The following is a 288358-nucleotide window of genomic DNA, read 5'->3' on the forward strand; positions in this document are numbered from 1 at the left end:
TAATCCAGTGACATCTTTTCATCAAACAGGGCTCTGACTTCTGTTCTTAGAGAAGGGCTACTAGCCCAAGAAGACCAAGATTCACCGGCCAAAAACTCTCTCATCAGAGCAACCAAGAAAGAAATGAAATGTGCAGAAGCCCTTTCTATAATTTGTGGGTTCTTCTCCATAGAATTGGATCCTAAAAAGCATTTTCCACCTAGCCCACAAAAGACAGTCAAATTTGCCTCTTTACAGTATATAGCACCTTTATTTATCCCTGAGAGCTCTGACATCCCTAGAGATCAGCATCATCTTTGTAATTTACGGCAAGAATGTCTTCAAACAACATTTCTTACTAATAAATGTCAGTTCAAATCTTGCATAATAATCTGGTTTCGTCCCCATAAAAGCAGAAGCACATTTGGCAAAATGGGCAGGATTATAATGGAATTTTAAGCTTCTGACAAATAAATCCACATCCAACTTTCACTGTGACTGGATTTAGACAGTGGATGTTCTTATAATGTCCAACACTTCATGAAGCACTCAGTGCAACTACATGTTAAAAAAACATCCCTTTTCAAAGTTCAGAACAAAGTGCTAAAAACTGAATTTTCTTTTAAAAGTTAACTGAAAATCTAAATGACGGTTTTAAAATTAAATTTGTTACAGGATGTTGTGAAGTTTGTTTTCATTTGGTATCTTTAGAAGAGAAACTGCTCATTTTCAATGCTCACTTGGAGACACATGCTTACATACAAAAGCAATCCTGCTATCTTCAGTAGAAAAATTCACACAAAGTCAAGACAATTAAGGTCGAGTCTATTAATCCAAAAATGGACTGCTGATGGACAGAACTGAAAGCTGAAGAGGAGGAGGTAGCAATGTTATGCTTAAAAAAATAAATCAAGATGTGACTACCAGACTAGAGAGCAATTGCCTCTAAAAGTGAATACCTCTTTCAGCAAAACAGAAAAGAAAGCCAAAAGACACACATCTCACTCACCTCAGATAATCCCATAAATTTTGGATTAAATTGCGTGTTTTAACTGTTCCTTTTAATGCCTCACAGCTGTTATTCTGTCCCAGTAACTGACGAACAGCTAAAAATTGCTGCTTGAAGTTGTGGGTGTATATAAGTTCATTAAAAGCTGCATGTATCAGGTTATGAAGATCACAGTCCAAAGTTCAGAAACGGAAATGGTACAAGCTACATTTTAGAGCACACATTCCCATTCAAAAATACTTCTGAAGATAGAAGTGATCTGGGGCAAAAACCAGCAATGTTTTTAAAACACAGCATTACACAAACAGCTAAGTATATTTGTTTCTTTCAATACTTCTGTTAACACAGATATGTCAAATTGGTTTGGACTTCCATTTTTACAATTGGCAGTTAATACTTCCTAGGTATTTTATAGTTACAAAAAGAACAATTTTTTCCCCCACCTGAAATATTCAATCTTACTTTTACTGACAGTAGAACAATTCAGACTGCCTGAAAGCAGACCAAATGCACTAGATTAATACAGTGTACTTTAAAGTAATACATTTTGTACTTTAAAGTAATACATTTTGTATAGAATGACATTTTAGCACAATGTCATTTGGACCAGGTGTTTTTCTTTGTGGAAGTAGCTTATTACAGAGGAAATTGAGGCAACCTACTTATTATTTTTAATTAATGTTTTGGGAGACAATTATTGTTTTTGAAGGGGTTTTAATTATTCATAATAGTTTCCAAACCCTTATTACAGCTCAGAAAAATAACATAATTTCACCAGTGATAAAAATTACTTTCAGTCTCATTTCATTTCACTAAGCAGGTACCAAGGGAAATGGACACTTAAACATGCCTGCAGACTGGTCTAGCATAGGGCTTTCTTGAAATTAAACTAGCTATTGACAAATAGCTCACTTTTGAACACAGATTTTCAATTCAGCATCTCAAAATACTTGAAAAGGCAGGTAAAACCACACTGTCCCCATTTAAAAACCACAGACAGAGGATTATTTAGGGATACTGTCATTAAACCAGACCCATAGGAAAAAAATGGAAACTACCAAAGATACGACTCATCTTCAGGTCCATGCCACAGCCATTGCCTCAGCCACCTACACAGCTACAAAAATACCCACATCTCCAGTGTCACCTCTAAGAGCTCTTACATTCTTCAGGTGTTCTCAAACAGCTTCTGTAGATATTCTTCACTGCAACGCTGCACAGCATTAACAAAATCTGTTCTAGTACTGACAAAATAATCTGAAGGATTCTATAGAAACTTCCAATGCTCTAAAGGCTTTTTTGACATTTTTAATGGTCATCTTTGCATTCTGTAAGCTAGCAATCATAGCTGCCACGCCTCCTCCATTATGTTTCATACGATCATTTCCGCTTCACCACTATGCACCTTCTTACTCCAATTTTGGTTCTCTCACTTCATCAACTCAAAAGGCTCTTCCTAAAATAACAGGTTAGTAATGGTGTATTACCATATGAAACAATGCATGATTATAGTTTCTATGTTTAACTACATAAATAACAGAGAAAAAAAAGTGCTTAAAACATTTGCATCCACTTTGATTTCAGCCAGTAAAATCAAACTGTTCTCTAAATATATGAATAATACTGAATATGTACTTTATCTCATTCATTTGTTTCCAATGACCTTGTAAATAATTAGAATACTTTCCCCCTGCTTTTTGCAGGTAAACATGCCTCTACTCAAATGGAAGTTATCAACAGTTAACATCATCTTTCACTTGTCAGAACTATTACACAGCACTACAACTAACTACCAATAGCTTCCCCTAGTACTTTCTGCATGATTTCTGAAAAGTTAGTTCAAACATTGGCAGTCTTCCCTGAAAATATTATGCTGTTTAAAAAGTTTTGGATTTCGGTGGTTTGTGTTTTTTTTTATTAAAAATGCTGAACATAAAAGTATCTGTCCTTAAAGCAACAGCTTAAAATATCTAAGCGCTGCTGATTTTGCTGAGTAAACCAGTGGAAACCAAAAGTTCATTTTAAAAAATACAGATATGTTGTTCTAAATATAAAATTGAAAGCAAAATGAAACTGCATGAGACCTTGACATTCCCAAGGAACAGGTTTCTCACCCATGTGCATCCAGAGATTTTAGCTTTCGCACAGTTAACAATTATGTTTTAAAACATGTTAGTAAAATTGTGCCATGTACTTCCATCCCTTAAGATACCTATTTTGCCCAGAGTAACGCCACCCTAAAGAACCTATGCAAGTACTACAGGCCGGTACAAGTAAAATCATTCCCTAATATGACTGCAGCTGAACATGGGAAGAATTCAGCCCAGTGAAGATCCTGCTTTGCAGCGACCGTTACACTGATTCGCATTTAACAGTTAGACACCAGCCCTAAAAGGTAACTGTGATTAATCATATGAAGAAAACACCAGTGAGAGCAGGTCTGCCTGGACAACTGTAATTTTCTTTCTGTAAACTCTTGCAGGGTCCCTTCAGAAATGGCAGGGATTATATAAGTCTAGAACTTTTGAGAAACTGAATGAGAACTCCATAGACGAAAGTGTACTGTGAAAGAGTCTGCACCATCATCATTCTCTGCTGCCTCAACTTGTCCAGCACTCGTGGGATGTCCAGCATCTGGAGGAAGAGAATAAACCATTACAAGTGACTGGTGAGCAAGGAGACTGGCTTGTACTTTCTCAGCAGGAGGTTCAGAGCAGTACTAGTGATCTAGCGGCAGAATCAGATGCTCTAATTTCAGCTCTGATAATTCATTGCCTGTGCCTGCAGTATGGACTGCACTACACCACTGACCATGCCTACCTCCTCATCTGTGAAAGATGCATAACGTTAAACTTGCCTGTCTCATGGGGTATGGGTCTTCACACTTCTAATGGCTGCAAAAGTCTGTCACAGTGTTACTACAGGGATGCACAACAAAACAATGTTTGTTGAGTCTCAGCTGGCATACTCTATTATTAATAAACACTTTACAGCTGTTCACTTCTCGCTAAAAGCTGATAGGAACAGGTTTTATTCTATTAAACTATCGCTTTGCCCTCTCTTGAGGCTGATACTGCAAATACACTCACTTAGGAACAAAATATTTAATAACAAGCACAGAAACTGGCTGCAAAGCATGTTCTTGAATATTATCCACTAAAACTAAAGCATGAAGTACAAGTGGTAAAGTCAGGGTGAAATCCTGAAATATGCTTAGTAGCCTAAAGCACACCTTGTTCCACTCAGTGACTCAATATCTTATGGAGTCAAGAATCCAAATGAGCATTCCAGTACCCAGTGTGTAAGTGGGCAACTCTAGAAGATTATTAACTTCTGTTGAATTGCCAAGAGCTCTATCAACCATAGTTGTAAGGGCTCTTCCAAAGGACACATCTTGAGAAAACTCAGATGAACAGCCATAAAATGTTTATTAGGCAGGTTATTTACTCTTCCACTACCTAACATTATTTAAAGCAAGAGAAAGAAAAAGAGATCACCTCATTGTGTTCCAAGCAAGCGATCATGATCTCTGACAGTATGACAACTCCTGTTCGTCCTACACCTGCACTGCAGTGTACCAGTACAGGAGGATTAGAGTTTTTAGGATCCGCAGTGCTGTTCGTATGGCGCCGCACTGACTGTATCTCTTCCAAGTATGCTAGTAAGTTCAACAAGATAAGAATAATAAATTTAGGAGATGAAGCCACATAACCCATGCTGTTCTGCTGTACGACCCCCAGAAAGTAGTAAATTAACATATGACATCCCACAGAAAAATGATGCACTGACATCACAAGTCATATCCCAACCAAAGCAACACAGATCAATAAAGATCATCTAATTTTCATAAGGCTTTCTTTGCCTTGTTCCCCTACTCCCCACCAAAGGCGGCTCATGGTCATCTTGCTACTGCTGAAACATACTCAAATGTGTAGTATGTGATGCAATTATGTTTTAATCTATATGAACTTTTAGTAAATTATATATTCGGCTTTAGACATAAACAGTCACTTTTTAACAAATTGGCAGGTATATTCCTGCCGAAAATGTAATTCAGTATCTCTTGCTGGTGTGAAGAAACCTTTTACAGCAGAATGCTTGGCATATTTATCAAAAGCTAATTCACGTATAGCAGCTATTTTAGGAGGCATTAAAAAAACCACAACCAAACAAACCCAAAACAAAGCTATTAAATTCAACTTACAGAGAAATCCCTTTAAATCCTCTGGACAGCCATGCTCTGGCCAGTCAGTATACTGCAGATGCCAAACTGTTCTCTCCTGTCCTGTGAGAAGATGTTTAATCTTCAAACCCGTAGTCGCATAGCAGCCTGAGTCTGTACGGAATCGTGTGGTAATCTTAAATCTTCCATATGTTACAGTGTTGTGTCTTGAACCAAGACGCGGCCAGTATCTGAAGCTTTTTTCTCGCCCACTTTCCTTAAAAGTAAAACACTTGCTGACCAAGAAGCATAAGAATACTCATACAACTAATGGTTCTGTAACAACTATATCTCTCCTCTATTAGGTACTACTACAGTGTTACGATTTCTCACTGAGTAAACCAAATTTCCAGTGGAAAGCGTTTGCAAATTTACATCTTTCTGCCAAGGAAAGCAAGACAGAATAGCAAAGGGGTCACTACAAATTTATCTTTCATTGGTCTTTTCGTCGGAGCAAAGATCCCCTTCTTCTAACAGATCATAACAAAATCATTGCAGAATTTCTGGGAGAAACCTGACTCAGTTTATACTCACTTCCTCTGCCGTCACCATAGCTATGATGGCAATCCCTTGTTCCCAGATCATCTGCCAGAAATCCTGACACGTATTCTGCAAAGGGCCCTGCGTAGCAATGTAATCCCACTCTATGCCACCAACAGAGATCTGTAAAAAGACAAGACATTAGATTAGTGATTACTGAAACTTTCTTTCCCCAATTCTTATGTCAAGGATTTGAAGATGTAAAAACTGAAAAGACAGCAACACTGCAGAAGTAGGAGCCCATTGTGAGCTATATCTACCTCCCATTTTTTAGCTGCATCTTGTCAGAAGAGATGCAGAAGAGATACAATGTTTAAAACTGTATAAGCACATAGCTAAATAAATGCATTTTACATCATAAGCATAATATAAAAGTGAATAAATAAAATCGTACTTCTCTTTTATGAATGTAAGGTATTCTAGCCAATTTGAGTTTAGAAAAGCTTTCATACCCTGGTGCTGTAAATGATATTATATATATGCACTAAAAATTCAGAATTAGCTAATGTTTCCTCAAAAAATATTATCTTACTTGTTTGAGAAGGGTCAGAAGAGTTACTCAACATTTATGAATGAGCTGAAGTATAGAAACTATGGTACCATGTCAGTGTACAAACAGATTTATTAAAAAAAAAGACAGCAACACAACTACAGCTGCTGCTTTGATGATCTCAACTCTTTTCAGAGAAAGCATGAAGCTAATTGTAGTTGCACTGTAAGTAGGTAAATGAAAATGAACAAACTGCCTTGAAGGTTCTTGAGGTCACCCTGTAACTTCTTCACTTTTTTAAACAGAGTTGAAAGAGCTAAGGCTGGAGAAAGGGGGCAACTGAAGATTATGAAAGAGCAGATTTCCCCCTAGCTCCATCTGTTCCTTTAACCATCCAAAAAAGCTTACGCTAGGAGCTAGCTTACTGCCTGTTGTGGATCTAGTCTAAGAGTACAGAAGAGGAAGAAATAATAAGGATTGACACTGCAGTTCAAAAATATCAAAATCATTGCAAAGGATCCCAATTTGTTATAAAGCTATATGCCTTCTTAATTCTAGGAAGAATGGACATGCCATTCTGTAAGCACCAGTCCACAGAGAGATGAGAGAGAGAGAGAAAGAAGACAGTCATTCAATACAGAAGGGAAATGCAGAAGACCTCTCCAATAATTAACCCTCCATTATTTTAGGTAATGAGGCAAAACAGGTTCCTCCTCTCCCCAAAGAATCCTCTGCAGAAGAAAGGAAAGAGAGAGAGATGGAGGGATTCTCATTCATCTGACCAAACCAAAATTGACAGCCAAATCCATACTTAGTTACCACACAAACTGGAAAATACTTCTCCAACAGTAGTTCTCTCACCTTGATATGAGATGCATTGATGTAACCCGTGTTATTTTCTTTGGTTGGGACTAGCTCTACTCTGGTATCATCATAAGGAAGGACATCCTGGAACCGGTTTCTTTCAGCATTTTCAGGAAGCCGAGCTATTGAGCACTCACCATCTATAAGTCTTTTTTTCTGAATGCGTTCATATTCAGTAAACACCATCCCCTGCTCTAACCGTTGTTCCAGAAATTTACACTGAAAAATAGAACACAGATAACCATACAAAGTCACGTTCTAAGGAGAGTTTATTTTAACAGAGAATTCACAAAGTATAAAATGTATGTATTTTCCTCTGACATAATTTTTCAATGCTTTTCCAGCTATTAATGTTTTCACACACATGCCAGAATAAATTAGAAGCAACCCTAACCAGCAGAAATTTTGTTCAAATGAAAACTAAGCAGCCTGTTACACTTCATTAGGTCACAAAGACTGTGGATACCACTGATGAAAGAAAAATTATGTCATAGTTTCTATAAAGACAACCCAGTTGGGGAAATAAATATTTGACCAAACCAGGTAATTATGCTATACTACAAAAATCCTCAAATACCGTTGAACAAGAAATACTCATTAATCCTCCTGCTCCATATAGCACATTAGATTACATCATTTGCAAAGGTCTCCTTTAACCTTGTAATCCAAAAAAAATTAAGCCAACTTTGTCATTTGGATGGAGAAAAATTCTAAAAATGTAAAACAAAACACTTGCCTTGGTCAATGAGCTAATAATTCACTACCAGTATTCCATTTTCTTAGACTGAAGATACTAAACTTTGCATACAGCAGCAAAGCCTTTTAGAACCTCTGGCTGCAGCTGAGGTATAAACCCAGGATTTTTTCTACTAGTATAATTCAACCTGTTTTATTTAATAAGCTGCTGCTTGTCCCCCCCACCCCCCCGCGATTTATTCTTTCAAAACCAAGTTCCTTCTAAATCATAAGACACTTCTGGAATTTCAGCATAACTTTGCCAACAATAATTAGAGGAATAATATGTAAGATTTCAGCCAGAAAATTTCATCTATGTCACATGTCCCCAGCCTCTCACAGCAACTGCTCCATGGTATCAGGTCAGAAAAGTGTCTTGTATCAAATAACCGCAACGCCAAATGTTGCAGAGGAAAGGGTAAAACCTCAATCATATGCAATTTGCACAACAATACATCAACTGTACAAACTCCTTTATTATCTTTAGTCTAAATTCCCTCATAATAACATAATGCTGAGCAATGAAGCAGGCATTGAAAAAACTTCAAAGTCGCCTTCTAAAAAAATTTGCAGCCTGGACTGGAAATACAGGAAAAGATGATGGCTGTAAGTAAGAGGAAATAACCAACACAGGTACTAAATGTAGAACTGTATCTCAATAACACAATGTTAATTTTTGTCCCTTAGCATCTACAAGGAGTGTATATATAGTTCAAAAAGAACTTCAACTGTGTTGAAATGGAACAGTCAAATCTCCCTCCTATGGGTCTCACTCCAGGCCTTCAAAATCCAAGACTGAATTTCTGTGGTGTGACTTGCAATTAATTTTCTTGGCCTGTTCCTTAAAACTGCAGCTGGTGAAAGCAGGATCGTTCCTTTAGGTTCTAATCCCTGCCCAGTGACTGTCAACACATTGAGCTAGAGGGGGTCTGCAGCTGAGGATGCCCAGCCATGCTCAGAACCAGATCCTAAGAGACCACCGATCACAGAATGTACAATAATCATCGTAGACCTCGGTGTATCGAGTTGCTCCCTGGTCAGATGTGTGATGACAACACTGTTCTACATAGCCTTCACAGGCTTGATACTGACTGTATTTCACTTTCCTGTACCTGTTTAATGATAGACGAGGCAGGCTGAAGTATATTTACTGATGTTGTTTACCCTGACACAAGCAGATGGAGTCTTATATTTCTCCAAGAATGATTCTCAAATTGTAGAACCTGATGTCCTCTCAGTGATCTGAGATCTTTTACTGAATTTAAAATTTCTTCAGATCACATAAGTTCCATCTATATTTTCAGGGATCCAACTGAGGTAAACAGATAAATACAATCTGCACAAGCTGTACCCTGGCAATACAATTTAACTACAAAATTTATTGTAAAAAATTGTATTAATTACTACTAATTACAACTAAGTTCAATCTCACACGTGGAATTTTAATTTTCATACATTTTCAGTCTGGAAACCCCCAAAATTAAGAGGGAAAACAGAAAGACTTGGCACAAAAAATGCATTAGTAGATACCAGTTAATTTGTTTCCTTTATGTTCAAAGGGTAAACTACTACCTGAATCACTGTCATCTAAAATATTAAAGAAAAATCTGAGTTATGCCCATACTTCTAGCAATGACTTATCAATCAGAAGTCTCATTCTTCATTTTGTTTCTATTCTCAGTATTTAAGTTACTTTGAACCTGAAGCATTTTAAAGTCAACACAAAGCACCATGCGTATGTATCACATTTTGAAAAATAACTAGTGTAAAAGAGAAATCAAGCACTAAAAAACTTCAACCTACCCGTTCATCATTAGTTGCTCTTGTTGATTCTTCCTTCCCCTCATCTGGCAGAGGCATTCTAGTCAAAGCCAGTCCATTTAGGGCAGCTAGCTTTAGAGGCCCTATTTTTTTTGCATCATTTTTATTCTTTTTCATACCCTGCAAAAGAAAGCTAAAACTTGTAAATATTCTTAAATACCTGACGAAGTTATAAACCAGAAACCAGATGAGTTCAATTAAGCAAAGGATACTTCTTTGACCCCTTCTGCAAACAGCTTTGACCTTTTTTTTTTTTTTGATAAACACTGCAGTGAGAGATTAGGGTGGTGGGACTACATTCCTCCAAGGACACAACACAAGTCTGTCTTCATTCCAGACAGGTTAATGAAACTGCATGAGAATGACAAATATTGTTCCCTCAAAGATCATAACTGAGGGTGTGAGGTGACAACTCTGGATAATTAATATTCTTGGACAGAACTGAAATCACTTCCCAACCCTAAAAACACATAAAACTTATTCCTTACTAGACTATCCAGTTTACAGGACATTTCTTCCCTAAAAGCAGGCATAACAATGAGCATATATCTTTCAGATATTTGGATACAGTTAAATGTTTGTTTAAGTTTGCAACAAACTGCACGTACAAAAGATGAACACAGAACTGCAGACAGATATGAGCCCTGAACCAGGCCCTGAATCTAAATTATTGAAGTTACCATTTGTTATTTGAGAAAAATACTAAAGGGGAATTTTTATGAAGGAATAAATTCAAATTATTCTTTCAATAAATGTAAGAAAAAACTTCATCATTCCTGTAGCTGCTAAGTTTGTGAACAAAAATACACTGAAAATGTGAGTGTATATGCTATTTGAATGATAATCAATGCTTTCAAAAGATAAATGGTGGTAAGGAATAGGAAGACAAAGCTAAGAGGATGAGACCACATTTAAAAGTGAAGTGAACACAAACACAAGAGTAGGAGTTCATTGAAAAGCAAAATATGCAAACACTGCTAGGGCCCAGCTTTGTTACCAGTAAATTCATGTCAGTATGGAATACAGAAAGGTAATATTCTTGATTATGCAATGGCACTCTTAAATGTTACTGAGCTAGACAGCATTTTACTGAACACTTTCAGTGAAAAAGTTTTAATATCTATTTAATTTCAAAAGTTGATTTGAACATTTATATAGCTATCAGCAGGAAAAGTCTGAGTATGATTTTGGTAGACATGTCAGGTCTGAAAATGTATCTTTTAGAGATCAAAGTGACTATCCAAATGTGAACACAAGGAGAAAGGTATCACCTTTTTTCCCTATATCCACATAACAAACAGGAGGAAGGAGATTCAGAAAAACATGTACAATTATAAAAAGAGCTGAAGCTGATGAAGATTCATTTCATTGTGTTCAGCTACATGTATAGCAAGTCTAACAGACAAAAAATTGTGAGAGTGGTAACTATTTACATAAACAGCTTTTGCATAGGTTAGCTTTTGCAGCATCAGCTGTAACAGTTACTAGAGCAGAAATTATATAGTAGTTCCACTGCAGTTCAATTTGTGCAGAAAACTATTTGACACTAACTCAGGCAGGCAAAATTAAAACCAACCAATTTTAATAGGCAAAATAATATTAAAATGTTCTTCCTCCATTAAAAACTGAAATATGTCACAGACTACATGAAACTGAACAAAAGTTTAAAACAAAATAAGTGGTAAGGACCTCCAGTGAAATTGAACAGTCCCACACAGACCTTGATGTTTCTATGAGGTGGGAATTACAGGGAAGGTGTAGAAACTTGCAGTTGTTCACTATTTATGGCTTCATAAGAGTGGAGTAGGAGGGAGAGACATGGCAAGCAAGAAGTACCTTTAGTGGGATAAAAACAGCTTGAAGAGAAGGCAAAAGGAAAGGATATGAAAAGGGGAAGGGATGGAGGAAAGAAGAGAATACAAGGAAAGAATTTATTGTGTAATGCGTCAGGTCTCCCTCTTAGGTCAGAAAAAGAAAGCAAACGGATCAAAAAAAGTAAACCTTCAGCTAAATCCAATTTTTCTGTGAGAGGAAAATTAGAAAACTGGTAATGGAATAGAAAAAGTTGCTCCTGTTCCAGATAAGGATAGGTAGGGCAGAATTTGGGATTTAGAACTGACTTTAAATTCACTCATTCTACAGTTGCCAGCCAGGTTAGGTGTATTGGATGGATGGGGGCTGCAGAGCTGGATTTGTGTGGGAGGACTATAAAACAGAACTCAGACATGGCAGAGAACTGGATAAAAGATAGCTAAGCAAAGTTAATCAAGGAAAACAGAAAAATAAAGGTAACTTTTAATTCACGTTTTCAAAGCACCTCAGGTTGATTTAAAAAACCCCAAACCTCAAACAAAACCCCCACAAACTCCTGCTACAGAACAACCTGAAACAAGAGGAATAGTATCCACTTACACCTAGCGGGGGAAGGCCTTCCACAATATTCTTCTTCCCAGACAAAAGATCCGACACAGGTCTCTTCTTTACTGAATCTTTCCTTACTCTGTATCTCCCTGATGTTGTAAGGTCAGATTCCGACATAGATGGAGTAAGCAGTCCTTCCCCTCTTCTCTGTACCTGGCTTTCTACTAGTAAATGAACAGGGCTCATATCTTTCATTCTCTTTTCTGTCTCTGTAATATGTAATTTAGGTTCAAGAATATGCAAAGGGCCAGCAGATGAAGCAACAGAGCTATAAGGGTAGTTCAGTACTGAATCATGAGAATAACCACCCATAACGGATGAAAGTTGGGTTTGATCTTCAGGGAGAGGAGAAAGACTTGTACTAGCCTTGTTTTCTTCTTCAAATTCTTCTTCTTCCTCACTACTGTGAATCAGCATAGTGGCATCTGAAAGAGTTTTCTTATGATCACAGTTCACGCTTTCTTCTTGCTCACTTTCTTTTTGCTTTGTTCTCTCCACCAGAATGTTGGGCTGTGACCCTTCTGAGATAACTCTTGGAAGAGCCACATCTGCTGCAGAAGCTGACATGGTCCTCTCTTTAATTCTTATTCCTTCAAAGCTGGGAGTCAAGCCTGCTATTTCAATACTGTTCCTCTTCTGCAGCTGAGCATGGCGTGCCGATGTTAGAGGTTCACTGACTTCCTGAAGAGAATGTGCCACAGGCAGGCTGTCTTCCTGAAATGTCTGGACAGAGTGGTGCACTCTCCTTGTGATAAGATCTGGATTGCTGCTGCTAATGTAGATATGTCGTGAAAGGTCTGGAGTACTATTTGCAGGTCTTGGGTATGGGTATGGGGGAGGTGGTCGATAGACTTGGGTCTTCATTATATTTGGTGCTGGATAGTCCTGAGCCTGGAGCTGCACATTTGTCAACTCAGGCACACTGACTGCCCCAACAACTGGGCGCTTTTCAGCCGGATAGGGATAGGGCGATTGGCTATGAAAACTGTAGTTCAGGTTAAATGGGTAATGGTTAGATTGTGGGGAAGCAAAGTGAGCATGTTCTCGTATTTCAGGTTGACTGTAAACTAAGGCATCAGGCCTGCTGTAAGCATATGAATTGCTGATGTTAAGATTTCTCATTGAATGACTCTGCCTATCTGTGTGCACCATTCCCCTGTTGAGCTGTCTCATCACAGTTTCATAGTCTGGTGTGGGGCGATAAGAAGGTGGTATTAATGCACTATGTCTATGTGATGGGACATAATCAGTTCTTAGGACATCGCTTCCAGTAATGCTTGGGTTAGAGGACATGGGGGACGGCTGCAAGTAATGCTGTGGATTGTTCAAGGAGTTTGTGCTATGTGCACTATAGACACTACCATTGCGGATCCGACCACTGTAGTCATGAGGGGCTCTATCCAAGCTAGTCTGAGAGTGACAGTAGTATCCATTCTGATTGCTCACAAAGAGGTTATCTGAAAGTAAAGTTTAAGAACAATCTTTATGTCTAAGATATCAAACACAGATACCCTTATTAAGACATAGTTAACCAATGTTTGAGAACTTTCAAAATCTCCGTTATTCTTAGCTATGTATTGAAATGGGAAGGAAAAATCACCCACCACCCCAGCTTTTTTGTTCTTGATACCCAACGTATGTATACCAGAATAACCTATTAAGTTCATTTAGATGATGCTAATTCCAATTGGAAAACGTCTCAGTTTAAGAACGGCTTTCTTCTGTTTGGGATAGGTTTGCTAAGTTTCAGTCCAAGTGAAACAAAATTCATATCAATCTTAAACCACACTAATTGAAAGAAAGAATTTCTACACCAGGGTTTGGACTAATCTAATGAGACCAGTTTAAACAGCAAGGAAAAAGAAGCAAACAAAAAAGCACCAAAAACCTAAAAGCACCCCCACAACAACCAAACAAAAAAACCCTCACTCTTCTTCTCCCCCCCAACCATAAATAGGTATAGTACCTTAAAATAAATAAGTAATTGAATATCAAATTAACTTTTCCCCAGAAATTCTGGAGACTGTTTAAACCACCACCATATATTGCTTGCATATTAACATATGCCCACTCTGATGGGTAAAGAAAATGATCTAACATCTGATATACATTTAATAATTTAACCATTACTTCATTGGAGGTACAATTTGTGAAGGTCCAGAAGAGAACAATTCAGTTATTGCTTTAGATGCTTTTCATGATTTAACTCTTCAGGTTCACCAAAATAATTGCCACACTTACAATAATGAATTTGCAGACAATCAAACACTCTTTTCTTTGTGAAAAAAATTGTTCAAAAATAAGACGTGCAGTAACAAGTATCCAGCAATAATTCCAACACTATCCTGGAAAGAATTCAACTACATTCGACTTCATATACCTGTACCTTCATGAATACTTGTGCACCTCTGTTTAGACAGAAAATGTGCTTATTCCCTTACCAGTGAGTTTTTAGAGTATTTTTTTATCCAGCTGACTTGTAGGACTGGATGGTCACTATCAAAACTGAGTCAACTTTGCAAAAGATTAGATTACGCCCTTCAGGGCAGCAACTTTGTTAATTAAAGACACAATGTGTAACAATTAAAAAAAAAAAAAAAGGAGAGAAAGGAGCCACAACTCCACTATAAACCACGTAGATTAGGAGTGTGCATTCCTTGAGAATTCTAATTAGGGTTTGCTTAGTTTTTTTTCTTTACTTTTTTTTTTCATGTATATACCAATTCCATAACTTGCAGGCTTCCTTAGCCTTTGAATTCTCCACCACCTTGTAGTCTAGTGAACTCTGAGAGAAACTTCTCCTTCCTGCATCCTGGGTTTCATAATTTTGTATTTATTTTTTTAATTGTCTGAATTGTCTGGGGGCTCAGTTACTCTTTGTAGCTATTAAGATCAATGTTGACAAGGGTCTCACAATGCCATAATGTACCAGTCTGGTACATGAATCAAAAAAATGACGATCAGCTTAAACTCACAAAAGGCACCCCAGTATTTGCTGTATATGATATCATAACTAACTTTGCTCATATCCCACAGGAGAGAATATGGAGGAGAAGCAGCTGAGGGAACTAGGGTTGTTTAACCCGGAGAAAATGAGGTTCAGGGGAGATGGTATCATTCACTTCAACTACCTGAAAGGAGGTTGTAGTGAGGTGGGGGCTGGTCTCTTCTCCCAAGTAACAAGGACAAAAGTAAATGGACACAAGTTGCACCAGGGAAGGTTTAGATTGGATATTAGGAAAAATTGCTTCACCAAAAGGGTTGTCAAGCATTGGAACAGGCTTCCCAGGGAAGTGGCTGAGTCACCATCCCTGGAGCTATTTAAAAGACATGTAGATGTGGCGCTTAGGGGCATGGTTTAGTGGTGGACTTGTAAGTGCTAGGTTAATGGCTGGACTTGATCTTAAAGGTCTTTTCCAATCTAAATGATTCTATTTCACATTAGCCTATATGCCTAGAGTAGCACCAAGCACTTCAATGAGTGTTGTAGTACAAACCTATCCCATGTTCACCCTATGAATTTATTCAGCTCTAGCTGAAGTTGCTATAAATTAAAATTATAGCTTTTACCTTCTGAAGCTGTGTAGTGTGGTCTTGGATTTAAAGAACTTACCTTGGGATGATGCATATGGTTCAGTATAATGACCATTGTAATGCAGCTGAGGTGGTGGAGGCATCATATAAGGCTGAGGCTTGGGCTAAGAAAGCAAGCATCTTATTGTTAGTTAAAAACTAGTGATTTATTTTAAAAATAAGTCTTGAAGATTTTTTTATATATAATGTATAATATGATATATAAAATATATAATGTGTAATACACACACACACACACATACAAAGCCTTAGTCTTAAACTATTTCTCTAAATCTGCAATGTAAGTGTCTGCTGTGAGGTCATACAAGAAATAATAAAAAAGAAGGAAACAAAACCAAAACCTCACATCAGCAACCCAAGACTGTATCTTGCCATCTGACACCTAGGAGAGACTCCTAGATGAGTCTCCTAGAGAAAGAGCAACCAAACTGAAAATAGAAGTGTTTAAAATATTTTTCACTGCAATTATTTTAATTCCATTACTCAAATATTACGTTTCTGATATTCATTCAGGTATTACCATTTCTGCAAGTCAGAAACAGTTCCTCACATACCAGACTCATCTTTTTCACTGCTCCTTTTATTTCACTGAAGGAAACTAATGTCTGATTCAAAGTCAATTGAAATCCATAAAAATGCAAATATAAAACTATTTGTTCTCCTTACCATAGACATTCTGGACGAAGACCGCCTTCTAACAGGATTCACTGTAACAGGCTGGGTTTGCCTACAGAAGAAATGTTATGGTGAGAAATGATTCTTAACACCACCAAGATCAATTTAAAATCTTGGAAAGTGCTCCCTAGTTAAAAATCACTTTAAATCTCTTGGAGCCAAGCCTTGTGTTAAATAGTCCTCCCCAACAGTTGTGGAAGGAAAAAGCTCTGTGCATAAACCACCATTGCAGAAAATATGAGCTGAATCACAAAACCAGGATCAAAATATCTCAGTTATTTCTGAGTTATTTCTTATTTCTGCCTTCTTTCTATGAGGCATAAAAAGGAGATGTCCCTGAAACACTGCAGCAGGGCGGAAAAAGCAGCAGAGTAACCAGGGACTAGTTACTGATTTGAACCCCATATAAAATCTCATACTGTAAGTTACCTGTTCTACAAGACCAGACATAAAATTGTTTACAGAATTTCATGTTACAGATGTTACAGGAACTGGAAAGCACGACTATACTGCATGAGTATTCATATGTTCTAACATTCAAGCTAACAGTAGCAAATTTTCATAAGATGTTGGATTGCCTCCAGGAGGTAAGGTTCAGAAACCTTAAGCTTCTTTTTCACCACCCTACTCTGCACCTGTACTCTGTCAAAAACCTGTACTCTGTGTCAAAAAACATCAGAATAATACAAATGCAGGAACTGCCAGATTTCAGAAAGAAAGATGATTTTTCAGCTCACCCTTTGGGAAGTGAAGGACGAGAAAGGATTGGAAAGCGTGGAAGGGAAAGAATGAGGGAAGGTTTCTGAGAGCCCTCCTCAGGTGGAGAGTCCAGGGAGTCTCTAAAGACAAGGTATGTACAGATAAAGAAAAAAAACAACCTGAACTTAATACAGGCATGCATAAGACAGTTTTCAGCAGCAGGACCAGATGACAGGGAATCTTAGAGTAATCAGAAAGGTTTTTTTGAGGACTTCACCTATTAATAAAACCATGTTGTGGTGAAAGGGTTAAAACAAGTAATCCTAGAGACTGGCATTCAATACACAACTACAGAAGTGACATTACTCAGACAGCAACGCAGAAGTCCCACAAATGCACTAATTCTACCAATATTTCTTACTCCTCTCAAAAGGCAGACAGATTTACAAGCTTAGAAGTATGAGGCCTACTTTATTCCAAATTAATCTTATTCTTTTAAAATAAATTAGCATTAAACACACTAGCGAGACATCTGTGGTACAAAATATTCCATTATCTTTCCACTGGCCTCAGCAAATTTTTTGACCAGCCCCTTCATAGCTATCTTCCTGTGTACAAGAAAGAGGAACAGAACATTTGGGAATCATGTTTTTTTACGACAGACTATTCAATGGGTCTAGTTCTCTATTCTTTGACTGGAGTAACTTAACTGAAGGAAAGTTGTAGCGGTGGAGTAGCTCAAATTCCAGCCCTTGATTTACAAGTTGGAGACCAGCCCATTTAAATCTAATTTGATGAATTGTATTAAATTTACTCTGCACTGGTGCTACTTGAGCTATACAGATGCCACGGATATCCAAAGGACCACATACCTCTCAGCTGTCAATCCAGCACATTTCAGGAGTGCTTCACATACACTTCCCGCCCTTTTAAAGGCCTCTAGAGTGTCCTTTCAGAGCAGTTCACCCAAACCCAGGCCAAAATCCCAGTGACTCCAGGAGCTCACAAATATTCTAGCAATAGTAGCCCCCAAAGCAACTGAAGTCTGTCACAACACTGAGATCCAACAGCAGGGGCCAAACACTATTACTTTTGGTAAGATTTCAGTGTTTAATATTGTCCTCCGTTCTAAGGCAGAACATATTTAAGAAACTAGTGATAAGTATTCTTCTCAAAAAAGATTAAGAAAAAAACCCCGTCATTAATTACTACCATCCAAAAAAGGATAGTAAAGACATTACAGAGGTTATAAAAGATTTCACCTCCCAGTGGAACTTTCAAGGGCATCAAGAGTTCTGCTAACGTATTCTACTTACAGGCTGCATTTATTTAGTCTGTAAAATTTGTGTCTAGCCACACACATCCTCCACACATATTTTGCTGTTTCCATATCTTCCTGCCAGAAAACAAAACCAAAATGTGCATATTAGGCCAAAATGCATACCCTTCACTTACTTTCAGACAAGCCATTGAAATGTTAAAGATCAAATTAGCATTGACTGACTTTGTTTTAATCCAACGTCATTACTGTCACCAGGTTTTCCCTAAAACTGTATTTTGTGGGCCTGGACATGCACTCTAGTCTAACAATTTTATTAGATTTATGAAAGTTGAAAGTAGAAGCCTTGTGTTGAAGACACTCTTATCAGCTATAACACTAACACAATTTACAGTATATATATATATCGTGCCATAAGATTGTCAACAGCTGCCTTCTTGACAAAGGCAACTGGTAAATGCTACATATAATTAATTCTGCAAGGAATGCTGTGGCCCATTCCAGCAAAGCTCTAAGACCATGTTTATCTTTAAATGCCACTGCTTAAAGGCCACCTAGACTTTAGCAAAGCTTTTGACACCGTTTCCCGCAGAAACAGTTTTCCCTGGAGAAACTGGCTGCTCATGGCTTGGATGGGCATATGCTTCATTGGGTAAAATCTGGCTAGATGGCTGGGCCCAAAGAGTTGTGGTGAATGGAGCTAAATCCAATTGGTGGCTGGTCACAAGTGGTGTTCCCCGGGGATCAGTATTAGAGCCTGTTCTCTTTAATATCTTTATTAACAATCTGGACAAGTGGATTGAGTGCACCCTCAGTAAGTTTGCAGACAACACCAAGTTGTTAGGCCAGAGTGTTGATCTGCTTGAAAGAGGAAGGCTCTACAGAGGGATATGGACAGGCCGGATGGATGGGCCAAGGCCAATGGTATAAGACCCAACAAGGCCAAGCTCTAGGTACTGCATTTGGGTCACAACAACCCCATGCAATGCTACATGCTTAGGGAAGAGTGGCTGGAAAGATGCCTGGTGGAAAAGGACCTGGGGGTATTGGTTGACAGCTGACTGAATATGAGCCAGCAGTGTGCCCAAGTGGCCAAGAAGGCCAACAGCATCCTAGCATATATCAGAAATGGTGTGGCCAGCGGTACTAGGGAAGTGATTGTACCTCTGTACTCAGCACTGGTGAGGCTGCACCTTGAGTACTGCGTTCAGTTTAGGCCCCTTACTACAGGAGGCTTTGAGGTTCTGGAGCGTGTTCAGAGAAGGGCAACAAAGCTGGTGAAGGGTCTAAAGAACAAGTCTTATGAGGAATGGCTGAGAGAACTGGGGTTGTTTAGACTGCAGAAAAGGAGGCTGAGGGGAAACCTTACCGGTCTCTATAACTATCTGAAAGGAGATTGTATCAAGGTGGGGGTCAGTCTCTTCTCCCAAATAACAGGTACAGGACAAGAGGAAATGGCCTCAAGTTGCACCAGGGGAGGTTTAAATTGGATATTAGGAAAAATTTCTTCACCAAAAGGGTTATCAAGCATTGGAACAGGCTCCCCAGGGGACTAGTTGAGTCACCATCCCTGGAGGTATTTAAAAGATGTGTAGTTGCAGTGCCGAGGGACATGGTTTAGCGGTAACTTGGCAGTGTTAGGTTACTGGATGAACTTGATGATCTTAAAGGTCTCTTCCAACCAAAATGATTCTATGATTCTACGATTTAAAGGTAAAAAAAACATGCTAGAAATTTCACTGGATTAAAATGTTTGTGAGCACCTGAACCAAACTTGTCAATGTACTCACCATAAAAGGTCAGATTTTTAACGCCTTCTCATAGAAAGCTAGCCAGAGACAGTATTATTACTTTTGACATACAGTTCAAAGTTTCGAGTTAAATTAGCAGTCTTAATTTGTGTTTTTATTTACTGATGCCTTAGTTATAAAGTAAAAGTAAAAATCTACTCACAGTTTGGAATTGGATTGTCTCTTCTTTGTTCGCCAGCTCTAATGCGAAAAAAGATTTGTTGTGGGACATGTTGGCAATATCATGCCACCTGCAGACAAAAGGGATAGAACAAGGCTGGCAAGCTCTGATTTTCAAACCACAGAAAATGCAACTGAAGAACAGAACCACCACGAAGAACATGAATAAAGGACTGAAGACAAATATAAAGTTCATCAATCTATCTGAACAGGTTCATCACTTCCATGTCCATTAAATGACTGCTGAAAGGAAAATACGTATGCAACTAACTCTTTTGAAGATGTGCAACATGTATAGTAATAAGTTTATTACTTGTCTTTCACTTGAAATTCTTTCAAGGGCTATTTTGATTTTTCAAAAAAATCAGATTTGGTCAAAACTAGTTCTCAGTAAATTAAAATGTCCTGACTGCTTGAAAGCAAACCATACATTCTAGGGGAAAAAAAAAATCTACATTAAACAAAGCCTTTAAAGAATTATTATACATATTTTCTAGAACTCTCTTGCATATTGACAGATGAGAAAAAGTTAGATTGCAATACCATTATTTATTCAACAACTTCTTAAATATAAATGTAGTGACCCATTAATATTATGTTATAGTAAATAAAGCTTATAGCATTGATTTATTAAAACAATATTCTGCAGTGCATAAACACAGCGAAAAAGCATGATCTACATACAGGACTCTCTAAAGGTATTTATACAACTTCAATTTTCATTATATAGATGTGGCTGATAGCATTTTCTATAGCTACTCACCATCACATGCATGAGGCAGACAAACATTAGTGTCCCCATTTTGATGTAGAAAAAAGATCCCTCAAATTTAAGGCCTTGGTTCACAGGCACTTATGGATGCAATTATGAAATTACTTGAACCAATCTGAAGCATAACCCTGTAAATTGTATCAGTGGGTCATTTGTCTATGCTTTTTTTGCCACCCAAATACCATGATATACTTATCTCCGGTAGAACTGCCCATAGTTATACAACAAATAAGCAACAGAGCAGAAAACTAGATGCTGGAATTGGAATATGAATACTTTATGATGCTCCCCGATGTGCAAATTTTTTCTTATGTTTACACAAGACACTTGTTCACAATACTTTGGGAAATTATGTGAAATGCACGGAGAAAGCTTTATTTCTCTCCCCTGTATGCTTGGAATGTCAGAGAGCGGAGCTATTGTTGCTTCATTCTGCAAGAAAGCAGAGTAGGGCACTTCTACCATTCTAAAGGAACTTGGCATCAGCTCTCCTATCCAGCAGCGGAGTTAGAGATTTTTGTGATGGACAGTTAACAGAACTTAAGTTATAAATTCTATTAAACAAAACCACTAACAGGAAGAAGCAGAGTTGCTACTTTCTCTAACCCCAGAAATTCACCACAAGTTCCAGTAACTGCTGGACCACAGGATTTCAAGATTCTGTTCATGTTCAGGCAAAAATTCAATTCTAGAAGATTGAAGTTCACTAAAAATAAAGCCTTTCTTGCTCTAGAGATACCTACAGATTATTAAGACTCATTAAAAAAATTAAAATATTGATATGTATTTTTTAAAATTTATTCCAAATTCTGTCCCAAGATGCCCAAGCAACCCTTCTTGAAGTCAGTGGGAACCAGGTCATTTCACATGAGACTGGATTTTAACTGTTAGGTAAGATACAGACACGCCTATGTCTACAATTTACCTATCAGAATGTTAAATAATAAACTAAACCAATGTATGAATCCAAATAATGAAACAAATGTTATCATGTGACTCTCCTCTATTTCTTTTACAAATACTATGTGAGCAGAAGTTCTGGATAATTTTACAATTGAAAATTTCTAAGTAAATTGATGTGTCCATCTCAGGACTTCGGATCTTCTATGTGCAGAGAATTGCACCTCTTTGACTCAGTACTTGTTTTGCAATGGAACATATATTCTATGTTTATCTCTTAGAACTGATCTGGCTTAAAGACATTCACCCTGCAGTCAATACATTGAAAAATTCCCATGAACTTCAGTATTGATTGTAGCATGACGACTACAAAACTATGTTCTGGTTTATCAAATGATTAAATACACATCATATCTAAGAGTCATTCATGTTAGTGAGGAACACACAAAGTGTGAAGTGCACCAAGGTATTTTAAGAAATAACAATACTAACCTAAATACAACAGGAGGACGACCATTTTTGTGTTTCACAAAGATACCATCAAGACATGCTCCAATGAATATGTCACTTCCTTGGCTGTCCTGTAAGAAGTTGCAAAATAATATGCAAAACCAGAAAAAAGTCTTTGAAAGTAAAGTTACACGAGAAGCAACTACTTTTACAGTTCTGGGGGAGAAAAGGGGTCGTGTGGTTTTTGGCTTTTTTGTATTTTTGGCAGGAGGTAACCCTTTTTACATAGGGAAAAAAAGCAACTGAGACAAAGATCAAAGCCCTGCTTACTTTTGCAGGATAGGTCTCTTCACCATAGCCCTCCATTCTCTCTACTTCTTGCATATATAACATTTCCGCATCAGGAGGAGTAAGGCCTCTACAAATGAAAACAATGATCAGCTAGTACTGTCAATAAGAAAAAATCATCTTTGTTTTACTCTGACTGACACTGTCAAAGCTTGAAAAGCACCCCCAAGGCATCCAGGCAACCATCAGATCATGCTATTTCCATCTGTACCAATGGCTGATGTATTTGTCTCAGCCTTTATGCTTTGATTCTACTAACTTCTTTGTCTCGGGCATCTCTAGGTGTAAATAGCAACAAAGACCAGTGACAATTATCATCTCTGATCATGGCAGACAATTATCACATTCTTCTGCAAATCCATCGTTGTCAGCATACTTTCTCACTTTATCAGAATGATTCTTCCAGCACACATGTTAAAGACCTGAATTTATCCTATTGCAGTATACATGTTGAGGACCACTATGCAGTTTGATGCTTCACATTTCAGGAAAGAGAGTCTCATTTTCTAAATGCTGACAGTTTTAACTGTAATGGTTTGAAAACATGAGAAAGACAAGATCTGTAGGTAAAGGTAATATTTTTTTAAATTAGATCAACTGGCAAAGACAGTTTTCTCACAGACTTGCAGTAGTGCCACTAAAAGCTTGTATTTCCCTACCTACCTACCTCAGTCAATCTCATAAAAGACATTAACTCTACCTGCAAAATCCTGTCATGCTGAATCTTATGTCTCTCAATACTTTTTCAATCATCAATCTCTCTGTTTCTTTACTTTTTCCTAATGTCGTGCAGATTGTTTTCTTTGCTGAACCTTAACCCTGCAATCTTGTTACAAAAGCATTTCAAAGATAAATAGATTTGAAATTTTCAAACTGACGTTTTAAAGTAATACATGAAAAAATGAGTAGTAATCACATAGTCACAAACATTTTTTCACTGACGAACTGACAACAGAGAAAACTTTCCTTTGTCTTGAACTACTGCATCTTAGCTACCTTTACTTAAGATCATAAGCATTCTGGCACAGTAACTGTCTCTACACTTCTAGCGCCCTCAGTATCTGTCAGTGTTGTTTATCAAGAAATATCCTTACTGAAGCCACAACTTCATATGAACAAGTTCCAGAAACATCATACAGGTGAAGGCACCCTATTTAATTGTGTCCTGTATTCCTAATTTTCAAGCAGAATCCTTTAATTTATTATTCTGTTCTCTTTTCACTTTCATTCAGCAAAAGTTCTTGTAATTTTAATGCAGATTTATCAGGGAAAAACTCATTTAAATGGCAGGTGAAATTAGTCCAACTGTCTTCTGAGATTCCCAACTTCCTGAGCTACTGAAGCAATCACATCAAAATTAAGCAGTAAAGAGATTTAGAAATGTTACCTGTACTTCTGATGTAGCAAGGCAACTTTCTGTGTTGCTTCTTCCAATATTTTTTCTTCTTGCAGCCAACCCTTAAGGTAAGACACCATTTATAGAATAAAATACCAAAAATTCTACAAATTAAATGGTTATAGTTTCTTTACACAGGTGAATCGAAGCTCCACTCTAGTCTTGTAGCTTATATGCTGTAATATGCACACAAATAAAACCAAAAAGCACAAGTGGTTTTACTCACTTTCCCGTCTCCATCCTAACTTTCTTTTCAGTGTAATATACAATAGAATTGAAAAGATCATGCAACATCTTTGCTCCTGTGTAACATAAGGCATCATATCTCACTCCAGTCTCAAAGAAAACCTTTATTGAATTTGACAATCTAGGGAGCAGTAAGCTAGATGAATCATTCAGTTTTTAATAATGATTTGCAATCTAAAGAAAGTTTTAAATTTAAATTTATCAATTTAAGAATTTAAGTTTATCAATTTAAAGTAAGTACTTACCACTGGAAACAAAGCAAATCTTTGTAGAAACTCCTGAGATTCATACTGATCATAGTCTCCAAAATCAGCTAAAAAATAAAAAATTTCTTGGATTCAAACATTTGTAACAAAATAATTCAATACCCGATTAATTGCAGCAGGATCTCCAAGTAGCAAATCTCCATCCTATTGAACTACGATCTGAAAGTAAAACAATGGAACAAACTAACCAGTAATGTTTATGAAGAGGAAAAGTAAAAACATATCCCATCTTTTTACTTTGTTCAGAAAAATCTCTAACACTCCTTGTGGATAGGAAAGGAGAAGAAATGATGAAACAATCGGAGTGCTGCTCCAAGTTCCTCAGTTCCTTGGGGTTTTATTTGTTTGTTTTTTTAAGCACAGAACAGTTGAGTTTGGAAGGGGCCACTGCAGATCTAGCCCTAAGCAGGGTCAGCTACAGCAGATTGTCTCAGAGCCTTCTCCGGTCAAGTTTTTAACACAGAGGATGGAGACTTTACAACTTCTCCAGACAACCCATTCCAGTGTCTCACCACCCTCACAACAGAAAACTTCTACTATGTTTAAATGAAATTTCCTGTATTTCAATTTGTGCCCATTGCCTGAGAAGAGTCTGGCTCCATCTTCTTCACTCCTTCATGCCAGATACTTAATTACTTGCAGTTTAGAGCTGGCAGACTGCTCCAACTTGCAGCTGTACTCAAACACTGCACAGACAGAGAAGCTGGAGCACCCTTCTGCTCTCAAGCCTTCTACAGCTCCCTGCGCATGCAGAAAAAGTGGAACCTAGAAGCCTTCCCAGACTCAGAGATGTGCTCAGAAGGGACTTAATAACAGTTTTGATTTTACATCATGCCAAAGGGCATCCCAAGGAATTTGCCTCTTTTTCTATTTCCAGGAAAAAAACAGCCAACGTTTCAAACAAGAAATAAACTAGTCTAAATTGGAAAAGTTATGTATCCGTCTCACAGGAGAAAGTGAGGAACAGCAGTCTGTACGGAATGGCTGTTCCTAAAAATATAAACAGAATCCCCAAGTATACAGATCCTATTTACATTACCACAGATTCTCATCCATAATGGTATAACTTTGGAGACATTTATGAACCAACCTTGTATTAAGCATTAACAATTAATATGCAAGTTATTTATGATGAAAGGGGAGAACTTCTTGCAACACGCTACACCAACACAGCACTTCAGATAAAGCACTGTTTACAATTCTTGAAACCAGTTCACTCGAAACAGTGAACAACTGCTTCTGTTCGTTCACCAGCTAAAATTAACTAACCTACCTGGTATAAGCTACATCAGTCATTGGAGCACAATAATTGAGAACCTGCGTTTTTTCCAAGTTGTTTTTTCACTGTGTTATCAACACATTCAGTTTCTTTCTTATACAAGACTGAAAAAGGAATGTGAAAGCTAAAAGGATAAGTATTTTCCATCTGGAAAGAGGATTATATTGAAAGATTTCTATAAACAACTTGCTGAGCAGAGATACTTACACTGCCCAAAGATATGAAAATAACAAAGCAAGATTTTGTCAGTTGAAGACCATTAAATCCTGGCTTGGATTAAACAGATTCACTGTTATATAAACAAGGTACTAGTATAATTCACCCTACTCCACTGCTAACCACATTTTCTAAAAACATCATCATTGCCTTTAACATGATACTACCAACACATATAATTAAAAAAGACCAAAAAAAACTTAAGTGGTATGTACTGCCAATGATTTTAAGACCCTTTCAATTTTGGCAGATTTACAATTGCTGTTAGATATACTGGAGTGGCATTAACAGTGAAGCTATATACAAACACATTAAACAAAGTTGTTGCCATTAAAAACTTTTATTTTGAGATATTTAAGACTGAACAAGCATGTTAGCAGGGAACACCAGATATGATCAGTGCAGACAGACCGGTGGTTCTCTGGTGTATACTCTATCCCATCTATTCCCATTTAGGAAAAATAAAGTAGCCATTTTCATGTAGGTATCACAGAAATGGGTCATCGGGAGCAATTTGAACACAGGAATTGTTAACAGTCTTGAATACTAACTGGAAATAATCTTAGGTGTTAGGATATTTGGGAGAAAAGGTAGAGATACAAATATTACTGTACATTCAAATCTGCTTGTTTATTAAAACATGTCTCTTTCTCTTGTTACCATGTCAGAACAAAGAGTCTTCATTAACAGAAACAGATGAAGGGTCTATCGATGTAAGCAGGCAACTAAAGCCTTTGCCCCTAAGGGAACTCCGATGTCTGATTCAAACTTAACTCCTGAAAATATGTGTTAGATACACCTCTGAGGACTGCACAGAAATACCAGCAAGTTCAGGGCCACTGATCCCACCGTTCCCCCTCCTCAGCCCATATGCCAAAGTTCTAAGGAGCAAATCGTTCATAACTTACTGAATTGGATCTTCCAGTGATAAATAGAAAACATGCAATATAAAATACATCACCAAAGTTTCTAATGCAACATTAGCTCATTGGCATAATTGCCTTACTTACCCTGAACAGCTAAACCAGCCAGATGTATTGCTTGTTCCAGGGTGCAAGGAATGTTGCCCTCCAAGATATCTTTCTTTAATTGCAAATAATACTGATACCTACATAGGAAAAAAGAAAATGCTAACATGGACTTCTTAATTTAAACAGAGTGCAGATGAATATGCCTGCATTTCCCATTCCTCTCTGCATTCCCCAGTTTGTGTGGGGGGTACTCTTCCTTATCATTCGGACCCACTATTTCATGTCCAGCTGAATCTTAAAAGTGTCCAATGTCAGGGAATCCACCAATATAATTTGCTTAAACATGCTCAATCTCATTTATGTTGGAAAGGCATGAAAAAAATCCACAGATTTCTGAAACTAATCCAGACTCTCACTATCATACATCAAAGCAAGCACCATCCTCTAGGGCTTGAGTATAAGGCTGGCACATAAATTCCTGCTTTCTACACAGCAGCACAGTGCAAAATTGCTGTTAAAGCTCCAGCATAAACATCATATTTTAAAAATCATTTCCAGAGAAGAATATTCAAGGTTTTTCAGGCAATTGGCTATTCAATCGACACCATGACATTTATCTTACTCTAATGCATCCTAGTACACCAACACACAGACTCCCAACCAAAAATGTATAAACAAAAAAAAAAGAAAAGAGAAAGACCACTAGAATGACTTTTTAAGCCAGTAAAATTGCTGACAAAAAGCCCAAAACTTTAGAGTTTTCAGAAAGAAAATAATGTTATAGAAATTACACATAAAACATAAACTAAAGCTGCCAGGCATTGAGCAATATATTACAACACCAGTGTCTGCACCCAGAGGCTTATCTCCCTGAAAACCTTCTACACTACAATTAGTGGACAAGGTGTCTGGCAAGGTATTTTAGTACCAGAGTATATAAAGACAGTTTCATGTAACCAGAGAATAAATTAAGCTGGAAAGTAATCATCTGGTTCAACTCCCTGCTCAAAGCAGGCCCAACTTGAAGTTACCAGCTTAAACGGGCTAATCAATGCAAGCGCTTACTTTTGAAAAAGACAAATAAATGTTTGTAATCCAGTTACTGGTTTTGTACTCATTAGCCTGTTGAAAATAATAATTAAATCAGAACAACTATACACGTTAAGACACTAGAAACCAATGTATAGGCCCATAGGAATAACTGGCCAGTATGTATGCTCAAATTTACTTTTTCCCTGCAGTCAGCACCACTTATATGATGTTCCCCAGATTCACAGTAGAAATGGATATATGATATCAAAGCTAACATCCATCTTCATTGTCCGGTGATACACAAAAAAATCACAAGCTGAAGCTTAGCCTGTAGTTTGCCAATGTATTGTACTGAAAGTACAGAAAGTACTGAAAGCAAAATAAGGGAAAGCATGGCTCAATAAAATCTGCATGTGCTTTGTGCAGGATGGATGTCCCCAAAAGCAACATAAGGCTCTTCAAAATAAAAAAGGGAGACAAACATGAAGGGACTAAAACAAAAGTCTGACCATGCAAGTATGCCTATTACTGAAAACAGGTTTGAATAGATTCATAAGATCACCAAAAAGGTAGCTGTTTGCTTAGTTTATCACATATTTTAAATATTCGAAAGTAAAGTAATAATATCCATTTCTATAGAGGTGGGGAGAGGAAAGTAGACAATTTTTAAATAAACCATACATTTCAGAATGCTGAAAGCAAAATTATAGACACACGTATGAAGTTTACCTGGTAATCTCCTGCTGAAGCTGAGAAACAGTAGGCACATAGAACACTACTCCAAAATACACAGTTGGCTCCAAGGCATATTTGTCCAGCTGCTTTTTCAGAGGCTTGTCCAAATCTACCCATCTGCGCTGATTCTGCTTATTATAATACCACAGACTGAAGTATGTAATCTGAAAAAAGAGTCATTTCAATGATGAAGAAAGTTAATATTGCAATATTAGACAAAATATATTGTATGAAAATCTTGCTATGTAGAAATAAAAGTTTTAAAACACTGACTAAGGCTATGGGTTATTGAAAACTTAGAGAAGTGGAGAGACATTTAATATCAAAAGCAGACATTACTTCCAGGTGAGCAATCCATGTTAAGGTCCCCCACCTATAACATTACCAAACCTACTCTTTATTTCTAAACAGTCCCTTACCCTGTTGTGGCAACTCACAGATGTTAGTAGTAAGCATTTATGTGTGACAGGAAAACTAAAGGAACTGAGGAAGGTAAACAGAAAATGACATTGGACAGTGGGAGAGCAAAGCATGGCTTCTCTGGGGAACTGGCAGACAGGCTGGGATGCTGAAGGACAAAAGAGCACAGGACAGCTGGTCAGTCAAAGACAAGCTCATTAAAGCACATGTAAGGCTCATCCCACGAGCAAGAACATGACCAGGTACAGCAGCAAGCTACCTTGCCCGAGCAGGCAACTCTTGACCAAGCCAAAACACAAAACACAGTATGTACTGGAACCGATTGCCTGGGAGCCTGAGAGATGTCCATCCCTGGAATGTCAAAATCTCACTGGACAACATCTTGAGCAACACAATGTAATCATTAGATCTCCTCTGAGGAGGAGTGTGGACCAGAATATTTTTCTATCACTTCACAGTATAGTTCTAAATCCACACTGCAGAGCCACTCATTCAAATTTCTCCACTATGTTTAAACTGATTAAAATCTGCTCCTGCAGTACATATTTCATTCAGTTCTGGACCACAAAACAGATGTGGACTGGAAAATATTCACGTCATTATAGCAAAACTAGAAATCATAATCACAAGTTTTTTAATTGAGGGAGGGAGATAAGGGAATGCTACGAATTACCAATTACATCTGTAGGCATTTACATGGAAATTCTCCAAGTCCTTGCTACATACACATTACTATATGTAGAAATGGTAGAAATACCAACACCTTTAACCCACACTTTATATATTTTCAGATATTTTTAACTTACACAAAGCTATTAAGGATGAAGTTTTATAAAACAATTCATCATAATGATTTTTTTACATCAATTATTTCTGTGAATTAGACTTGGAAAAATTATCTACCCAGCAAAGTTTTTTCTGTTGTTTTGTTGTTTTCTCAGAAGCTCTAGCATTTTGATGCTTTGCAACATAGATTGACTTTCACTAAGGAGCAACAGCTGGTAGTAGAGAAAGACCACTTTAGTACTTTCCTGTGAAAACTCACCCATATACACATCTGAAAATTCATATAGCTACACCTTCTTAGTTTATAGTCTAAACAGGATGAAGAGTCTACTCTCATGGGATTTTGGCTATCCCTCACAGCTCTGACAGGCTGACTATACATATAACAACTACGACATGGGCAGATATGCTACATCCCAAACTTCAAGGACAGTGGTGAAATCAATACTCCATATTAGCACAGATCATTAAGTAATTTTGAGCACAAAAGTCAAGGTGTAGCATTAAATTAATAAAACCATCTATTCCATGAAAGCATTTTCTCTGGGAAATTAGAAAACTGGAAAATTAGAGGCAATTTAAGATATAATGTTCCTTTAACATTGCATACTGACAAAATGTACTTCTTTGCCCCTCTCTAAATTAGCATCAACACAGTTTTTAGTAATTGTTGGTGGGTTTTGGTGGGTTTTTTTCCCCAATGTTTTAAAAAAAAATCCTCTGAATTAAGATTACTGTTAGCATGTAATTGCAAAATCAGTATTCAGAAGATAAAAAAAAATTTAGGATGAAGTCTGACCATTTAACCTTAATTAAGATCCATTCTGCAAACTCTAAGACAACTGGTCCTACTTGATAAAAAGGCAGGTTGTAATACAAAAAATGAATTAGAACTGCTCATAGAAGAAAAAAACAGTTATTCGGTGTAGTGGAAGACATCTGGAGAAAAGGCAGAATGCTGACAGATACAAAATAGTTTCATGGTTGGGAAAGTTTAAAAATCACCATAGAGAAATAGACTGTATTCCCACATCAGAAACAGAGTTCTCTTGTAAATCAAATCCTACAAACCAAATTTTTCACAGGTGGACACTATGGTTTTAACTTCTGAACTCTGAAAATCAAGAGTAAAATTTAAGAAGTCATAAATACTTCCAGTTTCAAGAGGACAGAAGGAATATGGCTCTGAATACAAATACTATGAACAACACTGTTTTCTAAATTTCTCAGTCCAGGCGCACAAAGCTTGCAGATACCTTAGACAGCATTTGCTTTTATTTCTGTGGTTCAATCCCCCAACCATAAGATATAGCATGTGGCAACCTCTGGCATACCACAAGGATATTGAGAAGACGGTATCTTAAGATTCCATCAAATGTTAGGAATTACAACAGTAGTATGACACAAACTCCATTAAGAAAGAAATATTATGTTATCCTCCCCCTCTACTCTGCCCTGGTGAGGCCACATCTGGAGTACTGTGTCCAGTTCTGGGCTCCCCAGTTCAAGAAGGACAGGGAACTGCTGGAGAAGGTCCAGCAAAGGGCTACAAAGATGATTAGGAGACTGGAACATCTTTCTTACGAAGAAAGACTGAGGGAATAGGGTCTTTTTAGTCTGGGGATAAGAAGACTGAGGGGGGATCTTATCAATGCTTAGAAACTTAAAGGGAGGGTGCCAGGAGGATGGGGCCAGTCTTTTCGGTGGTGCCCAGTGATAGGACAAGAGATAACGGGCACAAACTTGAGTATAGGAAGTTCCATCTTAACATGAGGAGGAACTTTACTTTGATGGTGTCAGAGCACTGGAACAGGCTGCCCAGAGAGGTGTTGGAGTCTCTGACTCTGGAGACATTCAAAACCCGCCTGGATGCCATCTTGTGCAACCTGCTCTAGCTCTACCAGCTAACGACTATATGATCTCCAGAGGTCTCTTCCAACCCCTATCATTCTGTGATTCACTGCAACATCACACACTGAAAAGGATAAAAATGTATCGAATGACTACTCCTCAATCCTGCCTGCAGACTGAATGAGGAAAGGAATGCACGTAAAAAGTTTTATTTCTCTTTCATTACAAGACTGTTAACACCATGCGCACAGTCACAGGGGCCAAAGTCAGACTGTGATGCTGACATCCTGTAACTTCCAAGTGTTATAAATGTAATATATACATTTTGCAAGATGGTAAGTAAACTAGAGGACCAAAAAATAAAAATGTAACAGTTAAATTGAACGATATGCCATGAACTACTTTATTTCACTTGCTAGGAAGAGCTCAAAAAAGAAAGCCTACTGTGCTGGCCCAGCCCCTCTGCCCAACAGCCCTGGACTGAGCGCGATCTGAAACATCGAACCACAACCTTCTGGGTGAGAGCAGAGGCCAAGGCAGAGACTGAGACCTACGGGTAACAGCTACAGAACCACAGAAGCACACCAACAAAGTTGAAGACTTCTATAAAAGATTCCACACAAACACTTTTGGAAAACAACTAAAAATGTATACAAAAATTTCTGAGCACCTGTTTGAATAACTTTCATCTGCAGTCTTGGTGTATTTAAGCCTCAAAGAAGCACAGATGTATAACAGACAGGTAAGGAGAAAAACAGCACAAACTTCTGTTAACACCACCACTGTTTCAAACTCTCTGATGTAAGATACTCCTGGTTCTACACCCTGTAGTCTAAACTGCATCTATAGCCTATTTTTAAGGCATGATGATAGCTGCACTGGTCTGTTTCTTTAAAACACTAACCACTTTTTCTTGCCTATGCACAGAACCGAATAGTTAGTGGCACAACAGACCTAGAAAAATGTTTCCATTTTTAAAATATTCTCTGGAATCCAGCATATCTTTAAACAAGGTTTTTATGCTGTGGTATTTTCCCTTACAAACTCCTCCAATCTGGACTATCAAAAATAAAATGAAAGCCAAGTAAAATACTATGGACCAAAGCCTGCCTTCTGACTTGTATATAAACCTTTCACTTGACTTCAAGAGCAGAATTTGATCCTGTGAGTTTTCAGAGGAGATTATGCACCCTGGAATATTCACACTCATTAAAATAGAACCCATTTTTATTCATTGCTAAAACATTTTATTATTAGAAGCTCAGGACAACACCCAATTCTAAAAAGAATGTCATGACATAATTCCTAAAACATGTTAAGCTGTTAAGCTTAACACTACTTTGAGGTTCATTTATTTTAGTGACTTATTCATGACCCAACCGCTTTGAAGAATAGAAATAAAAAGAAAATATAATTTCTGCACTGACTTTCTACCTAGCTGCCTTCTGTCTCTAGGGACAAGAATAGTAAGCATTTTTGCATAAAAGTTCAAGAGATATCAAGAACACAAAAGTACCAAAAGCCCAACACGGTATTACAGCTCACAAGTTGGTGGGAGTGGGCTGACTTCATCTATGAAGTCAACCAGACTTCCTAAACTAAGCACAGGAGCTTCGTCAGGTATAAATGTGACAAAACTACATTACTGTAGGTGACTAGATTATACCTTTTGGCATGGTGTACGATGAGAGCTAGAGAAGTGTGGCTGATCAGTCTTTAGAAGAGACTAAAGTAAAATCTCACTGTGGACTTCAATTGCCTAAGAGCTGGCTATAGACAAGACAGAGCCAGACTCTTCTTGGAAGTGCTCACTACAACTATGAGAAACAGTGGGCACAAGCTGCAACATGGGAAGTTCCAACTAGATCAGGAAAAAAACTTCACAACAAGACTAGCCACACATTGGAACAGTTAGCCCAAAAAGGTGTCGAATCTCCATCCTTGGAGGCACTCAAACTCACCCAGGCAATGCCTAAGCCACTTGATCCAAGCTGGCCTTCCTCAGTAAAGTCTGGGATCATGCAACCCTGAGATGTCCCTTCCAACTCAAACTATTATGTGATTCTATGTCATTAGAACTGGTGCTGACAAAGAGAAACAGCTTACTGAGAAATTCTTGGATGTAAATGAAATAACTTTTTTTAAAAAAAAAAGTTATCTTTTACAAACCCATTTAAAACTGAGCTTTAAATCTTGACATTCTCATCAGTTTCCACATCTATTGAGCATACTTTGCTGTTCCTCATGTTTTGTAATTTGAAATGGAATCAATGAGATAGCCCTTCTTCCCTGTACCAACTGCCTGCAACTAGTTAGCTACAACTAACTGCTGCATTTCATTTTTTTTTCCTTAATATGGATCAGCCTCATCCCTAACATAATTCCACTTTGGCTCTAATCTAAACATCATTAGCATATATCAGTTATTCTGGTTAGCAGTATAAAAAAAAATGTTTTAATATAGAATCTCAGGGTCTATTTTGGTCACGGTTTACACTATCCAGAAAAGAAATACAAATGACAAATGTATATACCAGGTATTAAATATGCATAATCTTCTCACTTGAGCTTAACAGCACCTATTATGATCCTCAAACTTGACTGTGACTTCTGTTTTCTGGCAATCCAATATAAAGAAAAAGTTATGTTCCCTAGGACTTTGAGACAACACTATTACGGACATTTGGGGGGTGGAGGGAGGGATAAAAAAAATAATAAAAAAAAATTCATTCTCTATAAACCTTCGGACTAAAGGAAAAAAAACAACCCAAACACTCTTTGTGGATGGAAGCAGGGAGGAAAATAGACTTTAGCACACATTCCTCTGAGGCATAGCAGTGTTCAAAATTTACTTCAAACTTAGGTATTTAATTATATATTTCCCAGCTAATTTTCATATCCTGTATTATAAATCTTATAGCATATCTCACAGGTGACAAACAGACTGGAAATGAGAATTGTTTTCTAATTGTTAATACAGTGCCTTCTAATTAATGCAATCTGCTACCTGCCTCAAGGGTACACTGACCTAAGGAATCACCATCCTAAGATGTGAGGCAAAAAGTTAAAAAAAAAGAAAATAGTAACAGGGTTTATGATAGAATGCAATCTAAATATATTTTCAGGCTTTTCCTCTTTTACACTGGTACATACAAATAAAACAAGCCATAAGCCTTTCCTGAACAGTGCTGAAAACTTCTCATCATTGAAGGATAAGCACTACAGTTGGACTTATAAAATCCCAGCTAGCCCAAGGGCTCCACTGCGTCTAGCTTTATTATATGCTTGGATACAAAACAGTTCCTGCCATCAGGATATCACAGTTTATTTAAACTGCATGCAGAACTGGGTCAATAATCTTGTACTATGCATGACCACCAATTACAAATTGAAAGCTTTACCCAACACCCGATATTAAGAACTACAGAAGGACACAAGAGACCCTGAAAATTCTCCAGAAACTCCACCCTTATCACAGCAGAAAACCTCCTCCACAAATCTTCCCAATCTCTAGGGGAGAAAGGATTTGGAGCAGCCTGGACTGGCCAGCGTACAAAATCCAAGACTTCCTGGAAGGGGTGGAGAAAGAAACCTGCGAGCCTTGCCACGTACCAGCCACTGAGTGGAAAGTTGCACCCCTCTGCATACTACCATGACCAATTCGTCTTGCAGAAAAAGATGCTGGCTAGCGTCATAAAAATCCCACCCTTTAAGCTACTCACTTTAGGGTACTTTTGCTTATACTATTCTTGTTGTTCTAGTACTGACAAGATCTTCAACTGTAGCTGCAGGAGGGAGCGTTTAGGAGCTATATGAATGCAGAGAGAAGTCAGTCTTAAGTCTTAGTTCTTTCATAAAGTAAATATTTTTTTCCAATACACCCCCCACAGTTATTTTCTAACTACTCCAATATCGGTTTCACAAATGCTATTTAAACAAAGCAATTGCCAACTACAGCTTAAAGCAAAACAGAAGGGAAAAGAAATAAACAAACAAAATCAATATTTTGCAAGGTAATCTGACATATTCTAATTTATTAAAATTAAAACATTGCACAAATCACAATACACCGTGTTATATACCCTTCAGTTATCTTGAATAAACAGTCTTCTGATAGGCAAGGCAGATTCTACTCTTCAGTACATTAGACAAAGGTAAACTGGCTAATTTACAAGCTAAAGAGCAATACCTTCATAGGGCATAGAAGACATTATATCCCATCAAGACAGATTTTAACCTCTTGCAGAAACAGGTCAGTTATTAATCAACATGACCAGGAAATGTAGAAACATACTTTTTTTTTTTTTTTTTTATTGTGTTACTTTTTCCCCACCACTGACCAAGGCTCCAAGAAGGATGGACTCACATATCTGCTTTTGACTCGCACCTTACACAGTACTGATAATAAAAGAAGTACCATGTTCCCATTCATCAGAGGCTTAAATTCTCATTGCTTTACAATAGGGAAAAGTAAAATTTCAAAGTAGTCTAAAATACAAAACAATAAACTAATGTCTTTGCTTCAGAAACAAAGAAAACCTGTCAAAATAAGTATAAAACTATACAGCAATTCACAGGCATTGTGACAGTGAAAAAATACTGTGGTATATTCAAATTCTGACTTAACATTATAAAAAAGCTAAAGAAGTCAGGGGCTAGGCTTCCTAATTGCCACTATTGGTTTCATGCAAAAACTTTAATTTTGTGCTGTTCAGTGTAGTAAGACTGAGTGCAAATACTATACCTGAATGTATAGCTTTTTTTCCTTCAGAAAAAGGAAGAACTACAATAATTGCACTCAGGCAATTACTGATTTCTGGCTGAGTGCTCTGTCCTTCAATTTATCTTGGCTCCTAAATTACAATTACAGCACACATAATTAATACATGTTTTAGATGAAGTTTGTTTTTCAATAAAGTAGCATCTTTTAAATCAATTAGATTACACACTGAAGGTCTGCATTTTTATACATGTTCCTCCATGACAATTTTTCCTTTCCTAATTTCAATGAAAATTTGATTCAGAGAGGTGACCATAGCAGTTCAACTATGAGCACTCCTTCTCTTATTTCTCCAAGCATTAGCTAAAATTTTGTCAGACTTTGATACAAGGCATAAACATGTTAGTGACCTCTCTGTCATGACTTGGCCCACCTTTATTTGCCAGCCATTATGTTTACTGATACATATATATGTCAGAATATTTATGGTTGCACTCGGCCTTATTTTACAAACATTGTTTATGTATGCAAAACACACATTTAAGAAACCACCACACTGAATTAAAGGTATTTTGTGTTTTCTCCAAAGAAGAGATGATATTTAGAATTCAGAGTAAAGTTTTACAGCATAGTTCAAGCATTTCTGAAGCACTGTTTCGCAACTTCAAAGTTATTCAGGAGCCAGATAACCTCGATTCCTTCTTTCCTATTCATGTCCAAAACAAACACAGGAACTTGCATATGCACAATACATACTCTCCACAGAAGTTCCCTACCATTAGGTCTTGTACTTGGGCCCAAATCTCTACCGCATATCTGCAGTTAAGTCAGGCTCAGCTCGTACACAGTAGCAGAATTTGCCCCTTCTTTTTGGTTTAGAAGTTTTATTAGAAAGCAGAAATAAAAGAAGGTCCAGCAAGAGAGGTAAATCAGGCGTAACATCTCCTGCCAAACATCCTACAGATATCTAACTGTATTAACATTTAAAAAAACACACTTCTATATTTTTCGAGTATTTGATTTGTATATTCATGCCCTAGATGTAAGATGAGCAGAGTTGGAGATACTTTTTAAGGCAGTTAGCAATCAGAGCTCTGAGTAGTTTTTCAAAACTTGTCATTCCAGAATAGTTTTCTGCAACAAATACAGCATTTTGCATAAATCAAGTTTGGTTATAGTTCTCTCACAGGATAAAAGACAGGCTGCGCTACAAAAGGTAAGTAACTTATGTTCCCTGTTCCCTTTGGCTTCTTTCCCCAGTTCCTCAGTTTAAGAGAGCTGGATTACATACCCATTTGCTGATGAGTCACATTCTGGGAATACCAGAAGATATTCTTCTTAGTTTAATGCATTCATTTCACTTTTCTGTAAAGTCTACCATTCAGTAAAAAAATAAAATTGTCAACATACTTAAGACTTCCTAAACCCTAACTATGTGTCCATGCTAGTATACAACTTGGAAATTGAGAAGTACTACTTGGAAAACCAAAAGAAAACCAATGGTTAGCCCCACAAAGCATAATTTAAAGACTACTCATTTACATAAAGATCTGTTAAAACAAGTATCTTAAAAGATGGAACAGCATTAAAAATAAGCCGTTCAATTCACTGTCCAAATTCAGTAATTGCAGACTATACCAGAGAGAAAGAGACATTTACAAATTTTACCATTCAATGTGTAAAAAGGTAAAGATGCCCCTCATAACTCCTGCAATGAGCTGCTTTAAAGGTGAGTGGGAACTGCGTGTCATAACTGCATAGCCCATAGACAGTAACCCAAAACTGATGCCTCGGTTTTCATAACTGCATTGTCTCAGTATTCAAATAAACAGTCATACTTTCACATTTAACACTTTGAATTCACACTCACACTTTAAGGATGCTCAGTGCATTAACAATATGCAACATCTTATAGAAAGTACTTAGCATTTTACAGTTTCAAGGACTAATGTTGTTTTTGCAGACTTAAGCAAAGTGCTGAGCAAATTTTTCTTTCTGAAAAGTTTCTACCAAGCAAGCAGTCAGGAATGACCCAGTATCTGCTTCGCAAATCTGACTATTTAAAGGCAGAACAACATTTTTTGAACGCAAGCTCTGGAAAGTATTTTATATTGCTACTTTCCATTCCCTTTTATTACAACACATTTTCCTGCCAAAATAATCCATGCAAGAATGCATGACTGAAGGAATCTGCTCAGAGTTCAATAGTGTACTGTCAACTCCCTTAGTCTGATATATGACTCTTAATTGAGGCAATTGCCATCTTTTTTTTTAAAAAAAAAACAGATTTTTAGGAGTAGCTCCAAAGAAAGGTTACGAAGAATAGCTGTAAAAAAATGCATCTCCAACGCTCTGTGACTAGTTCAATAAAAGCTAGCAGTCATCATTCAGGAAGACAAAGCCTTTGCATTTAGCAAACCAAATATAGTAAAAATTCTTTACCTTCTCTTGACTTAGCAGTGACATCTGAAAGCGCATAGATAAAATTGACAAACTCCATTTACATGATAACTGAATTCTAAATATATTATATCTGATGCGTAAACACTAAGGCTATGAGTGTAGCTAGATTCTCCCCTTGCTAGAAGGAGAAAGATTAAAAAAAAACATACTGTTGCACAGAATTGCATTTTTCCAAAATAGCTGTACACTAAAAAAAATATTTGGAGAATCTACAAGAATGCATATTGGGATTGAAAACAACCACAGTAAACAAACACTTAGAGATTAATTGATTCACACCTATTTCATTTATTTATTATTCTCCAAACAGAAAAAGAATTATTTCTGACAATGACTGACTGTATATAGCATTTCCTACTGAGAAATCCTACAGTAATGCATGCTGCGTACAGTAATAAATGTTTGCAGGATTGAGTCCTAAATTTATTTGGTCAATATTTGAGCAAATTTATAAGCAGTTGACGTTGCTTGACAATGAAAATATAACATTTCAAAAAATCATAGTTATTAGACAAAAATTATTTTCACAATTACTCTTATTTTGGTTACCCAAGTCTAGGGTTTTCATTCTGTATTTGAATCCCATAATCAAAACACCACTATATGGCAGACCACATAATAGAGTAAAAGCATCTTTTCCAGAACAATGTCAGAACACTAAACTTGTAATAAAAGTTTCCCTTCTCCTGCCCCCCAAAAATGCAATGTGCTGTTAGTTTAATGACGACAAAATCAATTCAACCTTTTGAGACTCTTGTGGGAAATGTCAGTTTACACAGGATCCATAGCATTCAACTACTAAAATTATAAAACAATGACATTCCTTCATATGTTGGTAATCATGTAGATTTCTATAAACATTGTGCAGCTCAGCATTTCAGCAGTAATTCACTCAATATAGGAGATGTACGAATAATCATTGTGTTGGAGAAGAGCAAATTTCAGTTGCAAAATATGAATTAAGGATTTTTTAAGGAAAAAGGCAGGTTACACAGATATACACAGACTCAACTAGTGCAAGCCATGTTTCCTCATGAGGCCAGCACTCAATCTAAATGACTATATGCCTGCTCCAAGACAGTATCTGCAAGCATGTTTGTGGTATTTGAACAAGCAATACAAATAGTTGGTCATTGGTACACTTATCACATTTTTTGCTCTAGGTTCTTTTCACAGCACTAATCCATCAGAAAGAAATACATGCACACAAATAACACTCTCTTGCATATACTAAGCTAAAAGTTGTCTCAAGTCTCACAGTAATTCTTAACCACATTGCTTAGGCAGAATTTTTTTTTTTGCGTGTGCCGTTTTTTTTTAAACAGCATTTTCAGCATTGTGAAGTTTAGAACAGTCACTTCGTTTATTGCTCTAAGCTCCTCTTCACTGCCGCTTCTCACATGTCCTCCCCTTTGGACATTACCTAGCTCTGCAACTTAAGTTTGCAACTGTTTTGGACCAATTCGATTCATCATTAACAACGAACAGAACGTGAAGAAACAAGGGGAACACAGGATAGCTGCTCCAGTAAATAAACTGATTGCCCCAAATTGTAAGGAGTCTCCACATACATCATCTAGCACCAGAGACAAAAATCATGCCTTCACTGGACAGTTTGCTTACCTCCCGCAATTCAAGCCTCTGAGCCACCGCTTCCAGACTTTCCTGGCCTGTGCTTTCCACCGACAGTGTGAACTCCACAAATTCATTGTTGAGCAGCTGGATACGAGCCACCAAGCAACTCTTGCTTGATACTGTATAACGTCGAGTTCGTTTCAATTTTAACCCAAAAGGTAGAGGCATCTTCTTTTTCCCACACAGATGGTTACTGATAAAAAGCTACTACCACTGGGACCTTGAGAGGGGACAAGTAGCTATCTCCTCTCAAAAGGTAAGGAGCTGTAAAGTCTCCAGAGATCAACCAGCAGCAGCAGTATCCATTAAAGACAAGCAAGGTTTCCACTGAGAGACAAGTAGAAAGGGCATCCACTGGAATCCTAGCAAGGAGCAAAAGAGAATAAATACGAGAATCAGAAATGCTTTGTCTGAAAGAGGAATGGAAACATGGGAAAAATAACATGTATATTTTTTCTAAAGCTAAATAATCAGTCTACTTTTCCAAAATGCAGAGCTGTTATGCATTCAAATAATGAAATAAGCACCAGAATTTCTGGTTTTTCCACAGTTGATACAAGGCTTTGGCAGGATGATTATTTTTTTTTAAATTCGCAGGTGAATAATGAGTTGTCATCAAATGCAGCTGCTGTGCCTTAAAATAAGTATTTCTAAACTGAATCAGTATTTAAATGAAATACCTCTACAAAGTCCAAGTTGCCTAAGGTATTTCTAATACTGAACAAAGACATTTTCTTTACACGCAAAACCAGTGATCTGGCTTGTTTTTCAGAGCGGCATGCAGCCTCAGCTGCTATCTGTCGGATTAAACACAAAACCAAGCCCCATAAACGATTAAGGGGGGGGGGGGAAAGGCAGGAAGAGAGGCATTAAAGCTCACACCTTAGCCATTTCCTACCAGACAATTAAAATCCAATTCCTCTAATTATCCCTGAATTACAGCTAACTGTAACATTATTTCTGATGTCAAACTGTCGGACAATGTTTCAGGTTATACTCTGCCCCACCAAAAATGCACGCGAGCTCTGAGAACCATTTATTTTTCTATTTTCTCCTTGAAAAACATACTTATTCCCAGTCTAAAGGGCGCTACTCATTTCCCCACCTTTGGCAAACACCTTTGCGCCTCGTCTCCTGTCGACTCCCCAACATACAAGCGTTGCCTTCCTCCTCTCAAGTGTTTCCTCACCACACGCACCCTAACCTGTGAAATTCCTCATTCTTACTAGCGCTAGTTTTCAGCAGCACGTGCAAAAGAAAAAAATCTCTAAATACAAGAGGAGGAGGGAGGGGGGGTGTTCTATAGAAGTAGGGGTGTTGAGGGCAGTCGTTACAGCCAGGCCGGGCACTGGGGTTACCACTGAAGTGAGAAGCGCTTCACACACTCGAGACAGTACCACCTTCGCCTCTGGAGAAGGAGGGGCGGCTGTACCGCCTCCCTCACAGCGATGTGAGCGCCGGGCCGGGGCGCGGGCGGGCCAACGGCCGCCAGGCGCGGGGCGCGAGCGCCTGCTCGCGCCCCGCGCCTGGCGGCCGTTGGCCCGCCCGCGCCCCGGCCGTTGGCCCGCGCCGGGCCTGAGGGAAGGCCGAGCCACCCCCGAGGGAGGGGGTGGAAAGCTATGCTTCTTCCTCTCATTGTTAGCTGCTGTTTGGCCCGGGGAAGCTCTGCCTGGGACCTCTAGTGGCAGCGCCGCACCGCCTGAAAAGAAAACAAAACAAAACAAAAACCACAACAAAACAACAAAACAACCACCCTCCTCCTCTTCTTTTCGGGCTGGTATGTTATTAGTAGCACAGTTTGAAAGGCGTGATTTGATTTCTGAAAAGTCTCGAGAGTTATCAAACGGGAATAACGTGAGGATATCCATTTATTTGGGGGTGGAGGGAAATCGGAAGAAGGAGCGCACCGTTTTTTAAACCTGTTCTTAGCGCACCTGTTTTTAAACTCAAAGGTATAGCTATAAACAAATAGACAGCAGCATACTACTTGCACATTTATATACATACCTAGAATTTTAATGTTATTCTACACAACCACACAGTCTTCTGGTTGAAAATCTCTTATCAGACTCCCTACTCCCTTGAAAACAGCACGGCAAACAAGAAACAAGCGGAAAAACACTAAAAGCCTAAAATGGGGAGAAAGAGGAGGCAGCATGGCATTTTTCCCCGATGACATCTTTGCAACCCTACTCCAGGGAATGACCATAAGCATACTTCATGACCACGTTTCTCATATTCTGGAAGCAGTTCTACCATTCTACACAATACCCATCCTCAACAGATAACCACCAAAAATCTTATTCGAATCAAAAAAACCCCGACCCAAACACTAATTTATTTTTGGGTGCAGCAGTGGAATAAATAACAACTGATAGCAACAGGTTTCCCTGAAAAACTTAGGGATATGCGGGGACTCCTCACTTTATTACTCTCTCTGCACTTTGATCCTCCAAATCCTGCCTCCCTGGAGCAGCATGCAGGGAATGCTCTACAGACAGAACCTTTTAGTTTCCTGCCCACTGCCAGCAGAATCTCGCACTGGGTTTATTCCTGGCAGAGAAACTTTTGGCTGACTGACCTCAGCTCACGTCCCTGGGGCCTGTTTTCCAACACATTCTGTGCACAGTTACACACTTTCTTCGGTGCTACAGCAATGAGAAAAAACAACTTACTCATCTTTTTGAGAGCTGCAGTCAGAAGTGCAGTGCTGTTTTAATCCCAGTTATTACGCAGTACCAATATGGAACACATTCAAACTTCTATGCCCCCATCAGGCTGTTAGAAAAGTAGTCTAAGGGCATGGAAAAAAAATAATGAAAAAAATCACTAACCAGAGGCTGACCTGACAGGTGAAATTCCCAAACCATCTAATGCTGATATGAGGCAATCTCAGACTTTCAATTATTTCACTATGCAGACAGGTAGCAATGCAAGCAAAGAAAGGAAGTTTAGAGCAGAATCTTCAGAACATGCCAGGAGCACTCTTCAGGTTATGATCTGTGTTTGCATTTATTGCTCTACTGAACATTTACTCTAAATGATTTCATTTTAACTTGGTACATGTCTGACATAATCTTCATTACTTCTGAAAAACATTTACAACAAGGAAAACTTAAGTAATCAACTTCCAGTCCATATCACAAAAGATCCAACTCCAAAAAAAATTTTCCTGTCATTTAATTAACATTGTAGAATAAAGGCAAGTTTGATGAATAATACTGAGGTATCACTCAGTAACTTACACTGCTAGCCATGTGTACTTCTTGCAAACACAGCTGCGCTGCTTTTATTCAGCAGCTGTGCATTCTGCAATGCTAAGTGCTCTCATATTTGCCTTCTGCATTACTTGAAATTCAGACACATCTGCATTGTTATAAAGCTACTTTAGCAAAAAAGAACTACATGCTGCCAGGAGTTACAAATCCAATTGACAGCCTCTACAATAATAAGACTTTATTTAGCAAGCCTGGAATTTTCACACAACAGCTAGAAATGTCTTTAAGTGGCCAAACTTTGTACATTTATATTTCAACACAAATGTCTAGTTTCAAAAATGTTGTATCAGAATTTCAGCAACATGGCTGTGACTGACACATGATTATTGAGCACTGTGGTATCTTTCTCCTTTACCTACACCTCCCACTCCCCCCTCAATAATTTGCATTTTACTTTACAAAGACCTTCTAAACAGCCTGCATGAATGACATCACACAAAATAAAACTGCAATATATAATGCTGAAAAAGCCTTCCTATTATTTCAAATGCTTAAAATACATATATTTATTTTAGAAATATTTGGGGAGCCAAAAAAACCCCAGAATACTCCACCCTCCCCTTGTTTTACTGGTTAATCTTTGACATGACTCTTGGACTGAACAAGCAGCAATAAGTGCGTATCTCAAACCTCCCCTACCTCCAGATGCACAGTGCTACAGCCTTTACTTTTCAAAAAGTAAATGCTTGAAACTCCTCAGCCTTAGGGAGCACAGCAGAGAACATCATCCACTATTATTTTCACGGTGCCTGATGTTTTCCCCTTACCTTTTGCAGCGATCCAAAGACACCCAGTCTCCTTTCACATATGTGTAGGCAAAAAAACCCCACAGCACTCCAAGACTCTTTCTCCCGGAGCCATCTCATCGGTATTCCTCAGGAACTGACTTACTGTGTTCCTCTTCTCCGAAACAGCTGCTATCTCGGCTAACCCACCTTCTTTCAGATCACTCATAGTGAAAACATTCCTCACTTCCTGTCTCAAAAAACTTGCTCTGGATATCATTCCACTGGGTAAAGAGCTGGGGGTGGAAGAAAATATTACAACAAAATAAAACCTGTGCCAGCCAGCTTTTCAGGCAGCCTCTTTCATGTGACGCTGCGCTGCATGAGCACAAACTGCGTTCTCGGGAATATTTTCAAATCGCTCGTCTCTGTGTGCCTCTGTGTGTGTGCATTTAATTTCTTTTCCTGGAGGCGTTCCCCTCGCTCTATCCATGCGGAAGGATACGCTGAAAGAATTAAAGCGAAGGCCCGTATGCTTGTAGCCCATTACCTCAGAGAGTTGGAATGCCTGGCAGGGAGAATGTCAGCAATGAACAGCTGCTTCTCTGGCTACACGGGCATTACAGAAATAGGGGTTACAACAAATAGCAGGCAATCCTTGCTTTTTTTAATCATATGATCATTTATTTTAAGCCTTTCCAATTAAGGCAAATCTCTTACCAAAAAATCTGTTGGTCTTATTTTCATGCAGCTTGGAAATATTTTCAAGGTTTAATCTGCGTGTTCCATACCAAATGACCTATGCACATACATTTATGTCTGCAGCTAAAAGCAAAAGTCATTGAATAGCTTCAGCTGTTGGTAATATACACAGCAAGAAAATGCAGATTAAAGACTGATCTTTCAGCCCTTGCCTGGACTTAAAACTCCCAAAGGTGTCAGTAGAAATTATGCCCTTAATAACAACTGTCTTAGCAAGCATTAAATGCATATCAGTTAAGCAATATTGTGTTTAACCAATGCAAACATCATATAAGGGGATGCACTCCAGTCTCACAAATATATGGAAATGTCTCTGTGTGTGTGTGTGTGCACACACGTGCGTGTGAAATCAGCAACTGTTGCATACAATGTGGAATTTTATGGCTCTTCACATTGGGTGAGCCAGGCAAAAGTATATACAAACTTGAAACAGGTCAGGGATGAGGAAAAAGGTAAAGTGAGTATGTGAACACTGACTCATGACTAAAACTTAGAAAGTGTTTTGGTAATGTAAAGCGCACAAACACGCTACTGTCTGAGCAGGTCCAACCTGCAGATCTGCTATGCAAATAGCATGTTACTCAGGAGGGCACTAATCTCCACTGGAATATGTAGGTAATTTTGTACTATGATGAATTCTTCTGAGTTATTTCTCTTAGACACAACGGGCTTTCCTCTGATCAAGGGAATAGCTCTTTTTCCCTCCCCCATACATCAGCCATAGTTAGGATGAGCAGTCCATAAGCCAAGGAAAGAACTCATTCAGGGGAATTTTACATCGAGTAAAATAAACTGACTTTGAAATAAACTAAGTGGATACACTTTTTTAATGCTATCTGCTAAAGGCCAGAACTATGGTTAGTTGACAGAGAAAACTGACCAATACAATGCATGACAAATCCAAGCCATGAAAATCCAGGGTAACAGAGGCAACCCTCCCTATTTTTAAGCAATTCACACTGGAAACAAGGTCTCATTTCTCTTATCTGTCACATTTCCTATTCTAAATCTCGATCACACCCATTTCCTGCCTGATTCCCTGCCTAGAAGTTGCATTTATTAGAGTCTTCTTACTTTCCATAGTTACTCCTTACTTTCTCTCTTTGCACTTATATTAAAGACAACACATCATCTTAAAAGACACAAGTAAGACATTGTCAATATGCTCCTCTGCAGCTTGCATTTTCTCTTTTTGAAGCTCATCAGACTTCTTCCTGAATTATTTTTTTTCTTCTGTTTCCTATAAGCCCAGTTTGTATCCTAACTTGGTGTTTTTCTGCACTTACTCCATTTTGCCCTAGCTCATTTTGTGCCTCATCAGCTCTCCATTACCTGCTTCACTCCAACTATCAACTGTAATAAATAGAACAAAGAGACAAAGGCATCCATGAACATGTAATGAACTCTGATAAAGATACACCAATAAGACATAGAGTGATTGCCTCAGGGCGCTATACAGTGCTTTGGCTTCTCCCCTTTAACCTCTGGTCAACACTCACGACATGCCTGGGTAGAAACACCCGCACCTTTTACTCTACTTTTTACTCTCTTTTTGAAGATTATGGGAGGAAAAGACTAATATGCTACAGCTGAAGGTTGCAGCCCTTGTTCTCTAAGTACAGAGAAAAGTGGCTGCCTGTTGGGTTGAATACTTCCTGCCCATATTGAAACAGGGATAAACCTCCTTTGTTCATATTGACATCTTCCCTTCTGGAACAGCTTTGATTCTTTTTCCATCCTGGTCCAAATGCATGATTGCAGTTGAGTATATCAGCCAACAGGGTGAAGGTTGACACAAGTATTCACCTTGTTCCGATTCTGGGAACTCTGTCCAGCATCAGGTCTTTGCACTGATTAATGGTAAGACACAAAGTTGGAAGCGAGCCAAATAGGAAGCAGAATCAGTCACCCTTCAGGCAGGAAAGCAGTATGCATGTATATACTCCTCAGCCTAGTCCAGAGTTAGCCATTTTTGATGAAAAACACAGGCAGGATAATCCAGAAACTACTAGTTAAAGGGCATTCCCAGGATGCTGAAACAACAAAGAGGTCACGTGGAAAAGTATCTTGATTTACTCACTAGCCATGTGAAATAGTGACTCCATGAACTGAAAAGTCAGAAGACCTCTGATTCTACATGTGACTCAAAGCTGTTCTTTGAACAAATTCACTTCATTCATCACTTCTATGTTTTGGTTCTGTCTGAAACCTCCCTGTTTTTTTCATTGTTCCATCTCTTATTTGTGAAAAAGCAAGTGATAGCTTCATTACATATTTCTTGATGGTATTGGAGAGAATGGAAGGTGCTAAAAGAATGAGCATACAATATGTCTATTACATGCTTGAAGCCTGAAATTTCACATTTGCAAGATTCATTTTTATTTATAAGGCACTGTAAAATGTTGAACCATGTTCTGTTAAGTAACTAATTAAGTTATAGAATTTTCCTAGAAGAAAACAGGCAGTTTACCTACACGTAACACAGTGTTGAACTTGAAGCAATGAGCTCCTGTTGTTATTCACAAAGGATACATTTTTTTAAAACACAGTATTTCTTTCTAAGGTAAATCAGTTGGTCATGAAATTAACTATATTCCTATTTCTGTCCTACAACAATTATTTTTCTTGTTCCAATTATAAAGTAATACAACTTATTTGAAATCTTAAAAGAGCAAAATGTGTCTCTTGAAGGTTAAAATGGAATGTTGTAATTAAACTGTTACTAGTTGTATCTTACTGTAACACCAGCGTATTATAAGTAGTCAGGCAGAAAGCTCAGATCATTAGCAATAATTAGTCTAGGCTATCTCTGTATGATGTTTGGTTTATATTAGGAGCAGCGATGCAGGAAGAGCTTAATACATCTGTTAACTACAATGCCTGGAGTTTATTTTACCCAGTGGCATTACTTGTAAAAGACCCTTTATCTGTAGGCTGGGCTTTCTAGAGCGTTACTACTCACTAAATCAGCTGACGTGAAGCCAGGAGACTGGTGCAGAAGATAAACGGTGTGGCTCAAACATGACATCCACATAGTTCTTCCTCCCTCTGCAACTGATGCCTTGTAGCAATAAGACTAGTAGATGCAGCAACCTCTTTGTAAGAAAAACAAGACAAAAAACCCCAAACAAGTTGTTTTAAAGCTTCTTATGCAGTACTTTAAGCAGTCTAATGTGGAGTCACACAACTAAAATTTAATAGTATAATACTTTTATTACTTTTTAAATACTTTCTATTGCTTTGATACTTCGTGTATTCCCATACCATAATATGTTTTGTTTTTAACAAATAGATATTTAAATCTTCAATTTTTGTACTTTATGATAAAGAGCACTAATAGTAAAATAACCTTGTCATTAATCTTATGGTATTCATACTTACCTTAAGCCATGTGGCAGGGCTTTATAAACCAGTTTTATAAAAAACAGGAATGAAGAGGCAACTTAAAAAAGCTGAATGTGACCCTTGACTAATTAAGAGCAGACCCTCTGACACGCAACTATTTAGAAATACGCTAAAAGATACGTTTCTATTCTTTATTCTAGGGCTGGACTCCCGAGAGCGTCGTGGCTGCCCGCCGCTTGCCGAGCAGGACCAGCCGCAGCCAGGGCGCTCAGCGGCAGTTTGCGGTGAGGGGCGGCCCAGCCTCCCCGCCCGCCGGCCTCCCTGATGGGGCTGCCCGCTCCCTCCTCTCCGCCGCCACCGCCTCAGGGGTACGCCGTGCCGCGCTGGGGCCTGTGCCCGCTGCGGGCCAGGCGGGGCCCGCCGGCGGCGGGGACGGTACGGAAGTATCGCCGCCGCCCGGCAGGGGGCGCCGCAGGCGGAGGCCGCGCACTCTCCGTCGCGGCGCTCCCGAGGCGGCGCGGCCTACGGCGGGAGCGGAGCCGGGAGCCCGCGGTGGGAGGGGAGAGGGGACACGGCGCGGCGCGCCGGGAAGGGACCGGGGCGGCGCCAACATGGAGATCGGCACCGAGATCAGCCGCAAGATCCGGGTGAGAGAGAAGCAGCCGGGTCGTTCCCTCGCCACCCGCGGCAAGGGCCTGACCCTGCTTGTGAAGAGCAGGCCCTGCCGGTGGCTGGGGCGCTGGATTTCCTCCGGCCTCCCTTCAGACGCGGAGGTGGCCGGGGCGCTGCGGACCCTGCACGACGAGCCCCGTTCCGCCAGCGGAGGGAAGCGGGGGGGTGAAGCCCCAGCCGGGCGGGGGTTACCGGGAGCTCCCGGCGGCGGGCGGCCTTCGGCTTCGTGACTCCCCGGGGAGGGACAAGAGCAGGAGAGTCGCTGTTTTGGGAAGCGGAGTCGGGGTCCCACCGTACCCGGAGGGCAGCTGCCGGCTCTGCCCCTGAGCTGGAGTTCTCGCTCTGCAACGGCCCGCCTGGGATGCGGGCCCGGAACCGGGAGCTGCTCGGGAGAGGGAGCAGCCGTAGCCGGGCGTTCTGGTGTGACCCCCCCCCCGGTACCGATAGGTCTCGTCAGCTGCCCCCACTCAGCAGTCACAGTTTAAAAATCCTGGCAGGTTTTTTTTTGGTGTTTTTTTTTTGTTTGGTTTTTTTTTTTTTTTCCTTGCTGAGCCAGGCATGACCTTTTATCAGACCATCGGGGATTCATTTTCGTTGCAACTTATGAGCCCGGATAGTCGTTGCTTAATAAAGGACGGCTGGGACTTGGAGGTTGTGAGGTAGCCCCAGAAACTGGTCTATAGCAAATATGGTAGAGTGCGTGAGATGTCTGGTGTTTTTTGTTATTCTGCTGTCAGTCCCTCACTGTTACAACGTTTATATTGCGAGCAGTGGAGAATAGAAAAAGTAACTCACATGTTCAAATAGGTAATGGGAAAAGCTTTGCTAAGCCTCCCACCACTTTGCAGTTAAAAATACTCTGTTGCTCCATCCCTTAAATGCTATTTCATTATTTTTTAGGGTGCTATAAAAGGAAAGTTGCAGGAGCTGGGGGCTTATGTTGGTAAGTTTCATCATGTGTTTAGCAATCTTCTTTAGGTTTGTTGTTGTTAGATAGGAAACAACCAGCTAGTTAATGGAACAGCGTATTTACTTATGTTACTTGTATTTACTTGTGTTACTTGTGTTACTGCGTACAGAAGCCTTAAGCTTGAGATGAATTATCTGAAGTGCTGGACTAGTATGAAAGGAAAAGACTTACTTCACAAAATATGTATAGTCCAAGTGTAAGAGGAGGCAGTATGTGGACATCGAAAAGGAAATAACTAAGAAGGCTAACAGTCTCTCCCTTTCAAGGAGAAATGGTGGCAAGGGAATTGAAAGGAAAACAAACAAAAAAATGATGTGTCTGTGAATACTTAAGGATGTTTTTGAAGCACAAGGGGAAACATTATATAAAAAAAAAAAAAGATCCTTGCAAATATAGCGGTGGTTACCTGTGAGCACTCTGAGATGGAGTTAGTCTTCCTTAGGCATCTTTTCAACAACCTTTTGAATTCAGGGTGAGACATTTGTCAAAATTAGGAGAAAGGATATTACTGTAAGACAGAGAGAGGCTGACAGTTTTAGGAGGTGGAAAGACCGTGTGAGAAACATGTAGGCCAAATCTGCAAAATGTAAGAGCTTGACTCTTAAGGAAAAAGCTAAGAGCTACGTTAAGCTAATATTGATGAAACATGTAATTGAGTCTTAGAGGCACGGTGAGATTTTGTTTTGGATTGTGAGGAGAGAGAGATGAGCAGTATGAATGTCTGGTTTTTTGTTTTGTTTTGTTTTGTTTTGTTTTTCTAAATCCAGGATTAAATGGATATTGCACTTAAGAACACCGGTTTTTAACAGCAGTAAAAGTTGATAACACAGTGTTCTGTTGGAAGCAGAATACCTCAGTCCTGCAACTGCCTTGTTGTTATCTGTGATAATTCTTGGATTTCAGGTGAAGGAAAGGAATTATGAGAATAGCTCAGGGATCTCTTGAGTTGCAGGACCTAGTTCAAAGTTTGTAGTTTGATCTTGAATTTGTGTTATTTCCTATTTAAAGGGGGCCATTGTGTTTATGGAATCAAAATGTATTGACTGAGTAGAAGGGAGTTACCTACAAGCTGACATTCTGAACTCAGCAGGCGTCAAGGAACAGTGTTCAGAATTTTTTCATTGTAAGGTCGTCTTTTTTCACCGTCTCGGAAGTTGTCTTTTTCAGTAACTCATTTTTTTTATTTTTTTTTTACTATCATTCCAGGTTTCAGTTTCTCAGTCCTTGAGGTTTTGTCTGCTTTCTCCTGCATTTCTGAAAAAAAAATCTTTCTTACCTCTAATACCAAGGTGGTGGTAGAATACTGTTAAACTTTGATTCCAACTATGGCTCATTATTCTTTGTTTGTTTTTCTATTCTTTCTATTTCCTGTATTCAGAAGGCAATTCCCAAAACCATACAATGTCTGCACTTTATTCTCAGTCAGCTTCTGAACTTCTTTGAATAACAGTATTCTTTATTGCCAAGTCTGACTTCCCTTGGCCTATTTTTGTTTTTAAACCACTCTTTCCAAATTTCTGTCATTTTTCAGGTTTCTTTTCTTGACCAGAGTATTTTGGACAACTTTTCAAGTAATGTTTTTCAAAAGCTTTCTATTTCTTCTTTTTGGTAACTGGTAAAAATCGTTTCTCCCTCATTCTAGCCTCTCTGAGCAAGAATGATGCTTTTGTTTCTTTCTGTAACTGCTAGTTCTTTTCTTTCAAAAAGTCTTCTACAACAAGACGTGTTGAGACTTACTTGTTATGTAGAACTTACAAAGGGAAAATGTCTATCTGTGAAGCAAAATAAAGATAGTTAAATATTCAACTATTACAATTTTCAAAAGGCTGTGGTTTTGCATACAATTTAAGTTGGTGTAAGCCAACGCAGTCATAGAGAGCAGCAGTTGCTTCCCTCCCTCCCTCCCTCTATCATACCATTACAGGTAATTGTGCTAACTTCTGTTTTGATCTATACTTAAAGTATCTTCTTTACTTTATCATAGATGGAACCACCTGAGAAGCTGATCATGTTTAAAAGTAGCTTGGCCAAAAAAATAAAGTTTATTCTAAGTTCCTAGATCTGGGTATCTATCCCATCTTGTGCGACTTGTGGTTTACATTTAAAAAACAAAACAAGTTAGGTTTTAGGCTGGGGACATGTTATGTTGGAACACTTGAATAGTAATAGTGGAGTGCAGGTGCAATGTATGCGTGTTAGTTTTGTAGTCTAGGGTACAGATGAATTATTTACAGGGTACATAGACACAGAAAAAAGGCAATTCCTTTGATTTGTATTTTGATTTCTAGTTAAGATTTTTCATTTTTTAGGTCTTTTTAATGCTGTGTACAGACTTAATGAAATGAGTACATCTGTATTAGTGCCTTGGTTCAAATTTATAATTTGAAGTGCATTTCCCAACAATCTTCACTTACTATTGTTATGTTCATGTAATGGAGTGGTATTGGAGAGCATGAGGCATTTGATTAAACTAAATTGAAATTTGTGCTCAAGAAGCATACCTAATGCCCTTGAACAACAAATGCACCACTCAGTCCTTCAGAGTAGACCAGAGCTAGGCCAAAGTAAAAAGCTGAATACCAAACTCCCCAAACCCTTAATGTATTAATGTCAGATTCTGAGCACCTTCCTGTCCATTCTGATGAGTGGGTGTACCCTGTGTGAGCAGTCTGGCAAGGGAATGGGTTTCTCACTGTGTATGAAATTGTATACATTAGGGAATTAGAGAATCAACCTCTCAGGGTTGCCGTTTTGGTGTTGGTTGGAAAATCTTGATGGAAAATCTAGAAGTTAATACAGTTTTTATTTGTTTAATGTGTAATTCAGAAAGGGATATTTATCTGTTTGGTGTTTGTTGCTAAAGGAAATTTGACATGGATACAGTGCTATACTCGGCAATATTTGAAGTGATGAAAATTGTAGATGGTTGTTAGTGTTCAAGTAAAAGGCAGCAGGGTGGCTTTCTCTTATCTTGTCTCTTCTGTATGTTATTTACTCACTTTTAAAATATTTTGATCTTCAGCATATGCTCTTGTGAAGTTGGTGATTTTTTATTTCTCACTCATAGCTGAAACTTGTCTTGAACCTCAGAGGAAATGGAAGTCTTGTTAATTTGCTTACCTAATCCTCTGCCTGCAGAGTCTTTATAGTAAAACTGGGAAAAATTCTGGTTACATGTTTAAAGATGTTTGCCATGTCTTTTATGATTTATTATACTTTAAAATAACATATTTCTCTTTGTATTAGATGAAGAGCTCCCTGATTATATTATGGTTATGGTGGCCAATAAGAAGAGTCAGGAGCAGATGACAGAAGACCTTTCCCTTTTCCTTGGAAACAACACTGTCAGGTTTACTGTCTGGTATGTTTGTAAGCTACTTGTCATGCTTCTTACCAGTCATCAGGACTGTTTTTTTATAAGTGAAACATGAGAATTTAAGAAGTTGCTTATCTCCCCATCGTGTAATTTACATTAAACAAAACTTTTACTTTGCAGGTCCAATAAGTAAATTATTTTTAGTCTGTCAAAAGTTAGGCTATTGCAGTGATAATTAAGTGGCAAAGGACTGGAAGGCTTATATTCTTTGTTTGCTCGTAAGTCCAGTCAAATTTTTGAATGAAGTGTGACATGCTCAGGTAATTTGACTTTAAAAAATTATTGCTGCAAAGCTCACTGTGACCATGAGAGCATTTCACACTGTTCTGCATGACATCCTTGTCTCTAAATTGGAGAGACATGGATTTGATGGATGGACCACTCAGTGGATAAGCAACTGGCTGATCAATGGCTTGATGTCCAAGTGGAGACCAGTGATGAGTGGCATTCCTCAGGGGCCGATATTGGGACTGGTGCTGTTTAACATCTTTGTCGGTAACATGCACAGTGGGATTGAGTGCACCCTCAGCAAGTTTGCCGATGACACCAAGCTGTGTGGAGCAGTCAACACTCTGGAGGGAAGGGATGCCATCCAGAGAGACCTGGACAGGCTTGAGAGGTGGGTCTGTGCCAACCTCATGAAGTTCAACAAGGCTGAGTGGAAGGTCCTGCATGCAGGTCGGGGCAATCCCATGCACAAATACAGGCTGGGCAGAGAATGGATTGAGAGCAGCCCTGAGGAGAAGGACTTGGGGGTGTTGGTTGATGAGAAGTTCAACATGAGTCAGCATTGTGCGCTTGCAGCCCAGAAAGCCAACCGCATCCTGAGCTGCATCAAAAGAGTCGTGCCCAGCAGGTCAAGGGAAGTGATTCTGCCCCTCTACTCTGCTCTGGAGCACCCAACATAAGAAGGACATGGACCTGTTGGAGTGAATCCAGAGGATCTGGATGAAGATGATGGGAGGGCTGGAGGACCTCTCCTGTGAAGACAGTCTGAGACAGTTGGTGTTGTTCGGCCTGGAGAAGAGAAGGCTCCAGGGAGACTTTATAGTGGCCTTCCAGTACTTAAAGAGGGCCTACAGAAAAGATGGAGAGGGATTCTCTATCAGGGGGTGTAGGGATAAGACAAGGGCTAATGGTTTTAAACTGAAAGAGGTTAGATTTAGATTAGATATTAGGAAGAATTTTTTTTACTGTGAGGGTGGTGAGACACTGGAACAGGTTGCCCAGGGAAGTTGTGGAGGCTGCATCCCTGGAGGTCAGGTTGGATGGGGCTTTGACTAACCTGGTCTTACGGAATGTGTCCCTGCCCGTGACAGGGGGTTGGAACTAGATGATCTTTCGGGTCCTTTCCGACCCAAACCATTCTATGATTCCCTGTAGTTGTAAAACAGTTCTTCAAAGACAAACTTTGCTTTTATGCTAATAGTGCTTCAGTTTACCGTTGTGCATGGGTATTACTATATCAGGACAGATGAGCAGTGGATCTAATTCTGTATACTGTCTTTGATGAGGCTTAGCACCAAATGCTTAGGTATTCCCACCTCTCAGACTGTTTATTTATTACCACCACTCAGCTCTACAAAACAACAGTAGAACCCAAGAATTATTGTGAGCAGGACAGATTAGCAACAGATGAACTGTTTTCTAAGCTCCTGACAGTGTGGATTGATTTATGCTATGCTGCGTGACAGCCTTAGCCATTGTATTTCTCATGCATTTTCTAATACTGAATTTGATTTACAGTATAAACCTTTAATTAACTCCATGTTTTAGAGTATCTGAACAGATACTTCACTCCAGAGACTTTTCTTGCTTTTAGAGTTGTGTATATTTTCAAGTTAATGTTATTTCTAAGTCTCTAACCTAATTTAGTTTTAAGGAACATTGTTTTGTTTTGTATAGATTACAGAAATGCTACCTTTTTTTTTTCTTTTTCAGTTTGCTTCCTTTGAAATTTTTGTATTGACTGGTTACATTCGCTTCCAGTATTTCTTCTATGTGATTAGTCAAGTTCCTCTTTATTTGGTTAGGAGCTTTTATGCTATTGAATAGCAGAGAGAAACATTTTAGAAGTTGGGTATGTTATAACCATAAACATAGACAAAAAGTGAAAGTTAGTTCCAGCTATTACAATTCACTGTATTAACTATTTAAAACGGTGGATTTCCATGTTTCACTGTTACTTCAATGGATATAATTTGAGTTTGTTTTCAAAGTTTTCAATTTTTTCCTGATGTTTGTCAAAAATATAAGAAAGGAGGGCAATTAAGCATGTACCCCTTTTTAAAAAAAGTACACAGGCTTTTATGTTCTTTGTTCCCTCTTGTGGCCTGCCTAGGCAAAGCTTTGGGGTTTCACTGTATCAGTAAGTCATGGAGTTGTCTTTCTTATAGTGGTTTTAGGAATCAGTTAGACGAATTAGTGATGTTTACAAATTGATGAGGATAACTCCAGTACTAGGGTTTTGACTGAATCCTGATATACAATAAGAAATAACACAATAATATGTAGCAGAAAACACTTTTATGGCTTTCTAAATGAAATTAAAACTTTATTGAAAAAAAAATAGAGATGTAGAGAAAGCAAATTTCAGCAGGGAAGAGAAATAAAGATTATTTTTATTTATACATTTAGAACTGGATATCAACTGTATGTAGATATTATATCTCCTGTTGGTTTTCACAACTGCTTAAATTCCAATTGTAACGAGACTTTTAATCTCAATTCAGTATCCATATTTGCTTATAAATACAAATTCATTGTCAGAGTGCTTTGTCAGGTAATGAGGTAGGTATTGATTAAAAGAATGATGGAAAAAATGACATGATGAAAACTATGCAATAAGCTGTAAGAGGACTGGTGGAAAAAGCTTAAATAACACTGTAGTTGGGAATTCTATATGCTTTTATTTCTTCTAAAGGCAACCCAGAGTGTTTACATTCTTAAACATTGGGTCTCTGGCTAAATACAATACTCAGCAAGGTCTGCCTTCCTTGGTTTGTCTCTGTAACTTGTAATTCAGGGTCATCTGGCAAAAGTTTCACAGCAATTCTGTGGCAGACCTGGCAATCCTGCTGGTTGGCCAAGACTTCTTACTCTGAACCAAGTATCAGGTCACAGTTATCTGGAGGTCAGTGTGGGAACTGATACGGATCAGCAGAGTTCAGTTGACAAAACTTTTAAGAGTGTTCTAGTGAAAACTCAAAGGAAGTGAGTGTAAGCCTGCCTTAGACTCACATGGAGTCTTACTTTTCCCAGTTTTCAATATGTTTTTTTTTTCCTTTACTTCTTTCTAATACTCAGTCTAAATTATGGAGATGCCCATGGTCAGGTTTGAATTCCAAGTAGGATGTGCATTTAAGTGTTGGGATTTTTTCTTTTTTTTTTCTTTTTTCTTTTTTTTTTTGTTCTCACTGTAATGTGTGTTTATTTTTAAACAGCCTTATTATTTCATAGCCTTTTGATTTTCTGTGCCTTTTTCACAGGCAAACAGCAAATTTGGTACCTTGCTGAAATATTTTTGCTCACCAACATTTATCAAAGAATATTATTGGTATATACAAAGCATGCTGGAAGAATCCTGAGTATTTTAAATGCTGCAAATTGTATATTGTTTAGGTTTTATTTAGAAATGATATTTAACTCTGCTGTGTAATTAAAGTCTCATATACGAAATAAAATTTTCAGCTGTACTTTAGGCTTCTAACTTAAGGGTTTTTTTTAATCACTCCTTTTGAAGACACTTAACTCATACCATGGATTGTAGTGAAAGAGTGGAAAGTACTGACTTAAATTATGTAAACCAACTAAATGCCAAAAGTAGATGATGTGATGAATACGCTTCCTGCACGTATGAAGACTTACTGGAGGCAAGATACTTAAAGCCTCCCTTTTGAGGTTAAACATACATCCGTTGATGGAAAGGAGGGGAAAGGCAATTTGTTTCTGAAATATGATTATTCTTAATGTAAGTTAAAGTTCTTTTATTTCTCCTTTTTCTCTTTTGCTTCCTTCCCTGTCCCCCCTCTATTTCAGGCTCCATGGTGTTTTGGATAAGCTGCGATCTGTGACTACTGGTAAGTAAGAAAATTAGTTTGAATGAAAGTAGGTTTTATCTTTTCTGTATAGTGTTGCGTGTCTAATGAATTTCAAAAAAGAGCTTAGCTGAGTGTTTTTTTAGTTTTCAGTTTATATAGTCTTTTGGGTCCTGACTCTTTAGAAAGTTGCTTTATATTTTGAGATAGAGAATTTATTTCTGAGTCCAGAACTTATTTCTGGGTTTTTCTTGTTGGTGTTTTCATCTGAAACAGCTTTCAGGTTGTTGTGTTTTCAGATCTGCGTAATGTCTTGTTTGCAGTCTCTTAGCTACATTTGCTCCAAAATCTGTATTGCTGTGGTTTGATGTAAAAACGAAAGGTACTTGTCTCCGCAGAACCAACTAGTGTAAAGTCTTCAGAATCTAATATCTTTGAGAGCAACCTTCCTTCCAGCAAAAGCAGTTCATGTGCAAATGATGAGAGGAGGCGTGAGGATATCTTGCCACCCCTTGCAGTTTCCAGCACTCGGACTGAAAGAAATGACTCAAGAGTTTCAACAAGCTCACAGGAGCAAAGGAACACTGCTTCACGGTAAAGCATCTGCTTACTTACTAACACACATTCTGACATTAGTAGTTGTGTGACTGTAGTAGCCATTCTGAAGAGCAGAGGTACTTGGAAAGATCAAAGTGGTTTTGAAGAGTAAAGCATCGTTACAATTTGTTGCATAAAAAACTCTAAATCAGGAATTTAGTTCCATTTCTTTAAGCAACAGATTAATTAATCAAACCTAAAAATAGCAATCAGTGTGTTAGATTTGTATAAACAATAATACCTTAATGCTTCTTCCCTGCTGGCTTTGTTTAAAAGACAGTTCTCATTTTCCAGAACTTTATTTGCAGATGAGTTAATAGTTGGCAATTTCTTATTTTATCAGGCAGTCTTGTGAAGATGGTTCTGCATCCCGCTTAACATCTACAGTCAAGCCTTTGAGGGAATTGTCACCTTCTGAAGCTGTAATTGACATTAAACCTGAACCAGATGATCTAATTGATGAAGATCTGAACTTCGTGCAGGAGAATCCTTTGTCACGGAAGAAACCTATTGTAACTGTAACTTATGGCTCTTCTCGTCCTTCTGCTGAAATCTACCGACCACCAGCTAGCAGAAGTGCAGATGGCAATACACATGTGCACAGATTGTCACAACAGGGCAACTTACAGGGGAGCCGGCAGTTAGACACACAAAGCTGCAGGTCTTTGGAAACAGGCCAGCTGTGCAATCCAGAAGTGTTTGGCAGCTTAGCAGAAAGTTACAGACCCACTTCCAAACTTAGTGCCGATAAAGTAGGCAGCGAGGTTAGTACGATCTAAACTATTGCAATATTTTACACTTGCTAGGAACCTAAAGAACGAGGTACACTTCTGGTAAAATCTTGACCTTAGAGAAATTGAAGGGCTTCTGTCACTGATACCAATAAGTTTGGGACTTCATTCTTTGGGTTCACTGATAAAAAGAGATTGCATAGTTTAACGTCATTGCCTGGCAAGTTGCTGCATCTCAGAGTTAATTAGCTTGTACATCTTTATGCCATATTGAGTTGGACTGATAGGTTAGTACATTGTCATGATGCACGTGATGAATCAGAAATAATAATTTTGATCTCTGGATCATTGGAACAGCATGGTCTTATGTAAGTGCTATGTAAATCTCCAGCTTTACACAGTTCTGTAAATCAGTGTTTTTGGGATGCTGTTTATTTATACCTATGCTAGATATACATTAGTCTCTAAAGCCTGGATATGTTGATTATTAGGACTGTTATGATTACAGTCTTTAGAACCATAGCATTTAAGAACTCTTTGGGACGGGTGTTGTACAAGGACAAACTAAAAGATGATTGCTGCCCTACATACTTTGGAGGCCAGGCAGGGCGATAGTCCTAGCCAATAGTTTTGACGCTATCCATATGAATCAGTTAAGAGCCCTTTGTGAGAGGAATGAAGGTGCTTATGGCTGCTAATGTTGTAATGAAGCAGGAATTTTACATACCTTGTAGTATCTGTGCATCTGTGTTTGTTACTGCTTATATAGTTCTCTGACTTTGCTACTACTTAGTTCTGTATAAAGGACAACAAATTTTATTCGGAAATCTATAATGCATAAAGATATGTGCTGATGTCTTTGTTTTTTAAGATGGGGAAGTGAGAACATAGTGATTTGTTTAAGGCTGTACATAAGTCATTGATGAATGACAGTCACATCTCTCCTTGGAAATGTTAGAAAAAGGTCTTGTGATAATTTTCTTCTATTACTATTTCATGAATAATGTCCAGAAGAGGGCTATTTCAGGAATGTTTCTTAGAACTCTGGACCTTTGCTGTATTCTGTCTTCTCTTAGACAAGTTCTTCTGCTTTGGGAAGTTTTACCTTTAAAAAGGTCATTGGGTTTCTTACTGTATGAATCTTCTGTATCAGAGCAGTCCAGGTCCCTCCCTTAGGGTATTTCTCCTTGGAGGATATGGGATAAAGGATACTGTGTACAAACCTGCCATTCAGATGCCTCATTGTGTTCCTGTGTAGTTCAGTGCTGAGTGATGGTTCCTACAGGAATTCTTGATGTGTGCTTTCTCCTATACTTTCACACAGCCTAGTATTTAAATTTGTCACTACCACGTGCACTGTGGTGGTGATGGGTGGCTGTGTCAGTACAAGGACCTTGCACTGTCTGAACTGGACCATGGTGGCTCTGCATAGCTATTAGCGTCCTGTGGAATATGTCAGTTTGCTAGAAATTAATGCTTACACTAATCTGAAATTCGAGTTGATACAGCGAAGTCATTCATACTGATTTCGTTTGTCTCTATCAGACTATCAATAGGTGCATCTTGAAGGGTAGTATGAATTTATTTGGAAAGCCCTGCTTTTTCCATAGATGTTGGATAAATTGTCTGTACTTTGGACTTTTTTCTTCTCATTTTCTAAATGTTACTTACAGTTCCATTTTTAATGAAATATATGTCTGATTTTCATATTCTGTAGTGCTGTCACTTGTTTCTGCAGACAGTGCAGTAGTTCTAGATTCATGCAAGTTGAATGGAAGTTCTCCATCTTCTGGCTATAGTTAGAATTGCAATGTTTTCTTTGCTGGCTCATTAATACATGTTTTATGCTAAATGAATTATTTTGGCTGCTCTGTTTGTTGTAGGAAGAAAGCTCCAGGAAGAGACGGTTGCCTGTTGTAAGCTCAGTAGTCAAAGTGAAAAAGTTCTGTAATGATGGGGAAGACGAGGAGGAGGAGGAAGACTATGGATCACGAACAGGAAGCATCTCCAGCAGTGTGTCTGTACCTGCAAAGCCAGAAAGAAGGTACTTAAGATCTCAGTGATTCTGTGTGGTTTCCAGAAAGAATTTAATGAATAAAATCTTTGAAAGTGGAAGTTGGGAAAAACTGTTTGCAGTTTTGAAAATTAACAGACAAAATTCAATAAGCACTTTTGTATTTTTTGTACTATCTCAGCTCTATGGTGAGATGTCTCTTTATACCACCCTTTTTCCTCTGATTTTGTAACCTGTTTTTAGTATTGTGCATAAGCTGCAACAGAATGTGAGGGGCAGAGGAAATGATAGCAGAGTTTGTGCCTTTCAGATACAGCATGGTTTTACAGCAAATTAAGCTGAGAGGCAAAATCACACCTCGGGACTTCCATTTTTGAGGACATTTTGTAGATCCCCATCCACTCAGACAATAGATTAAGAAGCTGAAAACAAATATGGATGAAGTGATTTTAGCTGATGATTTCTATCAATAATATGCATAACTGCAAGAACCTGTTGAAATATGTGTTTAATGTGGTTACAGTTGCTGTTGCAATTCAAGTACTATTAATTTTTTTTTATCTCCCTTAGACCTTCATTGCCACCTTCAAAACAGGCCAATAAGAATTTAATACTGAAAGCAATTTCTGAAGCACAGGAATCAGTTACGAAAACAACCAATTATTCCACTGGTAATTAACATTATTTTTGTTTGTGCTAAGCTATAATATTTCCAAGCCCTGTTTTATAATTCCAAGCTAAACATAGCACTTAGAGATAAAACAGAATGTTAAATACTGCATGTCAGTGATACATTTAAGGAATTTTCCATGTCCTGTGAACATTTCATAATTCATCACTGAAGATTAACGTAAGCATAAACACAGGAGGAAAGAGTTATTTAAAACATATTAATCAACATAGTAAGTCTGTAAAGTGTATAGTTACAATATGGAATTGCCAGAAATATTCTGAAGTTGATAGTTGTCAAGGGGAAAGTGTTCAGAATTAGGCAGCTACTAGTTTGAGCTATTTGGTTGATCTTTCTTCCTTTCTGCCCTCTCCTTCTGCCTGAGAGGGAAGGAGAAAAAAGCCAAACAGCAAAAAATCAAAATGCACTGCATATAGGTAATAGAAGTGCAAAATAATGAGCAACATACTGATTGATATATTAGTTTATATTGTTTTTAAACAATGAGGCTGCAATTTTAGTTCAGTGGTTTTAGGTATCGAGTTGCAGTTAATACAGCAACTGAGCAGTTGCCTGTGTGTAGGCATTCAGCTCTCCTAGTTAGGAGAGATTTCTGCTGAAGAAGGGCAAATCCAGCTGTTGTCCCATGTGCTTTCATTTCATTGGGTGTTAATAAACCTAGTGTTGTCAGCAGGAAGCATTGCATATTGCCAGGGAAGGACCATTCACTAAACTACCTAAACCATGACTTTTATGCCATTTGGAACAAGACTGAAAGCTATTCAAAATCTCTTGACTGCTCTCTCTCTCAAAACCTGCAAACTCACTATAAGAAACATATATCTTCCTTCCACATTAGCATTTACAAAATGGTCTTTGTGAACATCTTCCCTGTTTTCTTGTCATTACTTGTATTTGCAAGGTTGCACAGGTGCTGATAAATAGATCTAAAGGTATGAGATGGGTATGGAGTTTTCTGTGTTCAAAGGCTCTTGAGTTGGATGAGATATCCATGCATGTTAGAAGTTGGATGTAGAGTAAGCTGGCTTTAAAACAGAATAAATTGTATGGATGACTAATAAAGATCGTTGCCAAGCTTAGAACTGAAGATAAATTAACTAAGAATAGTTCTAGTAAACTATTGAATTGCTTGACTACATACGAAATATTTTTCATACAGTGAATGAACTTCTAAAATAAAATTATGCTTCTTCATTAATAGCAAATAACATAACTTCCTCCCAAGCATTAAGAGCTCGCCTTCATTCTAGATGGTAAGCAGAATGAGCAGTTTGTTAAGAAAACAGGTAGGAGCACCGATACTCTTATGTTCTGATGCCAGTTATCCAGCAAGGAGTGTTTATGGTGGAAAAAGCAGCAAGACAGGGAACAGTACTTTCAGGTGATGCAAGAAGCTCTTTCCTGTGTACATAGCAATATGGCAGAAAATAAAACATAGCCAGAAAATTTTAAAATTCATTAAAACTATTGATTTTTAATAGTGCTGATCTTGCAGTTTGACTTACCAACATGATCAAAAAGCACCGCTTTGTGGTTTAATACAGAGGTGATTTGTGAATTTTATCTGAAGTATCATGCAGGTTCTTCCACTTTAGAGGTAATATTTAATGTATTTTTTAAGTATTTTGAATGGAATATGGAAATAAGCTAATTTGAAACACATAGGTAAAACAAAATGGTAAGATTGTAAATGATAAATCCATTACTGAGTGGTACCTTTTAGTTCCATGTGTCAGAAGTTGGGTGCTCATGTGATACTCAGCCAAGGAAGAATATGCTTAGCTTTTCACAACCAGTTCTGATGGTCTTAGCAGAAGCCAAGTAAAGAAGTCAGCCTGTAGTCCTGCTACTCCCAAATTCCATGCTACAACTACCTGAAAGGAGGTTGTAGCTAGGTGGATTCTGGTTTCTTTTCCCAAGTAGAAAGTGATAGGACAAGAGGAAATGGCCTTAAGTTGCACCAGGGGAGGTTTAGATTGGATATTAGGAAAAATTTCTTCACTGAAAGGGTTGTCAAGCATTGGAACAGGCTGCCCAGGGAAGTTGTTGAGTCACCATCCCTGGAGGTGCATAAAAGACCTGTGGATGTGGTGCTTAGGAACATGGTTTAGTGGTGGCTTTGGCAGTGTTAGGTTGATGGTTGGACTTGATGATCTTCAAGGTCTTTTCCAACCTAAATGATTCTATGATTCTACTGTCATCAAGTTTTATATTCTATTTGCAAGCACCTTAGCATAGGGTAGCTGGCACCATACAAAAAGAACACATTGGTAATCCATGATTGTTTATATGAAAGGTGGAATGAAAAGTTAGTTCAATACCATAAGAAGTGGATGAATGAATACTTGGCTGATGTCACTCTAATGCTTCTCATGCTGTTTCATCTTACAAGTAGGTGTTCTCACATGCCACTCATAGAATGCTCTATGCCCATGCACGAATGTACTTTCACACTAAGGATTTTACAGGTAGCCTAAGATGCTTCTTGTGGAGACAGCTGCTTGGGATTTTTTTTTGTGTGTGTCAGAATTTATTAGTGTTATTTTAGCACCGTATGTAAAAATAGTACTGTTGTGTGATTGGGTTGTATGTAATGATTTACCATTGTTTCTTTATTTAAAGTTCCACAGAAACAGACTGTTCCAGTTGCACCAAGAACTCGAATTAGCCCAGAAGAATCCCAGTTAGAAGTAATACATGCGCAAAACAGACCGCCTGCTCTGAGTTCACAGCTTCAAGTAGAAGAGCCAAAGGAGCAGACAGTTGAAGGAATTCAAGGTCATCTGATAATAGTCTTTAAAAATTTATACCAGGGAATGTCATTTTACAACAGGCTAAGCAGAGAAAAGAAATGCTTTAATTTTTAACTCAGCATCATAAGTTACATGTGGAAATGCCCTGAAAACCAAGAAGCTTTCTAAAGCATGGCTGTGTAAGATAGATACGTACACGTGAACACACCCACACAGTGGTATAGCGTTCTCGAATATCACTGAAGAATAATTGTGCTAAGCAAATGTATCCATTTACAGTGGGATAACTTCTCTTTTCCCCATGTTTTGCATTTTTTTCCTTAGTGTCTTGTAGGAGTAATTCTCTCATGAAGCTTATGTGCAAGAGTTAAGATACTCTACATTTGAAATAGTTCTGCAGCATATGAAGTATTAAAAGATTATTTCTGACATTGTTACCACACAAATAGTTCTAATGTGTTTGTTTTTTTTTTTTTGTGTAAATATTGGAGTACTACATCTGCTGTTACAGGACAGCTGATACCAGGATAACTGTGTGAACAGTTACTTTTGTAACAGTTACTTCTGTAGTTGCATTTACTTCTGTTATGAAACTCCTGAAGGAAAATGGCATAACATTTAAAGGCAGTTGAAGTATCTTCAGCATGATTTTGTTACAAAGAGAGAAGCATGTGTGTGTCTGTGTTAGTTACAAGGAACCATAGAAGTAAGGCGGTGGAAAAACGCTTCTGTAAGAAGAAGTTAGTGTAGTCTTTCTAAGTGTTTAGATATTTAGATTATTGAGTAAAATTTGGTTTGAGTAAGATCTTTGTTACATCAGCTCATGTTCATTGTTATGTAATGGTAATCAACTATTTTTTCAGTCTCCTATTCCTCATGTAGAGGTATTTGGAAACTTTCTGCCAAGATAAAATAGTTGAAATTGTATCTGTAAAGTATGTAAGAGGGAGCTTTATCAGTCTTTGAATTAATGTACAGAAAATAGTTATGCTAAATATTTTTGCTCTTGTGCCATTGAAATGGAAATGACAGCTTGCTTAAGAAACCTACAGAAAGCAAAATGAAATTTTTCAAACCAGAAGTCAAATGTGGAATAGTGCTACTCTGATTTCTTTCACTGCTTTTAAGAAGACCGTAACGTAGTCCCTTGTAGTTAGCTGCTTTCCTGTGACTGTTCTCTGAATAGTCAACACCTTTACAAATGAAGAGGAAGAACTTGGCCTTTGTAAGTTGCCATACTGAGCAATGATTATGGGAAAGATTATGGGAAAGACAATGATTATGGGAAAGAGTCTTTCAGTATTTAGATTTTGCCATGCCATCTGGCTGGAGAAAACTTGTTACTATTTCAGAAACAATGAGAAAGGGTTTCATAACAATGAAAATTACTTTTTTTTGTTAGAAGTGTGGAGATTTTTGTTGTTTTTTTTTTTAATCAAAGGAATTAGAAGAGTATGCTTCAGTTCTTTAATCTATAGTTTCATTTTGACATGCAGTAAAATATGCTTCTAATTACTGGTTGTTTTTTTTTAGGAGCTGAACAAAAGGAGCTCTCTTCTCGGCTCCAGATTGATCCTGTGGCTGAAGATACTTTGCAAGTGACTCAAGGTTAAGTCTTGTGATCTTTAATTTTCAAATTGAGCACTACTGGTCAGTGAATGTTAAAATATAACTTCCTTTTAAATTAATTACACTGATTTCTAGTACTTTCTAATTTCTGCATCTCTAAGGAATAAAAGCATTACATCAGTAATTGTTCAAAGCCTGAGAGATTCTGGGGGTGAGTGGCCCTCCATCAATGCTGTTTCAGCACAGCCATTCCAGTAACAAAGTTTCCTGGTCTGGCCTAATATGGCCTATGGATCCTGTTGATCCATTTCTGTGGCGTTAGCAAGTAAAAATGTTTTCTGGAAGCTACTAGTAAGACATGAAAAGAAAATATAATAAGCTTATTGGCCATTTAAATTTATATTAAAAAATATGCTATAAATTAAAAGTACAACTACAACCTTATTTTTCTCTTTTCTGTGTAATTTTTCTCCCAATTCAGATTACTATGATGCAGAATCTATGGTGCACACGGATACTAGGTCATTTATCCTGAAGAAGCCCAAGTTGTCTGAGGAAATAGTGCCGCAGAATCAGCAATTGGGAAAGAGGGCCACAGAGGCAATACGAGTACTCTCAGGACGTCTAATACAGACACGGTAAAAAGTTTCTTTTAGGACTGTTATTAGTCAGAATGCTGGTCTGTGGTTTAGATGGAATCATTCAGTTATACTTGTGCTTGTCAGTCCAGTCAGGATCTGTGAAATCATGGAAAATGGACTGACACTGAATAGCAGAGGAAAAAAAGCAGGGACAAAAAAACCCTCCCAGAATTCTTTCTAAATGTAAAATAACTCCAAGGGTCAACCGTAGCTTGAGCATGTCTTTGATTTGCAAGAAAGAAGAAGAAACTGAAAATTACTGCTCTTTTTTTGTCATAGCTGTTCAGATTTCTGAAATCTTAGTTAAGTAATAATTTTGCTTAAGTTGCCTTTAGCTTTATACCTATTTCACCCTGAGATTACATTTCTTAAGAAATGTCTTTTAAGGCAGTGTTGAGTATGGTGAATCCTGAGCTCTCAGTGCTGGAGATGAACCAGCACATTCTGCATGCAGGTCACTCAGTACCCATAAGCCAGCAAACAGTTAAGTCGCATGTGGGGCAAGTGATTTAAGGCTCCTTACTGGTGAGTTTGGCCAAGAGAAGTTTAAAGTTCATGCGTGCTTCAAATGATGAGTTGTGGATGCTTTTTCATTTCTCCCAAGGAGCAATGGCCAGTGCACAGTCATTTTCCTAACTTTAACGTTAGAGGCATTGATATTTCCTGCTACCAAATAGTTTTATGTATCTTACCTGTTAGAGTTAAAAACCACTCTGAACGATGTGATGTACTTCATCACTGTGGGCTGCTGTGTTTGAGAAACTGCTAATGTTTCCTTTCCGTGAGTGGCTTTGAACAGGCTGTGTTGATTAAAAATAAAACCAACAATGAAGAAACAAACCCAAAAGGATAACCTTGCAGTGTCACAATTGAAAATTGTGACTGTGCTACAGGAGTGTGGTAACTTTTTGCATGTTTTTAACGTGGTGTTTTTTTCTCTTCTGAAAAGCATTCTACACATGCTTAGTTGCTTTTAGCCTAATTTCAGAGAAGCAAGGTTTGTCAAAGATGAGAACTCCATAGTGCATTTCCAAATATTTAGAATCACATGCCATGCGGGAAATCCCCTGGGTGAAATGGGTGGTACAGTGGAAGACTGGAGAAAACAGATGCATCCCCTGTTTTTATACTCCTTTTATCCACATTGGCTACTGTCAGATACAGGATACTAGGCTACACTGATCTTTCAATCAGGCTAAGCATCAAAGTGTGTAGTGTCAGTGTTTTAGTTCTTTCTTCCTAGTCCTAAAAGCTTTTACACCCACTGTTTCATAATGCGCTGTTCAGTATTTCTGAGGAGACACCCGTTTCGTGTGTTAAAAGGGTCGTGATTCCAAGAATGGTATTTACCCTCGCTTTTTTTTGTCTCAAAACCGTAAATTCCTCAAAAGATTAATTGCTTTCCTTTAACTGTGTCTGTAAATGAGCTTTCAGATCTATCTGTTGAGCAGAATGCAACAAACTGAAACATACCCACCAAATTCTCTGCTATATGCCGTTGAAAGCTGTGTTTCTTATTAGTGCTTTAGGGAGACTAGAAGGCAAACTTAATTGGAGTAATTATAGTAGTATTAAAAGGTTTGTAACGGTGTGACTCTCCATAGATTAACTTGTACTACTTCTAGTTACTAGTGCAGCTCACTTTTACTCAAACCTCTTGAGTCAGAAAATCTATTTTTACTACATTTCTTTGTTTGATAGAGACCAGCTTGCACAGCCAGAGAAACCTGCTAGTCCCAAGTTCATCGTGACGCTGGATGGTGTGCCCAGTCCACCAGGATACCTTTCTGATCAAGAAGAGGAAGATATGTGTATAGCTGAAGGATTAAAGCCGGTTGCCCAAAATATGTGTGCTGGCAGAGGATTAAAAGGCCTTCGAGCACAGCAGATGCAAATTGTAACCAGGCAGCTAGAGAGCTGTGATGGTAATTCTGCTTACCAAGAAGATCTAACATTAATGCGTTGGTTTGGTTGTAGATAGAACATTTGGATATATCATTGTTAAGAAATCAAAGTGGTGGTGTTTATTCTTCAAATTAGAACATTCTTTAGGCAAATGAAATGTGGTATTTCAGTGGAGCCATATCTTTAGAAGCCATTATCTTGGTAAACCAGAGCAATGTGGCACATAGGTAATTCTCCGCACGTCTCAGTATTGGTAAAATTTAGGTTTTTTCTTTTTGAAAAACAGTAGTTTTTTCAGGAGATTTTATGATGAATGTTTTGCCGTGCCTTGAACTTTAAAAAACACATCAGGTGGTATTGATGTTTCTGTCTAGCTTCGTGATACCAAAAGGAGCCTGTTAAATGTAAGGTGTTGGCAGAGTCAAGTTGCTAGAATCTCTGAAAGTAGACCTTAAACAGTGTGTGATTTTACTAAAAGGTTTGTATATTCAGGATACCTTTTGAATAATATGGGAAATTGCTTGCTGAAGCATATTTTTGAATTGTTTAGAATGTTGACATGGTGATGAAAAATATAGAGGATATTATTTTGTCATGGACCTGTTGACTACTTCCCTAAAGGTCATGCTTGGATTAATTAATTTATTTTTTCTTAGTTTTCTTATAAAAATAAAGACCTTTATTTTCCATAGTAGCAGTGCATCCAAATTTTCTGAACTAAGTAAAGAATAGTATTTGAAGCTGTACAGAGAACTCTTAAATTCCATGGATCCAGCTGTAAATGTGCAGTGCAATTATGAGAACACCATGGGGGAAAAGTGAAAGATCTTTTAAGTCCATGTCCTCTCAGGCCCCCTGGCAGAAGTACTACACATATCAGGCAGTCTTAAAGAAGAAAGCAGTGTGTTATATCCATTGGCACATTTTTACTAGTACAGTGAAATACACATTAGAGTACTACCCTTACAAATCTGTGCTTTTACTTGCGTAGTCTCTTTCATAGTCCTGACTAAAGCTATTTTGTACAGGAGAGTGTTGCTGGTACAGTTTTCTCTCTGTTAGGGATTCTTATGTGATTAGCTGCGTTAGCCAGTAGTAGCACGGGTGTGACTGAAGTTCACACAGAACCAGATCAGTATGGAAGTGATATGTATGAGCAATGGGGTTTACAGTAGGATAGCATTACTGGGCTTCCGTGCAGTGCAAGGAGAAGGAATAAATGAGGCTGAGGATGGAATGACGCTGGAGCAAGCGTGTCACTAGTAAGATCAGAGCGGTAAGCTTTGGACAGCCAAAGGTTTAGGCAGATTTGGGAAAATGACACAACAGTGAAGGTACATGCTTAATTGCCTGAGTTTGCAGAAAGGTTAGATAGGTGAAAGTCAAGGTCCCAGGTTAGTCCCAGGTTCCTGTAAGAGTAGTGAAGGTATTGAATGTTTCAGCTTGGAATTTCTTAAAGTAGTTTTTGGATTGGAGTCTGGGTTCAGGTAACTGAAGTGAATGTGGTGTCTCTCTGAGCAAATTACATGAAAGTGGTTCTTTTTTGGTGTGTCCCCCCCATGCTAATAAATCATAACTGATTAGTGTAAAAATTGATTTTTTTACTTTATCTCTTGAAATAATTTTCTAGGGCCAAAAATATCTTTGAGAAAGGAAGTATAGCTATTATTAATGTGGTTCAGCAGAACAATCGTAACTAAGGTTCAGTTAAAGAATCTTCGTCTTGTCTGATCAAGATCTGGTCTGTTTGACTTTAACACCTTAGTTTAGATTTGTGAAGAAAATTAATTTATTTTGCTTGCAAACAGTGCAAGTTTGATCTTTTATCACTGAAAGGCAGCTGTCAGTCCAGTATTATGACTTCTCTCACTTTGCAGTTTTGGAAATTTTCTTCAGGTAATATGATTGTACATAAATTTTTACTGTCATGACTTTATTTTTTTTTAATAGTAGAGGCTTATCAAGAATTAGGTTAAAAGGAGAGAGAGAATAGGAAATACTGTGAATTTCAATTATGCTATATTGCGTACGCCAAGTCGCATGAAGGTCCCAACTTGTTTTTTGTTTTTTGTTTTTTTTTTCTTTCCTTCACAGTGGATATGGAACAATTAAATGTGCTGCAAAAACAAGAGAAGGTGCTTGAGCGATGCAAGTACTGGCCTGCCTGTAAAAATGGAGACGAATGTGTGTACCATCACCCCACACTACCTTGCAAGTGAGTAGTGCAAAGCTCATACTTGACATGTTATTGTTATTTTTATTGCGGTGCTACAGATTTCCCTTCTGTTAGTAAATATTCCAAGGCAGTGTAAGTCTGTTAGGGTAGGATCTGAGCTAAATTATCACACTGTAATTTCTTCTGTTTTCCTCTCATCTATCATGTGTCAGAATACAGTGATGGTTTTAATAAGCAGAGTCACAGTTGTGCTTGTGCAGAAGAAGGCTTAGTTTCGTATACAGGCTGGTGGGTTGGTGTTGCTTAGAGTTGTAGGAAATGGTGTCCTCTTAAAATAGGAGGCACTGTTCTGCTAGCTGTCAAAATGCTTTTGAACATGTTAGGGTATCATTACATAGTAATGCAGTCAATTTTCTTTTAATTTTTTTTTTTATTTGAAAGCAAAGGCTAACTCTTGAATGTGCACAGTGCCTTTTTGACTCCTCTTCCAAAAGCAGCAACTTGAGATAAGTGTTATCGAACTGGGTAGCTTCATTTACTCAGGCATTTGAATTTTCTTTTAAAATCTGACACAACTAAATTCAAAATAAAGCTTTCTCTTCAGTGCAGAGAATGAATGTTACTTAGGGAATTCTCTGCCCCTCTGTGCAAAGGTCGGAATTCACAGTCAGTGCCTTTGCTGCTCTGCACTGCACACTAAGAATAACACGACTTCACTTGCAAGAAGTAGCTTGCTACTAAACTCTGCCGAGTGTGAGGTAGTTCAGTTATTTATTGAATGTGAAAAGTGTCCACAGGGAGAATGAAGACAGATCTGTTCATGTACAACTGGTGCACTACACCCGCATGCCCTGCTTTGGAAATAACTCCCTCTTGGAGTTCTGGCATTCTGTGATAGTCTGGCTTTCGTGCGCAACAGCTGCTTGGGGATTTTGCTCTGAGTATGGGCTTATGACTCAATTTCTTTTCCCTCAGAGTTTTTCCTAACTGCAAATTTGCTGATAAATGCTTGTTCATCCATCCAAACTGTAAATACGATGCAAAGTGCACTAAGCCCGACTGTCCTTACACTCATGCCAGTCGACGAACCCCCCATTCATCTCCTAAACCAGGTGAGCACCTCTTGTTTTTCTGAGCTTTAAATGAAAGTGCTGAAGGGAAAATGGTATTTTTGGAAGCAGAAACTGACAGTGGTGAAAAAATAATTTTTTGCTTTATTTGACTTTAATTTTATGTCAGCTCTTAATGCTGGATGAAAAATAATAATACAGTGTTACTGCAAAAACTATTTTCAGAAATATCCCTGAATGATTTTATGCAAGAGTCCACATGAAACCTGTGCAAGGCCAAAGTGGTGACTTGCACAAGGAGTCCCTTCTCCTGAAGGCATTAGCCAGTATTGCAGTTTTACTCAATTTTGTTTCTTAAATTGGATACATGTTTTACCAAGAGCTTATGACACAAATTGAAAACAGAGATTTCTGTCTTTGTATGAATGTTTTTTTCTTTAATGACACTATAGGAGTTAAATTTATGTAATGATGAGATAGATGACTTTCAGGGATGAGGTTACCCAGTGAAGGTGATAGCTGTGTTTGGATTATGGGTTGGTATTGCTGAGCCTTTGAACGGTGCCAAGGTGGAGGGCCTTTACTCCACTGAAGTTATGATCTTTTGGAAGTGGTTTAGCCCTTTACTCACAGTATGATGCAGTTTCGTTACTTTGCCAGAAGGCAGAGGACGATGTGCTGACCTCCTCTATCATTTCCAGCAGCTCCTCCGTATTCTTCAAAGGTGCACTGCCTGCGCTTTTCAGTGTGCTTGGCTTAAACTCCAACAGACTTGCTGCTGTCTAATTTTAACATCTGAATTTCTCTGTCCACTGGAATCTCTGCTTAATTTGTTGGAAGCATTGCCATGACGGTGGTACCTTCTGTCCTGAAATGGTGAAGAACCCAGACTGATGATTACCTGATAGTCTTGTTTTATCCCAGGATGAGATCCTCTTAGTGCATTGTGATATGCTTCGTGTGTTTCTTGCAGAACTTTGGTGTATTATAAAATGCAATTTCTTGCAGAAGGATTGATATATTTAAGTTTGTGTGGAACTGTATTAAAAGAGCAATTTATTGTGATCCAGACTCACTTCCTGTTCTTTTCTGTTATTAGCACCACTACCCACACTGTCTATATCCTCCAGTAGCCCGCTGTGCAAGTTTTTTCCTGCTTGTAAGAAAATGGAATGTCCATTTTACCACCCAAAAGTAAGTTTCTACTGTCTCTTCCCTTCCTTTCTAGATATACACTTCAAATGTGTTACTTTGGGTCAGGAAACTTCACTGGCATTTCACACTTTCTGCTTTTACTTTTCACATTTTAATTTTAGCTCATAAACAGAATATGCAAAAGCAGTGACTTAAAGAATTTTGAGAATTATATTTTTAAATAGTATTTTTCCTACCAGATGCTTCTGGGGAGTTTCAAACAGGCAGACAGCCACAGCACTTGTCAAAAATCTGCCCAGCCAGGATGCTGGGGGCAGAGGAGGACACCTTGTAGCCTATATGGAAGGCATGCGTTTTCAACTCTTGGCTCTTCCTTCAGATGTGCCCAATATACAAGAACTTTAGAGATTACCCAGTTACCCTAAAGTATGTTAATGTAATTTATAGAGTACACAAGTTTATAACTCACATACTTCTATGGAATTATGTCCCTGCATATTCTTATGCCACTAAGTTTAGTGCTTTTTCAAGCCCCAACAATGCCGAAACTTGCTGGGTCCCCAGGACTCTGTTACTGGATATTATTAGCCAGATACGGGGGCTTCTCCTCTGCCCTTCAGACGGTGCTGTGTCATGCTCCTCACTTGTACGCACACATCAATTGAAACTGAACTCTCTAAACCCTGAAAAGCAAAAGAACTACCACCTGTCAGTGCATTGGCAGTTTGGGGGCATCTAATTAATACTTTTGAAAAAGGATTTCCTTCTGTCTTTGGGTTGAACTGATTGCACTACTCTCGGTAGCTGTTGATTTGGTTACCTATCAGATATGTCATACAGTAACCCAGATTTGTGTGTAACACATTCAAGGTTAGCTTGTGCAGCAGTTCAGGCAGCCAACTCTGAGTAGCCTCTTCTGAAACGCTTTCATTTTTAGCATTGTAGATTCAATACCCAGTGTACAAGACCAGACTGCACTTTTTACCATCCGACTATTGCTGTACCTCCCCGCCATGCCTTGAAATGGACTCGGACTCAAACCAGGTGAGATGCTTTTTATTTTATTTTTCTTGGTTAGGTTTAGAGTGTATGTTGTGACTTACATCACCAGTGTAATTTTACTCGCAGGAGTAATGTGTGTGTGATGAACAATGAAGATTGTATGAAGAAAGATATCTGCCATAGGCATCCTTCTTTTAAAGAGAACTCTATACTGTTTGTTTTTTGTAGTATAAACATTAGTTAATGTGGTGCAACACTGAAAAACAAGTGCCTTGCAGCTAGGATATGGCCGAGTCGCTGGAATCCTGACTGGGACATGTTTACTGAATTTTATTTGAACAAAGCTGAAAATCCAACATCAGCTCTTCTTTACTGTTGTTCTATCTATCTTGTGTCCAGGTTGTCTTTTCCACAAAATGTTAAGCTGTTTCTCTGAGTGTTTCTGGCAGAACAGCTCCTTCCTGTCATCCATCCACAATTTCATAAACTAGTAGCAAAATTCCCAAAGCCGTGCTCTTCAAAGACAGTCAAATCACGGGAGCCTTTCCCTCCCACTGCTCTCATCTGCAAAGGTCTCAGTCACTCCCAGGGTAGGAAGCAAATCAGTTCTCAAATGCCCTTCACAGAGGGGTAGGATTCTTACTGATGTGAATTGTTTTTCTCTTTCCCCTCAGTGAATGATTGTGGTATAACCTGGGACTGAACTTTGCCTCCTTCGGACAGTAGCAGAAAAGAAGCTTGACTACCAGGGGCACAGGATGTTAGAAAAATTCATGCATTTTGAACTTTTAATATACATTGTTTTCATAAAATGAGGTTGATTGCATACTTGAAATGTCTCTAATTTTTCAAGTTTGTAAGTTTGAGCAATTTTACATTTTTTTTACACTGTAAGAAGAAAATGTCTGTGTAAGAAAAGTTTTACTTTTAAGTCCATTAAAAACTTTCAAAGCACAGTTGGTGTTCTGTTTGGGTCATGTTTCTTGCTTAAGATGGGGTAAGAAGTAAGTATACCATCAGAAGGTTGTAGAAAGCTCATTCCTGTATTGGGATCATAGTAGTACTATTTTGTTTGGTACAATCCCTACAACTGAACCCATGTCCTAGCAAATAGTGACTGAACCTTGCATTCGCTCCCAAGGAAAAAGAGAGTAAGTGCTTTGTGTTTTGTGTGGTTTTTTTCATGTAACAGTCATTGTAGCTCTGATACTTTCTCAAAAGGGGAAAAAACAAAGACAAGGGAAGAAAAATGCTTCATAAGCCAGAAAAATTGAACAATTAATGATACTGTGCTCAATTTAAAAAGCCAATGAAATTAAATACCACTTCACTTGAAAATAAATGGTTTCGGATGTCTCTGTACCAGGAAGATAGAAAGTACCTCTTAGAATCTCTGTCTGAAGAATCCTTTTTTCCTTCACTACACCTGACTTCTGGGCATACTTTGTAATTGTCTCATTTGAGAAAAGCTCCTGTGAGTTACATTGCGAAACCAGGAGGTGACCATCAATACCTGTAAGTGGTATTATAATGACGAAACGTGTTGAGCAGTAACATAAATGCACTTTTTTATTAAATCTTTCGTAGCTTTTGGGGTACTACATTTTCACAAAAATATACAAAAGAATTTCTTTTTACAAATATTTACATTCAATATCAGAAAACAATGTTAGCTACATATTTTAAACTTAAATTTGACAAATATAGTCTTGAATGTGGAAACTTAACACTCCAGGGAAGTATTTCATAATTCTTTTTGTGAAATAAAGTACTCAAAGTTCATATTCAAATTTAAAAAAATCTTAATTAATGCAAAAATCTGACATTTAATTTTTTTATATATATATATATACTTTAAATAAACATACAACATTGTTACAGGGATTAGATGTTCATGGTGGAAACCAAAATGGAGTACACTTAAAACCATGATCCTTATTACAGTAATACATGACCATACCTTTGGACTAGTTTAAAATACCTTTCTTTTTTTTCAATTTTTCTTTTTTTTTTTTTTTTTTTTTTTTGTTAAAGCAAGAGGGATTATCTGACACACTCCATAATGAAACACAATAAATCTGAACAGACAACTGGATTTTAAGCTTAAAGAACTACAGTCAAATATTTTCCTAAGGTGACCTGCCAGGGGAGCAGAGGAGAGGACGGGCTCTTGCCTTGCACGGAGCAATGCTGAAACAGAGTTCCAGATGAAAGACGGCAAATTTTATTAATTTTTCTACAGAATTTTTCCAATGCCTTCATTAGCTGCCCCTTTCAGAAATAGCTGCCACTATGAAGCTATTTTCCTTTTCAGCGTGAGATGAGGAGATAATAATTTGTAAGGGCAGCAGAAAACTAATGCTACCTCCATTGCGGAATTTCAGCAGCCTTGATGCTGTATAACCTACTGTACGATGCTCAGCATAAGGCAAGCTGCTGCTTGTTCTCTGCTAAAAAAAAAAAAAGTGAATAAACCAAGCCACAGAGCTAAACATGGATGTTTTTTTAAAGGGAATGGTTCTAATACATTTACTTAGATTGTTACGTTACTTTAAGTGATCATTGTGGTCTTGAGTATATTCTTATGTGAAATTTTACATTAAAAATGCATTAACTTTCTTCACAAATTAGTAATGCAGCTTTTCCATTACTTAATATAATATGCTGTATACCCATAACTGAACTAAAAAGCATAAACGAAGTTTATAATTACCAGATACTGCTTTAAAAAAAAAAAAAAGAAGCTATTTTGCACCTAAAAACACAACACCATGATAAGTAGTAGCAAGTAAAGGAAAAACAGACCAGAAATGGGCAAAGTACTACCCAACAGCACCAACATTTCACAAAAGTACAGAAAACCGTATTATTTTCTTTCATGCAATTTGTGCCTGTGTTCATGCTTGGAGTTTCTTTAGAAAGTATATTGATTAAATTCCCAAAGAATACAGTATAAAGCATGTGCTGGGGGCGATAGATGTAGAAAAAATCATGGAGTTATGGAAGTACCATTTACAGCTCCAGAGCCGAACATCACATACTCAGATTTTAAGTAATGATGAGCTGGAAAAAGCTATTTGACTGCTTTGCTTCTTGGGAAGAATAAATACCCTATTTTTTACCTGCTGGGCATGGAAAGATTCCCCCCTTTGCAACTAAGTTAATAGAAAATTCATTTCCAGCAAGGTGATGCTTTCTATTGTGAGTCACCACAGTAAAAGTAAAGCTGTGGTTAAAGCTGCTGACCTCTCACAGCCACTGCATTTGAAATATATATTTATTTGGGGGTTGGAAGGGGGGGAGTTGGGTTAAGGGCTCCTGTGGGAAGAAAAAAAAAAAAAGGAGTAATGGCAAAACCTAATGAATGAATAATTGGAGGATATTACATGAAAAACAACTACTCTTTTTTTTTTTTTTTTTTTTTTTACGCACCAAAAAGGCTTATAATGCTGCAGAGGACTGAAACTAAAATAGCCCTTCTACCTCCCTTTTTCAGAACCCACCAATGCAATACTTGTTTCAATAATCTAAATTTTTTCCCTGTTAAGCGCTCGTCTCCTGCCTCAGCCCCACCACGACCAGCTGGAGATGGCGCTCGCTTTATGGAAGCTGCAGTTACATGCAGTGATGGGACAGCAGCATTTGTCCCCTGCCAAAGAAAAATTCAGCTTATGAAAAACTGGTAAAGCACGAACAATCTTAATCCTCTAGTTTAAAACACCTGCTCTGTTGGGCCCACTTAATAGTTAAGCAGGTACAACTAGCTTGCTTGGGAGAATGTAGAACGGTGTGAATCAGACACCTCTTTACATCACTGGAATGAGCATGACAATAATTTTGGGAATACCTTTAAAAAAAAAAAAAGGTTGAGTTTTTTTGGTTTCAGTTTGGGTGTTTTTTGTTTTGGTTTTTAGATAAGCTCTCACATGACATCTGTGCCCAAACTGAGCAGGATACGTACTCCTAAGGGCAAAAATCACTCTGTAGGGTCTTAAAGTTATCCCACAACAAGCAACAGAAACTCAGGGAACTCATATTTTGACTTTTGGAAGAGAAATCTAAACCCACCGAGTGACAGGAACTGCCCCTCACTGTCCCAAACTCCACTGTCCTCTAGCAGCTGGAAAAGCATCAGAGTTTTATTTGTGCGCAGATTTTATGTTTCTTACAAAGAGTTGCTACAGGTGAAAGTCCAGTTCAGTCATCTAAGCGGCACCTGTAATGAGTTTGGATTTTTTTTACATTAAGTTTACCTTAAGTCAATTTTTTCCTTATTTTGTATTGTTTTATTACAGGATAAAAATCATGAACTGTTTACTAATTTATTTCTACTCATGTATTCATAGGCCTGCGTTACATTCACATTCCCTGACTTACTGTACCTGTCTTTGGAGGCCTAAGGCAAGGAACCACCCAAGGAAAATTCAGCTCACATATGATCTGAATTGCCCCCTGCAGATATCCGTCTCCATCACACCTCGAGTTAGACCGAACAAATACCATCTGTAGCTTTAACATCTGTCATCTTAAATGTTGTGCACATCTGGGAACAGACCCAAGAACCGGTGAATAATGTTTCAAAAGGGAAGAAATTAAAGTGGCAGTAATTGATTGAGTTTGGTTATAACGAGTCTTCTAAAGTATAGTATTTCTTTGGCTTAGTATTGTTTAAAGAGCGCATTTAAGCCCAGTTGCACAGGAAACTAAAATATGGATACATCACAAGAGGCCTATAGAACAATCCATGTTTGGTTTAGGTGGGAAAGATGAGTAGCATTTTAAAATATATCCTTAAACTCTCTTACCTGAGCTCTCAGTTTTTATATTTACAGTATGTTCTTTGTTACCAACATGCGTGTGCTGCAGCAGCGGCTCATCTGTGTTCACTGCTGCACTTCAGCACAAAATAGTTGTCCTGAAGGTACAGAAGTGGAAAGAGCAATGAATGGGAGCAGCTACATTTTCCCCAAAACAGAGCAAAGAAAGCCACCTGCAGCCTTGCCTTGAGCTGGCTCCTGCTCTCCAGCCCTTAGACGCCACAACCAACCACTGGGTATTTCCCATTTGAACCAAGATGTTTGCCAGAAAGTGATAGGACCCCGCACCCACCACCACCCATGTTGGTTCTGTGGTCCTGCCTTTGCCTGTTTACGAGCGTTCTGTCCCGTTTTCCTTTCTCCTTTTCTCTGGGTTTATATTTACTGGTTTCCTGTTACTCTCTCCATCCTATGCTCCATAATTTCAAAAAGAAGTGGAAATTATGAGAATTGCCTATTGTCACTGTGCTCAGACCTTACACTTTTTTTTGTTGTTGTTTTGTTTTACACTGTGGGGGAGGGGGAAGAGAACACATGTTCCATGACTTTTTTTTTTTTCCCTTTTTCTTTCCCCAAAGAAAAAGTGAATTGGTTGGCTTGCTGGTTTAACAATTAAACAAAAAAAAAAGAGATCAAGGTTACAACTGGTATGCTGTTGGTAATCTGAGAAGGGGATGGTAAGTGGTTACCAGTTTTAGCATCAAGTAGGCTGGAGAAATCAACCCCCCAAAGCTACCTACTAATTTGTAATTACTTAAAAGTGATTTTGGCAAGGAAACCTATTGTGGCTTTAATGCATATTATATACTTAAAAGTATTCTTTTTTTTCTGAAATAAGATATGCAGGGATTAAGTCTGTAGTCAAAGTTAATTGAAGAGCAGAAGCTGAAGACACCCAAAGAGACGGGCTTGGTCTAACCCCACCATGGTGACTGGTGTACAGAACACATTGCAGGCTTTGGCAAGCTCACAGATCTGTCCATGTGAGCGAAAAATCGAATGGTGCTATAAACTTTAGGAAAACAGAGCAGATTACAAGGAAGCATAAGAAAACCATGAGAAGAGAAGAGTATGCAAACGCAATACAGCGACTGATGTAAAATCACTGATGTGGCAATTTATTTTGTGACTTGCAATCTTCCCTTTTGGTAGAGCCTACAGGATTGTCCTTTGTCTAAAACACTGCAAGATGACATTTGTCTATAGCGTACGCTAATAGAATTTTTTTAAAAAAAATCTTGAAAGATTAAGGCTTGTCACATCTGTGACACTGATGATAATGAAAAAGGGAAACATACGTCACCTTGCCCATGTAAGAATTGTATTTGAAACCAAGATCCTTCGGTTGTCACACTACTGCACCGTGCACAGCAAGTCCAATAAGGGACTCCGAATGCACCTGTCAGAGTGAAATCCAGGTGCAAGTGGAGACTGAGCACTGTTGGGTGCAACCCAGAAAGCAGGGGAGGTGCGGCACAGGCAGGCACTCGGGGCTTGTTGGAAGAGGGGCAGTTTGCTTGGCAAACCTGCAAGTCAAATAGTGGGGCTGAGGCAGCAGCCGAGAGAAGTGGATCACAGTTTTAAACTAAGCCACTCCCGAAGGCTACCAAACTCCTGCTCTTGGTACTGAAGGCCTTTGTTTTGACCCGATTTCCAGATCCAGGAGATAGTTTGTCTACAATGTGTCTGCCTTCTGATGGTGCAATGCCAGGTCAGCATTAACCTGGCTTGTATGAATTTCCAAATTATTCTGAAATGGATCTTGTTAATATTGAAACCCTGATATTGAGCAAAGTCAGACATTACTCTGAACGTGTGCTTTCCTTCAGCTGTCAACAAGTGACAAAGTAGCCTTAATTTTCTGAAATGCTTTCTTTATCTTTAGTTTTATACCATCTTGTGCCTTCCCTATCAAAACCAGAAAGTCATATATGATGACTGCCTCCTTAAGAATAAAAAAATGAAGATTTCAAGTCTGAATGATTCAATACATTTGGCTAATTGGTTCTCCCTCACCTAATCTCAACTGTGTTGCCCAGTTCCTGCACTATGGCAATTTTCAGTTCTAAATGTGTTTAATTTCTGTTTGCTCCTAGGAGCTGGATTTTCCTTCTCTCATTCTCTTTTTTCTAAGCACACTTCAGTAGCTTTCAAGGGCACATTTATTTTTTCAAGTGAAACGTCATTTTGCTTCTATTGAATCAGTTCTCTAGTTTATTTCTTTCATTACAAAAAAGTATTGCTGACTTTAAAGATCCCAAAGATGTATGTTTGCTGCTAGCCAGAAAAAGTTAGAAGGACAATTAAGCTCCAGAATGAAATCACCCGCTATGAGTGATTAAATTATACGAAGAACTTTCGTCTCCCCTTCCTTGGTGCTGTATCATCACAGAAAAGGTTTTCTCCAGCTTCAGACAGAGCCCTCCTGCCCACATTTCTTCCCTCTGATGCTTCCACACGAAAGGCTGTCACTCGTCCCTCCACATTCCAGCTTCTTCCCTGGCCTGTCCTATGGGTTTATGACATCCTCTGGCTTTTCTGCTGAGCAACCAGTCCCGAGCTCCTGCTGCCTACCGAAACAGGCAGGCTGCTCCCGTACACACATCTGCCAGCACGGGTGGCAATAATTAGCATGTTACTACAGTAGCATTTAATGTAAACAGCAAATGAGGCACAGTAACAAGCACCATCACAAAGACCAAAAAGCCCACAAAACCCTGCCATCTTTAGCCATGCCCACAGCCAGCTGTTCTCATCAGCGGAGAATCACAGCTTGTCCTGCAAAATATGGTCCAAATGGTTCTCAGGGAGAAAGCTGCAGCTGAGGCTCTGCCCACTCCTCTCCTCAGCACTCACAACCGTCCCCAGCTGGCCAACCCCACGTTTCCCGGCAAACCACTGAGCCGTTTGCCAGGGAAAATACTGGCTACCAATACTGGCTGCAACAGGAGGTACAAGGCTGGTAGTTTTGTTTTTAAAGAGCTCCTCAGCTTCCAGCTCCCATCCCAGCCCTTTAGAGTGGCGGTGAGGTTTGGAAGGGAGTGAAGAAGCAGAGAGATGGGGAGGCTCAGACTTTTTGCACTGCGGCTACCAGCCCCACGCCGCCGAGGGCAGCCCTGCTGCAGTTCGCCCGCCAGCTTCTCCCTGGTACTTCACCGCTGGCGTGGCACTTGAGATTCCTCAGGGCAAAAGCACCAATGGACAAATTATCAGTGGAGAGGCACAGCATTAATGAAGGGGGTGGGGGGAGGGAGGGGACATGACCAGGGACGGGGATCTGAGGAACAAACCTCTTGATAGTCCACATACAGCTCTTTCATAGGGTGAAGGCCCACAGAAGGATCATGAGGCTGGGAGACACTGAGCCTAGGATTTTGAGAGGAAAACTCAGAGAGGCAGAAAAATTTGGACTTTGATATCTGGCAGCCTGAGCAGGACAGACTACAAGGGAGCTCTGAACAGTCATCCAACTTGAACCGATGAAAGGCAACTTTAAAATAGAGGCAGGACAAATCCTACTTCAAGTCAAGATGTCCTGCACAGATGTGTTTAATACGGGATATAATCACAGCTATAGAATAGCACACCGCTACTGATTTCTCTGGCATAGATAAGATTTAAATGCCAGATACTAATTTTCAGATACAACAGGCAGGCAGGCAACAAGGTTATGATACAGATCAGGTCTAATCTCAATTCTCACAGGCAATTCCCCTAAAGTCAAAAACGTTACTGGCAAGATCTCCCTGTACACTCATGACCAAATCCACAGAGTTTTTGCTCCTGTAGAATAGCAGCTGCATGACTGGCAAGACTTTGCTAAGAACCGTCATGCTGAGAAACCTGATAATTGGTTAGTTCATCAACTTCTTTAAAATAAATATTTGCTATAGCTTGATATATAAAATATATTATCTAAGACCGTTGGATAACTAGCTTTGTATAGCACATAACAAGCATTTTTGGACCTAGGAGAAGTCTGGCTCATTAACTTTTCTCCCTCTTTTCTTCTATATGCAAGTCCCGCCATTCCCTCTACAACCACCACGCACACAAGATGCTTACAAGAAGACAAGGTTGACTTTTTTTACTTTTATCTGGCATAAGAGAATGCAAGAGGTGAATAATATCAAAGCCTAGTGACTGACCTAAACAAATGCCATTGTTAAAGCAATGCTGGCTTACACAGAGAAAAAGCGCTTTAACATTCACAGCAAAATGCCACGATGAGAGTAGTGTTGATAATTAGTGAGTTCTGTTCCCTTCTACGTTACATGAAAATTAACTGCACTGATTAAAAACCAGGTTCAGTCTGCAATGCATCTCTATGACATGATTTAGAGAAACAGCTGATGAAATCTTCCTCACTTGCACCCGAAACACAGCTTTGTTCAGGTTTTCATTATCACCGAAATGTTTTTTTCAACTTAGAGTCTCAGTTATGTTGCAGGATAGAATAAATGCACTTATGCTAGAGGTGACAGCAGGTCCGTTTAAAGAAGCGTATGACTGGACACTTTTTACAATTGGGAGAGCAATCTGAGCAGAGACCTCTCCCAGCTAGACCTAACTCTGTTAAAAAGTTCAAATGTACAAAATATAATGTTTGGAAAGTTTATATTCTCTCTGATTTCCCCCTATGATGCTGAGAAAATAAAATCACTTCATATTGCTATGAAATTCTATTTTTGCAACTGGTGACATCCCAAGCTTTCCCGATTATGAAGACTATAAAATCCTCACCCTGGTCCACATTTCCAGCGTAGAGGCTCACAGCCCAGTCAAGTAACACAGCAATAATCTCTCTTCCACTGAGAATACTTTTATTCACAAGGCAAAAATTGGAGTTAGACTTTTAGGTTGTGGGCAAGGCACTCGCAAAGTGAGCAAATCTATTTTTGCTCACAGAACTAATTTAATGTTTCAGTGCAACAAAAACACTAAATTAGCCATGAAGATCATGCATATCCAACGGCTTTCACCAGACATGACTGTGACCCAGGTCTCTAAATACAGAAATATTTTAGTGCTAAAGAATCAGCTTTCTTATTTTCTGCTTCACCAGATGATGTTCCTTTTGACCAGTCATATAAATATCATTTCCATTATAATAATTAAACATTTATTAAAATACTATATATTTAAGAGTTAATATATGGTTTCTTTCAGTAATAAAATATGGAATACTCTTTTTTTCTATGATATTCAGACCCCAAACTTAAAGGAGAAACATTCATGCTGAAAATAGATCAATGTACAGCACTAGATCAGAGATAACGGCTCTTGATTAAAACCCCAGAATCTTACCGTGAAACTGTACATTGATTAACAATTCACTTTTTCCTTTTATCCACATATTTCATTTTCAACATCTGGCAGTGAGTGAAATACAAACCCGGATTATCCGATGCTGAAGCAAATCTAATGGCCTCAGCGTATTTGTTACAGTCCATCCCTCCGACAGACTCCAGGCTCCAGGTACTTGTCTTTCAGAGACAGATTGCTCTGTGTCTTGGATCAGCACCATTTCTTACACATGCAGGGCACAGCGGAATGTCACATTGCAATCCTGGGTATTTCATGCCTGGGTACTTCATGCAGTGTCCTCTCTGCACGTCTCCATGTGTCTCTCAATGAGGCATATGCACACACTTCCAAACAAATAAGCTGTGTTTTCAAAAAGATATTAATTGTGAGGTTAAAAAGACTACAGTATTGTTAACATAAATGGCTAATACAGTCAGAAGAAAAATTTCAGTTAAAAGCATGATGCTCTGAATACAGTTGTAAACATATTTCAATTTAGTAAGTCTTAATTGTTCATATTTAACATCTGGGCTACTTATTTTGTTGCAAATATCCATTTCTTTATATACAAACAGAAAAGCAAGCAAGCAGATAAAAAGATAAAGACTCTGAACTTGAGCTTTATACTGCTATGGATTGTCGACGTCTACTGCTGTGTACTTTTTGACAATAATGGAATGGATACATACCTGCAGTCATCCCCTCCAGCACTGACCACGTATCTATCTCCACTTGTAAATCGAATATTAGTTAAGTGGGCAGAGTGACCTAAAAATCGTTTGTGTTTTGCCTGGAAAAAAAAAACAACCCGACAATAAAATGAGAGTCTAAATACTCTGTGTCCTCCTAAATCAAACAAAGCATGCATGTTTTTATCTACCTTTTTATTGCATCATGTATTTACATCTTTCAGAATGTTATATCGTTTTTCAAACATGAAAGATTTCCTGAAGGAAAACTACTATTGAGCTGCAATGCAGATTAAATTGTCACCAAATGAGACAGCACCTGCAAATTGGGAACAATGCTCAAGCTAACGCTATAAAATAAAATATATCTTGTCACATGATTAACCTCTAAATTTTGTATAAAATGCCTAACACTGAAAAAATTATTTTCATTATAAGTGTGTAAGGAGTTTACACTGTGCAGTCTCGAATCCTGAAAATTAACAGTACTAGTGTTAGTGAAAAATCTGTAAACTCTTCATCCATGGAAATACACAGATGGGACTAAAACTAGCAGCATTCTTCCTCATCTGTCAAATGGAGATGTGGATAAATAAAACTAAGGGCTTTGAGATTTTCAGTACAAAGGAACTATGCTAATGCAGACTGGCAGACAATATCAACACCTACAAGAGCTCATAGCAAGAGCTATTACACAAAATGGTAAAAAAACTTCGAGGTGAAGCATGCTTATGAAACTATACAGCTAAAGCTATGTAGGTGCATGAAAAAGCTACAAATTTAGAGAAGGAAGTATTTCCATCGTATGTCTTCTAGAGAAACAGTACAAGACCATAGATTCAACAGTACTTGTTGTAACAACGCAAAAAAAAAGTTCTTACAAATTTTTCAGGACACGGAAAGTCAAAAAGTTTGACCATGCCAAAATCATCGCCTGTTACAAGATTGATTCCCGAGTGAGAGACACAGGCACAGTTTACATCAGCTTTTTCAGCATGCCTGGACCAGATTCCAATTACTTCATCCCCTAGAACACTGAAACAGAAGAGCAAGAGATTCTTTTGGAAACTACACCAAAAACAATCGAGTAAGGAAATAGTAAGCAGCTCTCATATTGTAACTGGTTTTATAAGAATGTAATTTTTACATTTTATTCTTACACATACACATCTTGTATAGGTTTTACTCTGTAATTAATTTTTGTATCATTCCATATTTGCTTCTGAAACTGATTCAGTGATATAATTCTCAAAATAATGTGGCCGATGACAACACTAAGAAGCAGACATGAAATCAATAGTACTAATATTGCTCAGTGAGGCATTTGCCAAAAAAAATGAATAAAGAAAGGACAATTAAAAACAGAAAGCCATAGCATAAGCATTAGATGAATGTTTCAGCTTCTGAAAAACAAAAGCATGTATATTCTCATTATAACTATGTTCTGCTGATTCTTCAATATTTTCCTATCAATTAGATAAGAAGTTTCCTTGAGTTCAGTGAAGATCCTTCATTATAACCAGAGGGAGAGAGAAACTGTCCTGAACAGAAAACATAATTATCTTAAGATCCAAACCAGACATTTATAGAAAATTTCCTTTGCAAAGCCTTGTGAAAAGTTGCTTTTTATTCAGCTCTGCTTAGAGTGTATACGCACATTTCCAAGAATGCACAGAAAAAAAGCACTTTATCATTTGTTAATAGGGGAAGGATTTGGGAAATTGTCTGTGATTTTTCCCCCCAAATCAGAGCACAGTACACTACATTCAAAAAGGAATGATTACTTCAGACATTCTGAATTTGGTCAGAAAACACAGGTTTCTTGTTTTCACATCAAAGAGGTGACAAAAGTGGATTACCCAAACAGCAAACAGGAAGCTAGCAATATAAGTTTTTCAGAGCCCTCTGGAAAGCTCGGAGATTTAGTCATGTCTTGCAGCAAATAGTCAGGATTATTATTGTTTAAAGTGGTTCATATGCAGAAAATTTTCAAGTATTTATTCTCAATATTTGTCTGAGGGTGCTAATCAGAGCACCCTCAGAGTCTATTTTGACGAAAATAGATTAACTTTAAGGTATTTAAAAGTACTTTTGTATACCTTTTATTATGCAAATGTTAATAGCAACTTTAATATACAGATACCATTAGTGTGACACTGTAAATAAAACTTGAATTATCACAGCCTTGTACTGTCTTTTCATACTTTGATATGTTTTAATTTTCCCTCTACTCGTATCCCCAAGTCACTATTTTGAGGCAAATAGTGAAGTATTCCAAGTAATTTGCAGAGTTCGATGAAAAACTACTGAGGCTGCCAGAGAAATATCAAAGGAAGCTAGAGATGCCCAGTGAATAGCAAGGTACACATTAGAGAGACCGGTTTTTATCAGGTGTCCCCACCGGTCAAACAGCTCATGTTCTGCTGAGGGAATCTGCTATGTAATGTCTTTTGCTGTACTGTACTTATCTGATCTGTTGCCAGAGCATGTGGGTGCATTAAAAGAAAATATCTGACAGAATGAAGGGGTGAAATACGCTTTCAAACATTAGGTGCTTCTCCTGGACATTACAAGAGTTCTAACAGGTGTAAACGTGGGAATCATTTACCTTGTCCAAGTAGCCCACGTTATTCTGTCAATCACAGCCTGGTCCACAAGCTGTTTTCCTGAAGGCACTTCATAGACTTGCCTTTTGTAAGACCCAGTAGAGACCTTTGAGATGACCACAGAGAATTTAGAATACATGAACTTGATTGAAAAGATGAAAATGTAATTTTAAAGGGCTTTGAAAAGCATTTTCTTCATAGTTATCTTTTAATCTATAATAAACTTAGCTATTAATAAAACTTGCTCAATGAGTTGAAAATTCTCAAAAATCTACACAAGCATAAAGCAACAGTGAGAAAGCTTAAGATATCTTAAATTTTAAAATGTCTATTTCATAAAAAAATAATTGAAATGTCTCCCATCCTGCCCATACTAATTCCCTCTATATATTGTGTGTGTTAGTATGTATGTGTGTGTGTGTATAAATAAATAAGGCAAAATGAACTCACATCTTTAACACTGACACAAAGGTACTCCTCTCAGCCTGTAAGTGTTGATTTGATAGAGAGAGAAGCTTATTCCTCCTCTCAGATGCGAATAAAATATAGAAAGCAAAATATGCCCACTTTATTTTAAGAAATGTCTTGAGCCCTGTGACTGGGAGTTGTAACACCATGATTTTGGTGCTGCTGCACGAAGGCTAGCACTGAAATGATATGTAATGCTAGCGTTCTGGTCAGGGATATGAAGAATTCATAGGTCCCGGGAGCTTACAGAATGATAGACTGTAGTCCTTCCTCTTTTAAGATACCCTATCAGCATCACAGAGGTAAAAAGGCAGGGAGACACATTACAGTGATTTTGAAATCTGTTTCTCATTCCTATGCTTATTTCTTGTATTTAATACAGGGAGAATATTATTTAATATAAGGAGAATTCTTGCAGAGTATCTGTCATCAGTATGATTTCCATTCAGTATCCTGAACAATTAACGACTGATACCTGGAGATAAGAGCTATCTGCAGAGAAGTCCATCTGGATCACAAAACTTGGGATATCTTTGCAATAGCTGACTCGATTTAGCGTGGGACCCAAAGTCAGATCATAAAAATCCACTGCATTCTCACTGGAACCAACTGCCAAATAACGAGAATCTGGGCTAAACCTGAACAGATAAAAGGTTTATATGAACACAGGTTCGAACTTACAACAGATTCTAATATTTGGGAAGCACAGGTAAATTTGCATTTCAAGTATCTGCTATTCAGGACTAAAAATGGAGACAGAGTATTTGTTTGCTAAGCAAAATAACTTTTGAAACAAAATTATCAGGAAACATATATGCAGTAAAAGGTGACAATAATTTTGGTACAGATGTCACATATAAGTGAACTGGGAACATCTCTGGAATAATTCTATTCATTATCTGATCTCATTACCATCTCAATGGTCTAACAACTTTGGGACATGCTCTTGATGACTTCAACTCTCTAGCTCTATACTTACAAGGCTACAAACTACAAAAAATTAAATGCTGCAAATGAAGAAAAGCCAGATGTTCCAGAAGAAATGTACTGAATAAAAAGATGTGAAATCAAACCTTTCATCTGCCTGATGTATCTTTGCACAGTGGTTTCTTTCCTTGAATTTTCCTTTCAAGTCTTGAAACTCAGTAGCTACCTGAGCTAAACAAATTCCTCACAGCCCTTTTTGTGTTACTAGGGAAGTTGCTTTATTTCTATTATCTCTGAGACATACCTTGGGACAGCTTTCTGATTCCAGCAACCCCCTAACACCTAGCAGGACTTTCCTACCTTCCTGCAGCAAGGTCCCTGTTTGCTCATATATCTCCCACTCATGCCACTTTGCTCTCCAGAAGCTTCCCTGAGCTGATCACAATCACTTTACCTCACAGAAGGAACAGTCTTGTCCTCCACTCCGGAAACAGAAGCAATATTTTACTTCTGCTAACTCCTTTCTAACACAACAAAGAGCAAACCGACAGACAGGAGTTTCCATTGCCTCTCACAATCCAGTCTTCACCTGTACACTTCTTGTCTCATTTTACCTCCCACACATCATCTCACCCTGCTCCTTTTCACACTTTCTCATCTGCCCCCTGGTTTGGATGGTCTCTTCCTATCGTCCATTTACTTCCCCATTCACCCTTTATTTTAACTAATCCTCGGCAATATCATCTGACAATCCCCCTGTGGTAATGCCTGCTTTTTGACTCATTGCTATCTCTTATCTTTGTGTACCCCTCCCCCCCCTCTTTTTATTCCTGGTATCAGAGTAATCACACAAACTTCACAATTCACTCATTGATTGCAACTCTCTGAAATATCATTGCAGTGCTCCTCAGAACATAAAATTGTATTTTTAAAAATCAAAATACTACAGATGTTTAGAATACTTCAACAGACAAAGGCATTATATTTTCTGACCTGATATCTTGAATCGCTGATCTTCTGTCCCTTTTTTTCCCCCAAATTTTTAGAGAGGTCACAAGCAAGATAATAAATTCTCCATTCTTCATGCCAATAGCTACCATATCACCTTCTGGGCTGTAACAAACAGTACGAGCTGCGTGTCCTAAGCTGACTTTGTTCAGCATCTTCTGTGAAGAAATAAATACCCAGAAGAGTAAATTGTTTCTATTTGTTCATATTTCAAAAGTACCTCAATGCTAACAGTTTCCCACTATCAGATGGATTATTCTCAGAACACATTAGAAAACAAGTTTTGAATCCTCAGCACCACCACAAGTCTAGGATTTTTTAACTTCTTTTTTCCCCCGAAACAACAACTGTTCTGCAACACCTACCTTTTCAGCAATATCCCAGAGTCTTACTGTGCCGTCTTCTGCAGCAGAAAGGAAAAAATCTCTGGAAGGATGCGTTGCTAGGCCCCAGATTGGTCCATCCATATGACCATTAATTAGAATGTTACACGCAGCATTTTTCTCTCCAACTTCGATAATTTCAGCATTTCTTGTCCCGACAAGAATTTTCCCCTGGAACAGTGAAAGAATTATCTCTGATATAATACATTAACTACTCGTGATGAACAGTAATAAAGATATAATACAAAGCTACTGTTCTGTCAAGATGATTTGCTGAAATCAAGTAATCAATAATTTATTTTTTAAACTCCTCTATGATTCATTAAAGTACAAAGCTATAAATAAATCATGATGCTAGTTGAGTTATTGCTTTTAAGTCAGATATTTGATGTGTGAAAATAGAAAAGAAATCCTTAGTCTTTCATAAAAATATATACAGAATATTATCCTCAGTGAGACTAAGATCTCCCAAAGTAGATTTTTTCCTGCTGTAAAATCAGTTGTAGACAACTTCTAGCTCAACCTTTAATTTCAAATACTAATTATAAGAGAAAGAGGAAGCAATTTTTCCTATATTTAATTATATAGATCAGTTCACAAATTAAAAGCTTCATTTTAAAGACATGACACTTTCTTTACCTTGCCTCTACAAACAGATCGAACACAGTCTGTCAGTTGTCCTGTCTCTAGTCTGAAGGCACGACATCGTTTCAGCTCTTGATCCCATAGCTTAACTGCTCCTCCTTCCTTTGAACTATGAAGAAATCAGGAACAACCATGAGTATGATGGCTGGCACAAAAAAATACAATTAATCTATGAAAGACCTATATTATTTAATGGAATGTACTATAAACGAGGTGTTTTAGTATGTTTAAATCATTAACGATTCCATTTGTTTTTACTGAACCAGTGATGTTAATACGCTGAGCCTCCCAGCTAAGCAAAAAATACCGATTCAAAATCCTCACCACACTACTTTACAGAACTAGTTGAAAGATGGTCACTGCTAAGCTTAGTCTGAATTAGGAGCTCTTAGGGAATTTGTCTAGTCAAAGGAACAGTTAAGTGTGTGAACAAACTGCGATCTTATTATTGAGAGAGGCAGAGATTATCAAAATATAGTTGAGGGAAACAGGAAAGATACATATTTTACTACTGTGAAAAAAACAACAAAAAAAAAAAAACAAAAAAAAAGATACATATTTTACTACTGTGAAAAAAACAACAAAAGATTCACTTTTGTGAAAATTTCACTATTTTCACTGCTGTGAAATAAATAACAAAGATACAGGAGAAAAATCACTCAATGTTAATTGCACGAGATACCCATTCTCTTGAAAGTGGGTGGGAAATACTTAGTGCTTTCATGATTAATACTTATTAGCTGGGTATTTCCATAAAGAACACATTAAAACTAAAAAAGTTTCTAAAAAGGAGACAATGTTTAATGAGACAGTTATAAGTCTGGCATTTCCTGTTGAGCTGGGACATGTTTTGTGTCTTCAAAGAGAAAAGAATCTCCCCCAAGAGAAAAGAAAATATAATGATCCACAATATTGAGCTGCCAGTGTTACAACTTTGATTACTGAACGAACCCTGAGAAAGAACTCCAGAATGTTTAATCAAAATTACTGCTTTTGTACTAGCAATATTCTTTGCTTCCCAATAGCACTGTTTTGACATATGATTGGTCCTCACACTCAGCAAAAAGCTTTTATCAAAAGAGGCTGGTGAACTGCAATTAAGATGCCAAAGCAGAAGCAAATATACAATTTCCCTAAATGTAGAATTTGTTTTGTATACTTTCAATACTCCATTTTCCCACAGGAGATGAATTATTGTTTCTTACTGTTATTAATTTCCATTTTTTTCAGGTCAAATACTAATTATAAAGAGACTCTAAAGCGAACTGGTAGAGAGAACGTTTTCCAAATAAAACCATGATAATAGTTTTATAAATACTAGAAGAAAATACTTCAGACACAGGAATAAGTAAGTTTTCAGCTGGGTTTGAATATCAACCAGGATCTTTAAGGACTATTTAAGGAAAAGGTGGTAAGTGGCCTGTGTCCTGCAAAATGGGACACTATCATGCCATCAGACAGACTGTATTAGAGCTGAAGCACTTTTTTCTTCTTTTATGATTAGCAAAGTGCTACAAAAACCCTAAAATTCTTGAAAAGATATTTTGCTTACAACCCCAGAAACAAATGGTGTTGCTGTACCTTAGATTTGAGAGAATACAGCTTGCCTCTGCCACCATAACTAAACAGATCCTTCCTTTAAAAGAAGCTGTGCATTATGCTATTATAATATTTATCATTCATTTATTTATCACAATTGTGCAAATCACTTGGATTAACAACGCCGGTTAAACTTCAGAAAAAGAACTAACCCACCAAGGACGAGGGAACTTCTTAATGCTTAAAGCTATATTTCAAACTAAATTTTTTTGCCTTCTCTCACCAATAATACTGCTGTGATAAATGCCACTGAACCATTTAGTGACAAGGTGATTTCAAGGCGACTTTTGATTATAATAGTCCAGCCCTTTTCTGCTTAAGGAGGGAGAACTGTATCATCTCTTTGATAACTGTGTATTTGTACTTAGAGAAACATTACCTGACTGATGTAATGCAGTATAATTGATAATCCAATATAATTGATAATCGATTCACACCATTTATTTTACACTTGCCTATTATTTTTAACCAAAGCAATATAAAGTCATCATAAAATGTCTGAAGAACTTGCGCGTGTGCTTTAGAAAGACTGTTACCTAGAAGCTGTACAGCATTTAGATTCTGATTCATCCCCCTTGACTTTAGATACTTCAGCAAGGCACCCAGGTCAGGATTCTAGCCTTTCTCTTATAATCAATGGAAAAAAATAGGTACTCAAAGCTCATATGGGCTTACCTGCACTTTAGAGGTGGTTGCTACTTTTTTGGCATACCACCTATTCAGGGATCCGAAAGTGACTACTCTTCTAGCTTTGATGTCTCAACTGCCTAGTGTTAGATGGCATGAATCCAAACCACTTTTAGAGAACACATGTACATGCAGAAAAAAGAAAAAAGACGACTCACGGCCTTTCTTTGCCTCCTGTAACGATCAAACCATCTCTTAACGTGGTATACATTGTGAAAACAGGTCCATTGTGAGCTTTGGCCACAATTCGTATCAACACATGATCTTTCCAAACACAAACATCTCCACTGATAGTACCTGTAAATGTCAAGTTATTCTGAAAAGGGGAAAAATATACTCATCATCTGATTCTGAGTAAGGCAGGAAGAAAAACATTCAGAAATAAATATCATCGCTATTTGCATTTAGACTAGATTGCTTTTATTTGCTGCTGTAGAGCAAATAGTGGAAGGGGTAATAACCTGTAGGGACAAAACAACGAGCTCACTCTTGAAATCTGAAACATGCCATCTTGTAGCTAATAGGCTCTGCACTGCAAGAAGAAATGCAATGACTTAAGCTTCAGCCATAGGGTTATCTATGTTTTCAGCCTATCAGGTGTGCAAACTGTGGTAAAAAAGTAGAAATCCATGAACGGTTTTGACATTTCACACAAACAGGCAGTTTGTACCCCCTTGCTATGTACATTATGCTTGCAGTCATTTTTGTTGTTAGGCGAATTTACTCATTGGATTACAGTAACCATTAGCTTATGAAGAAAACAGTTTAACTTAACTCAGAACTAAAAGCTGTCTGTTCTTTTCTTCTGCTTCCTGTTTTTGAAAGTTAATAAAATAAATTTAATTACCTCTAAAATTTAAGGGCAATTTATTACAATACACTTAAAACCAACAGGAACTGGTTATTGAACAAAACTGTTTTAGTTACTGACATGAACAATCCTTAAATTAAGTATCATGTGTAGTATTTTAGAGTACCAGTACATATGTATAGATTTGGCAAGAACGGTTTCCTTGACTCAGGTGGGTTGATGTTCTACATTGTTTTTTTAAGGAGGTGTGTGTGGGGGTGCCCCAATAAACAAGTAAATAAAAGAGGACTGGAAATGAATTTGGGAACAGATCCTCTGTCATCCTCACAGCATTACTGTTTGGCTGTTTCCAACTCCTGTTTAGGAGCACCTGAACTAGCTCCTGAGACAAAAATCAAGAAAGAAAAGCACTCCCAGAACTGATCCCTACAGGAAGTACGGAGAACACACCAGCTTTGGCTTTATTCACTTTGCACAGCTTTTTAGAAAACCACTGCAAGCTTTGCATCCTCAAACAACCTCATACCATACTCCAGAACATTCAGCATACAGCCTGATTTTCATGCTAAGAATCTGTCCCTCCATAAGAACGTTCATAGAGGTTTCCCAAACCCAAGACTAATGCCCAGGCTGTGCATGTCTAACAGTTATCATTTGGAAGATATCGTGTTGCTTTGCAGGACTCTCTCTTAAATCAGAGGTACCTGAGAGAGAGAGGCACCACTCTGGAAAAGAGATAGTCTCATGAAAAATGAAACCACAGGCCATCTACAGTTTCAAAAATCAAAATCAATACTACAAATTCAGCCTGGACCCAACAGGCAAATCAGCAAGCAGGACAGTAACACACGCCATAAAAGAGAAGCACCACTTCACAAAAGAAATCTGTGGCTATCTGCACAGCTGAAGAGATGACCGCTGCTCATATAGAGCAACTCCTGAAATGACAAAGCTGTGGAACTTAGCAATAAGGCCAGCATCTGTCAAAAAAACCCCAAAGCAAAATAAAAATCCTACTGCGGTCACCTAATAGTTATAGATGATAATGAATGCTCCAGGACAATGCTGCTCTCAGATCACCCATGAGTAGTAACGCATACAGATTATAATACAATCACCCCTAGGTGGGCATAAAACGAGCCTTATTTTTACTGTTTGGCTCCTGCAGTCCAGAGTCGGCTATGTTTTACCTGGATTAAATACCAAGCAGCATATTATCAGTCCAAAGCACCTATGTTTGCTTTTTTGAAAACATAAAAATCCATAATCTTTTCTCTTTTCTGTTCTACAGAAAGCTGGTATTAGTTCTAACTAGCAGGCAAGCATTAGAAACGCTAAACTGAGTTTAATAAAACAACTGACATACACATTAGCAGGTTAGAAAAGTCTCATTGAACTGAATAAAGGCAGAAAAGTCCAAAAATTTTTGTTTGTATACATTTTAAAATAGTTTGTTAAGCTACGTACCGCTCCAAATGCTACAGATAGCATCGTTTGCATTCGGGCATCTTCTATGGAGCTCAGCAGCCCTTTTTTACTGAGAAGAGCTCTTCCAGCCAGCGTCCAGAACCTCACGTGTTTTACTCCCACAGAAACAAACTGGGTGTCTGAATCTGGTCTGAATTCTGCTACAAATATACGCTGGTTATGACCAGCTCGGCTGGCAATTTTGGCACCTGGCAGAATGAAAACGGACACTTTGAATTTGCTGAGAAAATATACATTTATGGTTAAAAAAAAAATATAAAAATTATGGAGTATGAGGAGTCATCCAAGACCACACAGGTCAGGAAGAAAAGCACAATCTGCTCCTACATTAAAACTAAATTAAGATGCATATACAAAAAAATCGTTTAATAAGACCCAGTAGCAAAGTGTAGCACCTAATGAAAATGCCATCTACTTATAATTTTCCATTTCCTCAGAACTATAAAAGAGTTAGGAACTGAGATCCAAGGAAGTTTCCATCTCCTCTTATATTCCTACAACTCCCCTGAAAATCCCAAACTCTGGACAAATTACAAGTGACTATCAAGCGGCTTCTCTGCAACTTTTGTCTAAAGTTAGAAAACTTTCTTCTTTCTGCAGAAAATGATGAAACTGCCTTTGTTACATATGGTCTTAGATTCAAAGGTAATGCTTTTCCAGTCTCTTCAGAGGTGTTATGATCAGACATTTTGACCCATATGAAGACCCCTCATCTGGATCCTTAGCTGCCAGGCTGAATCCGTACCAACTCTGAAGGCACGTTCTGACTGAAATGGCAGTTAATTGCTGCATGGGCTTTCACCACACATCCTTCACACTACCTAAGATTGTATAAATACACATTTGACATTGCGTCCACCTCCACAGGATGTAGCAGATAATAAAAAGTGATCCTTCACAGCTTAACTTGACAGCTGATCTTTGAACTTCTGAGACATACTAGTTGATCAACGGAAATCTCCAATGAGAGGAAATAAACCCCTAAGACTGGAGAATCAGTTTCATAATCTGGGCATGGCTTTGCCAGACAGAGGAGAAGAGGAAAGGAGCTGGCCTAAATCCTGAACTCAGATCAAAGCCAATCTGAAAAGATGTAGTACAGCTTAAGACACCAATTACATAGCTGCATAGAGGAGCTGTACTGGCATCATGCTTCTGCAATTTGCAATTTTGGGGGGATAATTTTAGAAGTGCAACCACCTTGTCAGTAATCAGATTTCAGAGAAGAATAAAACCAGAGATGACTAGAAAATTTCTTCTGGGAGGAAAAAAGATTTTATAAAGAGTTTTTACCAAGCAGCAAAGAAATGACTGAAATAAAAAAGAATGAAGACTACAATTTTCTTTAATTATTCTAACTGGAAATCAGTGAACTATCTTGATCTTTAAACAACAGTTCCAAAGGAGATATAAATATATCCGTTACTAGAACGGGTAAGTACACTTATTTTACCTTTTCTTGTACAGTGCTTTGTGCACAGCATTTATTGTAATAGTTTTCGATCTGCTGATATTTTTAAGTTACAATTGCTCTTGACTCAAGCCAACATACCTCTAACAATATAAACACATCCTACAAAAGCAATCACTTTCCTACCTTCCTGCCACTTCCAAATGGTAATGGTGTGTTCGGGATCCAGCCCTACGGAGAGCAGCAGTTTGCCAGTGGCACTGAAACTGACTGAGCAAACGCCCTTTGAATGGTAGCACCGCAGTACCGATAGTGTCTGTTTGTTCATTGCATCCCATACGTGAATAGAAGGAGCTGTAGCTACACAAATACAAAAACATAATCAGTATATGTTTTGAAAATGGCTAATGATCGACTTATTGAAGCAGTTAATATTTTTCAATAAGACAAATAAAATTGTTCTGGTCAGACAAAAAAAAAAGAAAGAAAAGAAAGGAGATTTTGGCCTCCCTTTGAAAACCAATTTACAACAAACAGGATCATTAAGTAGGACTAAGAAGTTGGCCTCATTACACTACTGGAGATGAAACTTTGCTTAACCTGTTACTAAACTTCTGAAGCACAACCGAAACTCTGAAAGCAAGCTGTCTTGTCCTGTTTTTCTCCTAGTAAAACTTCGCTCAGAATGCTATCTCAAAAACCTTCATAAATATTGAGTCGACTATCAAAAATGTAATTTCTACATGGGGCTTTAGGACAACTGATAGATATAGAGAAATTAGTTTACAGCGAAAGACCAAAATCTCCTTTTCTACAAAATGGCCATCTGTCTGAAATGCATGCTCTCTTAGGAGAACGCCAGCTGAATTATCAGCTTTTTTTACTCATGTAGAAGAACTAGGGTATTTAATTTAGTTTGCATTGTTTAGACTGCAAGCTCTTTGCAGTAAGAACTGTCTTTCCATGCTTCTAATGTACATGATGTTTTCTATTATGATGACAGCTAGGTTTTTTCCAAATGCAATGCCTTCTCCAAAGATCTGGCAATCCATGTACAGTTTGCATTCTCTGAATAACATCTAGGGCATTTTCAGGAGAGTAAGATTCTCTCTGAAACTTCTTTACATCTGATCTCTAGTAAATCTGACTACAGAGTCTGGAAGTTACTGCTTATTGTCATAGACCCAGATTCACGTAAACTAAATTCTATTTCAGCTCCATGATTTGTGTTTCTAATCAGCCTAACCTAGTCCCTCAAAGGCACACATATGATGGGAAACAGTAGGCACAGGGACCTAGGTAAAATTTGAACCACACAGAATCATAGAATAGTTTAGGTTGGAAGGGACCTTAAATATCATCTAGTTCCAACACCCCTGCCACGGCCAGAGACAGCTCCCACTAGACGAGGTTGCCTTGTCCAGCCTGGCCTTGAACACTTCCAGGGATGGGGCTACACAACTTCTCCGGGCAACATGTTCCAATGCCTCACCACCCTCAGAGTGAATTTTTTTTCCCCAATATCTATTCTAAATCTACCCTGTTTCAGTTTGAAGCCATTACCCCTTGTCCTATCACTACATGCCCTTGTAAAAAGTCCCTCTCCAGCTTTCTTGTAGGTGCCCTTCAGATACTGGAAGGCCACTATAAGATCTCGCCGGAGCCTTCTCTTCTCCAGGCAGAACAACCCCAACTCTCTCAGCCTGTCCTCATAGGAGGGGTGCTTCACTCCTCTGATCACATTTGTGGCCCTCCTCTGGACCTGCTCAAGCAGCCCATATCCTTCTTATGTTGGGGACCCAGAGCTGGATGCAGTACTCTAGACAGAGTCTCATGAGACCTCAGCAGAGGGGCAGAATCACCTCCCTCGACCTGATAGCCACACTTCTTTTGATAAAGCCTAGGATATGGTTGGCTTTCTGGGCTGCAAGCACACATTGACAGCTCCTGTTGAGGTTCTCATCCACCAACACCCCCAAGTCCTTCTCCTCAGCGCTGCTCTCAATACATTCTTTGCCTGCCCTGTATTTTTGCTTGGGATTGCCCTGGCCCACGTGCAGGACCTTGCACTTGGCCTTATTGAACTTCATGAGGTTTGCACAGGCGCACCTCTCAAGCCTGTCCAGGTGCCTCTGGATGGCAACCCTCCCCTCCAGCATGTCGACCACGCCACACAGCTTGGTGTTGTCGGCAAATTTGCTGAGGGAGCACTCAATCTCAACATCCACGTTGCAGACAATGTTAAACAGCACTGGTCCAAGTACTGACCCCTGAGGAACACCACACATCACTGCTTGCCACTTGGACATTGAGCCGTTGACTGCAACTCTTTGAGTACGACCATCCAGCCAGATCCTTATCCACCGAGTGGTCCATCTGTCAAATCCACACCTCTCCAATTTAGAAACCAGGATGTCGTGCAGGACAGTGTCAAATGCCTTGCAGAAGTCCAGGCAGATGACATCAGTCACTCTCCCATAATCCACCAATGTTGTAATGCCGTCATAGAAGGCCACCAAATTTGTCAGGCACAATTTGCCCTCAGGGAAGCCATGCTGGCTGTCACCAATCACCTTCTTATTTTCCATGTGCCTCAGCATTTTTTCCAGGAGGATCTGCTCCATGACCTTGCCAGGCACAGAGGTGAGACTGACCACCCCGTAGTTCCCCAGGTCTTCCTTCTTTCCCTTTTAAAAAATTGGGGGTTATGTTTCCCCTTTTCCAGTCAGTGGGAACTTCACCGGACTGTCACAACTTCTCAAATATGATGGATAGAGGCTTGACAACTTCATCCACCAGTTCCCTCATGACCCATGGATGAATCTTGTCAGGTCCCATAAGTTTGTGCACCTTCAGGTTCCTCAGATGGTCTTGAAACTGGTCTTTTCCTACATTGGGCCATTCCTCATTCTCGCAGTCCCTGCTGTTGCCTTCTGTGACTTGGGTGGTGTGGCTAGAGCCCTTGCCAATGAAGACTGAGGCAAAAAAGTCCTTGAGTACCTCAGCCTTTGTCCACATCTCAGGTGACCAGGTCTCCTGTTCTCTTCGGGGGGTTGGGGGGGGCACATTTTCCCTAGTCTTCCTTTTGTCACTGACATACCTATAGAAGCTCTTCTTGTTGCCCTTGACGTCCCTGGACAGGTTTAATGCTATCTGGGATTTAGCTTTCCTAACATGATCCCTGGCTGCTCAGACAATGTCTCTGTATTTCTCCCAGGCTACCTGTCCTTGCTTCCACCCTCTGTAGGCTTCCTTTTGCTGTCTGAGATTGTCCAGGAGCTCTGTGTTCATCCACAAAGGCATCCTGGCATTTTTGCCTGACTTCCTCTTTGTCGGTATGCATCGCTCCTGGGCTTAGAGGATGTGGTATTTGAATATTAGCCAGCTTTCTTGGGCCCCTCCTCCCTCCATGTCTTTATGCCACTGTAGTCCAGCAAGCAGATCCTTGAAGAGGCTAAAGTCTGCTCTCCTAAAGTCCAGGGTAGCGAGCTTATAATGCGCCCTCCCCCTCCGCCCTAAGGATCTCAAACTCCACTATCTCACAGTCACCACAGCAAAGGCTGCCCTTGAGCGTGACATTCCCCATGAGCCCCTGTTTGTTGGTAAGAACAAGGTCCAGCATGGCACCTCTCCCCATTGGTTCCTCCAGCATTTGAAGAAGGAAGTTATCGTCGACTCGAAACTAACTTTTTGAGCACAATTCCACAGCGGTTCCAAAACAGTCTTTAGAACAATCTTCCAAATTTCTTCTGTTTGCCATTGGAATTTCCTCTTAATGGCACTAACATGCTGTTATCATCATCTTTTGAGAGGTACTACAGAATAGTATAGACAGGCCATCAAAACAGAATGTGTAGAGGTTAGCAACAACTGGCATGTCTCAAAATTTTCAGCAAACGCCTTGCTGCCTGTACAGAAATTTGAGGGTAGAGAAAGCTTTATTATGGCTCTGAACTGTTTTTCCCTCTTCAGCACTCCCCTTGGTAAAACTCTGCATTGCCCTTGACCTGCGCACCTCCCCTATAACCTTGGCCAAAATTTTTCTTTTGGGTGGCAGACAGAAACTTTCACCTAGATTTCATGAATAAGAACTGACAAAATCTTTCAGAGAAAGATTTGCAGGACAGAGAACGTGGACTATTGAGTCCTCCTACTTGACAGTGTTCTTCAGAAAGTCTCTGTCCTGACATAGCATCCTGCTTCTTGAGTTCTCCAGCTGCTCAACATCTGCTCTCACAAGATTTTCTAAGGTGTCATCTCCTTCTGGGAGAAGTTAGATAAAGCTATCATGGGCTGGCAGGACAAAAAATATCTTCAGTAAGATGGAGCAAATCCATACCAAGTCATTATGAAACTTAATTTGCCATTCCAGCCTATTACAAACATTACTGCTTCAAAAACCACTGCATCACTGTAGACAACAAAAAACTGGAAGTAGAAAAGCAAAAGTTGTCGGTAAGAAAGGTGCCAAATAGCCACTGATAAAAATTAAGTGAAACTATGCAACTTTCTAATGAAGGCAGGCAGTAGCTTGGATTCCAGACTAATGGTTCCATAAAGAAGAAAAAAGTAACAGTGCTGGTTTCAGGCAGTGACAACAAAACTTAGTAATATACACAAGCTCAAACTAAAGTTGCAGTAGGAAGAAGGCCAGTGAGAGAGGGAAAGTCTCCAGGCATTATATGCAGGACTAGAGATGTGCTTTCATATGAACAACCATATCATCACTGCTTCTTTTATACAGTTTAAAAGTGTGGGAAAAGGTACCTATATTCTTCCTCCCATCCTTAGAGCAAGCACAATTTGGCATATTTAAAAGAATTCAACACAGATTAAAAATGCCATTGTACATTTGTTCTTCACAGAAGAAGCTTTAGATCCACATGAAGATTATTATACTTTCTAGGTACACATGAACACACATTTATGCATCTCTGAAGATGTGTCACAAGACAATTATGGCTGCTCAACAATGAACTCACTCACACATGATGGTGATGAATTTTTAAGATTACAGTGGAAAAAACAACATATTAATATAAAAATAGCTCAGTGATGACTGTCAAACTGTCAAAGACCCAAAATGATACAGAAAAAATTAAACCGACATCATAACAACCATTTTGGATCAGTGGTAATAACTGCATGACAATCATACATAAATGTGAAAGGTGATCGTTTTTTTCACTCAGTCACCTAGGCCTCCTCAATGGAATTTACTTTAGAAATGCATATTTAAAACTAGACTCAATTGAGTGTCTAAACCAAATGTTAATTGTCAGCCCCAACATGTCTGTAAAACCTGCAAGCATAGACAGGAATGCTACAGTAGCAGTATGAATTAGAACTCACTAATAACTGGGCAGCAAGAAGGGAGAATGTTATAACAAAAGTAGTTTTTAAAGTGTGTTCTAACATTTTAATTGCTTCTATATTAACAATTTGCTAAACTGTTGTTTATATTTAGTGCTGACAGTATAATGATTTACAGGGGGTTTTAATAAACTAAAAATGAATTCACGTCAGTTATTGCTCTATAAAGCTGCAGACAGCTACTAGATAGGCTAACTACACCTAAAGATGTTAAAATTTTATTTCCCTTACCTGACATATCTGCTGAGTCTCCTGTAATGGAAAAGCAGCAGAAAAATAATTAGACCAGAAATAAGATAAGTGCTAAAGAAAATATATGCCACATTGAGTGTAATTTCCTAACACACACATTGATGCAATCTCTTTGCATTGCAGCAGCACCAATACTGCTTTTAGTGTTAAAGAACAATTAGTGATAAAAGGTGGTCATATCAGAAATAAAAATTCATAGAATGAATATATTTTGATTTCCATTTTGAGTAACACCACAAAAATCTAGTTTTGGTGGATCTAGTTTTGGTCTCTCTCTGCCAAACTAAATAAAAAACATACTTTACATGTCACTTATATTTTAATAAATTAAGTGAAAAAAAACCCCTGCTGATTGCTATTCTGCTAAGAAGTAATGTTTGAGTCTGATCTGGACAAGTGGCAAATACACCCGATGTTCTTCTATTGAAGCATTAACAAATAAGTATTATAAAGGTTCAGGTACTGGGAAGTATTACCAAGACTGTATAACAGCATTACAGGTTAAAAATACAGGAAGTAATGTTTTTGTAAATCTCTTGAAGATTTAAATCATGACGGTGAAGTTATGTTTGTGCCAGTCATATCAGTAGGAAAAGTAGCAGCAGTTAAGTATATTCTTTATGGAGTATATGCTCCTTAACATCTGTTCAGAATCTAAAAATAGGTATTGTTTGAACATATTCTGCTTCCAGTTCATATTTCAGATTTAATTCTCTCCTTAAAAATACGTTTTGTAGTTTAATTTTTAAGTGTCATCTGCTCTTGATTTGTGTGATCCACATTACAAAACAGTTAAAATTGTTCTACTGCTAGTTGATGTAGAAATGATTATGAAACAAAAAAGCATGAAGGGTCCTGTGTTTCTTCCTGGGTAAGACGAACACTGAAGAAAATCCAAGGAAAGAAGAAATTTTCACATTATGCCTACATTCTTCCCATATATTCTATCATATGGAAAGGCAAACAGAGCCAGATTAAGAGACGTATGCTGAAAAAGCAAATTCCTAAAGACAATAAAAGGTCTAATTCCTGCAAATGTTCTTTGCAATCAAACCATAGGCAAAAGTCTGCCGATAATTTTTTCAATTTAAATAATTTCCATTCTTCAAATGTATGTGAGGCAAGAAACTCACCAAGAAATTAAGCTATTTTAGCTAAGCAGTTATAACTATCAATGAGTCAGTTTTAATGAGACATGCACCTAAAAATCGAAAAGACAGAGGGACGCAAGTAAGAAATTCTGTCAAACTGACCATATTTAGATATAAAACCTAAAACAAACCTACAGGAAAAAAAAAAAGCACAATTCTGGCTAAAATAAACTAAGGGGTGTTTGTATTCTATGCACTAAGGAAAACAGTGTGGTTTTGAATCTGCTGAGAAACAACTGAAGGTATGAAAACTGCAGTTGGGTTGCAGGACTACAAAAATGACACTATTCTGCAAAATTTGGAAACAAACAGCAGTATTAGTTCAGCTATGCGGATGCAAAGTAGTTTTTTTCTTTTTCTTTTTTTTTTTTTTAAACCTGATTAGTTCATAGATCAATTTTAATGTCACTATGAAACATAAATTTAGATTAAGAGGGAAAATATACCTTTAGGGAAACACCATTAGGTTTTTGGTTCTGCCTAGAATATTACAACTATGTATTATCAAAACATCAAGTAGGTATTATAAATCTGCCTGATGAGAGAAAACCTACATAAAATGATATCTATTTTAAGAATTCTGGGTTTAGTCCATGTAGAAATGAAGGATAGCTCAACTAAGCTTCTTTGGAAAGGCTATGACTCTTTGGAAGGCCTAACACAAGCTGATAGTTAAATAAAACCAGACTAATTTCACGGGGCTTAACATTTCTAAAAAATATTTTTGCTAACACTCCAAACAAAAGATAAGCTTAGTCTTAATGCCTCCATGTTTTTTGTTCAACTTGATTAAATTACACTCAAAGAAACATAAAAAGAGGACAGGTAACTGAGTAACACTCATACAAACGGAGATAGCATAATCAAATATTTCTGTGATTTATCATGAACTCACAAGGCCCTAATTGCATGCTCTAATGTTAATTTCTTTTTACAAAAATACAAACATACCTACTTGGCCAGTTGCCACTATGTTGGTAAACTTGGGGTGCTGATTTACAGTGAGGCACAAAATATCATCATTGTGTTCTTGGTAAAAAGACTGAGAGCCTGAAAAAAAATTTCCAACTTTAATTAAAACATTTATACACACGTAGACTTGATTAATGTTTGAAAAAATTATAATATTTGTTAAAAAACAGTGTTATGGTGATGTTGCAGTTTGGAGCTTAAAACCAGGAAACAGAAACTCCTAATTTTAACAGAGCACTTAGTAACACCGAACTATTCCCTCAAGTTTTCTACATCAAGTTGCTTAAACATCACAGAAACAAATAGCATTGTGTTACTCTTTTCAAGGTCTAAATTATCTAAACTAAATTGGTTATTGGGAATGAATGTATGTGCTACAGAGGTCTGAAAAGTAAACCAAATAAAAAATAATTAACTTAGTCTTAGAAAAAACATTAAACAACTATAATGACCCCATTGTTCAGCTGTTTTAGTTTCTGTGGTCATTTTAATAAGCAACTTTCAGAAAGCTAATACTAAAATAATCAAATCTTTACTTACTTCAGAATTCAGTCACCGGAAACGTTTCAATATATTTAGTTTGCTTATGCAGCTATTGTGAATCACCTCTACAGACTGAATTTTCAGCAACAAATAATATTACTTCATAAACTGTAACTCCATGTGTGTGAAGAAACATTTTTTCCTCAAGTGGGTTTTCTTTTACCTGTTGCCACATTATACAAGATCCCAATAGACGCAGTATGATATATTACATCAGCACCATCATTCAAATAGTGCACGTTGTTTCTACAGTCCTTGCCGCGGTACCCAAATACAAGCTCCAAAATTAGGTCCTAAAAAAGATATTTACATCTATTAGATACACAAAACCTTAAAGCAATTATGAACTTTACAAACTTTTCCAGGATTTTATTTTTCAAATACGTCCTTATGAAGTAAAGGAGTTTAACAATGTCTCAAACCAACAGAACCTGAGATCCTGCCTTCCCCGACAGCTTACATTGCTGCTCATTCTTGTCGTACGTGGTCATGTCACCCTATCGTCTCTATTTGGTGGATGCTGTAGAATATTTGTATGTGCACACACACATATACACATGCACATAAATAAATAAATTACAGTAAGCCAAGAAAAACGTAGCTCTTTTGATCAGAAGATACTAAGAAACAAAGAATGACAAACATTGGTCCACACTTTAATTCCAGCCCGCAGTTAAGGAAGCTAAATTACAGCCTAAAACTTCTAGAACACTGATGGCAAAGGCCATTTATTATGCTATACCAAACATTTTTTTTCATGACAGAAAATATTTCAGTTGATATGAAGAACTGCATTTTTCAAGGTTATATGAAATTTCCACTTCAGATTAATCAAAAGTGAGTATATTCATTTGCACGGGCCATGCGATGAAAAAAACACAGGTGCCCAAGCTAAAATCATCATTAAAATTTAAAAGTTATTTTATCTTTAAAACTGTTGACAATGATGAATTTTAAACAAAGTTTTAAAATTTTTTTTTTTTTTTAAATTGCAGTAAAAAGATGCTTAGTTTTATTTGTGACAATACATCCATTAACAATTCAGTTATCTGAACAGGACATATTGCTTTCAACACACTACATTAAAAAGGCTTTATTGTTACTAAGAATTAAGTTGTGCTCCATTATGTTTGCAAGAAAAAGTAATATCAGGCTTTTCTGGATTTAGAAAAAAAAAATTCTCTCCCACTTTTTTGGCTCTTTACTCGCTATTGAATATTTCCATCTGTGATACACTTAAAATTAATCAATCTTTTAGTGTGTCCACAAATCTGTCAATTTCTGGGAAAAACAAATCCTAAAAGAAGAGGAAGAGGAGATCAAAGAGATCAATGTTTTTCTTACCTCTATAGGTCTCTTTTTTTTCCCAACATTATTTGTCTGAAGTTTCTCCGGCTGTGGCAATGCCCTACTAACTGGTGGTCTGAAATAAAGAACTGTGAATAAGAGAAGGCTGTCCGTCACCCATTCCATACTAACACAGTACCTTCCAACCTGCTACTGCATATGGAAAACTTACAGCCCTATCCTGCTTAACTGATGTTTGTATTCATCTTCAAAAGAAATACCTCTGTCAAAGGGGGGGGGGGGAGAGGGGGGGGGAAATCCCCTTTGTTTAACATGCTAGGTTTCCAACAATTCTTCAACAATCCATTAGGTTAATGCAAAAGCTTGTTTTACAGTGAATGACCACTGATATAATATTCTTAGCTTTTTCATGCTATATTCTTAAAGATGCTTCCATCTTCTCCGTAGCAATTTGTATTGGATAAACTTTAAAGGCTTACCTGATTAATTTAAATACTTGAGATAATCATTCCTGTTCCCACATGCCTTCAGTAGGCCCTAACTTTTCCTATTTTTGTAATAGTTCGTAAAGAACTCTGCGTACACCTGCCCATTCACTTGCATGAACAGAAACAAGTTATTGATCAACAGTTAGTTGGAAGTAAACCATCACCATGCAAATGCATGAATATGAGCCATAATTTATGTTCCACTGTTCTGAATAGCCCAGATTTAATTAAGAAATCTCAACTAGATATGTTTGATAAATATCTGTAACATATCTTTCAGATTAACTTCAACTGTTCATATACAAGGAAACATACAAGCAAGTAAGTTTTATTTATCGAAATTATGCAATAATTTCTAGTAATTTGCAGTAGCATTGGTTATTGATTCTATATATACAGGACGTGTGGCCATAAAGAGAAACCTGTAAGTTTGACCCTTAAAAGGAACAATTAATTTAAAAATAGATTCTACATATAGATTCAATAAAATCCAGATGATCTAATCCAGCAGGCAGTGTGACAAACTAATATCACACAGAAAGCAACAGTTCAGCTCTCTTTCATATTCCCTTTTTATTCCCTTATTTTGATTTCCCTTTTAATTCCATCTCTGCTCTTGATGCAAAATAATCACCACGTCTTTTCTAAGAGCAATAGACTGTGGCTTGTTTGTACACTGTATATTTTGAACTATATTCGAAAAGTATTTTTTCAGTTATTCAAATAAAATACCATTTTCTGAGCTTTATTCCTCCATTTTCCCTGCCTAATTTTAGTACAATTTGTAGATTGATGTCATATCACTAATCAAAAGATTTGCACATATTATAATGCAAATTATACTGCAACTATAAACTGTCTTCTGAGATACTTCAGTTACTTCCTCTATGCTTAGAAGTCTGTAAACTACCTATGGGAAAAAAAAAAAATTACAGAAGAAAAACAGACGATGAAAAATTCCTGTCTCGTAAAGAAGTCTGTCGGATGCCTGGATCACCCAAACATGATCAAGTTTATTAAAACTTGCTATTGTGTTAGATAGGGCCAGAAGGAGGTACTTGAAATATTTAATTTAGCATCATAAATCTAGATTTTATGAAATGTAAAAATCTTTACAACAGAAAATCCAAATCCAGATCTAAAGTATTGCTACTTTACATTGGATAGTTAACACAATGAGTCTTTTCACAGGGAGGGAATATGTGCTGTACTAAAAAAATTCTTATCAAAGGGAAGTACGAAATAATAATTTAAAGTTAAAAACAAAATTCAAGGCACAAAGGAAAATAAGGCTCACATTTCATATTCATTCATAAATAAGTGCAAATTCAGAGAACACTAATTGAAGTATGGAGAAAGACTTTTATAATTTCACAAAGAATGGCAGTCTAACACTTGTTTTTTGTTACTCCAAAATTCTTACTCTTGAAAAACTGACTTCTAATAAATTGGCAGTAAAGGCAAAAACTGGGGACATCTACCATATATAGCAATGAGGGTCAGAAAAGGAGTCCAATGTGGACATGCACTAAAGGTCTCCTCGCTCGGAGAAAATATTAAAAGATAGCAGCATTTAAATACACTCTTGCAGTCCTGCCTGAAATTCGACCGGTGGGAATGTATCCCCAGGCTTCATTCTCAAAGGTCCTCAGTTCGAGAGCTTTTTGTCCTCTCAGCTCTCCAGTTAGAAGGAATTCACATACGCCTCAAGACAGAAGAGCAAAGCATTTGAATTTCTTTTTCAGTTATAGCCTGGACTTAGCTCACAGCCATTAGCATCCTGTCCCTAGTCTGTGAAGATGAAAAAGTATTTTCCTAACTTTTGGAAAAGAGGAGGAAAAGCAAACCAAGCACGATCTCGGCTGCCCTACAAGCCAGTACAGGAATCCAGGAAACCTCTGACTTCTGTCAGCAATCCCAACATCCAATTTCATGACCACTGTTGAATCACTACTGTCTCTCAACCAGCTCCTTCCAGGTCTTCTACTTGATGAGAATTTCCTAGCCTGCCCACCTATTTTCCAGGTCCTTTCTTCTCTTCTGTCCTATCACCACTGACTCCTAGCATCCTCTCATCTAACCTGTCATATTATAACAATAGTATCTCTAAGTATGGTTAAAATTCTCTCTTTTCAATTTTAAAAAATAAAGAAACTATACTTTTATTTAGAAATTTCTATATTATCAACAGAAAACACTCCCAATAGGTTACAATGTTGATCATACTAAATATATACGGAGAGAGGTCATCTAAAGTTTTGCAGAGGAAAAACTCTTTGGTCATATTTATTCCCCACCTTCACAGTCGATGAGCAATTTCAGCTACAAATACACTGAGCAAGAAGTAACAAGTATCTCCCAGTTCCACAGAAGCCTGCTTATCACTGTGTACCACTCAAATTGAATCAAATCCAATCAAGTAAAACTACTGAAATGCATGAACAAATATTGAAAGGCACAGATTCTGTATGGGGAATGGGCTTTCTGAAAGCACTTCAGCGATACAAAGAATAAAAACCTGCCATTATTCATTCAAGTAAATGAAGAGAAAGAAAGAGAGAAACTAATACAGCCCAGGTCCAATTAAAATTTTGCAGGGTGTGTGTGTGTGTGTGTGGCAATATCACACAGCTTCATCAAACTCTGAGGTAAATTATGTTAAGATTCCCTCTTCTCTCATAAAGAAGAACTCCCCCCTCCCCCCAGTATCTTTTTTGAAATGGTCACACTGACTTCCCAAAATATGAACATATAAAACTTTGTTTGGGTTTTGAGTGGGTTTGTTTTCTGTTTTGTTTTTTTGTTGGGGGAGGTGGTGGTGGTGGTGTTTGCCTATGAATATAATACTGCTTAAAACTAAACAAATCCTAGTGCTTACAATCTCTGACGTTAAATGGCAAAATAATAACCAGTTCTCTGCCTGTGCAATCAAAAGTCTTTGAAGAATGAACAGGGTTGACAAGTTCAATGAATTGCACATATCCATGATTATATTTATCCTGTTATTCTATGGCTAAGAATTATAGTTACTGAAATATCTAATACCTCATTCGTGTAACAGGTTAATGATACTAAGAGCTGCCAACCAACTTTTTTCCTACCTACAGTTTATAACTTTGAATTATAATTAAAATTCCTTAATTCCATTTATACCTCCATAATTGCTGCTCATATATTAGCTAACCAGGAGCACAGTTATAAATGCAAGTAGTTCCTTAAAAAACACTTATACAAGAGTGGTTCCTTAAAAACCACTTACATAATGTTCACTTTAAACTCTTTTTTAAATTAAGCAAACACAACATGTCCCTTTCTCTTTTTAAACATGGAAATCAGGAACAACCCTGAAGTGCTGAAAATTGGAAGAATGTATACCAGTGATTCTGTTGGTCCTGTTAGTTCCCCCACGAATCAGAGAGGAGGGGAAAAAGAAGAACCTATACTAAATAGTATCAATGTTCAAATAAATACTATCAATGTTCACTAGTTTTCCACTGTCACTTCTCTCATCCCATGCAACAGCTATAAAATCAAACAGCAAGTACAGTGGGGAGCATTGCAGAAATGTGAGACAGGCACACTGTTGTGCATGCTGCTTCTACTCCCATGCTGAGGAACTCAAAAAGGCTTCTAGAAAAGAAGAAATGCAGCCATCAATAACATATTAAGGACTAAAAAGAAAATCACAATGCCACCTTACTCAGCTGTGAAGCACCAGCACCCAAGATACGACTGTAAGCCTACACAGATACCAGCAGAAAAAAATCCAAACCTTCTTGATGAAAGGAGAAAAAAATATACTCCTCTACAGTTCCAGAGAGCCTTCCTAACTGAGAGAGCAGCAGTACACCAGGTGGAGTCTCATGAGACCTGAGTAGAGAGGCAGAATCACCTCCCTCGACCCGATAGCCACACTTCTTTTGGATAAAGCCTAGGATACGGTTGGCTTTCTGGGCTGCAAGCACACATTGACAGCTCCTGTTGAGGTTCTCATCCACTAACACCCCCAAGTCCTTCTCCTCAGCGCTGCTCTCAATACATTCTTTGCCTGCCCTGTATTTTTGCTTGGGATTGCCCTGGCCCACGTGCAGGACCTTGCACTTGACCTTATTGAACTTCATGAGGTTTGCACAGGCGCACCTCTCAAGCCTGTCCAGGTGCCTCTGGATGGCAACCCTCCCTCCAGCATGTCGACCACTCCACACAGCTTGGTGTTGTCGGCAAATTTGCTGAGGGAGCACTCAATCTCAACATCCATGTTGCAGACAATGTTAAACAGCACTGGTCCAAGTACTGACCCCTGAGGAACACCACACATCACTGCTTGCCACTTGGACATTGAGCCGTTGACTGCAACTCTTTGAGTACAACCATCCAGCCAGATCCTTATCCACCGAGTGGTCCATCTGTCAAATCCACACCTCTCCAATTTAGAAACCAGGATGTCGTGCAGGACAGTGTCAAATGCCTTGCAGAAGTCCAGGCAGATGACATCAGTCACTCTCCCATAATCCACCAACGTTGTAATGCCGTCATAGAAGGCCACCAAATTTGTCAGGCACAATTTGCCCTCAGGGAAGCCATGCTGGCTGTCACCAATCACCTTCTTATTTTCCATGTGCCTCAGCATTTTTTCCAGGAGGATCTGCTCCATGACCTTGCCAGGCACAGAGGTGAGACTGACCACCCCGTAGTTCCCCAGGTCTTCCTTCTTTCCCTTTTAAAAATTGGGGGTTATGTTTCCCCTTTTCCAGTCAGTGGGAACTTCACCGGACTGTCACGACTTCTCATATATGATGGATAGAGGCTTGACAACTTCATCCACCAGTTCCCTCATGACCCACGGATGAATCTTGTCAGGTCCCATAAGTTTGTGCACCTTTTATCATTGACATACCTATAGAAGCTCTTCTTGTTGCCCTTGACGTCCCTGGCCAGGTTTAATGCTATCTGGAATTTAGCTTTCCTAACCTGATCCCTGGCTGCTCAGACAATTTCTCTATATTTCTCCCAGGCTACCTGTCCTTGCTTCCACCCTCTGTAGGCTTCCTTTTGCTGTCTGAGATTGTCCAGGAGCTCCTTGTTCATCCACACAGGCCTCCTGATGTTTTTGCCTGACTTCCTCTTTTTTGGGATGCATATCATTGAGCAATGCCACTCTTTAAAAAAAAAAAAAAAAAAAAAAAAAACCACCAACAACAAAAAATCTATGAAAAGTAGCACAAGAGCAAATGAAGTTTGAAGACACGATCCCAACGATGGGAGACTACTATGTATTACCACCAACAAAATCCCACCTGATCTGAAGCAAGAAGTCCAAACTGTAGGGAACTGAGTCCATTTCCCTTAGGACAATTCCTAACAATCTATCCATAAAAATATTTTTATGCCCATCTTGACTTAGAGCTTCTAAGAAGAAAAAAGGCATTCCCAGAAACACTATTATTTAGGAGGAACAGTGTACATTTATCAGTTGGCAGAGGCTAGCGCTCTTTGACTGTTGTTGCGAAGATACATAAAAATCAGAGACTGAGGGAGGACTGCATAGGTCAGAGAAGATTCAAGGAAATAAAAAGGATGCATCTAAAACAGCAGAGGAAACCCCTGCAATTAAATATTTGAGGTAAAGAAAATGAAAAGTAGGTTCAAGAAGTTTTTCCTTAGGAAAAAAACAAACACCACCAAAACCAAACACAAACAAACAAACATAAAACCCCGAAACCACCAAACCCAAACTAAGTAGCAGCAGGAAACTTGATGACCACAGGTCATCCAGACAGCTCTGGAGTAGAAGTGAGTGACAATACTGGTGCTGAGCAGGCAGGCGGCATGCAAGGGCTGTAAGCACCATCACTGGAGGTCAGTGCTGCTTTACAGATGGGAATAGGGAAAGATTGAGCAAAACCACCCAACTCACCCCCTGCTCCCTCCAGAATGCTTCCAAATATATTTTTAATTTCTGATTTGTCAGGGACAACTGAGCAACAGTCTTATTACTATTCCTCTAGGAATTGATAAACACAGCATAAAAAGCCCTTCTTCCACTGGTCACTATCACATTTGACACAGAGCACTCAAGCCTCATTTCTTTCCTTCCCCCCGCCATTTCTTATTTCATGTATGACCCTGAAAGATAGAGGAAAAAGCAAATTAGAGAAAAAAAAAAAAAAAAAGCAGAAGAACTAAATAGAGCAGGAGAGCATATCTGAAATTTCATAAAAGCAGTAAAAACAAAGGACATGGTTCTGGCACAGGTTTATGCTACTGGAACTGAAGTAAAGTAACTGACTGAAAGTAAAGATTTCTCAGCTGCTCGGAGCTAGAATGGGGCATTTTTATAACATTTGCTGTCTGCTAATGCCTTGTGATTAGAACAGGAGAAGAGGTAAAACAATCTCCCATTATACAACCACTTGAAAAGACCATCTATACTTAAAGGCGGTACAGATAGACAGACATAAATATAGGTTGATATCCATCCTTAGCCAATCATTAGAGTACATTTACGTTTTGTACATTACCATACCAAAGAATAAAGTGTAGGTACACTGGTCAATAAGACTTGACAATTTATACTTAGCTATATTATTTCACAGGTTACCTAAACTATTTATACAAGTACCCATCTACAGAAGACAAACTCTACATTGTTTCAGAGCAGTGGAACTGGAATGCAAATTACAAGCACGTGTATTTTTTTTTTCCCCAATTAAGTTTCAAGATGACAACTTGTGCACTTAAAAACAGGAATGATGAAGGACACCAGAAAACATTTTCCAAGTGCTTTTTTTCAAGGTGCGAAAGCTGAAGATATTTTTCATTTGCTATTTAATGTGCAGGAAAGTGACTAATGGCATATAAAACACAGTGGTCATTTACCTGCATGTGTAACTGGCTGCATGCTCAAAAACTGTGTGCAAAAGATGGGAAGGAGAGCATGAATATTATTTTGGGGTGAATGCGCATATGGATGGGCTCAGTTTGAATATGCGGAAGGAGAGTTCCAGCCATCTATCATAGGGCAAATAAATACCTTAAATTGGCACTTTATTTTCAACATGAAAATAGAATCAGTATATGTGTTTTAATATTTCTTGTTACAAGACCATAAAAGAATTTTGAAGTAGTTTGTGAAACAAAGAAATCCCTTTTTCTTGGGTTTAGACATAGGTTTAATATTATTGATACTGCTACCCATGTTGTCTTGTATGATGCTTTTTTATTTCACTCCCTACTTTTATTATTAATACTGAGTTTCTGAAGTTATTAACAGAAAAATAGGATGTCTTCTGTGGTTAATATAAACTGCCATCAATTCTTGGAGTTCGATGGTAACTTATGGGAATGTCAATTGCAATACTTAATTCTGTTTTAAAAATCCAAGTGTTATTTTGGGCATGATTTCATAGAGCAAATTACAGCCGTGGGTACAAAAGAAGTCCCTTCCTTTGAGGGTCACCACAGCTGCACCTCGTACTTCGGGGGACTTCCAGAGAACTTAGCAATCGATTTTGGACCAGCCTTCAGCATGAAGTAACTTTCACTGCCCTCCCCAAAACGTGTTGGCAGGCATGAAGTAGAGAATCAATTTTAAAAGTAAGGAGGAGTTCTTTCCACTTACTCTTGGTAACATTTTCAATGTCACTTGTGAAAAGTTAGAGGGTTCTTCCATTAGAAGATAATGAAGCCTGACAATTTATAAGTACTGCTTCTTGACAAGGATTAGTCATAATTATTTTCACGTGTCCTATGACTAGTAAGTACCATTTTGTATGCACTAATGAGGATATAGGTAATCTAATACTTAAATAATTTAGCAACATATACACCTTGACATGTCAGGCGAGACTGTCTCATCAAATGTAAACTAATCCGCTTTTGAGGTGGATAGCTGTCCACTAGGGACTGGAGAGAGTGCTGATCTCTGTATTTTAATAATTATTATTGAAAAATACTATTTGTAAAACATAGGGAAGTTTAATGGTCCACGTAGTTAATTTTATATTGGTAGGTAAATAAATACCTAGCTTATTGTATGGAACAGAACTACAATGAACATGTATAAATTAAAAATTTGTAATACAACAATATTCTGAAGAGTGATAGGTGCATGGTATAGCACCCAACATGACAGATGGCTTTTTAAGCAAAATGGGAATGACAATAAAATATGGACTAGATAGCAAAATAAAAGCATTACCTGGAACCTCTTTTCAGCAGCAGGTAGGAAAGAGAAAAGGATTACTTATCCAAGTTTGGCTGAAAGCTAGGTGTCAGTGAATTATTCATAGAAATAATTGGTATTGACTTTCTGGTTTGTTTACTTCTTTTTACAAAGGGATTATTCACAACTTCATAGGTTATGTAAATCTATTATTTGTACAGAAAACTTCTATTCACTTAAATGGGAGTTATGAACATGTGTTGGCATCAGAGTATAATTCTTAGGAATGATTGCTACTGTAAACAGAGAAAGCAAGCAGAAGCAGACCCCAAACCCTTTGAAGTATATCAAGTGTTTAAAGAGTTAGCAAACACAACACCTGAATTACTCAAAGAAAGTTTGTGCAGGTTTAACTTTCCAAAATGAGCTGATGGACAGAACAGTCAACTTACTATTAAAGACAGATATCCAAGTTCACTCATAAAAACACATTTAGTTATACTAAAATACAATTATCTCAGTCAAAATGTGTGGGGTACTGAGCACTGATGATATATACTGGTTTTTCATTATTATTTAATTCAGTTTATTTTGATTGAAGATATTTCAGCGTCTGTTTCACAAATATGTTGAACTGGATGGTTTTCTCAGTCACATATGATGCCCACTCCTATACTTTGACTAGCAAAAAATCATTATTAACCATCAGAATATATGGGCACAGATTATTTCGTAACATTTGTCCTATGCACGAGCACTTTTCATTAGTCTGATTAGCAGGCACACTTCCTTTGTTTTGATTTGCTTTTCTTTTAAGAACTACCAAGCAATTCCACTGCACCAAGGGCAGTGGTTACCAGTGTTTTTCACTTACAGGTGAAGCAAAAACATTTTTTCCCTCATCTGTTAGAGAAAACTTTCCAGAAAATTAAGAAAACAGTATTAACAACTCACAAATGGATTCCCCCCCCCCCCAACCCCCTGACAATAATCTGTTTTACTGAATCTCTTCTAATTAATTCTGACTTTATTCTGCAATGCAAGACTGCCTGTATTTCTTCATACAAGAAACAGCTAAACCTTTTCTCCTAATACAATTCAAATGTATCTTGACCAGGTTTTACAGTCAATGACATGCAATCCTTCAAGGACTACAGAAATCAAATACCTTCAGATATTTTTCAGAATAAGTTCTACGCAGGAGAAATGAGAGTTTCTCCAAGAATGGAACACTTTTCTCTTACAATTTTCCTGAGTCCACTGAACCAAAATGTTCATATAGTCAGAGGAAGATTTTTAGCTTTCATTTGGCAGTTTCAGTTCTTTAATCTCCAATTCTACTTTTTCAACCTCACAATTTAAGTATGGAACAAGATTTTCCACATGGACCACATGTGACATATCTAATTATTAGCTGGCAAATATTTATATATATGGAGATATGATTGGATGCCTAATTGGTACAAGGCAGATTTCATAAAAGGCTTTTGTGCTGTCTTCATCACTGAAATACCCAAGACATTTGGAGCTGTATTCAACCTATCTAGCAATATGCCTGTGTTTCAGTTATCCTTTTTTTGAGGTCTTTGACAAATGCGTATTGTTCATGTAACTTCTTTGGTCCTCTCAATAACGTCAGTCTACACAGATCATAGCCCAAATACAAATATTCCAACCCTCATCACTGGGCCATGCAACAGTACCTCTAGACATTTCTTTCCTGGTCACATCTGATTATTTTAGCTGCAAAAGGAATAAGTCTTTTTCCTTGCATTCAATCCAGGATATTATTTGGTAAACCTTGGTACTTTAGTAATTGGCTTTTTGATTTCCTCAAAGACATGAGTTTTAATTCAGCTTTGGAAGGAAAAAATAATTACCTCACACTAGTAAAGGAAGACCATTCCTTTCCATAATGTTGTTCCTGTTTATCGATAGTGCTCAGAGACACAGTAATACAAGTAACTAATAATAACGAAATTCTTGCTTGTGAAGAACGGAATATCCAGAAATTTCAGGGTTTTCAACCTCAAGGTTAATGCCCTGCACTAATGTAAATTCCAGTGTGCAGAAACTGATTAACAGAAAGGTTAGCTTCAAAAAGTCCTACCTTCTTTCTAAAACTGTTTAAAAAGAAAGTTAACTTGAAATTTAAACTTTCCTGTAATCAAGTGTATTCTGCAAAAGGGTGAATAGAGAGAGGGAAGAAGCTGCTAATAGAAAGTACCTTGCTATAATTCTTCATTTTGATTCCTGGCTTCTTCCCTCTCCCAAATCACACAAGTCGACAGAGCAAAAGGAGAGGATAGTTGTATTTTTACAAAAAGAACTTTGGAATTTGTGCTATTTACATTCATATCACATGTCACTGAACTAGCAAGCAGAAAAACTAATTGCATTCTCTTCATTTATCCAAAACATATGGAAGATGTTTGAATAAAATCTCTGAATTACCCTTTCAGTGGCAATTACAAGATGATAATTGTGAGGTTCAGATAAAGGAAGTCTCATTTCAGTAGCTTCCTCCCTTTTTCACCCCCTTGGAAGTACAATTTAGATTGCTTTTCTGTCTGTATCAGCTAAAAAAAATTAATTCACTTCTGCCATCAGTAAAGGACTAGTTTGTAAATAGTTTGTTAGTACCCTTCCCATTATGAATATACAATGATCTAAAATAGGTTATATATTTTTGCGTATGTCCTTACACACACACACACCACTTTGGAAGAAATTCTGCCATAATGCCTGGTTTTGAATTGGATCTGCAAGTAGATGCAGAGCATCTAAAGAATTTTGAAGATATATAAACCACTGGGATCTTCCCATACAAGAGATCTCAGCATGTGGACTGAGCAATTGTATGTATTAAGAAAAAAGGATAGTGATGACTGAGACATACACTCCTTCAGGGGTTTTAGTTGCTTGCAAATCTTTAGTATGGTAAATTTGTGGTGAAAAATCAAACCAGAATTCCTGGTTGTTTAGTTTTGAGATCTCTTGGTACAGCCATTCTTATCTCAGGTTTAATCACAGTATCACCCCTTTGACAGTGACAAATACTGAACACTTCAGCAAGAACAGAATAAGAATGGAACAATATTCTCCAGATTCTTCTCCTAACCTCCAGTGATTTTCAGTTCACAGGAGCAGCTGAGCCAGAAATGTTTTCAAAATTAACCATCCACGATGGATTTTTTTCTGAACAATTTACCTAGTACAAAAACATACTAGGAAAGAACTTTTAGTAAAGGATAGAAACAGTTTTCCAGTTTATCTTCTGCTGCTGCTGAATAGCCATAAAGCTATTACACAACCACATTAGACAAACAGTAGACATCTTTTCACATAAAAATATTGTTTTAATATTATTATTCAGAAACTATAAATAATTCAAATTATAGACATAAGTGCTGCCTCACAGCCAATGCCATTTTGTGTTTTCAATAGAAATTAAAATAAATATTCCAATGTCAATGATATATTATGGTAACTTTAAAACTAGAGAATGGCATATTGTTAGAAAAGGTGGCATTAATCTACACTGCAAGCAGACCTTAAACCAACTGAATCTGAATGGAATCTTGAGTTTTAGCATCCGTAAGTTTTTCAAAAAACACACCTTAAATTTTAGGCTTCAACACATTCAGTATATCAACTTTCACAGCACTAGTATCACTTATTTTCAAAATATACCCTTGTCTCTTATATTCTTTTGAATACTGAACTGCTTAGATAAGATTGCTACAAAAAAAGTCCCAGAAAAAGTGGGGAAAATCATGTTTGTCCTGAAGGAAAAAGTAAAGGCAATGCTGCCTTTAAGTATGAGTTGATGCAACTCACATCTCAAGTTAATGTGTTAGCCATAAAAATGATTAAGACACAGAAATGTCTACTGCACCTAATAAAACTGTGCTATTGTGAAGGGGAAAACAAAATTTTTCTTAACTTCCGCTATTGCAAGAAAAAAAAATAATTTATGAGCAAAACCAGAAAATTGCAAGCAGGACACTGACTGTTAGAGAGTAAAAATAAACTTTTGTTCAGATTCATTTTCTGGCAATTGCATTTACATTTTGAATTAAGGGTCCATGGAAAAAAAATTATTATGCTATACCAAAAAGCCGAATCCCATGTTCCATACATCATACAGAAGTTACCTACACACCAGACTGCAGTGTTTTGCAGCCTCTTTTGCCTGTTTTCCCTTTCTGACCCTAGGGATTTTTTCATTCCTTTCTGAAGAGCTTTAGCAAACAGAAGTGACATTGTTTTGACCCACCAGGTGACGTGCATTTGAATTTTTGCTAGACGAAATGGCCTAAAACTCTGATTTCATATGTCATCCTACTACCTACAACATAGAAGGTGAGATAATTTAACCCTTCCAATAATATTAGAATCAAAATTACTTTAGTGAATCACTTTTTGGTACCCAGTTGAGTAATTTCTGACTCTAAATCCAGGCTGTGGTCTTAGACTACAATCCCTGGTCTCACAGATGTGCTTTTGTGAGACAGAAGTAAGAAACAGATTTCAGGTATGCTTCTTCCTTTAGTGTTCTCCTATTTTTTTATCTCATTTAATACTCTGGATACTAAAAGTCATATATCTCCTACATAGAGAAAACTAGAATTTATGAATTCCACTTCAGCTTCTAGGTCCAACAATCTTAAGTAATAACTACATTTTTGGTATGGTCTTTAAAGTCTTTATACATAGTGTTAGCTTCCAATTATCTGGTAGTATTTATTTCCATCTTCTCTCAAAGAGAATTAAACTCTTCCTACCTTCAATAGTAAAAGAGGTTCAGATACTTTCTGATAAAGAATCTCCTTTGTACAAAAAGTCAAGTTACTTGACATTATCAGAAGCACATTCTACACTAGTGTGTACCTGTGATCCTGAGAATATGAAGATTCCAATAAAGTGTTATTACAAGAAACATATCTCTTCTAACCTTTGGCAGTCAATGTAACAAGCCTACACACTAACATGGAATGTCACAGATGTGTATACTGCTCAGAGTGTGGGTAGCACAAATACCCTGCAAATGAACAAACACAGAAGAAAAGTCTGTTTAAGTTATACACACTCTGTATAACTTGAACAGAAACACTGACTTCACAGATAGACATTTTTTTAAAGCCTAAACACAGAATTAATTTGATAAAGGTTGCTAGTGGTTTGATTTAAAATTTAAATGAAGACAGTGGCTTTCTTGATTATGTCAAGTTGTCTACAGAAGGATACACAGAGGTTAGCACAATTCTATTGTCTGTCACCACAGGGCTGTGATTTCATTGTGGAAACATGGTCCAGGTAGGCATGAGAGGGGTTCTCCTTTCTTAACCAATGCAGGTCCAAGCATCCTGGCAGCTGTCTACAACTCTGAAGGGTAGCCTACAGCCTAAGGATTTGTTGTGCTACAAATGTAAGAGCGTGGTTTTGAGTATGCACATATTCTAAAGAGTATGTGCAAAAACTCATTACCCAATGCCGGCACCTAAGCTAGTGACTCTGCATTTCATATGAATGCTACGTGGACCTACCAGCTCAGATCCTTGAGTAGTATAGGTGCATTGGTAAAATGCTGCAGCCAAGTCAGTAACACTTCTCTTGTCCCTGAAGCTTTATCAGCTCCAACACAGTGATGCAGACATGGTGATACTGCTCGTATAGCTACTTCAGGCATCTCTGCAACATGCTCCCTGCACTTTTTATTCCATTTATTCCTCTACACCAACACTGCGATACAGTCTTTCAGAAGTCCACATGAAGCTGGGCAAGCTCTCTGACTATAGCTACTTAAGTCAAGCTGTTCCTTAGCCACTCCAAAGTATTGAGGAAAAGAGGATGAGGTTTGATCACCACCTCCCAAATACTCTATCTCACACCCACTCGTGTCTGCTCAGACTGAGAACTGGGCTTATTCATTGTCCCATATCCCTTTTCTACCTATTAGCAAGCTACTATTTAATAGCAAAGAGTTAGAGTCTTCACTTCTATTTCAAAGTATGACTACTTTCCCAAGCAGCTTAAGTTATTAAAATGTGTTTCCTCCCAGACTTTGTGTAAATGAACTTACCTCACTACCCCCTGCCTTCATAGGAAGCAAAAGGAAATAAAAAAAATAAAATTAGTATCTACGAAAGCAGACTTACTAAAACATTTACCCACCTTACACAATATTAGCTAGAACAGAAGTTAAAATGCATTGTAGTAACCATATTCTGGTTTTATTCTTCACAAAAACTTTTCTTTGAAGTTTTAGGGCCCCAAACTTTTAAACAATGTGGGCAATGGAATTACTTCCTGAACTTCAATGCATTCTGAATCAGAACATAGTTTCCAGAAGCCATTATTGAAAGAAATAAAAGTTTACAATTTCATTAAAAAAAAAATCATTAATCTCAGCTTTCATTAAGAAGAGTAAATATAAATTAAAAATGTTGATACCATGCACATAATTTCTTTTTTATTTCCACATCAAATTCATCTAATTAATAAATGCAAGACAGGGAGCCACAGCTTTACATGCGGGCATCCACTCTCTCCTTCAGCAATGCAACTTAAAACCAAAAGATGACACCAAAACTCCCACAAATGTCAGGTTGCATTTCTTAATGAATGCATCACAAATCTGTCAGCTTCACTGCAGAATGAGGCATGTGCATCATAACAGAACTCCTCACATTCCTGCAGGAACTTTCCAATCTGCTATTTCTCTATATCTTACACCTAATTAAACTATGTTGTGTTTTCCTCTCTTCCCTCTCTTTAATACTAATGTTCCTCAATTGCCAATGTACAGTGCTAGGAATACCTCTTTCCTTTTTCCTTACATATACTGTCCGCATCTATTTAACTGACAACAAACAACTTTCAGGGTCCTGTGCTCAGCTGCAGATTTGACAACAGATTATGTTCTAGTGGTCATAAATTCTTTTTCTTATTTCACAACTACATTACCTGCTGGTCTTATCCTACTCTGCTCCCGACCCCTTTCTCTTCTAAAGCATATGATAGTGAATCAAGCTGTACAAGTAACACTGCAAAGCAATCAACGTCAATTTATTTTCCAAGACTCACTAACAGAAACTGCAGAACCACTGTGGACAGAATTTTTCAAAGAAAGGTAGAAGTTATCTACAGGTAGAAACAATGTGAGGAGCAATTGCAACTGAATCAGTCAGTCAGATTAGTTTATTGGAAAAAAAAAATTGAGAGCTGTCTTTCGATAAAACAATTGTACAGGTTCATGCCTATAATGACATCACTAGATAGCACTTGGTATTTATGTTTCAAAAAGAACGTATTATCAAACACCAGCAAATAACTCAATTACCTCAAGAAACTCCCCAAACATACTAATATACATACATACATCATATGTAGTCTTTTGTGCTCTCTGAAAGAGATACAGCCCATTCCTCAGCAAAACTTTTCTTAAAGTTGGTGTGTTTTTTTTCTCCAAAGAAATACTTCCACTCTTTTTATACATATCCTTTTAAGTTGTATATATATTCCAATATAATTATGTTTTACTATTAATCATCTTTTCAGATTGTTTTCTTGACTAGAATTGTAATTTAGCCATTACCTTTCATCTAAGGTTGGCTCCTTTTGTTGCAGATGAGGCTTAATTCCAAACATTGGTCTAATGTTTGTTGATAAGGCTTTGATGGTATAATTAATTTCATTTTCCCTTGTCACATCACTGTCATAGCCTAACAAAATGAGAGTGCACAGTATCAAAACAAAATAAGATACCAGAAAAAAAAGAAATCATAATTTGTGCAGGTTTCAACAATGTACTGTACTACAAGAACAATTATACCACGTATTATTAGTAACATAAATACACAACAGAAAGAAAGTGGCTGGGAATCATGAACGTTGTTAATAAAAGACATTCTAAAAAAAAAAGTGTCTACAATATCTTTGTGGAAAAAATGATTAACAAAGATTCAAGGTACATTCAAACCTATCCCATTTCTGCTTGGTTGGCCTTAACTCAGGGTCACTTACAAAGGACCTCGCTACATTTTACCTACTGCTAAGTTCATAGAATACCAGGTTGGAAGGGACCTCAAAGATCATCTGGTCCAACCTTTCTTGGCAAAAGCACAGTCTAGACAAGATTACCCAGCACCCTGTCCAGCTGAATCCTAAAAGTGTCCAATATTGGGGAATCCACCACTTCCCTGGGGAGATCATTCTAATGGCTGATTGTTCTCATTGTGAAAAGTTCTCCTCTCGTGTCCAAACAGAATCTCTCCAGGAGTAACTTGTACCCATTACTCCTCGTCTTTTCCATGTGAACCCTCGTAAAAAGGAAATCTCCATCTTCTTTGTAGCCACCCTTTAACTACTGGAACATGGTGATAAGGTCTCCCCTAAACCTTCTTTTCTCAAGGACAAACAAACCCAGTTCTCTCAGCCTTTCCTCACGTGGCAGGCTTCCCCAGTCCTTTGATCATCTTGGTGGCACTTCTCTGGACCCTCTCCAGCCTGTCCACATCTTTTCTGTATAGCGGGTACCAAAACTGAACATAGTATTCCAGGTGTGGTGTGACAAGCGCTGAATAGAGTGGGATAATGACTTTTTTATCTTTGCTGGCAATGCCCTTATTGATGCAACTCAGCATCCTGTTGGCTTTCTTCGCTGCAGCAGCACACTTCACCCATATTGAGCATGTTGTCTACCAGGACCCCCAGGTCCCTTTCCAAAAAGCTGCTCCCCAGCCAGGTAGACCCCAACCTGTGCTGCACTCCTGGATTATGTTTTCCCAGGTGCAAGACCTTACACTCATCCTTGCTGAACTTCATAAGGTTCTCATTAGCCCATTCTTCCAGCCTATCCAGGTCCTCCTGCAGGCTGGCTCTCCCTTCTGAAATGTCCACTTTCCCACTCAATTTGGTGTCACCAGAAAACTTCATCAGGGTACACTTGACCCCATCATCTAGATCAGTTATGAAGATACTAAATAGCATGGAGACCAGTATCGATCCCTGGGGGATGCCACTTGTGACAGGTTGCCAGTTTGAAAAAGATTTAGCTCTAGGTTGTTCTCAATTTCAGGATCCATCCATTAGGATGAGATCTATAGGTCTGCACAGGGTTCCTACACAATGCTTAGGGACAGTCAGGCACATCAAGATGATGTTTATTATAGGAAACGTGGCAAAAAAGCTAAATAGTGACAGTGTTGTTACTTGGCCTCTTTTTTTTCTCCCTGAAGATCGAGACTACTAATGACAACTTCATGAATAGTTCTTAAGTCTAAATGAAATTAACAGGACCTGACGAAGAGAAACTTTTGTGGAAAAAGATGTCAATGTCTTTTCTTGTAAAACTTAACAGCTTTCTTTTAGAGTATTTTTGAACACATAGCTTAAGAAAGTTCTGTGAAAAGCATCAGAGCTTAGGGAAGGTTATTAGGCAATGATGTGCTAACAGGTCACAGGCAGAAGCTGAACAAAAACTCTGAAGATTGCAATTTTTGATTCAGAAAGCTAAAGTTGACCAAGTCCCTCTGTAGGCAATTAAGCGGATGTAGCCTTCAAAATTTTTAAGCAGAAAGACAGTGAATAGAAACTTTTCTCCAATGAAAGTTTAATATGTCTATAATATACTCATGGCTTGGATGTGCGTACACTTTGCTGGGTAAAAAAATGGCTGGATGGCCAGGCCCAAAGAATTGTGGTGAATGGAGTTAAATCCAGTTGGTGGCCGGTCACAAGTGGTGTTCCCCAGGGATCAGTATGGGAGCCAGTTTTGTTTAGTATCTTTATCAATGATCTGGACGGGGGGGATTGAGTGCAAATTTACAAATGACACCAAGTTCGGCCATGTGTCGATCTCCTTGAGGGGAGGAAGGCCCTACAGAGGGATCTGGACAGGCTGGATCAATGGGCCGAGGCCAATGGTATGAAGTTCAAAAAGGCTAAGTGCCAGATCCTGCACTTGGGTCATAACAACCCCACACAGTGCTACAGGACTGGGGAAGAATAGCTGGAAAGCTGCTCAGTGGAAACAGACTGGGGGATGTTGGTGGACATCTAGCTGAATATGAGCTGGCAGTGCGCCCAGGTGGCCAAGGCGGCCAAGAGCATCCTGGCTTGTATCAGGAATAGAGTTGCCAGCAGGACTAGGGAAGTGATTGTCCCCTTGTACTCAGGATTGGTGAGGTGCCACCTCAAATACTGTGTTCAGGTTTGGGTCCCTCACTACAACACATTGAGGTTTTGGACCATGTCCAGAGGAGGGCAACAAAGCTGATGAGGGGTCTAGAGAACAAGTCTTATGAGGAGCAACTGAGGGAATGGGAATTGCTTAGCCTGGAGAAAAGGAGGCTGAGGGGAGAACTTATCACTCTCTACAACTACCTGAAAGGACGTTGTAGCAAGGTGGGGCTTGGTCTCTTCTCCGAAGTAACAGGTGATATGACAAGAGGAAATGGCCTCAAGTTGCACCAGGAGAGGTTTAGGATGGATATTAAGAAAAATTTCTTCACAGAAAGGGCTATCAAACATTGGAACAGGCTGCCCAGGGAAGTGGTGGAATCACCATCCCTGGAGATATTTCAAAGACATGTAGATGTGGTGCTTACGAACATGGTTTAGTGGTGCTTTTGGCAGCATTAGGTTGATGGTTGGATTCGATGATCTTAAAGGTCCCTTCCAATCTAGAAGATTCTTTGGTCATTTAGCAGATTTTAGTGAAAACTGAAGTTAGTTTATTACACAGAACTATTTAAAGAGTAGCAGTGAGAGTTTAAAAATGCTTGAAGACAGAGGAATTGACAAGGAAGAAAACTGCACTTGGGAACAGAGAGAACAAGTCTGGAGGCTCATGAACCCTTGGTACCGTAACATGAAAAGGAAAACTTTACGTATGGCAAAACTGACAGAAGTTATTTCTACAAAATGTAATTAACACTTTATATTACATATACTATATAATATCAATAGTTATAATCTATTGCAAGATCATATAATTATAATATATATTATATATTATATATTATATTATAATATTCAAGGGCCACCTCCTCCAAGCTCAGGAACAATGCATCCCTACAAGGAGGAAGGCAGGCAGAAAAGCCAGGAGGCCTGCACGGATGAACAAGTTGCTCCTGGACATGACCAAAAGGAAAAAGGAGGCCTATAGGGAGTGGAAACAGGGGCAGGTAGCCTGGGAGGTATACAGAGGAATCGTTCAAGCAGCCAGGGATCGGGTTAGACAAGCTAAAGCCCAGATAGAACTAAATCTGGCCAGGGACATCAAGACAAACAAAAGAATCCTTCTTTAAGTATGTCAGCAAGAAAAGACAGACTAGGGAAACTGTGGGCCCTCTCCCGAAGGAAACACAAGAACTGGTTACCCGGGACAGAGACAGACCTGAGGTACTCAATGACATTTTTGCCTCAGTCTTCACTGGCAAGGACTGCAGCCGCACTGCCCGTGACACAGAATGCAAAGACGAGGATTGGGAAAATGGAGAACCGCCCACCGTAGATGAAGATCAAGTACAAGACCACCTGAAGAATCTGAAGGTGCACAAGTCCATGTGACCTGATGAGATACATCCGCGGGTCCTGAGGGAGCTAGCAGATGAGGTCGCTAAGCCACTAGCCATGGTATTTGAGAAGTTGTGGAGGTCTGACAAGGTTCCTGCCAACAGGAAAAGGGGAAACATAACCCCTATTTTCAAAAAGGGAAACAAGGAAGACTCAGGGAACTACAGGCCAGTCAGTCTCACCTCTGTGCCTGGCAAGATCGTGGAGCAGATCCTTCTGGAAACTCTGCTGAGGCACATAGAAAAAAAAGGAGGTGATTGGTGACAGCCAGCATGGCTTCACCAAGGCCAAGTCATGCCTGACAAATTTGGTGGCCTTCTACAAAGGGGTTACAGCCCAAGCCAACCTCATGCAGTTCAACAAGGCCAAGTGCAAGGTCCTACATCTGGGTCGGGGCAATCCCAAGCACAAATACAAGCTCGGCGGGGAATGGCTGAAGAGCAGCCCTGAGGAGAAGGACCTGGGGGTGCTGATGGTCAAGAAGCTCAACATGAGCCAGCAATGTGCGATCACAGCCCAGAAGGCCAACTGTATCCTTAGTGCACCAGAAGAAGCGTGGCCAGTAGGTCAAAGGAGGTGATTCTGCCCCTCTACTCCACTCTCGGGAGACCTCACCTGGAGTACTGCATCCAGTTCTGGAGTCCCAAACATAAGAAGCACATGGACCTGCTGGAGCGTGTCCAGAGGAGAGCCACGAGGATGATCCGAGGGGTAGAGCACCTCCCCTATGAGGAGAGGCTGAAAGAGTTGGGGCTGTTCAGCCTGGAGAAGAGAAGGCTCCGGGGAGATCTTATTGTGGCTTTCTAGTACCTAAAGGGGGCCTACAGGAGAGCTGGGGAAGGACTTTTTACTAGGGCACGTAGCGATAGGACAAGGGGAAATGGCTTTAAACTAGAAGACAGGTTCAGATTAAACATTAGGAAGAAGTTTTTCACTTTGAGGGTGGTAAGGCACTGGAACAGGTTGCCCAGAGAGGTTGTCGAGGCCCCATCCCTGGAGGTGTTCAAGGCCAGGCTGGACGTGGCCTTGGGCAACGTGGTCTAGTGGGAGGTGTCCCTACCTATGGCAGGGGGGTTGGAACTCTATGATCTTCAAGGTCCTTTCCAACCTAAACCATTCTATGATCCTATGATTGTTCCATATATGAACATAAGTCTACTTCAGTCTACTACATTTTCATGTTATAGAAATCGATGCTATAATGTCAAGATAATTACGATCTCACATCATACAGATTTCAACATAATTCCAGTAGAATTAGTGACCAAATCTAAACTGTGATAAATGTATTTTTCTGTCTAGTTTTTTGGAAGTTACCTATAATTGGCACTTAATATTTTTTGATTTAAAAGATGTCAAGAGTCTTTTTAAATACTTTTGACTCAAAGCAGTAAATCAAACACTTCATTATCATTTTCTTCACAACAATTCATCAGTCCTTTCCCCAAAAAGAAATTTACTTAACATAAAAATTCAAAAGAAGCATCTTTGCTATTTAAGATTAAAACAATCATATATAAAACTTGATTATTTCTAAGTTAGCAGTTTTCCATTAATAAAGTCTTCTTGGGATAGCATAATCCAGCTAGTTTTATAAATTCTTACTGACCTCCATCTTCTTCAGAATCTAGATCAGACTCTTCACTGTCACATTGCCTGCTATCCCGATGTCCTTCCATCTCGTAAGTCCACAGCATTAGAGAGGTGTCTGCTCCTCCAACAGTGACCAACAAACTGTCATCATAGGTCCAACGGACATTTGTTACATGGGTACTGTGAGCAACATATCTCTTAAATTTTCCAAACTTTCCCTAAAGAGGGAGAAGAATAGGCATAAATCAAATTTAACCAGTCTGCTAGATAAAACTGAAATGAGTTGCAAGTACACAACATGTTCTTAACTTGTTCACAGTTTATGCTTCAGCTGTTTTGCATTTGTATGTATGACACAATTTGCCAAGTTCCTCTCCTATAGCAACTTCACGAAATGTTAACCATATTTCCATACCTAGCATGCAAATTTTTGTTTATAAACAGATTCCAGCAATAAATGCTGGATCATTTTTCCTAAGAGAGAAAATAATCTAATAAAGAATAAAATGCACATAGAATACTTGGAGTCAGTAACTTGTGCGTTGTTACCATCCCCAGCATGACAAAATATTAAAAATTGAAGACATATTTACTGATACACAACAGGAAACTGGAAAGGTTCTAGAGGAGCAGTAAAAATATAATATACTTCTGGAATGGCTTTTCTATGATGCATGATTAAATAATATTAGAGCTCTTCATCTTAGAGAAAAATGACTGAGGTTGGACAGAATTAAGGTCTATAAAATCATGAGTAAAATGAAGGTGAAGAAGAAATGTTCATTGTCTTCCAAAACAAAAGCTTAAGGGGCTAAAAATGACACTGATAAAAACCACACTGAGGATATTAGTGCCTAAGATATTATTAGACAGTGCCTGACTTATGTCCCATTCTTACAGTTTTTTCCTACGCATTTGCACTGTTAGTGATAGGACACTACATGAGATGGCTCTTTAGTCTAACCTGGATGGTCATTCTTCCTAGCTGGAAGTTTAGTGCACTGCAAATTGCAGTGTAATGTTAAATGCTTTCTTTGATCATAAGGACAAAAGTATAAAAGCTCTATTTTGTTCTGACTGATGAATTTTTACAGTTTTGAAAAGGCAGTTTTACTAATCTTCTCCATGAACAGCTGAAAATTACTTACTTTAGCAGGGTATCGAAACAGTTTCACAAATCCAAAATCATCTCCTGTGGCTAATACTTTACTATCACTAGTGAGGCATGAAGCAGTTACATCTGTGACTTCACCAATTATTGGCCAGATTCCTTCACAGCAAGAGCCCAAAACACTTGTCCATGATGCCCAGCCAATCTTTTCTACCTATAAAAACAACCTGTTTGAGACAGAGAATGCTTCTTCCCAGGCAGTTTTCTTCCATATCTGATTTCAAGAAAGTCCTTGCACTGAAAGATAAGTCACATCTAAAAGATAATATTTTTACATATTAACCACTTATTTTCTGACTATTCAGGATTTCATTCGAGACCCTTAATTTTACCTTTATTAACTTCCAGTTCCCAAACCTCTAGAAGTATTTAAAAAATGCTGACCTTACCCACCCTTCCAGGCTAGAGAAAACAAATTACGTTTTTCAACACTGCCTTTCAATCTTATAGAAAATATTATTTGAAAATTATCCACTTTCATTCTCTGCCCTATGACTATGTTCTATGTCTGAGAAAAGAAATCAATATTATAGCTACAATATACTACACTTGCCTACGTAGATTATATATAACTATACTGCATTGTTATCTAAAGATAGACATGAGGTGTTCCACAGCAAGTTTTGGACTAAGTAATCTACAATAGGTTTTCAAAGGTGTTTAGGTATCGAAAGATGCATACAGTAGTCCAGTGAGATTTTCATGAGTGCGTGAGTCAGCCAAATGTCCATTTCTTAACAGAAGAGACAAATATGCCCACTACGTATTTTATCATTCTGATTACATTAACTACTGGAACAGGCTGAAAAAAGGATAAAAGATAGCAAATGCCTGAACAGAAGCTTTTTCAACAGACCAGTTAAAATGATAGGTTTATACATCATTCCCTCCTACATGGTATAGACAGCCGTAATTTGCAAACAAGGTAAGAAGGCAGTCTATTTCCTCACCTCCAAACTAGGAATTGTCTGTTTTTTCCCACGAGGAGCTTCAAAAAACAACTGCTCTTTAGCACCAGTGTTGACTTGCAAGAGCTTCCCTATAAAACATATTACATATTGTATGTTAACATGAAATAGAAGATCCCATTAAAAAAAAAAAAAAAGGTTATTTTGAAAATTTTGTGGCTAACAGCATTACACAAATTATTTGTTTCCATTGGAAAACGTTGCATACATAAACAGTGGATCTGGAAGTACAGGCTTCTGAAGATCTGAGTCCTTTGACCCCTTAAATTCACAGTCCTTCCTCCTTTCTTTGAAAACTGTAATAATGCATTACTTTTCTCTCCTGTTTATGGTTGTCCCATCAGACGGTAGACAATATGTACTGGGTCTAATTCAGAGCTTGTTTGTGACAATTGGCTGACCAGTATGCGTGTACACGTGGGATTGAGAAGCACACGTGTTGCCTGGCCAATGGCTGCTTCCAAGCAGCTAAATTCTGTTTGCCTTTATACTACTTCAGTTCTAAGGGAAATTCTCATTAATTTTTCTGTCCTGTTCCTGTTTTCAAACTTCTCAGATGAAGCTACCTTATAACACCCTTTCAAATTAAATTGGACTGTTTCAAAAGTGATTATGTAGAGGAATAAGAGCAGGAACTAAGAGATTGCACAACTGCACTGCCTTGTTTTTTGAAACAGACTAAAGTTATTGTTTAAATTAATCATGTATTAAGACTCAAGAAGACAGGAAAGACAGTCTTTCTGCTATTTTTGACAACAAGGATACATATTGCTGAGCTGCATACGCCAACTGCATTATGCAGTACATTATTCAAGAAGTACAAGTCAAACAATAAACACAGATTAAAAAAAAGACCCAAACAAACCAAACTATAGAGACAATCTATTTTACTTCAAATGGCACAACTTCTAAATATATAAATGGTAGTAAAATTCATTTATTCAGATGCGGTGAGCAACCAAAGAAACAAATCTGTCAGTGATACCATAAATTCATACTGTAGATTCACACTGCATTTAGCCTAGAACGTAATCAATCTTCCAGTAGATTTTTAGCATGAATGCTGCTTACCTCTTATGTCCCAGTCCATGTGTGTGATATAGCTGGAGGCTCCCTTGCAGATTCCTACTCGTTTACTGCTCATTACATTGTAAATATCTACAAAGTTGTCACAGGATGCCACAGCTAAGTACTTCCCAGCTCCTAAAGCACATCAGTAGAAACACAAGACATTTTCAAAAACTGTAGTGTGCTGTATATTAAACACAAGTACATTCTGGAATTTAGCTATATGCAACTCAGATTTCTTTGAAATGAGCTTGCTAATTTATACATAGTCCCCAACAGACTAATGTTCATATCACATAATCAGTATAAAATATACAACCATTACATCATTACATCTTCAAACAATAAAAACTATTTGATGAAATTTTAAACATTTATTGCACTCAGAGTGCTAAGGCTTAGGTAAGCAGAAAGTAATGTTGCACGAGAACTGGTATCAGTAATTTACATAAAATTTCTCCTACAGAAGAGTATTTCCACTGTAGTATTACTAGTTTAGACTAGTTTGAGCTCCTACATAAGAGCTGAACTGTTTTGATAAAAAAAGCAACCTAGCCTCACTGGGAGTGCTAAGCACTGTAGGGGGGAAAAAGGAGGAAAAAAAGAAAACGCCAGAACTTTCCGATGCATCAGTTTCAAGCCTTCTCATTAGCTAACAGTAACCTCAGTGAAGAGCCAAACTTATGCAGCTCCAAGTGGAACCCTAGGGACCAAGGGAGGCTGCTGGATGTTCATGACTTAAAATTGACTGTTGCGTTCAGCAGGTTACTATAAGCAGACCTATTCCAATAATCTCATCCTTAAATGAGCAATGTAAGACTTCACATGCAATGTTTTTCAAAATGTTAACATTAGCCTTGCTGACTTATTTGTTACATATAAAAGAGCACTATGAATCTCTACTACTTCTATCTTTTAAAGGTTATAAAGCTTCCTTGAACAACCTTGATATAAAAATCTTCATTTTCAATCACTTACCAGGAGAAAATCGGATCTCTGAAATAACATCTTTCCTGTGCTGGAAAGAGACTAGATCCTCTAGGGTATCTGCATTAACTATCAAAAAACTTCCATCATTGAGACCGACAGCTAATGCTTTTCCATCAGGAGAAAAACAGCAACACCTACCTCCTATGAGGAATACAGAAATGGCATTCAGGTACATTTACAGTGCACAACCCCTCTTTTAGATTTATTTTTCCAGCAGTAAAGGAAAGCTATTCTTATAGTATATAATCCAATGAAAATTTTTAGATGCTACCAAAATCATTTCCAAGCTCTCTATGATAGCAGACAGACGCTATTAACAAATCAACAAGTACACAATGCCAGAATCTTAGATTACATTTATTTTCATATAAATTGACATATGTTCTACATTACTAACACAGACTAATCACTATTCTCTATATATTTTTAATTTGTTCTCCTTCTTAGTATATGATGCCAATTGTTCATTACCATTTGTTCTGGTAAGGAGAATACAGCAAGAAAAGACATTCTGGACTCACAGAATCCAGTCATTTGCTATCATGGTCACTATATCATAGAATCCTTTTAATAAACATGTCAAGTTTCATTTCAAAACCAGTTTAATTTCCAATCTAAATTTACTTATGGTCAGCTTATGTAGATTTGTTTCCATGCCAGGATTTTCCATTAGCATAAATATTTTTCCCTACTATTTGTTCCTCTGATTAACTTGTAGACAGTAATCCTTTATTTAGTTGACTCCATCACAAAGCTTCTCATTCATTATACTGTAGCTCGTCTTTCTCCACACTCAACTTTCAGTTTAATTTCATTCACCTGAACACAGATGAGAAGTGTACACCAAAATTCTGATTAGTCTGTTGCAAATTACATGCATACTTCATTATAACTCTAGTGGGAGGTGTCCCTGCCCATAGCAGGGGGGTTGGAACTAGATGATCTTTAAGGTGTCTTCCAACCTAAACCATTCTATGATTCTGTGATTACATCCTGGGAAAAATACTTCGTGATCACACATAATTGTCATCCTGCGATCAGCTAGAACATCCAGAGCCTTCTGCTCCTCAGGTACTCCTCAACTACACAGACATTTTTCTTACAGTCAGAGAGCCTTGCCTATTTTGATTACCAACTATTATCTCATTTCCATTACTGCAGTCTGCAGAAGTATCCAGCTCTTTCTGTAGGGTACACAGGTGCTTTTCAAGATTGCCAAAGCATCTCAAAATATGTCTCATCAGCAAATTAAGTCATCACATTCTTATTCTTCTGCCAAAACTACTCTTAAAACTATTAAGAAATACCAGCTTTAAGACTTGAGCAGACCACGAACTCGAAACTTTCTTGTTCTCTGCTTGCGCCACCTCATGACTCTTCTTACATTTACTTCATCAATCCAAATCATCTTCAACTAAGCTTCCTATAAGGTTTGGATCAAAATGCTTTCCTGAACACCAAACAGATAAAGCCTATCATGTCCCCTTGTATAGCAAAGCATATATACCATTAAAAGCTTGTTAAGGCCAGTCTGGTCTAATGCTAAAAAAAGTCTTATATGATGTTCCTTAAAACACATTTTTCCACCTGTCAAAATAGAATTTAGTTATATACTATACAATAAGTAACAATTTTATGACTTCTCTTTCCTTGACATTCCAGATTCTTCTGATGTTCACAAAGAAGAATTCAACCTTACATCTAAGATTTCTTCCCAAAATTTCTAGATTCAAAGTCCTCCTCTGTTCAAAAAAGCTTTTGATACTATAAGCAACATGACTGATTTATGTAATTGGCTCAACCTTTATTGTTATTTCACTGACTTAAGTACGTTACCATTGCAAAAAAATCTTAAGAACGGTATTGCACAGAAATCTTTCATACCGATTCATTAGCTTAAGGGCTACATACCTTGAGAACATAGCACCAATAAAATAATTCGAGCAAAGAAAGGAATTCATTCAGTCTTGCTTTTGAAAGAGTCATAATGCTAGTAAATATCAACTGAATTCAGTTAAATATTTTTTCATACTAAGCATCTTACCCTTCTTCAATTTGCGAACAGCTAACATACAATGGCTAGGAGATAAATCCCATATTCTTAAGGTTTTGTCATCACTTACAGTGGCACAAATAGGTAAATGAGGATGAGTAGCTAGACCCCAAACTTCCCCCTCCATGTGACCCTGAAAAAACACAATGAATCAGATGACTTTGTATTTTAACTGAAATATGAAATAATACATTTAAGAAGTCTAAAAATAAACAGAATGAGAACATGCATATTGTTAGAGAATAAAAATATCTCAATAGAAAGAGAACACCTGAAAAAACCCTCACCCTGCTGCGTACAAGTAAAAATGCAAATTATAGTATTTCTTACTAGAGAAAACTTTTCATTGAGAAATAATCCTCACACACATCTGTGTCAATGACATACACACACTTTTTTACTTTTTTCTTTTTTTTTTTTTTTTTTTAAACAAAAATATGATCTTGGTCTGTTTGAAAGGATGAACTTGATGAACAAGTTAGTACATGAAATAATGTGATCTGTTTGGCTCAATAAAGAGTCATAACAGTCTAGCCTAGCCTTAAAAATCTATGAAGTGATAATAACTCAGTAACTTCACTTGAAATTACAGTGCTTGTTATTTCACAACAGTCTTTACTTGAAAAATGAAGTAGTGGTTTTGGTATGAAATATTTGACTGATATTTAGCATGTACCTGAACCAGCAGAGTTATTGGTCCACTTTTATCCACCTCCAATATTTCACCATTCTTTGTGCCTACTAAAATATGACCATGTCCTAAAGATATGGCACGTATAGAAGGATTATCTTCTAAGAGGAGACCTAGAACGTAAAATGTTAGAAAACAGAAGATTCTCAAGTGTGCCTTAAAGAGGATTTTTCACACATATGCACATTCCGTTCTCACTGCAGAAAAAGATACTCAGTAATAAACAAGTAAAAACACATTCCTGCACGGAATAACTTATATATTTGAATTCATTTGGGATTAGTTAGCCATTACCCAACTGACACTAATTTTTCTTCTCAACCAAATATCTCTGAAGTTTAATCAGCCTGACCCATTGGCAATCTTAGGGAAAAAAAGTGTATGTGAAGTATCAACTATACTACTATAGTGCTACCATTTATGGTACCTTCAAATCTAGCTTTTTATTAAACAGATATAAGAATGAGATACTCTGTAGCAGAATGTTTTAGTTAATGGGTATTTTAATTCATGATTTTTGAAAATCAAACCACATACTTTAGAACACAGCAAATGTAATTGGGGGAGAGGGGAAGGAAGAAAAGGCTATCCAGAATTTGAAATAGGGAAAACAGTAAATCAGCACTAAGATCAAGAATAAATGGAAGAAATAGGAATAATAGGAATGAACGTGTTCTTAAAAAATTTCAAGAGACATACACATTTACAGAAAATTAAGTCATAAAATGTACTAATACCTTACAATACTACCCACAATTCTGAATTCCATTCCTCCTCCAAAACAAAAAAGATCAGAAAGATACTTCATGATTAGAAATATAATAGGGTTTCTGGTTCCCACTTAAAAAAAATAAAAATAAATCACTTGGGTGGTAAGAGACTTAGGGTTAAATCAATTAATCCAGGCAGATAATAAGGTAAACATTATGATTTGCACACACCATATGTGCAAACACACTACAACGTACTATTCCCCTCCCAACAGAAAACAAAGCAAAAAACAGGATAAAGTCTGGGTTACCTTTAGACCCAGGGGCCAAAGCAGCCCTTTTGATGGCATAGGTTTTGAGACAACGTTCAAAGGTATCGTCCCAGAGAGCTACTACCCCATCCTTTCCTCCGGTGACAAATCCCTGGGGGGGGTGGGAATAAAAAAAAGATAATCACAAGATATAATCAATTACTACCTTTCCTTAATTTTTTAGTGGTTTCTGCCAATACTGAAAATGGATTATGTACAACACTGTAATGCACAGAACTACAGACGTCAGAGATGAAAAGATAAGGAGCAACAAAATGATTGAATTCTCTTTCTGACAAAGGCAGCACAGTTCTGTACAGTCCATGTACACAGGATGGATTTAAAAGTTCTAACTAGTATAGTAGCTTCTACCACACTAAAAAACAATTTAACTGATCCACTGAAATGTTTTTCATGCTATTTAGCCTCAATATCCCTTCGGCATTTCACCTCATTACTCTAAGCCTAACTTAGTAACAACAGTTAGTGCTTAAATTGTTCAAATATATGCATATTTGTGCCATTCAGTCTTCAAAAATTATTTACAGCTATGTAATGAAGCAACCGGTATACTTAATACTGAAATCACTACTACTTCCCTTTGGAGAACTTAGTTCTTGCAATATGAATAACACATGCTTTGTCCAAAGCTACTACACTGAAACTCAAATATTAGAAGGTGAACTAACTTAGTCTAACCTAGCAAAACACAAACATATGCATAACTTCAAACATACAAGTAATCTAACTGGAACACTCATTCACATTTAAGCACATGCTTAAAGGCTTTCCTAAGTCAAAAAGCTGAGAATCATTAGAGAGTACTTAATGATCTACAGATTAAATGCTTCTACTAGTAGACCGTTATTACAGCACAAAATAGTAAAAGTATGATCTTCTTCCTCTCTCACAAGCTTACATATTCCATTAAACTCATGGATGCTTAAATCAAAAAGTACTTCTATTTATCATAAAGTTACTATCATTTCTTTAGTAAGAGGTCATGAAAATTACTGAATAAGATGCCACTGGACCACAAGGGTTTGGGAAACAGCATGTTACTTGCATAAAACACTATTTTGAATCTGGACCTCACAAGGCTTTTCTGTACTGGAAATAAAGCCATGGATTCCTGAGTTTGGGAAAGGCCTAACTTCATAGACTTTTTTTTTTTGTCCAGACATCAAAAAACAATGAGCAGTTTATTTACTTTTTCCAACGCGTGCATGCTGAACACAGGACCATCATGTGCTTTGACAGTTTTTATGAGAAACACATCTCTCCAAATACACACATCCCCCGTGGAAGTTCCAGAGAACACCATCTCTTCAGTCCAGCCATATACTGCACACATCATTGTATCGGTCCTTCCCAACGCACCTGTACAGCCCTTTCTCCCAATTAGTCCTCCACCTGGTTCAAACCAAAAACAAGTCATCAGATGTTTTCTTAGAATTATTTTCCATAAAGTATACAACCTTACCGAGAACAACAAGTCTTTTTTTTCTGGTTCACCTATGCTCCACGAATAATTGAGCCTGAGAAGAGTTCTCACAAAATAAGTTTTTTGTACTATTTGGCATCTTTCAAGAAAAAAAAAAATCCTTACTTCTAACTTACTACTTCAATATGGATTGGAATATGTACATATAACCACATAGACATACAAAGAGAAAGCCCATTTGTAAACCCGCATCTAAAAAAAAACCAAACCCTAATATCTGCCACACAGCTCATAAAATTCTTAACAAAATTACCCTGAAAGAAAAAAAAATATGTTTAAATCTTGACAATCCATCCTTTTCATGATATGTTTTCAGCAAGAGGATTTCTAATTTTATTTAAGAGGTTTGCTATATTGACCCCTGGATAATAGAAATATTACAGCGATAGAAATTTTAAAATTCTTTAAAATACCATATCTAAAATCATTTTACAGGTATAACACATAGTTACTTCTGGCCAGAAAGTTACATTTAGATTTTCACAATCCTCAGAGAAACTTCATGTGGTATAACACAGAAGCCCCGCAGGATCTGACACTTGATACCGTTCCCGTACTTACAGAGGCAAAGTCTCTGAACCTCTCTTCATCAGTGCCAAGTGATGGCAAATTTAGTGTAAAGAGTATACTTTCGTGTCACTTCTCACGTGAAGCGCACCTGCTCTAGTGCAGATTTCACAGACTTGGCATTTGTTAAGGTGCACTAATACTCTACACACATTAACTACATTTGTTTCACGGTGGCTGCCTTGCCAGTACACCATTGCCTTTTTGCACAGATGGACTGTAGCATTAGAGAAATTTGATTGACTGAGCAATGCCAGACAGAAAAAAAAGGCATTTCAAACAATTTAATTTCTTTATTCAAAATCACCACATCCAGGCTTTTATCATAGTTAAGATCTCTTTTCTAAAGAATTTGAATTTATAGTAATTCGTTAAGTAAATATTCTGACATACTTTGTTCTTTCTATAGATAGCAAGCACAATTGTTAAAATTAATAATTTATATAGACTTCAACAGCTTGCTCTCAGGCAATCTTGATTAATTTCTGTTGGAGCCAGAACTGAGAAAACTAGTGTCATTTTTTTCGTCAGACTTTTCTCTCCGCAATTAATCTTTATCAGGGACTCATGTGAGTTGATCTGCATAAATTCTGCATGAGTAATTAGAGCATTCTTAGCAGATAAGGTAGTCTTCCATAGCACATGTGTCTTTATACACATTTTGAGGTTTGAAATAATGAACTTCACACTAATATCAGGGAATGGATTTTTCACTCTTCAAAATTTTTCAAGCAGATAAAGCAAGCTGCTTTATCTTGGTTTCTAATTGTCAAGTTCAACAGAGGTACTTAAACAAACAGGTCTCAACTGGCACATGTATCCTTTTCAAGTACTTCGTCTGTGGATTTTTATAACCTTAAATTTATTTATATTTGTGCCTCTTTATAACACATATGTTCTAAACGTCCTTCTTCCAAAAACTATTCTATGAGTTTGGAGCAGCTCTGTAACATTTTCAGATGTGCTATATTATTATTAGATATAAAAACAGACAGTAGGAAATCCAGGGTCCTTTCTACTTACTTAGCTCTAGCTCAATGGCAAATTGATCTTAAAAAGAACACCCACTACTGTCATAATACCAATTAACGTCATTTCTACTAGGGCAAAGCTAACTTGAGAGATATAAAGAGAAATTATTTGCCTTTAGTGCCTGAAACATCCTATAAGAGATGCAATATGTATGCTTTAAGTAACAGAAAATGCTGTAATTCTGAAAAGTTTCCTTACCTGCTCTACGCCAGAATTTCATGTGTTTAATTCCAACTGTAATCAATTTATCAGGCATATAAGGATTAATCTTAACAACAAAAATCTTATCTTTGCTTCCCCTGAAATGCAAAGGAAAATATTTTAAATAAAAAAATAACTATTCATATTTTTAAAGGGTTTTTGTTTGAGTTTTTTTTGCTTCTCCATCTCATAATTTATTATGAGGAGGAAGAAAGACAAAGAACTAACATACTGAGTCCTGTTCCATTTTCATAACCCTTAAGTTTCCAAAGCAGGTGAGTAGTTGTGTTACTTCATAAATCCACTAGGTGGCATTTTCTTTGCAAAAGAATATATATTTGCATTGAGTTTAGGTATATGGCATTTAGACCTACGACAGCTCAACTGCAAAGCAGTAAATTTTACTTAAAAATCTCTCATTTTGAAATTCTCATCCATCTTTGAATTGATTTTTCTATTTTTCTTGTTAGAATAAAACATATGCTGCTTTATCAATTTTAAACGGAAATTTCAGTTTCTAAAAACATTAAAAACTTATGTGTGTTAGATTTCTTATGCTTCTGTAAAACAAATGCCTTGTTTCAGTCCTATAGTTTGAAAAACAGCTTTCAACTATGTTTGCTATCTATGCAAGGAAAAAAAAATGCTTACTAACAGATTTTTTTTTTTCTTTAAAATGCAGAAGAGCCTTTAATCCCTAACTTCTGTTCCCTGCTCAAGAATGGAAACAACCTTTTATGTTTTGTCATTTTCAGACCACTAAATGAACTAGCAGCAAAAATCAGGAACCAGTTTCTTTACAAACTCACACTGTAATCTTCAAAGTATAGATGCTGCTCTCAAAAATTCTATTCAATTCCTCTGAGAAGTTGGAGGGAAAACACCCCAGAAAATAAATCCAGTATAAACTGGTTAAATTTTAATTAAATAAAAAGAATTAAGTGAGATTGGTGTGTTAAGAGTAGCGGGATTTAAAAAAAAAGTTGAAAAAAATTGCTCTATTTAAAGCCACAGATGCTTGGAAACAAAAAAGTCAAGGGTTTCAAAAACATTACTCAACATTAGAAATAAGATTCTAGTAGATTAAAACTCTATTTAATAAACGTATATGAAATAATCTGTGCAGGGTCAAAGAAACTTCCAAAATATTTATCTCTTGGGGGTTATTTACTCCAACTTCCTGTTCAAAGCAAAGCTAACTTCAAAGAAAGATCACACTGCACAGGACTTCGAAAGGAGAAGGAAAGAACTTTGAAGGAAACAGTACTGAGCAAAACTATTGCAAACTACTAACCCAAGAAAGACATGACCTCTGATGAAAAAGATCTGAAAAGCAGGGCGTACATCACCATCTCTGGGAGGGCCAACAGAAGTGCATGGAGTAAATTTTAAAGAAATTCTTTCAGAACACATCAAATAAACATAAATACACTGTCTTCAATGTCTTCTTGCTTCACCAGTTGAGCTGTCACTGTAATAATTCTTGTTGACTCTATCAGAGCTTCAGTTTTTTCTTTCAAAGAAAGTTTTAGGGCTGTGCTAAATGTTATTGTCTGTATCACTTAAGTAATAGAAACTGCTAATTTATTAGAGAAGTATTATTCTTTAAATTCATCAGAGAAGTATTATTCTTTAATGAATGTATTTTGCTTACAGTCATTTGTGGTACAAATTTTAAAGCAGTGTTAAAATTCCTACCTTACTGCTGAAAGCTTTTCTCCTTTCTTCCAATCCCAGAGTACAATAGTGTGATTGTCGTCTATTCCAACAGAAGCCAATCGTTTCCCATCCGCTAGAAAAATAAATTTATGATTAAGAGAGTAGATAGATAACATTATGTTGCAATAATAAGGAAACCATATTAAAGAATATTTTAACTTCACAAATATTATAACAACAATGTACAAACAGGTAACTAATTGTATGACTTACTTAGAGGCATGTCTGTCATCTGTTTGCTTTTAAACTTGAGTGGTCAGTTGGATGGAGTTTAGGACTTTAAGTTACTCAGTCTAAAAACTGGACTTAGATTCTCTGTGTTTGTATCAAATCCTTTGTCCAGCTAGGTGCTGATGTAGTTGCACAAAAACCTTCATGACAGGTTGTACTGTGAGAATTTTCCATCCACTCTGAAAATCCCTGTTCATTTCTGAACAGGAAAGCATCAAAGCAATACTATGAAGTTTATGAAATATCCCTAAATTTAGTAATAGTGCGAAGTCTTTGAGAAGCTCTAACACATATCGCATATTAATCTCCAAGAAAGAAGTTATTTGTGCTCATTCACGATCAACAGCTTTCTGACATGTATCCATCTTTGAAATTGCTATGCATCTGTGCCAAATTTTGGGAAATAAGATTCACGTCTTGAAAAAGGAGAACAAAAGAAATGTAAGAAGTACCAAAGACTCTAAACTACTCATCTTTGTGATTGCACATCTTCACTGTGAGTTTAGAGATCCTATCTAGTAAATCCAAACCATTAAAGAATTAACAGAAGCCAGTGGAAAAGAGGAAATTTAACATTGTACAGCAATTCAAGGTATGGGGTGCAAAAATATCAAAAAATTTAACTGACAGTCTCTTATGTTAGTATAAGGTGGAGAGAGAGGCTGGGTTTCTACATATGTGGATTTTTTGAATTCATCAGTGTGCTAGCCAATCAGCTTGCAGGATTTAATTTAAAAAAAGAAAAAAAAAGGGCACTCCTGAAAACTTTGCTCAATAATTTGCTTATACAGCCGTATTGCAGACACTACACTCCAGATCTGTGGCCTGCCTCATACAACCAAAATAAATTCAAGTGATCAGCCCAGCTATTAAACTGCACAGAACCTGTTCTTGCATTTCCTGATGTGTAAGACTCCCCAGGAGCTCTTTTTAAGGAATGATCACTTTAAGACAGACTCTCTCATTTGACATTGATCATTGGAGAATATTTTTAATACAAAATCTTCAGTGTACAGGGATTCCCAATTGCTCACTAGAACTGATTAGCTTGTATTTTCATACAGAAAAGGAAAATTGTATATAAATAAAAAAATAAATACTTATTACCTGAAAAATCAACAGCACAAACACCGTACTGGTGATAGCCCTTTAATACTGAGAGTGGTTTTATTGTTTCTGTATCCCAAATGTGTATTGAGGAATCTCGACCAACCTGAAAGTATACATATGTATAACCATTCTTTTTAATTTCTCAGTTACTTCACACAGTTGTTTAAAAGTACAACATTGATAAATAATTTTAAAAGTATTGGAAAAAAATTTACAGTGATAAAATTTTCCTACTATCACTTCTGTCTGGCTAGCAGTATATTATTCCTTCTGCTGCTTTAGAAGTACCACTCCCCAGCTGACTCCTTCTTCCCTCCAAAGAACTTAGGCACATTAATCACAGTAACTAGAGCCTTCTTGGGATGGAGGGGGAAGCCCTTCATCGATTGCACTGTGGCATATTTATTCCATCAATTCTCTATCAGTCATTCCCTGTCTAAATATAAAAGTTTGGGTTTTTTTTTATTGCTAGTATGTAAGCTACCCTATGTTTGAAAAATCAAGGTGACTTTTCTTGCTTTCTGGTGTCATTACAAGTGCCTACAAGTCAGATTCTGATGCATTGACACCTGGGAAGTAATTTCAACTAGAATGGCACTAATATGGGTAACCAGAACTTGGTAAGAAATGGAATATAGATTATTCTTTTCAACTATGTAAAAGCATTATTAGTCAGTATTTACAAGATTATTTGCTATTCCAAAGGTTTTGCACCTCAGTGTACAAAAAAAGGGCTGCAAAACCAGAAGAACACTCTCCTATGTTTAAGACCGGAGGAAGGACTCAGAAAAATTAGGACCTCTTTCTGGTATTGCCACAAACTTGATACGTGATGTTTGCAAAACTTTCCGTAACATCCACTATCAGGAAAATCTGAACCAGTGTTGCATGGGGAATTTGATTAATGCATTATCTAATTTCTGCAGGTAATGTAGCATACAACAGTATACAATCTGTATACATAAACCAGTATATAACGGAGCGTATCTTTCTGTTGATAGCATAAGGTATTTTATAATATAGTAAATCCAGGCAAATTTTCATTCATAGTCTTTACTACTCCAAAATTAAATAGAATTTTCACATTTAGGGCTTTAATCTCTAAACTGACCTACAAATCTAAATTAATCTTCCTGTTAATTTATGTTAATTTTACACAAATTAAACACATTATAAGCAAAAGTTTATTTCTTTTAAAACTTTCCATTCACAAGTTCTCCAATTTATTATATAATAATAAAAACAATAATCATGATGATAATTAAAAAACCCTAAAACGTAAACTCAAACCTTCAAGTCCTGGTGTATAAATGTTTATGGGAAAAGATGTTTGTTAGAAAACACGAGTGAAAAAAATTTTACCTAAAATTACTGTCTGGTGAAAGATAAAATTACCTAAATACTTTAGCAAGATACATACCCGTGTTACTTGTACAAACAGTAAAGAGCTTGGCTATAGGCCATAACCAAAAACATAATGCATAAAACAAAATGCCAGAATATAGTAACACCAGCTAACTTCATGTTATGTAATAATACATGAATGTAATAATAACATAACTAACTTCATAAGATACTAAAAATTATATTTTAATTGCACATTTCCTCCATTTGTTATCATGAAAAAGCAACATAATGCTGAATAAAAAAAATTGAATTGATTCTTAAATAAAAATGACGTTCAAAAAAACTACCAACTAATGACTCTTATCAGAATTAATATAAAGAACCGGAAAAAACACTTATGTTGCAGTTTTTTTAACATGATTCCATCTGCAACACAAATGCAGTCCTTCACCTGAATAAATGTAGACTGGACTTCTTCCTTCCTCCAAAACAAGCTTTTCTAAATTCCATAGTAACAACTTCAGATTCTTATTGCAGATAAACACGCATCCTACCTGGCCTGTTGCCACATAGTCCTTTAAGGGATGAATAGCAAGGCAAAGAATGTCATCATCATGACCTAGATAAAAGCGCTGTGTGTTCTGCTGTCGATTGTACACCACTCCCACTGCTGCAACATGGTATACAATTTCACCCGTCTGAGTGTAAAATAAATTGCTTCGACAGTCGTAACCTCTGTAACTAATTAAAGAAAAAAAGTTTGTTCATCAAGATCATGCAGAAACTTTGACATAAAATTATGCAAGACGCATTTTGCACATGTAAAAACTCAGGTTACTTACCAATTACTGCTTTGCTGTTTTAGGATTATTAACGTTTTCCCAAAGGAACACCAATTTATCAATTTCATTTACTATTCAGGTATTAGCATTAGTTTTAAAGTGGCTGCTATTTAATAGTTACTCTCCACAACTAGTTTAGAAGAGGAAGTAATAGCTAGTAATTGTTCCAGACTGCATGGAGAATTCAGCCATGCAACATGTAATACTTTGGACATTTTCTGTCTCTTACTGCTCAAAAATAAGGCAGCATAAGTTTCCACAAGAATGTGGACAACAGAGATATAAAACTGAAAGTTTCTGGAAACTTGCTAATAGAAAACAAATGCATAAATTTTCTTCTTGATCAGTTTCTTTTTTGAAGGAAAACCTGTCTCCTTTCTGTACTGATACAGCAACTGGCAAGAGCAGGTCAATTCCCAGCTGAGGTCTGGATGCACTATCACAGTATAAGCATTTCTACCTAGGTGTGATTAAGATTCAGTACCCCATAAAAATCAAAGGTGGCATTTTCAAAAAGGCTAGGGCCCTACTTTCAGAAGTAATTTAAGCAGCCCAGAAACCTAAAAATCATCAAACAAACAAGCAAGATTTAAATTAGCGTTTTTAATAATACTATCCTTGGCAGTCAATGGAGATAACATGTAAAAATGCGTAACTTAATTTAATTCCTTCATTTCTTCTGATATAAACAATACTCCATATACTCCTGACACATCCTGTGTCTATGTTATTAATTCCCCAGCTAACTTCTTTCTGTTCCTTCTTCTGTTCTTACAGATCTTCATCAAATCAAATTTTAAATTATTTTACAAAGATGCAGGCAAAATCTGGTTACATTTTTAAATAGACAGTTAAATTTACAGGAAGGAAATAACACTTGAACGTGTTTGAATTGGCCATGATTTATGTTTATTTAGGGATCATAAGGCTCTACCTAAGTATTTTTGCACCCAAATTCTAACTGAACTAGTTGAAAAAAAGCCCTGAAGATGATCAGCAAGCCATTATTTGCAAAAATAACTAAACTTTCAACATCGGCATCTGCAAACTAACAGAAATCTCTAATGTCTATGTTATACTTCTCAATACATTAATTTCTTTACTTAATTAAAAGCATGTATGATCAGAAAAAATTACATTATTTTTAATAAGAAAACAAATGTAGGATCTTTTTGCAGCTGTTCAGCTCTTTAAATTATTGCATAAGGCAAAAATGCATCTGTACACATACCAGTATGTCACACAAAAGGAATGGGTAGCATTAAGACAATTACTGCATATGAGACACTTAAAAGGTCTAAATGACACAGAAATTATGCAGTCCAGGTAGAAAACTCTTTCATAAAATTATATATAGCTTTCCTTGCGTTCATGGTGCTACCAGGTACCAGTCAAGTAATGAATCTTCAGGACAGCTGACCAACTTTAGCTTAATGAATTCTATTCTGAAAACTCCTGCCACGGATCCATGTTCACCAATACTAGACCTATGCATTACTGGAAAAAAAACACAGCACATATATGGAGCAGGTCTGAACATGTATTTCCGCTGGCTCACCTACACTACATGCAATGGTACTTATGTCAGATCATATGTGATTAGAGAAAAATTGCTAAAATCATCTCACAAAGTTTTTAAACAGACCAGCAGAAGGTCCAGGTCCATTTGTTCCCAGATGCAGAATGCTGTGTTTCCCCTTTTTGAAGTTCATGAGATTCTTCCCTGCCCAGTTCTCTAGCCTGTCTGGGTCCTTCTGGATGGCAGCACAGCCATCTGGTGTACCAGCCACTCATCCCAGTTTTGTATTCTCTGTGATACTGTGAAGTCCAAAGCTGGGTCTCATTAGAACAAGCAAAGCAAACTTCTTAAACCAGCAAAAACTATGATAGCACAGAAATAAAAGCTTTTAAATAAGTCTCACTCTAACCCACTGTTTAGACTGGTACTCACAGGCAGGCTCTTAACTTCAGGTTTGGTCCCGACCCAGCAACTTTTCAGTGTCTGCTGAGTTACTGTCCCTTCAAGGTCTCTAGAAAAATCTCTCTCTTTCCATTAAGTCTGAGGCTCAGCTGCATGTCTGCTCCCTGCTATTCTCAAAGCGATCAACAATGTAGACTCACAGCTCAGGTGCAGACTCTTCAGTCAAGCTTTGCTCTCCCTCTATCCATACCCTTCACTAACAACTTCCCTCAGCAGCAACATGTACAGATGTTCTGGAGCTGATTTCAGACTGACCCGAAGTGCTGCCTGCTTGCCCTGCCTGGCTGCACCCTTCGTTGATGTTCAGCCACTATTTTTTGAAGGGACATAATATACAATGACCTATAACATAGTATAAAAAAGAAAACAAAAATAACCTACCACAGTATGCACCATCAACAGTTTAAGGACATGACAAGGGTCAGTGAGAGGCAGGGATTACAAATGCAGGCACAGTGCCAAAGGAGATATCTGGACCTATTGTTGCACAGACATAATTTTCCTGTGCTTCAGTCTGCACTGTGCTCTTTTAGAAATACTGGATTTCCTTTGAAAGCACCGAATAATAAAAAAGCAAATGCTGAATATGCACCCTAAATGAGAATATTTTAAAAAGAAGCTACGAAAATATGTACACTGAAAGAAAGAATCCTTTAGAAATAGGATTAAGCAATTTCTTACAAGCTTTAGCCATCACTTATGAAAGTAAAAAGCATTAAGACAGCAAAAGGGTCTCAGATCCTTCTAACTGCAACCCAGAAACTCAGAATTCTCCCAACCCTTATAACAACTGCCTATATACCCTAAGTTAAGCACAGTGAAACTGAGTACGTTAATGCCATCTCTCACACAACTACCAAAACCTCCAAAATGTGTCTAGGATGCAGGAAAATAGTTCTTATTATTCATATCTATAACTTTTTATGATCGGAAGTTTGGATTTAAGTTCACTTCTTCCAGTTATAAAATAAAATAAATAGGTGTACAATCAGCTGTTTACAATTAAAATAAAACATATTTTGCCAAAATATCAAGCAACGCAAACAAAGACATTTTGTAACCCAGTTAAACACATCTGGTCTTTCCCACATGCCAGGCTACTAGCTCCCTGACTGTTGATACTTTACACTGGAAAGATAAAGTGATGGCCTTAGACAGTCCAAGCAGAGATGAAAAGAAGCATGTTTCAGTGTACAAGATTATTCCCTGAGAATATGCTACACAGTTCTGAAATACTTACATCTCCGTATTACTAAACCAATTTAGAACTGAGGTTATTAGCTAATCTCAGTAAAAGCACAGAGAAACAATTTCTTCGCATGCAGAAAACAAACTACAGAAGTAATTTACAAGGCATCTTGATTAGCAACTAGAAACTAGATAATAATGAAAGCAAGCTCTGCATCATAGTTACTGGATCATATATAACAAGACACAATAATCATAACACTACCTTCTGCAGTAGTTGATGTTTTCAAGTGGTCTTCAGCAACAGCTAACCAAACCATCAATCCAGGATTGATTCAAGTTAATACGACAGTAACTTTCAGAAAAGATCGCTACCTCAATGCTATGCAGGCAAAAAAGTTTGCCATTACCAAGGTCATGAAGAGCAGGGACTGGATTCAGTTTGAGATTAGGACATGTAAACATAAGTGTTCACATCTGTGTTAGATATATTAATACCTAGATTCTAATCAACAGTGTTCTAGTCAATCCAGCCCTTGGAACCTGCAGGGCTACTCAGCTAACTGACCAGTCAGCATTTAATTTTACTTGAGCCAAATCAATCTTTATGCTCCACTGACTGGATCTCCATTGACTGTGACGGAAGTTTAGATACACACGTAAAACCACCTACTTTTAGGCATACAGTTGTAAATTCTTTATCCTGCAGCTAGATCCTACCCACAGTTGCAAGTTACACATCTATAATTAACTAAGGGGGAACTTCACAAGTAGTTTCCTCTCTGGGAAAAGAGTCAATGTCCATAGTTTGTCTGATGCTGTAAGTCTTTAAAAATTTGTATGTTACTGTTCAAAGTATATACGGGACATTTCCAAACATAGTGCAACCCTCCCCAAAAATCTCCAGAAGAACAAAATGTCAAAATAAACTTGGTGGAGGTCAGAGTCTTTAGCACAAATGTAGAGATAATTTAAAAACAAAATATATATACTTTTGCTTGGCAATAATGTTTTTTCAACAAGACCCACTCAACCTACTCCCTTTAGATGCTATTTGTAGGTATTTGTAGCCATCTAGTCGAAATCCATGCAAGGTGTCATAAGACTCTCATTTAAGGGCAGGAGAAATCTCATGTCATCTTGAAAATATAACCAAATTTCATCTTATGATAAGGACAGTTCAATGAATATCCTGAAACTCAAACTAGATTTTGCTTAAATCCTTTGAATACTAAAAAAAAAATAATACATGATTCTTGAGACATCAGCAGCATAGCTTTGAGAGAATACAGTATTAGATTTGCATTCTTATTCCCTGCCAGCAAAAAGCAAGTATTAAAAGCATTGAGTCTGAGAAAGCGGTTTCTCTGAATATCTCAAAAAGATGTATCCTTTTCATGTTTCTAAACCACTGCCACTGTCAAAGACATGGCAGAAAGAAAATACAAGAATAGTCAAAACCAGGCCAAACTAGTACACCACTTTAGTAACATGGTTCTGATGATGACTGCATCAGACCTCTTAGAGAAAGATGCACTTAAAGATTAACCTGTCAATAGAAGTTGCTTTCTCATCTGTATCAGTCAGTGGCTGGCTCACATACTCAGCATTATTGTTTTTGCACCCTTGCAAAAGAGGAAGTAACCAGAGGTTTAAAAGATTTCTTACAGGACATGAAGAGATTTTTAAAAGCTCATCTTTGAAGGCTGTTGACAAATTCAAAACACAAAACCAACGTGCTCAAAAACAAAGAAAGGAAAAAGAGCTTCCTATTCCCCTAGTTCAAAAAAGCACCACTTTTTATACTTTCAAGGAACATCCAAGACATTTCCATTGCAGCTAAAGAAAGATGAAGCAAAGCAGACTTCCTGAATCATAGAATATGCCTATTACTCACTTGGATGTGGGTCACTTTAAAGTTAACAGCCTGGACATTGAGAAAAATCTGTTGTTCAGCATGGATTCTTCATTAGTTTCCTTGATGCCCATTGGGTAACCAGACAGAACTCAACTGGACATTCTACTTCTGGTCATTCCTGGATATTCTGGTCAAGCTTCACTTCTGTTGTGAAGGAAATAACAATAATCCCAAAGATCCAGGGCCCTTGCTTGTGCTACATCTTCGTCAGGATCATTTGGTTTGATTCTTAGACCAAATTTTAAAGACTACATATAGCTACGCACCTTAATGCATTTTCTACAGAGATATAAAAATCTTCAACTGAGAATTCTGGAGCATCAAAAATAGAAATAAAAAAACAAGCCTGTATCAAGCTTCCCAGTTGTCATTATTTCTAAAGCTATTCCTCAGTCTCCATGTCTTCTACAGACAAAATTGCTGAGTTGAATGATTAACTATTCTTAGCCAATTAATTTCTTAAGCATTCCATGTGGAGCCCTTCTAAAATTGTTTAAATGTCATTTTAAAGACAGACAGTATCAGTAACTTCTCTGTGCATTTAGTTATCTCCAAAAAGAAGCTGTATTCCTGCAAAGGCTCTTTTTGAAAGGAACACACAATATTACCCGATTTCCAATGCCTTAATTTAATAAAGGCTTTGGTTTTATTTTGTATCAAGGGAATTCATATTTCTGATCATTATTCTAATGTAACATCTAATGCCAGTTTGCCTTAAAGCACCTCATCTTTGTCCTGATGAAAGTCTTCACTTATGAAGAGTTACAGGAGACTACCAATCCTAAAGATGAAATCATAAGATTTCAAGGATGCATCTGAAAGTCTTTTTTTTTTTTTTTTCCCACTTAAATTAGCACCAAAAAGAGAATGAAACTGAATTTTAACACACTTACAGGACCTTTTAAGAATTAAATTTCATTCCTAAACTAACACGAGGAATGTGTAAATTATTTCATATTAGGTACAGTTTATACTTTTTTTTTTTTAAATAAAACACTACTAGAAATACCGCTTAGTACAGAACCCAGTCATCTTCAACTACATCAAGTTTCTGTTGTAACTTCCAAAATAATACATCAAAAAGAACTATTACTTTCCAGATCTGAAAAATATAGGTGATAGCCAAATACTACATTTAGTAACCTCTAGTCAAATAATAAGTATCAGCTAAGTTTCAGTGCAAATTCACTTCAGAATTCATGTTCAGAATTAGTCTAGCTTGGCATCAAAACTTTCTAGTGTAAATTTATTTTTACAGAAATAAATAAAAACAATAAATCACAATGCAACTGACCTAAAAGTCTTCCTTAAGATTATTAAGTTATAAACACCAAACTACAGGACACAAACAGTCTGCTTGTCTATTTTAAATAATCCTAGTTTTCATACCCATGAACAAAATGTAATCTTATACTGTTCCCTGGAGCTCGCTCTCGTCTCTTAGAAGCTGCACTTTTTCTTTTTTCTTTGCATTGCTCTTTAAGTTGAGGTAGATCTTCTTTGTAAACCTTTAACAAAGAGCACACACATAAATTAAGAGATTCATAAGAAAAGCATGTTTCTGAGAATTCAGCCACAATTATCACTCACAAAAATGTTACACAGACATCATTGAAAAAATCTCCAATAACTGTCGCTGGTTATTGTATAGCAGAACTTATTTTTAAATTACAACCAAAACTCTAATAGAACATGCTAGGTATATATATAATCACTTTTTTTCATTTATTGTATCTTCATATTTTGAATGCTTCAGATAATAAAAATTCTGAAGGTTTTGGTCAGTTCCTGCTCAGCTGTCAGTCTCTCCAGATTTCAGATTTCAACAGGTCTTCACAAAAGACCAACTTAAACCCTGGGAAGCATTCCATCTGCCATTAAAACTAAAAACTTTACCTGTCGACGATAGGTGATCTGTGTCTCTTGTTCAATTTCAGAGTCCAGCTCTGGAACATCAGATTGATCTGAATCTGATTCATCACTGTTAGAATCAACCAGACTCTCTGCCACCAAGAAAACAGAAACAGAAAATGAAGCAACCTAAATTGCAAACCAGAAAGTGTTTAAAGTAACTGCTTAATGTTTCTGATTTGATAATCAATGCTTATATTAGCTACAACATAAACTGCTAATAATTGACAAGCTGACAGAATCAATTCTGCTGATACAGTACAAATAAGCCATGTTGTAACTATGATAATTGTTTTTGTTTGGTTTTGGAAGAGAGTTAGTTTTCATCCATTAAAATTATTTCATCAACATTAATGTTAGAAGGAAAGGAAGAAAGAAGAAAATGAAGTCACGGGTATAAAGCAGAAACTAAGACTTGCAGAAAACTAACAGGAGAAGTAGAGAACTCCAAAGAGAAACTTGCAGTTAGGTGAGCCATTAATGTAAGCAGTAATTCCCCATGTAGATTAGGGGAAAAAAAAAAAAATCAAATATGGGAAGGAAGTGGTAAAATTTTCAGTGTGGAGAAAAAGAGTAGTCATTAATGCTTCTGTTTTACATCATCTGGGGAAAGCCAGATAATGTTGTACCACAGAGTTTCATTCCAACAGAAATTGAAAATAATGTCCTGGCTGATAGATAATATATTTGGATCTTTCTGCAATCTTTGATTGAATATTCCACATTTTTTCATTAAGAAACCAGACAAAAAAATCAGTCTAGAACACAAATGGATTTTAAAAGATCTCAAAATGTAATTCCAAAGAGAGAATCACCACTCAGTAAGAAATGTTTCTAAGAAATATGCGATAAAGAGCAATCTTCAGAGCTATACTACTTAACATTTTTATCAGTGATCTAGAGAAAAACAATATTGCTACTGATAAAGATCACAGATTACAGAGTTAGAAAAGCCATTAACAGGACAACTATCAATAGTGTGACAAAAAATAGCATGACAGCCAGAAGTAAGGTTATATATGCAGGAACAAGGAATCTAAACAAAAATTTTATCTTGGGAAGCAGTAGCTAATGAGAAATTTGGGTCATGGGAAATAATTAGTTAAAAATTAATTCATACCATGAAGGATCAAACCAGTTAAAGGCTTTTTGGAGGCTTCATCAAGGAGATGAAGATAATTATTACTTCTTTCTGCATTTGGCACTGACAAGGCCAGCACTGAATCAGCATTCATTTACCTATTAGCTAGGTCCACACTAATACATCTTCATCTGATCTTAGCAATTAAAGGGTGAAACAAACTATTTAATTGTAACTCTATATATTTATTTCCCCAAAGGACTCTCGAAATTCCTTTAGGAATTTTCAAGTTAGGCACTTAGTTAATTGTTTGATTTTGGGAAACTCAGTCATGAGGATAATTGCTGTATTAATCACTGATGGTAACATGATCTACATTTTTTTCCCAAATATTAAGCACTTATAGGCTGCTTAAAAAAAAAAAAAAAAAAAATCAATTACAATACTTAAATTACCATATGAATACTTCCAAAATTTTAATCAAATGAGTATACACAACTTTTTTTTCCACTGACATGTGGGCATCCATTTGTTGTCCATTTAGTAAAAGATGATATGTACAGAATTAATAAATTCATATCTATGATCCAAACTTTTATATTTTCCCTTTGCACAAGGAGCACGGTGATAAATTTTTTCATAATCTTGTTAGACTGAGCATCCAGGATACAGGCAAGTATTACGCAATGCTATCAGGTACTTCAGGCAGCTGCAAAGTTTAAAGAACAATATTTCTGTGCAGGCTGGGAATTCTGAATATTTATTTCTATACTTTCATCAAGGAATTTTACTTCTCTTTTAGCCTCTCCTCCTCCCTCCCTTTTTTTAAAAAAAAAAAAAAAAAAAAAAAAAAAAAAAGACTTACCTTGAGGTGCTATATGAAGAGAATCCTTCAACTTCCGGTCAGGGACAAATTTCCACTGAAAGACAGAATGATCAGCTCCTCCAATGGAAACAACCCACTGGTGATCGTGTGACCATCTGACATTTGTCACATGAGCAGAATGACCAAGGTATTTTTTAAACTTTGCACCTAGAACAAGAATAAAAATCTCTTCCAATATATGTGGAATAAATGTTTCAGAAGCACCATAGGAAAACATATCAAGGAACCCTTACAAAAAGTACCAGTTTAATTAAGATATTCTAATTACTAGTGATATTTTAATTAATAGCAGCAACTTCATGCAGTATTCCCAAATTTCAATCTGTCTTTAAGATAAATTTTTAAATTTGGATTCCATGATATAATATCTTTAACAAGTCAAACACAAAAACAGAAGTCTTATGGTAGTGCTGTACGAGGTGTACTAAAGGAAGATTTAAAAAAAAATATTATTGCATTTATTTTATTTTTTACAAACGAAGATTGTGCCCAATTATTATTTCTAAATTGAAAAGATGTAGTTATTTAAATGTTAAATGATGTATATTTAGCTCTGTGAAAACATCCCCGTGTGTGCTTGCAGCAATGGTTCTCACTGTTTATGCAATTTGAGTGCTAAGCACTTCTAGCAATTCATATCCCCACATCTTCAGTAGTAGTAGTAGTAGTATAACTACATCAAGCTAACATTTTTACTGACTATTGCATAATTACAACATGATCATTGGATCAGTTACAAAAAAGAAGTTCCTAACAGCACTACATTATACAGATTCTTGAGCCTTTTCTTTGGTTTTATAACCAAAGTTTATAACCAAAGTGCAAAATAGACAGGATAAAAAGGGAACAAATTCAGTCTCCTTCAAATGGACAGAAGATTGTTTTCAAAAAGTAGTTTTGGACTGCCTCAAGTACCAATAAAACCCTTATCACTTTAAAAATAAAACCGGAAAGACTAAAATGAAATGTGTTTTAGCATCACCTTTTACAAAAAGAGTTGAAAAAACTATGGTGGAATATCAGTCATTCTAAAAAAAAGAGGAAAAAAATCATTTTTTAAACACACATTGTTTGAAGACATATCTTAAGACCCATTGTGAAGATCACGCGGTTGTAGCCAGCATCAAAAACGCAGTGTTGCAAATTGCAATGGTGCAACTTTTTGTTTCCCCTTTCAAAACTTAAGAGATTTGATCTAGGCCCCAAACAAACTTTTTAGCTTAAGAGGACTCTTCTTAAAAGCTAACAAACGTTTCATAGGCTTTCTCTGATCATCATCATGTTACCAGCTGAAGACAGTGATCTCTATTATTGATAATTTGTTACAGTTCAACCTGAGTGGTGTCTAGAATGGAGTTCTTCGAACAGCTCTGAAAAAATGAAGCCGTTCTTGTCTAAAAAGATACATATCTCCCCATTTCACTCAGTCCTGAACAGTAAACTTGAAAATTATATACCTTGCTTCAGTTTTAAAAAATTCACGATTTGTCCTTATTGTTAGTAAAATTTTGAGGAAAAATTATTTGGAAAATTTTTTAAACTTCAAGTAACATATAGTGGCATACTCCAATTACAGGACCAATTTGCTGTTCACTTATTTATTGCCTCTAATCATTTAGTAAAGTTATTTTTTCTAGTTCCTAGCCCAAATCTCCATCACAAATCCAGAGGACAGAAGAAAACTACTTGAAGACCAAGATGAAATATCTATCTCATAAAAGGATAGAAATTGCATCACCTCATGAAACTCTATCAAAAAAAAAAAAACAAACCAAACTGTTTTACAAAATAAAATATATGTAAAACTTCTGGCTATTCCAAATGCAACTAAAATACTATTACAGTTGTCAATACACCAGCCTATTGTTGTCTTCCATCCTCGAGAACTAAACTTCTAAGAATAAATATTAGCCACTTAGATATTTTTCAAAACCCCAGTTTTCTAAAAACTTTTTCTTGAATAACCAAAATTCAAAAATACACATTTATAATTGAACTTAAAGGTACTACCTTTTCTTAGACATGGGTATCGAAAGAGCTTTACTATTCCATAATCATCAGCTGTAACCATAACTTGCCCAATAAAATTTGCATCCACAGAATTTATATCATTTATATCTGAATATTTGGGCCAGATTCCATTAACTTCAAGGCCAGAAACACAAGTCCATGATGCCCACTGAACACCTTTTAATTCCTCCTTGTTTGTTACTTCTTTTCCACCTAAAAACAAAAATAAAGACCTATTTTTCAATATTCACTTATGCAATTTTAAAGTACGTAATTTTTTTTTTAAATTCTCCAGAATCAAATCTGAGTGTGACAGAATTAAAAACTGACTTCTAAAACTGTCCTGATCTAATATTCTCTATCATGACCAGCAGTATCAGTAGCAAGGCTTCTCAAGACTACTTAATAGAAGACCATGTGTTTGGTACTTTACAGTTTTATTATTTCTTGCTATCTGTTTGAGGTTGTGTTATTTTTAAATGTTTATAGAAAATACATGTAGCCATTCTAAGATAGTTTGGAAAAATTCTGTTGCTGAACTATTCTAGAAACCTGGATTATTTAGAGCAAAAACTGAAGAACTCATTTAGATCTAGCCACTGTAAATCACTGAAAACACCAACTTTATGCTTAGATCCTTGTTAGATTATTTTACATCAGCTTTATCTGTAATAAGATTGTTCTGGTCTCACAAAGTTTCAGGCAAGAGCTTAAGTACTGAGTCAGATGAAAGGCCCATTTAATAAATACTGTGTCTTCAGGAACGGCCAGAAACAGAGTGCAGGAGCAACAAAAGAATAAGGCAAGGAAATGTAAAAGTTGTGAGTTAGACTGAGCACGCAAATACAGAACCTGAGCAGGACGCTGCCAACAATTCACTGCTCAGTCTTCAGTAGTAACAAAATTGAAGGCAGCTGGGCTGGGTGTTTTCCTGTTTTCTTACTGTTAACAGGATTCAGACTAGTGGGAGAGGATGGGATGGAATGTAGGGGAGCAGCCTCAGGTGTTGTAAGGAGGTAAGTTTTCAACAGAGGGATAGGGGAAGGGAGAACTCAAGTAGACTGGAATAAGCAGAAGAAAGAACAGCCGTAGAGAAAAGATAAAGCAAAACAGCAAATAAATTAGAAAGGAAGACTTCAAAAAAAAAAAAAAAAAAAAAACAAACAAAACCAAACAACCCACACTCAAGGAAAAGTTTAACTACTATACATCCCTCCAAAAACTGGAAAGAAACTCAAGTGCCCTGTTTGAAGATCCCTCAGCTCTGATGAAATAACTGCACCCTTTGACAAGGTTTACCTTGTAATCTCTTTCAATCACTAATCTGTGTAAACGATGACCACTAATACTGGTTATATCCATGACTAAGTCCTACAGATCTTGTATTAGGCAGATGTAAGTTCCTTACTCATTTATAATGGAATTTCAAGCGTTATATGATTCCAATCATTATTTTAAAATATTTAGGAGATTCCTCTAACTTCACTGATTTTGCTAAACTTTTTTCATAAACAAGCTTTCACAATCCCACATTCTAGTATATCAAGAAACTCCAGGGTGAAAGCAGCCTATGTAACTCCAAATTGCTCCTCCTGTGTGTATGCATTTGTTACAGTAATTAAATTCTCACTTACTATCTTGTCTTACATATCTTCTGTCTCACCCAGTGCACAAAATAAAATTTGCGCATCGAATGAATTAGATGCTTCAGCAAAGAGAGGCACAAAAAGCTCCACGTAACTATGAATAATGTGCAGTGCAAAGCGCAAATATTGTATAACAAATGAAGAGACAATATAGTAAGTGGTGACGATAACAAATACTTAACTACAAATATGATGACTGGGAAAATATAGAATTATATTTATATAAAAAGTGTATGCACACAGAAGAAACAAGTAAAACCTTGTGATAAAAATTGCTCTTGACACATTGTAATCAGGACTACTTAAATTTGAAACTTTAAGATATATGTACTACGTGTATATGTCCTCTGCAGAGAGAATTGTCCTGATGGAAACTGTTTCAAGAGTATGGGACAGTTCAGTCAAGTTTTCAAGACAGTGTTGTCTTGAAAATATTTACAATAATGGGGTTGTCACAAACTTTAAATCTGAAAACTGTATTTTAATATTATGTAATAGAATAATCTTCTTTAATAGTCCCCTGACATAAAAGGGAAAAGACATATTTGAACTTGCGTTATCAGTAGACTGTCCAGCTAAATTTCATTTTGATGGTTATATGATTGAACCACCTATGTATGACAGCTTCAATATTTCTTTTGTTTCCAGTGAGTAATTCCTCACATTCTGGCATCCTTATATCAAGTATTCTTATTTTCTCTACAGTTACCTAATCCCATTATACTTCTAAATTCATTTGCATTCCGATTGTTTCTGAGGATATCTCTCACTGTAAAAGCTCTTTTAAGTTAAATTCCTCAGTTCTGCTTCAAACATAGCTCTAGAAAACCAGATGACTCTTCCAAAATGCAACATACTGATTTTTCCACACATTTTAAAAAACATACAGTGTTGATGAAAATGATAGCCTATTTAATATCTAAGCTCAGTAAGTACATAGCTATTAAGCTATTGCAAAATTGAATTTTTTATAAAAAAGTGGGAACAGATTTATTTTTGAGAAATAAAATAAATTATAAGCCAGCATCTTTACCATGAAAAGATGCATTAGAAAGAAGAGTAAACGTATAAGGATAAAAATATTTAAGTAACTTTGCCAGAAAATGCTGTACTTATTAAAAAATAGCAAATATTTATACAAATATTTATATATTTATACAAACTCAGGAAAAAAATATCTTTATAACCCAGTGCTTTGATCTATATTTGTTTGTTTCTACAAAACTGCTGTACATCTATAACTACTTTCTGTATCAAGCAACAAATATCATAAAGGCAACCCAGAATCTTACTTGGCATCCTGTAAAAAAGTCTCTTCCCATTGCCATCATTTGTCTGTAAGTATTTACTGTCTGAAGACCAATCCATATGGGTGATGAAACTTAAAGATCCAATACATTCCCCAACCTTCTTGTATCGCTGAACAACGCCGTATATATCCACAGAGCTGTCATTGGAACCAACAGCTAGGAAATTCCCATCTGGTGAATATTTCAGTTCATGAATAGCTTCTTTCCTGTCTTTGATATGAACAACCTCAGTCATATCTCTGTAGTATGAAAGAAAGCATGTCATAAGTATAGAAGAGCGTTATCATACTGTCAAGTTCCCACTTTTAAAAAACAGACAAAATTGTGAAATAACGAAGTGGACTTTACTATCCTATATGCAAACACAACACTGCTATTTTCAAGAGCTGGGTAGGGCTTCATGGCCAAAAAAAAGAGAAGAGAACAGTGGCAGAAGAAAGTGCTGCACTGCGCTGAAGGAGAGCGTACAAAAGATATGTTCAAGCTGGGTCCACAAAAAAAGTTAATCAGGTAGATTACCAGATCTTTATTCACTCAGAGAAGAAAACCTCACTGACATGAGACACAGATCTCATTTTCCCTTTAAAACTGTGAGATCACAGCCACAAGGCAGCACTGCTTTTGTACATGTGACATGCTGACAGCAGCATTCAAACACACAGAAACAATTTAGGAAGTAATGAAAATTTGTTTCTTAATAATTCAAGAATAATTAATAAAGCTAAAAACTGAAGTAAAACACTTCCTAGGACACTACTGTTCTCTGCAAATAGACCAATATACTTTTTCAAATGTGTTGTTATGGAACAAATGAACACATGTAGCGCGCATGTTTAAAAAATCTGAGCACCCACATGATCAGTAATTTAAAACAGAAATCAAAATGATCTCCTCATGTATGGTCACTACAGTGTCAATATACATACTATTTATAAAAGCAATTAGATAACATGCTTGAAAGAGTTAATAACGTATTTATTTTTAATTTTTGTACCATACCTGACTCGAAGCACAGTGAAAGAGCCATCCTTCATTCCAAGAGCAAGATGGATTCCATCAGTACTAACCGCAGCACAGCGAATGGGTTCCTCCATATTGCACCGGGCAATCAGAGCATGATCTATTAAACTCCAAATTCTAAAATAAAGTAACAATTAAAAATGTAAGGAATGGGTTGTAGCTGTGTCATAGATAGCATGAAGCCTGCAGTTTCTGCAGCACACTGGACATGGTAGTGTCCTATTTTGAAATAATTTTCCACATGGAAAAGCTAAGACAAAAGTGTGAATTTTGCATACAGCAAAGAATATTCTTGTATTTAATATACTGAGAAAAATATCTAATGAGAAAATGCAGAGGCAGATTAATTTTATTTGACTTTCTGAATATAAAAATGACACCATATGACAGTATATACTTTTAGACCACTCCATGAAAATCCCACTATTTTGTTAATCATTTTAGCCAAGAAGAACTTTAAAGAACAATTAAAGACTTTGCTCAGTAAATATATCCTTTCCTATTAACAAGTCATTATTCGTAACTCCTTACATGTAACTAGATAGCAGTATAACATGTAAGTTTTTACTACAAGATGCATTACAACATCTATCATTTACAAGATAGACCTGGAATCTTAGAACATTATTTTAATATTCATAATTCAACTACTGTTTTGCTTAACCATGTTACACTTTAAACATTTAACAAAAAAATCCTACACATTTAATTTCTAAGAAAGAGAAAAAAAAAAAGATAAACTTGTAAAAAGGAGAAGCTTACTGGGTTTTCTCAGAATATAGATTCTATTTACTATGCATGCATTAAGTTTGATGAAACTGCCAAACTAAATGTTAATTCATAGCATGTGAAAAACTCAATATGGTAAGAGTAAAAACTGTAAGTTTTTATTACAATTTTTTCCATTGTAACATGTGCCTGAAAAGGAAACACAGGATACTTGTGTATGAGTGCTTAATGACAGGCTAAATGACATTTGTTCAAATTCTGTACATTTCATTTTTGTGAAATATACATTTCCACTATATTTTATTATTGGTGAGCACTAATTTCATGCATAACAACTGGTTTAGAAGCACTTCCATGCCACATTTTAATACCTTTCAAATGCATACATTTCAAAGAGGTTATCTACAAAATGAGCTGTTTGTATAAAACCGTATGTAGTTAAACAAACAAGATTTAACCTGACAGATCGATCATCACTTCCAGTCATTGCTAGTGGTTTTGTAGGATGGACAGCCAAAGCCCACAGCTCTCCTTCACAGTGCCCCTGCATTATCAGGAAAGGCTTATTACGCTCATGCACCACAATTTCAAAAATTTCACTATCTTGTGTCCCAACGAGTATATGGTCTCCTCTCCAGCAAACACTTCTTACAGACAGACCTGTAGAAGAGATTGTTACTTAGAGAGACAACCTCAGAATTTGTGAAACAAAGGTAACAGCACATGAAGAAACATAAAAGCAAGAAAATGTCAAGAAGTACCTGTATACCTTCTCTTATTCCTCCATTTACTCCTTTTATCTATTCCATATAACACATACTGCCTTGGAACATGAACTTTTCAAGCTTAGTATTGCAAACATTCTAAAATAAAACGTGATCCTTATTTTAATAAAGGACGTAGACAATTCTTGTATTATAAGATCTCTGACTGAGAAAGATAATACTGACATTTGCATCTGAAATTTAATTTAAGACATTTAACATTAAGACATTAACATTAAAGACATTAAATGTCTTTATGTTTCAACAAAGGTAGCAGACAATATAAATTACAATTTCTGATCAAACCATGGACCTTAGTACTAGCTAGATGAACCTAAATTATATGTAACAGAAACATCATTAGAATATGGTTGGTACTGGGACCTGTACTGTTCAACATCTTTGTCGGCGACATGGACAGTGGGGTCGAGTGCACTGTCAGCAAGTTTGCCGATGATACCAAGCTGTTTGGCAAGGCAGACACACTGGAGGGGAGGAATGCCATCCAGAGGGACCTGAACAGGCTGCAGAGGTGGGCCCAAGCCAACCTCATGCAGTTCAACAAGGCCAAGTGCAAGGTCCTACATCTGGGTTGGGGCAATCCCAAGCACAAATACAGGCTTGGCGGGGAATGGCTGGAGAGCAGCCCTGAGGAGAAGGACCTGGATGTGCTGATGGACAAGAAGCTCAACATGAGCCAGCAATGTGCGATCACAGCCCAGAAGGCCAACTGTATCCTTAGTGCATCAGAAGAAGCGTGGCCAGTAGGTCAAAGGAGGTGATTCTGCCCCTCTACTCCACTCTCGGGAGACCCCACTTGAAGTACTACATCCAGCTCTGGAGTCCCCAACATAAGAAGCACATGGACCTGCTGGAGCGTGTCCAGAGGAGAGCCACGAGGATGATCCGAGGGCTGGAGCACCTCCCCTATGAGGACAGGCTGAAAGAGTTGGGGCTGTTCATCCTGGAGAAGAGAAGGCTTTGGGGAGATCTTATTGTGGCCTTCCAGTACCTAAAGGGGGCCTACAGGAGAGCTGGGGAAGGACTAGGGCACGTAGCGATACGACGAGGGGGAATGGCTTTAAACTAGAAGAGGACAGGTACAGATTGAACATTAGGAAGAAGTTTTTCACTTTGAGGGTGGTAAGGCACTGGAACAGGTTGCCCAGAGAGGCTGTTGAGGCCCCATCCCTGGAGGTGTTCAAGGCCAGGTTGGACGTGGCCTTGGGCAACGCGGTCTAGTGGGAGGTGTCCCTGCCTATGGCAGGGGGGTCGGAACTCTATGATCTTGAAGGTCCTTTCCAACCTAAGCCATTCTATGATTCTATATGCATTAGATATAAGACAGTCAAAGAGCCCAATGCTCCCCAGCTTGTTTCCAAGGTACTCCCCCTAAAGCAAATCTTTGTAACATCTTAATAGTACCTAGAATTATTTTTCCCACTAAACAGTAAGTTTCCAGGCTTGCAGCAGAGGTGAGCACTCACAGGCTGCACTTGTTTGTAGATAAGGTTGGGAAAAATAAAATGGAAGTTAGGAGAGTTTTATACCTAGAACCCAGCCTTAGGTGCCCAATTTTAGGACTATGCACCTTTGAAAACAGGCTGATAGTGCAATTTCAGGTGTAGATAACCAGATGGCAGCGATGCCTAACTTGATTCACTTTGCCTAAATACCGACTGTGAAGCATAGCTCAAGAACGATCTTTGAAAAGCTACTCTGGATTAATATGCAAGACAAAATTATATCTATTAGATGAGAGAAAGGAATATCGTAATGGTATGAGTTGATGTGCTTCTGAAAATATTTTTAACTATGTAGAGGGGAAAAAAAGAGCCTTATATCAATTAATTTACATTGGAAAAAAAATGCAAGACTCAGAACGGGTGGGTTAGCAGGCCAGTCCAGTGCATCTGCACTGATGTTTTAATTCTGACAAAGCCAGCTTCCAAAGCAAAGCTCCTGATCATGCCTACTTACCATGCTCTGCATTACAAGATAGCTTTCAAATGCACAAATTAGACTCCCTCAATATGAAAAAGAACTGAAAGATGTGGCTCCACCTGCGATACAATGTTCAGTCCGCTGAATCAGGCTAGAGCTAACATCCCCAAAATGCATATATACTATGCTACTCTAACCCTCCACACAAACTGTTTTGCTTTACAGATTTGTTCCTATTGTGCTGCACTGGTGAATATGACCACCTTACCATTCAGCCCTATAATCTAGACATTATATGGCTATATTTTCTAGAGTGGTTAAAAAATAAAGAAAGAAACAACCAGAATCTTTGATGAAGGATGATTAAGCCATCTGTTTTAGTACTTTGGAACTTCTTATGGTGGAGGGAGTTTTTTTTTAAAGCAATTTGACTACCTGGAGATATAGCTAGAGTTAACTAACTGCTCTGTGAGCCATTCACAACGATACAGAACCCGAGTTTGTGTTCATGGATAAAATTACCAAGAGGTGAGGTATAGAAGCAGCAAAAAATACATTTAAGAAAACAAGTAGAAGGACAAGTCATAAAGGCAATCCTCATAAGGATACAATAAGAAAAAAAGCCCGAAGGGAAAAGATTCAGGAAACTGAATTTATTAAAGATAGGATTTTTAAAAAGCTATTAGCCCTGTCAGGGGCATTTAACAAGTCAAAAAGTTGAGGATGGAGTTCACATAAGTGATCAAGAAGAACCAAAAGAGTTCATGGCAAGAGTCTGTTCCGTTGAAAGTAAAGGAGACAATCTGGAGTAGAGAACAAGTTTGAAAGAATGAAATGGGGAATGCAACATCACTTTCAACTACATGCAACAGAGCTGAGAAACAGCAGCTGAGTATATTTAAACTTAAAACAGTCACTGTACCGCAGGGCATTTAAAATAGAACGTATTCCATCTTGTTGCAATATTTCGCAATCTTGGTGGGAATGCCAAGTCCATTACAGAATATAAAGATCTAACTTGTAATCAGTTATTTACTGACCCTGAGTATCTGATTGCCATCAGACATTCTACCACGTCATCAAATTCTTGGCAAGATATTAGAAAATAACAAGGTGACTGGGGGCAAAGAAAACCAAATACCAACAAAAGCAAAATTTTAAGTGACATTAGTGCTTCAGTATACGTTTGTATACTTTTCCTGAATCACTACAGCAACAATACCTAGAACACTGACAAAACATGCTATAGACTGCTAGATGTAAAATTTTAGCATGACAAACTGTAATTGAAGTCGTAGGTATACGTAAGCAACGTTCCAATTACTACAAAACTGTAGATTGCTTCCAAGTAGTTTATATGAAAATTTGAAAAACTAGCAAATGCAATTTCTGTACTTGGCTGTTCTACATTGTAGATCTCTCTGTCTCTTCTAAGTTCTCTTAAAGCGTTACTGTTTCTTGTTTAAAAACTGCTGTGCTATAGAAACGATGTGCATTTTATTAAATCTCTGTGTCTACAACTTCATAGTATGTTTTACAGCAACTTTCAAAGGACTGCATGACCTTCATACTAGTGGACATAATCAAATTTATTTTCTAGCAAATAGTTCACAGGAACATACATGAGAAAAACTTTGGGTTTTTTTTTTTTTTGTCATCTTAAATTTCCTACTTTGTTAGTATATCAAAAGTAACAAACTTCTTTTTACCTTTATATCCCTGGTCTGTTTCCCTGAGATCAATCACAGTAATTGGTTTAAAATTTAAGTCCCACAATCGAACACAGCCATCTCTGCCACCAGTGGCAAACCCCTCTTCGCATGCATTCATGCTGAAAATTCCTGCCTAAAGAGAGAAGAAAGTTAATGTTAACAATATAAACCGATTAGAGATACTAATATGGAAAGTAGAACTCTTGTCCATGCCCGTACTGATTGTCTTCCTGTCTTCCTACCTGTTACACTGTTGAAAATAGCATACACATATGCAATTAATACAAGCTTTAAATATGAAAGAGTCAGAAATGGAAACAAACTCAAAACGAGCAGAATTCACATTCAATGACAAACAGTAAGATAAGAGATTTGTTACAATACTGCATTCATCCTGATGATGATGATCATAGTGATGCTGCTTCTTATCCCTAGGAAGACTTTAGTGTCATATCCTCTTGCATTAGGGCCTAGTCCAACTCTCATAAATGTCAGCAGGAAGATTTCCACTGACCTCCTTTAGGCTTGATTCAGGGCCTCTGTTGCTATTACTCAGCTTCTATGCAACCAGGCAAAAAACTTTTGGGATTTTTTTTTTTTTTTTTTACATTTTAAGCCAAGGAAGATTGATTTAAAATTTATGTTTAGAAGCAAAACATAAGAAAAACAGTGATCACTGTACACCATTTAAAAAACCATAATATAAGCTCTTACTTTAAAGGTGGACATCAGAAAACAAAACCTAACACATTTTCTTTAACTCACTTGATCCATGTTTTCTTCAGCATAAAGAAGAGGCAAGGATGATATACCTATTATTAAAATAAATATACCGTATCCACATAGCCATTATATTTGATGCAAACATGACATATTAAAAAAAAAAAAGTGTGCATGCTATTTAGATAAGTACCTACACAACTCACTAGTCTTATTTTCAGAGGTAGCACACGTATTTCGAGTAAGCAAAGCTACGGAAAGGGCAACTTTGGCTAGTAAGTCTATTAGAAGTAAAAAAATAAAATGTTCTATATTTATTGAAAATATTTAATATTCAGCTATGACAAAAGAAATCGGAAGAGCATTAAAAATGAGAGAAGCAAAAGTCTGCCTCTAACTCCTGTCCAAAAGAAGGCAGAAAAGCCAGTAACAGACATATGTCTTCTATAATATTGTTCTGAAGTTTCAGTTTTGTAAAGAAGTAAATGTGAAGTTCCAATAGTTTCTTTGGTTGGGGATCTGGATTTTACAGTAATGAAGCACCTTAACGCCAGAAGTGAAAGCAATGTTATAATGATCTGATCATAATGAAATATGGGCTGTGTTTGCTTCTCCAGCATCAGGTAACAAGGCTATCATTTTTCAAGTTGAGAAAAAAACATCTCAGCTTTCACAAAAAAAACCTCCACATCGTTACTAGAATGTCCAATGACAATCAAAACTGAAAGACTAAGGTGGCAGAACTCAAATTTTTTGATGTGTCGTGTCCATCCTCAGGACACAGACTTTTGAAACATGCCATATTTTCAGAAGTAGTACATGCCTAAACAGCAATGGAGTGGAATTTTTAAGTCATAAGCAGATTAGAAGGCGAACTCCAATTGTCTCTAACATCCTGAAAATCCTCTTTCTGTTTCTTTAAGATCCTAGGGATTTTTGAAAATAAAACCCAAGCTGTATTTGTTTCTGTGTGTGTGTCTGTCTGTTTTAATGCATTAACCTTTTATCTTCACTGAGCAAATAAAAGGCTAGAGGAATTTTGTCTCATTTTATACCATATACTAAATTCTGCCCAAGTTCTGGCATATCTAAATCTTACAAAGCTCTATTTGGAATGCAACCTTGATAACAGAATTATTCTCTTTTCTCTAATTAACTCCTTCCAAAATCCATGATTTAATTAGTATTAAAAAAAGAATCACACATTTGGTGATGTGGGAAGCTGGCTGAATGTTATGAAGATAAGATCAAGTGGATCCAGGATTAATCTGTTTTCCATTTCACAGAATATCCTTATCTTGAAAAGGACATACTGGTTGTCAAGGAGATTTGGCAGATGTGCTTGCTCAATCTCTTGAAATGCTATAGGACATTCTTGTTTCAGTCTATCTGCCACTGGAATAGAAGAATTAGATGAAAACTAGAAAAAAGGTCCATTATTAGCAGGGACTGTAAGTACCTAATGGAAGAAGCTGAGCTTAGCTACTCTTAATTTAATTGTTAGGCCCACACTTAATGGGGAAAAGACAGATTCTTTACTCTGGTAGCTTGGCCAGTCATAATTCTTCCACTAAATCATTCCTTTTAGAAACTGTCTAGATTGCTAATGAAAATCAAATTTGGATTTGCCTTTTTTTTTTATTATTATTTCTTTGCTTCTCCTAATCTTTCACTGAAATTGTCATTAACATAATTTGATTCTTGATGGTCAATAGCCTTCTAGCAGTAATGAGAGTCAAAGAACTGAATTGACTTTGTTTGATCCAATTGAATGTGAGCAACAAAAATTGATTGTGCTCCTGAATCAAAATAAAAAGTGTAGGTCAAAGTCTTCCATCTTAGAAGTTACAAAGTTTGACATACAGACTGTATTTTTCTATGACAAATTATACATTACACTTCCTAATGAATGGAAAATTCTGGAAATAACATCTCAAATTGATCAGCAGGTTTCTCAGAATGCAGAATATTTCCTATTTCTTCCAGTACAACCAGCTGGTATCACATTTGTGTTCCCTCAAATTCAAAGAAAAGTATAATGAGAGTAAACAAAGAAATAAATGCTCAGATCTACCAGGAATGACAGTTGAAAGCTGGAGAAGTACAAAAAGAACTTGACAAAGATGGACTCTACTGCATGAGTATTTTGCCACCACTGGTTTCTAAGAACCTTCCAATAGCGAGGTAGTCTCAGTCTATTGCTGCGGACCTATCTTGCCTCTAACGGACAAAAATCAAGTATTAAGTTATCTAAATGCAGTCATTTATATAAAATCTGACACACTAACTCTGACTATGCAATTCCTAAAACACATGACTGCAGTTAGCTATAATTAGGACCAAGCTTGAAAGATCATATGGAAACTTCAGAAGCAACTGATTACTACTGAGCAATATGGAGAACAGAGATACCAGCTCAACAAGAACTCCAGTGCCTCCTTTTTACTCCTAGATACAATTTAGGACATAGATCCTAACTCATAAAGTAACACATATGTTGGGGACTTATTTGAAGATATTTTCTCTCCCAATATATACTGCATAGCAAGGAAATGGATTGAAAACATTTATGGTTGGTGTCAATAAGTTTACAGTAGGGAGCCACTACTGTGAAATTTAATCTTCCTATCTAACAAAACACCCATAAAACAGTTTAAAAATGCGCATATTACCATAAAATAAAAAAATTAAAATACTTGCCTATACGCCTCTCATTGTCTAGTGGGCAGTTACGTTTCAAATCCATGACTAGGCTAAGCAGTAGGAGAAAAATACTGCACAACTTAAAGTGTAGGTATATGATACCAGCTTAAAACCATTCATTTAAGTTCATTATATTGTTTCCATCTATATTTAATTAGTATTCAGCCAACTGACATAGGCGTGCAATAGTTTTAACAGAGTGCCTGTTATTTAACCTCAAGCCTGTTATTTAACCTCAGTTTCTGACATCAATCCACACAACTTTAATGTGTACCTCTGAAAGACTACCTCAAAATAAATTATTCAGCTACTGAGAAAGCATCTTATGTACATTTACTATGCAAGGCAAAGGCATAGTACATAAGAATCTTTAAAACATACAGTGTTTTTAAGTAAGAATACTATTTTGTTTTAATACCCGAGTAACATCTTGTATATATTTCTTAATAGTCACGGACTACCTTGAATTTAGAACATGTAAGATGACAAAATAAATAGAAAAATCTATAGTCTGTTCTTTACCACTGGTATAAAAATGAGACATCTAATAAAAGTTGTTATTTTTTAGTCAAGATATATATTAACTTTTCACACTTTCTACAAATAACCTCCTGAAGTACTGCCAGTGCCAATGAACTTATATATGCTTTCATGTTGCTCTGTTTTCTTTCTCCTTTCTAAAACTTTCATTATTAATATTATCGTTAGTATTATCAGCAAAGCTAGAATTTGAGTATCCCATTGTCATCCAGCGTTCCCTGCACATGAACTCTGTGCCTTTACTCTTGACCCCTGCTTGTTTCTGTATTTTCCTACTTATCATTCCTATTTCTACATTAAGCGAACTCTCCGGTCCTCTTCCAACTAATTCTCCAGTCATTCTAACCTATTTCTTTCAACTTTTTGTTTCTGCTCAAACTTAAATAGGAATCTGCCAGGAACTCTTCTTTCCACTGTCTACAGTTCTTAGTATTGCTGTGACAGAAGACAAATAATCTGTCTTAACTGCGAATTCCTATTTTGCTTGCTAGTGTTAAAGTTGCTATCTGTTTCCTTGGTTGTTTATACTGGTTTATTTTTCACATTGAATTACAATTAAAATAAAAAAAAAAAAAGTCTTTTCAGATAGCATAACTATAACAAAGATAGCCAACCTTTGAAAAGAATCCATTTTCTATATTAATGTCGACCACTGCCAGCTGGATGGACTATACCCCCAAATCACTAACATTATTTTAGAAAATGTTTTCATGCATCTCAGATACCTACTATTTATGTTGCAAGAAAGAAACACATGGTACTTTATGCAAATAATGAGACATGTTTTCCTTGAATAAATTTTCAGTTTAATTCAAATCCTCCTGTTGAGGAGTAATGATGCAGGATGATAAAAAGGCATGCAGGGAGGACAACTCCAACACTAGCATACTGAACGGAAATTTGTATCAATTTCCTACTATGCACACATGGTGCTTTTAACAACATATGCTTTTAACACAAATGTTATCATTTACACAGGTAATACAGGTAATATTTTATTGAAAAAAAAAAAAAAAAAAGGTTTCATTTTGTTTGAAAGTAAGCTTCCAGAAGAGATTTTATTGTTTTTTTTTTTTACCCCCTGAAATTGGTGAGATTTGTAGTGACTCTAATCTCTTGTGAAAATGAATTCCAAAGCCATGAACTAGTGCCCCTACTTAATTTTCAGTACTGCAAAGTACAATTCCATTGAGCCTAAAGGACAGAGCCAAAAATAGAAGGCTAGATAAGACCTACTCCAAGGTCACCTGAGCTCCGTCCACCGACACTACTGAAGATAAGGAGCAGAACACGTCAAATTTGATCTTGTGGTCAACAAAGAACTGACACAGCACATAAGTTAATGGAGTAACAAGTTCTCATCATCCTATGTTTATTAGTTGGGTCATTTCACACTGAAACAGTTGAAAAGTGCTGCATTATTTTGAGCAATAAACTGTTGCCATTTTAAATACTCCAAGTAACAAATATGTGAATATACAGGACAGGTGTCTCCTACAGCACCAAACAGGGTGGGAGGGTATTTTCCTGATCAGTTTTGGATAGGAGACGAAGTGTACTCTTTCCTCTGGGAATCCAGGTCTGCATATGCAATATAAGTATTTTAAAAATTTCATTTTACTAACTTCAACATCAAAAAGTACATGTTCACATCACTTTAGGAAAATATAGAATCACAAAATCATGGAATTTTCAGAGTTGGAAGGGACCTCTAGAGATCATCTAGTCCAACTCCCAAATACAATAGAGCACAATTGAATACTAAATATGAACACTAAAATGAGATATGAAGGTACAGAGTAAGAATCAGGGAATATTTGAAGGCTAAAATATCCCCTTATACTTCCTGGTTTATAATTTGGGCCTTCTTGAATATATCTAATATTTCTATAGATGCATACAGGAGGGTAAGCACGCATGTGTGTATATACGTATATTATTTTTTTATGTACATACACTTACATGTATATAAAGAAATCTCAAATGCAAAATATAGTCTAGGGTACATTTCCCACACTTATGTTCTTCCTAACTTTATTTTTGTTCATAATCAGAGAGCTGTATAATCGCAGTGTCTCTGAATAAGCAGTCCAATCACTTTTAAATTATTGCCTAATACAACAAGCTGCAATCGTCCTGAATGTACATTTCTAAACCATCAGTAAACCAAGAGTCTCCTTACTGCAGACTGACTGCAACCTCTCCCACATACATATCATTCATCACTTTTTGTCTTCTCCTTTCTACCTGATCAAATCATAGAGTGTCTTTAATACTTCAGTAACATACATCATCCCATACAGTCCAATACTGACAGTAAAAACAAACACACTCTTATAAGAAAGTATAATTAACTGTTATTGATTTTTACCTAGCATTTTGAAGCTGCAATATAGGAACTCATATCCCTGTATTTTCACATTAATTTTAATTGCTATTAAGCGAACTTCAAATATTATCTAGAAAGTACAATGCTTTCCAAAACATAAATCAACCTTCAAACCAGCAAATAACATAGCTTCATACAGTTACCTTAGTAGTTTCATGCCTCATAGCTTCAAACAACTGGAAATTTATAGGCTTTGTTTTTAAAGTGATATTTGGACAAGTTAGAAATTGAATCTTGCATTATATTACCATATATCACTTACTACCATGAGAAGAAACGAGGACTCTCATAGTTCAGCATCCACAAATGAGACTGCAAACCACTAAGTGTTTTTTTGCTGCCTATTTTAATCACAAAACCACATGCTTTGAAAGAATATGATGAAAACTTACTAGCTAAAATATAATCACTTCACAGTCGTATTAAACATTTTGATTAAAAGTGAAAGAAAATCTTACCAAGCACTTCTGAAAAATTTTATTAAATTTTCACTGATACATCTTCACTTTTCAAAGTTCTACACTGTTCTAAAAAGCTGAACGAATAAAGTAAAAGTCAAGCTAAAATGACTAAACATATGTGTCTACAAACAAGCTAAGTGTTTGGGCTTACATTACCATTCACAGAAATCAATGGACTCTAGCAAGCTCTCAGACACCACCAGCCAGTAGGACTCAATTCATGGCATGACAGAATAGCTGATGTCTGGGGAAAACACTGGAGAGCTTCTAGACCGTGTTGTGAGTATCTCCAAGTAGACAGAGATGTGGACGGAGACTCCACTGCCTCTCTGGGGATCTGTTTCTTTGTTTCGACATCCATTGCCCAAATATAGGAGTCCAAGCATTCTGAGATGCTTTTGGATTAATCAGACATCCACAAAAGAAAGTCAAATAAAGCAGATCCATATTCTTTGGGGGAGGCTGTTATACACTCAACTCTGGTATATATACATACCCACGCGTGGGTAATTGAACAGAGTAATACATGTCTAATTAAGGGGGAACTTAAATGCATTCAAGGCTCTATTGGTTACTAAGTGCCCCATCAATGATAATGGGAGACAGTACATAAATAGACACCTAAACATATTTCTCAATCTAGCATTCAGTTTCTACTATAACAGCAATCTTAAGCAACAGAAAGGAGAGGAAAAAAATATTCAAATTAGACATTTGAGTCTCTATCATTGAAATTGTTTAGGAACACAGACCAGGTGATCTTGAACTGCTCTTTCCAGCTCTCCAGAAATCTATTTAACATTTTGTATTAATTTAAAGAGATATACTTACAGCATGTGCCCCCTGTATTGTCCGTACAAGGTTGATTCCTTTCCATACATATATATCTCCATTCAGGGCACCAGAATATGTCACTTCATCCCTTGCACAGGCTAGGCACAATATAGTTTGGAGATCACCAGTTTTGCCAAAAACACCACGTTTTGGTGTCAATGAATTGCCACACAAGCTCCAGAACTGCAACATAAAGTGATTTAGAAAGATGGGTATTTCACTAATATCCTATAATTTAATACGGACATCTGAAAGAGAATTACCTTCCCTCCAAAAGACATCATCATTCATACCCTTTTCCCTGCTTTAGTTCTCCAGTCGGTTAACAACTTTTTATGTTATTAACCAACTTTATCCTTCCATAAAATCAGCAGACTAGTTGGGAAGGAATTTTGGGGTATCAGAAATTCTTGCAAATTATAATTTGTGAGTCGGTTGTATTTTCAGTCATTTTTGAAAAGCATTTCATAATAGAATTATCTGATCTTTCTCTAATGTAAGACTTCCACTTTCCAAATGCTGCATTTGTACTTTGCGTTACTTTAGGCATTTAAAGATGCAGTCTAAGCACATAAATTTCCAATAAGGTTGCCATTTACTCTGAAAGCAGCTGGTTTTATTATAGAATCACCACTTCTCATCAGAATCACCGATGATGCAAAGCAGCCATCTATGGCGGACATTTTTGAGAACTTTCTAATAAACCATTAGCATGTGATTACAGCAGTCACATGAGAGTGAATTTTCTCCTAGGTGGATCCAGCATGTACTAATGACTCATTAACTAAAGACATGCAAAGTCTCTGGTCAGAGCACAACACTTGCCAACCAAATCTCCAGCTACATTCTAGTTTCTAAAAACTCTGAGGATAAGCAGCACTTACATATTCCCTTCAAACCCTCCTGTCCAAACACGTAAATGTGCACTGGAAAGTCAACAAGCTGCTGGAGTAATCCAGTGCAAAATGTGAAAGAATTTATTTCATTACTGTTGGCAGGTTACTCTTACATTGTCTCAGCATGTTCCCTTTATACATTTTTATGAAACTCTATTTCACAGCAAGTCTCTCTGTTACCAATAACCTATTCAAAATTCTGAGCAGATGCTACAATTAATACAGGATAATTTAAGCAGCTACAATGCAGAGATTTTTGTACCAGCAATACTGTAATTAAGAAATAACCACATACTGATTAGACAAATCCCTGTATCTTAACTAGTATTTCTTTAACCAAAGTACACAGGTCACTGATTATGTTGTTGCTTGAGAAGTAACTGCACAATCACGGCATAAATCAAACACCTCCAATGTGGAAGTAGGTAACATTTAAGAAAAGTAATTCCTCAGTATCAGTTCACTTGGAATTATCTACATAACTTTATTAAGTAGTATTACAATTTGCACAAAATAACATGTGAGGGAAAAATACAACAGTATTACAAACATGAAAGTAATTATTGATATTTGGAAGAACAAGAAGAAGGAATGGTTTAACAAAAATACGCATCAACAAAAATCCCTTGCCTGATCCAAACGCTTATAGAACTCCAGGATTTAGATTTTTAGTTAATGTTTTCTCAAAGGAAACACCAATTAATTTTTAAATGCTATTGCTATTTTAAAATGCTTCATAGAGCCTTAAAAGTTGCTCAAATAAACTTTTGCTTATCTAAATAGACAGGTTTTGACATCATAAAGCCACCTTAAATATACTAAACCACTGCTGGCAAATATTAGTTCACTATTGGCATACTGGTCCTTTTAAATCTTGAAGTAGAAAAAAAGATCATTATTAATCAAGCTCATGGCAACCTGCAAATGACGTTAAATACTGCTAAATCAAAGACGTATGCAATCTATCCAACATATTGAACACTTTTTCCAATAAACCACCAATTCATATTAATCTAAAAGTTCACTGTATAAAAAGCAAGACCTTTTTCCCACCATAGGAACCTACACATTAGAGCAATAAAGAACTTTCAAGCTGCCATCTACTGCTGTTATGCGGTAACACAGACGACAGTGCATGGGAGAAGGCAGTGACTTTAGGAAACATATTTGATGGCAGTCAAGCATTGATAATCACGCTGACAGAGTCAAAACAGAAAAAGAAGCTGTTTCTGCATGGCAGTTGGTACACAGATCAAACAAAGCAGTGTTTCATAGAAACACTCTGCTTGAAAATGACATGAACTGTCCAAATCATGAATCCTGTAACAGGTACAGAGTGTTCAAAATGAAAAAGGTAGGAATAACACCAGGGAAAAGATAATAATTAAAAGAAGATCAAGCTTTCCGCTACAACCCCATGCTCTCTCAAACTGTAAGAAATTGTTTTTCAACTCATTTCACCTCTGCAGTGTAACAATTCATTAATTGTTCAAGAATCAGAAACTTGAGTACCTGAACTCACCTTAAACATGTGCATCCTATCTTATGCTACTTGGAATTTCAAACAGCATGTTTTAGACAAGCTAAATTTTAAATTGTATTATGATCATTACATACGATGCTACTGACAACTGTTTCATTCCTTCTGCCAAGGCATGAAGTCTTTTGAGCAGAGGTGGTCTCTTTTCCACTATACATGTTTCTTGTAAAATGCCTAGTGTAGTCACGTGTGATCCATGACTGCAGTTCCTAAGAAGTAATATTATTCTTACAGACAACTTTTCATATTATAATTATATATTCCTTTTAGATTCTATTTTTATATATTTTATAGAGTATAAACTACTGCACCTTAAATATTTTATGAATTAACCTTTATTTCATTACCTTGATGTGTTTTACGCCACAGCTGACAAGCTTGTTTGGCTGGTACAAATCCCAAGAAATATCAAATATCTGCATAAAAAAAAACACAAGGATGTTAGCAGAGATGGCCTTTCTAGCGTGTTAAAGAGTAAAAAATCGTAGTAAATTAACACAGTCTGAAATGCTTTAAACGGAACTATTGGAATCACTTTTTTATCCCCTCATTCAATACTGAAATTGCAATGTATAGCTTATTAGTTCTGTTTGTTTTTTTTTTTTTCCTAGAGTAATTACAACACATAATAAAACAACATAAAGGTTCATTTACAGACTAGAAAAATCTAAGAGATTATTTGCATTTTGATTTCCCATATGGGGATTAGGGACTATGAAGCGCATTAATTTTGCGCTTCCCCTACATGCTTACAGTCTTAACAAACCATACACAAATAAACAGCGAGTTACGCATTTTATTTTAGAAATAAACATACATATCTTAAACATCTTCACATATCTAAATACATATCCAAGCTTTATGCAAATTCAATTTCTAAAACATAAAATGTTTTTTGTTCAGACATAGCTCTAGTACGTATATATAGACATGGTTTAACAAACTAAAATTACATTGACAGTCAAATTCTTTAGTTATACTTACTCTGTCTGTGTGACCAGGAGCCATTGATAACAATTTTCCTTTTCTCCAGTCCCATACACAGACTGTGTTTTTCGAATCCAAACCAACTGAGACCAAACGCTAAAAGTGTCCAAATTAAATAAATAAAAATAACTCAATGTATTAATGAAAGCTAGAGTCATCATTTTGAGTGATAGCAAATTCATAACATATTTGAGTTAGAAGCAATAGCTAATCTCAATATAGAAGAAAACTAAATATACTTGTTATGCCAAAGCTTCCATAGATGCATCTCTTCAGTTATGACATTATGATCATAAAGTAGTAAGATCATCTTGGATAACAACATATTTCTGATTTATAAAATTTAATACATATAATTACATATAGCACGCATGGCAAGCAGCAGCCAGGAGACATTTGCAAAAAGGAATAACCTCACTGAAGTTAATGAAACTACACACATTTACCTTTAATTACATATAATTTGCAGAATTTAAGTATCTATTTTACAAGTTCAGGAGGTACAAAGAAAAAATATTTTCTTCATTCTTCTTGGAAACAAACAAAGATTCAAGACAGTTAAAAGCTTTTAGACTCTTTTTCTTGATTCTTCAAAACATGTATGAGTGAGTATTCCTTTCTAAATCCTTTCTCAAGCCAGAACCCAACAAAACCCCGAACGTACAAATTTCATTAAGTCCTTCCCCAACACTGAACTCTCTTAAAATTCAGCTGGACACCACCTTGTCTAGACCGTGCTTTTGCCAAGAATGGTTGGACCAGATGATCAAGCCTTGAGGTCCCTTCCAACCTTGTATTCTATGATTCAATATTCAGAGTCTGAAGCCAGTTAAATTATAAAAACAGGAAGGACAAAAAGATTGTTCCAAGAAAATAAAGAAAAATAAAAGTTTGAGATCTTCCTACACTCTGCAGCCTCTCTTGTCTTCAACTGTGAAGATATTTGGCACAGATTTCTTGACACAAATCACTGACCATATTAGCCAACAGTCCTCACTTAGTATATCTGTTAATCAGTAAAAAAATGTTATTTTTTCCTATAGAAATTCTCAACAGAAAGACTAGCATTATTAAAGACCACATAAAAAGAATCTGAGAGATTTTAGGTTTTGTTTTTAAAGAAAATTAAGTCTTTTTGTTCAGTTTATGCATGAATTGTGACATCTTAATTTTGATAAATGAAAACTTTGCAAATGTTTAGGACAAAGTTTTTTCACTGTTCAACAGTTAATACCTACACACATTAAAGACAAATTTAGTTTCAATTTCTATATAGATTATCAAAGTGAGTTTGTAAAGCAAAAGCAACCCCCAAACTTAAGTAATTTTTTTCCCGAAGACAGAAACTTATTTTGAATAACATAATTTATTTACTGTCTGAAAAGCTCCAAGATTATGATAAGATACAGAAACAAGTTAAATAGAATTGCTATCCATGCTACCTATTTATTAACGCCAACTTCAATTTTTCAGATACTGCCAAGTCCAACCTTTCTATTCCATTTTTGAAAACATTCTCGGAAGGAACATCAGTTTCCATTCCAGCTACACTTCCAAGCAGTTCAGTTCTAGTCCTATTGCAGAATGAGAGGTGTAAACGCAGACTAGTTTTACAATTACTGCATACCCATCACAAAAACTTTGGGTGATGCCTTCCCAGACATAAGTCAACACAGCGACTTCTCAAAAACAGAGATTAAATGATGCTCTTGGTTCTCCTAAGAACTAGAAAATCTTGTTACCAACCACCACAGTGGAGTAGAGCTCAGAGACGAGCAAAAAAAAAAAAAAAAAAACAACCAAGCTCGGGGAAGAATGTACCATAAAGCAAGCCGAACTTCTCTCAGCACCAGGGGGACTGGACAGTAACCTTGGTTTTAGATACCACAGCTGCACCAATGAGTCATCATGTTCCCCAAGACAATTAAAAAATGATAATAAATAAAGAATAAATAATGTATTCTTGAGCTAGCTAGCCAGACCAGTTGGTTGTAGGGAAGAGTGCATGTGGCACAGCCCAACATGAAGTATAAAAATCATATAGAGACAAGTAATAGGAACCACATTTTTATTGTGATTCATCTGTATATTGCAATTGCTTGTGTTATGATTTCAGCATATTGATGTATCACTCTACCAAATCAAAATCCCATATAAAACCAAATACGTTGAATAAGTATGTTTAATATTAAACATTAAACCCTCTAAAAGAAACTGGTCAGGGACTCCGACAAATTTGGATTTAAAAGGATAGGCAAGATGTAGACAAATGCATTTTGCGGATCTTTCTGAACTGGACTTGTGTTTTATTTTATTTCCATATGGAGACAATTCTGGAGATGCAGATCTTGAAAAGCCTGTATCCAGCTTTCCTTTGAGACCACGAAATTCTAACAAATGCCACGAAAAAGGTGATCATATAGGAATGCTCAGAAAAGCAGACAGACTAAATTCTGACCATTTATGACTTTAAACACAAGAATCAGTACCAGGTACTCCTAGAACAAATCGCAGATCTACATTCAGATGTCTCCAATACACACAGGGTATGCATTCTAAAAAAAGAGTTAGGGGACTTCAAACCTAACCAGATACATTTTGACCTTAAATTATTAAGGCTGTTCAAGTGAGGAAGTGAGACGAGTTTACACAGACGAGCAACATCGAGAAAAGATACCACTGTCAAGTAGAGATGATGTTCTAGAAAGAAGCTGACTCTAGAAGTAGACTCTAAATAATGTGAAATCTAAATGATAAAATCTCTATATCATTCCTCAAAACCTCCCTCCAATAATTACTACATCTTTTAACAGAAACAAGTTACAGCTAGGCTTTCCTCTATTTGTGTTCAATAGAGCTTCATGTGATATTATCTTAATAAGGACCGCAATTGCTCTCTACAATACATCCTCACTTGAGAAAGCAGCAGTAAGTAACAGATACAGACCTTTTTAGCAAGCAAAGGAACTGAGAATACAGTTAAATCTGACTATCACATTGCAAGGCTAAGTGGGAGGGGAAGAAGTGCTGCGTAAGACCAGGAGAGTACAACTGCAGAAAGGACTTTCATGGCCAATAGCTCTTCAGCTGCTACCTCATGTGTACTTTCCATTCCTAATACATCAATCAAGAAAGCCTCTTTACTCATAGGAGTAAGCGTCCAGTAAAAATGATCTCCCTTATAAGTAGCAGCTCTGAGAACCACTCTACTACTCCGAGAATGTTTTAAAGTAACAAAATTATAATCCAATAAAATCTTTTTCTTCATTCTTACATCCAGCATACACGAGTCTGAACAAACAATCAAAATGTAGAGAGCCACCAACATGTGCAAGATTCATGACAGAGAATGGGATACTGCCTGAAGACATTTGGAGTCCAAGAGGAGTAACACAATGGGATTGCCATCGCTTTGCGCCCAAGAAAACGTCCCTGCACAGGGAAAGTCCGCTATCTCCAACTATGTGGTGTAACCCTGAACTGTGGCCCACAGACCACAAGTGTCTCCCTATCACCTCATCTTCATTCAAAACTCTTTTGTAGTTATACTTTTCTTGCCAAATTTATTTGTCAGTCACTATTAATGCCAACTTTTTTCCTCAACTTGAGAATAAGCAGATAAAACCTGAGTCAATACACTTCCTGAAAAAAAGAAAAAGCTACACAATGAGATTTCTGACAGATAAACAATTTAAATGTTTGAAAAAAGAATATTAATTACATACCTGACCATCTAAATCAAAAGCCAAGCAAGCTATACCATGTGTGTGAACATCTTTCAGAACAGATACAGTTTGCACAGTGTACGAGTCCCACACACAGATGTATGGTTCTTTTCCAACTTGTCCTGTTGCCACCAACACACGTTCAGGATGCAAAGCAAGGCTGTAGAAGAAAAAAAGATATAAAATATTTCTGCATGAAACTTTTACATTTGCCTAGTTGGTTGCATTAGTATTGTTCCTTAAAAATTATTTCACAATATTTTCCCATTGATAGTAGATATTAACAAATCATTTAGTATCACAGATTCCATGAATTCCCTTAATACAGTACATGCCATGTTTTCTCAAATTTGAACCTTCAAGCCTTTTCCAATTAAACAAATTACACAATAGTCATAAATCCTTTGTTCCAAAACACTAAAAAAACCATACTTATTTTCCCTTTCTGTTTCTTAACATTTAAAAACACAAAGGATGGACAAAAGTTAGTGTTTAGCTATCTACACATCTATCATCAACGCAGAGAGATACACAGCTCCAGAAGTCCTTCATTCCACATACTATTTGACCTCCTGTTTATGGGAGGATTGAAAAGCCTTCTGAAGCTATCTCTCTGCCGATTGTACAGCAAGCCAAAGCATGACTAACTTCAACTAGATGTTATGACTAGACTTCAGATGACGAAACTGAAGAGAGAAGACAACTATGTTTAATGCCTTAGGTTTTATATAGAATAATTGAGAATAGTTGATTTTGAAGAATTATTAAATTTTCATGTTTCTAACACCGCAGAGAATTTTCTTATAGTTCATATTTCAGGGTCTTTCAAAGTCCACAGCTGTTTTGTCAAATCTGGAACCAAGCTAAAAAGCATGCTAGTCAGCAAGATAGTTTTTTGGTTTGTTTATACAAGCAAGTTGCAAGGGGGGACATGAGCTCTGAAGATTCATATTTCATAATACAGAAAATTAAATTGGAATATAGTCTAATAGAAACCCAAACAAGCTACTTGAGGACATTCTACACAGAGCAGGTACAGCAGTCCAGAATGATGTGAGAAATACCCCATGTGAGTCAGGAAGGTAAAATTTCAAAGGTTGGCTATTTAATCTGGCTAAAATTTTCCTCCTCTAACTAATCATAGAGTAACAGTCTTGAGAGACTGGTGGACAGAACAACTAACAACGTATACTAAATGTATTTCTCTTCTCAACATCACTGGAAAGGAGAAAGGTTGAGCACTTTGCAAAGGTAAGATGATCTTACACGTAAACACAGATTTTGATAAATGAAGTTCAAAGGGCAGAGACAAGGGAAGTCTATAAACATAGAAGAAATAGCCAGGATAAAGCTAATCAGAAAGTGACCAGAAAAAAAGAAAAATCTAACTCAAATGATGCATACTTTTTCTATATATAAAAAGAGCAAGAGAAAGCCAGTTTAGAAGTTACTTAATATTTCATGAAGTCATGCTTAACGCTACGCAATATGCCTTTATATTTTTTCTATTTTAATACAGCATTTCATTTGGTTGATATTGCTTGACAAATTCCACACGCACAATTCTGAGAGGAACTTTTCACTTCAAAGTTTCTACAAAAGGTAAAAGCCTCTGGACCTTTCAACTTTTCTACGGGAATTCCTCTTCTTTGCTACTCTGCATTATCCTCAGCGCTGGGATCAAGCGACCAACGTTTCCCCACTCTGGTTCTCTTCAATTCCAAAGTTATTTCTCTGGTTCTTTCCTTCCTTCTTTACTTGACAGAGCAACTTCATAATAAAAAAAATGCAGAAAGGAGCTGGCAGAAAAAAGTTATCACATTTCACTTCAGTTCTCCCACCTAATCCTGACCAACACCTGCACATCTCCCAGAGCACGCATAGGCAGATGGTGTATGCATGGGGAAAAAGAAAAGCATCTGGAGGGGGAGAAAATACTGCATTCGAAATGATCTAATTTTTACAATGACACCACAGAGAAGGAGAGATAAGACCACATGGACAACAAAGAAATTCAAGAAGAGAAAGGATGTGAAAAGAATATGCAAGGAGAAAAAAGAAAAAAGACTAAGAGGAAAAAGTAAAACCATAGCCGTCTTATGACTGATTCATGACCTCTTCAATCCCATCCTCAGCTCTGCTATTAGTGCATTGTGCAGTTTCAGGCATGTGAAAACCACCCCACAACTGCAACTCTGAAAAATGCTCAGGCACCACCCTGGACATAGACACGTGCAAAAGCAATCCCATGCCACACTTTACGAAACACTTTCCAGCAACCAAAAATTATCTTAGCATGTTTTTAGCTGGAGACCAGAAGCAACAAATGCAACACATCAGAGATGGAAGGGACAATGGTGACAGCACTACCAAGGACCAGGAAAACATTGTCCTAAACCAAGTGTGCCAACTAACTCCACTCAAAGCATATTAGGTGAATATAGAGAATGTTTCCTCTCTCTCTAATTAATAAATAGAAGATAATATCTAATAACAATATTATAGTATTAATTCTTTCTACACCATGATATAAAAATACTAGCTTAAACAACTGAGCTCAAATTCTGCCTTGATATGGGATAATGCAGCATAATTTAAGACGCAGAGCATGTATTTTAATCACAACACACAACACTGTAGAATTACCAATATCCTTCCCCTATCACTTCAGTGTCTACAGTAAATTGCAAACAACCTTTCCAGACAGTCATTGAAAGTAAAAGAAAATAAATATACCATAAAACCAGCAAGTTTTTAAAAAATGCCAATATGCAGGGATTTCAGGGAAACTTGAACAGCAGAGCTGTTGGCAGTGGCTGAAGAAATACTCACCTGAAAACACCTTCCCTCACCACTTCTTCCAGACCAAGGAGTGAAGGATACGTCAAAGTACTACTTGCAAGTATTTGATCTCACTGGCTATCAGGGCAGGTGGAGAAGGGCAGCATGGAAAGAGTCAAGGGACTGCTATTTCTATTACAAACACTAAGAAAAGGAACTGCCACGCTTATTTACACAATTTTCAGATGAATCATGAATACTAAGATGCTTTTCCTTAATATTCAAATCTTGGCTATTATTACACCCATGGAGCACCATGCAGAATTCCAGGTCTGAAATTTTGAGTCCTGATCAAAAATCAAGGCTGACTCCAGCTTTAAGCAACATGGAGACCCTTTTCAATTCTTTCAATGGACTATGAGTGATTGAGCAATCCTTACAGGCACAGCAATTACACAAAAATACAGTATCTTGGTCTAACCTCTAGAGTAAAAGCATTGATTGATTCCTCAACAATGAGGAACGCTCATTATTAAAATAGTCCTAAACAATGCATTGCAAAGAGCTTCTTAGTGCAGAAAAAAAAATATAACTAGAATGGGTTCCCACAAATGGATAACCATGAAAGTTTGCTATACAGCAACTATGCCAACTCATGCAGTTAACAGGATCCAGGTATGATCTCCAGGACACCCCTACAGAGGTACTAATAGCGTATAACTATTGGGATGGTATTTGAAGAAGTTGCTTACTATCCATCCAGTCAGTCCCTGAGGACAGGCAGAAAAGCACTGAGTGTGGCTCAGCTCTTAAGAAAGCTTCCAAATCTGTTGATATGGGCTCTGTGGACTTAAGTACACTGACCCCCTCACACAGATTTTCTTGCACAGGGAGAAGGAGATTGCTCAGTGGAATGAGAAGCTATGCACTCAGGAGAGAACTCGTATTCCTTCTACTGCCCTGGTAATGAAAGCTGGGATGACCTATCCAGGTTAGACTGCTGAAACTGTGCTTGCATCCAGCCCACACAGCTAGACTGTAAACTTGTGCCTGATTTCTTTCCTCTTCCTTGAAGCATGACTAAGCTGATGAATGAGATATCGCTCCTTGTCCAAAAAAGGAAACAAATATTCCTAACGAGAGAAGTTCTTCAGGCCTTCTTGCTTGCCTCTGGCCTTTCTGACCTGGGTTTTTCAAGAACAGATGTTAGATCTAATGTAGTGTCTCTGACAAGGCAGATATGAAGGAAAATGTCCAAAAGGCAAATGTGACCATGAAACAAAGCAGGAATTAGGCTAAAAACCACTAAGTCAAATTAATTTTGAAATTGGCTATAAATTTTAATACTTCTCAGAAGAGTTCTGAAGTAGAAAATTCAAAAAATCTGCCTGTCACTATTGCAAGACAACCAAATAGCTGGACCATCAGCTGGACCTATCATTTTCACTGATATCTCTGACTGACAGGTCTTCTCCCAGATAGATATTCAAAGCAGGCTGAAACACAGTATTACAGTTTTAACAGTATACTGAAAAGGTGTATGTTTCTCAATTTAGTCCATTCAAGCTTCCCTTTTATACTTCATACAGAAAAGGTTCTTTCTCCCCTTTAGATCAGTATGTGACCATTCCCACCATTTTGACCAGATTTATGCACTGTACAACACCTATGTTAGGTTAATGACATTAAATATTAATGGAAGCCTACAAAAAAAAAAAAAAAAAAAAAGAATTATAAAAACTGTCCATACTGCGTCTGTTTGGGACAAGACCAGAGACATGGATGCGACCCTCCAGTTTGTGTGAGGTTTGTAGTGGCAGGGGATCCTGAAGGAGAATAGTTTATAGTAAACTACTGCATTATAAAAGAAATTAAGATTTTTTCCATCTTTACTTGGTTTGTGCTGAGCATTAACAAGCATTGATTAATACAGACAAGCTGCAGACAAGGATACAGTATTAAAGATGATGTTTCCTTAGCAACAATATCGGATGAAAATCTAAGAATATATTCATGTGACTACTCCTGAGCTTCATAAAACTAGGGCACCAGTAAAAATGAACAAGAATACTGCAGAAAAATAACAGCATCTCAGATATCTATTAATTAAGAGTTAATTTCAAGTGTGAAATTCTTTCTATGAGTAAATACAGAAAAATATTTTCATTGTATGTTTACAGACATTTTACATAGAGTTGTGCATATTTTCTTATTTGCTGCCATTTATCCATATTTCCTCAGAAAGAATGACAGGAGAAACTACAAACCATTTCTGTCATACTAGTTAAGTTGTTAAAGCAGAAAGAGCTGTAATCAGCAAACATCTCTCATCAAAGTTTAAATAGATCAAGTCAGAGCACGCTCACCTCCCATAGACAAAACAAAGCAATACTCATCATGGAGCATCACTACTGGGTCTTCCATATAGTTATTGTTACAGCACCAATAATGTCAAATATAGCTTTTTGAAGATTCCTTAAATTGTACAAACATCCAACTTCAAAGTAAAACTCTGAAGTGCAGACAGGGACGATGGACTAAAACTGTACATTCATTATTCCCAGCTGCGGTTTATCTCATTACCATTCCATATTCGCCCCTCTCAGATCTAAATGGTTTTAGATTAACAAGAAACATTTATAAGTAACCTAGAGAATCCTGAAAATAGCTTTGGGCTCCTATCTGTTCCAAAACTCAGGAGAAAGGCCAGGGGGGAGGAAGAGACCTGATGACCTTCAAAGAGAGAGTTAGAGAGTGAATACAGTAACACAGATGCAAAGTTCCCAACTTATCAAATACAAAAATAGTCACATCCTCCACTGCTGAAGAAGGGATTGGTTTTAGCTTTCCGGTAAAGGACTTACCATCTCTAGATTAAAAATAAAGATAAAAAATAAAGATTCTTTTCAAATATGAATGATTTTGCCAGTGCCAACAGGAGAACTCATGTTTTGACTGAGATGGGAGTGCTGTTTTTTTCCAAATTCTACATGATCTTGACACTTTCATCACCAGGTTTTCACTACCCGAGGAAAGTTTCTTTTCTAAGAAGAGCCTAAGTCTTGTTTTCTTCTATCCCTCCTCTTGCAGGGAATGATGAGGGGGTTAACAGGCAAAGCCAGCAGGTCAATGACTGGCCCTGAGCCTGGTGCTACCAGCAGGGGTTTGGGTTCTTTGATCATGGCCCGATATACAGAACACCAGGCCTGCTGGCAGCAGATGGGAAAAGCCTGTCTCGCAGGGGGAAAAGGGTTCTTGGAGTAGAGTTAGCAGGGCTCATTGAGAGGGCTTTAAACTAGATTCAAAGGGGGGTGGGCATGTAACTGGGCTCGACAGAGAGGTGCCTGGGGGTAGTAGCTCAGTACTTGTGTGGCAGAGTGCTAGTATTTTTGAGGAGTGGAAGGCCCACCACCCCTCAAGGGCAAAAACTATACACTCATTGGCTTTTCTGAAATGCCTATACACTAACACACGCAGCATGGGGAATAAACAAGGGGAGTTAGAGATCTGCGTGCGGTCACAGGACCATGATCTCATTGCAATTACTGAGACATGGTGGGATAGCTCACATGACTGGAACACTGTCATGGAGGACAGATAGGCCAGCGAGGCAAGGTGGTGGAGTTGCTCTTTATGTAAGAGAGCAACTGGAATGTATCGAGCTCTCCCTGGGAGCAGATGAAGAACAAGTTGAGAGCTTGTGGGTACGGATTAAGGGGCAGGGTAATATGAGAGACACTGTTGTGGGTGTCTGTTACAGGCCACCTGATCAGGATGGGGAAGTTGATGAGGCCTTCTACAGACAGGTGAGAATCGCTTCACAATTGCAGGCCTTGATTATCATGGGGAACTTCAACTACCTTGATATCAGCTGGGCATGTACAGTCCAGGAGGTTCCTCCAATGCATTGATGATAACTTTCTGACTCAGGTGGTGGAGGAGCCCACCAGGAGAGGTGTACCACTGGACCTAGTACTGACCAACAAAGAAGGACTGGTGGAGGATGTTAAAGTTGGGGGCAGACTGGGTTGCAGTGATCATGAGAAGATTGAGTTCAGAATTAAGTGCAGTATACACAAAATGACAAGTAGGGTTAAAACCTTAAACTTCAGGAGGGCTAACTTTGATCGCTTCAAGGAATTGCTTGGACAAATCCCATGGGAGAGGCTCTAGAGGGTAAGGGGGCTCAAGAGAGCTGGCTGCTATTTAAGCATCACTTCCTCCAAGCTCGGGATCGGTGCATCCCAAAGAGCAAGAAGTCAGGCAAGGGAAGAAGGAGACCTGCATGGCTGAGTAGGGACCTCCTGAAAAAGCTCAGGTGGAAGAAGGGGCTGACCACTTGGGAGGTGTATAAGAATGCGGTCTGGGTATGCAGGAAACAAGGAAAGCCAAGGCAGCCTTGGAATTGAACCTGGTGGTCAAGGCCAATAGGAACAGTTTCTTTAGGAGACAAAAGAAAACTAGGGAAAATGTGGGCCCACTGTTGAATGAGACAGGTGCCGTGGTGACAGATGATGCAGAGAAGGCAGAGTTGCTGAATGCCTTCTTTGCTTCTATCTTCACTGCTCAGGCCAGTCCTCGGAAGACCCAGAGTTTGTGGGTAACAGAGAAAGTCTGGAGGAAGCAAGACTTTCCCTCGGTTGATGAGGAACAAGTTAGAGATCAGTTACATAAACTGGATATCCACAAGTCCATGGGGCCCAATGGGATGCATCCTCAAATGCTGAGGGAGCTGGGGGAAGTCGTTGCTGGGCCGCTCTTTGAAAGGTCCTGGAGAACGGGTGAGGTGCCTGAGGACTGGAGGAAAGCCAGTGTCACTCCAGTCTTCAAAAAGGGCAAGAAAGATGACCCAGGAAACTACAGGCCAGTCAGCCTCACCTCCATCCCTGGAAAGATGATGGAACAGCTTGTTCTGGGTGTCATCTCAAAGCACCTGGAAGAAAAGAAGGTTATCAGAAGTAGTAAACACAGATTCACCAAGGGGAAGTCATGTCTGACTAATCTGATAGCCTTCTATGATGGGGTGACTGGATGGGTGGATGAGGGGAGGGCAGTGGATGTTGTCTACCTTGCTTCGGCAAGGCTTTTGACACTGTCGCCCACATCATCCTCATAGGCAAGCTCAGGAAGTGTGGGTTAGATGAATGGACATTGGGGTGGACTGAGAACTGGCTGACAGATAGAGCTCAGAGGGTTGTGGTTAGTGGTACAGAGTCTAGTTGGAGGTCAGTAACGAGTGGTATCCCTCAAGGGTCAGTACTGGGTCCAGTCCTGTTCAATATATTCATCAATGACATGGATGAAAGGATTGAGTGTACCATCAGCAAGTCTGCTGATGACACAAAACTGGGAGGAGTGGCTGACACACCAGAAGGCTGTGCCACCTTACAGCGTGACCTGGACAGGCTGGAGAGTTGGGCAGAGAGAAACCTTATGAAATTCAACAAGGGCAAGTGTAGGGTACTGCACCTGGGGAGGAATAACCCCAGGCATCAGTACAGGTTGGGGGTTGACCTGCTGGGGAGCAACTCTGTGGAAAGGGACCTGGGAGTCCTGGTGGACAACAGGATGACCATGAGCCAGCAATGTGCCCTGGTGGCCAAGAAGGCCAATGGCATCCTGGGGTGCATCAAGAGGAGTGTGGCCAGCAGGTCAAGGGAGGTCATCCTCCCCCTCTACTCTGCCCTGGTGAGGCCGCATCTGGAGTACTGCGTCCAGTTCTGGGCTCCCCAGTTCAAGAAAGACAGGGATCTGCTGGAGAGGGTCCAGCAAAGGGCTACAAAGATGATTAGGGGATTAGAACATCTCTCCTATGAGGAAAGGCTGAGGCACTTGTGTCTTTTTAGTCTGGAGAAAAGAAGATTGAGGGGTGATCTTATCAATGCTTATAAATACCTAAAGGGAGAGTGCCAGGGGGATGGGAACAGTCTTTTTTCAGTGGTGCCCAGTGATAGGACAAGAGGTAACGGGTACAAACTTGAACATGGGAAGTTCCATCTTAACATGAGGAGGAACTTCTTTACTTTGAGGGTGGCAGAGCTCTGAAACAGGCTGCCCAGAGAGGTTTTGGAGTCTCCCACTCTGGAGACATTCAAAACCTGCCTGGACACCGTCCTGTGCAACCTGCTGCTGGCAGGGGGGTTGGACTAGATGATCTCCAGAGGTCCCTTCCAACCCTGACCATTCTGCGGTTCTAACATGCCCCTTGAAAAAGAAGGCAGACAAATTACTTGCATTTTCCTAGCAAAAAACTCCTTGCACAGAAAACTCAGAAATATAATATACTCCAAAATGATTTGAAGATAATTTTGCTAAGGCAATGTCCTATTATCTTTTACTAGCTATTCATATGAAAGAAGCAATTCTAAGTATAATAACTGGTGGTACAATAATGTGACATACTATAGCCTAAAGGTAACCAACAAAAGGAATCCCATCTAAAAAAATATCCAGCTTCCTTCTTTCCTCATGAGACAATGCAAGGACTTGAGACTCATTCTTTAAACCATTATTAGACATAAACTGTCAAGAATAACCCGTCCAGTACCAACAGCAAGAAAAAAAAAAAAAAAGGAAGGGAAAAAAAAGGAAAAAATATACAGAAGAGCAAGATCTGCAAGGAGAAGAGGTACTGCATTCAGCTATCAATAACTGAAGATGGAGCAGTCTGGCTATTCAGCTCCTCTGGGTCACTACATTTGATGACACAAAAGAGATCCCTTAACAAATCAACAAGCAATATTAAATGATTTGGTTAGGATCTTTCACTCACAAAGTTAGAAACCAGTTCTCCACTCCTGAATATAAGTGGTGAAAAGTATACAAACCCACAAAATTATCACAGACTAAAAAACTCAGGCAGCCTAAAATTAAAGTGGAATTACCAATTTCCCATTCTAACCAGTTTACAAGCTAAGAAACTACTTAATTAGCTTAAGTGAAGATTATCATGCTGTAGCCACTTAAGTATGTGGACACTGAGGCAAGTATGGCTATAAAATCAGAACAGGTTTAATTTCAAATAATATTTTGCAATGAAATACAGGCCAGAAAGGGAAACTGAATGACAAAAATTCATACCAGAGTTATAATCACTCTCATTTTTCAGTGCACAAAAACTCACTGCACTGTTTGCTGAATTAGAAATATACAGAATAAATGATTTAATGTCAAAGAAGCGTTTACTCTAAATCTTTTAGCCAGGAAAATTTCAAAAAAATTTTTTGGAAGACTGCAGATACACTAGATTTCTTCCCAAGCTCTTAAGAACACCAGTCCTACAGGTGTTCTGCAGGTGTTAGTCATGGGTGTTTTTCTACAGAAAAGGAAAGCCAAGGATATCCATAACATTTGTCTCAAATTTACCATCCCTGAATCTAACCTCACGCCCAGAAAGGTGAAATAAGCCAGGATACCACTTAAAGTTGGTACAAAATCTGAAACAGTGTTTAAAAAAAAAGCTATTAAAATGTGATAGAGGCCACAGAACAGAAATAATTACATGAAAGACTGTCTGCTAAAACAAACAAAAACCTCACATGTACCAGAAACATAAACAAAACAGGAAAGAAGCATGGGAAAAATGTAAGAATACTACAGGGACTCCAAGGTAAACATCTATTTGGTAGGCAATGAAAGCTGTTACACATGTGGGCTCAAGAACTTAATAACTAAAAATCACTAAAAAGGAGAAGATGGATAAAGAGCATTCATGAGCAACAATTTCAAGAAAATACAACTCTTGTGCTCTAAAATGATGTTAATCTCAAGAATACTGATACAGTTGACTATTTCCAATGAGGTAATGTAATGCATACTCATTATCATAAACATATGCTGTAACCTGCAAAATATAAAATCACAATTATTTCTGAATTAATTTATTACTGAATAATGTTCCAAAGGCTTTTCACTGTTATGGTATTAATTTCTATGGAAGAAGAAACAGCAATTAATAAAGCAATAAGTCAAAGAGGAACCTCTAACTAAAAATGCAAATATCATCTAACGTGCAACCTTGATCTATAAAACACCAAACCAAACATTTACCAGCTCTTCAAATTTTCTTAAGTACTCTGGAAGACTATTTAGCTTAAAATGTCACACTCAGCACAATAAATCTTCAGGCAATTTCCAAATGCTCTCAGGTGCCTTGTCTTGATATAAGATAAAGCATCATTCACCTTGCTTGCTCTTGTAGAGGGATTATAAGAAGGGAACGAGGATTAACACAGTTCTAAAAGTCAGGAGAAGGTTTATACAGTTGTCAGCTAACTCAAACATAGAACTAATCCACTCATTCTGCATGCGTGCTGTCTTGATAAAATGGAGATATCTCACCACCATTCACCTTAGAGGACTAAAATGTATGAATGTTTTTAAGTGACTTGTACCCTTATGTATGCTTTGGATTTTTTTTCCCAATTGTATGTATGTTTAATGTTTCCATGCACCTATATCACAGTCTGACATTTTCAGGAGCTTTATTATTAAAATAAGTTACCCTATAATTCAGAAAATTGAAGGGTTACTGTTATTTTTAACATTATACCTAACTAGATTTAGTCACAAGAAATGTACCACATAAACAGAAAGAAGCAAAGCAGTAAACCAATTATTTTCCATCTACTTTTTTAGAACATTGTTATAAAACTATGTCATATCTACAGATTTCATTCTCCAATTCTGGCAAAGAAAAAAATACCATACTTAATCAGGAGTGAGAAGTGTGCGCTAGAGATGAGAACACGATTTTACTGTTTAATTATGAGCACTTTATAAACATGACTTTAGGCCTGGACATATTTGCATTATTATTAGATCTGGTCTTTTGCCTCAGTTTTGTTTTTCTTCTGTCCAGTTGAATTCTTCACCCAAATCAAGTATTTTATTTACATGTAATTTTTTGTCAGATATGTAATCAATATATCTTGTATGAAGCCAAAGCAAGTTTAAATTGTAATACATCCTATAGTCAACACAATGTAAAACTCAAATGAAAAATTGCCGTGCATGTCATCTGCAACCGATCTGGCTCAACCATCAGTGGAAGTACCACTTATGGTACCTATAAAGCTGATCACTTTGTTCAAAGTGACATTAGTCTCTCCAAAGTTATGGCACTAACTCTTTGTACACATTTCTCAACACTTGAATTCAAACCCCCAAGAAACATCCATTCCACGTCACAGCAATCCTCATGAAGAGGAAAGTTTAAATCTGAACACAATACCAGGGTCTGCTCAGGTGTCCTCCTGTGTCAGCCACAAATCCTACCCACTATCCACTGATTAGGCACAAGTTGTTCTAAAAGGTTGTGTAGGTGAGGATTTTCTGAAGACAGGGTCCTGGTTCTGAGACTGGACATGCATCCCAGCAGTTTGTTAGCTGAATGAAACGCAGCAATATCTCTTGGAACTAATCTTAGGCATGTTTAAGATTCTTTATTTCCACATACCTATCTTAAAACCTAGTAATTCTGTTTATATTTTGGACGATCTAACTTAAAAAATTCCTGTGAACAAACTGGAATTTCAGTTCACAGCTCAAGAGGAGTTATTACTCCTGTTGTATGAATCCTCTGCTTTTCGGCATAGGAACATTATTTTGATGTGCTAATCCACAGACATTCAATATCAAGAGACTTCAAAAAAGTGAGCCCCCCAAAATATTTGGCAAAGACAACCCCATGGATATTTAAGCAATAAGAAGTTGGACATTGCTGTTAGGATGGGGGTTAAAATAAGGGATTGCAATATATAACTGATAGGTATCATAAGCTCAACTTAAAAATTCAATCATATCTTTTGCTACCAAGAGTTAAGGCAATCTTGACTGATTCTGACCTTTTTTGTGTAAATCAAGCACTACATTTTGAAAGTCTATTACTATCATAATAGCTACAGCAGCAATACAAATAATTATATTGGTTATTTCTTGTAGAAATTAAAGTCTTTTGTAGCCACTGGAGTAATAATCAGAGCAATCTGCGCCCTAATGCAAGTAATTTGTATGTAACATTCTTTAATGTGCTTCACTGATGCACCAGGGGAAATTCATACTACACCAGATGGCACTCACACCAGAATCTCACCATGTACAAAATCTTGACTATATGTATTTTGAAAAGAACATTCAATGGCATCTAGGTTAAACATTTAATCGAGTTATTACGATGGCCAGGGGAATTTTCATACTCTGCGTCGCAAATTCAAAGAATATTATAACTTTATTTTTCTTCTCAAGTTATTTCAAGTGCTCCGTAACTTTGTCTATCATGTGAAAGTACCAAAAGCAACTGATTATTCCAAGTCAAATATATTGTGAATAAAACAATTTCCTTGATAATACTATAATAGCATTATAATTCTAAGCATATCTTAAGAAATCTAACTTTTAAATTGAGCACATGACTGATCCTTATCAGTCCAGATTAGACAGCTTTGAACTTTTATGAGTAATAAATTATTTTTCTTTTAAAGTCCTTGATGCTAGGCAAAAGTACTGTCCTAAATCACAAACATACCTCTGTAAGTGATACAACAATATTTTGAAAAAAGGGGTAAACTACATTTTGAAGTAACAAAAACCCTGGAGATATTATGAAACATAAAACTAAATTCTCTGGCTTTATTAGCTTTATGTCAATGTCAGCTTAAACTTTAAAAATCCAAAATCATAGATGACAAAACTAGAAATAACTTTTTATCATTTTTGTTATTTGGGAGAGGTTTTATAATTATTTCAGGTTTTGTTTCAAGCAATGTATACATTTTAAAAAGCCTACAGTGCTTATGTCAATAATTACAGTAAAATATAAACTCATTTTTTGATGTCAGATAGAACTAGTATAATATATTTTTCAACCTAAAAACTCAGAGAGGAGGAAAAGAAATCAACTCTTAAATAACTAACTTTTAAACCTGAAATTTATTTTGTGTCTTAACTGAAACTTTAAATTTTGCATTAAAAACCCCAAACACTTGACTTCAGACAAACCCTTCAAAATAATTCTTTTACCTAAACATGCTAAGCTACTGCCTATCACTATCAGAATTACATGGTAAACAAGATAATAATTTAACTTCATAATGCTGTTAAAAAATTAGCCAGAAACGTAATCTCCTTTCCTACCTATATCAATAGGATCACTAACAAATTAAAACATTGAAAACATAGGTAAGCAGAAACATAACTACTTTGACTGCTATTTGGAAAAGCTAAAAGATAAGGGCAGACCTCAACATTTCTGCAGAAAACCCTTTAAAAATTTTAATGATCAAATATTATTAAGTCTTTGGTTATATTTCTTGTTCTTCCCTGACAATGTCCTAGAGCCTCACATTGTCGCATTAGTTCTGAGAGAAAGAGGCAACCACCAAATCAAGAAAAGCATTTTCTACAGCACCAAGATGTTTTCTCATTTAAGTATTGACCTGATCTGACCCTGCCTTCGAGCACTGACAGAATCAGATCAGAAGGTGATGTGACTGCTGGCTATGAAAAGCATGATGGATGAAGGCAAGCTCGTAAGCCTGTAGCTCCTTGCTGTGTTGATCTACTTTAATTAACTTCCAGTACATCCAGGAAATAATTTTATTCTGCATTCCTAAAATATTTTCACTTTATCAAACCAAATCCAAGCAAAAGATATTTTAAAAAGATAACACATAAAGCTCTCAAAAAAAAAAAAAATTGTAATGAAGATTTAACAATAAATCCCTCAAAGAATGTCTTCCAGCCTGGTACAACATGCGTTCCAGAACAGCTCTAGAACTACCCAGAACACTTGGTTTTCCTCAAGGAAAAAGCAGACCATTCCCTCTCCTCTCTCCCTCTGATCTGTTTAAGAAATGAACACAAATCTTCCCTCCAGACTTTTACACATTTGACAATTTGAGATCACTTAATATGAAAAGCTGGAAAGAGTTTAACTGGGACTTTGTGGTTGTGAACCACAGCACAAAATGAAGCAGTCAGCACAGTAATTATCTCACTCCTTGTCCTAGCAATTACTTCTGCTGTAAGAAATGCCATTTTGATGGACAGTCAGTCAAAAGATACTTGAGCTAGAGGACATAGGAGGACTGATTAGTTTAATTATGACATAATTTAGGCCCCATTCAGTCACGAGTTCTTTAATGGAGGGAAATAAACTCATTATAACCTTAAAGAACATCTGGAGATGACAAAGTGAGAGTAGATGGACTTATCTTTAGTCAAAACAAACAAGGCACCATATAAGCCTAAGAACAAGCTAAGAAGACGACTTGATTTAAAGTTGCAAACCTAAACTTTCTGGAGAAAAAAAACAACCAGTCCCTCAAGATATCGTACTTAGAAAAGGAAAATGCCTTATTCATAAAGTACATTAGCTTGGTGAATTAACCTATTAAAGTGATTTGGGTTGCTGTAATAAAGCTTTTGGAATGGTACACACTACGTCATTTCAGCACTACATTGCTTTCATCCTTTGAAGCAGGAACGTGGCTTCCTCATCAGGTACGAATGGAGAATGAAGCCCAGCTGTCACATTTGAGCAGGGACGCACCAGCACACACTCCAAAGCCTGTTCTTCTTTGCAGAAAACAAACTACTAAATCTATTAGGTTTCATGGTAAACATTCCACTGCATATCAAAAAACCACAATCTATTCTCAATGTCTAATTTTCTTCAGGAAAAAAAAAAATTCAAAAGTAATTTCCTTACCTATAGACTTACATGAAATTATTTTTTATTTGAATTTACATGTGGGAAGAAGATCATAAATGGATGTTTGTAGTCAAAATCCTGGAGCTTTGGAACTGAACTTCCAATTCTGGAAGCCCCTACTTTTCAGTTTGGGGCTCCAATTTTGATTTTTGGTTGGAAAGTCACTTGACCCGTCACTAGGCACCACTGAAAAAAAGCCTGGCTCCATCTTCTTTACATTTTCTCTTCAGGTATTTATATACCTTGGTAAGAATCCCTCCGACCCTTCTCTTCGCTAGGCTAAATGGTCCCAGCTCTCTCAGTCTTTCCTCAGGAGAGAGAGCCCAGTTCCTTAACAATCTTTGTGGTCCTTCATTGGGCTCTCTCTAGTCTTGTGCTGGGAAGCACAGAACTGGACACAATACTCCAGGTGTGGCCTCACCACTGCTAAACAGAGGGGAAGGATTCCTACCTAAGACTCTCTTTGGGACCTAAGAACACAGAGCAATTTCCCAGGACTATCCTGAATAATCTAGAATGTATGCACCTTGTAGGTTTCCCAAGTATTGTACAAGCAGCATTTTGAGGTGTTTCTACAGATGACCCATTTCACATCTGAAGCATAACTGTAGGATGGATTTTACTCCCGTTTTCCTCCAGTAAAGTTACTAGAGAATCCAAAGGGGGATGACTGGCCTTCTTCAAAGGCTAAGATTGTTGAAATAATTTGGCAGATTACATTTCTGCAAATAAATAAACAACAGTTCTCCTAGAAAGAAAGATCCGGACTGCATAGAATTCAAGGGTATACAAAGAATTTCCTCACCAGAACATGCTGAAGCTTGTTTTAGCTCTTTCACATTAGTAATTCAAAAGATGGAAGAGGTTGCACATGTAATGGATAATTAAGAAATTTCTCCTCATGTGGCAACTGTGGTATTCATTCAGTTACATTCCCTGGAATCCAAAATAAACAACTACTTGTGAAAATCCTGGTGAAAATTCACAGATCTGCTGCCAAACCAACTGATAGAATTCCATCTGATAAAATTTTGTAGCTGTACATAATATCTGTTGCTTAACATTTGTGCTTGACTGTCATCTGGAGTTAGGTCAGAGACATACACCCATTTATTCTAGACAGGAACAAGGGTATCTGCTGTCAGGTTTATTGTCTAACTTTCAATTACTTGAATTATTTGTTGAGGTTTTTGAGAATTAGGATGGATCTTAGCACGTCAGTCTACCGGAGGAATAGAAAAGAGAAATAAATTTGCCTCTACGTTCTTGTGAAACCTTCTGCTTGGCTCTTTTTCTCAGAAAATATATTCTTTTCTTTCATAAGATTTTCTCATGCCATGGATCTAATGAAAAGGGAACAAAGAGAGCCAGAATGATACAATGAGGTGGTAGAAATATACAGCATCTTTACAGAAAAAGTCCAACAGCTAGTCATCCAAAGTCATAACAATGCACAGTTAACAAAAAGAGAGGATGAGGAAAAGACCAGAGTCGTCATTCAAAACTATTATGTGACTAATCACTGCACTGCTAGAATTTCTGTTTGCAAACCACAGCTGACAGCCACACAGGGGAAGCCTGGACCTGCCTCCTGGAGAGCATTATCTAGTGGCAGTCTTAGAAAGCAGCTGACAGAGTCCAACAATTTCTAAGATGTTGACAGGTATACTAACGTTGAGGGTACAACAACAGGCAGAAAAAATCTCCTTCAAACAGAGTTGGTGGACAGCACAAACACCAGGGAGCAGATATGATTTTAGTTATTTTGATTTTCACTATAACCTCAGAAATGTTGACACTAGAAAGAAATGGTTTATCTTGCCTTGGAATACAAGAGTAAGATCACAGAATCTCAGACAGGACAATTTCTTGTCTGAAAGAGATTTCTGCCAAATTCTGAAATATAAAAAGATGACAGTCTTAAATAATGTGCCCAAAAAGACCATAGTTCAGAGTGGCCAGAGTTTTGGCTGCTTCTTTTTGTTCCTTGGGAAACAAAGTCCAAGATGATTCCTACAGAGTTCACAGCAACAAATCAGAATAACTGTCTTAACAAAAGCTGTGATTTAAACGAGTAAACTATTCTACTGAAAACATCCAAACCTTATCTGTGTCAGAATACAAAGAAATGCTTTGCCATTCTTTCCACCCGTCTTGCACATACCTCTGCTTTCTGTAAGCATGCAATTTACCTCTCTACAGTCTTGGATACAGAGGGGCATGAAGGGGGAAAGAACCAGATGTTTTTAACCAAACATGAGGTAGTACCAATTTCTTTCTCCTCTGTCTTTGTAGCAGGTGATCTGTTAGTTGCCAGTACTAGAACTAATAGTAAAGAATTTTAATGTTTTCTGAATAATTCTTTAAGATATGTCTGCCCTAAAAACAGAACTCTGCATGAGTCCTAGGGCAGACGATGCATGATTTCTTTCCCCTAACGTAGTGCAAGACAAGGGAAAATACAGATATTTCTAGACAAGTCAGGAAATTAACTTAGACACAATCTATGGTTGCTCTACAGCAGAGCTAGAGATGGCATTATTAGCAGAAAATCAAGCATTTTTTCTAGCATAAGATGTGCCAGCTACTACCTTTAGCAACAAAACCTAAATGTATCACAGACATCTTAATCAAGTAACCACAGTTTACTGGTGATAAGATTCTAGGAAGAATATACAACAGTACCATTATTTGCCAGCTAACTCACATGATGGATATTAAAAAAGTATGAGGGATAATGATTTTTCTTAATTTGTCTCCCTTTGACAGAGAAATGTAGCTCCTCTTCTTTCTTTGACCTGCACAGTTGTGCGATTTTTTTGCACCAGCACAGAGACAACAGTGCACAAGGACAGACTTATGAATGAGTGTGAAAGCTTGAGCTGAAGAACAGTTGTCATGGAAAGCAAAATATGCATTTTTGCCAAGTCCACTAAAGAGCTCAGAAGGACATACTTGTTTGATCTTAGGTTTTTGCTTTTGCTTTTCAATAGCATCATCAATGCCAGGTGAAAAGTTAATTCCCAGTAAAATTCCAATACTCTGAAGCTCACATAAAAAGATGGTCACGGGGCTGGCATTAAGGAAAAAAAAAATAATAATAAAAAATAAAATAAAAAAAACCAACAAAAAAAAAAGGGAAAAAATGCATTAAAAGTAAAAATTATTCTAAAAGTCTCCTTGGAGCATGCCAGCATAGAGAATAGTCCTGGTAACATCAAAGCCTTTTTCCAGCAGACAGCCATTTAAAAAGGCGGATGAGTTCAGTGTTTCCGTTTTTCTCACATTCCATCAAAGAAAGTGAAGTACATAAACACACTTCAGCTAGCCCAGACAAATAAGGAGCCTCAACATGAGCATCAGTTTCCAGTGTGACAAGTTAATACTCTGAGGGGGCATCTTCTGAAATCTTTATACAGATCAGGATTAAATATGATCCCCCTAAGGTCTCTCAGACCAGGGAAGGACAGCCTACACTAAATAATCCATGCTCCTCTAAATCACTAAAATAATAAAGAGAGAACAAAGGAAAGATCTAACACATGAAGACACTATTTCTTCCTCCTCTACCGTAAAGCAAACCAATCTACACTTCACATGCTAGTTTAGTGATTCATGAAATCCTACAGAACTCTCAGTTTCTATCAGTAACTTTGCAGGAATAATTCACATGTTCATTCAAAATTAGTATCTCCTACATATACACAGCTCAGGCTGGATAGGGGCTCTTATCTTCTTCAAACACAGCGGACACCCAAGTTATGCTGCTGGCAATGGATAGTACTATCAAAGCACGTCACCTGAGATTTCATGCACAAGATTCTCCTACGTATTTACTCCTAAAAACGCAAGTAAAAAACCTCAATTATCAGTACTCCCAAAAGATGTAAATTTCCAAAGCACTTCTGCATCTAAGTGATGTGTTCCACAAGTGTACACACACACACCCATTACCTCAACAATAAAAGTGTGCAGAGGCATAAGAAATGGGAAATAAATAAGATCAAAAACATGATACTCTCTATCCTCCAGAATAGGGGGTTGATTTCTGGAAAGTAATTCTCAGAAGAGATAACACCACAAAAGCTCACCAGAAAGCAAGAAAAGTCATTTTAGAGACAGATTGAAGCTGAATGACTGAGATTGCTCAATTAAAAAAAAAAACAGACTAATAAAGAGGCCCCAAGTGATCCTCATTACCCTCTTCTATTACAAAAGACTGTTTGATAGAACTGAGGGACAAAACACAGAGTTCTCATATGTTCAGTACAGTTAACTGAGGCTGGGGGGGCAGGGGTCATGGACACAGTGATTAAAATTAAGATTAGACATTTATACTGGAAGTAAATTATGTTAAAATATGTAATCATATCAAAAATCTTACTGCAGGTTTATAGGGTTTTGTTTAATAAAAGGAGGCAATGCTTCAGAGGAGAAGACAAACTAACTGGTAGTACTAGAAAGAAATTTTCCAAAGGAAAATATCCTCTAGCTGTCCATTAATCTAATACTATTTTCAATTCTTAAAGATAAAGAACTAGTCTCTGACTTATGAATCGCAATTCCTCTCTTCCTGACTGATACTTAAAATTAGAATGTCATCCAAAGCATGCTAATGATATAAAAGTTCTCTTCATGAAGAGTACTAATAATATCACCATGTAGCATGCAATATATACTGCTTAGTCTTTGTAGCTATGGAGCTGTGCTCCTGGAAGTTAGATTCTTTAAATATGTAACATTTTCAGACACCAGACCTGCTTTCACAAATGACATCCCATACTTGCAAAAAGATGCTCAATCCTCCCCTTGCTATCACTTAAACATAAATGCCTCAGCATTCAGATGGTACTTGCTGAGCCTATTAAAACACAAAACGTGATTTTTTTTTGCAATCCAACAGTTGAGTTTGCTATCTTCAGAGAGAAAACTTAGTAACACTCATTACTGTATTACATAATTCAGATTTTGCACCTTTTTTCTGGTTTTTACAAATCCATTTTTAATACTTGACCTTCCTACTATGAATGCTTTAAATTTTGAGAACTAACATGTCTAGGTACCCAAGTTTAGTCAGAAAAAGTATGGGATGATGACATTTAAATGGCAGTGTGTTGCTTTTAGAAAAACCAGCAAGTGAAATGCTGATCACTGCAAGTCTAATCTTACTATTAGAAATAGCCATGCTGCTTTTAAATCAAGCATTCTTCTTTAAGCATACTAACATTTCTGTATAGCTTTTGCATTTAAGAAGCATGCAAAATTCCAACTGCATAAAACCGTAATGCTTTAACATATTTAGAATTATATTCTCTATCAGTAGAATTCAAAGCAGGAGAATCTGCCAGGTATGCCGGGTCATGGTACCACACAAATCAAAGTACATCCCCCATAAAAATCAGACAAAGTCATTATATTCTTTCTCTCCGGTTTGCTGACTTTTGACAGGTTTGCTGATTTTTTGACTTAGCACTATTCTGAATAATGAGTTCTGTCACATTTTGGCCAAATGTAGCACATTGTACCAAAACAGAGAGAAAGCGAGCAAAAAACTGTTACCACAGGAAAACATAAACAACTTCCCCAGTTGAAGCTCAAACCACGTAATTCTTTTACTATAAGAAGTCCTACTGAAACAAATGGACTCATTCGGAAGCACTTATGAATATATGGTATTAAATGCATAATATCACACTATGGCAACCTTGGACCTCAGATTAGAGCCAGTAATGAGCCACCACTTTCTTAGCACAACGGGAAGTTGAGGATCTGGATTTCCCACAACACCCCATATCAGAGACAGCTAGCAGTTCTTAAGAAACACTTTTTCCTGAATCAAAATGAGAATGTTAAAGCATTAAATGATGCAAATAACAGTGATTCAAACTTGTGATTCAACACCCCTAGTACAACAGTCTATAATGGTACATTGTCTACCTACTTTTGTCTTCACGTTTTTAGCACTGAGGAGAAATACACTACAGACGTGACACCATTCTAAGGGACATTCACAACCATACTTCAAAACTACTTAAATTCCTTCAAGAAGATTTAAACAAAGAAATATGTGGCCATTATAACCAAGTTTTCTACTGTGTCTAAAAGCTGAAATGAAAGACACAGCATCTATTGTGCTCTCTGCAGGCAATACCTGTTACTCATATAAGTAACACGTACAGAAGATATGACTTGGAGCATAAACCATCAGAAAAACAAATTCCGTGCTGTAAACTACCTACAAAATTGTTTGCTGCTAGCTCTCACCGCAACAGGAAGATCAAAGGAAATCAGAATTTAAAAACCATCCGCAATGACACCTACTGGAAGGGAACGGATTGATGACTCAGGCTCACATCTGCCCTTCATACTCCTCAAATTCTCTCATTGATCTCACACCACCACTGGGCTTATAAAAGGATCCTACCAGAGAAAATAAATTTAAGAAATAACACCAGCGCATTTCTTCTGCAACATCGGTTTATAATTATTATTTTTTTAACGGACTTCAGCACCTGGTAACATTCACTGCCAAGTGAACCACTGAGCTACGGAGAAGCTTCAATTTCGCAAGAAAGGCTGATCTTTTAAGATTACCATAGAAGTTGCATGAGTTACAGGCAGGCCACTAATTCCCTACGTAATCGTCGCCTTTTAAACGTGAGCCAAAGGTCTACCTGCTGCAGATTAACCTCCTCCGCAGCCCAAGTACCCCAGGGCACACGCGAGATTACTCCCTCTCCTCCCGCCGGCCCTTCGACATTCAGGGGCGGCCGGGGACCGAGCAGCGACCCTCAGGCTGCAGGGCCACGCCGGGCACCCCGCCGCACCAGCGCCCCTACAAGTTTCGGCACCGCGCACCGGTGGCGACGGGGGACACACGACACGGGCCCATTAAACCCGACAGCCAAAATCCATTTCCAGGCGGTTTCTACCCACGGCGAAGCACGGGGGTGGGGGGGCGGAAGGAGTGAGGAAGCGCTGCCTGTCCTTGATGAATTTCGACGCGCTCCTCGGATCCCCACAGCGCTGACTGGACGCGGCGGGGGCACTGCCGCCGCAGCCCGGGACGGCACCTGGGGCGGGCAGGCGGCGGCGGATACTGGCGCCCCGCTCGGGGGGGGGAAGGGGGGGGCGGGAGGAGCGGGCGGGGGGTACCAGCCGGACCGTGGGGCCGGGGAGCCCGGAGGGGGCCGAGGCTCGGGGCGGGATGCGGCCGGCAGCGGGATGCGGCCCGCGGCGGCGGTACCTGATGATGTCGTCCTGGTGCCCCAGGTAGAATTTCTGCCGGTGCTCCCGGGGGCTGTAGACCACGCCGACCCCCGCCACGAAGTAGACGATCTCCTTGGCCGCCGTGTAGTAGAGGTTGTTGCGGCACTGGTGACCCCGGTAACCGTAGACCCACTCCAGCCGCAGGTGGCAGCTCGGCGCGCTCCGGTCAGCCATGTCCCCCCGCCCCCGCCGGCCGGGTACGGCTCTCTCCCGCCGGAGACCCCGCGGGAAAGGGGGCGACGGGTCGGTCGGCCGCCCCCTCCTCTCGCCTCGGTGTCCGCCGCGCTAATCCCTGGCCGCCGACATGAATGCCCGCCGCCGCCGCTCGTCCGCCGCCGCCGCCTCACAGAGGGCGCCGCCGACCGAGCCCGCCTCGCCGCCTCGCGCCGCCAGACATGGCTGCACTGAGACACCGCCCGGGACGCGGAGCGAGGGCGCGGCGCGGCGCCGCTCCGGCTCTCCCCCTCCCGCCCGCCCCCTCTACCCAACCCCGCGCGCGCCCCGGCTTGCGCCTGCGCCCAGGCCAGCGCCGCGAGGCGGCGAGGTGGGCCTGCGCGGCCGGCGGCGGCGGGAAGAGCGCGCACGGCGCGGAGCGGAGCGGCGGGGAGGCGCGGTGAGGAGATGGCGGCGCGGGGAAAGGGACAGGAGATAACGGACTTCGCCATGGGGGGGGGCTTTTTTATTTACCGTTTTCTCCCCCACACCCCACACACCTTTTTTTTTTTTTTTTTTTTTTTAAGCGGGGCTGCGGGTGCTCCCCCAAGTGTAGTTGTATATGTTTACTGCCCCTTCGGGGAATATGCCGGTTCGTGGCCTTTCCGTCCACCTGCTGCCGCCCGGCTCTCGGCAGCCGCTGGGGCTGGGTGAGACCCCCTCCTCAGCCGAGTGTGGAAACCACTCCCCTCTCCGTGCGGGCCCGGCGGCACGCCAGCTCCTTTTCATCCAAGAAGAAAATGCCAACTGTAATTTTTTATGGCTAATATTTAACCCTTTAACCCCAACTACTTGCCTCATGCACCGCGCAAGAGGCACTCCCACATCCGTGCCTTAATTTCCCCATGGCACAACCTTTCATCCTGCGATCTCAAAGCGTTTCACAGGGGAAAGTCGCCGTTTTCCGACCTGGCAGGTGGGGAAGCGGCTCCTATGTGCTGCGTGAGTCCAAAATTTTGGTCAGGAGAACATGCTCCTTCCCACCTTTGCCACACTATGGAGCTCCTAGCTGGCCAAATAAGAGTACATTGCATGATCACGCAAAGAGTTTTGCACTGTAAACACGAATACTTGTCCTAGAAGCTCCCAGATAACTACCCTGGCTTGACAATTGAAAATAAAACCAATCATTTTCTCATTACTTTCAGCACAGATTTGGCTTTCCAAGTGGGTATATTTTGTCAGGATTTATTTTTAAATCTCCATTTCTTTAACATCTGTTTCTCTTCTACTGTTTCACGCTATGTTATTTACGTTTTAATTAGTGGCAGTTTTTCCTCTTAAACCTTTCTTGAGTAAACTTAAGATTATATTATTCCTTTCATGGTTTTAGAAGAATAATACTTTAGTGAAAACATGCCTTTAAGCTTTCTAGTCAATTAGCTTTATATTATCGTATTTTCACAGTCTAGAACACCAAGAGACTGTATTTTTCTCAAGCTCTGACAACAAGGGGTTTCATGACACCAGGGTCAGATGCAGCACTCAGTTCCACATGTTTATTGAAAACAACACAAAGCACATAACAGAAGTCTGCAGAGATTCATGCAGCCTGAAACTTGACTCAAATATGCAGCCAAGTAAAATTCCCCTTCCGTGAAAAAGAAAATAAATTTTTTGAAAGAAAGAAAGAAAAGGGCTTTTATCCCTAATCAGGACAAAAAGTCATATATATATTCACCAACAGATAAAGCAAATGTTACTTGCACAAAAATCATAAGCACTCTTTTCCCTTTCCATTTGCTTCCTAAACAGCCAGAGCACCTTGGAACTTAGGTAGCTGCAGTTTCTCAGGAGTCCCCGAGATGGGAGACTAGCCAGGGAAACAGACTGGAAAATTCCCAACTAGCTTGCCTTAGAAGTACAAAATGTATTACTCTTTCTGATCTGATGTTAACTCTGCGGGGCTGTTCTGTGTTGCTATTCCAGCTCTTCTTATGGGAAAGGTGGTTACAGAGAAAGTCTATAACAATGATGCTTAGTCTCATTCTGGAAATAATATGGAAAAGAAATGAACATTGGCTTCCTTTTGAAAAACAAAACCCCCCAAAGTTTGCATTTCTGCATTGCTTCCCCTTGAATTCCGTAGAATGTTTTGAATGTCAATATACATTTAATCAAACTGCTAGTAAGATTTTGTACAGTTCCATAAAGTTACAAATCTATTGAGGCTAAAAATAAGATGACAACTGCAAGACTGTTCCCTTCATAAGCCAAAGCTTATGAAAAAGTAGGTTTGAAAAACATTGAATGTACATGATGACCGAAATAACTTGTTTCAAGCTTTTAAATGTTAATTGGCGTGGTTATCAGCGCACATAGACATTTGATACATATTTGACTTCTGCTGTTGTAAAAGCTCATTTGAAAGTGGGAGTATTTTTGTGGTAGAAATTAAGAATATATTTTCTCTTTACTGCACATTCATTGCATATTTAAACACAAATGTACAAAAATACATAATTATGGTGTCTCTACTTTCTTGTACTCTATATAAATACATACTTTTGTTGGGTTATTACTTAAAGTGAAATTTTGGATTTCTTGAGATCAGTACTAATGTGTGCTATTAACTTCAACGGAGCTAAAATTTTAATCTTGTGGACTTATTCGCAAATTGGAAATTAGAACAAGAGAGTATTTGGTTAGTGAAAGTGAATGAGCTGTTTTCAGCCCCACGTTCCAAAACTGCTGTTATTAAAACTGAAAAGAGAAAACAGCAATCAGGAAGAAACTTTGATATGTAATGACATTGGCTCAAACTGGAAGGTGCTGATCATATTCCCTGTAATGAACAGGAGAACCCAAAACTATAGTCAGAAAAACTATATATATATATATATGCTGTGCAAGGAGGATGGGAAAAGCTGCATGTCACACACCTCACAAACAGCCAGTATTTCCTTTTGGTTGACTACCATCTCTAAGATGAGGAAATGCCCGAGAGAAAATTCCAAGAGGAAAACTATTCGTTGTTGTAGTTTGCTAACCTTATGCCCACGCTTAAGTGGTGCAAGTGAAGTTTTACACACCCAACATCTATTTTTGCAAGGAATAGGAAGCAGTGTAGTATCACAACCTCCTCCTCTACCCTTACTCTGTCTAGTATTCCCATTCCTTTGGCCGCTACCAGCCTGGACGTCTCCACCCAGTATCACTGGTACCGAGCAGTCAGGAACCACCAGAACCCATGACTCCATCAGTGATACATTCTTGTGCGCACTGCACATGTACACTGGGACCCTGACACCAGTCCCCTCTCCAGCAGACACACAGACCGAGCGTGGCCTGTCCTTTCCAGGCTCTCCTCAGGGCCTGTGACTCCCCTCGGAGCGGTCCCGTCGTCCCCGCTGCCCGGACGGGCCGAGGGCGGCGGGCCGGGCCCGGCGCGGCCGGGCGGCCCCACGGGCTGGCGGTGGTGGCGCTGTCCGCGGTGCTGATCTGGATAGGCGGGATCTGTGAGGCCAGGCGTTGACCGCAGGAACAGGAAAGGTCTGGTTTATTAGACCTTTGGTTATAGTGGGAGATAAACGAGCTTTTAGCCAAATAAGACGTTTTGTGTGCTTCCAGTAAGGTATTTTACAAGTGAAACATGGCGTTTACCCATTTTGTCTCAGCTGCCTATGATGGGTTTTATATCTTTCCTATGATGTCAGATACATCACTGCAAATTATGTTTCATTAGTATACAGTGACACAAGTACATCACTTCTTTAAATAAAATCAAATAAGTGGCATTTTAATGTCTCACAACGCATCCTTATAAGAAGACATACTTCCTAGCATATTGTAAATATATTTACAACGCATCTCATGTTCTGCTAAATGGAACAAGGCTTAAAGAAGTGATTTCTTAAACAAATGCTTTTGGAACAGCTAATTCCAGAGCACACAAGATGAGGGATTATTCTCTGTTAAGTCCTAAGTAATACAGAGTAGCTAGTTCAAGTAGTAATTATGTAATATGAAACAGATGAGCAACAGTGACAACATTAATTTCAACATCCTTGGGGATAAAAAGGTCTCAGTGTATTATGGGAACACAATGTCTGAAAATAATATTTTGCAAAACGAAGAAACCTATTTAAGAGAGAAGGCAATGAGAATTACCTGCTACCATTTAATAGCACTGAGGCAAACACTAAGGATCACAAAGGCCTGTTTACTACTGGATAAAAATAAGAAGTCAAGGAAAAAAGACAGCATCGCAAACTCAAGCACTATTGAGTTAATTATTCAGAAAATGGAAAATTTAACGAGATATTTTATACCATATTAGCTAGCACATAAGATGCAAGTTATTAAGAAACTTGAAGCATCATCCAATACTGTAACCATTTCAAAAGCAAGTTCCATTATAAACTTGGTAACTACAAATCCATGTTTTCTTTTGGTACTGACTGATAAAATAGATACAATAGTTGAAATGAAAATAAAAAAAGTATATGTGTATGAAGTTAAATATTACACATATTAATTTATCCTGCTTCTGCAATATAAATTACACCTTGATAATCATAGGAATTGTATTCATTTGGTAAACATTCATTCTGAACACTGGAAGAAATAGGCATCCTATTGAAAAGAAAATGAACATGTAATTTTCAAAATGCAGACAGCAACTAGGGCTGCAATACATTTATTCATGGAAATTTGATTTAGAAATGTCCTCACATAATGGTTTCCTAACACAGGGCTGGTAAAGGGATGGACAAGATACAAACATTATTGAAATTAAATTCATCCATCATTAGTATAGAAAGCAACAACTTCTGGACATTCCAAAGCAACTGTTTAGGACAGGAAGTGATGTGAGTAAATCAGTCAACAATACCAACTGCAATTGTAGAGGGAACACAATTACGGAAGACCATACATTGGCTTCCTTAGCTGGGACATTTTTAACAAAAGATCTTGTTTTAGGTCTCTCCTGTATTCCAAAGTTCAAATCCTCTCTTGAAACTGAGAGAAGAGTTTCTACCACAATTTCAAAGGCAAAAACCTCAGTCTAAGAATTTCCATCACAGCACATAATTTTTTCCAAATAAATGCAAAAGAACTTCTAAATTTAGTTCCAAATTTGAAGTTTCTGTAATAAAATGATGTTTAATATTAGTCTCAGATGTTAAGCACTAACATTTGTATTCTTTCTTAAAATGTCTATCACAAACTTTAAAAATTGGCCCTAAAATCTGTGTTAGCGCATGAGAACAGTTCACTAAAAAAAATTTCTTTTTCGTCTATAAACAATGAAAAAACTACTGTTTCAGACTGCCAACAATCTAACACCGGAATGCGTTTTGAAGCCACTCAGTGGAGCACTCAGTTTCTTTCAGCAATGACATTGTGTTTATACAACATGGCTCTAGTCATCACACACACACTTGGATCTAAACAGCTTTTTTTCAGATTGCATTTTATGCACAATTATGTGTGTACTGAAGTCATTCATCTAGGTGATATGAAGAACTTGTATCAAGCATCAGCACTTGATACGACATGTGACAACTTAAACAGGCTTAAATGAGGTGCATAAAGAGGCTGATTAAATCCCAATGCATTTTCTATCAATAGACTTATGATGAAAACTTGATTCTGAACTTTCAAAATCAATTGATTTCAACTGTTGACTAAACTAAATATAGAATGCAATTTATTTTAAATTCTGTGACAGCTGTCTCTGGCTCCATCTAATGATATGATCAAAACCAATGTGAAGCAACACCTTGTTTGCATGCAGTGGTAATTCTTCTACCTGTTTTCAATTTTTTCTTTACAACTGGGATAGTGTAGCATGATCAACCCCAGAGCGTGTTGTCAATATTTTTGGGGGGACGAATTAATATTTCAGCAGGCTGATGCTAATTGTTAGATTAAAAATTGTCAGGTGAGATGACATCTTTTTGCATAGTAGTTGACAAGGTTTTCAAAATATAATGCACAGTACTGACTTTGCAAAAGCTCTCAAAAAGCTTATCTGTCAAAAGGAATCAGGAAGGAGCTTAGTTCTAAGTCACTACATAGAATCGACATACAATAATGCAGGTTTATCAAATATGACATAATTTACCAGTGATGATATAAATATTCTGAAAAACTGAAGGAAATAAAATATTTAAACATTTAAAAAGTAACAGTATTAATTCTCATAATGCTGACAAACTTAAAAAATAGCATAGCACTATTAATCCAGCAGTGGAGTGCAAACCTTAAATTAATTCATTTCATTGTATGACTCCATACTGTCAGATTTGACTAAGCACTGGAACAGATTGGTTAAGGACTGGAATAGGTGGCCCAAAGAGGCTGTGGATTCCCCGTCCTCAAGAGATTCTCTAATCTCAGATGGACAAGGCTCTAAGCAACCTCATCCAACTTTGAAGTTAACCCTGTTTTGAGCAGGAAGTTGAATTAGACAGCCTCCAAAGATCCCTTCCAACTTAAATGATTCTCTGATTTAGATACTCAGTTCTGTAGGCTGGTTTCCTACAGTCATACTGCACTTAAGTCAGTCTACAGACTGAAGTAAAGTAAGCCTACTTTAATGACAGCAAATACTTCATTTTAAGTGATTCCAATTGTAAAAGAAGATATGGGCAAGAGACTGCTACATGATTTAACCTTGTAGTGTAACTTACTGTGCACAAGTGTCTATAAAATAGCCACTCCTCACAGTAGAAAAATAGATCCTTTTCCCACATTTTTGCTCTAAAAATGCTAAATTAATAACAAAACAGACTAACACTCCTAAAAGCAAGGAAGTTGATTTGTAGGGCACCTACATCATTTTTTTTGGTAGGAACTAACAGGTATATAACAAACGATGATGCTGGAATGGCTTTGTAATTAATACAGTAGACTGAGTACCAGAAGATCAGTATTCTCTCTCCACCATTTCCATATATACGTGTGTGTGTGTGTGTGTGTGTGTGTGTGTATATGAGCAAACCCATTTTCATCAAGCTTTTCAGGTACGACTGTTAACTTGGTATTATTACCAGGGTTCCTACTTCAATATTTAGGGTCCACTGCAAATAAGTGTGCTAGTCCAGCTGATCTAAACTTGAAAAGAAAGAAAGAGTAAAGCCCAGTTTTTTTAAGCTGAGCATCCAGTCATCAGTGGATCCTTTGCAATTTTTTGCAACCTATCTTTAAATGGAAATAACATACCAGCCTTTTTCCTAGGCCGCTTTTTTTTTTTATAGCTGCATTGATTCCTGCTAGTGTGATGAACGCCGATCTATATTCAGCACAGCATCAAACAAGAAATAGTGCCTCATATGAAACACTGAAGATAAAAAATAAGGTAACAATCTCACTTGAAAAACATCTTGTTCATCCTGCACACTGAAGGAGGTGTGGATCTGATCCCAAAGATTGTATTCAGTTCATGCATAAATAGAACAGTGCAGACCTAAATTCATATGAAGGTTAATGACTTGGGACCTAACAGTATTGCCACCTAAGTTCTGTTATCAACTGCTGGATGATCCCTTTTCAGCTAGACCGTGGTAACCATGGTTAGGCTATCATGTATGATCAGCAAGAAGCAGGAGTATTCTTGTTTATGATAGCAATAGTTCCTATTGATGCATACTGTTGTCTTGGCTGGTCACAGAATGAGACCTGCAGCTGTTACTACAAATTCCGTTCCCTGATGCTGAACCTAAGCCTCAGCACAAAACTCTGCTATTAATGCAATTTCATTTGCATGACCTCTCCTAATTTTCTACAGTCAGTAAGAAATGGGTTCTACAAGTAAATATTATATGAACTCAACTTCAGATGGCAGAGTCCTTGCTGAAAATAGCATGTAAAGAGGGAACTTCCTCTTTGTACTCTTCTGCCACAAATATGTGCCTTCCCAAAAAGCAAGCAATTGGCATGGCCTGATCTGTAGTCCTGTTCAGGTTCGTGCAAAGCACATGAAACAAAATTCGCTCTATGTTCTGTTGCTCTCAATTCTCCCAACATCAAATGTATCTGCATCAATCATTAGAATGAACCCTTTTTGCGTGTCATCTTTCATAATGCCAACTCTTGTTCAAAGGCAAGCCAGACGTCTCTAGCTGAGGCAATCTGCAGGTAGTGTGGTAACATCAATGTTCATTTTCAAGCCCTTGATAATTGTATTGAGCAGCAAATTACATCTTTCTTCTCTGTTCTTACATGTTGAGGGAGATGAGTAACTGACAGAAGTGGTAGACTGCATCTGAATGACTTAGCTACTGAGAGATACGGGACATTTCTCCACAGAGTTGCATAAGAAATTTTAAGATACCGACAGAATTTTAGAAACTATTTTTAGGTTCTATTCCTGGTTTTATCATAAGAATGTGAGTTCATTATGAGATACAAGGCCTGACAATTAGCATTCCTAGTTCACAAAACAAGTATGATAGCTTGGTGCACAGAAGACTCCATGGGGGACTTACGGAGGAAGTCAAAGTGAGCCTATAGCATCTATGTTTTTAAAATGAAGGGGACCTTAGATATTGGTGAGCCCTGTCCTACTCTCCTCTTCCATACGTACTTTGTAAGAAGCTAATTCATAGAATCATAGAATCATAGAATGCTGGTTGGAAAGGACCTTGAAGATCATCGAGTTCCAACCCCCCTGCCATAGGCAGGGACACCTCCCACTAGACCACGTTTCTCAAATCCACGTCCAGCCTGGCCTTGAACACCTCCAGGGATGAGGCCTCAACAACCTCTCTGGGCAACCTGTTCCAGTGCCTTAACAACCTCAAAGTGAAAAATTTCTTCCTAATGTTTAATCTGAACCTGCCCTCTTCCAGTTTAAAGCCATTCCCCCTCGTCCTATCACTACATGCCCTAGTAAAAAGTCTTTCCCCAGCTCTCCTGTGGGCTCCCTATAGGTACTGGAGGCTGCAATAAGATCTCCTCTGAGCCTTCTCTTCTCCAGGCTGAACAGCCCCAACTCTTTCAGCCTCTTCTCATAGGAGAGGTGCTCCAGCCCTTGGATGATCCTTGTGGCTCTCCTCTGGACACGCTCCAGCAGGTCCATGTACTTCTGATGTTGGGGACTCCAGAGCTGGATGCAGTACTCCAGGTGGGCTCTCCTGAGAGTGGAGTAGAGGGGCAGAATCACTTCGTTTGACCTGCTGGCCACACTTCTGATGCAGCCCAGGATACGGTTGGCCTTCTGGGCTGCGATCGCACATTGCTGGCTCCTGTTGAGCTTCTCGTCAATCAGCACACCCAGGTCCTTCTCCTCAGGGCTGCTCTCCAGCCATTTCCTGCTGAGCCTGTATTTGTGCTTGGGATTGCTATATTCATGCTTGGGATTGCATGTATCGTGTATCTCATACTCATAGTTTAAATGTTAAGAAATGATGCAGAAGACTCATAAGAACATTAGGAAAATGCAAAGCATTTTAGGCATGCCAATAGTTTATTCTGGAGGAGTATGTAAAGGAGAATACATTAAATACATCTATCCTTTCAGAGCCAGTATTCAGTATCAGATTAAAGTGCCCTTGTCAATAGGAAGGAAGAAAACTGTATTAAAATAAAAGGTGAAAATGCGAAACAGATTTAAATCTCTAAGCAACATTTAATCTTGACAAGTAATTGAATAATTAATTGAAACACAACTGAAATCCAGTACACAGATATAGATATCAAAACCTACTTTTTATAAAAAGCAATTATACAAACCCATGTGTTTTATGAATAAAGATAAATAATAATGGATTCCTGATATTCAGTAGAGCTCCCTGATATTTTCATTTAGAAATAATTATAGTAAGAGTTCTTATTATAGCCTGTCTCAGGGTCATCTAGTTTTCAAATGAAAAATAAACCATAGGCAGAAGAGTAATTAAAGTGTCCCTTTCTTCTGATTCCTGAATTTTCCGTTCTTTGTTCAAATAAATGAAGGCAAGGTTCAAATTACCCATGAGACAGTGATATCACCACAATAATCCAGCTGTAAATAAAGCAGCACCACTGAATTTCCTGTCCTTTCAGAGATGAGAATTGTCTTTCAAAACATACTAGCTGAGGTCAGGTCACTTCTAATACAACAAATGTGCATAGTTATACAAGACAAGCACATGACTTTCCTTGAATAAACCCAGGTGATTTCTATAGTTATGTGACATACCTATCATTCTACCAAGATAGCATTAATACAGTGAACATGGAGGGATTTGTTATAGTTGGAGGACATCTGACTTTTATGACCAAATTAAGCATTTCTACTTAAAGTAATGGAAGGGACTAACCACTAGACTACAAAACTTTTGAAAAAAAGAAGGCAGACAAGCTTATATTTCACTCAAGCCAAGCAATTTCCACCTTTCGTAATATCACACATAAACACTTCTTGTAACATTTCACACAGTGAAACCCATCTTCCACCTAGACAATCTCTCCCAGGGTGCTGCTGTTAATAAACTATGATCTTTTTTCTATGAGTGTTCAACAGGAAATTTATAAGTTGTTCTTCTCCCACAAATCAAGTACACGTGAGGTATAATTCCCCGAATTTATTTTGTCCAACTTTCCACAGAATGAATTTGTCTCATTTTGGTAGAGAGTGGGTGAAAGAAGCAGATAGCTCCAGCAAGCTACTCAAACAATGTCTTAGCCCTGAGCTATGGGAAAGAAACTAAGCAGTTTCCACACATATTCAAAATTAACTCTTTTTCCACACACTATGCAGAAGTATGCCAGAAGTGATAATTCCTGAAGTATAACATGGAGATTTAAGCACTACTAATTTTACTGAAACCAACCACTAATTTCCCATAAGCCACTGAATAGCTTTCTTGTGATAGATAACACTTCCAGCTCTCAAATGGGGTGTCAGTTATATATTTGAATAAATGACATCATGAAGGAAATGCTCCAGACCTGAAAACTACTCTTTAATACCTTGCAGATATTAATGCCAGAGTCTGAAAGATACCGTGTTCTCGCTTTTATGGAGGAGGGCCGGCACAGTCTCCCAAGCTGTGACTGTGCACCCCCAACAACAACAAATGTCATCCATTTGAGTGCCACTGAGAGTTATTTTATGCACTGCAGCCTGTGTGAGAAAACTGCTGAGCAGCCAAACAGGATCTCCAGGATTCTGTCAGCCTAACGATGAATACAATTCCATGGCAGAGCCATTTTATTTACAGGCCAGTTGTCTAGTGTGGCTATGTACAGGGGACACAGAATACCCACTTGCTGTCCAGTTGGTTGAATTCTTTTTAGATCTAGCATATACAGCTTAAATGGCTATGATTAACTCGCAAGTCACAGTGGCTCACTTCACGCATAGAAAGGCACCTGTACAAAGGACTAGCATACAGAGTTGCAACCGCGTGAAGCCCTGAAAGCAAAAAGCTTTCATGTAGAAAACTCTTGCAGAGTTAAACTTCCACTGACCTTTGCCTCAGACTCACCCAGCCCAACTTCAAGATAGAGAACGGCTTTAGAAAAATGGGGTATGTGGTACACAGCACAACTGTGCACTAGACATGAATTTGTGTTTGTGGGAAATGAGAGGAGAAAGTTCCTTTTCATGTTCCCACAAATCAGTAGTGGCAACTGCCCAGAGGTGGTGGCAGGAGCAGGAGATTGCACTCTAGGCCAGCATCTGATCAGCTTTGTTACTGGCCTTCTGTATTTGCTCTTTTGTATACACCTCAGCTCTGCAGAATGGCAATTGCTGTGCTTTTTTCCTTTTACTGTTGGCACCAGCTAAATGCATACGTTACACTTTGTGGGGATAAGCATCAGCATTCACAATAGAGGCTGGCATCAGATACCTCAGCAGACAGGTGCCATTAGCATCCAGGAATGGCACACCACCAGAGCAAACACAACAGCTCCAGACCAGGCATACATGTGTTAAAGGTATGCTGCCCACCTGACTTCAAGGAAACTAAAAAGACCAGGAGTCTTTAAAGGCCAGGAGGCCAGCAGCAGACACTCAAGGAAATAGAGCAAAATATAACCTACGTTTTGTTTTCCTTTACTGTAGAGGCCTTACAGCAGGGCCTCTACACCCTAATTATGTAGCTGGAATGAAATACTCTAAATTAATCTATGCTTCTCAGAAGGTGACATGGGAAAGACTATTTACAAGCCTGTGCTGAAACTGTGCACAATGACCTGAGGCTAACTGAAGTGCATGGCTGCCCATCCTGATGGCCTATTGTAGAAGTTAATGTTGCTGTTAACTAGGAGAAACATAGAAAAAAGAATATGAAAATTCCTCGGTGGTGTCTTCCTATTACTCATCTCAGTATTAGTCTGGGAGGACTGCAACTCAGAGTCCAGCAAAGGACAGCCAGAGCTATTGTGGCTTTTTGTCAGCTCCTGTTTCCCTTCCTCTGCCAATCCAATTCCCCCTCTTTTTCTCATATGCCATAAGATAATTAACCAGCGCACATACCAGCCCTACAGTTAGTCCTAAACCATGATCAGAGTTTGTTTCTATTCCAGGTCAGCCAGGGAGTTTACGCATGCCTTCAAGGACTTCAGTATTCCTGCAAGTAAAGTTTTCCTATGTAGTCTTATTTGACATATTCCTTAATATACTAGTTGCCTTGTACTGGCTTCCAAAATCCTGTTATCAGTGTCCCAGAAAGTGGGTAGCAAATATTAGAAATACTTGCTGGACTACCCATCTGGCTTCTATGCTGTGCTTGAGAATTACCCAAGTGTGCAAGAGTGCCTCTACGGGTGCCAGAAATAAGTATTCAGATCCAGATTTATTTGGAAATAAATATCATAGGCAGATAGATAGGGTGAGTTGCTCAGTTGAACAGGTATGAAGCTTTTCCCAGTTTTATATGTCACCTAACTTCAGCTGCAATAGATTATGTCTTTTTCTTTCCCTGAAGGTAGTCTGGTCATAGGCCCTGAATCTAATTCCTGGCTGTTTAGCATTCATGCAATTACACTGGAGGGGGACTGCCACACAGGGCTCTACAAAGCCCGCGAGGAAAGACACAGGGACCGTGTGTCTTATTCCAGGGTTTTAATAAATTAAAGAAGTGAAATGTGGCTACCCACAGAGATTATTATTTGGGGGCAGTACTAGACTGATTAAAAGGTTAAAATTTGGGGATTTCGATAATCAAGATAAATGAGAGTCCCCATATTAGAAAGCCCAGAAAAGTCCCCTACACAGGAAGTGATAGCCGGTATTGTCAGTGGAAAAGACTTCAAAAATGATACGCATAGAATGATCTCTGTGCCAATATCAGAGACAGGCCAGGATATAAGTGTGCCCAAAAAGCACACCAGCAGCACGCTTGGGGATTCGGCCTCACCTAGTAGCAGCAGCTGGCTGTGACAGAATGTGTTTTTATGCCTGCTGCTGAGGTAGGACTAGGCTCCAGGGATGCAAATAGCATCTCCAACAGGGGATTGGCCTGGTTGAATCGTGTAATTTTATGTCGAAGTGCTCTGCTTATACAGAAATCTTTCAGTATTGGATTGAATCTTCTTTGCAATGTTCCTCCAGGATCAGGACATACTTTTTAGACAGCTGTTTCTGAGAATAAAACAGTGCCACAGTTCAGAGAATTGACGTACTCTAAGATTTTATGGAGGACAAAAACATAGGTATTATCAGGTCTATATTCATCCTCTGAATAGCGTACGAAGAGAAACACCACATCAGCAGGGACTTATATGTACCCTAACCACTGACACTTGGGTGGACACAGCTTTCTCTGTCCATCTTCACTTTTTCCCACCCTTATATAAACTTGTCTGTCTAGAGCACTTATCAGTGAAATGTTCAATGTACCACGCGTAGCTTTCTGGAACGCAGACAAAACTGCGATGTGATCTGGAGGCAGAAGGAGACTGACAGTGTGTTTCTATGCTACATGCTGGCAGGTAGGCCACAAAAGTAAATGGTTTGATAAAAGCTAAATCTCCAGAATCACAGTTGCTTTACATTTGGAGCTATATAAAGGAACTAATCAAAGGCCCTTCCTCATATTAGTATTGCTAACAAATTATATGGATTCGTCTTTCTTTGAACTTTGATCTAAGGTACAATTTTTTGCTTTATGATTTCAGTTCTGAGTGTTTGCATTGCCATGGGTGGATGAATTAGGCTTGCCAGGACAACCCTTTCTGGCTTCATTCATTTGAATTAGATGCAAACTATTGCATGTAGAAACTGAAAAAACCTCCTTCCTATATCTGCAACCAAACAGAGCAAAAAACCCTTGCACATTACAGCTTGAAAAGAAGGAAAAAGAATTTTCCTGTTATTCTCAACACTAAAAAACTGAAGATCCATCTTGATCTAATTGCTACCATAGGACAACATTACTTCAGCCTGATCACTAAGTGCAATGAACACCTTTCCCAACAGCGTAACAAATAAAAATTGCTCCAGGACTACCTTTTCCTTTCTTTTGCTGACAAGCTATGTGGCAGTATCTAACAGGTTACCTTTGGAAGACTGTGACCTTTCTTGTTATAGATAGAATCTCAGTGCTACAAAACTATGGCTGAAGTCCAGTAATATGTGTATTACTGATTAAATATACAGCAATTCTTTCATATGATAAGCATTCTCCTCCCAAGAGAGCTATTTGAAATGCTTACTGTTTTTCTTGCTCTCAGGGGCATCCTCCCATCACTAGGGACCAAATACTGGCAGCTCACATGACTCACAATTTATTCCCATTAGTTTCTAGTCACACAGCCTCATCTCATTTTTCTCTTGTGAAAAGTCATCAGCTTTCATCAGAGGAACTCCAAGTTCACCCCCCATATAAAGCATACAGCTTCATGTCTCTTTCTGGGTCTCCACTGCTTTCTGCTGGAAAACCAAGTCACCTTGAATGTACATTCTTTTCTCTAGGAAACAAAACAGTTTCCTTGTCAAGCCAAACACCCTCAGATGAGCCAGAGCATGGAGTAGTCAGTGATATCTATGACTAATCCACTACTTGTGCACCTGAATGCACAGCTCCCAGGTTGACAGAGTACTTGGAAACCTTAATCCATTGTGTCTGCCCGCAATCACCACTTCATTGTGTTTTGTTTTGATTCACTATCTCAAAATGGAACTCATTAAAAAGACTGTTGTAATCAAACATTCTCAGCATCCTTTGACATTTAATTTACTTAGTAGTCTGGAAGTAGTCATTAAGACATTAAGGCTTAAAATAGGCGTTCACAAAGAAAAAAATACAGGTAGCACTTTAATTATGAGGTTTTTAAGACGGTAGTGTTGGAATCAGTAAAATTTAGGAGCTGTTGGTCTCCTCTGTTTTCCTGTGCAGATGAATGGTGGGTTTAACTGATGTGGGGGGCTGTTCGCAAAAGAAAACAGCCTTTTAAATACAGCAAGTATAAAACATTCTGGCATTATTCATTTCCAGTAAACCAACTAACACCAGTTTGGCATTTTAATCTAACAACTCTGGAACTAATGTACTGACCTCAAAATGCGTCTCTGCAAACTGGAAGTGCCATTCACATTACGTTCTATAAAAAAGTAGGAACGCAGACGTGCTGAATTACCTAACATGGTAACAGCAAGCATTTAAATCATTTAAAAACAGATCACCTCATAAACGTACACAAAAGTGAAGGAACTTCAAGTTAGTATTTTTAATAAACCTGTAGTTTTTGATCAATGTTCACAATCCTCTGAACAGCACATCCTGCTCATCGTGCCAAGCCTGACCACAAAACACATGCTGAAGGATTTGCCATTTAAAATAATTAGTAAACAAAATGGGATAATATTGTACAGCCCAATAGTCACTCAGCCACAGTAGTACAACTGCATAGCAGTATCACAGCAGATGGTCTGACGGAGCAACAAGAAATACTGTTCATTCTTCTGACCAACCTTCTGACTGTCCTTGTGCAAAGTCTCCTACATGTTTGGTGGGAATGCAGCACATGCGGACTACCACAATGACTTAAAAACAGAAGGGACAGAAACTATTGTGCTATTTCCTTTTCACCCTTCTTAACTGGGGATGACATGGGGCCCAGAAAAGACTTCACTTGGATCACCGTTTCCCTGTTGTGGGTTGACCCTGGCTGGGCACTAGGTGTCCACCACAGCCGCTCTATCACTCCCCCTCCGCAGCTGGACCAAGAACAGAAAAGATAATGAAAAGCTTGTGGGTTGAGATAAGGACAGGGAGAGATCATTCACTAATTACTGTTACAGGCAAACCAGACTTGAGGAAGTTAATTTAATTCATTAGCAATCAGAACTGGATAATGAGAAATAAAAACTAAATCTTAAAACACCTTCCTCCCACTCCTCCCTTCTTCCCAGGCTCAACTTCACTCCCAATTTTCTCTACCTCCTCTGCCAGAGTGGCAGAGGTAGATGGGGAATGGGGGTTGCAGTCAGTTTATCACGTTGTCTCTGCTGCTCCTTCCTCCTCAGAGGGAGGACTCCTCATACTCTTCCCCTGCTCCAGCATGGGGTCTCTCGCATGGGAGACAGTCCTCCACGAACCTATCCAACATGAGTCTTTCCCATGTGCTGCAGTTCTTCACAAACTGTCCAGCATGGGTCCCTTCTATGGGCTGCAGTCCTTCAGGGAGAGACTGCTCCAGTATGGGTGCCGCACAGGGTCACAAGTCCTGCCAGCAAACTTGCTCCTGTGTGGGATTCTCTCCCTATGGGTCCACTGGTCCTGCCAGGAGCTTGCTCCAGCATGGGCTTCCCACAGGGCCACAGCCTCCTTTGGGTGCAGCCACCTGCTCTGGCATGGGATCCTCCACTGGCTGCAGGTGGATATCTGCTCCACCATTAACCTCCATGGGCTGCAGAGGGACAGCCTGCCTTACCATGGTCTTCATCATGGGCTGCAAGGGAATCTCTGCTCTGAGTCCTGGGGCACCTCCTCCTCCTCCTTCTTCACTGACCTTGGTGTCTGCAGAGTCGTTGCTCTCACATATTCTCACTCCTTCCTCTAACTGCTGTTCAACAGCAGTTTTTTCCCTTTCTTAAATATGTTATCAGAGAGGCTCTACCACTTTCGCTGATGGACTCGGCCTTGGCCAACATCTTGGAGCCAGCTGGCATTGGCTCTATGGGACATAAGGGAAGCTTCTAGCAGCTTCTCACAGAAGCCCCCTGGCTACCAAGACGTTGCCATGCAAACCCAATACACCTGTGCACTCTCCATGGGACAACCAAAACCCAGATGTATCTAGCTGCTGCTAGTTCAAGCCACTTACTCATGTATTAAAATAAGCCATCGTCCTGGGATTGGCACTGCTGTTTCTCCATCTTTCCACCTGACACTGGTCTTCCTTGCCTGGATATCCCTTTCATGGATCCTGGACGAACAAATAGTTTAGGTGAAACAGAAGCAATAAAACCAGACTGATCTTTTAAAATGCCAGTGACATGAATTTAGCTATCATGTTAGTGTTCATCCATCAGAGACTTTCACATCACAAACTCATTTCTCCAAGCATCCCTAGAGATTTTTTCTTCCTTTTACTTGGGCTGATGGTTGCAATCAGCATCTTACAATACATACAAAGCAAGAGTAGTTGTACTCCAGCTTTTTTCCATCTCTAAATATCCCGGTCTGTTTCTTTGCAAGAACTAATGAAGACTGAAAAAAGTGCTGTTCATGGCAATCTACTTTTCTCAACCAGGACTCCCATGGCTCCTTACCCAAATAAGGATTAAAGGACTGTATCCTTCTTGTTTAGTCATACATTCCAATTCCAAATGGCTCTTGATAATAGCACAGCAAATAACAGAGCACAGTTAATAGCAGTGGGGTTATTTGAAACGTACTGTTCTCAATATTACACATCAAACTCTGGTTTCGGTTATCGATGTATCAGCCTACGAGAGGCTCCTGCAGGGCGGCGGCTCGCTGGCACGGGCCGCAGGACCCAGCCCAGCCGCCCAGAGTTGCCGCCGGCCCGCCTGCCCGTCCGCCTCCCCCGGGGCCCCACGGCGCGGCGCGCAGGCCCCGCCAGGCTGAGGCGGGGCCTAGCGTTTCCGCGGCCGCAGCTCAGCCGCCCGCGCTCCGCCCCGGGCCCCGCTCGGCAGGCAGCGGGCCGGGACGCGCCGGGGGCCCAGCCGGAGCCGCCCTGGCTGTCCCGCCGGCGGGATGGGGCTGGAGCTGGAGCCGTTGTTCCAGGCCTGGAGCTACTTCAGGCGGAGAAAGTTCCGGCAGTGCGCGGATATCTGCTCGCAGCTGCTGGAGAGGCCTCCCGGCGAGCAGGTAGTGCGGGCCGGGCCAGGCCGGGGACGCCGGCTGGCCGGGGCGGGAGGCGGTGGTAGTGTCTGTCGGCAGCGGGCTGTGTCCCTGCTGCCTCAGCGGCCCGGCCGCCCGAGCGGGCGAACAGCGCAGGAGTCCCTCCCTCCCTCTCTACCTGTTGCAGTCGCCGAAGAGGCCCAGTGTGACCCCCTCCGTTAGCGGTCCGGGGAGGGCTGGGCCGCGCCGCGCTCCGGGAGGAGGAGAAAGAGAAGGGCCGGGCAGCGCCTTCGCACCGAGCTCCTTAAGCCTTTCCTGAAACTGGCGGCGGTGAGTGCGGGGCTGCCGGCTCCTCCTCAGGGGCGCCCTGGTTGTCCCCCTCCCGCCCCAACCCCAGCCCGGCAGGATGAGGGGAGTAGTGCGACAGATAGGTTGTGCTGCTGGGAAGGAAAGCGTGACAGTAGTGGGAGTCCCAGGACTCCCCACAACAAGATTTTTAACTCGCTTGAGGTTTTGCAGAGTTAAAGGAAGAAAAGCTAGGACTGAAAATCAGGTCTGCTTAAGGATGTTCCTGGTGATTTTACACAGATGTTCAGATATCACAGACTAAACCTCATGAGGTTCAGAAACACCCGGTTTAGATCACTTCACATACAAGCATTACTATGGGACACAATGTGTTTCCATTCCTCTCTCTTGGCTCTTTGCCAGCTGCAAAATCTCTGGAAATGTTGGGGGTGTGTTGTTCAATGCTTCCATATTTTCCCACCCATCTGTAAAAAGGAAGGATTTGAGAATGTTGTTTTTGAATTAATAATTGTATGCATGTAAACACTTTTACTGCCATATTTGGAAAACAGTAATTGAATGGACTTTATGTTCATCATAAATACTTTACAGTAAATTAATAAGTCTCTCAAAACATCCTATGGCTACATATTTTACAAATCGCAGTTCTTTTCATCAAAGGAAAAGTCTTTAAAGACAGCTGCATAGTCATGCAATTGTGTAAATGTAAAGCACAGTAATTGTTGAAACTGGTTTAGGATAGATATTCAAAGGATGCTGTTGTTTATGTTATATACTGTAAGGCACTAACAAGGAGCCATCAGCAGAAAAATTTTTAGTGGAGAAGGCATTCCAAGAAAATTGGTCCTAAACACTGAATGGGATTGAGTATTAGTTTTGTGCAAGTCCTGCATCATTTATGTGTGTTTACGTTATTGGGTAACATTATGTAATCTTTGCATATGGAAGTGCAGCACCTGATTCGTGACAGAAACTCTTGAGATAGTACAGATAATAACAGTAAAGAAGAGTTGTAAGGATCATAATGCTTCTGTTGCTGTTCATTTACGATTTTAATTAGTAAAACGTTTTCCATTCTGTGATATCAACATGGAAATATAAAGGCAACTGCATTTCTACTGGGTGCCGAAGCTCAAGTGTAAAATTGTTTTGTTGCACCTGGCAACTTCAAACTTTTGCTGGGCTGTTTCCAGTAGCGCTGGGGAACTTGTTGAAGACATCTGCAACTGACAGAAGTGGGGTAAGGAATAGAAGGTGTGCAAGGCTGGGAGAAATGTTTAGGAGGAAGATAAAATAGCAATGAGAGGATGTGGATCCCCTTTGGTTTTCCATCTTTCTTCCAAATATTGATCACACATGCTGCAAACATTTAAGTATATAAATGAAATTGTTTTCTTAGATAAAGCTACACGTTCTCCTTAGAGAACCAGGACCTTACATAGCAGCAATATGAGAGTTTTTCCAACTCCTATATAAAGTTGGGACAAACAATGGTTCACTTAGTTTAATCTTTGAAATGATCACACCACTGTAAGTTGCATCTTCTATAAGAATGAAAAAGTGAAAATTTTTAATGTATTTATACTTTGAGAAACAGTGGAGGACAGGGTTGTGAATGGTGTCTATACTACATCAAACCACTAGCTCTTAGAAGAGGTCCTATATGAGATCTCTGAATTTTAAGATTGAGTTTTGTCAGTGTTTTGAAAAGACTTCCAGGTCATAGTTGCCTGCAAAGGACTGGACTTTATAACTTAAGCATGTTTGTTTCAGAACTATATTCCTGCTCACAGTTTTATGTGAAAAAGGTAGTCTTCAGCAACATCATATTTCAAACCTACCTGAAAGTGTAGGTGGAAGAGAAATGTCTTTGCTTTCTGTAGAGGCAAAGTTGAAATATGGTTAGTTTAGCTCTTGCCCCATATAATCTTCTTGAGGAATCCTTATGAAGAGCTCTCTTTAAGCATGAATTAATGACTTCTAAAAATATTTTAAAATATATCTACTGTAGCTTGGAAAATATCAGTCTTCCTCTTTAACATTTTAAAAGTGCATGGAACAATGCAGTTTTCTCTGAATCTCTTTTTTTTAAAGAGATTTCATAGACCAATGGTTGAGTAAAGCACATCTCAAGTTTGCAGACATCAGCAAGTGGATTTTACTCTATATAAGTACCTTATGTAAGTGGAATAACGGTTTAGAGACTTTTTAAAAATTAAAATAAATGGTGGTTATTAAGTGGCAATTCAGCATGGTTTTTTTTCAGAAGGATCATGGAGTCTCCTGTACTTCCTGGTGTATAATGTAATGGCTGCACACCTTTCTTCCATCATTCCTCTCAGTCCAGACAAAGAGCACAGCTCCTGACAGGAGAAGATGTAGCATTATTTATACCACCTGTTTATTTTGGTATAGCAGGTTGGAGAAACCAGAATGTTGGTTAAATAATTTTCAAGAGTGCAACTTGAACCAAACTCAAACCAACTCAACATACAAAGTCCTACACTTGAAATCTCTTCAAGTAAAACATTTTCTAATTATCTATTTAAAATATAGCTTTAACATTCATAGCAGACAGCATGGAACGGCATTTCACTTCTTCAGTCAACTATGCTCATGATTTTACACTTTCTGTTGTAATCAACACAAAATGTTAATATTTACTTGTTATGTGTCCAAGTAAGCCTGTATTTTATTATTCTGCCTCTCATTTGTAAAGCCTTGCAGGTCTTTTCCCTAGCTATGTTGTTGCACTTTCAGCTCATTACTTTCTGACACTTGCTGCTTTCAGGTACCAATCGGTCACATTTGAGCTGCTCGACTTCAGGCATAGAGTAAAGGAAATAGTAACGTGCCTCAAGAATATGTTTTATATGTAGTTGAAACCTTACAAGCTATTTTGAACCTACTTAATACAACAGAATGAAAAGGCAAATCATGTTTATGTATTGCAGCATGTATACTTTGCATTTAATAGAACTGTTACTTTTATTAAACCTTTGAAACATACTAAACTCCAAGGCTGAACACTGAGGTAGTTAGAACTCAAGTAAGTGACATACATTACTTAATTTTCCTGGCTTGCCTAGTCTAATGCTATATTACATTATTCAGTATTTAATGGTAGTACATCAGTTAAGTTGCTGTAGTTGTAAACACTAGAAAAGTGATCTAAGATGACTTTTTATTTTTAAAATTAATTAAGGATCCGAGACCATTTTCACACAGATTGTTGATTTCTGAAGTCTGCATTACTTTTGAAGGTGGCACATTAGTGAAATCAGTAGTTCCTAAATATTTTGTTCCGACTTTATTTCTGTCTTCTTTGGCCACCTACCAGAAAATGGTGCTGTCTTCCATCTGTGTGAATTACATTATCAGTATTTTAGTATAACCTGGAGAAATACCTGAAATTAAGTATGTGTCATTTTTCGTACCAAACCTGATATGTATGGTTTATTATGCTTAAAAAACACATAGCGATTCTAAAACATTTAATGGTCAAACCCTTAATGGGAGCACTTCTGCAAATCAGGCCTGAGATATGTCATGTTGGGCACCAGGAAAGCAAACAGACAAATGACAACACTTACGGAAAGTTTGGATTAAGTGAGCTGCTGTGCAGCACAAGGGAGTACTCAACTGCTGTAATCGCCGTGCCATCTGTTCTCATCCTCTTGTCCCATATCCTGCTAAGCATGTGCCTCCCAACCTCTGCAGCCAGGGAAAGAAGGATCTTATAAGAACAGTAGCCTCAGTCACTGTTCAGGGATTCACCGCTTTGAACAGCGTGCATTAGGGTATGATATAAACCAAGCCACAGGAGACGGTATCCTTTTAAAGAGATGCTCAGGAATGGTCGAGTTAAACTGTGACTGTTACAGGTCAGAACTTTTTCATGCTCAGGCAACTGGCCTTCTGCCTTCTAAGACATGTAATGTAACAATAAGTAAGTAAAGGAAGAGACTAACAGTGCATAATCTGAGAGTGTTTTCATGCCTGAAAGGGATGACCTTGCTTGTCTGAAAGCCTGTCCATTTTTCCCAGCTGTGACTGGTCTGCTAAATGATAGCACCACTCCTGCTCCATTGCATCTGCAACAGTGTCACAAAACTATGAGCAGCTGAAATCAACTTTCTACAATAGCCTTAGAAGTAGGCTTTTTTGCCAGTCATGCTTATAAATGTAATAAGAAATTTTCTTGACTGGTACTCCTGATATATCTCTTAATTTACCATCCCCTATACATATAGTTTAGTATTCAGAATATGTTTTCATCACAAGTATAACAATGTTTAAGAAGTTCTCCTTTAAGAACATGGTAAAAGATGATTTGAAGGTCTCAAAAATAAGTTTACTGATGATCCAATTAAGAGTTACAGGTACACACATTTAGTACATTTAGAAGCTGTCTTAATTCCTGTAGAACTCTCTTTGAACTCTGTCACCAGATGCAGTAAGCCCTAGAAGGTTTTTAAGGTATGGTGTTGACTTCTTAGCCAACAGGTCATAAATCGGGAATTTTCTTATGCAGCAGTATCAGATGCTATGCCGTTATAAACTTGGATTCTTAAAGAACACATCAATGAAATCGAAACATGTAAAATAAATTATGTTTTTCTGGAGAGTTCTTAATGAGTCAAGTGTGCTTAACATTTTGATAGAATAATAATTAGTTGCTACAGAGTTAGATTTTATGGAAGACTGAAATATTTTTTTCTGTAAAGCATCCTGTGCATTTCTTCATTTAAGAATTAGGAATATAAATTTTATTGGTGGAACTTACTTCTATGTTGTCAGTCTTATCTCGGGATAGATAAAAGCTATATTTTTCTAAGACTAGCATTTGGACATACAAACACATAAAGCACTGATGTTCAGTTTAATTATTTCCTATTGTAACCAAACAGGCGTTGTCTTCTATGTTTATAGTAATAGCATGACCTAGAGGAAATACAATCCAGGGCTGTCTCTGTTGATCATCCTGATTAGTTACCTAATCTGATTACTCTTCTTTGTGTTCCATATGTCAGATTCAAGGCAATAACCAGCACCGATGTATGAGGCCTGCTGTAGTTTAACAGTGCCAAAAAAAAATTGCCTAATGTAATTAACAGACATACAGTGGATGTCCTGACTTTAACTTGATTAATGGTCTACTATGAGGATTTGCTTTTGTTCATTTGTCCTTTCTTCTCCTACAGTGAACTTTCAGCTACTACCACTTGCATACTGGTTTTTGTAAAGTCATAATAAAGTTATCACAGATATGTTTATGTACATGGAATTTTATTTGAAAAAGCATCTTCAGCTGAAATCAGTTATTGGTTCAAGAGACTGTAATTAAGTTTATGCATAAAAATTAGTGATACATACAGGGAAGTCATTGTTCCTGGGTAATGTTTTTTCTGTGTTTCTGCTCTTAATCATTTGATGAGCATTTTCAGAATATACTAATTTTAATATTCTGTATGTGTTAAATCATAGTCACCGGAAATTAATTGTAGAATGAAGCTTTATTAGAATATAAGGTATGTAATCTTGGTTCATTCCCTCTTCAAGGCTAGAAGCATCAGAAAACTTATCTTTTTAAAATATTTTTGGTTTTCGAATAAACTGACTTTACACATTAACTTTAATTTTAAAATGCCCTTAGTGGATTTAGAGATCTGGGTTAAATCCTTCCTTCATTGCTTTTACAATCTTATTAATTTCAAAGGAGCTTTATATGTGTAAATGAAGAATAAATTTGACCTTTTGTTTTGAGATATGAGCTTACAGGGCAACGTTATTTGTTAATCCTCTCAAAGAAATCTTTATTCAGAATCTAGTTCCAGTGGATTACTTGCATGAGTAGCAACTGCTGGATCCACCCATGTTAAAATAGATTATATTTTAATGTTAGTTTTTATTGTTCAAGACTTAAAGACCTAGTAGGAGGGTTCTATCACCTGCTTGAGGGTTATTTAAAGTTACTTCTTGTCAAAAACTGAAACAAGATATTCAGGTGTATGAACAATGCATACTATCACCTACCATTATGAGAGAGCAATGGTTTTAGTAAGTGTTATTGGTCAACTCTACTTTTGTCCAAAGTGATGAGGGAGGTAATTTCTGAATTTCTGAATTTTTTAGTAATATGAATGCTCCTATGTAAGCAAATTTGTTTTATTTTTAAATTATTTTTTAAACTAACAAACAGTGCCCAAAGTAAGATACACATCTGTAACATCAAGGCATTTTTGAGTTAGTGTTGGTGTAATATTCCTAACCTTGTCCTCATTAGGTACTGTAGCACATATGTTATAGAGGATCACCTACTGCTCTTAAACCATTTTCTGGTACACTGTATGTGCTATAACACTCGGACACAAGGGGGTGAATAAAACACAAGCTGAAATATCGCAATATCCTTTTCTTTATTACTTAGAAAGCTAGAACAGGGTTGGTTTTTTTTTTTTTTTTTGGAAGATTAATACTAGAAGTAAAACAGCATATTAAAAGAACTTGGATTTCATTTAATCATACATCTAAAACAAAAAGGCAGTTTCAGTGCCTTAGTCAAGCCCAGGTATGTCACAGACAGCTGAGATTAATCCCTCAATTAATGTTTAGTTCCATAGAATACTCAATTTATAAGATGTGTTTTGCATTCTAACACTGGTGAACAAGTTTGTGATTCCAAATACGATCCTTAAAAGGCCACAGAAATTCCAGTACGCTACAGAAGGAAGATGTGAGAGCATCACCAGTCTTCTAGGTCCCTGCCGTCATGGAATTCACTGAGTGAAAATGCTCAAACTGAAGGAAGTAGAGCATGTCTCATACTACAGAGGAAAAGAACGAGCTTGACCTTGCCATTCTCTAGGTGAAACATGAGCCAGCAGTGTGGCCTGGCAGCAAAGGAAGCTACCAGCACGCTGGGCAGTGCTTCAGCTTGGAGAAGACATTGGTGTGATCTAACAGCAGCCTTTGAATATGTACAAGGAGGTTATCAAGAAGATGGAGACAGGCCCCCTGTAGTGGTGGATGGAGTGAGAGACAGCAAACATAAATTGAAATGAAGGAGGTTTTGGCTTGATACAAGGAAAAACATTTCATAGAATCACAAAATCATAGAATTGCTGATGTTGGAAAGGACCTTTAAGATTATCAAGTCCAAACATTAACCTACCCTGACCAAAACCACTTCTAATCCATGTCCCTAAGTACCACGTCTACCCTTTTTTTAAAAACCTCCAGGGATGGTGAATCCACCACCTCCCTGGGCAGCCTATTCCAATGTTTAATAACCCTTTCAGTGAAAAAGTGTTTCCTAATATCCAATCTAAACCTGCCCTGACATAACTTGAACCCATTTCCTCTTGTCCTATCACTTGTCACCAGGGAGAAGAGGTCAGCCCCCACCTCTCTACAACTTCCTTTCAGGTAGTTGTAGAGGGTGATAAGGTCTCCCCTCAGCCTCCTCTTCTCCAGGCTGAACAACCCCAGTTCCCTCAGTCGTTCCTCATAAGATTTGTCCTCCAGACCCCTCACCAGCTTTGTAGCCCTTCTCTGGACACGCTCCAACACCTCAATGTCCTTCTTGTAGTGAGGGGCCCAAAACTGAACACAGTACTTGAGGTGGGGCCTCACCAGTGCCGAGTACAGGGGGATGACCACTTCCCTAGTCCTGCTCACCACACCATTTCTGATGCAGGCCAGGATGCTGTTGGCCTTCTTGGCTACCTGGGCACACTGCTGGTTCATATTAAGCTGGCTGTCCACCAACACCCCCAGGTCCTTTTCTGCCGGGCAGCTTTCGAGCCACTCCGCCCCAATCCTGTAGCGCTGCATGGGGTTGTTGTGACCCAAGTGCGGGACCTGGCATTTGGTCTTGTTGAACTTCATACCATTGGCCTCAGCCCTTTGGTCCAGTCTGTCCAGATCCCTCTGCAGAGCTATCCTACCCTCAAGCATATCAACACGCCTGCCTAGTTTAGTGTCATCTGCAAACTTACTGAGGGTGCATTTGATCCCCTCATCTAGGTCATTGATAAAGATATTAAAGAGAACTGGCCCCAGCACCGAGCCGTGGGGGACACCACTTGTGACTGGCCACCAACTGGATTTAACTCCCTTCACCACCACTCTGGGCACAGCCATCCAGACAGTTTTTTACCGAGTTTTTTACCCAGAAGAGTACACCTGTCCAGTGTTTCCTGTAAGGACAGTCAGGCAGCAGAACAGGTTGCACAGGGGCACTGTGCCATCTCCATCCTTGGAAGTTTTCAAGACCCAACTGGACAAAGCTCTGAGTGACTTCAACTGACCTTGCTTTGAGCAGGCCTTTGGACAAGAGACCTCCTGAAGTTCCTTTCTAGTCTGAATTATTCTAAGGTTCTATATTCAGTCTAATATAGCTGGTTTAACTGTGATAGATTTACAGAAGACCAGATATGTAAGAAATTTTCTACTGCCTCTAGAAGCAGAAATGGTCTGACTCGGCAAATGACTGATACTGATTTAGAGAAGGTACCGTCCATCTCCCACCTTCCTTGTCTTTCCCCCTAAAGCTATGTAGTATGTTGGAGATGAAAGATTCCTCCCCAGTCCCTGGATGTGAGCAGCAGAAGCCCTGAAAGATAGTTTAAATATTGTATAAACTTGATAATTATACAATAAATGATGATAAACCTACATTTCCTGTTGTTAGTATTTATTCGCTTTTACCTCATGTTTTCAAGCAGATGCAAGTTCCTGCTTTTTGGCTTGTAGTAAACTTCATCTGGTGGTTTTCTTTTTATTTATTGGGTGGTGCAATAAGCCATTAGCATGACATTTATTCCATTTACAGCATTACTGTCTGGAATGCAATAAATACATCATTTCCATCATAAAAGTACAAAAAAAATTTCAATATGTGCAGAAATTTTCTTTTGTGTACTTCAGTGATATCGATATGATCACCATCAGCAGCTAATAAAAATGCACAAAGATGGACTTTATTATGTAGATATTCTAAAGCTGATGGCCTAATAGTCTGGTTAACTTTTGAGAGATTTGCTTATATCTTCCAAGTTTTGTGTTGTGTTTTTTGATGTTTTTTTTTTAATATACCACTTTTCAGTTTAATAATTCTGTAATGTTAATCTAAGATTTGCCCAACGTGATTGGGCAGAGGCAAGAAAGCAAATTGTGTCACAAAAATGTACTTACTGCAAATCTGCTTTCATTGTGTAAAACACTGATTAGCCCTATAATGTGTGTAAGTTGAGATAATGTAATAAAATGGAAATTTGGATAAATGTGTCAGAAAATGTTTGTGCAAAATGAGGTTGTGACAGAGTATAATTTCATTTTTTGTTCTCTTTATTGTTTGACATTTCCATTCCTCAATATCTTTTCCTCTCTTTTCAGGAGCCTGATTCTGAATACACTGTGTTTCAGGTAAAATTCTTTTCATAAATACAATTATGAGATACAATTGTTAGGAAGAATTTCTGATACACTGAATAATACTTGTTTTGTTGTTAAATCCATAATGGCATAAATTTGTTTTTCATCATTGGTACGGCACTATATCTGATAAGGGGTATTTTTAATAGGCACCTTTTATATTTAATAGAAGTTTACTTCTCTCATATATTTCCTATAGGTTTATTCAGCAGTTCAGTAGCTCAGTGCCTTCTAAAAGCTAAACTGAATCTATCTTCAACTGAATGACCTTCACCTGCTGATGAGATTAGGAAAAAGCCAATGTGTATTTCACAGGCAGAACAATGTTTATGCTTTTAGGGATCCCTTTCATGTTTCATTTAATGCGATCTAATGGTGGGCTGTTATCCTTCCTGCTCCTACAGCTCATTCTCACTGCCTACCTTGTGTAGAGTCTGGTCGTCTTGAAGCTGCATGATGGTGCTTTGCATAAGTGATGGAAGACCAAGAGTAATTGATTAGTTTTCACTCTGTCTGTGTTAGCACTAGATCACTCCAATGGGAATAATAACAATGTGCAGGTGGTGGCATCTTTTGGCTATAGCCCACAGTCAGAAGAGGTTAAATGCAATGTGCAGTTGCATCTTTGAATACAGCTCAATAACATATTTTACAAGTCTCCAATTACATGCCAATGAAGTCACACAAGTTGTTTGCATACAAAATGGTTTCAGTGAAATACTGCCAGATATCTTCTTGACTTTAAAGATCAAGCCTCACGAGGTAGTTGTTGCGTTCTGAGGTTTTCATTGTGTATGGAATAAAATTTATGATAATGGAAAGGATTGTTGGAGAATGAAACCTCTTAGAAATGTGCATTACCAGATTTGGAAAGTACATTTAAATTTAGATTTTATCCTCTTTTTTTTTAATTTGTTTTTTGGACTTTTCAGAAACAAGAGGAAGATACTTGATTCAGTGACAAACCAGTTCTCAGGAACTAAGCAAAAAACACTTTTTCACTTTCTGTTCTGGAGTTTAGACTTCTTAAGAAATACTGTATCACATTTCTGTACTTACGGTACTTAAGATAACCCTTCCCTCTTTAATTACTCTTAGTTATTGTAAAGTTCTGTTCTGGTAGTGAGTTAAGCCAGATAAATCTCTTAACTATGTTGTGAATATGTGGGTTGTCTGTCCCTTTCTTGTTCCTACTGTTTAAGTGCCATTTTCATAAAAATGCAAGTCATCTTCCTAAATGCCAGACATGTTGCTTGTCGCAAAACAAAATAATTGATCCCACAAGTAGAGGGCAGATAATATAAATGGGATCTGTGGCAGCAGTTTGAGTAGACAAACTTGTGCTAAGTTGAGGTATAAGTAATACTGTCACGTGGTTACTCGGAAGTGTGTACATTTATTTTTATGGCTTTCTGTGATTATAAGTGAGCCTTCCTCTCCCTGTTGGCAGCGTGGTTTTTCCAGTTTTGTGCTGCTCTTACTCATTTTAATTGAACTTTTTCAGCTGAAGTTCTTGTGCATTAGTTTCAGATTAAACCTTTACAGGTTTTCACTGAGCAAAAAGCTGTGCATTGTACTACCATAAATTACTAAAACTGTACTTTCTTATGAATGGAATTGTTAAATTTTTTCTAGGTAACTGAAAACCTCAACACAGAAACTAGACTTCATACAAGGATAAAGTAGCTGTGGGAAGTACCAGGACTATTAGTACAAATTCTTTATAGAAAGTAAGCAAAAGTTGAAATTACTGAGCTGTTAAGAAAATCTTTAAACCTTACATGAGTTTTACATTTCATGTGATAAATGACACCTGTACTTTATGGAAACAAAAAAATCAAAATTTGTTGGGGAGAGTCTGCTTTAACAGAGACATGTACATCTCAGTAGCCATATGCTGTAGTTCTAATAAAGTCCTATGTGACTTTTATGGAATAAATAGAACTTTTTTATGAATGAAAAGGGCGTCAGAAATTTCATTTAATTCTTTTGAAATAACTTTTTCTTACATCTCCCTTTGTATTTGTATGCCAATATACATTTCTAATTCCTTTTCCCATGCCTTGATTTTTCACATATTCAGCATAACTGTGTACATGCACAGAAATAGTACTTTTGTTTCATATGGGTCTTGTAACTAGTAGTTAGGAATTTTGAATTGTCTTCTAGTCTCCCAAGGTAAAGGTCATCTTTCCATAGTTTAAGTGACAAATCTGATATTTTCCTCACTCTTGCTGTTTTGATCAGAAGTCCTGTAACAACCATTGCTGCAGGCAATACTCTAATCTACAGACTGATGTTTAATTAAGAGATAATATGTGATATTTGAATTTTTTGTTGACTGTGAAGCCTCAGACTAGAAGCTTAAGACTGGAAGAGCAGCCTAAGGAATCTATTTTTTATGACAGATATTTGTGCAATAATGACAAAGATACATGTTGCTTTTAAACCCACATTATTTCATGTTTGTTATTGGAAAAATCACAATGATATACTTATGTCTATGTTAAGAACTGGCGTCAGTTTTAGCAATCAGTGTAGAGAAGTTGCTACTTTCAATCTCAGGAAAATATCATTACTATGGCAGCTTTTCTTATCTCTACTAGGAAATTAGCCTGTGTTTGGCTATACTGAGAGTTCTAATTTCAGCTTATTCCCAATATAGACGTGGTTATGCTGACTTCAGACATATATATCTTTGAAAAAAGCAGCGTACCATCAAGGTGTTAAAAATTCATCAAACTAAATCCTTCCGTAGAAGTCAAGGGTGTTGAACATCTAACTGCAAATCTCAATGCTAACTAAAGGTTGTCACCCTACTACATAAGAAGAAACTAAAAGATAATAAAGCAGATCTGGATTATGTCTGTCTGGCCTAGATTCAAATCATCCTGCCCTGTTCCTTTCTCTTCCTACTTGAACAAAGGTTTCTAATTGTGGTTGAACTGGATGGCTAAATCCTTCCTTTACTTCTGCTTGGAAGAAAGCACTTTTAAAAACGAGAGATAAATATTTCAACATTTTTAGATATTCTTTGTTTTTGATAGACAGTTATAAAATTGCATAGAAATATGAGGGAAATGTAGAGGAAGGGATGGTCTGAGACAGTGAGTGAGAAGTGTCCCGTAAGCCTGAGGTCCAGATCTTCTCCTACCTCTTATTTAAAGAACAAATGGTTCCATTTGTTTGACGTTTAGTTCTGTTAAGGTATCATCGGTCTGTTTCTGTTTTGAAATGTCTCCTTAGCAAATATTAAACATGCTTTTCCACCAGACTCTTATACCCTATGTCAGAAAAGAAACAAATCTAATTGTTTTGGCAGTGATTTTTACTCTGGACAATTTATGATGATCTGTTCAAGATCTGAAGGAAGATCAGGGATTGGTCTTGTGGCTCCCTTTATCATACCAGTTCTATGAGTACAATACAGGCATATTAAGTTACCGAAGTGGTTGATTCTACACTTATTTTGTTGTTAATTCTGTATGGCAGCCATTGGTGTTTCTTTTCCCCACTGATTTAGTATCTCTACAGTCTACGCAAAGCTTGTTATGTAGGCTAGAATTATGCTTGCCTTTCCACACTGCTCATATAATCCTCCAAGACGTTTAATGTAGTAATTTGTCAGTTTGCTTCACTAACAAGTACTCCAATAATCTTACAATCTGAGATGCTTAACTTAACATTTATGCATTTTTCACAGCTGATGCTTTGAACAAAGGAGTTTTAGACTGCCTTTCTGAAGACTGTTGCTTGTGGATAGTAATTAACTGCTGGTTAAAATATTTTCCTTCTTTCTCTACAGATGCCTGGGAAGGGCATTACTTAGCATTACAGTAGTTTACTTACCTTCCTCTCCCCTCCCAATTTAAATAAGGTGTCTGTTAGCAGTGGGTTTTGAATGGCACTGGTAGCTGGGGATTTTTTCAAAAGCACAAGATCTGAGTTGCCTGTGACCTAAATTAGTCATAAATTTCACGAGGCATGAAATTCTGTCCTCCAAAGTCAACAGCTATAGCTGTTCCACTCCCAAAGAGTTATCTAAAGTCTTGGTCCCCTTTCCACCTCCGTTAGGAAATTGACGGATATACCCAGCTGTTTAAGTTAATACCTTATTCAAGCTTATTAAATCTGTGAAATGGAAAAATTGCTGATTAGATTATTTACTTGGTGTCTTGAAGATATTTTACTTTTTACTTTATCCTTATTCAGGCTGCCTGGAGCCTGAAAACACGAGCTTTGACAGAAATGGTGTATGTGGATGAAATCGATATGGATCAAGAAGGAATCGCAGAGATGATGCTAGATGAAAATGCCATTGCTCAAGTCGCACGTAAGAATGACTTTCACTTAAATACGTTGAAGCAACAAGAGCTCTTTTAGTCAGGATTGTCATCCAACATAAAATAGTACATACTGAGGTGACCTGATATGGCTTTTAGCTATTGCTACAAGAAGAGTTTTAGATTGTTTTATGGTTGCATGGTGATGTGGAGATACACCACATGATCTTGATGTAGTGCTTAGGCCTGTCAGACGGGGATTCAGACAAATAGTGTTTTGTCACTTTGTACTCACTAGCTTTTTTCCATCAGCGCATTGATTTCTTTTACTCCTTTCTGGCTTCTTTAGGCACTGTGGGAAACTAGAGAAAAATATATGCCCTTGATGTACTGTGAATCTCATCCATATGCCTATACTGTAGGCAACAGTCCAGCCAGATCTGACATCAGGTTTTTGTATCATTTCCCAGAAACATTTTCTGAACTGATTTTCTCTCTTCTGCTTTTCTCTACTTTTTCCTCTCTTCCTTCCCAGGGCAGTTTTTCAGCCCTGTCATTTTTTCTTGTATGCAGCTCTTTTCAGCTTCGTCAGTTCCCTTCTAAGTGGGCAGTAATTAGTAGTCTTCCACTATTTTTTGGCATTGTTTCTATTTTTCTCTGTTTCTTTAGTACAATCCACATGGGAATTTTTATGCATCTTATTAGATGTGGCTCTCAACAACCTACTGTGTCAAGGAATTCGAGGGAAGAACTGGACATACGCCAGAATTAATATTTGAGGCATTAAAAGCTTTTCTCATCTGGATAGAAGTAGGCAATTGCTTATCTATCTGATTACATTTTTTTAAAATTGTCATTACGTTTTTGGTCACATATAAACAGTCAAGCAGTACTCAAGTTGTGTTTATATATTATGATAATCTAATTACATGTATCTGTCTTAATATAATTGAGACTTTGATTTTACACCACCTGCAGTAGAGACTGTCTGCTAAGAAAAATCACTTGATGGATATTATTGAGAAATAATATTATTGAGAAATAAGGCATTCTGGAAAAATACATTCATAGTATTTTTAAACTGAAAAAGGTGACTTTCTGGATAGTGTGTCACAGATTTCAAAGCCAAAGAAAATCATTATGATAGTGCAGCCTGCACTCCTGAATCATTGAGATAAGACTGCTATTCGTGCTTCAAATCCACTAGATGTGCCTGAGCTAGTATATAGTTTTTCAGAAAGTGTAAGAACTTTCCAGAGAGAAAGAACCCCCTGCAGTCTTCAGTAAATTATTACATTTGCTAGCTTTTATCAGTGTATGCCATATCTTCAGTGGGAATTATCAACTATAGCTCCAGCTATTGCTTCTTTGTGTACATTTTATGCCTGATATGAAGTCTTTTATTTTCAAAAGTATATTTCCAAAGTAAATAGTTTAAAATGTCATTAAGTCATCCAGTGATCTTTTCTTTGATAAGGTAAACAATCTTGTCATTCGGAGGTACACCTTTTAATTTTTGAGTTGAGTCTGGAAACTCTTCTTAACCCTCTCCAATTTGCATGCTTTTTCAGTTGTAGTCACCAAACCAGACAACAGTCCACTGACACATAGAAAATACATTTTTCTTCTACAGCTTGATTTTACTTTCTTTATACATCTAAAGTGTTTTTCTGTTACACTTTTATATAAAAGGTAAGCACAGATATCACTAGGGAGGATGCAAAGAGGACAGAGCCAGTGACAGGGCCAGAGGCGGTGGGTGCAAACTGAAACACAGGAGGCTCTGTCTGAACATCAGGAAACACTTTTTTTACTTTAAGGGTGACTGAGCACTGGCACAGGTTACACAGGGAGGTTGTGGAGTCTCCCTCCTTAGAGATATTCAAAAACCGTCTAGACGGGGGCCTGGGCAACTGGCTTTAGGTGAACCTGCTTGAGCCTTGTTGGACCAGCTGATCTCCAGAGGTCTGTTCCAATCTCAACCGTTCTGTGATTCTGTGATCACTTCCCCATTTACACGAGTTAATAAAAATGGGTGCTTGCTGACTGTGGGCTTTTTCTTTTGCTGTTAAAGTGTGTTAACCATAGTTGGTCTTGACTCAGGGTCTTTTACTGTGGCAAATCTTCCATGATATCCTCTCCCACTATAATTATAGCTTACAAACTTAAAAATGTGTAGTCATACCCCATGTATTACAACTGGTATTGTCTTTACTTCACTTACTAAGCAGTTCAAATCCTTTTGCATCAGCTACATGTCCATTTCAATTTTGCATCTGTCCTTATCTTAGTTTCCATATTGGACTGTCTTAATAATGATTTTGCTTTCAGTCTTGCATTATTAAATAATTGCTAAATTGTATAGGGTCCACTGGAAACAAGGGCTTTTCTGTGGTTCCTCTTCACACATAGATAATGAAACCTGTCTTCCACCAGTTTTTAAATTCTTGTAATTTTGCTGTGTTAATTTTGCATCAGTCTTGTTTATTAATAAAAATGTCCTATAGCATAATTTTACAGAAAATTCTCACTATGTTACCTTCAAACTCTTAACATCATCAGATTTGTCAGCTAAGGTTGTAATCTTGTTTAAAAGTATTACCTTGACAACATATTTTTCAGAAACTTATACTAATTGGCCTTATGGATAATCACAGCTATTTCATTAACTGGGGCGTTAAAGGAGTCATCTGCAGGCTTCACTAACTGCTGAAATTACGCTCTTAAATTCTGTTGCTGTTAGTGGCCACATGCACTGCTGTGGGCTCTTGATCCCTATTCATTGCTAGTTCAGTTGGGATTCTCAAAGTTAGGGCTGACTTGCCTGGGGTGAGATCAAGGAACTAAATCCTGTAAGCATTCTCCCAGTACACCAAAAGCACAAAACAGCCATAGTTATAAAAAAACATGTCTGGAAAGGGGAATTTAGTGCCCTACCTTTTTATATTACTGCAATAGTTAAAAAAAGGCTCAGAAAGTGGAAGACTAGTTCATTGTCTGTTAGCCTGAAAACTTGAAGGCCGCTTTCTTCATTTCTCAGAAGAGTGCCCTAGTTATCATGTTAGAAAGTCTGCTGGGAGGACTGTCCGAGATTCACAGAACTATAAAGAGCAAGTAAGCAACAGAAGTCCTGAATGTGGCCAACCAGAAGAGAGGGAATCCTGAGTTTTGGTCCTTATTTTAACATCGCTTACATATTTAGTTGGTTTTACTAAGGAGATCATGTTTAATACCTTTTTTTGTATTATTTAACTTTAAATACAACTGTAGCCAGGTGGCTACTGTAATATTGGAGTCAGAGTTGCTTGGTATCTGCATGGATTAAAAAAGCTAGAAGGTATTTATATTGAGTTAGAAGTTATCGATTTGGACAAGTCTACTAAACTTGCTTAAACAATGGACTGGTAACATCTCAGAGGTAATTACAGCTTGAGGGCAGAAGAGAGAGAGGACTGAAAAAGGGCAAACTTGAGGTTTATCTAGGGGAGAAAAAGAAGGAAGGAAGCTATCTACCTATCAGTTTAACTTCAGTTCTTGTAAACGTTTGGAATAAAAGCAGTTCATAAGTATCTAGAAAGTAAGTAGATAAATAACAGGGATTTGTCAAGAACTAGCTGTGTCAACTTAAATCTTATGTCTTTGTGTACATGGGAACAAGCAGTGAACAGATCAGAAGGTATAGATGTCATCTTGCTTTTAACCAAGTTTTTAAATTATTTCTTAGACATTCACTTAGGAGGTTAGAAAAAACGATTATAATCAAATGTCAGTGAAGGTGATGGAAAATCCACATGCAGGAACTACTAATTCTTAATGATCCACTGTCAAAACAGAAATATGTGAAAAGGGGGACCCTTCAGCTGTTCACCTGGGCTCAAGCCAATTTGGTATTTTCATCAATGACCTTTGGATATGGATGAGTTTGAACTTTACTGTGCCCTAAATTGTGGGTGGGGGTCCAACATGGGTCTAATGACATGAGATACCATTCTCCATCTGCCCTGTAGCTGAAAGTTTTGGTTAACTTACTCAAGTCTGGGTGCTATTTTAGTCACAGATAAAAAATAGACCATTTCAAATTAGCGTGATCTCGTTGTTCCAGTAACCTTTCTTACTTCAATGCTATCTTTTGCTTGTGAGAATTGTTGTGGTTTAACTAACTCCAGTAGACAGCTAAGCCCCACACAGCCGCTTGCTCACTCCCCCCCAAGTGGGATGGGGGAGAGAATGGGAAGGGTAAAAGTGAGAAAACTACATTTGTTGTGGCAGGCTTCTTGCAATAATCTGACAATTTATCAGTAGTACAGTGCAATATTTGGGGGTTTTGTTGTCTTTGTCTAGTGCTACGCCCCCTCAGTTTGAACAAAGAAATTTCCAATTTATTGTAAGAGACAATAATTCTTTAAAATCCCCTGGACAAGGGTGTAGTATCTCAATGTGAAGTGAGAAATGCTCTTACTTTATAGGACCAGGAACATCTTTGAAACTCCCTGGAACCAGCCAAGGTGGAGGCCCCAGCCCAGCTGTTAGGTATGTGATTGTTGTTTTTTTTTTTTCAAATGTGACTAGTTACAGATGAGAAAATCCTAAATTTAACTTCTGAAAATTAAATGCTTCAGATATAAGTGTTTAAATTCTCTATCAATAAATACCACTCATGATAAGGATAATGTGCTTAACATCTTCAGGCCAGTAACTCAATCAGGAAGACCTATTACAGGATTTGTGAGACCCAGCACGCAAAGTGGACGGCCAAGTACTATGGAACAGGCTATAAAAACACCTCGTACAGCTCTCACAGCTCGTCCAATTACTAGTGCTTCTGGGGGATATGTCCGGCTAGGAACGGTAAGTTTGACTCTGTTCTTACAACGATGGCTTGCATGGTCATAGTATCTGGTACAGTGACATTGCAGTTGACTTAAAAGCTGCATCTAAACTCAATTTTGAAGGAGTTGAGTATTTTTAATTTTTTGTTCAAATTTTTTTCAAAGTAGAGTTTGAAAATGTTACTTGTTCGTTTGCTACTCTGTTTATATAAAAAATGTACATGAATTCACAAATTCACAAAAATTCACCTGAATTCCAAATTCAGAAGTTCTATGAGACTCATTTTTATTCACTGAAGGCCATGAAAAGACTATCACATGATTTCACCATAAGTACGTTGAGACCTTCTCTGGGGTTTTCAGTTTACTACAAAACAATTACTAATCTCTCAGTGTCTATTACTTCAGAAGATAGGGAAGATAAACTATACTAGTTTTATCTGGTTCTATAGGCAAAATTAATAAGCTGCAGCTGGCACAAATATGTAATACAGATTAACATCACATTAATGGCAAAACGTGATATCTTTTCACTGTCCTCACTATTGCAGGTATAAACTGATGTTCCTAATTCTTTCTTGAAGATTTTTTTGTTCTGTATCCCAACTACCTTCAGTCCATATAACCGTTAGTCTAAGCTACATGCTTAGGCACACTATGGAAGTACTGGAGAGAGGGAAGAAAAAGGTAATTGCAGAAGGTAGTTCAAAGAACCTCTTTCAGGCACTGTATGGGAGTAGGGCAAATTCTTGACTTTCAGAAAAGCTGAAATTCAGTAAGAAGAGTCTGTACTGCACAGTAGAGCAATGCATCTACAAATGCTTTGTTTGGTTGTGGGTTTTTTGTATACTACTAGTATTTTGAAAATTTTCAGGAAAAGTGTAGGGGATCTTCCCACTTAAAAACTTCTTTTTCCCCTTCAGGCTTCAATGCTAACAAATCCAGATGGCCCTTTCATAAATCTGTCTCGACTGAATTTAGCAAAATATGCTCAAAAACCCAAACTGGCAAAGGTATGTAACTATTTTGGTTAATGTTGTGATATCTTTTTCTTATTTTCTGGCATCATTCTAATGTAACTGTACATGGGATTGGGGGTAAAAACAATGATGAACCGTGTTGTATATGTAAAGTTCAGAAAAATAGTGGGTTACTTACCTTTTGACAGTGGTTACCAGACTTGAAATTGAAAATATGTCTCAAGAGGTTATATTGAAAGTATAACCTATGAAAAACACTTATATAGAATAAAATATTCTATTGGTAAATAACTTTGAACTGTGCATATAGGAGTGATGAAGGGCACCCAAACAAAAACGTCAGGCAGAAAAAAACAGCAGAACCCTCCTTAGTGTCCAGAAATGTGGTTCTGTGTACAAATAGATGGGAATCCTGGCCTGGTTCAAATTTTTCCCTTTGATTTTATGGCGTGAGTTAACACTTTTTATATAAAAAGATTTCATCTTTTTGTTCAGAATTCTTCATTTTAAATTAAGATCTTATGATTGACAGCCATTGAAATTGAGACTGCCAATAGAACAGCTTTATTCATGTTGTCTTCCCAGCTTACAGGTTTTGGCTCTGAGTGGAAGGGACCTTAAAGTTGTGTAATGATTTGTCACTCTGTGACCTTTCAGTCCAACAGACCCAACACAACCAGGTAGTTGTATAGATGAAGATGTTTTCTGTGCATACTTTGTTGAGAAAAAAACAACTGTTGGGCTAAGACCAACAACTCATTTTGCACAAAGCATCAAACAACAGGAGACACACTCTCAGGAACTGTGTTTGGCTACAAGCTAGAGTTGAAAGAACCAGTACAGATTTGGTCTATTTTGAGAAATGTGGTGAACACTGTTAGAAGACTAGCAGTACCTAATAATCTGCTGGTAGAAGTTAGCTCCTCCAGTCCAAAACTCTAGTTTATAATTTTTCATAAACAATTAGCAAATTCCTTTGCTTTTTAAAATCTGATCTAGGTTGATGTAGGGCATTGGTTTTTCAGTGTGATTTTCAAAGGAAGTAAATTCTGGGTGACTGCACTACGTTCTTCACCCTCTCCTTACATCTCTGTCCCTTCGCCCCTTAACCAAACTAGGAAGAAGAACAAATATCAAATATAGTAAATTCTGGTCTGGCAAGATAATGAAAGAATTCCAAACTATCATCTGAGGGCAGTTACGTGTCAATTCTTTATCAGTTCTGAAAAAACTGCAAGCCTTTTGTCCAATTATGTCCTTGCCAGCAATCAGCCAGCACACACATTATTCTAAATCCATCACAGTCTGTAAAATAGGGAGAATGTTAAGAAACCCGAGAAGGATTAAGAAAATCAAAACACACCCATAAGAAACTAGGCTTAGTTCTTCTCCTTGAAGACAGCTAGCTTTTAATAGTGTTCGGTTAGCTTTCAGATGAAATATTTATTCTCTGCAACAGCTCTCAGGAATGAGAAATGTATATATTTTTAACCTTTTTTTTTCTTTAATTAGCATTTTCTGGGACAATGGGGTAGCTCTGTCTTCCTTCAATTCCTTCATATGAAAAGAGGCTTAAGCCAAAAAATGTAAAGCAGCAGTGATAGAAACATCCATAGGCAGCAAGTGTACTTGTCAGTATTATGAAGCTAATACATTATGACATTAATATTTCACACAGAATGTAAGATTGAAGTTTAAATTTGAAGCTACACAGAGTTATAACTTTTTTTTAAACAAGACATCATTAAGGCTAAAGCCAAACAAAACAGGAGGTGAGACTGCAGATTGCACTCTGTGTTAAGAATCATTGATTAAAGTTTTAAAACTCTTTGAGCTCTCACTTATCCCAAGTGCAAAAAGATGATAAAACCTACAACTATTAAATTCACATAATTAGCCTGTGTTGGTATATTCTCCTCCTACGTACTTCTTCCTTATGTGTTTGCAAAGTATACTCATCGCATGTCTTTTTAAGTTAGATTATCTATCTTTTCATTGTACAACTCGGTCTTCTGATGTTTTGAAGTATAGAGGAACGTGGCTCCTCTCTGGCTACCACCAGCCGTGTTAAGCACTATTGCAGGAAACTGCATAGTAGACATATGAGGTATCACCTGTCGCCAGAGAGAGCCTCTGGTAAATCTCATCTAGCAACTGGTTTATTACATGAATCAGGAAGTTTTATCTTTTTTAGCTTTTGGATTTTTAATAGAGTTATTAAGATAACTCTAGATATTTTTATCCAAGTGAATGTTCAGTCATTTAAATCCTTTTGAAGGTCAGGGACTATAGATAACAGCAGTAAATTCCTCGTGCCAGCCATGCAAGAAAACGGGTTTTTTATCACTTTAGATTTACTCGCTTTTACTGAATGCTTCCCGATTATTGAACTAGAGGAAGAAATGTTATGCTGCTTCTTTATTTTCTATTCTTTTGTCATCTACCTGTTCTAACCTCTCTATAAATGTGTTTTTATTTAGAATTCTTTAATGTTTTCTAATCATCTGTTCAGAGTCTTCTCTGACCAAAAGTAGTAGAAAAGTAGGTTGTGGTTTACTTTCCTCAACAGACATGACAATTCATTAGTAATTCTCTAGTTTCCTTAAGATAAATCTTTTAAGCATTTTGCTAAGAAGAGCTGGCAGAAGAGTCATGGAAGCCCTTAAGAAGACTGCTGTCTGGTTCTTGATTTCTTTCCTCATGGGGAAATATTTTCTTTTACTTTTTTATAATGAATAATAAGAATTTAGAAAAACGTTCTGGCAATTAAGACCTGGGATTTGGATGCAGAAAAAGATCAAGGTTCAACTTAATTGAACTTTGTGTAACTAGCACCCATACTATGTTTCTGGGAATAGAGGCTTATAGTCTCCATTTAGTTATCTGGTATCTTTCAGCATAATTTTATTCACTTAAAATGTCACTCCCATTGTCTGTTATATACTCTTCCATATTCTAGTGCAGAACAGCTACAAGGTAGTATGACTTGCTTAGCTTTATACAGGAGTAAATAAAGATGCAGTTATATTGCCATGCAGTTGTTGTGGTCTTGAGAGCAGCTACCACAGCACAGCTGATGCATGCTCTTTAGGCTTTGGTGTGATGACGGTGTGTTAGAGTTTCAGAAACACAACATTTTTAGCATTTATCATTTACCAATAAAAAAGGTTTTGCTTTACAGATCACAAAATTCTGTAGGGTTTAAAATTTGTTTTTCTCTAAGGCAAAATTTGCTCAGTTTACATCCTTAATAAACCTGTGTTTAATTTAAATAGCTTTTGCACTGCATAAGCACCTAACTAGACATTGCAAAAAGTCTTTGTTAGATCAGTTGTAGATTTTAAGGTTAAAAAGTCATGAAAATGGTACCAGGTTTTCAAATCTATATTCACTTTCAAATTATAGCTGCCTCTTTTTTTTTGTTTTAAAGTGACTTTGAGGACCAAAGATAAGAGACAATTCTACTAATCTCTTGCAACAAATTAGGAATAAAAATGCCTTCCTCTAATGACAATGTAGCACATCTATAGCTTTTGTGTATTCAAGTCTTATTTAAATGTAAATGTCAGCAATTGTGATGTGTGAATGTGATTGCTTTCACAAAGAATTAATTTCTGCCTAACACAATCAAGATTCTGTATTCCTCTTAAATAATATTATAAGTTTTTATCTTCAAATATGACAAGGTTTTAAATATTCTTCTGACAGGCATTGTTCGAATATATTTTTCACCATGAAAATGACGTAAAAAATGTGAGTAATTCATATGTTCCGTTTTCAGTTTTTTATTAAGTATCATTCAGTTATTTCTGTCAGTATCCTGCTAAACTAAGGATCCAGGTAGTACATCACATCTGAGTACAGAAGTGAAGCATTAAAAGTTGTTTAAGAGAGAGAAATCCTTTCTTACAGGGGTGATAATCAGGGATGATAATTTGCAAAGGCCAAGATACGGATTGCCTTTTTTTTTTTTTTTTTTTGAGAAGCAAAGCATTCTAATGCTTAAAACTAGGTCTCTCATCTGTCAACATGATAAGATCTCTGTATGTAATGATTTCATGTTAACAGAATGTACTGGAGCCTGAGCAGTAGCTGAAACTGCATGTCAGGTAGCTGAACTGCCTAGAAAGTTCAGAGTTCCTGAGGCTTGAGTGTAAGCAATAAGTTACAGAAGACTGTCCATTAACAGAAGAAGATGAAAATACCTGACAAAATAGTGATTAAATTGAACATCATTTCACTTTTTAAACTACTGAGATGATTGTTTATTCATTTGGGTGAATAGGAAAGAAAGGTATTTGGTGAAACTGCAGAAAAAGAAAATATCAATAGGATTTTGGACACTTTTTCTAGAATTTTAATGCCGTAGTGCTGAGGTGTTTTGTGGCCTCAAGAGACAAATTATATTGTCCATATGATTGTCTGTAACATTTATTCTCCAAAAGTTTTCCTAATTATACTGGTTCCCTCTTATCCTATCCAAAATTTTTCTTAATGTGGTTCTTCATATGTTACTGCGCTGCATGGGTAAGATCAAGTTTTTGGGTACATATTGTTTAAACTTTTAGAAATAGATAAAGGTTTCAGAACTTTTTTAGCAGTTCACCCAGGGAAATAATCCATTTATTCAATGAATAAAGTGTCAAAATATTTCCTTACTGTGTTAGATCTATGCACCCAGTTGAAATGGAATCAAAATTTCTGCTTGAAATTTGTTTGGAAGAACTGTTTGTGTCAATAATGCATAGCTGACTAAACAGTTACTGAATTTTCTGCAATACTACTAACTGGTATGTGTTTAGATCTGAAGTTAAACTCTCCAGTTATTCAATAACACACAAAAAAATAGTCTGTTGTTGTTGACATAGATCAGAACCATTTCCAAATGTGAAGCTTTTTAATCTAGTATCAAATTATTGTAGTTGTACACGGTCAATTTATTGCATAGCATTCTTTTAAGAGGATTGAATTACAGTGCACTGTTAATCCAAAATATGGTTGAAAGAGTAAGTGCAAGTGTCAGAGAGAAATAGAAATTAAAATTTACATATTCTGATACTGAATGTGAAGAAAGTGCCTAGGTTTTATGCCACTAATAATTAAAATTTATGTTGTTTGTTACTGAGAATGCTGTTCACTAAGTATAAAAGAGTGATACTTGATAAGATGCCACATGTGCCTGTGACCTACACTTTGACAAGCAAGATCTTCTAGGCTAGACAGATAATTTCAAACAATGAAAGGAATTTTCCAAGTACTCCAGAAAAAAATTGTAAGATGTTTTTACACTGTGTCGCATGTATCTTGAAATCCTTTCTGAGAATCCCAAATCACTGTCTTGCAGGGAAAGTTTTGCCTGTGTTTTTTTAAGCACCCAAGCCATTTGAATAAATATCCATAAGCAAAGAAGTGTCAGCTTAGTCACCACAGTTTATTATCTAATGAGAAGGAAATCAACATGTTTGGTTCATGATAGCATCTTGTAGGAAAAAAAAAATTGTGTCACACTTCACAGTACGAGGTGCCTTTGTAATGTAATGTGTATCTCTGAAGAGATCTTTTTTTTATGTTTTCAGTTTGCTTTCTCTAGTTTGCTTTCGTTCCTCTTTTCTTCCATGCTTTCTACACCATTTTCAATGTAATTCTATTCTCCCAACTGTCCTCCCTTCCTTTTGAACCTCATCTGCATTATTTTTTTCTTAAACAAAGAAAGAAATACTTTTAACTTCTGCTTAAACTTGACTGCGTCACTGTTTATTCACCTCTCCTACCAATGGCATTTCACTAATTCATTTTTTTGCTTCTCCCAGAAAAGAATTTGGTAGCTTGGGATTCAGCAGAGAAACAGCATATATGTTAACTTTAAAAGTTGATCTGGATCTTGCTTGATCACCCATTAGAACATTCAGTGACATCTCTTGCATCTTTGTATTACCTGCTACTGTGTCATGTTGCACATTCTTAAAAAAAAAAATTGAAAACAGCACTTTTCTGCATGAGATGAAATGAAAGAGCTTGGACAGCTTGGAAGCTTGGGAAAGCTTCTGTTTGTTACTGTATAGACTGAAAAGCCCTTTACTTGTGGACTTTCTGCATGGGTAGAATTGGAACACCAGTTCCTGCAGTTTTGCAAATAAAACAGAAGTAGTAGTGATGATATCCTTCCTTTGTCACTGTGCTGATCTGGAACAGTCTGTACTGTTCTCAACTGCATTATTATTTAAGAAGCAAAGGCAGTTTTATTATTTATCTTCTGTTTAGTATTCAGCCAGTATATAGAAAGAAAAAAAAAAGCCTTAGCGATTTCAGTTGAGAAATATCATTCATCAGTGTGCATTCAGCTGGACAAATAATACTAGGATCTTGGTTCAGATTAAAAGTAAATACACCTGTAATCTATCAATTATCAGAAACGTGCGGATTCAAGAAGAGAGAAACACTGAGCTTTTTCAGCACTTGAAAATGTATTCAAAAGTCTTTCATCTTATTTAATGAAAAATTAAACAGTTTTCTAAAGAAATTACTATTACCCTGTCCATTGTTGTTCTTTTGAACACTTGTTTCCTTTTGAACACATATACTTAATAACTGATCTTCTGTACCCCTTGAGCTATTTCTAGAAGCCGTTTTATGGGATGAATGCTCTTAAGGCCAGGCCAATTTAAAAGACTTGTCCAGAAAGATTTCAGTTGCCGCTTTTTCACCAGTGGACAGTGACATCTTATTCTGCCATTATTCACAGGCGGGTAATGATGACAAGACACTTTGTCCTGAGGAAGAAAAATGAGCGTACAATATATACTTGGGGCCAGAAGTCGTGAACTCTGATATTTCCTTAGTTCTTTCTAATACTCTGACATTTATACTCTCTGATAGAAATCTATTTATAATCGAATTATGTTAGGTTTACAAACTACGGAAATCCAGAAAACAGTTACTGAAAGAAATTTCACTAAATTGACTATGGCTAATGTCACAGCTATCTTCTAGACTATCCTGTCTTGATTTGTCTATGAATAAGACTTTAGTCAATAACTGTTGCTGGGAGAATTACTGCTATTCAACAGCATGTGAAAGAAGGAGCAGACGCTTGCTGTTGTTTCCATTTTATCTATTTCTTGGTGCATACAATACTGTGTATTAAATTACTAAGTTTCAAACAAATGTACATTTACCAATTTAATTTTGCAATACAATAGTAAATTACCACAACCCTATAAGCAGTTTTATATGATAGATGATTTGGAAGTCCTATTTATAATACAGTTTAGCTAAGGAAAGTAACGGTAAAAAAATGGATCTCAAAATCATGCTAAATACAGTTACAATTAAAGAATCTACATTCTTTTTCATTTAAAAACAGTTCTGATGTATTCTTTAAGAAAAACAACTTTTTTTTTTTTTTTTTTCAAAAACAGATAACCCGCTAAGTATTGGGGGGGTTATTATTTTTATTTGCACAAATATAAGAACTGAGAGTAAAATAAGTTTGTTCTGAAAGGCTTCCCAGGGCTAATACTGTTATTGAAATAGGCTCCTGCATACGTGAGTAACTATGTTAAATTCTCTACTCCGTAACAGTTTCAGCTGACCAACATTTCCAGATGATGAGTTATATCCTAAAATTTATTAAAACTTTTGGGACAATCAGTGGGTGTTTTTTTTCTGGTATGTACGTTAGAAGAAAAAATCCTCAGAAGGACATACGAGTATCTGCCAATCCACAATCTGCGCTGGTTTTCCCTTCTAGTTATTAATACGACTGCACCAACATTCAGCAATGCACAGGAGTGCAGGACATAACACTTACTACTGCTATTATAGATTAGTTTTAAATTAACATGCTGTGCAGATTGAACATTGATTTGTACCTAAACTGTGCAATTAAAACAAAAAAAGTTTGCAGCAAACTGAAATTGAAATATGCTAGCAGTTGGTATTGACATGGCAAGGTGAAGGCTTTGACTTTTAAAAGTCTGTTTTAATCAATTTACTAACATTTCAAAGGCCGCACTGTCAAAAGATTTTGTTGTAATACCAGCAGAAAGTCTAACTACTAGCATGCAAAAAGCTGACATTGATACGCACAAAGCCTTTTCAGGCAAACACTTTCTAGAAGATGGTAACATTTGCAGTGGTTTTGGACTAAAGTTTTTGTCATCGCTTGTAAAGTGTCAGAAACAGGATTTTCCTATTCTTTTCCTACTTCCTTAATAGGAAAGTATAAAAACATGACTTAAGTTCAGAAACTAACTTCAGAATGAAGTCATACTTTGTTTCTTGATGTTATTACTGAGATCCCAGTAAGAATTCAGGATCTGCACGGAGAGATAAATTGCTGATGTTAGTGTCTACTAAGCCCGAAGCAGTCTTAGTTCCCACTTTCCAATATTGGAGATTGTTAGCCTTGCATAAAATAGTTATCAGAAATAATTAGGGTACCAGAAAGAAAGCTGAATGTGTAGCTACAGAAGGGATCGTTTTTTGAAATTCGATCCTTCTTCTTGAATACTCATCATCAGAGGACTCCAAAGAAAGCTCTTTGAAGCTCGTTATTTGCAGTATGATCCTTACCCGTTTTAAGTGGCTGCTCATGCTGCGTTAGAAGCAGGTATGGTATTTGACAGACCCACACATCGTTTATACATTTGCAAACGCAAGAAAAGTAAGCAAGGTTTTAACATCAACTACTTTCCCAAATTTTCCCAGTACTCGGACAAAACTTCTTATACATCTTCAGATGAAAGAAACTATTTGTCTGGAAGGGAAAACGCTAAATTCTGACCTGAAGCAAGCTGCTTCCCTGTTATTGCTATAGTATCCACAGGCCCTGGGGTGCAATTTGCAAAGCCATTAGGAAACAAAGGGCAACCGAGATAAGAGCTGCTGTCTGAGGTCTTCAAGGATTGCACCTAACTGGAAGAAAGAGTAACTTTAGATTTGTAAGCTTTCCTCAGTTTTCTCTCTCCTGTCACAGAGGCGAAGAATGACAGCTGTCTCTTTCTCTTTGAGGACAGCATCAGTGCAACCCCTTAGCCTGAATTGCTACAGAAAACAAATTGTTCTTTCTTACAGAGCCAGAAGAGAGCAACATGTCTAAGCAACTTTGCCCTGCTAGTCAAATCTACACCCGTTGATTACCTGCAGCCTCGTTTTGCTAGCAGGAAGAACAGAAATCAAACCCAGATGTAGATGTCACTAAATTAGGCTCTTTCTAGTATGTCAAGTATCCAGATTATTTTTTTTCCTGGAAATTATTGCTTCCTCTGCTACCGAGTGGCCAGTGCACAGAACTTTTCCGTATTGTTCCTAATAGATAGATAGCTTCTGATTTCTGTGGTCTGCAAAATGTTTATGAAAACATAAAAAGGTCAGTTCTTTGTTATAAAAATACTGCGTTAAAGCCTTTTAGACTGTTTCTGATTACATCCCTAAAATATAAGTAGCAAATGTAGCATGGCTTTGTTAAGTTCTGCGACAAAATGGAATTTAAAAAAAAGGAACACTAACAATTGCTGCTTTGGTAGTTTTTGGTACAGAACACACATCCATTTGTTTTAACAGAAATGTTGAAGTTATAGCTAAAACATGAAAAGCTATAGATTCTGTCTGTGGTGGCTGGTAGGTAGCACCTTCGTTAGCATACCTACTTTTCCAATATACCAGATAAAAGAGATTTTAGACCTCCGCCCTCATCAATAGCTATTTATTTCTTAGAATATTTATCTATTTTTCCTATCTGTCATAAAATAATTATTTACATTGTAGACTTTTTAAAGGAAGAAGTATTTCTTACTGTACACATTTGAGAGTTCCCAGAAGTGCAGGCAGCCTGATATTAGCAATGAGATGACATTACAGTATTTCAAACTGGCTGAACTGATTTCTTTGTTTTAGTATGTTTTTACTTGTTCGTAACAACTGTTATTGAACAAAGATGTGAAGCTTGGAAAAAGTATGTTGGCTTACACAAATGCTCTGTGTATCCTGAAGCAGCATTTTGGGAATCCGATCAAATTAATTTTATATTTTTTCTTTGAATTACTAGAAGCTAGTTGGATTCCATGTTCTTATAGGGACAAAGTATCCTTTCAGCTACTTTATGCACTAAGCTATAAAAATACTAAACAAAGCAGTGCCGCCGCCTCAAGTTTACCAGAACTTTTTGTTCCAAAAACTTCTCTTTACAAAAATCTTTACATTGTTCACTTCGTGTTCTTTTTCTTTGTGTAAACATTGGAGGTATTAATGTTAAGATGATGGGTTTGTTTTGGAAGGCTTTAGATTTGGCAGCCCTTGCCACTGAGCACGCACAATTCAAGGACTGGTGGTGGAAAGTCCAAATTGGGAAGTGCTACTATAGGTAAGCCGTTGTTCATTTCTTCTGTGATCAGTGAGTATGAGTGGAGGACCTGAACTGCTGGGTATATTGTGCAATGCTGGACACTGAGAAATATTTCAGTAAGTATTTGGTTGGAGAGTGCTGTGCTTACAGTTAAATCTCCTTTAATATACAAGGAGATTATGTTCAACTGCTTGAGGTAGACATCAACATTGAGTACCTTTATGTAAGTGAATTAGCTGCATCTTCACCTTTGTTAATGTGTTTCAAAGTCATTGTTTGAAAAGTCAGTAAATAAATGCCAAGAACTATTGTTAAAACAGACCACACAAAATGAATATTACTATATTAGCTTGAGAAATTAACTGTCAATATGGGCTTCAGATTGATGAAATAGTAAAAAATGAGGTATCCATGTTAGATGTTAGACGCTTCCTGCCAGAGGTACATTGCCCAAGAAGTACCAGTTCCAAAGATGCCAAGCCCTCAGGGCTGGCACCCTGTACCTGAGCATCTGATTCAAATGACTTAGGAGTACCCCAATGCCGTGCAGCGATGTGCCTCTATGAGGAAAGAGTGGCAATGGCAGGGAGGAGAGCTTGCAAGCAGTTGAAAGTGGTAGGATCTACCTGTGACTGTAACAACCAGTTCTACCAAATCAGGTGAAACTCCTCCTAATACAGCCCTGCTTCCCGAAATTCAAACAAGTACTGAGGCAGCTCCCCCTTTCATTCTTTACCATGTGTGTGTCCCATGAATGTAAAACATATGAATAAGGTATTGGTTGTTAAAAAACTGAAGCATCATCTGCAATCCGTACAATTCTGCAAGCAATTCTTGTATGAACAGGGTGATAATACAAAGCAGTTAGCCCTTTAAAATTTCATATTGTATCTTGGCTTGAAACTATTGCTTCTTTTTAGATGCCCAAACTAATGAAATCCTTCACTATCCTTAACCTTTACTTGACATTCTTTAGTAGATTAGACTGATTTTTTTTTTTTTTTTTTTTTTGAGCTTAGAGGGCATTCATCACTTTCAGGATTTTTATGAATAGTGTTATAGAGTCTAAAGCATCCAAGCAGGCACATGTACTTCCAGGTTCCCAGATTATTTTGTGTCCCCATTGACTGTGTTACTTTGTTTTGGCTGGCTTGTTCTGCCTGTGTTTTGTGTTTCTTCACCAAGTATATGTGGTCTTTGGCTGAAGAAAAGGCAATTTGCATATGAGAAAGTGTACATTTTTGCTGTTGTTGAAATGGTACAATCCTCTTAATTTTGTAGTCTATATAGAATTTATAGATTACTGCAAAATATTCCCCACTGATACTGCAAAACAAGTGCTTTTGAGATGAAACAGACTTCTGTGAGGTTCACATGCCATACACTGCCCCCTCCTAAGTGACCTGCTTGGATGGTCTTAAGCTGTGATGCCATTTACAATACAGCATGTTTTCAACACACAGTTAAAGATTTTTAATATCAGCAACAGAAGTTTTGCCATTTCCCATACAAGTCTAGGAGAAAGTTTTTTACAGATGACTAGGCATTCCCTAAATTTTACATGGAAAGTATCTACATGATCTTTGCCATGAGTGAGGAAATTCTGCTCCAGAACTATGTGGGTAGAGGTTAAGGCATGACTTCAATTGCTCATTTTCTACTGTCCAGTCTGAGCAAAGAGCAGGAGGGAGTCCCATGAAAACAAGTACATCATTATTCAATTAGCACCAGAAGGCTTCATGTACTAAAGGGGGCCAAATTTTATGAAATTGTCTTTTTTGTAGTTTTGAATGGCTGTCTTTGTAACTTTCATATATCTAACAGCATAGTTTTTATTAACACGCACACAAATGCTTTTAGTATGCTTAAAGTATGCTTTTGGGCAGTTCATGTTTGATTTAGTGGGCACTGCTTCATTATTTAATAAGCTGCTTTTTTTTTTTTTTTAAAAAAAAAGCCAACAGACCACAAACAAATATTTTCTATATCTATCTGTTGTCTCTTTAGGTTAGGATTATATCGTGAAGCTGAAAAGCAATTTAAGTCAGCTCTCAAGCAACAGGACATGGTTGATACAATCTTGTATTTGGCAAAAGTAAGTCATAGGTTTACTTGTTTAAGAATTAAGTGAAATTCCAGACTATCCCTGAGAAGTCCATACGCCAGAAGAGTTGAGTATTGAGCTTGATACACCATTAAGTTTAATAGTGTGTGATCTCCATACAGACCTGAGGCAATATATGCTAACAGTTGAAATTGAAGTCTATAGTTTACAAAAAGATTTTGGAGCTTCCAGATTTCACAAAAAAAATCCTAAAACAGTACAAAAAAAACAAACGCCAAAACTCCTACCTTCTATGTCACTGTATTCTTTGCTCTAAACTCCAGTGAGGATTATATAGCTAAAGAATTATTGGAGTTCCAGTATCAAGAACAATGTAGCTATATATGGTCTCCTAGGAAACTAATGCAATAAATCAGTAAGCGAAGAGTGAATCTCAAAATCCTAGTTTCATAAGCAAAATCAAAACAAAGTGAGCTTAAAGGAAGCAATTGGAGACCTTGAAACAGGGAATGTTCTGTCAAAATAAAGGCATTAAAAGCTTTAAAAGAACAAGTGGCGCAACTAAGCCTCAGCATTACTTGTTTACCAGGCTACACATCAGATTCTAAACATTTCCCAAGGCATTCAAGAAAAGGTGGCCTGTGAGAATCTAAAACTGCATTTTTCTTCCTCTTGTCCTAGAAGGAGATGCAATCAGTTGCTCATTATCAGCTCCCTTGAAGCCAGCTGTCACAGGCATATCCAAAAGTCATCACTGCTAGTAGATAATTCAGATATTCATATTATGGTATTTGCTTTACCTTTACGTTTATTGAGCAATTATGTTTTGTATTTAAGTGATCATCATTGCTCTCTGGAGACTTGTCTTCCGTACAGCAGCTGGAGTTAGCTTACTCAATTGAGCTTAGTAATTTTAGATTTCTGTCACTACCAGGAGTCATTCTGCAAAACACGAGCTACACAAAGTGATTAAGTTGGCAGAGTAATTGGATTAACAAACAGTGATTCGTTATGGGAGATATGCATCCCCCCACATCATTACTAGCTCAAGTTGCATTTGAACTTCCACCTCCCACTCCATAGACCAGCTCGCTCAAGTATAAAGCATCACACAACATGATTTAGTGACTGTGGGTGGACCGGCAATAGAGTAGGGCACTGAGATACAGCTCAATCTGACAGTACTGAAAAGATAAGGCTTGAGTTAAGCAACCATTAAAGAAAAACAGGATTGCATCAAGTTCTGTGCAAACAGACCAATACTACAGTACCAATTAGTTTTCTGTTTATATTCATTATTACAACAGCTGTTTTTTTTAAATATTTTCCATAAAGATAACTCTTCCTTGCAGTGTAATTTATGAAAAGATAAAAGACCAAAAGAAAACTAAAAAAATAAGGAGTCTTTAAAGAAGTCAGGGATGCTGAGAAATTACAATGTATTTCATGACCCAGAAGAGCTGGAAATGGGATATTTTTACCAGAGACAAGAGAGACACCAAAAAGAAAATGGAGCCATTGTGTGTTTAGCATCTAAAACTTAATAACTATAGCTGTCGTAGTCTTAAAGATCAGGTCTCCCCAGAGCGGCTGCAAGTAGGTGGAAATTGTTCCACCTATCTTTTAATTTCTGTTGCCGCGCACCTGGACAGCAGCTCTACAGTTTGCAGAGATGTTGGGCAGTGTGATGTGCCACTGGATATGGGAATTATGCAGTAGAGTACAGTGGCTGTGTTGCCTTAGTGTAATATTTGTACAGAGGATATGTAGCAAGTGCATCTTTGGAGCGCACCTCCAGATGAAGGTGCACTCCAAAGCAGATCATCCAGTAGATCAGACTTGAGTCATAGTGCTCAGAAAACATACTTCATAAACAAACATAAAAAGATAAAAAAGGAGCAGTTCTAGTGGAGTTTCCTGTCCACCATTTTAATTTTTTGCCCTAAGAATATGAAGATAGCCATGCTTCATAGCTAGATCAGGTAAAAAACAAGCAAACAAAACAAAAAAATACATCTAATTTAAATTTTATCTCAGTTCAAACAAAGAAAATTATTTGTAGATATGCCAGCATGCACTGGCTTACTACACATATTTAGGATAAATTTTACAAGTCACTCACATAGGTGATGCTTAGGAGTAAAACAACCAGCCAAGGTTCTTCTTAATTAAGAAGTTATCGTGGTTTGGGCTATACCCAGCTATCACGTATTCTCTTTCATCTGGGTACTTTCCACTGAAACTCTTTACAGAGTAATTTAGTTGTAGAAAACTGTTGCTAGAAGAAAATAAGGACCATGACAGTCACAATGGAAACAATCATTTAAAGTTTAAAATTTAATGCAGACATAAAATTCATCAGCAAGTACTGCATGGTTTATAAAAGAAAAAGTATAGCAAATTAGTTGAAGATACAGCAACATGCCCAGATAGAGTGCATTAGGAATAAATTGTTGATTTAAAGCATATTTATTGATAGTGTCATGAGTGCAGTTCTAGTCTACCAAGTAACATGCCTCCCCCCAAAAAAACAAATCCCTCACTCCTTTGATGGCTTTTCACAAGAAGGAATTAGTTTTCTAGCTTAATACAGGGAATGGAAGTGACATAAGCAAAATGACTGGAAAAAATTGACTGTATTTTTTTTCTTTTTGCCAGTGATGGACTTGAAATGGTAGTTCCATTATTAGGAAGGCACTCACAGTCGACAGCTCTTTGACAATTAAGAATGTCACTGGAGTGGTCATAGGAAAGAATTCTTTGCAAATGTCTCCAGCAGTATATATCTATAGGAATGCAAATAAAGAACTTAACTTTTAACGAGTATTTTGATTGTTGGCACTCAAAAGCCCATGAAGCTCAAGGGCAGATGCAGAAAATGTGTTTGGAGGTTTCTCGGGTATTCAGCTCGTGTTGATATTTTTCTTACAGAGCATCACAAAATGTTTGTGTCAGGATACCAGTCACAATTCTTTCCCTGTTTCGGTCATATCACCTATTAGCACTATTTAACATAATATTTCTCCAATGGGAGCACTCAAAACACTTTTCCACTCAGTGGGAGACGGATTAATCGCTCTAGCCATCTAGTTTCCCAAAGTAGGTGTGTGGGTTTTTTTCCTCTGCTGTAGTTGTATTTACCATACCCCACAACGGTTGTACTCTGACAGCTGCAGAGGTGGTCTCTATCAATATGTGGATGTCCTCTATCCAGTTCTCACACAGAAGCCAAAATCACAGAGACCAAACTGCCCTCTTTCTGTTACGGGATTTTATTGTTTGTGACAGGGGAGGTTGGCAGAACAGTAAGGAAATTGGAAAGTGTTACTGCTCTGTGTAGTGCAGTCTTATTTAACTAAGTAAAATATTTTGGTATTCCCTCACTATCAACCAGAAGATCTAGTTCTTTCAAGCCTAAACATAAATTTTAAAGAATATATTAAACAGGAAAATATTCAAGGTGATACCTTCACCTCAGTGTCAAAGTATATTATTTTGATATGATAGTAAATAACAAGATACTATTTTTGTTTATTAGTGATGTCCAGATGAATTAATAATGTCTAGATGATATGCATGCAAATTTAATTATCTTAATTAGCCTCTTTTATCTTCATTACAGAGATTTATTCATTATTCACTCTATTTTTTCCCCAGTATTATTAACCATATCTGCTAACGGTTTACTGCATAAAGGGAGGTGTCATCCCTTTTATTTATCTTCCTTCTTAAACAGCAGTGCAAGTATAAAAGTCAGACATTTGACATTTATAAACACTTTTTATTTGCTTAGGTGTATTTGCGCTTGGATCAGCCTGTAACGGCTTTGAACCTTTTCAAGCAAGGGTTAGATCGATTTCCTGGAGAAGTGAGTCTTATTTGTGGAATTGCCAGAATCTATGAGGTATGGACCCTCTATGCAATTACCATTGTGGCCAAGGTTAGCTGCCTGAGCAAGATAAAAGAGCTAATAGTTGAATATAACTGTAATGTCATCAAAAATTAACTGTGCTGATTTTCAGTATCACTAATGCAAAACAGGTAACATTACAGAAAGATACAAAAGGAATGTCAGGGGAGCCTTACAGGCTTGTTTGTTTAAATGGTTAGTCGTACTGGTGAGATCCCATATACTCTTGAAGCAAGTCCACGTGAAGTCAAGTGGTCCAGAGGCTGTGCACTTAGCTAGGTCTAGTTTATATATGTTTCATCATATTAAAACTGCTCAAGTCATCGACAGCTGGCTAGCAGGATTAAACAGCAAAATAGTCTACTCGTCAGTGTTGTCTTTATGAGCACTAAGTGTTGCTGTTAGTTTCTTAAGCCAGTGAGAACAGTTGGAATATGAATGTTTCTTAGTTTAGGAAGTAGATGTTATTTTAAGTAGGATTAGTTTTAAAGTAGTTTCATTTTAGCTTGGTAACCATGTATTTTGTATTTTAAAAGTGTGTATTTTCACGTCAAACAGTGGACTTAATATTGTTTTTCACTGAAAGTTGGTAATGATGCTATTCCAAATGTTTTAAACAAAGTCATGAATTTGGGTTTTTTGGTTTACATTCATACTTGGCATTCTTTCCTGTTCTCATCATTCTCATCTAACCCCTAAGCATTAATCCATTTTCATATTAAATCCTTTTTGTCCTTCAGCAAGGAAGAAAAGAGCTGCATGATTTTCAGAGGCTTTTGTTTCTGAATTGTTAAACAGTTTTTAATATGGATATTATTTTGCAGAACCAGACGTAGCATTGCATAACCCTTTAAGGAATTATTAAAGAGCAGCATATAGTTGACAGAGTCTAGTTTTGCACTGACACCTGACTGCAGGATTATAGCTTCATTAGCAAAGATTTGTACTGCAGCATAGTGCTGTTCTTGTTACATACACTCACAAGTGGAATATATGCATCAGGCATCCTAATCAGAGCTTTTCTTCTTTGTCACTACCGTTTGACAGTAGGAAGAGTTGTAGACCTTTTTTGGTTTTCAAAAACCCATTATTTTTAAAGGGACTGCTTTAGTACTGTTTCCTTTAATCACAGGAAATACATTTTTTCATAGCTAAGTATGCTGCTGAGGTTAAATAAAAGTTTATTCTGTGGTCATGTTGAGAGTACAGTGTACCTACAGCACACAGGTAGAAATTATTCCTCTCTGAATGCAGAAGTGTGTTTTGATCTTTTAATTTATTTTCTTCTGATATGTGGTAGAGTCCTCTGGTGACTTGCACTCCTCAGAAACAGTGTGACGTTGTTTACAGCAATGAGTTCACCCTAATTCATCTTCCAAGCAGCATACATCCAAGCATATATTTTTATACAACATAGTTCTCTTAACTGGCATATCCTAGCTAGTACTAGTTTTGGTAATAAATTTGTGATTCCTGTTTTCAAAGGCATATAACAGTTCTTCATATGCAATTGTATTCTCATTTGTGTTCAGAGCAATTCATGAGTTGACTTACAAAGCATTGTAAGTAATTGAGGCATTGACTAGGGAAATAGGTCTACTGTACGTTACCATACTGGGAAACCAACTGCACAGTACTGTGTATCACAAGGCATTATGCAAAAAGTAGCAAATGCCTATTGCACATGCTAAGCTTCTGACCAATCTGTTTTCCTGAAAAATAAAAAGCAAATTAATCTCTTTTTGTAGCTGTGGCATAGAGTTAATGACAGGTACAGCTAGTACTGATAAATTAATATGCATTCTTCTTGTGAGTGTGTGTGTTGCTTGTGAAGATGCCAATTGGTGATGTTGCATTGTATGATCAGAGAACTGTAAGAGCATACATAATTAATCTCGATTAAGTACTGTAGAGGGCATAGATAAAGCACTCAGCAGACTGACATTTTAATAAGTTTTATGATAAAAATCAGTGACAAAAAGTAGAATTAATCTGATTTTTTTCCAATTGTATAGGAAATGAACAATATCTCCTCAGCTGCCGAGTACTATAAAGACGTCTTAAAACAAGACAATACTCACGTGGAAGCCATTGCATGCATTGGCAGTAACCATTTTTATTCAGACCAGCCCGAGATAGCTCTGCGGTTTTATAGGTATCTACACTTGTGGGGAGGGAGGGGGAACTGAATGCGTGGGAGGATAATATAAAGGGCTGATTTTTGTAATGCTGATAGCAAAAAAAAAAAACATTAGGAGATTGGCATGGGAGGATGATTGAGCATTTGGACAAATATCAGCATAAAATCAGCATACCAACTTAATTATCTTCTCGGCCAGTGATAATTATATCTTTCTTTTAAAACCTTGTCATCATTGCACGTGGAGTATGTAGAAGTGTCAAAAAAGATTATCAAAACAGTTATTATTTGATTAATAAACAAGAAATTATCTTTCACAGCATGAGGCAGTTTGAAAACACTGGACCTTACTCTCAGCTTCAGTTGCATTCAGAGGGCACATGGACTTCCTCTTTAGCCCTTTGAAAAAGAGTAGTCTTTGAAAAACTCCCAACTGAAGTCACGAGCAATTGTGACCACAAAATACCTTACTTGAACGTGGGCTGGGCTTCCCCCCATGTATTTCTGAAAGACATAAAAAGATAGTGTTAAATGATGCTGCTTGCTTTTTATTTCAATACAGTCAGAGTGCAAAGGAGCCTGACTCATTTTCTTAAGTCTAAGAGCAGATTAAGTCGGTATAAGCACTACCATCTCATTTCTGTTGGACCTGGGCTATTTTATGCTTTAGGTTCAGAAACTCGCAGTCATGCCGCAGGCAGCAGCCCTCTTTGTCCCTGGGCCTCTTAGTGTATATTTTTCCTATAAATATTAATCAACAGAATTTTTATAAAGCATCTCTGTTCTAAAAGACACATTAAACAACATCAGTTTGAATCAAAGTCTGAGTTATGCTTCAAACGTAGGATTAATGAAGATTCACATACTAGATGTACCAGTACTGATTAGAGCAGTGCTGAAGGACAGGAATCAAGCAAAATGGAATCTGAAGAGTTATAAAAAGTAACTGCAACAAATTACAGCTTGATTGAGGTTGAGGGATTGGAAAAAGGAAATAGCGAAAAGTCTGCGTACAGCTCTGTCTTACGGGAACATCAGATCATGTGGCACAGTCAAAAAGACAAAAGTTATCTAATTTACACAGACTATTTTGCCCAGCTTTGATTCTACTAAGCAAAAACGCCCTGCGCTGCCCTCCATGAAACCTTTGCCAAGTGTAAGACTGTAACACTTGGTTATTACACCTTCTCAGAACAGAGGGAAAGGAGGAGAGAACTTTGTCATTTAGAATAGAACTCTTACTTGAAATTAATCTAAAAAAATAAATATTTTCTTTCAATCTAGACGGCTTCTGCAGATGGGTGTTTATAACTGCCAACTTTTTAACAATCTGGGCCTCTGTTGCTTCTATGCCCAGCAATACGATATGACACTCTCTTCATTTGAACGTGCACTGTTTTTGGCTGAAAATGAGGAGGAGACCGCAGATGTGTGGTACAACCTGGGACATGTGGCAGTGGTATGAAAAATATTAACAACCTTTCTGAATAAATATAATTTTACAAAAACTGGAAAAAGAATAAGTAGGAAGGAGTCATTGCCCTACTTTGAAATACGAAACCCGATATTGTACGGGATAAAGTGCAGTACAGACTAAAGGTTTATTTGCACTTCAGTAGAGAGGAGGAGGCAAAAGAAAGAAGTTCTGTACATTTTCACAAAATGTGGCTTAGTTGTGGTAAAAGATGCTCCCTCCCCACTGTGTTTAACCTTCCCTGCTTTCTAAAAATATCACAACACATACCAGCCCTTGAAGGCTTTTGCTGCAATACAAACTAATTTGACAAAAAAACTGAATTCAATATTTTTCTCTGAGCTGTTATTTGTGTTACATGGAGCATTAGACCGATTCTGTTGTCATAAAAATAGTATTCAGCAGCATGTAGCAGACACTAAAGCACTATGTATGTCATAGTTGAGAAGACATGTTCTTTTGTCTTACAGGCAGCTATAGAAATACTGTGTAATTGTGTGATAAAATTTGTTAATTTTCTACACTGATTTGCATTCATTGCCCATTTTTGCAGAAGTTCTTCCAGAAGTTGTGTTAAATTTCTGTTTAGCTGCGTGCTCAGAATAAGGTTACTGAATGAAGTTTTTTATAGCTTTGTAATATGAGTTGTCTTCAAATGCAGATTATGATTTAAGTCAGAGAGAAACGCAACTGTTCATCTTGATTGTATTGCAACTAGGATAAACACATTTAATTTATACTGCCTAAACCACTGATATTTGAACTGATGTGCTTATGTTTTTCAGCATTTGTCACTTTTAATGTTTAACCTGATGCTGTATCAGTATTGGTCATAACACTAGAGCATTAAAGAGCAGTCAGCTGCTCCATACAAAGAAATAAAACTCCCTTAATTTTTATCTTCTAAAAAGTAAGCTTATATGTGATTTTTTTTAATCTGTGTAGTGACAGAGAGGCAAGATGACTTCCCCTCTGGAGACATCTCTTGTTTTTCTTAACCTGCTATAGACGGTAGCAGATAGCGTAGTCTTTAGATGATACTTTAGTCATCTAAAAGTTAAATTAGATGAAGTGAATATCACTTGGAGCATGGAAGTTTGTGCAGGAGAGAAACGATTATGTCTGGAGGAAGAATAAGAAGCAAATGAGAGGGTCTGGGAAGAAAGCACATATGGTTCTGATCAGCGTGTATTTATTGTAACTTGTATTCCATGGGAGTACATATGGGTGAAAAGATACTCTAGACAACAAAACAGATGCATGTTGTTTCCAATCTTTTCACAAATTAAAATACAATCTTGCTTTTAGGGGATAGGAGATCTGAATCTGGCTTACCAGTGTTTCAAGCTAACATTAGTCAACAATAATGACTACGCAGAAGCTTACAACAACTTGGCTGTGCTGGAAATGCGAAAAGGTCACATTGAACAGGTTGGTAATGAATCTCAGCCTAAGCAGAATGCTTCCTTTGGCCCTTTTGTTCTTTTGAAATTTGTAATTTCCCTGAGGTGGAGGCATCATATGAACGTCATAATTCAGAAGACATGCAGCAAACGTGGATAAATTTTATGCATGTTTTAGTGTACCCTCCACATTGTCATGCCATCTCCCATTAAGCTGCTCATTCTTAGGCATATCCAAATATATGTTCATCAAAGACAGTGGCTTTGCAGTTGTTGAGATCTTTTTTTCTAAATTGATACCCAAACCAAAACCCATCACTCTGTAATCGTCACTTAAATTACAACTTTTACTGTATGTTCAGTTTATAAATGTAGATAATAAACTCTTCTTGGGTGGCAGAAGAAAGCAATCAGATCGGCTCTTAGAAGACTTTTTTTCAACAAGGAGATTGCTTTAGAGTTTTGTCCCAAGGCAGCGGGTTCTTGATAAATAAATTTGCATCAGTAAGCTTGGTAGTTCGTTTTACCTAATGTGAGTATACTAAGTTGTATTGCACTTAGATGTATAAGTGACATGCACAGTGGATTAGATGCATTGATTTTTATACACATACAGGGGAAATTAATATGTTTTTTGGACAGTTTGAACTACTGTGGGCTTGTTTGAATCCTTATGAGAGCAAGCCTATTTTGATGGATTCATGTATACATCAGAGAACTACAGTGCAATATAAAGGCTTGTAAATACCTTTTTTAAGAGCAAATTCTCAAAGTTAACTTTAATCAGATAACCTAGCAATTACCATGGAAACACTGAAATGACACCAACACTGGATGTTTCCAGTGACAAATAAAGTTTGCGGTTAGTTTCAGTTTCATAATCAGTAAATTTAGAGACATTTAGTTCCCAGGTGGAACTTATGTCCAGTTGTGGATGTTGCGATTGCTAATAATTAGCACTGCAGAGCCTTTCCTTTATAATCAATTGTGTCCTGTCTATTTTAGCTTTCAGCTTAAAGTTTTCTTTTTTCTTCCTGTATCACATGTCTAGTTAAAAATTGGGATCATCATGGCAATAAAATCATGCACAGAAGAATAAAAAATGTGAAGACACTTTGCTTATCTTGAATTTCATTTTATTTCACAATAGTCTTTCATGAGTACTGTTGCACGTACCCATATTTGTCAGATCTAGGGAGTTTTAATAAGTTCTTAACTCTGCCTTCTAAAATAATTTACAGATACTTTTGTTTATAAAAGATCAGGGTTTTTCCCCAAAAGTTCTCCATCTTTTTAGTAAAGGCATTCACAAGTTAATTTTGTATTGGATTTACAGCATGAAAATGCACACCGATACTTAAATTTTTATTAGTTTTTAATGCTACTATTTTGCTAGTCAGAAAAAAGTTAATTTTATTAATATTTTTGAGTGTGAAAACATTTTTATGATAAACATTTTTATGATGAAATTTAGGTTTTCAGGGATGTGTAAGACTGTTTTCAGAGACAACAGGTAAATACAGTGGGGTGTGACTTTAAATATGGTTTTTTAATTAATATATTCTTTTCAGTGTTTAGAACTGAATTGCTTAATTGAGTAAAGCCCAACATGTTTTTTTCTGACTCAACCAAGTGTCATATTCATTTCAATGCTATTAAACTGTATTATGCCTGAATGTACTATTGTTGTAACTCATACATAGCTGAATATGGCTTGCGTAGTACAGGAGTCGTAAAGAAAACACAGCATGGTTTCTTTTAAGAATTATGAAAATTGTATTAGATTCTTGTTACCCTCCCTCACAGATTTCACTTTTTTTTTCTTTCTCTATGTAGGCAAGAGCTTTGCTGCAAACTGCTTCATCTTTAGCACCTCATATGTATGAGCCCCATTTCAATTTTGCAATTCTCTCAGAGAAGGTAATGCACTATCCTATTCTTGTAATCTAAAAATTGAACCTTGGTGCAGCAGTTGGGTTTTTATTGTTATTACTGAGAATTCAAAATAGGTAAGATAAAAGAATACAGAGTGCATAAACTCAAGGAAAACTGAAGTGCGATTTCCGTTTTAATACCCAGAAGCTTTGTGTGTAAAAGCAGTCATTCGAATACTTGCTTTTGAGAATAAGTGAGGCCAACTAGGTATAAAGTAACTTTGTAATTTTCCAAATGCCCAGAAGATGAAAAATCCGTTAACAATTCCATCTACAGTCTGTACAGTAATTGACTTTTTCAGAATGTGAAGTGAAATAGTATCATACGATTAATCAGTAATTATAGAAAGAATATCATTTATTCATCCTGTGATCTTAGTGATCTCAAAAGACAAGTCTGTTCTTTAGCTTTACAACCTTTCAATTTTGTGTGTTAATAATTTCTTTCATACAGAGTGTCTCAGACACTGAACTAATAGTGTCCAACATTCCTGTTAATAAGGAGAAACTTGTACAAGTCCTTATATTCTTCACAAGAAAAAATTGCTCCTTTGCTTGTGCCTACACATTCAAGATTCTGTTATGAGTCTGTGTTGCGTGGGCAGCCCAACTCCTACAGATACCAAAGAACATTGCGTCAAGGGGAGAACAACCCATTAATTTGTAAGCGTATCCTCTCCATTGTGAAACATAAGATGGTTTTGAATAATTGCATTCTGTACTTACCGATTAAGGAGTAAATCCTAGTCTGCAAATGCCTTGTTACGTAGCTTTTGCACAGAGAACCTGCATAGGTTGAGGTTGTGGGAGAAAACAGATGGCCAGATCAGCTAGCTATTGATGCAGCATGGTAATGAATGCAATCCTTAGATTCCGTGTAAGGCCATGGTTTACAAAACATAACTTCTCTGGCCAGGACCCTGTTTTCTTCCACTTCAGAGAATTCTTGCCGCGCTGTAGCTCTGTGTTGACTGATGCACAGGCAGCAGAGGCCTCCTACTGACGCTTTCCATAGCTTCACTTTTGCTAGGTGTGTGCCCAAACATTTGGGTTCCTTTTTGCTGGACCCACTTTCTGAGATGCTCTTCTTAGGTACACTTCCTCCTTTCGAAAAATGAGGGCTATATTGGAAAAAATAAAGTTCCCTAGGTAGGGAACAACGTGGAAACACTTCTAAAAGCAGCAGAGGAGCAACATCAGCTGTCCAACACTTCTGTGTCTCTCTGTGACGAAGCAGGGAATCACATGGAGTTGCGGCTCTTACAGAGGCCTGATTGGTTGTATTTTGCCTGTATATACAACAGCACCTTTATGGAGTTCTAAAGCAAATTGTGCATTTTTTATTCCTCCTTACTTCAAGCGCTGGGCATGGTGTACCTTCTTGTCCATTCACCAAGAAGTCAGGTGGAATGGGATATAGAGTTACTGTTGTGAAGCATCCCTCCCATTAAAATCACATTTCTGTCTCTTTCTTCTCATCCTTCGATGTAAGGGGGCCATAACCCTGAGTTCAAAAGCCTCCGTACTGACTCTGGTTTATTTGTTCACTCTCAATACCAGCTATGTTTAAACACTTGTGAGCATCAGAAATGTACTGCACAGAATACATGATGCAAATACTGCAGTGCTTGGATTTACACATTTAGTTTGTGTGTTTCTTACAGGTTGGAGATCTTCAAAGAAGTTACACAGCTGCTCAGAAGTCAGAGGAAGCATTTCCAGGCCATGTCGATACACAACAGCTCATCAAACAGTTAAAACAGCACTTTGCTATGCTCTGATGAGCATGTTTTTTATTATGTAAAAAGTTAGCCAGAGCGAATGTCCCATACATCTTTTGAAAATACTAGCTGAAAGTAAACAAACTATACTTAATGCACTCCTGTGGCAAAGCCTGTGTTACTTTGAGTAGCAGGAAAGATTTAAGAGTCCTAATTAGTTTCTGTCATCTTAAAATGTACCACTTATTAAAATGCAGCTAGAACACATTACAACTACATACACGAGAGATTACAGGAATGGCAGGATGCTGCCAGTATGACAGCTTTGAAGTAGTTGCCTGGTATATGCGCAAGTAAGTCTCCATATAATATTAATGAACATTTTAAAGGATTTTTTTCTGACTTTTCTGCAGAAAAAAATGACTTTAAATATTCCTGTGTGACAATCTGTCAAGTAAGAATAAGAGTAAGAATACTTCCTAACTGGTTTTCAAACTTGGCTTTTGATAGTATACTTTCTTACTGAATGTTAAGTTTTAAAACTAAAATACCTAAAAAGAACATAAAATACATATGTAAAGCAGAAGTTCTTTTATTCCTTATTGTACTGTATGAATTAAATAAATTCCACTTTATATGGTTTGTTTCGTTCATTTATGTAAGTTAAAATTACATCCTTATTGCCATGAAAATTAAGTCAGTAATCTTAACGTATTTTGAAAGACTCCACAGAACTGGTGCAAAATAGCATAAATATGTGTGTTCCTCTCTACCCAGGAGGGAGTTTATTCTTCATCTCACTGAGGGAAAAGGATATTTAGAAGCTTGCAGAGTTAAGTACTAGTAATTGAGGACAAAGCTGTGCTACCACTTGAGCACTGTTGCTAAATAAATATTTGCATCATCCTAACTACAAGAGTACTACAAATAGCAACAGACAGAGACTTCTCTCTGTCCTATATCTTTGTGTCCTAACTAAAAGGGATAAATTTGCATGATTTCCCAATTTGACCTTTTTAAAAGACCTTTAAGAAATGTGGGCTGTTAAGGCATTCTGAAATGGCAGATCCTGAAACAGACCTTGAAAATCTTTTCAAGTTTCTCTGGTATATTAAGGGATTATCTTGGCTCAGGGAGCAACCCTGAACACGCTTATGAATATTATGTCTTCCTTTTTACTATTCGTTACTTCCCCACCTTCATGTTTGTATGACTGTTGTAGCTGGTGAAGGCAGATGCTGGGGAGCGTAGAGAAGTGTACCCACAAGCTCCCCCCCCCAGAGCAGGTTGTAGGTGCTAGCTAAAAACACTGTCATTATCTGGTGTCACATCACGCTGAGAAATGCAAAAGCATTATTGGCTGAATAGATGCAGCATCCTTAATGGAAATTTTATTTTTTCCGCATTGATCTTTATATTGTTGGAAATTTCTCACAAACTAATTGAGAGAACCTTACTTATCAGTAATTTTCATTACCTAAATAAGCTTTTACTTTCTGCTAAAAAGGAATAATTTATAGGGAAGTTCCATCCTTTGATCTACTGTACTTAAGTCTTTCCAGTTGACAGTGCTAAACTTAGGAAGCTACCAGAAAAGAAAATGTTTGTCTTAGCAGTTTAAACACAACTGCTGAGAATTTTTGAGTGTCGTATTATTAACTCAAAGTATTTTTAAAATTGCATAGTAAATAAGATTATTTCTGCATGAACTGGAACAGAAACTAGTAACGCAACTTCAGTTTTTAATCCAGTTTAACAGCTCAATAGTACCTCATAGGTGCTTATGAGATCCCACTTACTGTGATCTCTGCTCAAGTTAATGATCTGAATAACTCTTCTTTTTAGCAAACAGTACTCCTTAGAACATAGATCTGACATCGTTATTCTTTTAATATTGCAGGATGGGTGGAGATTGAAAGGGAAGAGTCTCATGTGTAGTAAGGAATCCTTTACACAAGATGCTTGTGCAAATCAATTATAAAAAAAACCACATCCCACAGAGAAACACACAAAATTCTAAATAAGGATTAAAACCTTTTTAGCTCCATAATGTGCAGCATCTGCGAGACATTCCAGATTTATCTTACATGGTCTGTTTTGACTGCCCCAAAAGGCAGCACCTCTTTGCTTTGTTGACCTTTCATGCCCCAAAGCAAGGGTACGACAGTATTGTTTTCACGACTAGCACACGTACAAATTAAATCAAATGTGGTGGTGAGAACAGCACCACGATGAAACAACAGCTGAATGAGCAGGCTGTTTGTCGTGGAAGAATCTTTCGATTTTGTTGTATGTTAATTCGGTGCGAGCTCCAACGAACAGATGGATCGACAGGCCCTGAGGCAAACCGCCTTCAGTTAATTGAGGACGACATAGCACAACACAATGCATCAGAATCTGTATTCGTCTCTGTGGTAGGATCATGTTAGGACGGTGCGACCTTAATATTGCAGGCAGCATTTCTGTAACATAGAAAACATTTCTCTAACCTGTAGCAGAGCTCCAGCTATGTCCAGCCAGCATTTGTAAAGCCCCTTGGGAGTAGAAAATAAAATCCAACAAAACCCAAACACAAACAGTTTTGTTATCTATGGGGAGATGGTGACCACAACAACGCTGCCTGGAAGGAAGCTCAAAGCAGATTGCTGGGATGTCTGGAAGTTTATGTCCCTGCAGGAAAGGTCTGCACAGTTTATGGCTGTTACCACCAATTCCAGTCAGTCTTTTGACCATTCTTCTTGCTGGGGTCTTTCGACCATCCTTCTTGCTGGGGTCTTTCTTATGGATGAACCCATTAAAAAATCAGTAACAAAGGCTTAGGTTATTAACGGATTGTGATTGTTTTGCAAGATAAATGTATTACAGCCACAGCAGCAGCCACAAAAAGGTGGCTGAAATGAATCAAAAGTCACAGTTAAGGGTTGTGGATCGTTTTGGGTGCAAAAAGCATCCTCAAAGGTCATTGGGCAGGACAGGAGCAGTTTGCCATTAGGTGCCACTTCAGTCACTGTAAGACTTTGGATAATGATCCCATTTTATTGTTTTTGCTGCTGGTGGTGGTTTTTTTCTTTGATTGCTTCCTATTTTTGTAGGCTAGAGGAGAAATTTTGGGGTCATTCAGTCTGATCTCTGATATAACACAGGCCAAACATTTTAAGCCAGGAGTTCTTGGTACATAAAAGCTACAGCATCTTCCGTGAAAGATTTTGTATTTAGTCATTCTCACTACTATATGTTTGTCTTCTTTCTGACGGATAATGGGTGGTGGATGAGAAGCTCAACATGAGCCAGCAATGTGCACTCGCAGCCCAGAAGGCAAATCGTATCCTGGGCTGCATCAAAAGAAGTGTGGCCAGCAGGTTGAGGGAGGTGATTCTGCCCCTCTACTCTGCTCTTGTGAGACGCCACATGGAGTACTGTGTCCAGCTCTGGGGCCCCCAACATAAGAAGGACATTGACCTGTTCGAATGAGTCCAGAGGTGGGCCACAAAGATGACCAGAGCGCTGGAGCACATCTCCTATGAGGACAGGCTGAGAGAGTTGGGATTGTTCAACTTGGAGAAGAGAAAGCTGCGGGGAGACCTTATAGCAGCTTTCCAGTATATGAAGGGGGCCTATAATAAAGCTGGAGAGGGGCTTTTTACAAAGGCATGTAGTGATAGGACGAGGGGTAATGGTTTCAAACTGGAAGAGGGTGGATTTAGAATAGGTATCAGGAAGAAATTTTTCACTCTGAGGGTGGTGAGGCACTGGAACAGGTTGCCCAGAGAAGTTCTGGAGGCCCCATCCCTGGAGGTGTTCAAGGCCAGGCTGGATGGGGCTTTGAGCAACCTGGTCTAGTGGGAGGTGTCCCTGCCCATGGCAGGGGGGTTGGAACCTGATGATCTTCAAGGTCCCTTCCAACCTAAGCCATTCTATGATTCTGTGATTCTATGAAACAGCAAGAAGCAGTTGCTGTGAAAACTTACTGACAGGTACCAGCTTGTGGCCCTTCAGCAAGGGCAGACCGGGCAGTCAGAAAAGCAGATCAAAAACCAGTTCAGGATAAGTGCAGGGGACAAGCAGCTGCCTACAAGGAAACTAAAAAAGCGGAATAAAAGGCTTTGTGAGATCCCATCCTGTTCCTCCTCTACTCCAGAGGAAGTCTCAGAATTGCCATTGCAGCATGTTTCCAGGTGAGAAACATTTTCTCTTGCACACAGCAATGTAAAATGCGGGGCATGAAGCCGCTCTGGTGTCAGACTCAAAGAGAGGGTGAGCTTGCATCAGAGGGCCAGGACAAGAGGCAGCTCACACAATTTCCTCTGCTTGTTGGAATTTATTTAAGATCCAGCGTCTGCTGCAAACGTCCAGTTCCCAGCAGATGCCTTTGTGCACACGCAGGGTCATTTTGCGCCGCCAAGCTCTGCAGGCCACAGCGTAGTATTTCACTGATATCCCAGCCATCACCGGGAACGGGCAAGCAGATGGTGGGTGTAGAAGGCAAAATGCCTCTTTCTCTAGAAATAAAAAACAAACTAAGTTTCTCTTTGTGCCTTAGGAGATGAATGAAGTAAAAGCCAAGAAACCCTGATATTCAAGTCATAGCAAACTTGTGTCTCCAGTCACTCCCCCACAGCATTTGAATTCCTGTGCTGGTAAGACAGTCCTGTTACTAATTTCCCCAGTGGCATTTTCAGCGTTTAGGAGTGCTCAGGAGCTGCAAATGCTCAGAAGCATCTGTAAGCAGGTTAAATCTGGGAGATATGTCACGAGAGGAAAGCAGTTCTTATTGCAAAACTATCAAGTAAACACACCCTGAATTACGCTGAATAACTGCATGATGTGTCCGAGTACTGTATTTACCTTCTTTCTGTTGGTTAGTTACAGCAATTGCCTAGTGCACGGCCTTCTCCCTTCTTATGTTTAGTTTACAAAAAGGTCATAAAGGTTTAGCTGAAAAAGACTTCCCAGTTAGATACTAGATCTGTATAGAATATGTAAAAAAAAAAAAAAAAAAGAGATCAAATCAATGAGTTTATAGTAAAAAGCTCTCTTCCCAACACAAAATTCATTGTGTTTAATTGTCTATGTGAATGTATCAGCACATACAATTGTGGGGTTTTTCCCCATTTCCTGTTTGTGTTTCAGGAGGTGTTGCCAGTGACACCAATTATATTGCTTCAAAGTCTTGAAGCCATTGGAAATGAGATGCAAGAAGAAACAGCAGGATGCAAACCTTGCTCAGCACTATGGAAAGGGCAAACTCATTAAGAGCCAGGAAACTTGGTTCCAGCAAGTAGACCACCCCAGCAATTTCATCTCGCTTTCAGCTTACTCAGTTTACATAGCCATAAAGTAATTACCACAATTTTACACTTTAGCTTTGGTAGTATTTTTGCTACTATCAGTCCCATATTTTGCCAAGTCTATATCCTATAATAATGCCAATCACCTTAAAAGCTATTACACATGTTAACTAATTCATCCTTACATACAATAAATTTAGATCATCCTAACCAAGGGTCATAAAACCTTCAATCAAGACACTCTGGGCTATTTGTATATGAGATACCACACAAAAGCCATTTTAGGATCATAACCCTAGACTATTTTTATTCTTGTGAATTACCATAAGCCAACAGTTCAGGGTTCAGATAAAACCACGATCTTCTAAAATAGATGGTAATTGATTTTTTTTTAATTTGTAGAAGACAAAAAGATGCATGTATCTGTCCTAGCTTTTAAGGATGTAATTTTTGATTCTTCCTGAGATAATGGTGTGGGAGGCCCAGTAGAAAAAAATTAAAAGCTTCTGACTTCTGCCTGAAATCCTGCAATGTCTGAGGGATAGGCTCAAAATGCTGTGTCGGTACCAAGCATTTATTTATTACGGTATTAAATGGTAGCTTCTTGGATGAATTCAAGATTTGAAATTCAACATAAATCCTGGGGAGGCAGGTTAATAAGCAGAGGACCACAAGCCATGCCAAGGTCATATACCAAAAATCTCTGGAGTATAGTACAGGGATATCATCACTGTGCAAGACATCCACAAACAGCCTGTATCTTCAAATCAAACAGTAGCAGGAAATAACTCTCCAAGAATTCCTTAGACCCCGGTCTAACTGAACACTGGGAAAGGCAGGTGAAATGGGAGATCCTATTTTGCAGGGGTATATGTATATTTGAAAAATATAGAAAATTAATGGTAAATAAACATAATGTGACTACCTATAAATGGCTGAGGTCGTTTATACTTTGCAGCCACAACTACAATAAACTTTATTGTCTTTATTAGCAGATTCATTTTTAAGCAATTACAAGCAAAGCTCAGAAACTTTCAAACGCCCCGGCATTATGTAACAAGTCTCATACTGTCTACCTGAATATGACATAAACTTTAAAGAAAAAGTCAGACACACTCAGTGATCTTGGAAAATGGTTCCATTTCAGCTGAAGCTTCAGATGCTCCAATGCCTTTAAAAACAATAAACCAACACCACCAGAACAGATATCTTTCCTGTTCGATCAAACCTTAAAAAAAACTTGAAACGAAGCCCATGTAATGACAGATACTTGATTTTGAAGGGGAGGGAGGGTTGTTTCTTGTGGTAGCCCATGACTCGTGCCACATCATCACCTGTAACTTCATATCATGTTATGTTGGTAGACCCTACTGTGCTGCAACATAGGCCGATGACACGATGTAAAGTAACGTTCTTTGTGAACAAAGTCCTTTCTGGCAAAATACCTGTCATTTCTGGGCAAACAGGATAATTCAGGCACAAATCTCTTGAACAAGGAAGAGTAAGAGAAAATTTTGCAAAGTCTTATTTGGATTGCAAAAAATATTCTCATGTTATACTAAGAGGCACCTCTGCGTCTCTTGGAGATTTTCACCTAGCAACGGAGCCGAGTTCCCCAAGATTAAGTTCTGTTGCAGCACAATAACATTTATAACCCCATGCAAACAGACAAACGTTACCCATACAAGTCTGTTCAAACACCCTGAGGAAAAATAAACACTCTTGTTACATGGGACTCTAAGATGTGCATACTATAAATAAATTCTTCTTCCCGCTCTGGAAGTCCCACTTCAGCTCAGGTTTAGAACAGCACAGCAGGCAGCTTAACAGGCCCGGCATAGTTTGGGGTTCACCATAAATCTGTTGGTCTTTAAGGGGTCCACAGAGGGCAGGGGAATGTCATGCTGCCACGCTCCTGGGAGCAGTGCCGTCCTTGGCTGTGTGACCATGCATGTTTGAAAGTCCATGCTAGATATGGTCAAAACCTTTTTTCGGCCCCTTCAGGAGTTCATCTCACCAGACACACTGAGTATAACAAGTTTGTTTTAGCAAGAGCAAAGGAGCTAGATACAAGAAAGATGAGTGCTTCTTTTGTGCTCTTTTTTCCACACACATCCACAGCAGGTAGTCAGTGGTGTGCTTCCCATCACTTGATTATACATGTAGCAGAACTACTTTTTTTTCATCAATCTGGATTTCAGGGTTTTGTACCAATGTTTTCATCTCTACTTAGGCGATGAAACTGCTTACAGCAGAGAAGCAGGAGATATGGTAGCCCCTCATAGCTGCTGAGAAATGAGTGCACTCTCAGGCTGAGCACATCTCACCGGGCAAGAAGAAACCAACCGCCCTGTGGTGCTCCCAACCACAGTCAGAGCTGCTCTTGTACATGGATAAACTTCAGTATGAATATAGCATCTCCAGTCAGGTTTTGATTAAGCTTTAAGCAGCCTAAGCTACGTTTGACGAAAACCTCAACAGACAGCCCATGACATTTTTTTAAGGCTTGTCTTACCTTTAAAAGAAAGTTGTTGAGAAGATTTGGGTGCCTCAGGGCTTTGCATAGCTCCCAAGGGCTCAGGAGGCTGCTTGCCACTTTGCTGCTACCATCCGGATAAGGACAGGGAGCTGTAACCCTTTCCTGGGAGTTACAGCCCAGCTGTGTGGCTGGACCCAGCTGGTACATGACAGTTGCTGTAAGAAACACCTTTAGTTTCTGGAACAAGAGTTGCAAAATTAATTTTTTTTTCCTTAAAAGTGAGCTGAAAACAGGAATTATTCTGATCACTGTGAAATCCATCTCTGGATCAGACACTTATTCTGAGCTACCAAGCAACCTAGGAATCACTAACGAATAAGTGTGGTTTCTCCTCTTTTCTCAGCTTTTATGACCCAGTTTCATCTTTTCTCTCAGGATATGTTCATCCTGCCACGCTGCACTTGCACTCTCCGTGACTTCGTGTTCTGTTTCCAGGCAGTTTGGTCTATATGACCCCAAAAGCATTCCTTTCCTCTTCCAGCTGCTGACTGCGTAAGCCTGGCTTTTTCCAAAGAAGTGCATTCCTCAGACAAGCTTCAGCTCCATCCACCCGAGCTGTGACCAGGTCAGGCCAGCTTTGCTACACAGCCACCAGTAACTCTGGAAGTGGTTCAGATTTGCCATTTGCTTGAAGAGAAACGCAGAACAGTCCATTTTGGTTGGGTTTGTCAGCTAGATCCTTTGGAATCGTCTTGTGCACACATTTGGAAAGCAAATTAAATTAAATTAAATTTAATTAATCACGCTGACTAACAGGAATTTAATCCTTTTCCAGCCTGATAACCCGTATTTAATCTGATGTCCTTTTCCTATGTTCTGGAGGTTAGGAGAAGATGGCAACAGTAGAGCAGTATTTACTGTTATCTACCTCCACTGCCTCCTGCTCTAACACACTGGAAACTGCAGAACATTTTAAATCTCTGCAGTTTCCAAAATGTATGATGACAATAGAGATTGCTTAGAATAATCTTCCGTGAGATGTTCACAGCAGCCCTGTCAAATCGCCCCTGCTAAGCATGAGACCTGCTATTTGGACACCGTCCAGACCCATCTCCTCTGCAGTGCATGCTCACTGTACTTCTGTACAGTCAAAGAGTATCATGAAATACTAACGTATTTCACAGCACTACACCACAGCTTTCCACTTTGTGACCCTGCATGTCACAAACAGAAAGCCGGACACGTTGGTGGCCAGCCTGCCAGCTTCGGATGGCACGGGAGGTCCCTGGCCAAGCACAAAGTTAGAATCATAGAATCATAGAATTGTCTAGGTTGGAAGAGACCCTTGGGATCATCGAGTCCAACCATCTACCCTACTCTACAAAGTTCTCCCCTACACCATATCCCCCAACACCACATCTAAACGTCTCTTAAACACATCCAGGGATGGTGACTCAACCACCTCCCTGGGCAGTCTATTCCAATGCCCGACCACTCTTTCTGTGAAAAATTCTTTCCTAATGTTCAGTCTAAATCTACCCTGTTGGACCTTGAAGCCATTCCCTCTTGTTCTGTCATTAATTACCTGTGAGAAGAGACCAGCACCAACCTCTCTACAGTCTCCTTTCAAATAGTTGTAGACAGTGATGAGGTCTCCCCTCAGCCTCCTCCTCCTCAAACTAAACAGTCCCAGCTCCTTCAACCGCTCTTCATATGATTTGTTTGCTAGGCCCTTCACCAGCTTTGTTGCCCTCCTCTGCACTCGCTCCAGCACCTCGATATCTCTCTTGTATTGAGGTGCCCAAAACTGGACACAATACTCAAGGTGTGGCCTCACCAGTGCTGAGTACAGGGGCACAATCACCTCCCTACTTCTGCTGGCCACGCTATTTCTAGTACAAGCCAGGATGCCGTTGGCTTTCTTGGCCACCTGGGCACACTGCCGGCTCATATTCAGCCGCTTGTCAATTAGAACCCCCAGGTCTCTTTCTGCCAGGCAGCTTTCCAGCCACACTTCCCCAAGCCTGTAGCACTGCCTGGGGTTATTGTGGCCCAAGTGCAGGACCTGGCACTTGCCCTTGTTGAAACTCATACCATTGATGTTGGCCCAATGATCCAATCTATCTAAGTCTCTCTGTAGAGCTTCCCTATCCTCCTGGGAATCAACACTCCTGCTTAACTTGGTGTCATCTGCAAACTTGCTGATGATACACCCTATGTCCTTATCGAGATCATCAAGTTATGTATCTGTACCATACAGGGGAGCTTATGTTGCCCAAAGGTATCTTGTGCTCCTCTGCAGGAGCTCAAACCACCATTGTGGGTCCCGCCATGGTGGACCTGGCACGAAGGGACACAGATAAGGTGAAAGGTCTGCACCAGCAGCAAGAACTTTGCTTCTGTCGCCCTGCGTGACAGCAGACAGCAAAACACAAGCCAGCTGGCAGCCAGGGAGTGCCTCACACCAACGAGAGGCTAAGCACCATGGAGGAAGGGATGCTGATGAGAACGGATCGTAGAGTGGCACCATGCTGCAGAGGTGCTGGGGGACAAAGATCATAAACAGTATCAGAAAGGACTGAGAGAATAAAGGAAGAAAAGGATTATATTGAAAATAGGACATAGGACTGCCAAGTTCACAGATAGTGTCTTGATAACCAGCCCAGAAGGCCAACAGTATCCTGGGCTGCATCAGAAGTGTGGCCAGCAGGTCAAAGGAGGTGATTCTGCCCCTCTACTCCACTCTCGGGAGAGACCACCTGGAGTACTACATCCAGCTCTGGAGTCCCCAACATAAGAAGTACATGGACCTGCTGGAGCGTGTCCAGAGGAGAGCCACGAGGATGATCCGAGGGCTGGAGCACCTCTCCTAGGAGGAGAGGCTGAAAGAGTTGGGGCTGTTCAGCCTGCAGAAGAGAAGGCTCTGGGGAGATCTTATTGCGGCCTTCCAGTACCTAAAGGGGGCCTACAGGAGAGCTGGGGAAGGACTTTTTACTAGGGCATGTAGTGATAGGATGAGGGGAAATGGCTTTAAACTAGAATAGGGGAGGTTCAGATTAAACATTAGGAAGAAGTTTTTCACTTTGTGGGTGGTAAGGCACTGGAACAGGTTGCCAGAGAGGTTGTTGAGGCCCCATCCCTGGAGGTATTAAAGGCCAGGCCGGACGTGGATTTGGGCAACGTGGTCTAGTGGGAGGTGTCCCTGCCTATGGCAGGGGGGTTGGAACTCGATGATCTTCAAGGTCCTTTCCAACCTAAACCATTCTATGATTCTATGATTAGGTGTCATCCCCACAAGTCATTTCCATATTCATTTGATTAAGGGAAGTTGCAGACACACAGACAGGTACTGTGGGCTCCTGCTGGAGCAACGAGACTTGCTGGAGACCATGTGGCAATGAGATCCACCTGGCAGGAGGGAACAGGATGGAGCATGAAAGGGATGGAGTGTGAAAGGGATGGAGTGTGGTTTGAGCAGTTACACGTGGGCCATGTTCTCAGCATAGTGTCAACACAGGGAAGGTGAGAAGAAACTCTGGTGGCTAAACTCCTAGATGACGTTGGAGGAAGTTATAATAGCAGGCAGATCTGAACAGAAGTCAGCTGATAACAGCATTACTCCACCAAATATCTCCTGTATCAGACAGAGGACCTGAAAGTTTCTGATTTCAAATATTGAAGAATATGTGCTAAATAGCACTGAAGTGGTGCTTATTTAGGTAGTCTGCCAGAAGTGTGCCCCTCAAGAGCATTAATGAGGACACAGTAAACACAAGAGTCCTTCCAGATCTACCTAAAAATCCGCACCCTCACCTCCCCATCACCTGCATATCCCTCTTAGCTGGCAAAAAGCAAAGGAGAATAGGAAGCTCTGAAGACATTATTGAAAACAAATTGCCATGGTGAAGATTCCTGATTTACCCATTTGCTCTCCCACCGCACACATGCTCTGTCTGGCTGCTGCAGTTAGCCCTTAAGCCATCAGCAGCACCTTCTGTGATGGCCGTTCCCCAGCACTGGGCAGAGTGGGAGGACTGATGGAGCAGCCGCCAGGCCAGGGAGCCCCCACAACCCACACCAGCCCTGGAGACTGGAGCTTCAACTGTCATTCAGCTTTTACTGCCATGGGGCAGTGTTTTTCACAGAGCATATTTGTATGTATGATTTAAATAAAAACATAGGGATTTCCAGACTTCTTCCACAGCTGGTGAAGCCACAGTGTCCATTCCACTTTCTGTTCGACAGCTGTCATGCCTCCTTGCCGTGTGCCAACCAAGGAGCGTGGATTTGTCTGAGCTCATTATGAGGGTGATCCTGGTGAGTGCTTAGTGTCAGCTGAGAGCCTCTGCTCCCGCTGAGGGCAACAGATGCTGAAGATGCTCAGCACATTTTCTGATACTCTTACCACCTTCAGCCTTAAAATAACCAGCATCTTTCAGTAGCCAACATTTCCTGTCATCACACAGCAGCATGGCATGTTGTCTCTATGATTTTGTCCTTTGCCTCTCCTTTCCCTCTAGGCTTGGACTGTCCAAAAGGAACAGGAGCTAAAACAATGGTACAGGGTGCAATTAGTGTAGTAACCTTCAAATACATTAATGGGATGTAAAAAAGGGCTCGCTTGAGCTAGATCATACAAACACAGCCGCTGAGCTGCTGGTTGAGGAACGTTCATCCAAACTGCCTGATGCTCCTCAAGAGGCAGTGCAATTATGAGTAAGGGTCAGTGAGGACACCTGAACCCCAAAAAGCTGTGTGAGGCTCTCCTGACGAGTTATAGTCACGCTTAATAAAGAATATTGGGTAGCAATCGTATGTTGGGATCATGCAATTTGGTCTAGTTGTTAGAAGAGAGACCTGGAAAGGGGACCCTGTGCGTCCCAGAGCCAGCTGGTGCTCCCGGCTTGAGCACATTTTGCTTTTCCATGCCTCCATTTCCGTATGTGTAAAAATAAGGCTAATGGGATCGTTCCTGCTGTTATTATTTTAAATTAATACATTTTCTGTCAGCTGACCCTCTTTTTCAATGCTTGCACCCAGTGAACACTGGGTTCTTTACATGAACAGTCCTCCTTAAGAGATGATGAGAGGCAGTTTGGGGGGGGGGGGGTGACAGGACTGAATTCTTAAAGGATTTTGTCTTTGATTCCCCTCAGTAACGCTCACAAGCACTGGGAGAATAAAAGCTGTGCAGGAAGCTGGAGTGCTGCGGGCGCGTTGGGCTCACAGCGCTTCTCCTCCTCTCGGACAAAGGCAGCATCTTCCCTCGCCCGCCGTCACCTCCCATTAATGTCAGGAAAGTTCACTTGCTGCAGCTTTTGCAAGTGAAAAGCTAATATGTTCGCGAGGAGGGAGAAGAGGCTGTTTGTTTGTCTAAGGAAGATAATGCTAACACCACAAATGGCAAGTTGGGATTCAGAAAATAGCATTTCTTTTTAAATCATACAGGAGGTCCTCTTCATTCTATTTATTCTCAGGGCCTGAATCAACAGCTGCCCAGACAAAGATATTTAGAGAGAGCAAACAAAAAGGAGGCTGTTCACCCTGGGCTCCAGATACAAATAGAGAAGAAAGAAGAAAATGTCAAATCTGCATAAACCCTGGATGGCTCCCTAATGGGTATAAAAATACCTCTTTTGAATACTGTCTTGTAACTACAAGAAAGTTGAGGTAACCTTTTCTTATTTTCAGCAAATATTTCCCTTCTTATCCTAATGTCATTTTTCACATGGTAGAAATGCAATCAAATCCCAAGCCCGTACATCATTCTGCTGCCCAGATCTTACATCCATTCTGTTTATTCACAAAAACATAAATGTTTTCTTGCCATATCTTTATTACAAAATATGGAATATATAGTCTATTGTTCACTCTGGAAATGTGTAATGCAGAATGGCAAAATAATTGCTGGTACAGTCAGAAAGCTTCTGACAAGTGATTATTAATGACGGATTCTGGTAGAGTAAATAAGATTGTTGCTAGAAAATGAGAAGTGAAGATAAGAAAAAAGCATATTGCCCTACAGGCAAACGGCACTGCCTCAGGAACTTCTGCTTTCATAGGGATACAAGATTTTTGTCAAGAGACAAAATAGTTTTGTGTCAAATAAATTATTCATATGGCCTTTACTCGTCACAGATTTCCTCTCTTCATGATCTCCCGCATACACACAGAGATAGGAGTCAACTGTACACCAGATTATTAAGAATATCACAATATTCATTAAATCTTCATATAGTCCATTTTATGGACAGTTTTTATAGCATATTTAATCCTGAAGTCAGTAGCAGGCTGCAGGACAAGAGCCAACAAAATATTTTCTATGAAAAGGCGGTGCTTGAGGAAGGAAGCCATTTAGTGCAGCTATAACTCACGGTCACAAAATACACAAACCTTTGTGAGAACCAGAGTTCATCCGTCAGCAGCTGGAGTCCTGACAGCCTTACTACCACTATCTGAATAGCAAATCACCTGCTTTCACCGTCTGGATCTCACCTCCTGGAGGAAGCCCACTGGGCCCAGGAGAAGGGGGACATTCATCACGATCATTGTCTTCCCTGACACTCCCTGGCCCTTCACAGCCCAACACTGGAGGCGACTTCCACACATCTCTTGCCCAATAAAGGCACAACAATCCTCTGGAACAGCTTAAATAAAAGCAAAACGAGAAGGAAGCAGTGATAATTTGCGAGGATCTTTATTTTCAGAGATTTGAAATGGAACAGGTTCTTCCTACCTGTCTCTTTATCAAGAAAGCCCACCACTTTCTGGGGAAGTGATTTAAATGCAGAAATTCATTGCCTCTTTGAAAAATGATGAGATAATAAACACAATTTTAGGAGGAGGGAAAAAAGATACACATTTAAAGTACAGAACCAAAAATAGCTTTTTCTGCCTCCAGGAGCTCACTGCTGCTCCCTGCGCGACGCAGTGAGCAGGTGCAGAAGGTACCGACCGCAGCATATCTTCACCTGGGCAAGAATGATAATGTAAGGAAATATTTAGATGTGCTGTTTCACAGAAGGATTGCCATTGCCCGATAAGGAACACAGTCATAGGATACCACATGGACAGCACGATTTGGCTCAATTGCCAACGAGAAATAAAATAAGGCTGAAAGCTGGGAAAAAGAAACATCTGCCATTTGCAAACCCAAGCAGCGCAGGGGAAAGGAGGGCGAATCACGCTCTCCTGGGTTCGTGGGGCTCAGATTCTCTAACCATGCGGTTTCCCAAAATACTGCTTCCCACAGTACTCTCCACAATGCTGTCTACAAAAGTGGAAGTAATCCGGGCTGCACAGTTGACTTCAGCTCGGATAAAATACTCAGTTGTGTTATGTGTAACGTTCATGTTATTGTCAGTATGCCAGTAAATGTCATTGCCTTTTTTTTTTTTGGAATATACCATGTTAGAAAATCACTTGGGGTAGGATTTTAATTTTCTCATTGGGTTCAGTGGCAGAGGAATGCTTTCCTCACTGCACATCAGCAGATCGGACAAGTACTGCCCTGCTGCCTGCCATCAGCGCATGGCACAACAGCTTCCAGTCTCGGCAGTTGCAGATCCCCCATCCATGAGTTAAATCAGCATTTGTGTATCATTTGTGCATCGTGGCCTTCCCCCCCCCCCCCCCCCCCCTTCTGTGCAGCATTACAATTTTTCAGGCTTCAACAACAGTGACAAGAGCCCTCAGCGCCCTGTCACAGCGTTGCGCGGTGAGACATCTTTTTGGCAACTCCAGGTTTCAGGATGATGAGTTGAAGAGCCCACAGAGTGAGGGATGCTGGGTCAGTGCCTCAGTGGGCAAAGCTGAAGACCCTGTTGGGCCAGACTCCAGCCAAATGCAGGACAGACAGGCAATCCCAGCTCCAGATGCCTAAAACCTGGAAAACCAGACGGGTTGCCTGCCCACGTTGCTCACCTGGTGGGGTGCCCTTTGGGAAAAACTCCCCGGTGCTATTCAAGGGGGGGCTGCATGACTTTAAACACTTCGCTTCTTGATGCCTCAGCTCTTTGCTTATAAAACCAATGTGGCATAGTTCCTGCACCTACATGGAGTTGTGAAATTAATTATAAATGGCTTTGAGTTCATTATCTGAGAGGAGCTATAGAAGTGTGACTGTTATTTTTAATAATAAATAAGCAATAATTTATTTAACATTTCTCTGTATTCCTCATCAGGTTCCTGAACCTGACTGCACTTTCCTGCTCTGTCTGCAAGTTCTTTCATGAAAGTTGACAATAAGGTGCAAACTTTTTTGTTGGCTGGTTTTGTTTTTTTTTAGGATAATGAGATACTGTGTCTCAGTCATTAACGTTCCGTTAAAAATAGGATATCAAGTTTAAATGGAATAGGATACGACAAGAAATGAAAAGAATCAAGCAGCTACTTTGTAAACATAATCTGTTAAATCCAGTAACTAGAATTAGTCTTATTTCTCCACTGTGAGTTTATGAAGGGGTGTAACATGTTCATTTCAAGGCCATGGTGTCTGGAGGGAGCTAAATAGATTAAACATTGAGTGCTGTGTGCTGCACTGTCTGCAGAATCAACTTGTGATTCAAAACAACACAAAAAGAAAGTGACTTTATTTACATGACATTGAACTATACAAAAGGAAAATATTTTTCCAGGTAGAAAAGAAACAAATAACAACGTGTCCTATCTACAGTCTGGCATTGCAGGGATACATGTCTGGAGTGAAGCAGACAAAGATTCAGAGGCTGAGGCATGAGGCACAGCCCGGCTGGTAAAAGCTGGTGGACTTTGCCAAGTCAAGCAGAGAAAGTCCTGAGCCAACCTCACCTCCAAACCCAAGCAACTGTAAATATAAAGCAGTTTGGATCTATGTTATTCTAGATATTCTGGAGCTTTCTGTCTTTTCTGTCACAGCAAGAAACATCCTGTGGATTTGGTTTCACATGAAATCTAAGCTTGTTCTCTTGTTGGGGGCAAATGGCAGCCCCAGGGGAAAACCAAGATACCATCAGGCCCGTGGGCACTGTGGCTTGCTGTGTCCGGCACAGGAACAGGAGAGGCTGATGGCCACCTGGGCTTTAAACTTGGGTAAGGAGAAGCATGTGTGTCCTTCCTTGGGTTTAGCCTTCCTCACAAAGATGCACTCACTCAGGGCATTCCTAGAACAAAAGTTGCAACTCGCTTAGTGCTATTCCCCTTTCTCCATCCAGGCTGCTCAGACAGCGGCGACTTGGACAACCTCAAGAGTTGCTGAGTCCTTTCACTTCTATTTCCATGAGGCAACGAGGCCAGTTCTTCTTCCTCAGCAATTCTGTACAGACAGAAAAAAAGGGGTATCAAAGCGTCAACCCTTGGCACCACCTGAAGGGGGTGGCAAAGTCGCCCCGGCTCTGCAGCCTGGTGCAGCCCCAAGGGCGCCCAGAGACTGTGAGGGCAGTGGGAGGGGGGCAATGGGCAAGGGCCCCCTTTGTCTCTCCGTTGATTTTGCCTGGCAGCGTCTACAACAGCTAAGAAGCAATGGGTTTTAAGGGAAGCAGTGCCAGAGTCCAAGAAAGAAGCAACTAAAAAAAGGTTTCTGCTATTGGAAGACGTATTGAAACTGATGCTTGCGGGAAGCATGTATGTTGAATAGTAAGAAACCACACGCTCCGTCTCACAGTCAGTTTGGTCTATGTCAAGGACTTTGATGCAGAGAGACACGTTATCTGGGCTTCCGCCTCCCCATGAATGCACTGGTTAAACAGGGAGAAGGGATAGGAGGATAAAGGGGCACAGCAAAACTTCAGGAGTTTCTTCAAGATGGTGTGAGGAGCAGTTCAAACAAATCACTCATGATTAAACTCAAAACAAAATAAAACAATTAGAGAAATAGATGTCCAATTTTTATTTCCTAAATGAGAGAGGTGTAGATAAGGAAAGAAATGGTTGAGGGGTGGTAAAGAAGCCACCTGAGTATGCACAGGCTGCCAGTCTTAAAGAAGTGAAAAAAATTATTACAAGTAACTATAGTATATACAGTACACACATAAATACACATACTATACATACATATGTAATGTGCATATATACACACATATGCCATGTGAACCAGACGCCCTTCCCAGGTTCTCAATAGGTTGGTCAGCTCTTGTTAACAGAGACCATGTATTCGAGCACTGTGGTATAAGTAACCAGCAAAATATTTTCTGTTAGAAAGCGGACTGACCCCTTATTTGTTGAATGCTCATTTGTCGTCTGCTCAGATTAATCAGTTTGACAACATCGGTGACAGAGAGAGATGTCCCAACTTTTCCAGATCCTAACATTAGCTCATACTGAGACCAGGGCCCTCCAAGCCAGGCTGCCTGCCAGGCAGTGATGCAGCTTGTCTCCCGCTCCGAGATGTTGCCCACCAGCCCAGCTGGTCTGACTGGGGAGGAGGCAAATCAGGCAGGTGAGCTGGCACAGTGATGGAGACCTCACTGCAGCATGGGTGAGGGCAGCCACATCGAGGGCAGAGACTGGGGCCAAAGGAGCGAAGCTCATGCCAAAGACGTGAGACATGACATTTCTGTACAGAAGTGACCTCTCAGACTGAGGGATTTATTTCCTTCTAAATAACTACCCAGTGAAACCCATCTTCTGAATGCTCTCAGAGAAGTCCTGCAGATTACCAATTATTTTATGCATCAGAACTTATCTTCAGCTAATTTCCCTTGGAAGAATTATGCTTTTGCCTTTTTGCCTTTTAACCAACCCTCCTGCAGTATGACTACACCCAGTGCAACATATTTTAGAGTGCACCATCCATTCCTTAACTATTTTTTCACTTAAATAATGTGGACCTTGTAAAAGGGTGAAAGAAATGATGGAACTTCACATAGTTAAGGGCTGGAATTGAGAAGGAAAGTTGAGGCTGATATAATAAGGTGGCAGGAGCTGAAAAGAAAACTGTTGTATTACAAATAAATTATGTGAAAGGATAATGCTTTTGAAAATGCTTTCTAAGCAAGGCTTTGAGGTTTATAAATTGTTTAGAGCACAACTGCAGATGGAGAACGATGTACTGAAAATAAGAAAAGCAAAGCGCTGATTAGAGCACTGAAGGTTGCCCTGGAGCTCATTGGAAAGTCACTTTTATTTATTTACTAGTAGGAAAAAAGCAAAGGGCAGTATCCTATGCAGCTTTCGACCGGGGAGGGATTTTTCTTCTGCTGCCTGGAATTGGGGAAGGCATCATTTCTTTCATTAAGTCTCCAGTTTAGACACATGGACTTGCTGCTTCTGCCTCCTCCACACTCTCCCAAATGGACTGCAGCCACCTCTCTCTGTTTCTGTGCTCCTTCTTGCCTTCACCCACAACAGGGACTTCTCGTGCAGCTCAGGGAGCATTGCGCGTATTACTACAGGGGATGTAGCCTTTCACAGCTGGCTCCTGAGCAGCAACCTAAAGACAAATAATAGAAAAAAAAAAAAAAAAACACACATCAAAGAAGAGGAAAAACAGCCTAGAAAACAAATGCAAACAAGAAGAAAATGACAGCTGCTGCCTTAAGAGTAATTTTCTCCAATGTAAATGTAATCAGAGCTGCAACACCGTGTTCCCTGGCAGTCTCCGGCCCCTGGTAACTAAACCCAGGCGTATAACCCTGCCATTGTTTCTGCCAGGGGATGGCAGAGGGCTAAGCAAGGGTCAAAAGTTTATGAGAGGCTGTGGCTGTGCTGACACGTGGAGGGGAGCATGTTTTCGCGGCACACACGGCACTAACATGCGCTAAAAGGTCACCGCAGCCGGCAGGCTGGGCGCCAGCCCGGGTGGAAAAGGGGCTGAGCGGGAGCTGCGCCGGGGAGAGCCAGAGCGTGGCATGCGGAGAGACAAGCCGAGGCTTGTGCAGGGAAAGGGGCCGGTGAGAGAGGGGTGGAGGCGGAGGAGAGAAGTGGAGAGAAAGGGAGGCAGTGCCGGGAGCGGAGCATCACGGGCTGGGGTGACAAGAGACTGGTCTCGCACAGGCAGATGCTGCGTTTGGCAGGGTTGAGCAGGAGAAAAAAGGCCTGTTTGGTCTCCCGGGACTGGGAAAAGGTCAGTACCACAGAGATCATCCTACCAACAATCTTGCTTAGGTAATTGCTTTCTGTCTACAGTTATTTTGGAAAGGAAGAAAGAGAGCATGATGCAGGCAAGCAAGCTGCTGTGCCATGAGGAGGGAAGCACTGCTCTCTGCTGTATTTGTGTCCAGAGAGAAACACCCCACACCAAGTATCTGTTTAAAAGCTAAGAAAAAAAAAACCAAAACAGCAGCTTGGCCTCAGCTGTCCGCAGCGACCCACAGGCTGTGACCTTCAGGAGGCATCCCCAGCTGTGCTGCCCGCGACGGTGGTTGCCGACGCTGCTCCAGCAGCCAGACACTTTTTGCACATAAGAACTTGATAATAAAAGCTTTTCACACCAATGACCGCGATGATGGGATGAAGACAAGATGTATTTGGGAACGCATGCCCTTCTCCTGTAAAGAGAGAACAGAGAAATGCCTGGTTTTCTTCTGCCCTTGGTTTTTATGCTCCCTTATCTCCAAGGAAATGCAGCGCAAGCTACGACTGCCAGCCCATGACACTGACTTCACTCTTTCTTTGTGCATTAAGTCTCCAGTATGAGAGAGTTAAAGAAGAATCAAAGTCTCCCCTCTGTTGGAATGAGTTTCAGTCTCATCTTCAGCTTTTTCATTTCCTGTGGTAATAAATAATTCTTCTTACAAATACCAGAGGATTAATGGAAGGCAGAATCTCCATTATCTGTATCTAAGAGAAGAAAGGGAAGATTAGTGATCGATCCAATTGATCTGACTATTATTGTTTCATAGCAAGCAGGCTCCATCAGTGCATAATTGCCTTTGCCGTGGAAGAGCCCTTGACTCAGCTGAGACTGGTACTCACTGTGCTAGGTACAGACGTCTATAAAGAGACACTCCTTGTCCCCATGAGTCATCTAAGTGGATAAAACATTTCAGAAAGGCAGGGAACAAGCAGATCCCTGAGCACCAGGACTAGGCAGACCTGATTTCCCAAGGATATTTTTTCTGAGGTGACTGTTTCTGTATAGAAGAAGGTATAAATTCTTGAGTTTTATCTATGATTGGCATATATAAAGACTTAAATCCTCTGTTGTCTAATAGTGCGTGAGATTCCCACTCGGGCTCCTTCCCAGTCAATGCACTTCAGCCAGCCTCCTGCACAGAACCACCTGCGTTTGTGAGAATTGTGAAAACACCGTCTCCTTCAGACCATTACCTCTCTGCCAAATGTCACTGAAATTGGACGACATACCGAGAGACATACAAACAGACAGCACAATCATGCCAAACCTCATTCCCATGGGAAAACAGTAAAAAATTTCAGGTATAGCAGGACGGCAGGAAATACCACATGTTTTCTTGATTTATTTTTGTTTGTTTGTTTGCCTGTTTGTTTTCTTATTTACAACCTTCTGTGACTTGATGTAGCGTCACTTGCTTTGCTTTTAGTAGACGCTGCTAGTCAAACATCTGAAAGGCAGGAGATCCAATCTGTATAATGTCATTATGAAAAAAAGCCTTTAAAAAGCCTGATATCTTATTGCACAGATATCAAAGCAGTTTTTGCAGATCAGGGCTCCTGAAAGAGAAGGAAGGGAGTATCCCCTTTCGGGTGCAAATTTGAAGGAAAAATTTAAAAAAAAAAACAAAACCCTCTTCAGCTCTGAAGGAAACAATCATCCACTGGAAGGTGATCTTTTAATCTTTGCTTTGCCCAAGTCCAGAAGAATAATTGTGGAGTTGCTGGAGGTGCAGAAAATACAATACCAGACTAAGCCAGAAGCACTGGGAGTTGGCTGATGAAAACTAATCCCACACTTGGTCATTCTATGGGCTTCTGTTGCAGGAAGGATGTAGGCTGCACCTGGAAAACAGAACCACTTCCATGATATATTTTGTAATTTGTTATAAATACTCCATACTAGGCTGTCTAGCATTTAGTAGCAAACAACAGTCACGTCTGTACCATGTTGTCTAATGCTTGAAAACAGATTTCGAGCTTGTGTTATCACTAGATATCACTTTTAGGTGCTAGACATTTCAGTTTTGGGATCAAATATGGTATTTAACTGATTCTCCAGTACCACAGTGAGGACCATTGTACCAAAGCTTAAAATAAGTTAAGGAATAAAAAATAAGGGGTCTAGATGAAAGGAGAGAGAAGGAAAGGTCTTTGGCTTAATTACAGTGGCACTTAGACCTGCAGCATTGAGGCTGGAGCGCAAGGACAGGCTTTAGCACCCACCGGCAATGCCGCACAGTCTCTCCAATGGCAAACTCAACGGAAAGGAGAGAAGAGAAGAGAAGAGAAGAGAAGAGAAGAGAAGAGAAGAGAAGAGAAGAGAAGAGAAGAGAAGAGAAGAGAAGAGAAGAGAAGAGAAAAAATATTTCAAGAAACTTTGAGAAATTAATCGGGAAACCCCCAGAGACAGGAATGTGTATCCCACACAGCAGAGAAAGCCATCTGGGGTCTTTCACGCTTGAAGCGTTCATGGTGAGACTTAAGGTAGAATATAAAATATACCACAATGAGTGCATGGTAAATTTTCTTGGCCATTATCAAATATCTAAAACCAAAGAACATCTCCTTTCTGACATTTTTACACCAGGAAGGTGCCGATTCGTGAGA

The 288358-nt window shown here is 38.2% G+C and overlaps 4 protein-coding genes across 7 annotated transcripts; 2 read left to right on the forward strand and 2 right to left on the reverse strand.

Annotated features, from left to right (window-relative positions):
* Window positions 1-3493: 3493 nt before the first annotated feature.
* PTPN21 (protein tyrosine phosphatase non-receptor type 21) lies at window positions 3494-45127 on the reverse strand (the record flags this gene model as incomplete). The annotated part of the gene is made up of 19 exons (XM_082486016.1): window positions 44830-45127; window positions 40773-41146; window positions 28904-29073; window positions 27182-27279; window positions 24656-24723; window positions 24156-24226; window positions 22751-22838; window positions 22463-22551; window positions 20282-20369; window positions 18366-18445; window positions 16342-16402; window positions 15695-15779; window positions 12073-13538; window positions 9643-9780; window positions 7102-7323; window positions 5745-5873; window positions 5193-5427; window positions 4486-4646; window positions 3494-3622 (listed from the first exon to the last, which is right to left on the reverse strand). The coding sequence occupies exons 2-19, from the start codon at window positions 40950-40952 to the stop codon at window positions 3494-3496; spliced, it is 3558 nt and encodes a 1185-aa protein (XP_082342142.1). The 5' UTR covers window positions 40953-41146; window positions 44830-45127.
* Window positions 45128-49401: 4274 nt separating this feature from the next.
* ZC3H14 (zinc finger CCCH-type containing 14) lies at window positions 49402-75209 on the forward strand. Its single transcript, XM_082485593.1, has 17 exons — window positions 49402-49541; window positions 50467-50509; window positions 53783-53897; window positions 57951-57991; window positions 58348-58543; window positions 58890-59310; window positions 61161-61321; window positions 61862-61962; window positions 64605-64760; window positions 66269-66343; window positions 66786-66942; window positions 68647-68870; window positions 70945-71065; window positions 72002-72138; window positions 73196-73290; window positions 74189-74295; window positions 74928-75209. Exons 1-17 carry the CDS (start codon window positions 49506-49508, stop codon window positions 74932-74934), a joined length of 2193 nt encoding a protein of 730 aa, XP_082341719.1. The 5' UTR covers window positions 49402-49505; the 3' UTR covers window positions 74935-75209.
* A 9491-nt stretch (window positions 75210-84700) lies between these two features.
* On the reverse strand, window positions 84701-202872 carry EML5 (EMAP like 5; the record flags this gene model as incomplete). 2 transcript variants are annotated; one of them, XM_082485905.1, is made up of 42 exons in its annotated part: window positions 84701-84737; window positions 85067-85167; window positions 85948-86101; window positions 87675-87778; window positions 88616-88778; window positions 90061-90233; window positions 90441-90629; window positions 91098-91212; window positions 93548-93705; window positions 95668-95876; window positions 97286-97459; window positions 102704-102724; window positions 104827-104925; window positions 105554-105683; window positions 106735-106813; window positions 122951-123077; window positions 128543-128744; window positions 129675-129851; window positions 130648-130736; window positions 131737-131868; window positions 132712-132864; window positions 134768-134909; window positions 135453-135580; window positions 136489-136600; window positions 137699-137901; window positions 139790-139890; window positions 141491-141584; window positions 142850-142955; window positions 144754-144940; window positions 151518-151636; window positions 152025-152131; window positions 153986-154153; window positions 156017-156229; window positions 158955-159211; window positions 159972-160109; window positions 161180-161381; window positions 165139-165274; window positions 172786-172971; window positions 175572-175640; window positions 176209-176307; window positions 179937-180096; window positions 202676-202872. In XM_082485905.1, the coding sequence occupies 42 exons, from the start codon at window positions 202870-202872 to the stop codon at window positions 84701-84703; spliced, it is 5910 nt and encodes a 1969-aa protein (XP_082342031.1). The 2 variants fall into 2 exon arrangements, with proteins under 2 accessions (XP_082342031.1, XP_082342030.1); XM_082485904.1 differs by having other exon boundaries at window positions 106735-106864.
* Window positions 202873-220931: 18059 nt separating this feature from the next.
* TTC8 (tetratricopeptide repeat domain 8) lies at window positions 220932-266558 on the forward strand. Of its 3 annotated transcripts, XM_082485434.1 has the most exons (15): window positions 220932-221129; window positions 230811-230840; window positions 235062-235182; window positions 239599-239662; window positions 239821-239980; window positions 240885-240974; window positions 244650-244694; window positions 251219-251304; window positions 253294-253381; window positions 257145-257255; window positions 259277-259416; window positions 260686-260860; window positions 262184-262306; window positions 264115-264198; window positions 265877-266558. In XM_082485434.1, exons 1-15 carry the CDS (start codon window positions 221016-221018, stop codon window positions 265991-265993), a joined length of 1548 nt encoding a protein of 515 aa, XP_082341560.1. In that variant the 5' UTR covers window positions 220932-221015; the 3' UTR covers window positions 265994-266558. The 3 variants fall into 3 exon arrangements, with proteins under 3 accessions (XP_082341560.1, XP_082341561.1, XP_082341562.1); XM_082485435.1 differs by lacking the exon at window positions 257145-257255; XM_082485436.1 differs by lacking the exons at window positions 251219-251304; window positions 253294-253381; window positions 257145-257255.
* The last annotated feature ends 21800 nt before the right edge of the window (window positions 266559-288358 follow it).

Source organism: Vanellus vanellus, assembly GCF_965231255.1.
Source record: "Vanellus vanellus genome assembly, chromosome: 6".
Classification (NCBI taxonomy): domain Eukaryota; kingdom Metazoa; phylum Chordata; class Aves; order Charadriiformes; family Charadriidae; genus Vanellus; species Vanellus vanellus.

Excerpts from the sequence above, each read along its gene's own strand:
- ZC3H14 (XM_082485593.1), top strand. The coding sequence starts at position 49,506 with ATGGAGATCGGCACCGAGATCAGCCGCAAGATCCGG. Across the intron at positions 64,761-66,268 it reads GACAGTTGAAGGAATTCAAG|GAGCTGAACAAAAGGAGCTC; the intron begins GTCATCTGATAA and ends GTTTTTTTTTAG. Across the intron at positions 68,871-70,944 it reads GCAGCTAGAGAGCTGTGATG|TGGATATGGAACAATTAAAT; the intron begins GTAATTCTGCTT and ends TTTCCTTCACAG.
- TTC8 (XM_082485434.1), top strand. The coding sequence starts at position 221,016 with ATGGGGCTGGAGCTGGAGCCGTTGTTCCAGGCCTGGAGCTACTTCAGG. Across the intron at positions 239,981-240,884 it reads GATATGTCCGGCTAGGAACG|GCTTCAATGCTAACAAATCC; the intron begins GTAAGTTTGACT and ends TTTCCCCTTCAG. Across the intron at positions 264,199-265,876 it reads TTGCAATTCTCTCAGAGAAG|GTTGGAGATCTTCAAAGAAG; the intron begins GTAATGCACTAT and ends TGTTTCTTACAG.